General features: G+C 44.5%; 3 protein-coding genes and 1 long non-coding RNA gene across 9 annotated transcripts; 2 read left to right on the top strand and 2 right to left on the bottom strand.

Annotated features, from left to right (window-relative positions):
* Positions 1-11,241: 11,241 nt before the first annotated feature.
* On the bottom strand, positions 11,242-119,987 carry PALD1 (phosphatase domain containing paladin 1). 3 transcript variants are annotated; one of them, XM_082222036.1, is made up of 20 exons: positions 119,369-119,987; positions 67,814-68,008; positions 67,020-67,122; positions 66,215-66,394; positions 65,079-65,243; positions 63,964-64,124; positions 62,505-62,580; positions 60,927-61,078; positions 59,833-59,929; positions 59,030-59,134; positions 54,223-54,318; positions 52,639-52,773; positions 51,460-51,576; positions 50,103-50,282; positions 48,295-48,492; positions 46,933-47,073; positions 45,991-46,062; positions 44,775-44,915; positions 23,921-24,076; positions 11,242-11,625 (listed from the first exon to the last, which is right to left on the bottom strand). In XM_082222036.1, exons 2-20 carry the CDS (start codon positions 67,993-67,995, stop codon positions 11,476-11,478), a joined length of 2,607 nt encoding a protein of 868 aa, XP_082078162.1. In that variant the 5' UTR covers positions 67,996-68,008; positions 119,369-119,987; the 3' UTR covers positions 11,242-11,475. The 3 variants fall into 3 exon arrangements, with proteins under 3 accessions (XP_082078162.1, XP_082078163.1, XP_082078161.1); XM_082222037.1 differs by lacking the exon at positions 119,369-119,987 and adding an exon at positions 109,430-109,601; XM_082222035.1 differs by lacking the exon at positions 119,369-119,987 and adding an exon at positions 107,066-107,460.
* A 6,579-nt stretch (positions 119,988-126,566) lies between these two features.
* Positions 126,567-130,889, top strand: LOC309532196. The gene is made up of 2 exons (XR_014219639.1): positions 126,567-130,049; positions 130,261-130,889. It is a non-coding gene; the product is annotated as an uncharacterized lncRNA (long non-coding RNA).
* A 3,475-nt stretch (positions 130,890-134,364) lies between these two features.
* On the bottom strand, positions 134,365-148,121 carry EIF4EBP2 (eukaryotic translation initiation factor 4E binding protein 2). Its single transcript, XM_082222246.1, has 3 exons — positions 147,696-148,121; positions 137,394-137,570; positions 134,365-135,170 (listed from the first exon to the last, which is right to left on the bottom strand). Exons 1-3 carry the CDS (start codon positions 147,841-147,843, stop codon positions 135,139-135,141), a joined length of 357 nt encoding a protein of 118 aa, XP_082078372.1. The 5' UTR covers positions 147,844-148,121; the 3' UTR covers positions 134,365-135,138.
* A 2,194-nt stretch (positions 148,122-150,315) lies between these two features.
* Positions 150,316-249,004, top strand: LRRC20 (leucine rich repeat containing 20). 4 transcript variants are annotated; one of them, XM_082222223.1, is made up of 6 exons: positions 151,246-151,667; positions 151,952-152,362; positions 155,491-155,609; positions 165,554-165,703; positions 185,968-186,135; positions 248,426-249,004. In XM_082222223.1, the coding sequence occupies exons 3-6, from the start codon at positions 155,528-155,530 to the stop codon at positions 248,569-248,571; spliced, it is 546 nt and encodes a 181-aa protein (XP_082078349.1). In that variant the 5' UTR covers positions 151,246-151,667; positions 151,952-152,362; positions 155,491-155,527; the 3' UTR covers positions 248,572-249,004. The 4 variants fall into 4 exon arrangements, with proteins under 4 accessions (XP_082078348.1, XP_082078347.1, XP_082078346.1 ...); XM_082222222.1 differs by lacking the exons at positions 151,246-151,667; positions 151,952-152,362; positions 248,426-249,004 and adding exons at positions 150,316-151,212; positions 208,195-208,217; XM_082222221.1 differs by lacking the exons at positions 151,246-151,667; positions 151,952-152,362 and adding an exon at positions 150,325-151,212 and having other exon boundaries at positions 155,494-155,609.
* The last annotated feature ends 4,006 nt before the right edge of the window (positions 249,005-253,010 follow it).

Genomic DNA, 253,010 nt, shown 5'->3' with positions numbered 1-253,010 from the left:
AAGGAGATTGTTAGCCACTTTGAGACTCCTTAGGGTAGTGATAAAGCGGGATATCAAATCCAAACTCCTCCTCCTCCTCCTCCTTCTTCTTTGTATCCCCTAGCAATAGGGATTCCATGAGCAGGGAGGGACATCCATCCTTCCTTCCTTCCTTCCTTCCTTCCTTCCTTCCTTCCTTCCTTCCTTCCTTCGCTTGAGAAAGATTTCCACCACCACCACCCTCCATCTAAGGTCCAACTCTACATGAGAGGTTTTGGAACTGGCAGGTAATGCCTCCAAGGATCTCAAGGTAAAACGTATCATTCCTCGTCATTTGCAGCTTGCTATTCGTAGTGATGCGGAATTGGATTCCCTTATTAAAGCTACTATTGCTGGGGGAGGTGTAATTCCTCACATTCACAAGTCTCTGATTGGAAAGAAGGGGCAGCAGAAAACTGCACAGAGAGGAGTTCTAAACAGCCCTCTTCCTCCCTGTCATTGTACTGTAACTGGGACAGAAGAAATATGGGGATATGCCAATATATATTTTTTTTAATAGTTAAATGGAAGAGCATAGACAAATGATTGTAGACTTAAAACATTTGTATGTTCTTTAGATTCAAAGTTTGACACAAAAGGACCTTGTTATGCGGCAGCAATTTATGTGTTGATTGGCTAGGTTTCTCACATGTGTTTTATATAAAGATGGAACTGATAAAACCAATTTTCTTTTTTTTTACAAAAAGGGGAAAAAAGAAAAGTGAAAATGCAACCATCTATTCCTGTGCTGAAAACGCTTGACAACAATTCTAAATATAAAAGGGGAAACCAAACAAAAGGGTCTATTTCTCAAAGGAAAGCAGGTGACATCATGAAGGCACATAAAAGAACAAAAAGCAGTCCAGAAAATTACACATCACCCTTTCAGTCCCCCTCCCACAAGAGCTTAATTTAACCATTGTTATTATAATTCAAGCATGAGCTCAACTGCTGTCATTTTACGGTCGAGGCTCAAGCATCCACTGATGTTAAAGACAGGGAGGAAGAGCACAAATATCACAGCCGGTCAGAAATCAAGTAGAAGTCATGAGTCTAGACAGACCACAAGCATCCCAAACAATGCACAGCAAGCGCACTGGACCCACCCCAGATCACCCGCCTGTCTTTGCTGTGCTCTATTTAGGCATGGCACCACCTAGATAACACATTTTAAAATAACGCTACATTTCAGAAAGCTCCTCCTCCCGTTCCGTAGAAATGTGTATGATTTGTGTCGGTGTATAATTGTATGGGGTAGGATCCAAAGAACCACACAGCTGTGCTCCAAATGCTCAGGGGGTGCTCTGGAGTCATGCACTGTGCATGCCACAGACACAGCCAACCATTTTGGAAAATGAACATATGGTACAATGGAAGCTGCCTTACACCAAAATAGACTACTGGCCCATCAAGCTCAGGGGTGCCTAGGGTTTCAGGTAGGGATCTTTCCCAGCTCTTTCGGGAGATGCCAGGATCAAGCCTGCATGCAAAGACCTTCCCGTCCTCCCACAGTGTACGTGGGAAGGCAAGAGACTGTTGCAGTAATAAAGAAAAGTCAGAGATTCCACCAGGTATGCAGAAATCCTTGGGCACACCAATGGTAGCCATTTGCCTCTTGGCTGTAATGGCTAAGTGGTGGAAGGAAAGAAGGAAGGAAGGAATCTATCCAAACATAGATCAATCAATTGCACCATATCAATGTGACAATACATTCAAGTAATCATGATAGGTAATAAATATATTCAGAATAAGTGTCCGATAGGACAAGTGGTTCCAAGGCCATTTTCCTGAAACACAAACCGGCCCATGAGCACAAAACCAACTGCTTGAACCAGACTGCTTCAAGCATCAGGATTTGTAGTATCCTTTGAGAATCAACTCTTATCTTCCCAGACCTGCTTGCAAACCCAACATGGAAGCACCTGTTTCAAAAGGGAAAGAATGGGGGACCATGGACCTCCATGTGATGAAAGGCCAGGTGTTGCACCTAGTTCCTGATGATTACGCTGATCACCTGGGTGAGTAGCTCCTGCCCTCAGGAAAATCCATGAACCAACCTTCTGCCCAAGATTCCATACTCCCTTGTAGATCCTTGGCTGAAGTGACAGCAGGCCTAGAAAGAGAACACCATAGAAGGCAAGGCTCCAGGGCAGAATGTGGACCTCTTGAAGACCTAGTCACATCCCACTGAGGACAGGGGCTAGGAAAGCTAATCAGGGCCTTTTGCTCTCTGTAGCTCAGGGATTACCAAGCTTTTTGAGTCAGTGGCCATATTTGGAATTTTGAGAAAGTGCCAGGTGTGCCTGTCACAAAATGGCTGCCATGGAGCTGCGGCATAACACAAAATGGTAGCCACATCTGAAAGATCAGAGAAAGAGGCAAAATGACGGGGCATGCCTGCCGCCAGTGGGGGGGGGGAGTCACTTACATTAGCTACTACTACACTTGTTCTTTGAGAGAATCTTGCACACATTTCCTCTGTTCGGTCCTGGAATCCAGCAAAGCATAGGCATGTTTAAGAGGGGTGTTCAATGTAGGAGAGGCAGGGCAAACAGGAATTGAACAGGAAGAGAAAACTGACTTTTGAGGTAACGATTACGGAGACCTTCCATGGGCACTATAGGATGCACTCCCACAGGTGCCACGTTGCCATGGCAGCTTGTGGGCAAGCAATTGTCTGCTGCCCCTTAGAGAGTTCAGGGTCTGACATATCCGACGTCTGACTTAAGTCTCTTCCCTCATTATCTACCTTCTTCCTGCTTCCTTTGCTGACCATTAGCAGCAACTGCTGTTAACTCCCAGCAGCCAAAATAGGCCTGGCAGCCTCCGGCCAGTACCTGCAGGTCCCAGTCAACCAAAACTTGGACCAGCTAAACAAATAAATCTCTCACATACATTGGAAGGAACAAATCATACCAAAATTAGACCAGTCTGCTGCTGAAAAGTAAATACAGTTATAGCACATTAAAATTATATAGAATATGGCTGTGCGTCTGTTTTTTAATGTCTTCTACTTTTTCTAGAAGTTACCAAGGCAGCCCCTACAATTTTATCCCTTTGCAGTCATTTCTGTATTTAATATTCTTCAGATTCCTTCAAACACATGTGCCTGATTCTGTATTTATTAAATTCAGTGGTGATGGAGAGAGAGAGAGAAAGAGAAAGAGAGAGTTATAGGATCATAGACCTGTAGAGTTGGAAGGGTTCCCTAGGGTCATCTAGTCCAACACCCTGAAATGAAGGAATATTTTTATGGCAATCAAGGTAATCTTCACACACACACAGACACACACACCCAGTTAATGCTATGACATAGAATATGGCTTTCTTTACAAACAAGGGAAGTCGTTTTCATTTCTTAGGGAACTGTGATGATTAGGTTCAGAGATCTGCTATAACCCAGTCCCCCATTACAATATGGTTCTCATTAGTTGACCTCCTGAGGAGAAGTGAGTAGAAATTACTGCTAAGAAAGTCAGTTAAATAGCAACCTGAACACACAGTGCAGCAATCAGATAACAGCTTTGTTTAGTGCTCATATTTCTTGCCTGTACGTTTCCTTTTACGTCTCCAAAGCCACACATTGGTTCTTCGAATGGCCAGGAGGAACTTTTGCAGATTTCGGTAGGACGCAAAAAGACTTCATCGGTGGTACAGGAGAAGATTATTGGTGAGATCTGAAGACCCACTTTTGCATATAAGTTTTAAACTGCAAGTGCATTGCAAGGACTTTCTTAATACCTTGAAATGATTATTGACCCAGTCACTCTTTTCAAAGCAAAGTTGGTTTTAAGGGAAAGTTTGTGCATCTGGAGATTACGCCAAGTATACAGGTCTGTATAATTGTTCCTAATTTCCAGATCCAGCAAATTGTCCTGAAACGCAGGTGCTCCCAAATGTTGATCACATGAGGTCTGAATCACAGGAAGGGGTCAGTTTGGTGGGGAGGCTGACCTTATCATCTTTCTAGTATTCCAGCAAGTTAAGGTCAATTTCATTTGGTCCACCGCAAGCTGTGTCCCTGACTGGTGCGCAGGAATTGAATGTCTCCCTTCAAAGACCGAAATGCCATTTCACAGCGTTAAGTGCCAAGCTCTGCTTCGGCCTTAAACATGCCGTGCTGCGTATTTCTGAAACAAGAGTTTCTGTCTCTTTGCTGTTAGGAAACCTCCTCTTCTCCCCCACCATGTTTCAACTGTTCCTTCTGGTAACAACCTCTCCTTGGCAAGGTCTCAAATGCCACGTCAAGGATTGAGAACTAAGACAGATGAACGGATGGAACTTCGAAAAGCCAGTTTACTAATGCTGCGACAATGAGAACTATTCCTTTTGCTCCAGGTCTCCTGTTCAGCTCCAAGGGCACACTTTGGATACAAGGCCTTCTCCATTCTACCTGAGCTAAGCACTGGAATATGCAAAACAAAGGAGGGAGCTATTTGGAGGCAAAGCTTTTTGTGGCACCACTGAGAAACCAGAACTAGTTTCGGCATACCTTTAATTAATCATTTTTTTAAACCCACCTTCGAAGCTGTGGGTTGTTCATTAAATCTAAGAGCCAGTGAAAGGCAACATTACCTTGTAACAGAATTGAGTAAATCAACTTGCCCCTGTAATCTGAAATGGATTTGGGCATAGTTCTTTCTTTCCAGCATTTCTTGGGTCTGAAATGGCAGAAACTGACCTGGAAGGAAAATATGGAAGTCATTCATGCTGGATGAAAATTTTGACCTAGTGTGCAGCACCTGAGAAAAAGACAAATTGCGCGCTAGGGAACATTAGAAGAGGGATTTAAAATAAAACTGCTGATACTATAATGCCTTCTAAAAATCTATGGTGCGACCACACTTGGAATACAGTGGACAGCACTGGTCAACTCAGAAAGGGTATTGTAGAGATGGAAAGGGTTCAGAAGAGGACAACCAAAGCAATGAAGAGAGTGGAGCAACTGCTTATGAAAAATGGTTACGATGTTTGGATCTTTTTCGTTCAGGCCAAAGGACCGCAAGTGCTGGTGGTGGAGACATGATAGAGGCATATAAGATTATGCAATTCTGGAGAACATGGATGAATCAAAGTTCCTCTTTCATAATATTAGAACTTGGGGGACATCCAATGTTGGAAGGTTCAGGATAATCCTTCACACAGCCCATACTAAAACTCACGGTGGCAAAAACCATCCATGACTTCTAGTCACAATATGTTCTACTTCTTCCACTTTTGAAGGCCGTATGTTTCTGGAAACCACAGGGGGAAGAAGAGTCCTCTTGCACTCAAGTCCTGCTTGTGTGCTTCTCAGAGACATCTGGCTGGGCACTGCAAGAAGAGGATGGTGTAAGAACAGCATGGCCCCGATCCAGCAGGGCTCTTCTCAGGTTCTTATAGGGAAAGCCAACTGATCAAAACTGCTTTTCTTATAGGGAAAGTCAACTGATCAACTATATCAAAGTCAACTGATTAGGTACATACATATATACTTGATTATGAGCTCTTACCTACACTTATTGCCCTGCTACTTGCCCCCGGAAAAACTCAAATATTTATCGCTGAATTGGAACAAACGACAATCAGGTTTTCTCCAGATGGATGTTTGCTCCAATTTAGCACCAAAGAGTGGGTTTCCTGGGGAAATGAGGAGGGTGCAAAGACAACACCATTCAGACGCTTGCCTCTCACACTCGTGCCATCTATGCATGGAACAAGCAGAAGTGTGGACGAGCCCTAAGTGTTTCTCCGCCAAGGGAACTTTCAACACGCATCCTGACCCTCCATTTCATCTGCATAGATGCAGATCTCTTCTCCATCTTCCACAGGGCTCTGTAGGTACACCACTTTCCCAGTCATTCTGGCAAAAGACATTTTCCATTGTTAGTAGAGAAGCTGCTGGCACACACGAGATTGTCGTCCACCACCACCACAGAGGAGGGAATATTGCTGGAGCATTTTCACCCCAAGTTCCACTGCTGATGAAAAAGATTTGGTAAGAAGGGATCAGGGATGCCCTCCTCCCCCCCCCCCCGGAGTAATTGGAGCTTGCAGATTTTATGAGCTCTTGCCTGGGTGTGGGACATTTGGCAGGAGCGGAAGTTGCTTCCTGGCAGTTATTTGCGATGCAAGTGATAAGCAATTCCCCAAAGAACTTGGAGGCTGTCCGATAGGCAAGCTGCTAATCTAGTGAGTGAGATCACGTTATTCCACTTGGAGGTTATTTTTAAAATGGATTTCGTTCAGCCAACATGCAGCTATATATAAACATTTTGGTGTTACGGGGGGAAAAGCAAGTGAGAAAGCTAGCAGCATTTGCACTTTACACAAACATTTCAGTGGAGTTTAGGTGCTCTCTCTCTCTCTCTCTCTTACTCCATCCATTTACTTCCTAAAACTCCCTGTACCACTTCTCCTGAACTAACTGGTTTCACTTATGCTCCTTTCCCCCCCAGATCCAAAGAATTGGCTGTTTGAAATTACAGTGGTACCTCGGGTTAAGTACTTAATTCGTTCTGGAGGTCCGTTCTTAACCTGAAACTGTTCTTAACCTGAAGCACCACTTTAGCTAATGGGGCCTCCTGCTGCTGCCGTGCCGCCGAAGCACGATTTCTGTTCTCATACTGAAGCAAAGATCTTAATCTGAAGCACTATTTCTGGGTTAGCAGAGTCTGTAACCTGAAGAGTCTGTAACCTGAAGCGTATGTAACCTGAGGTACCACTGTAGTAACATAGCAAGCTGCCTTCTCCAGAGTCGGAACATTGCTCCATTTAGCTCAATTCTGCCTACACTGGCTGGCAGCAGCTTTCCAGGGTTCCAGACCATAGTCTGCCCTAGCCCGACTTGGAGATGTCATGGATTGAACTTGGGACCTTTTGCGGGCCAAACAGATTCTTTCCCACTGAGCTACAGCTCCTCCGCTTTGTCTCATTAAACTGCGTTTTAATGGTATAAATAAAGTACCCTGGAGGAAGAGGGAAGTTGAAAGCTCAAGAAAGGAGGCTTATCAAAGCCACCTAATGCTGTGGGTCTGGTGAATGAAGAGGAAGCCTCCAGGTGATGTCATCCCAGCTTTCCATTTACACCGATAAGATCAAAAGCGTGGACTTCCGAAGCAATTACGGCTTAATTAATTGCACAGGGAGGCTAGAGCAAGGCTTCCAAAGATCTCTGCTGAGTGACAGGGGCATGGCTGGAGGGGAAGTGGGTAGTTATTTCACAAAAGGCCCATTGTTGGGAAAGTTTATAATCTTCTCTTTTGTTTAATTCAATCCTCATGCATCATCGCCATCCTCCTTGGCCTCCTCCCCCCCCCCACGAAACAAAAGATCTCAAGGCAAGCTGCAGGCTTGGGAGGCTTTTATTCATATCCTTAACCTCACTATGGTCCGATTCTAGCATATGATCCGCGGCTGAGGCTGGGATTTTGCTGCTGTTTTCGCTTCACAAGTTATCACCATAGCACAGTGGCCCAGACGCAGCGAGGCCATTTTCGGGAAGTGATTGAGATGCCTTGACACAGGCTGACTGCAAAGCCGTAGTAGCATCTGCAGGAATGGGTCCGTACCACCCGGTGCTTGTGAGAGGGAAAACCTTTAAAGTAGGGGTGGCTGACAACCACAGTTCAGGGGTTTGATCTTGCCTCTTAAGGACTGTTTTCTGCTCCCCTCCCCTTCCGCTCCAAGGGCTCACTGACTTTGACAGCGGCAAGAAAAAAATCATAGCACCTGAACTTGGAGACAGCCAATGAAGCTGAATGTGGTTGTAAGGTTCACAGCAAAAGAAAGTACAGTGGTACCTCAGGTTACATACACTTCAGGTTACTTTGCTTCAGGATGAAAACAGAAATTGTGCTCCGGCAGTGCGGCGACAGCAGGAGGCCCCATTAGCTAAAGTGGTGCTTCAGGTTAAGAACAGTTTCAGGTTAAGAACGGACCTCCGGAACGAATTAAGTACTTAACTTGAGGTAACACTGTACTTCTTCACATAAGGGAAATAAAAGGTAAAGGAACCCTGGATGGTTAAGTTCAGTCAAAGGCAACTATGGGGTTGCGGCACTCATCTCGCTTTTCAGGCTGAGGGAGCCAGCATTTGTCCACAGAGTTTTCCAGGTCATGTGGCCAGCATGACTAAACCACTACTGGTGCATGGAGGACTGTGATGAGTGCTAGAGCGCATGTTTACCTTCCCGCAGCTGCAGTACCTATTTATTTACTTGCACTGGTATGATTTCAAACTGCTAAGCTGGGACAGAGCAACGGGAGCTCACCCCATTGCACGTATTCAAACCGCCAACCTTCCGATCAGCAAGCCCAAGAGGCTCAGTGGTTTAGACTACAGCGCCACCCATGTCTTCACATAGCACGTAGTTAAAGTAATACAGTATATAACAGTTGCCTTGCAAAGAAATGCAGCCTCAGTACCACATTCCAGATGGTGACTGGAGAAGCAGGATAAGCGGATTTTGCAATACAAACCAGAACTGTGTGCACGCAAGCACACACATGTACAGTGCACCTCCGTAAATATGATACAGCAGCTTCCTTTTATTCCTGAATTACAATATATCTTCTGACAGTTCACAAGTGTCTACGGGAGTAAGATTCTAGCTTTTGGACAGTTGCATTAGAAACAGCTAATAGAAACGGTCTGCTACATATTGTACCAAGTCCATTATTCAGTGACATCACCTGTAAATTATTCATATGCTAAAAAACAAATATTTAAAAATCCCACTGGAACAATAAAATTCTACATCAGATGTTTCACATTTGAGAAGGAGAGCCACGCTGCTTCCTTCCCAGAAGCAAGATACTTGGCACATGGCTTTCAGAGTTTGTAGTTGTGGCAGAGCTTACTCCAAAGTGGGGTGGGAACCCCAATATGATTTACACCATTGGTTGTGGGTATGCTGATTGACATCCCTTCTGTTTCCCATTATTCTAAACCAAGCTTTTGATCCTTCCTTTCCATTCATGCATTGTTTGAAAAGTTGTATGCATTGTCTTTTTTCGTTACCATCCTCATAAAATTGTAACCCTTCAAATTCATAAGGCAGGGTTGTTGTTGTTGTTTTGCAAGTACCTGGTTTCCTTTTTCTGATGCACCTCACCTAATTTCCAACACAGCTGGCACTACTTCTTTAGGTAAATGCTGTGGAGTCTGGGTTCCTCCAGATTTAAAGCTGCAACACCTTCAGCTTGAGCCAGCAAGTCTAAAGGACAGAGGTGATGGGAGGTGCATTGAACCAACACCTGAAGAGTCACAGCTTTTCTGTGCCCGATACAGGCGTTAAAAAGCAAGAGGATTAAAAGAGAGAGAGAGAGCCACACATAAGCGATAAACACAGAACAGAATTCAGCTTCTTGGGAATCTCCGCTTTTTATTTTTTTTAAGGCATCTTTCTGGTTCTCATGGTGCAAAAGTATGCTTGGGAGCATCCTGCTGGGCTTCTAGCAAAGCCAAAATAAAGCATGCAAACACTGGAGAAATGATGCAAATCTGATCATCAAGTTGCACACTTCAGACTACCTGGCCAAAGAAATTTATTTTCTTTTCTTTTTTAAAAAAAGCATGCTCTTTGCCATGCAATGGGTTTAAGGCTTTGGAAGAAGGGAGCTCTGTTACATTCTAAAGCAGCAATGGGAAACCTGTGGCTCAACAGATGTTGCTGGACCACAACTCCCATAATTCCTCTCCACTGGATAAGTTGGCAGGAGCTGGTGGGAGTTGGTGCTCATTGACATCTAGAGGACCAAAGCTTCCTCCGCTTCTCTGTTCTGTGAAGACCCCTGGTTTTAGGAAAGTGGGCGTTCTCTGCATCTCTCCATGAGGACCATTTGAGCATCACAGGAGCATCCTTGCAGACTCTGTGCTGCCCCATCTGCAACAGCCCCTCAGTACAACATGAGGCTCAGTCATTGAAACAGGAAATCTTTAGTGCACCAGAATGCACAGAAATGGGCCCAGCTGTGCACAAAGCTCTTTACATTTAGACCTTTCAGTTGCTGCAAATTTCTTCTCCCCGTATTTGAGAGACGCTCTTGCTTCTTCTTTTTATGTCAGATGGACTGTTGCTCAGTGGCAGAGCACTGGCTTCATATGCAAGAAGGTCCCAGGTCAACTGCAGCTGGGATGGAGAGAGCCTTCTGCCCAATACCTCATAGACTCGCTGCCAATCAGTGTGGACAATATTGAGCTAGATGGACCAGTGACCTGCTTCATTATCTGTGTCTCCTACTACATTTCCTGAAATCGGATTCTTTATTTCCAGTCCCCCCCCCCTATAAAACAATTTCTAATGGCCAAAAGGATGGACTGTTTACAACAATTTGACACACTTATTCACTTCTGGCTGCTCAGATATGCCTTTCTGCAAATCAGGGTCTTTCTACTCACTGCCCCAACCAGTCCTCAACCAGGTCCACCAGGATGGTGTCACTTTACTTACCCTGGTCCTCAGAACCGCAAGCAGAACCTGCACATACATTGTTCTTCCTTCCAACAGGGCAAGTGTGTCAAGAGTGCTTCTTCTGTTATGCAGAACAGTTCCCTCTCTCTAGTGCCCTGCATTTGCTTGTGAACAGAAGGATGTTCCCTTAATGGCCAGTCTAGTCTTTACTTAAACCAGGGTGGCCCTCCAGCTGTGGTTGGACTCCACCAGCTCCCATTGGGTCCAGCCAGCATGGCTTAATGGACAGGGATGGTGCGAGTTCTGGTCTGGCATTATATGGAGGGCCATAGGTTACCATAGCATGATCTAGACCGAGATTAGAAAGCACGTGTGCCCAGCAGCCTTCCACTGCACTCAATGGCCAGATGAAGAAAGCACCACACATACACAACCGTCCTATGTTTTCTCCATCCTGTGTTCCATGGGAGAAGGACACCCCTGTGGACCTCTCCCATTCTTTGTCCAGCCAAACTCTCTAACAGCAGTAGCTTCTTGCACCATCAAAAAAGGGTACCATACAAATTGAAATCCTCATCATAAAAAATATCAGGAGATTCACGTGGAAGAAAGAACGAAACGATCCCAAACTGTCCACTTCCAAACGCAGCAATGCCACATATGTTTTTCCTGCACATGCATATTATTTAGCACATTAAGTATACAACAGACCTGTAGGGGATAAAAGTCTTTGGGGGTGGGGGTAAAAATAAGGCAGGACAGCTCCCATTTGGGAGGGACTTTGGGGGGAGGGAGAGGGAAGGACACACCACTTGCCTCGATACTCGTCTGCAGTTATCTTAATTTATTTTTATTGTGTCTGAACGAACCCTACGAAAACGTCTTCAAGGCAGCTTAATGTCTTCTTCAATTCACAGTCCTCCCTGAAGATGTATTTCTCCACATTATATTTATATATAAAAAAAAGTCTTTAAAAAAATCCACCTGGAAAAGCAAAGAGAGTGATGCGGCCGCGTGGGGAGAAGCGCTGCGATCCTCACTGTGCTTTGGAAAAGGCCAGGTCCTAAACAAACTCTCCCCGGAACGGCAGGGAACTTTGGCTCTGCTCCTGCCAGCGGTAGCGAAGCTGGGAGAGCGGCTTGTCCTCCAGCTTCTCGAATTCGGCAAAACCCAGCTGGTTCAGGATCTCATAGACGCCAGCCTTGGCCGCTACCTGGAAGCAGGGAGGGGAAAGAAAAGGAGGGAGGGAAATATACGCTTAAATTCCTCCATGTATACAGGTGAGCAAGTGTCCACATTGCAGAAGTGGCATGCCACATTATGTCCACATTTTGCAGCGTGGGGGGGACAGGGGACGGGATGAGACGACATCCTAAATAAATGACCAGCATATGGGGGGTGGGGGGTGGCAAGGAACAGCAAGGCAACTCTGGTTCTCTGGGGAGCAACAGCAAAGTCATTTGCAGAGGGCAGGAAAGGAGGAATGGTCTAAAATGTCCTTTGCAGCTCTTGCAAGAACTGCTTGTATGCATCGTTAGCGGCATGTTGAGGAACACTGCCGTATTTTCCTTCCATTTCAGACGTGTCTGCAGACAGGTAAGTACTGATTGTGTGCACACCTAGACCCTGCTCCAATTCAATATGGCTAGCGTTCGCAGGTGCTTCCTGCAAGCATCACTTCTGCACTCCATCTTGGGTTTTGTCCTATAGAGGAGGGGCTCCCTAGCCTAGGGGATGGGGCTTCATACAAAATGAGCAATTCGTAGGTTATTCTGAAATCCTTTCCCTTCTGGCTATTGAGACTTCCCCCTGCACCTCTGTGCTATCATTTATTCATTTAAAGTATTTCTATCTCCCTTCTGCCACATCACCTTTAAGCATATATATATATAATCAAGCTTGGACAACCACCCTAATCGGTTCTATTTTTCTAGAAAAAAATGTGCTGGAACTAATGGCCAGAAAACCTCAAATTGGCTTTACACTTAGAGAGAAAACACGAATGCATCTGTTTCCTTCTCTGTGTTCACATGAAATTCAGATTGTGGGAAATGTATGCTCTTGCCTTTATGAAGTTATTTCACAACAGAAATGCATAGGAGTCATTAAGGAGGCTGCGAGGAAGGGGGGAGTGATGGGTTATAAAACCTAAGGAACTGCTGCTCCTGGAACACCTGGGATGTCTCCCTGACCCACTTCAGATACATGCAAGAGGAGAGCCCAGAGACTCGTTCAGAGTATGTTTCATCTACTTCTGCTGCAGCAGCAGATTAGGCAAACATCTGCTTTGTTTGTGTTCCTCTCCATGCTTGTTCTTAAGCCAGAACATCCTACCCAAGCACTCCAGAAAGGCATAATCCACACTATTTCCCTGAAACTTTCATTCATAACCCCCACCCCAACTGCCCATCCATTCATAACCTTCAGTTGACAGAGAATGACTCCAAGCAGTACAAAATGTATTATAAGGAAATGCTATCTATCAGTGGTATGAAAATAGATTTAGTTAAACACACACACACACACACACACACAGAGAGAGAGAGAGAGAGAGAGAGAGAGAGAGAGAGAGAGAGAGACTATTCCATTATTTTCCACCCTAAGAATTAACAAATTATACTGCACCTTTCAGATGACCAATCAACTGGGATTCACTGCAGAATCTATTTTCACCATTATCCATGCTTGGTAAAGGTAAAGGGACCCCTGACCATTAGGTCCAGTCGTGGCCGACTCTGGGGTTGCGGCGCTCATCGCGCTCTATAGGCCGAGGGAGCTGGCGTACAGCTTCCGGGTCATGTGGCCAACATGACTAAGCCGCTTCTGGCAAACCAGAGCAGCGCATGGAAACGCAGTTTACCTTCCCGCCGGAGCAGTACCTAATTATCTACTTGCACTTTGACATGCTTTCGAACTGCTAGGTTGGCAGGAGCAGGGACCGAGCAACGGGAGCTCACCCTGCCACGAAGATTCGAACCGCCGACCTTCTGATCAGCAAACCCTAGGTTCTGTGGTAAACCACAGCGCCACCCGCGTCCCTTATCCATGCTTACCTATTAGAATAGTTCATCTAAGGCTACGAATCTTGCTCCATTAGCTCCATTAGCGTTTGCCTTTCCCATTTGCAAGCCTGTTTGCTTTTGAAATGTAAGAGATTACATACGAGACCTGGATACAGGATGGAGTCTTGGAAATACATTCCTCATGTTAATGCAAGCTTAGTCAAAATGGGGAATAGGAATGTCGAAAGAAGGACAAGGCCTAGAGTCGAACAATGCATGCATGGATGCTCGCTTTCTTTGGAGCAGCCTTTGCCAGCCAAGTGCTGTCCAGATGTTTTGAACTACAACTCCCATCAGCCCCAGGCAGTGCAGCCATGTCACAGCTGGCCCCGATGGGAACTGTGGCTGAAAGTATCTGGAGGGTTGCAGCTTGGCAAAGGCTGCTTTTGGTGACGTCAACATGTTTGCTGCTGGGGTTAGCAGAAATTTCTAAGCATTATCAAATCAAATGTGGCTTAAATAACTTTTGGCCCATCTATTTGGGACCGTTTGCTCATAGCCAGAAGCTCTTCCTTCCTTCAGGAGGGCCTTCCTGTTAAGGTAGTGTGGTGAAAAAACTTTTAACCGTCTGGCCCACTAAGATTGACTCATAACCTCATGTTAACCCCTGTGTCTAGTGATAATGGAGAAATTGGCCAAGCAAATAACAAAGAGGCCGTGGTCCTAGAAAGAAAGGGGTAGTTCATGAGAACTGTCTTTGCTTTATAAAATTTGCGGCTAACAAAGAACATGATTGGGCTTCTCCTTTGACTCATACCTCTCTGTGGAGAGATGTTTGGAGACGGTTTGTCATTCTTTCATTGTATAACAAATTTATAGAAAAACTATTTTTCAGCCTGACTACTATTAGATAAACATTGTGATGTAACACATATAGAAACATCTTTTTTCATCAATTTCTTTAGAAGCAGGACAACATATGTATTTTATAGGGAACACTTACATAAATTTGCTCCACGTGTATTCATTTTTTCTGGATTTTTTTGTTATGTAATGTGCATACATTATTAATTTTTAATAGAATATTTTTTACAAAACCCTCTGTATTAATTAGAACAAACGAATTCTTTTTCTAAAAAAAGAAATAAGTTTAACTTATCTTTTGATTTAATGGTTGAGAAGTTCTTAATTTAGCAGTCTGTAGGTTTCTTCATGTGGGTGCTCTTTATTTTACGGAAGAAACTGCAGCTTTTACAAATTTGACTCTTGCAAACATCTAGTGACTGGTGTTTGAAATGATGGGCAAAGGCTTAAAAAACAAACAAACCAGGAATTGCATTTTGTAAGTCAACATGTTTGTTTCTTTTTTTAAAAAGTCACCTTTCCTAGGCTTCAAGGTGGACCATGTGGTGAGTTACTGATGAATCAGGAAGCACCAAGCAGGGCTTAGAACTCCCAGTGCTTATCATTGTTCTCAGTATTCCTAGAAGTCTAAACATTATTCGATCAGTTTCCTGGTGCAACAAACTCCCTTGGATGGTGTGGGATCTACAAGATGGAGCGATGGAGCCTTCCTGATTCAAGGAAACTTGCTCAAGGAGTAAAGAGTGAAGCTGAGCCTTCTTCCCTAAGGGAATGAAATAAACAAGGGCCACCATCTTTGACTTATCTCAGTTCAGCAACAGAGCACATTCCAGCTCCATTCTGCTTTCTAACCAAGCATGAAGTGAGCTCGTGCAGATAATATTCCTTCCTTCTCTCCTGCTCCGCTTCATGCTGTACATCGATGGGACGCCAGCAACGTCCCCCCCCCTTTCATTTCCCCTCCAGCGCTTCCTCCCCGCCCCCCGCCCCAGACATGCATGCGGGGTGAATGTCGTTTTCCAGCAAGTCCCTTCAACCAAGAATGGCCGGGGCTCTGATTGTAACCGCATTTGGCAGGTGCCCCTTTCATCTCTCACCAAAGAGATCAAACATGCCAATATGAATTAGCAAAGCTAATTGAGACGGAGAGGAGCCGAGGCTTTCCCATCACACACCAGTCAGCGACTCCCCACTTAGAGTTGACACAAACAGGAGAGGGAGAGAGGCTTGTCTCAAGGACACCGATAAAATGAGCCCGTTCCGACACCCACACCGCTTTCCTCCGTCTGCACAGTTTTCACCTTCTCCCGTCACCGAACGGTTATTTTGAATCGTGGCACTTTTGTTGTGCAATTCCACTCATTTTTTAATTTTATTTTTTACCACCGGAGCTACATTTGCAGTGCAGTTGCCCATGCTAAGGGGCGTTTCGAAACATGCAAACACCCTTTCTTTTGAAATAGGAGGTGGCTCTTTGGGGACTATTCAGTGAATGACATATTGGTCTGAACACAGGCTACGCTCCTCTCCCCGACCCCCCCCCCAAGAAATCTGGCTTGTAAAAGAACCCGAGTGTGGCCTATAACCACACTCTTCTAGGATAGAGAAGCTGTGATCTCATTTCAGAGGGTGGTCTATATTCCAAGCAATACAACATTTGAAATTCAATGGAAGGTTGCATTCTGCAACCGCAGCTTACCAAATCAACCTGCAGCTACTTTTTTTAAAAAATCAGACCTCCTACTCCATCTTCTGCACCTACCCTTTCTCCAAAAGGAGCCGGGGGTGGGGAGTACATGCTTTGTATGCAAAATGTATTTGGTTCAATTCCTGGCATCTCCAGTGACAATGATCTCAGGCAGGTGGCGATGGAAAAGACCCCACTACCTATTAGGAGAAGACAATATTGGACTAGGTGCACTAATAATCTCGCAAAGTCTAAAGCAGCTTCTTAGTTTCTTTTTCACAAGGCTGCAGCTGCCGCCGCTCCTTCCACACACCCTTCTTTTACTTCTCAGAAACTGGCGTACAGGCCAGATTTGGCCTAGGAGCTGCCAATCATTGATCCAAAGATCAGCAGACTTGGTAACAGTAACTGGAATCCTCTTTTTCATTTTGACTTTGCCTCGCTTGAGTTTTAAAACATGCAGTCAAAGAGACAGGACACACGCCGGCTTTTCCAATAAGAAATTTGTATCTTCCTCCATACGCAGACAGATTTAGAGTTCCAGAATTATTCTTTTAACAAGCCGCCTGGCACCTGAAAAGGCTTAACAAATGATTACGGCACAAGCCTTTGTAGAGAGGACCACTTCATCTGCTGCAAGGTGTTGTCCTAAACTGGCAAGCATATGTACACCTTCTGAAATCGCTTGGAGGTTCTCAGCTGTGATCCACAGGCCCCTTCTGCTCCACAACCTCCCCTCATATAGGGCTCTTCTTAGTGGCCTGGCTTAAGACACCCATGATTTTCATAACATGCTGATGGTTTGATCACAATGCTGGCATGGAAGGCAAACAAGGGAAGACCCCCAACTATTTCAGAGTGGTTGGGGTGGAAGGGAAAACGTTTGAGAACTGCTGCCTGATCATGGTTTCCAACTGGTTTCCAGGTGCATGTTTATGGGTATCTGCAAACATGGGAGATGTCACCCACATTCTCCATACTGGTTTCAGGAAACTCTGGAGCTGCATCAGCACACCTGTATAATCATGCCTGTCACGTAAAACATGGAGCTGTCGTTTGCGTCTCTTACCAAAGAGGCTAATTGGAGGGTTAATTTGTTGCAGAGGGATGCCTCGGAAGGTTCCTTTTTGCGGGAGCAAAAGAGAGAGATGGTGCTCTATCGGCCAACAGTTCTCCAGGCCTCTCCCATTCTCATGCACACAAAAAGCTCTCATTTCCAAACGGAGAGAGAGAGGGCGAGAGATGGATGAGGGGACCACCCTGGCTCTACAAAGCCTTTCAAGTTGCAGCGCTGGGGCAACCACAGCACAGGCAGAGGTCTGATAAAAAAACGAGAGAGGGAAGGCCAAAGGTCCAATGAAATGAAAGGCCTCGAAAACCCTTTTGTGCCTGGGAATAATAGGGTGAAGGAGGGTGCTTTTCAAGGGACAGCTTTGATACCTTATGAATGAAAACAGGGGGACTCTGTGCCTTGGTGGCAAACACTGCAATGGATTGCAGTTGATCTCCCTCACTTCCTCAACATGACCTCATCCCCTGGGAAGAGCAACTCAGCCAAGCTTTGAATATAGGGACATGGCTCCCTATCCTGCTTCTTCGGAGATTTACAGAACCACCATGCCACCTCACACCAAAATAATTCACTGTCTCTGGAGAAGAGTGGGCATGAGAAGGGGGTCAACTTTCTTTGCAATGGACTTGTTTTGTGGGTAAGGAAGCAGCGTGGCTTGTTTAAAGTAGAACGATGTACCTGCAAGGATACATTACCTAAGCAGAAGGCAGACACAAAGGAGGAGAAATATTCCCCTAGGTGGAAACCTACTTCTAAGACAAATGGCAAGACTACATCCTCTTGAGATGGAAGTCTGTATGCCATGCTTTAAACATGCATGAGTTTTTCAGATACATGTGGAATCTGGGGAGTGTTAATGGATATTTCTTGTTCTCTATTACAGTACCAGAGAAACACTCTGTTGTGCACAACTGTCTCATGCAAAAAGAAGTAAAATAGATTACAAAACCTGTCAAGAAAACAGTACTCTTCACAGTGCAATCTTGTACGTATTAATTCAAAAGCCAGTCCCCCCCCCTGTGTACAGGGATGCAGCCTAGGAAAACTTGAAAGATGTGTTCACACTTTGGTCTCTCGGCACAAGCTGCCAAAAAAATGCAGGCATTACTGTAGGTAGGGGAGTCTGGGAGAGAGTTTAACGTCTCCTCTTGCAATCCTCACCAGCACCCCAGGTTTATCCAGCAACAACATTCCCCTCTTGCTGTCACTAAGCTCTCTTCAGCAAAGAGAGAAGAGCAAAATAGCACATCGAAGTGGCGAGAGCTGATGAATCAGCTGTAATCTGTGAAGAATGCACATGAATTCCATTCCCTTCTGTGTATGTCCATCTGACCAAACCGCATGGAGATTAATTCGCCAAGCCACAGACACTACGAAACCTCACTTGTGGAAAGAGCAGAGCTGGAAACAATAGGGAGCCATGACATGCCGGTACATACATACACACATACATTCTTACAACAAGGGCAGAACTGCCTTTTCCTCTGCGTCTTCCGCCCCGCCCCCTTCCCATGCACCACAAACAAAAAGTAGGACATGGTTGAAAGTTTGGTAGGAAGTGGCAAGGAAGAGGTAGAATGATGAAGAGGTAGGAAGATTCAAAGGGGGGCAAGAAGAAGAAAATATGGGAAAGGAAAGCAGCCTGAGATCTAGTCCTGGGATATGGTACACAGGCTCTTAACTGAAATGGCAAATGCCAAAAAGTCAAATGCGCCCATTTCCCCCCTTTTTGAGAGTCTCTCAGCAAGTGACAATGAAGCTGTATTATTTTGGAGAAGTGTAGAGGTAGATGCACACTTCTGTGCTAGAAAGGACGCAGTGCAGATTTCACTCCCCTTCCCCCATTCTTTCCATCCCTGCCCCCCCCATGCTGCAAGTGGACAATATTAATTTGACTTCTGTTATTCGAAGCAGGAGAAACTGACAAGGCTTTTTCACAGCATGACACATTTGCAGCACAAATTAAAGTAAGGATTAAAAGCTTCTAGAGCAGCCTTTCTCAACCTCAGGTCCCCAGATGTTGTTGGATTACGACTCCCATCATTCCTAGCTAGCAGGACAAGCGGTCAGGGATGATAGGAACTGTAGTCCAACAACATCTGGGGACCCAATGTTGAGAAAGTTTGTTCTAGAGGGCATCATAGCTGCATGCCAGAAATAGGGGGTCCAATCCTACAGACTGATTTTTTGCAGAGGTCCAGACGATGTCCAGGAAATTAAACCATCCTAATTTCTGAAGTGTATTTTATGAGCCTTTTGTTGCTCTTGTTGATGTTCAGAAAGGGACTTCTGAAGATGCCTATGATTTGGAGTCCCTCCAGACATCCTTCTTATTATGCATTCATGATGATTTGTGCTCAGGAGGATACTGCAGAGGTTATATGTGATCCCACTTTTTACACTGTGTCTGCAAGTTTTGGCGCGGACAAACAGTTTCATTTCCAGTCAGTGTATGTCCTCATAACTTCCTGACACCATAGCACCATGAACGCTTTGGTTTATTTTTTGTTCCACCTTTGCTGCACTATAGCACAAGACTGCCCCTCCAGTAAGACCAAGGAAGCAACGCAGAACAACTAAGAAAGCGGAATGAGGTGTGGACGGTCCAGTATAAATCCACCACTAATACTCTCTCATTTCATCGATGAGATGTTGCAGAATACACTTGCAAGAAAACCAGCAGCCTGGAGGAGCAGAGAGAGAGAGACAGAGACGAACAAGAATCACTCAAAACACACCTATCTTCTTTAGCTGCTAAGTGTAGCAGGTTAGCCCTGACAGGTTAACACAACGATATTCCATCTTCTCTAAGCTGCTTGCGTGAAAGAGTGGGAGAGCAAAACAGAGAAATAGCAGGGAGTTCATCTATGGACAAACCACAATTCCTTCTCTCCAGGACAAAATTAGATCTTGGATGTGTGAAACTGAGGTGCCTTTTCAAAGACTGGCAGGAGAAAAAACATAATAGTATTTGTGGGAGTTCTGGATAAACCAGGAAAGGACAACCATGTGGGAGGCACAAACACACAACACACACACACAGAGAGAGAGAGAGAGAGAGAGAGAGAGAGAGAGAGCGCAAAACAGAGAACGGAACTGGGAGTGCAGTCAAGGAGGAAGCACTAAACAAGACCAATATTTGGAGGGGAGAACATGACAGGGTAGCAGCATGAGACAGAGAGGGCAAAATGCCTAGATGTATTTGCGTGGCTTCTTTCAACCCCAAATTTTTCTATTTAAGCACAAAATGGGTGGCTTTAAACATAACAAAAAGGTCAATGAGGCCCCTCAGTCTCCTGTCTGAATGACTCACTCTAAGGCAGCAGCACTATGGAGATTCTGGGAAGGTTTCTCCTAACATGCTTCATCCTGTGCAAGGACTTCCACCTGTGCACTGGGGCTTCCCTCCCCTCCCTTGTGTGCCCCCCACCATTGACCCTGTGGGGTCAGGAGGAGCCCAGAACAGCAAAAGGAGGGAAAGAAGGGCAATCATTCCACTTGGCAAGCAGCAATGCAGAATCCCACCCTCTGCCGCAATGCAACTTAAGAGCAACCATCTTGCAGCTATTCTGGATGGTGTCTGATATTCAGATCTCCTTTTTGTTCAGCTCCTCAAATATTTAATGCATTCTTCAACCTGCAGAGAGGAAATTCTTCCGGGTTGCCAGCTGTCCTGATAGTCATAGGACTATCTGATCTAATCCTTCCTCTGTCCAGCACTCAAATACTAGGCTACTATTCTGTACTCTGTCCTCCCTAGAAAATCCCCAGTCCACTTTGTTTTGGAAAGCTGCCCCCCACCAAAGCATGAGGCTACCAGTTCCCCTTTCCAGTGAACACTTAAGTATCAGTGGGGAAACCCAAAATTTTACTGCTTCCCAGATTCTAATGAGGTATGAGCATGTGACAATGCACTCCTCACCACTCGGCAGGATGATACAGACAAGCGGTTGCATGCAGTCCTCACTAAGCTGTTTGTTAATACCTGCTCATTTGTATTTACCGGTGGAATCAGTCGAACTGGAGAAAAAGGAATGTCCCCCCCTGCTCCTCCACTGCATGCCATGCAAAGTTCACTGGATACAGTGGGGAATTTAGATGAGGTGGCTTAGTATGTGAACTGGCCCTTAGCTATTTTATTTCATTTGGGTCACACATGGCAGAGGCACAGCATCTAAATATCTGGAGGGTCGGGGAAAGCTCAGATGAAGCATTTCCACGGGTGATTTAAAAACTGGGTGCTTTCCGTGTCAGTACACTGATTGAAACATCCATATTGACCAGGACATATAGCTGCTTTTAAAACGCCTCCTTTCCACTTACTCCTCTGCACTGACAGCATTCCAAAAATGACACACTGGGGACAGAAAGGCATACCTGTCATCATGTGGGGCAATATATTTGGCTTCTATTTTCCATGCAGTGCTTGGTGAAGCTAAACTGTTTGTTCCACTGATTAACCTATCTTCCCCTGCTTTCTGCACCTTCCTTTCCTGGCATTACAACACTCCCCGCTACCCCACTATAGGATTGCAGTATCCCTTTTTCATGTATTACCGTACTTTTCCATGTATAAAACTATGTTTCCCCCCCCCCTTCAAAAATCATGCTAAAAAGTGGGGGCATCTTATACATGGATAGTGCATAGGGTGGACGTTTGATTGGCTGCTGCCACAGCTGTCAGCAGCTATTGTGCGTGTTATTGGTTGCTGCATCAATGGCAGGTGTTGATTGTCTGACGCTGCGGCAGTTGGGCAGGAGATTGGCAGCTTCTGCCGGTGATGGTACAGACGGCAGACGGGAGGCAGATTTTGCGACACATGCGGGTGAGCAATTTTTGGCAACCCCCCCAGAAAAGCTCAACAACTCTGTGCCACCCCCCCCCCCATTTTCTTAAATTTGAGTCCCCCAAAATAGGGGGCGTCTTATACACAGAAAAGTATGGTATATTTTTTATGGTGAAGTTTTTTGATCTTATTCTTAACAAATTTTTAAAATTTGTGTTGTGATTTTGTCTGACCACAACTCCCATCATCTCCACCCAGCTTAATCAATGGTCAGGGAAGATGGGAGCTGCAGGACAACAACTTTTGAGGTTGAAGAACACTGGTCTTGAAGACTCGAAGACTAAGTTAGCAGGTAACTAAAGGTAAAGGTAAAGGGACCATTAGGTCCAGTCGCGGATGACTCTGGGGTTGCGGCGCTCATCTCACTTTATTGGCTGAGGGAGCCAGCATACAGCTTCTGGGTCATGTGGCCAGCATGACTAAGCCGCTTCTGGCGAACCAGAGCAGCGCACAGAAACGCTGTTTACCTTTCCGCTGGAGCGGTACCTATTTATCTACTTGCACTTTGACGTGCTTTCAAACTGCTAGGTTGGCAGGAGCAGGGACTGAGCAATGGGAGCTCACCCCATCGCGGGGATTCGAACCGCCGACCTTCTGATCGGCAAGTCCTAGGCTCTGTGGTTTAACCCACAGCACCACCCGCGTCCCAGGTAACTAATGACATGTAAATAATAACCTAAGTAATGGATGAAGTTGCCTCTTGGTTTCTGTTGGAATAGGTCTGGATAGCACACACCCTGATCTATGGAAACAGGAGCCAGGTGTGCATCCCTACCTAATGAAGTCAAGAACCCTGTTTATGCATCCATGAATAGCTTGCCTCCATCCTTTTAGCTGGAGCGGCCAAGAGCAGAACTGTGGCTGCTCCCAAGAGGGGCCCAAAGCATGTGGACTCCAGGGAGAGGAAGATGGGGCTGTAGGTTCCTTCAGCAACTCTCCCCTCAAAGTGGTGCTCTCACAGATCTACTGGCCGACCAAGAGCTAGGTCCTGCTGAAGCTGTGAGCCTGCCGCCAGAGCATTTCGATGGCTCCTGGTCAACTGAAGCCGCTCAGATGAGACTTGCTCTCTGCCAAATATGCTTACTAAATAAAAAGATACTCCGAGGACAATGAACCAAAAATAATAATAAAATACAAAAACAGCTGTTTTCCATGGGAATCAATCCAGAAGGAATGCAACGGCAGCAGGCTGTGTTTGCTGTGCTTTTATTTTTTTTCCAGCGCATGGCGTGATGATGGGTGGGGTGGAAGGCTGAGAAAGCTCTTTGCGACAGCTGGGTGAACCGCTAGCAGCAGCTATGAGCAACTGGTGAAACTGAGAGGGCAGAAATGTGGGCTTGGGAAACAAAACCCAAAGACCCTAAAATGCTGTTCCCATATAGGTCACCATCCACTGCACCATTACTGAACAGACATACAATGTAGACATTTAAGGTAATGGGTCTCCCGACAGCCTAATAACCATCTCATCATCCCGATCCTACAGCAGTCGAGATCACTGCAGTCAATCCAGCTGAGCAAAAATATTGCGCTTTGGACTTAAATAAGAGTGCGTGGGATATACAACAGAAACAATATTTCCACAGCACTTTCATGCAACTTATGATTTTGTTAGAATCTAGCTCTCTCCGGCGATCGTTTTTTTTACATACTGAAAAGCATGGCTGCAATTTTTTTTTTTTATAAGGATGACAATTAAGCAGCAGGGGCTGGGAAAACACCCAGCAAGTTCAAAACGTAATAAAACAAATCAGCGACCTTTACAAATCTCAACATCTGTTAAACGGCTAGTGTTAGTGCTTAGCATTTGGAGTTAGCAACTCAGTGGTTTGTCTATAACAGAAGAGATGACCAGTGTCGCATCGCAGGCAAATGGCAGGATAATGACAATAATGACTTTGCAATTGTTTGAATGGCGAGCTGCTCACCAGACAAAAGCATACATGTCGGCATGCTTCCTTCCAAATTAATATCTGGGCTTTTTCAGGGCATTGTTTGGCACAGCCAGAAGCGAATGGTGTTGGAAAAGTGCTTACCTCACGCATCCAAACACTGAAAGGCCTCTGCCAGGAGTCCTTTTTCTCCAAATGCAGGTATGCATTGAACAAGATGAGATAGATATAGCGTTCCAAGTACTGGAGGCTCCTCAGCTGCAATGTCCGCATCTCCTTCTCCTCTTTAGCTGTTTTCCCCTGAAAATAATAGTAATAATAATAATAATAAATAGTAATAATAATAATACAATTGCTTAAGGGCCAACACTAGACAGCAGAACTGCCCTGCAAGTCCCAAAACTAGGGCAGGCCACCTTGCATTTTATCAAAGGAAATGCTGCTTCTGACATGACCGTGGTGGAATGAGAGCTGCAGTGGCGTGGCTCCTCCTTCCTGTGCTAGGAGGTTGAGCTCTGAAGCTGCCCGTCGGATGGGAGGAGTGCCATAGAAAGGTTGCGAAGGGCTCTTTGGTGGAGCTCATGCTTTGCATTCAGGAGGTCGTAGACTGAGTCCCAGGGTAGGGCTGGGTAAGACCCTAGGGCCTTAAATACTTTTGCACCTGAAGCCCAACTTCAACACCATAGACTGGGGAGCTTTGGTTTTCTTTGGGGGTCGGGAGTGGACTTTGCTTTTGAAGACCACAAATGGAAGGAAATTAAGAGTCACCCACCCTAAGACCTGCCACCCAAAGCGGGGTACTTTGTGGCATTTCAATGAAAGGCTGGGCCTGCTGCTATGTAGTTTTTTTCAACCCTAGTTCCTCTTTGACATTTAAGATCACTGTGGGATGCTTCAGTCACGGGAGCCCCTCTATGGAAGCAGCTCACAAACTGATTCACACAGCGGTGTGCCAAGCATGGAAAACCACCTTGCCAGCAGTAGCCTGGTGATCTGGAGAACCTCCTTCGGGCCAGGGCTGCACATTATCCAAAGGCTACTAAAGGGACAATGGGGCTGGTGTGGGAAGAGACTTGCAAATGTTAAAAATCGATGCATACACATACCCAACACACACACGGCAATTTCTGCAACCATGTGGTGGGGGGACTGTATTGTGGGAAACTTCCCTTGAAGACTCTGTCTGCGGTCAACTTAGAATGAACCTGCTTCTCATGCCAGGAGAACCGGCAGTGTTTGGAAGGTGGCTAAAACAGGGTGGCATTTAAACTTGGCAGCCCAGGCTCTCATTAAGGCAAACGCTTTCCTCTTTTAAACACAAAGACCCCTCCGAAATAAGTGTGTTGTTTTTTTAAAGCAGTATTGTATGCATCTACTTTCACGTACACATGTGCATTAAAAAAAATAAATCACACACACACCAAGCTATAAACGGTGCCATTATTTTATATAGTGCTTCTATTCCTGAAAGGCTGTGGTGACCAAGAATTAGTCCCCTCCTACCGTCTGTCCCTGCCTTGACCTCAACTGAGTCATGACCACACAACAGCAGGCCGACCGAGGTAGAAGCCTGAGGTGTGTTAGGGGTTTTATTCATAGTTTCTGGCCAAACACAGAGACCAGCCATCTTCCAGTTCAAAACGACCTCTTAAGCAGCTACTTTGCTATAAGTAGAAAACACCAATTAAAGCTTCATAGAATAGAAACACCACAAAACTGGAAAGGAAGAACCTGAGGGCTTGAGAAAACAGGGCCATTAACTAACACCCTATAGCTGCAATCCTACACATCTTTCTCAAGGATTAAGTCCCCACTGGGCTCAGTGGGGCATTCTTCTGCATCAATGTGCATAGGACTGTCAGCTACAACAGTTTAGAAAAGTCAGCTACTCCTCTTTTAACACTTCGCTCATTCAGGGTTTAGACGCAACTTAACTTGCTTTTAACTGCATCCAAAGCATCCCAGTAAATAAACGACAGCAAACAGCGGCAAACGCTGCCGTTATTTCCTTGTTTTGATTTGGCAGAATTTCACAACACGCCACTATTTTCAGTTTTAAACATCGCTTTGTTTAGATTGCAAATATTAATTGGAGAGGCGAGCGGGCGGGAACGCAGCCGATGGAAGTTGCAGTATTCCAAATGCTAACAAACTGACCAAATTTTGGACTCAGACTCGGCACAGCTGGAAAGCAGGCTCCACTGACAGCTACCCAAACTGGCAACAACCCAGACGCTCAAGAGACATTTCGTTCTAATTAAACACACGTGCAACATACATACACACACACATATATATATACACACACACACACACACACACACAAACATATATATATTCCAACTGCAGCACTGCAATGCAACAACTTTTAAGAATCCAAAACAGAACTGTTAGTCTGTGATCTCTTGTCTTGAAAAATTAATGGACCTGCGGGATAGCTGCCAGAATATTATCATAAAGAATCGGAGGAAGAGGACATGAAGCTCATTATTAGTAGCAACCTGATCTTACTGTGACTTCCCCCGTTTCAAACGGCTGCCAGGGCCTTCTTCCACTACAGTGTCTATCTGCCCCGAGTTCTGCCTGGCTTTTAAATCATTATATTTCAGCAATCTTGTAAACAGCCACTCGTTTGTGGTGAGTAAGAATTGTATTCAGGCAACCAAGCAGAACATTTTTATAAAATAGTTCTTTTTCTTTCTTCCTGACTACAGATTGATTAACCTTTGTGTGAGAGAAGCGGAGCTGGTAATTATTTTATTTGGGCTGGTACTTTTGATCCATTTGGACTAATTCCTTGTGTTTCATCTGTCTCCAGCACAACATTATTCACTGGCTGCTATTCCTCATTTTCCACTTTTATTGCCAATTTCCTTTTTTGGTAAATTCATCTATTTATTACATACACATATATAGATGTATATCCTGGCAATATATATATATATATATATATATATATGCAGGTTTTGGTGTCTTCGGGTGTCTTCCCGTGTAAGAGTCGGGGTGTCTGGGCGACGTTTCGACGAGGTCTCACTCGTCATCTTCAGGCTGGTGCTCTGTTCCAGTAACAAGAAGCCGAAAGCACCAGCCTGAAGATGACGAGTGAGACCTCGTCGAAACGTCGCCCAGACACCCCGACTCTTACACGGGAAGACACCCGAAGACACCAAAACCTGCATTCCTGTACCCGTGAAAATCTACGAAAGCATATATATATATATATATATATATATATATATATATATATCCTGGCTTTTCTCCGCAGAGCTGAAGGCGGGGTACATGACTCTCCACTCCCAATGCTTTTAACCTCACGACAAAACAAGCAGAAGCCGCCCTTGGAAAAAATGCAGGAGGTATGCAACCATTCCATTGCAGAATTTCAAATAAACTGCAGAAAGATGGTTCATGCCAGAGCTTCCTACACATATTGAGTGTGAAATAGGTTCTGGTGAAAATTGGTGAGCTTTTGAAGTGGTTCATTCTTGGACTTACATCCCTTGAATCATCTGCAACTGATTACCAGCAGCCAATCATGTGTGAATGCCATTGGGAAAAACATAAGCTTTGAGTACAAAAATCAGTGGTGGCCACTGCAAAATCTGTGAAGGCCATCTGCATGTGCATATTTAATCTAGAGTTGAGGCATAAAGTGATCCCAGGTAAACCACCTGGGTCACCCAAAGGCACATGGGATGGAACTGGCAGAAGGCCTTTTTCAGTAGTAGTGCCCTCCTTGTGGGATACCCTGCCTTCAGATGTCAAGGAGATAAAGAACTACACAACTTTTAGAAGACATCTGAAGGGTTCATATGTGCTGTAAGCCGCCCAGAGTGGCTGGGGAAACCCAGCCAGATGTGTGGGGTATGAATTATTATTATTATTATTATTATTATTATTATTATTATTATTATTATCTGCCAATTTAGAATTCTGATTTGGCTTCGCTAAACATCAAAGTGAAGATCTGCTTGCTCTTTCTCTGCCCTGTTCCTTACAGTTCACTGCCCCAATGACTGTGAAAAATGCACAGCTTTTATGATGAGCTAAATGATCTAAACAATCCATGAGACAAAACTAAATGATTAAGTAGAGTGATACTAAACTCTGTATTGTCATGAGATAAAATGTGCCAGTACCAAAAGGAGAAAACCATTAGATCAATTTTAAGGCAGAGTTAAGGGACTTTGGAAGGCAATTTATATGACAGTTCACAGCATTCCAAAGCTGCTCTAATTACACGTGGCGAGACCTCAGAAATGCGATCTGCCAAAGAGGTATCTCTAGAGAACATCCCAGTCAAGTTGGTGGTCTTAAAAGGCTGATGGTTTCTGGCATATGATGGGTTGGCATTTGGAATATGGTTTCTCACTATTGCTGCAAGTCCCTTCTTCCCAAAATAACCAGCACATAAAAATATTCCCATTTCCCTTCAGAAGTCACACTTACTTCATTTAATGTTATTCATTCTCAGCAAAGAGAAAAGCTTATCAACCGGAGTCCAAAAAGAAATCCAAAGTTCTCATCAAAAATACAAGGAATGTGTGGACAGTCCATTCAATTTTTTTCCTAGGCATAACATTTGTGAGCTGCTAATCACAGTGCTATACAGCCTAGAACATGTCACAATTAACTCATTTGATTTTGATTTCATCCTGCTTATGATTGGGACATTCTTCTTTGGCTATATCCAAGCAAAAAAAATAAAGTTGAAAATGTGCAGCCTCAAGTTCTCTTTTTTTATTAAACTTCATCATAAACCTTTAACATTAGCTGCTTCTCAGCACTTGAAAGAACAGAACAGTATGCGTTCAGATTTAAAGTCTTTCCATGGACACAAAGAAATGCTTTGCTTCCTTCCAAGCAATACTTACTACTCCTTATGTCTCTATGGTAGTATGCTCTGTGTAGCTGTGTAGGTAACCCATCTCCCCGCCCCCCAAAACCCACTTCCTGACCCAAATATCCTATCAGCTATGTATTTTAACATGCCTTTTGGGGATCTGCATGGTTAAACGCACACTATTGCTTCAAAAGGGTCTAGTGATAAAGGTTCGATTTCACACACACAAAAATGCCAAGAAGAAAATCCATTGGAAAAAATATGGTTTCTGTGCTAAGCAAAAGCACAGTTCTGACATGCAAAGCATCAAACTTTAGGGACACAGATGCAAGTATTAAATTTCCCTTCCATCTGTAACACCATTTAAAAAATAATAATAATGAAGGGATATTTCAAAAAGAGGGAATGGTTGAGGAAACCATCGTTCTTAAGTTTGTTTGTGGGTTTGTTCAGGATAGAAGGAAGGAACTTACAAGGACACTCAGTATGCTTCACTGTTAAGAAGATTTGAACTTGAGAGTCCATATTCCACCCAAACCCAAAGGTTCCCCCTTCTGAAATTATCCAATATTCATTTAAATAGCCAGCCGCATTTAAACAGTGTGAAATGAAATTAACTTGGGGAACACAATTCCAATCTACAATGGGGGATTTACTTATGTGTATACTATTACTTTCCTTCTCTTCAACCAGCCTGCCCTAAGTGGCGGGTGTAAAAACCAGAGAGACAATTTGCACCATAAAAGCAACAAACGAAAACAACAAACAATGAGAACAGAAGGACGAGGAAGCGAAATCCTGCATTGAAGTAATCTTCTCTATAAATAATAAACAGGGAACTGTGTGTGTGTAGCTGCATAGTTAAAACCAATCTTGATCCACAGTCATAAAACTACGGCATTTGAGCATAAAACATGTTAATAGAACTTGGATCAAAGTAAACAGAAGTTCAGTTTGGTGTTGATTTTCTGTGCTTAGCTGATTTTTCTTGCCCAGGGGAAAAGATCTACCCAAAGAAGATTCTTACAACTTAATTATAAATAGAAAAGTTAGAGGATTTATTTAAAGAATCCAAAAAAGGGGGGCAAGTCAGACAGAGAAAATTTAGGGCCTGTACTTAGTGTCTTACTATTATTTCTGTCTGCTAAAGCCATTTGTTTCTCTTACCAGACAATCTGTCTGCTACATACTAAAGTTATATATCTCCCTCTCTCTACTCAAAAGGGCTGGAAGCCATTACAGTCCAGTAAGGGCCTTACTTCTCCCCCTACCAATGAGGCCCTCCAATCTATCACTCTAAAAGTACTTTAGGGAAAGTGTAGCTTTTTATGCCTTATCCACTAGCAAGATAAAGATGCTTGGTAAAAACTTCTCCAGGGAACAGTATATTTTCCATGTAAGCTTCACACTTGATGCTGCTGAAAGCTCCTACTTGAGTTAGAGCTTATTCAATACTTCGGCCTGTTTTCTCAAAAAGCACTCTCCCCGGCCCAGAAATATTAGGGGAGGGGAGGCGAGAACAAAGGAATAAAATGTGATGATCTCAGCCAAGCTGCGGTATGTGCCAGTAGCTCAGATGCAGCTAGACAGGCTCCAGATGCTGGTTGAAGATTAATGCCCAAGTTCTATTTGGGTTTCAGTGTAATCGAGGCAATAGGTTTCACCAGCAGTGTTTCTGCAGGGCAATGTGGTGTCTGTAGCTGGATTAGCTCTGGCGTGTTGATTTTGCACAAAATTCTCCGCTCTTCAAATAGGAATGCTTAGCTTTACATAACAGGGCTTATTCTCTTCACTCTGCAGGGCCAGAGGTGGTCACTCGCAGCCAAAGAAATCAGTGTGGAGTTAGCAGGCAGCAGACCCCTAAAGAGACAAACGGCCACCTTCATATTGCCAGCCTGGATAGCTCTGTTGGTTAGAGTATGGTGCTGATAACACCAAGGTTGCAGGTTTGATTCCCGTATAGGACATCTGCATATCCCTGCATTGCAAGGGGTTGGATCGAATGATCCTTAGGGTCCCCTTCCAACTCTACAATTCTATTCTGTATGCCACATAAGCTGGACACCAAGGTTTGCATCCTCCATGGTACCTAAGGCCAATGAAGTCATCTAAACAACTGGCACCATCTGTCTTGCAGCAGCATCCTGTGTCACTCCCCAAAATGCTTACTGTCCTCTCATCTTAGATGGGCACTCTCAGAAACTTGCAGCAGGTCAATGATGAATGAAAGCCCTGAGTTGTTGGGATGTGCCAAGAAGCTCCAAGACCTTTGATTTGTGGAAGCTTCTCATTGGCTCTCTTCTTCCAACGGGTGATATCTGTCATGTAACTTGGTTTGCTATGCAAGTGTTTGTTTTTTGCTGTGGTGTGCTACATTCATTTTGATGTATCCTTACAGCACCAAAGAATTTATAAAACTCAAAGAGTTTTATCTGGTGACAGCTGGGCTGGGGGCTGCTCCATCTTTGGATGAAGTTTGGATTGGCTGGGGTTCTAACTTGATTCTCTGCTATTTCTTCCTCTCCCAGCAACCACCTAGCCTCATCTCTACACTGGTCAAGACTGCAGCCCCACCCACAATTGGGAGGCTTTTTGGGGGGGGCACTGATAAACACAGAGGGAAGGTCAGGACAGGAAAATTGACTCCCATGAGCTTCCTTCAGGTAACCTATCTTCATATCCAAGCACGGCATTTCCATCACTTTTGCAAGTTTGGCTTGCCTATAGCCATCAGATAGGAAGCAACCCCCAAGAAAAATGGCACACAGCCACCATCTGCTATGCTTTTAGCCAGTGCATTTTCAGCACTGCAACAGCTGGGGGTTCCTTGCCTGGCAGAAGGCCAATGCAGAGCTTACATTTGGGGATTAAAATTGGTATCGGTAAGACATTCCCCTGAGAAGCGCTTTAAAGTGAAAACAAAGCAAAAAGATGTACCTACAGCTGTATGAGGGAACTGTGTTTTCTACGACCTGGGGCCCTAGTCTCAAAGTCCTGTAGGTGTTAGGGGCATGGCCATTTCCAGCTGCAGATGCCACACAGTACAGTTGTATGGAAGTGGGGAAGGAGGATGCCACAGCGAAAGTGGGCCTGGCGGGTGTCCACAGCACCACACTAGACGCCAAACTGTGCCAGGTTTCGCAAAACCATTACGAGGCACCTGGAGGTGGGAGTCACCTCTCATCGCTGGGTTGTAGATAGGAAGCCGAAGTGTGAATCCTGGCAGGATTAGAACTAGAGATGGCCACATTGTTGGGATAGATTCATAGTTAAGTCAGCTGCAGTCTAGGCTCCAAGTCAAGAATCTGCCGTGGCCTTGGCCTCAGAGGAGGAGGAAACAGCCACGTCTGGGTAGACTTGGACCATGTTCCTGATGCTGGCGTTTCAGAGCCAAAGGCTGGTTGGTGCTCACAGAACCGAAGGCTGGTGGTCTGGAGCCTGCAGAGCCTGAGCCAGCACAGATGCTGTTCCATGATCTTGACTTATCGGAAGAATCAAGCACCTGATGAAAGTTGCAGGGAGCATGCCAGAAGGGAGGCCACAGAAGGTGCTTGTATGAAGACCAAGAGGTCGGGCTCTTTAACAGCCACCATCTCTTTAGGTTCAGGGGCTGGACCTCAGGAAACGGGGGCTGGAGGAAGTGACTTAACAAAGCCTCCATTCTCTTCTAGCCTTCACCAGGGCAAGTTGCTCATTTGGAGCTATCCGTGGTGCTGCAACCAGTAAGTCTGCCTTGTTCTCATGAGTACCTGGTACATATAGACCGAAAGAGTGGGGCTGGAACATGACCACAGGTACCTAGGCAACAGCACAAGGAAGTGCCCTGATGCTGGCAGACTAGGAAAGCAGCAGGCAGGCAGGAGCAATACTATTGTGCTACCTGAACAAGGGCACAGTCGGTCTGTTGCCCACACAGTACCTCAGGTCTCATCTGGAAGTACACTCTCTCTCTCTCTCTCTAATTTAATTTATGTCTCTCAGCTTCAAGGAGCCCAAGGTGACATACATAGTTCTCCTCATCCCCCTCTTTACCCTCACAACAACCCTTTGAGGGAGGTTAGGCTGAGAGTGAATGACCAGCCAAAGTGAGCTTCACTGCTGGTGGGAGGATTTGAACCCTGGTCTCCCATGTCTTAGCCTAACCCTCTAACTACTATGCCACACTGGCTCTTTATAGGTCAGGTTAGAAATGTTGGGGTGTCTGGAGTGGTGAAGCTATGCTGGAACCTGGGAGAACATTAATGTGCCACTGGTCTGTTTGACTATGTATCTTTGACTATGTACCTGTATGCACAGGCCAAGGAGTCACGGGCACATGATGTGGCTACTGCAGTCTAAGAATATGGTCTAAAAGGCTCAGCAAACATATTTATTATGGAGCTCGGATGGACACAGCTGAGAAAGAGTTGCTTGCAAGGGGAAGAAACAAGGGCACCACCAAGCTTTCTGGATCTGAACAGCAGCCGGGGATAACTTAAGTCCACCACAAGTGTGGGGAGACTTTAGGTCTGCACGATCTACTTTACGCTTGCTACAAAAACCCTAAGGTCTATTAACCAGAGCCAAGTGGCAAGGGGTGCAGCCAAAACCCACCATGCCATGAGATGAGAGGAGCTGCAAATAAACATGTAGAAATCAGCACCTTAAGCTACATCAGGAAGTCTACAACTTAATTTGCGGGGCAGAAGGAAGACTGTTCATTTGCTGAGAATCATAAACTCTTGCAGATTAACTATAAATCTACCAGTACTTCCTGACCTGCCTTCATCTCACCATTAAACTAGTTTAAGCCTATCAAAAGCACAAGGTTTCACCAGCTAGCCTGCCAGTTCTCTTTTGAGCTTTACAATTCCAGAGCAGAGATTCTCGAAAGGATAAGGCAGCCCCCTGTGTAGACAATTCCTAGGTGAGGTGGGTATGAACAAGCCCCCTCCACAGCCCAAATTTCGCCTGTGGCTTGACTGAAATGTGGGTGGTTACGTTAACCCAACCTTTCTTGCATCAAAATAGAACCAAATTAAATAAAAGCCACATGGGCTTTATATGTACTTCTCACTTACATCAGCTCCCCATTTTATAAAATGTGAGCGAATTTTAAAGAAGTTACATAAATAAAGCATATCCTGTATTCAAAGAGCTAATGTCCAATTTGTCATTTTTTTGAACGGAAAAGTCAGAGGACTACATATAAATTGAGATCCAAGCTGACAGGAAGCAGATGACATTAATGTACAAATTATGTTTCAGGTTCATCCTCCCAGAAAGTTATACACAGATGTCAATGAGAAACTCTCGTTTAATTATGCCTGTCTGTCCTGGTGTGTGGCAGAAGGTTTTTTTTGGGGGGGGAGGGTGGATGAATCCCTCCTAGTTAGAACTTAGGAAACTTGCCTGCTGTGGAAGTCCAACTCAGCAGGGATTAAAGGGGGGGCACTGAAAAAATGACATTGCAACCTAATCTACAGGCATGCACAATAGGAGGCATTCAAAATATGATGCTGATCAATTGCTCAATCAAACCCAGCAGGAGGTTTGCCATCAATAGCAATTTAAGATCAGGATTGTGTTGCAGAGCACTGCCACAGACACCAGTTATTCAGCTCTGTCCTATGTAACTGAATAGAGCATGCAGAAAGCCGTTAGAGCTTTATTTTTAGGACACTACTTTAAAAAACCCCGAAGAAACCCACATCCTAAAAAAATATCCTAGAAGCCACCGCAAATCCACTTCTCTGTCTAAATCTACCACTTAAGTTATTATCCAGCTACACATTATAAGCTCTGTGACAGCCCAGTTTCCCTGCATAGTGCTCGGAATAAATACAACTGCTGAAATCCGTTGCCCGGTTCACAGAGGAATCCATGAATGAGCCCATGCACATTGAGAAGCCTCCAGGTGGCTGCAATAGCTACCAAATATGACAGCTGCCACAGTCAGTTGACGATGCCCCCTGCTAGCTCTTTGCCAGTGCCACTGGTTGCTCAGCCTCCCCTCCAGCTTCTTCTTGGATCGCAAAGAAGACAATAGCTGCAAGATCCTTATTCTCCTCTGCTGATCCAAGTCAAAGAAACCACCAGGTGTTGACTCGGAACTGACAGATGGGTCACTGAGAAAACATTAGCCATCTGCACAGAGCTATGTGGCTTACAAGAGGCTTGAATGCTCATCTGTAGACTCTGTGTAAACTTGTCCTTAAGTTGAGTTTCTTCTCTTCACCTACTGTACCTGAGTATTCCAATACTATTACAACATTTTCTTGCTGGGGCAGTGGGATTAAAGAAAGAAAGAAATCTATTTAATATGTTTCTTTTAGAAACACATATGACACACTTTCCCCCCTCCAATACCCCCACTGGAGCCAGCATGGTGTAGTGGTTAAAAGCGGTGGACTCGTAATCTGGTGAACCGGGTTCGCTTCCCCGCTCCTCCACATGCAGCTGCTGGGTGACCTTGGGCTAGTCACACTTCTCTGAAGTCTCTCAGCCTCACTCACCTCACAGAGTGTTTGTTGTGGGGGAGGAAGGGAAATGAGAATGTTAGCCACTTTGAGACTCCTTGGGGTAGTGATAAAGCGGGATATCAAATCCAAACTCTTCTTCCCATTGAGTCCCCTGGGTTTTAAAACACGTATAGGCACTACCAGTCAACCTTGAGGAAACTGCTCACAATGTGATGAACAAAAACAAAGAAAAAAACAAACTTGTTAACAGTAATATATAAAAACAAAAGAAGCAGTCGACACAAAATTACTGAGATTTAGCCTCTAGCGCAACAGTAGGAAACAAACCCACCAACTCAGCCCTCTCCTTCAAGAAAAAGCCTGTGCAGAAAGTTAAGACTTCAAGCTGTTTCCGGAAAGCCTGCAGGGTACAGCACTGGCAGGTAAGATGTGCCATTTAGGATCTGCAGGGAGGAACATGTCGTAACCCACCTGTGTGGGGTAACTTTTAATGCCTTCATTCAAATGCTAGGGATTGGAGTAAAGCTGCTGGACAAAAAGACAGCAGTTCCATTACCCTGGCAATAACAAAAACAAGCCGGACAAGATGAAGTAAGCTAATCCAAATTCACACGCAACCTGGAAATCGTGCTCATCTGATGAGGAGCCTATTCAACAGCAAGCTGCTCTCCTGCCAAAGACACACCTAGTGCCTAACCAAACACCTCTTGCAACTCTGTGTGGCAAATATTGCTCTTGCCACACAAAAGCAGGCAATATGAACCTAATATGGGTGGAAGTAATAGCCTGCATTTTATTGCAAAGTTTCCTTACTAGCAGCTTCTTGGAAGGCTCGTTCCACAATAAAAACCCACCGTTCACATAGATGAACGCCATATGCAACAAGATGATCCGAGTGGCAATTTATTTCTCTCCCTCCCTTTACAAGTTTTGATGGTGTGGGCAATGCCTGCAAAAAGTCACCCAACTGCCGTTTAGGCATCGTGGCATGTGAACCATGAGGTTTACTTGGAAGAAATGAACAAGCATGCATTAAAAGAAAGAAAGAAATGGACATGGAGACTTGCAAACAGGTTATGACGAACCGGGAATATTCTCCAAGGAAATCTGCAGCAGTTTACACGAGTCAAGAAAAGAGGAGGGGTAAAGCGTTATTGTTTCTAATGTGGCAGGCAAGGTTGAAGGGGCCACATCTGGCTGTGATCAGGTCGCTGGTACAAGTGGCAAAGAAAGCTGGGAGGACCTTGATGGAGACTGAACCTTTGAGCAAGAGCCGATTTTAGCAAGAGAATGGTAGAGATAACAACTGCACCCAGCTATTACTGCTTTGGATGAATATTTGAAAGCAAGTTAGCGGCCAAAGGCCCATTTCCCTGCTGACCTTTTGCTGACCTCACTGGGCTGGAGAAAGGGAGCTTTGTGCCAATACCGTGGCAAGGCTCGAAGGCTGCCGTTTTGGAATTTTGGCACGTGGTTTTAAAAGGCACCTGAACTTGCGTTAAAAACAAAGTGGGGTGGGGAGACCTTTAAAATCCACCAGTGTTTTAGGAGAGAGCCAGGGGCACTGCATTCTCCTCTGTCACCTGGAAACCATTTAGTACAGAAAAGAAAAACCACTGCTGTGCTAAAAAAGCACACAACAACCCCACACATTCCAGGCCCCAGAGTCAGCTTTGCTTGATCCTTGGGGTGAAAACAGCAGCAGTTGAAGAGTGCAAAGACAACCCAAGGCAGCCTGATTGGAGCAACGCCTCCCCTGATTTAGTACTGGGCAGATGTTAAACATTTCCACATTTGTACATAATAAACCACATTAAGTCTCAAAGGACCACATCACTTCTTGTCATGTTAAGTATCGAACGGCGGCTTAAAATGCTTACAGAAACATACAAAGCAGGGCTGAACTGAGAGCACTTACTCTATTTCAGAAACCTTTTCCACCAAAAAACACACAGCTCTCAACTATTTCCCAGCAACAGTTGTAAAAAAGGTTCACCTGGTTCATTTACATTGGGGAAGTCCAACTTCAGACCCAGGGGCCAAATGTGCCCCCCAAGCCTCTCCACCTGGCCCTTGGGACACTCCAAAAGCCACACCCCCCCTCCTGACCCTGCTTTGCATCGTCCTTGAGTGATTTTGTCTGGCTGGAATGTTATCTTTGAATCCTGCTTCCCGGGATAAAGGATGTGTGTAGAAACTACCCTTCTGTATAAACCTAAATTTTACATTCATTCCTTATGCCCACTTTTGCCTCTGGCAATTTCTACCGCTTGCATCTGGCCCCCACAAGGTTACTCAGAAAGCAATGTGGCCCTCTGAAAGTAAAAGGTTTTCCACCACTGATTTACACTGTCTTTTCTTCCTGGACTGGCTTTACTTCAGTGATATCATCAAAGTTAACTCCAACTGAGCAGTAACAGGTCTGTGATGCCCTCACATGTCACTCCATTGTGACATGGTCTCTTCTGTGTTAAACTCAGAAGGAGAAAGAATCAGTATCTAGAGAGAGAGAGAGAAAATGCTAAAGCATCAGTGAAGAGGATGAGAATAAATGGTGAATATTCTCTAATGCAAAAAAATTGTTTTCCCCTGGGAAATATTTCTGAACACAGTGCCACCCAGAAGCAGTATTTTTGGACTGAAAATGACAACAGGAGAATATTTAGAGCAGCCCTACATACAAGTCCCCCTCTACTAGAACAATTGCGGATTCACTGGGAGACCAATCTTGTCTATTACACATATGATGTGGAATTTAAAAATTCCCTGACCTTGGAATACTGTCATCACAGCTGTGGCCTAAAAATGGACTACTGGATGCAGCCAAGAGCAGCAATCTATAAATTTTGGGATGGAGGCTACACATGAGGTTGAATCCTTAGTGCTGGATTCATAACATCCCAGTTAATATTCATTTTGATTTCTAGCCCATACTAATCTTAAGGTAACCAGTAAAAGTTGCCTTATTGCTTCCGTTCTTCACTCACCAGAAGGTGCATCAAGGGCTTTCCATGTGACAGAAGCAATTCCAAAAAGATTCACCCCCCCCCAGAAAATGAGCATTGGTGTAGCATATGAACTTCCAAGGGAGCCCTTGTTAAGTGACAATTCCCTTATACTTAGCCACACACCTCGGCTGTGAAGCAGCAAATTTAATTTTGATAACAAAACCATTTTATCCATAGAGTTCCTTCCTGAAAAGAAGAGTCAATTTTCTCCACCGTTTAATCAGAGTACCAAATTCCATATAAAGTGATTCATAATCATTTGCATATAGACTGTCCATTTTATTTGATACTTCAATTTCAAAATATCGTACTGGCCATGATTTCCAATTATAGCAGAAAATCAACTTTGTCTTTAATTTGTTGTTACACTAATGCCTTTAAAAAAATATAAAATTGTTGCTTCCTTATTCACTTTATAGCCTGCCAATAACCCTTATTCTACTAGCAGCAATTCTGTCGTTGCCAAGATAGTTCATGGCTCACTGGCCAAATTCCTGGTGAATTGCTTAGTGCCGGCTGGTTGCTGACCTAGACTGGCCTTGATCTGATCCAGCAAAGCAAAAAAAGTGCACACTCAGGATCACTTAGGGCAGATTAGCTATGCATTAAGAGAGTCCAAATACACACTCTTAATTTGTAAATTAAAAAACAAAGCAAAACATCAGCACATCTTGACATTTTAGTCCTAAGAAAAGCCTAAGAATATAGAAGAAGAGTTTGGATTTGATATCCCGCCTTTCACTCCCCTTCAGGAGTCTCAAAGCGGCTAACATTCTCCTTTTCCCTTCCTCCCCCACAACAAACACTCTGTGAGGTGAGTGGGGCTGAGAGACTTCACAGAAGTGTGACTGGCCCAAGGTCACCCAGCAGCTGCATGTGGAGGAGCAGAGACGCGAACCCGGTTTCCCAGATTACGTGACTACCGCTCTTAACCACTACACCACACTGGCTCTCATATAAATCTTTCTTCCCTATTATCAGGGGTGGGGAACCTGATGAGTCTCACTAGATGTTGCTTGAGGCAACACACGCATCATCCCTGACCATTGGCATGCTGGCTGGGGCTGATGTTGGAGTCCAACAACATCTGGAGGGCCATAGATTCCCAACCCATATAAATAATGCTACTAGTACCTCTAACAGAACAGAAGTCAGGCCATGTCACAGCCACACTGGAAAATCTAGGAGAGACAAATCTCTGATAACACAGTCAGTAACTGAACAGTTACAGGAGCTGGGGAAGGAGATAATTTCCCGTTTCCCGTTGCAGGCTGCAAGCGCTGCTGAAACTCTCAGCATGAGGTGTTCTCTGCAATCCTGACCAGGATTTCTTTTTTTAATTTTTAAGTAACTTCAAGGTGAAGTTTCCCTCCAGAACAACTCTTTTTATTTATTTATTGTTAGTCCATACAGACACCAATCCCGAATACTGAGCCCAGGCTGACATTTTTCCCCTTGCAAAGGCCCTGGGAGGTATATGCTTGTTATTTCTGAAATATTTCTGCTTTCCTTTTCTCCAAAAACACCACGTGGTGCAGGGTTGATTCAAGGTCACTGGAAAGAGGACTCTTTTCACGAGGCGCAGGAGAAGACTACCTGCTTATGTCCCACGGCTCTGTATTTATATTTTATACCGACCAGGAAAACCTGAAAAACCTAAAAGGCACCAGTGCTCCCAGCATCGGTGCGGCAGCCAAGAAGAAAAACCTGGGTCTAAAAAAGTGTGTATTGAAAGATATGCCCTCATGAAGATTATAAATCCGAGAGGGAGGGGGAAGGCTGTTTTAAAACCCATTTTTTAAACAACTGTTAAGTGTTACTAACCATACTAGAGATGTTCATATCTAAAAAAAGGCTCTGTCCTCCTGGTGCCCTGTTCCCTTTGTATTCTAGGGGATAATGCCTTAGCTGGATCCAGCCTATCTACTTCATCGGTAGGGGTAATTCTGGGAGCTCACAAACAGCACTGGAAGGTGACAGCCACCCCATTATTCTTCCTGCCCATTGGCTATTCATGAGTATGCCTTTTAACGTGAAGGTTTCTTTTCATTGCCATGGCTGATTTATCTGTAAATCTGTGGAACTGCCCTTCCTACGATGGTGCTGACCTTTAAAGACCTAAATGGCCTCGGTCCTGTATACCTGAAGGAGCGTCTCCACCTCCATCATCCAGCCCGGACACTGAGGTCCAGCTCCGAGGGCCTTCTGGCAGTTCCCTCCCTGTGAGAAGCAAAGTTACAGGGAACCAGGCAGAGGGCCTTCTCAGTAGTGGCACCTGCCCTGTGGAACGCCCTCCCAGCAGATGTCAAGGCAATAAACAACTATTTAACTTTTAAAAGACAACTGAAGGCGGCCCTGTTTAGGGAAGTTTTTAATGTCTGATGCTGTACTGTTTTTAATATTCGGTTGGAAGCCGCCCAGAGTGGCTGGGGAAACCCAGCCAGATGGGCGGGGTATAAATAAATAAATAAATAAATAAATAAATGATGATTATGTGCATTCAGAGTGTCACACTGTAATGGCATTATTGCCAGGAATGGTTAACAGACATGGTGTCGTTGTTGTTTTCCTAGCAAAAAATAAAATAAAAAAATTTAAAGCCATTGTTGCATCTTTGTGGCCTTTTCCACCTATTTCACATGTTAATTATGTGTTACAGACCTTTAGTGCTTTTGGCCACAGAGATCATTGATAAAATATTAGCCATGCATGAATTAAATTAGCCCCAATTCCACAAGCGCAATTCGGGAGTTGAGACACGATTACACGTATTGCCCTCCAAACCGGACTCTGCGCAAGTCAGAAAGAAGAGGCCATAGTTCGGGGGAAATCCTCTGCATACAGAGTCCTCTGCATAACCAGGACTGCACAATACATATCCTAATGTAGGGGATGTGTGCTACCCACACATTAGTAGACTATTGGCTGCTGCTGCCAGCTCTGACAATACTAAATACTTGCTCAGGATTAGGCAACGAGAAGTCTATTTCAGCCACCTTTTCTCTGCTTTCCAATAGTTGATTAGAAATCAAAGTACAAACCATTTGCCAGGTGAGGAAATGCCTGCACACAGCCTAGCACATGCAAGGATCAGATTCCCTGCTAGGTTTAGTAAGTCTTGCATGGACTGTGCTACCAAATGGGGAAATCCTCCACCAGCTCTCTATGAACAAATGTGTTGTTGTTGGTTTTTTTTAAAAAAAATGTTCACAATCCAGAATATGGAGATATTAAAACAGTTCGTTTGCTTTTTAAAGAAAAGCACACACACAAGATTGACAGTGAGATTTTAAAACACACCTCGATAATGTGGTTTAAAAATTAAGGTTTTGTTGTTTTCACTATGTCATGCAATAATGCTGTGTCCTTAGCCTTTGAGAGTGCTTGGCTGTTGAAAACTGCCATCTAGTGGGATTTTCCACTCACTAAGAACACCCAAAAGCTTCACATGATGACAAAGGGCCACAGCTGTAAAAGGGAGAAGAGCTGTATTCAGGGATAAATATTAGTTAGGATGCTGGATTTCATTTTTATTAACTGAAGGAAAGAGAGAGGGTAAGTATCAAAGCAACAAGGTCTTCAACACAACCAAGATCACACACCTCCACATTTAAGGCCCTTTCCATCCGCCCGCAGGTATAGGCTCTTGCTTCTCATAAACCTTAGGCACACTAGCGGAGGTCAATGTGATCTCTAAACTAGCCCACATCTGTCAAGAACCACAGTTCCCCTAGAGCTTTGCGGCTGAGGCAGGAAAGCCAAATTTCATTCATCTTGAACTGCTGGGCTTTTGATAGCAGGGAAGTCAAACAGGTTTTTCCAGACAGGGTAATGGGGAAAAAGACAAGCCAGTGAAAAAGAAAAAAAAGACACAGAGGCTCCGTTCTGTGTCTGCAATACTGCACAAGGTCTCTTTTAATGACTAGCAGAAACCACCCTATATGCAAACAGCTTGAAGCTGTGTGTTGGGTCTGGGCATTGAATGCTCCGAACATTGGCTTCCTAAGCTAGATCTTGGATCCGATTCCTATATGCATGTACGTTTATTTCACTACAGGAGGCAGAATAACCACGAAGCCTGTTGGGAAAAAAGGACTGTGTTTGGGATTGCGTTCTGAGATGACATGAAATTTCCCTCTGCGGTGTTTACATATATGAAGTAAGTAATAATGGAGTAAAATAAAAATAATTTCATGCACGATGGGTCATTCACACATGCAGGGCATCAAGAAGCAAACACATAGATGTGAGCCATCTCTAAATTGGAAGGAAAATGACTGTCACACTGACTCAGTATCCTGAGCTTTCTAAAGTAGTATGCGATTCCTCTATTATTTTTGTTTGGATTTTTGCAGATTTCAGAAAAGCATCTATACATATCAGAAAATCCAAATGCACTCGGCTGCCCTCTGTTGGCTTTGGGTAAATAATGAACTCTGACCTGAAGGCTAGTTATTCGGCTAATATATACTACTGTTGCTTTAGAGCAGGTCAGTTGCTTCAAGTACCTGGGTCAGGTTGTAAGATCAAATAGGTCCTTCCTGGCGCACAGAGAATACATAGCCTCGAACGCATCCAAAGCAGCCCTGGTGATTAGAACCCTGTACTCCAAGAAACAGGCACAAACTGTCAATGTTGCCTTACGACTCTTTAAAATGAAAGTCCTCCCTCTTCTGCTGGTGGGCATTGCCTTGGGCTCACGTAGGGACTTTGAAAAATTGGAATCTATCCAAACCCAATTCCTCAGGGCCATACTCAGGATCCCCCCCTCCGTGGCAGGCGCGATCATGAGACTGGAAACCGGTTGCCAAGCCTTTAGGTATGTGGCCCTGAAAGCGAAGTTATGGCTATGGCTCAAGCTTTGTTTCAGACCGGTGGGTTTGGCCCCCTTGATTCTGAGGGATAACTTTAAATCTCCATGGGAAGAGGAGATAGTGGAGGAAGTGCAGAAGTGCGGGTTGTCCTCCCTTTATATAGAGTCCATGACGTATAGCCACGCAAAGGCGGTGATCGCGCAAAGACTAAGGGATATTGCCAGACAGGAGGACATAGCCCGTGTGAAACCTGGGTTGTTTCTGGGGGAGCAGTTGTATCGGGCTGCTCCAGCTCGCCACCTGGCGGATATGCACTACGTGGAATACCGCAGACTATTTACTGCGGCTAGGCTGAATGTTCTTGACTCGGCGGTCCTGAAGGGAAGATATGGAGGAGTCCCGTATGACCAGAGATTATGCCACTGTGCATTGGGTGAGGTAGAATCCACAGAGCACATTTTATTGAGCTGTCCCTTCTACAACGATTTAAGACAGTATCTTATAACTCCATACTTACCCCAGCTCAGTTCCCGACAAAGAGGAATGCAGACAGCATATCTGCTAAATAAGTCTTCTGGGAAAACAACCTTGTCAGTGGCTAAATTTCTTTTCCTGGCACTCAAGTGTCGGAAACGTATAACTGAATGCTTTGACGTGGGTTATCTGTGAGAGGTCTAGTACTGTGTCCCTACCTTACTTATGTACCCCCTATGATGTTATAGTTTTTAATTATTGTGTAATGTTTTAACTCTGACTATCGGTCGAATAAAGAAATTGATTGATTGATACTACTGTTGCTCAGTATATCAACAATTGCAAACAGCTTCCATGCGGGTTAGGCTGTCATGGGACTGGTGTCATGTTTGCAGACAGTGACCCACATTGTTCAGCATTCTGTAACTGGTGTCAGAGTGCCTTAGGCTTCAATGACTCCAGGGAGGCAGTGGTGCTGGAATCCGTGATCTTTATACATTAGCACAGAATCACGATTCAGTTACGTATGTGATAGCATGTTTTTGTTTTGTTTTTAAAGAAGCCCCTTTGCAATCCATGAAATATCATGCAAAGAAAGCCTCACAAAAACTTGTACGCAAGAAGTGCCTTTCCAGATATATTGTTGCAGAGGACATGCAAATGTCTGTGGGTGGGTGGGTGTTTGATAGCAGTATAATGGTGAGCACTAGCGCTGGTGCACAGGATTGCTGTAACCAACCAGCAGCTCTGGTAGAAACTGGCAGGCTTTGATAGACAGTGCAAATCAGGGCATGTATCTTACAAGGAAGGATAGCTTCTGGGTAGATAAGAGAGCTCCTTGCCCCCTTTCCCATGACTACAAAAGCCAAGAGAGGCAAAGCAAAGCATCACTTGGAGAATATACTAAGCTAAATATGATAAATTATGTAAGCTTGCTTAATGCTTATAACTGATAAAGGCCACATAATTTTGATTGCCTAGGTGTGGAATTTCTTACAGTCCTTGAACACAAGCTTGGCAGAAGGTTCTGCAGCAGGCGGCCAGACCCTCCCTGCCCCAGCTATAACAACATGTGGATCAGTCAAAGACGAGCTCTCTGAAACTGCAGGCAAACCATTTCCAAACAAAACTGCAGCCCGTTCTCCATTGACTCATGCACTCAGCTCCTGAGATCAGCAGTTGATCTCTATCTAATCTGGACAGCAAACATCCTTTGCTTCTTGATGTCTCTGTCCTCTCCCTGTTGAACTCCTCCCGCCATCTCATTTGCACATCCAGCCCTGCCCATTGAAACTAATCACCAAGTATAAACAGATCTCTGTCTGTCTTAGCAGCAGAGTGAAACTGCAAAGAACAGAGGGAGCCACCAAAGGCGTGGTACAAGTTTGCCAGGCTTACCTGTCTGTAGGTGCATATGATGATTTCCCTCAAGTGATAGTGCATGGGTGTCATCGTCTCACTCACGGTATCCAGTGCCATATCTACCTCCTTCTTCATTCGGTGTCCCTCCGGCAACATCTGAACCACCTTCATGACCACCTGGCAGACAAAAGCAAGGCCCCAGCTTAACATGAAACCTTCCCACCTGGAACGTTCTCTTTCACAAAGAGCAAATGTTAAGCCACTGAAATTTTCTTCTGGGGGAAGTAAAGAGGGAAATAGTTTGCCCCCTGTTTCTGGCATTCCGTTACCTACTAGTTTTGCAAAAACATCACATAAGGGACACAAAAGTACCTTCTGACAAGTGCAAATGCCAGTCTCAAGAATGTTCACAGGAATCAACACGTCACACTTAGTTCCGACTCTTTAGATCCCTTTAAAGCAGCCTTGCAAATAAGCCCACAAAAGTTACCAGCCTGCAAAAATATCTTACTGACCTGCTGGGTATGGCGGTACAAACCCACCCAACAGCATGGAAGATGTGGATCATGCCAGATTCACATCAGCACTGACAAAAGATTCTGTTCCTCAATATTTTGTTTTTGTCCCTTTCTTTTCTGAGCTGCAAACTAAGGCATCAGTGCCGAGTTGCACCCAATATTGAGGGGGGGGTGCGCACATGCATAATGTCACGTGTGACGCCCCCCCCCCACCCAATCCAGCCAGGCCAACTTGGCCCACCATCCCATACCCATCTACTGCCAGCCACCTTACTTTTTTGAAAAGGATGTGCAGGCGAAGATGCTTTACCCTGCACGTCCCTGGCAAAGATCGCCTGCGCGCCTTCTGGGAAGGTGCTCTGGTGATCATCAAAAGGACACATGGGTTGAAGATGCTTCACATTGCCAGGTTCCTGGCAATACTCAAAAGGATATGGCAGGGCTAAACATCTTTGTCCTGGTGTGTCCTTTTGAGGTTCACCACATTTGGGGAACCCTTCTTGAAAACATGGGGGGAGGGATCCCCAAAATTCAGTTACTGCAGAGGCAGCGGGAGAGATGTGGAAGAAACTGATGTCAGCAGCAACCAAGTAAGATGGAAGATCACCTGTGAACTCAGATGTGTTTGTGGTGATAGTACTAATTTATTTATTTGTGGTGGCTAAGGCTGCCCTTTCAGAAACATTACCTTAAGAATATTCTGTTACCTAATTTTAAAAGTGGAAGATACGCACCTCAAACTCTCCTTTGGTGTACTTGGCATCAGGCACGCTCACAATTTCATCTTCAACCATCTCAGGGATTCCCTGAAGCACCAAGAAGAGGAGTCTTAGGATTGATTATTGAACAACACAGGAGATAAACAACAGAATTACTAACTGCAATGTATGGCTGCTTATGAAGTTAGTAATATGCCATGTAAGACACAAGGAACTGTGAACATTGTAGAATTCTGGTACTTTTCACTTTCTGTGTTTTAGAAAAGGTATCATTCTTTTAAAAATGTATCCTTTATCCATTATTTCTATTTATGTATCTTGCCTAGGTTAAGAAAATTCCTTAAAATCCCAATAAAAAAATATTAAAGTGGTTTATGTATGTAACAGCAGCAGCTAGGATTCTTTATGCACAGAAGTGGAAGCAAGAAGTTCCCACGAAAGAAGAATGGATAAGCAAGATAATGGACTATGAAAAACTGGGGGAAATTAACAGCAAAATTAAGAAAATCTAATGATGAGTGTTTTATGGAAGAATGGATGCCTTTTTCGGACTACTTAAAGAAATATTATAGTACGATGAACTCACGAACAGGATTTGAGCTGTGAGCAACAGGTGTAATTAGATTATAATATTGTAGTTTTGATTTAATAGTTAGAAAATAGGGTGCAGCGGAAGGGGAGAAACAACAACTCCATGAAAAACGGGGTGGGAAGTCAACAAAAATAAGAGAAAATATATTATTGTGTCTTGATTGTATATGTTAAAAAAGTTGAAACTTAAGACTAGTCCTTAAAATTGTTCTGCAGAAGCCAAGAGACTTTTAACACCAAGAAGATTTAAACCCTTGGCGCTGCACACATTTCAGGAAGGATTTTGCCCATAATATCAGGTACCCCTCCCTGCAGAATCCCAGACCCCTCACAAAGTGGGACACAGGTCTCCAAATTAATACATACGTTGAAATGCCAGAGGGTGAGGACAGCAATGACCATGGCTGTGGTGGTTCTTCCTCTGCCACTGTGGCAATTGAACACAAAGGCTGTGCGGGAGTCTTCAGCCAGAGCACCCTTCATGGCTTCCAGCAGCTGGTCAAAGTCCTAAAGGTGGCACACAAAGGGCATTTGTGAGCAGCCTAGTCTTTCTCAGGTGTGTGTGCGTGTGTGTGTGATTTTCACACGTGCTCAGTACTGTACTCACGGCATGTGCCAACTGTATGTTCTGTCCCTCATAAGGCCTTTAGGTGGCAGCAATGCCCTGATGAGGCAAATCCACTACAAACAGACCAGATTTTAATCACACTAAGTTGCTGCAAAGGGATTTTAAATAGCACCTAACTAACAGTTCGAAAGTGCAAGTAGATAAATAGGTACCACTCTGGCAGGAAGGTAAATGGCGTTTCCATGCGCTGCTCTGGTTCGCCAGAAGCAGCTTAGTCATGCTGGCCACATGACCCGGAAGCTGTACGCCGGCTCCCTCAGCCAATAAAGCGAGATGAGCACCCGAACCCCAGAGTCCACCACGTCTGGACCTGATGGTCAGGGGTCCCTTTACCTTTTTTAATGCATATTCCAATGCCTCTTTTAAGGAAGCGTACACAGGGTTTATTGTGGGGGACGGGCTCGCCCCCATCCAGGGGCTGAGCAGCCTCAGACTTTAGCTGAGTCATGTGAACTGTGTCACATAATTTGGAGAAGTGCAAAAAAAACCACAGGACAACTGCATTTCATGAAGCACAAATCAGGTCTGTTTACTTAAAAACACGAAGACTAGACAAAATCCCTGGGGGCATCCCTATTGCAAAATCAAGTGGATGGGGCAAAGGGGGGTGGGAAAAAAGAATGGCTCCTGGTTTTTGTCTAGCTGAACAAATGGTTTTAGGATAAAACATTATGTGCAGCTGTGCAATTTTTCCCCCCAAGAGGCTTCACTTCCCTTCCACCCACTCCAAAAAGAAAGGCACCCACAAAAGGCTGGACTACAGTGGTACCTCAGGTTACATACGCTTCAGGTTACAGACTCCGCTAACCCAGAAATAGTACCTTGGGTTAAGAACTTTGCTTCAGGATGAGAACAGAAATTGTGCTCCGGCGGCGCGGCAGTAGCGGGAGGCCCCTTAGCTAAAGTGGTACCTCAGGTTAATAATAGTTTCAGGTTAAGAACGGACCTCCGGAACGAACTAAGTACTTAACCTGAGGTACCACTGTATTCAGTAGAAGACTAGCAAGTGGAGAAAAGGGTTGCTTAAGTATCAGCCATCTTAAAATTCTCCATGTGGAAAAAGGTGGGGGGTAGATATGGGGTCCCTGTGTGGTGCTTACCTTTTCCTTAGGAGCACAGAAGTCTGGGATTGGAACCCGTTTATACACCAACCCCTGGCAGGTGCTTTTGTGCTGGTTGAAGACTTCCTGCACTGTCAGGCATGTCTTTAACATTTTCATCTGCTTCTCCTGTTCCAGATAGACCTCGAGCCATTTCTGGGATTTCAGCAAGTCATTCTTCACAACAGATTCAAGTTTCTGAAGGAGGGAAGCAATGAGGCCAAACCAACAAACGAAAAGGCTCATGAGGAATTACCACAGTTAACTATGTAATTATCACTTTTCGTTTCCCTCTGGCCTCACTTACTTACGATTCCCCTCCCCACAATTCTTGTGTGCCTACTTTTTGTAACTGCATGCATCTGACAAAAAGAAATGAGGTCTATGAAAGCAGGTGCCATTAATAATAATGAATTTTTAAAGTTGTTTAAATTGGTGCTCCCCCCCCCCAAAAAAACCCAAAGCCTTGTTGCTAGGGGTGATTGGGATGGAGGTTCTGAAGAAGCTGACTAATTTTTTTATGTATGCAACAACCGCAACCAGAATTCTATATGCGCAGAAATGGAAAAAAAGAAAGAGATTTCAACCCAAGAAGAATGGCTTATAAAAGTAACAGATTATGCTGAAATGGCAAAACTGACTGCAAAACTAAGAGACCCAAATGATAAACTGTTTATGGAAAACTGGAGGTCTTTTTATACTGTTGAAGTTTTATAGCGATATTAAATCGTGAGCAGGATTTGAGATATGAGTGGTGGTGGGGAAAATATAAGATGGAGTTAGGGGGAGTTGATAATAAGCATAATGCAGCAACTAAGGATAAGAACAAAAACACCAGGGTGGGAAGTCAAAAAGAAATATATTGTATGCGAAGTAAATTTGTTTAAATCTTTGAGAAACAATAAAATCAATTAAAAAAAAGAAAGCTTATCAATTTAAGGCTTCAAGGTGCTCCAAAGTGGAATTAAAAAAATTAATGGTGTGAGCCAATAATACTTTCAAACTTAGTTTGTCTGATAAATAATGCAAGGGGAGAACAAGCAAGGCTGGCATCTATTATTTCTAAGAAAGAGGATCGATCAGCTCCATATGGAGACGCAAAGGTTAAATCTGGAAAAGACAACAGGCTGAAAAATGTCCTTTCTGATGAGCACACATTATTTACTTGGATGCATCAAAATGTCACCATGGATGAGTCCTCCTTGTTCAGTTACAGATAGGTAGCCGTGTTGGTCTGCCATAGTCAAAATAAAAAATTCCTTCCAGTAGCACCTTAAAGACCAACTAAGTTAGTTCTTGGTATGAGCTTTCGTGTGCATGCACACTTCTTCAGATACACTCTTCAGTGTGTATCTGAAGAAGTGTGCATGCACACAAAAGCTCATACCAAGAACTAACTTAGTTGGTCTTTAAGGTGCTACTGGAAGGAATTTTTTATTTTCCCCCTTGTTCACTCCTGCATCACAACAGTTTAAAAACCAGGGCTTGGGGTGGGGTGGGGGGCGCAACAGTTAGCCTGTCACACCAATAAAACAACAGCCACAATGAAAGATTGTGTAAATAGTGTAAACAGATAGTAAGAATCTCCTTGTTGGATACTTTTTAACTGCATAGCATCCTTTGTTGGATACTTTTTAACTGCATAGCATCCTTAGAAGCCAGCCTAGAGGAACACTATCATTTTCTCCCAATTCCTGCAGAGTGGCTGCCTGTTGTGAAATGCTAACTGTCCCAGATCAAGCCAAAAGTTTCCCAATACTTGCCTGGCGAAGGAAAAAAAGAGAAGTTAAAAGTGCCTGAGCTCTCACCTCCAGCTGTTCAGGTGACGCTGCTGGCACTGTAATCTGCTGCTCCAGGTTGCCAGCCTCCCGGACGGTGTAGGTTTGCTCGTTCCCTTCTAGGACCACATCTTCGCGAAGATTGACCCACAAGATGTGGGAATACTTCCTCTTCGCATCTGTCAGGTAGCTCAAGACATTCCCGATAGCCTGAAGAAAATGAGTAATAGTGGTCTTGTAGTAAGGTTAACGCTTACTGTGGTACCTCGGGTTACATACGCTTCAGGTTACAGACTCCACTAACCCAGAAATAGTGCTTCAGGTTAAGAACTTTGCTTCAGGATGAGAACAGAAATCGTGCTCTGGCGGCACGGCAGCAGGAGGAGGCCCCATTAGCTAAAGTGGTGCTAAAGGTTAAGAACAGTTTCAGGTTAAGTACGGACCTCCGGAACGAATTAAGTATTTAACCCGAGGTACCACTGTACTGGGAAATGATATATAATGAATTGAAAAGGATGTTTAAAATAATGTTTGTAAAAAAAAAAAAAAAAAAAAAACACCAGAAGCTTTTCTTTTGGGAATTATAGGGACAGAACTACCAAAACTGTATAGAAATGTATTCATGCTACTACAGCTGCAAGAATGCTACTCAGTGAAAAATAAAAGCAGAAGTCCCAGCAAAGGAAGAATGGATACAAAACCTTATGGAATATGCAGAAACGGTGAAACTTACTGGAAGAATAAGAAAGCAAGATAACAAACTCTTTATAAAAGAATGGAAGTGGTTTATTGAATATTTACAGATAAATTGTAAGCAGATAAGAGCATTGGCAGGGTTGTTGTAATGACCTCCAGTTTTATAAGAGTATACATTTAAAGTAAGATGAATAAATGAGCAAATTAAGTTAATTTGTATATGCACAAGATATTAAAAATAAGTTTAAGGTAATGCAGAAAGAAGGGGAAGGAAGTCAAGTTCTGAAATGTTAAAATGATTGCAAAATTAGTGAAATGTATAAGCCTGAAAAGCAATCAATCAATCAATCAATCAATCAATCAGAGAATCAGTAACTACAATCATGCCTGCATTTATAAAGGTTTAAAAAGCAACAACCCTACAACTGGTTAGTTGTGTGACTGTTTCTCAAGGGCTCTCAGTCAGCTTCCTTTTGTTTCCACAACTTCACTGGGTTTCACAGGTGTGGGAAATCTGGAAACTCCACTGTCTTTTTATTTTATTCTTTTAAGGGTCAAATTCCTGTTTTGATTTTTATAATAATAATAATAATAATAATAATAATAATAATAATGCCTGTTTTTAATCCGAGAGCTCTCTGGCCCTATCTCAGTCTCTCTTCCCAGAAACTACACCGCATTGTTCGATTACCTTGGCGTTCGGCTGTGCCATCCCATACACAGGCATCTTGGGGACTCTCCGGAAGTTGGCCACGCTCATCTCCTTGACCGTACTGAGCACATCTGGAGAAAACCTTCCATCCACCACCTGTGGCAGAAGCAGAAGGACTCTGAAGGCTGCGGCAACCAACTAGGAAAAGCTGAACATTCATTTTGAACATGCGGTTCCCAGAGACACTTCCTCAAGCACTTCTTGCCTCTGCAAGATCATACCGGGAAGGACAGCAGCTCTTACACCAACAACCTCCTTCCAAATCCCACTTAAACTAAAAACCTAATGTGGTGCCTTTCCAGATGAAGCCCGTCAGCCGCAGCCAATGTGGCCGGTGGTCAGGGATGAGAAGCACCGCAGCCCAACAGCATCTGGGGGTGGGCACCAGGTTGGGGAAGGGTGGCCTACAGAAAGAGCAACAATAGTCCCCAAATCACATGAATGCGGTGCAGATCTGAAATCACCCAAAGCATATGCAGGTACAGAGGGTAATCCGCCCAATGGGTGGCATTCAACTATATCCCACCACTGAAATTAACGAACCTAACTTAGCCACGTCTACCAACTTAATGAGGCTACTCTGAGTAGGGCTAGCACTGAATGCCACCCAACGTCTGCTGGTGCTCAGGCATGCTGTGCGCACACTCACTTTAACAGAATCCCTGGAAGAACGTGCTGTTACGTTTCATAAAACCTGACTGCGTCCTCAGAAGAAGGCTGAGCATGTAGGGGTGGGGGAGAAAGGGGATAGGATGTAGTCCAACCCTTTAACAAGGAGATCAATTACATCCACAAGTGAGCGCCAGTGTGGCACAGTGGTTAGAGTGTTGGACCTGGGAGACCAGGGTTCGAATCCCCACTCAGCCTCAGCCTAACCTACCTTACAGAGTTGTTGTGAGGCTAAAATGGGGAGGAGAACTCTGTACGACACCTTGAGCTCCTCGGAGGAAAAGTGGGATATAAATGTAGTTGTGATAGTAATAAATAATAATAATAATAATAATTCTTACAGAAATGTAATAAAATGCAGAGCTGTTGTCCAAGATGGCTCCGAAGAAGGGTGTTCAAGAGTCAGGCAGTGTAGGCAGGCTGATCAGAGTAAATATATTTAATAATAATAATAACAACAACAACAATAACTCAAAATAGTTGACTCACCAGCACCCGTGCCCCCTTAGTTATCTGCTCCCCTGTGACCACAAGCTCTGACAGGTTCATGCTGGCCTGAAGCCTGTATAGTTCAGAGTGCCTGCACATCCATCGGCTGAAATCTAGGGCAAAAGCAAGGGGGTACTTCCAGTCCAGGAAGGGAGACAAGACAGACAGGGACACTGTCAGAAGCAAATCAACATACTACACACATCACAAGTAATCATTAGAAAACATGGCATCCTGTTGGCACAAAAAAACGCTATCTTCTCCTTATGGAATAACACACATTGGCTGAAGGTGCTGCTAGTTGAGGCTATAATCTTAGCAGCAGAGAGAATGATGTAAACGTTTTGTTGGGAATGGAAGACACAAGGCATGGTGGCCAAATCTGCTGTCGCAGCACAGGATATAAGGTTGTCCTTTTCTCCCTTTCCTTTCCTGTAAACCAGTGTTTCTCAACCTGACCGCTGGTGTTGCTAACTAGGATGGTGGGATTTGTAGTCCAAAAACAGCTGGAGACCCAAGTCTGGGGAACACTTGCTGTAAACCAATGCGGCAAATTGTCAAGGGGGGTTTGCTTGATTTGACTGAGCTGAAGATTTCTTTTATTACAGAGCTCATAATGTTTTCATCATAGTGGCCACTGAGTGAACGGTAAAGAGCAGTGGGAACAACAGTGACACTGACAACAGCCAACTGGATGCCATGGCCTTTGGCTAGCGCAATAAAAGTTTATCTAACACAAGCCATTTCCCTTTACAATTTGATTTGACCACAAACTCCCAAGAGCAGGCATAGGCAAACTCAGCCCTCCAGATGTTTTGGGACTACAGCTCTCATCATCCCTGACCACTGGTCCTGTTAGCTAGGGATGATGGGAGTTGTAGTCCCAAAACATCTGGAGGGCCGAGTTTGCCTATGTCTGCCCAAGAGCTTGCCAGCAGAGAAACTTTCAATGACTGGTTGGGTTCAACATTCACTTCAGTCTCTCTGGGGTTCACGTTCAGTTTCCATTGTGTGCAAGTGAAATGTTTATAAGGGTGGAACTAAACAATGTGGATTCAGCATTTCGCAAGGACCCCCACTTTCCATGTGGGTCTGCTCAGGCTTCCGCTACCCCACAGCTGTGGTGCCTAGGCTGTGGAACACCCTTCCCAACAGAGACCCTGTCTGCCTCATTACTTTTTGCTGTAAAGTGAAAATGGGGCTTTTTAAGAGAAGTTTTGGCCTGATTTAAAAGCTTTTTTGTTTTGTTTTTTTGCCTCTTGCAGCTTTTAAGGATATTTTTGTTTCATTTTCAAGCTTGCTTTCCCCTCTTCCCTCCCATTTCATTTTCCTCCTGTGTTTAGACGGCAAGTCTTAAGGGGCAAGGGACCATATTGGAACTGGCTTTCGTAAGCTGCTCTGAGAGCCTTTTTTTGGCTCTGAAGAAAGAGGCTTGGTGTCCGGTTCCTACCCCCCCTTGGCATTGCAACATCTAGTTCCACTTTCCCTGACATATGTAAGATGTCTGCACCCCATCACTGGGTACACCTGGCAAGGGTGGAAAAATGCACAGCATCATCTAGGAGCGCAGGGAAGAATACTCACCTGTTCGTGAAGGTAATAGTTGAAAGCTATCAAGTAGAAGTAGCGCTCAAGGCTCTGCAACGTCCTCTGAAGGAAATACTCTTTGGTGCTGTTCCCCTACAATGCAAACACACAAATAGTAATATTAATAAGAGGCACTTGCCATTGTTGTAGTTGTAGTTGCTATTAAATTTGCATCTCACCCTTGCTCCCAAAGGAGCCCTGGGCAGCAAACACCAAGAGATAAAACAATAAAAACATCTTAAAAGCAATTCCAATACAGACACAGACTGGGACAGATCTCAGCTTAAAAGTTTTGTTGAAGTTGGACTGTATTTGGTAGGCACCAAGAAGACAGAAGCTGTGTTAACATTCATGGGGCAGGGATCCCAAAGCCCGACGGTGCAGAATGAACATCCTAATAAGAGGGTATCTCTAGGAGGCCCTCAGCTGCAGAGTAGGGCTAGGCGATATCTGGTTTTCAACACTTTGAAATATCTCCCAGGGAGTTCCATGGTTGAGTGAGGATTTGACTGATTTCCCCTGTCCAACTACAAAACTAAACCACACTGGCTCTCCATATGGAAAATGTAGAACTTTAACATTTGACTCTATTTATAAAGGGACTACATTCTGTTTTGGGGAGGTGTGGCGGGGGGAGAGAAAGAATTTGGCAAGCGGTCCACTGGAAATCTGCGACATTACATAATTGTCTTTCGTTAATATTTACTTGTTATCCCCCTTAAGAGAAATCCGGCCACAAGCCATTTATCAAAAAGATTAAGGAACATGCTTAGGACTGAACTGAACATTCTCGTGCATGGAAAATATGCAGCTATGTGTTAAAGGGGAAGAGAGGAGTCTTCTTAATTATCTGTGGGGTGAAGGTGAGGCAAGAGTTTAAAATTGTGACACGCTTTATGGGTGCCCTCTAACATTCATTTGTCGAGTGAGCGATACCATGTTTTTTGTTAGCATAAACTTATATACGAGCCTGTTAAACAAAACAGTCCCTTCTTGCCTTTTCTCAGTGAAAGAAGACTGAAAGGTGCAGATATCAGATTTATATGTGATTTATCAAGACAAATGTAGCCTGCCCAACCGCTGTGGCCTGCCAGGTACCCGTCAACCTCTCCCATTTTTGCAGTTCCAGATTGGGGATGAGGGGAGGTGAAGAGAGGGATATTTAGCCACTCTATAGCAGGCAGCCATTAGCGGCTTTTGAGATGGAAATCAAGAGATTTACAAGCTGGAAAGGCATGGTATACAGTATAAACATAGATTTACAGAGACATACATCGCTCTTCCTCCATGATGCATTTTGTCCAATGAGAACATAACCCTAGGAAATTTTTCCATTGTTTTAAGAAGAGCTGTTGCTGTGTTTGAACTTCAAATAAACAGTCCCTGTGTTTGAAATGTAGAGCGGGGTCCAAAGGCTTATTTCTCAGAGCCGCTGAAGACATACGCCAGCCGCATCCTGCAAAGGCCAAACTGAAATTCACCCTGACAGGAAATCCAGGGCTGCATTCGCAAAATGGCTGCTCCAGAGCTCCATTCGCAAAATGGAGTGGTTCTTCCCCATCCTTTTTCCCCTTATGGGGTAGATAAGGTTGTGATGAGACAGCATCTGGCCCAAGGTCACCCAGGGATCTTCAAACCTGAGTTTCAGAGCCGGGCCCTATCAAGAGGCACAGTAAGGTAGCCGCCTCAAGCATTGGGTCAGTGCTTGGCACACCAGCCAGCTTGCTCCTCTGCCACCTTTTCAAAGAATTCAAAGGACGTGCTTAAATCACACTCCTCATTCTTCCTTTAAAGTGGTATCACCCGACACCATAGGATGCCACATCCCTGACAGGTGCATAGTCCTGCCTACCAGTCACAAGCAGTCTGCAGAGGGTGGATTAGAGCAGTGATGGAGAACCTCAGGCCTGAGGGGTGAACGTGGCCTCTCTGCCTGCTCCTTGGGATTCCCGCCAGACCACATCCCCTTTCCCCACTGTGCCCCTCCTTTGCGTGTTTCTGATGGGCAAGAATGCATCCGTGAACTCCCATAATGCTTTGAAGCATTATGTCAGGTGACAGGATGTCAGGTGATTCAGCTGGATGGAGGACAGAGGGGGCTGTGTGAGTGTGGCCCCCAGAACGATGACTAGAAGGGAATTAAGACTTTCAGGCTATAAAAAAGGGGGTTCTCAACCCCTTGATTAAAGTACTAAACAACAGTTTTTCAGTATGCACCAACAGAATGAACTTTGTATTTAACTGAATAATGTTCTAAAAAATCATTTATATGCTAACTAATTAATTGTATCGTGCCTACTAATGCACCTTCCTATAAAGGCAAATGTCAAAGGAGTTGGGGCTTTGGAACGCTGCAGGAAGACGATGACGAAGAGGAAGAGGAAGAAGAAGATGTTATTTATATGCCTCCAGCCACTCTAGGCAGCTTCCAACAAATTAAAACATTAATAAGAACAGTAAACATTGATGAAACATTAAAAATTGAAGTGCTGTTACTTCAATCTTCTTTTCTGAGGTGCAGCTGCCACATCTTCCTTGCACAAATTAAAAATCAAGAGTTGCTTACACAGCCTTGCATATAGCGCTTTTTTCACAGGAGACTGTGAATGCACACGAAAGCTCATACCAAGAACTAACTTAGTTGGTCTTTAAGGTGCTACTGGAAGGAATTTTTTTATTTTGACTATGGCAGACCAACACGGCTACCTATCTGTAACTAGAGCTGGATTAAGGCAGAGATGAAGAACCTCAGGGCGGGAGCCAAATGTGGCCCTCCAGACACTTGTATCCGGCCCTCAAGATTCTCCTCATTCCACACCCCTTCCCCAGCCAAGCCCCTTCCCCACCCCCCAGGCCACATGCTCACCAGTCCTGCCTTGCACCTTCCATGCCTGTTAGACACAGCCCTTGCTAAAGAAGGAAGAGAAGGAAAAGAGACAAAGGCATTGAACAGCTGGCAAGAGAAAAAGACCCTCAGGTATGGGAGGGAAAGAGCTTTTATGAGAGTTCAGCCCTGCCACCACACACACATTGCCCTAGCGGTGTAAGACAGTTTCCTTGCAAGTGCAGTTAAGTCTCCTTGAGCCAAGCAGGAGGTGGCACAGAAGATAAATCCCTTCTAGTGTGAGCCCTGCCACCACCCGAAGTCTGGATCCTCCTTTACAAATGTGATGATAAAAAACTAATAGCAAGCGCTTTTATCTTCAATGGCAAGTGTTCTCTTGAAAAAACTGGAAACCTTTCTGGCTTTCAGTACAAACCGTCCTTGTTTATAGCCATAATTTACACCTGAAGAATTTTATAGTCTATCCTGTTTATGTCTTTTAGGCACGCGGGGGGGGGGGGGCAGGGAGGGCAGGGGAGAGAGGCACCCAAAAGGAAAATTAAAGCAGTGTGTCCCCTGTGCTCATCTTTCCTTGTTCACATTTCTTGTCAACTTTTAGGAAAAAGCTGCATGTCAGGAATGGAGAGCGCATTTTCTCAAAAAGCCAAACAAAAAAATCTAAGAAGCAGCAAGGACAGATGGAGCCGAGTCTCATAACTATTGAGAACTGTACACACTAATTAACAACAGTGGGTCCAATAAGAGGCAACACATAATACCGACAATGAACTGGTATGCAAAAGGAGAAAATGTCTAATGAAGCTTGGGAGAACTAATGAGCAAGTACAATTTCTATAAAACATGTTATGCTGAATGGGGCTACTGAATGCTACTCTATGGCCCTTGGAAGTCCTTGGAAGATTTTTAATGCACTACATAAAATGCTAAGAATAATATTTATTTTTAATGATTTTAGGGAAGCAAGATGCTAAGTTATTCTGCAGAGGCAAAGTCACATGTGTATGTATACCAATGTAAGTTCCTAGCTAGGATGAGTTGCAGCAACACAACTAAGCCAATACCCCAAAGCTCCTGAAAGTTGTTAGGAGACCCCTAAAAAAAAGTAAAGGTAAAGGACCCTTGGACTCCGAAGTCCAGTCAAAGGTGACTATGGGGTTACGCCGCTCATCTTGCTTTCAGGCCGAGGGAGCCGGCGTTTGTGCACAGACAGCTTTCTGGGTCATGTGCCCAGCATGACTAAACCACTTCAGGGCGCAACGGGACACCGTGATGGAAAACAGAGCACACGGAAATGCCATTTACCTTCCCACCACAGCGGTACCTATTTATCTATTTGCACTGGCATGCTTTCAAACTGCTAGGTTGGCAGGAGCTGGGACAGAGCAATGGGAGCTCAACACTGCCGTGCGGATTCAAACCGCCAACCTTCTGATCAGCAAGCCCAAGAGGCTCAGTGGTTTAGACCACAGTGCCATCCGCATCCCTAGGAGACCCCTAGTCCCCTCACAGAGATACAATCCCCAGAGCGGTTTAACAACCAATCCCTCTTCCCAGGAAACTCTGGGAACTGTAGTGCCCAGAGGAATAGGGGTTTCCTAACAACTCTTGGCACTTTTAACAAACTACAGTTCCCAGGATTCTTTTGAGGGAGCCATGACTGTTTAAAGTGGTATGAGATGGCTTTAATGTATAACACAGATGGAGCCTAAGTCAAATTTTAAAAGGCGGGCTTTCTTCCAAGGAAGCATCAGTTGTGAGCTGAGGTAGACGTACATTAAATGTCCCAATGTCCCTTAGAAAGGCATAATCATAACATGGGTCAAACCCAGCTGTGGCCGCCACTTTAGGAAACTTAATAATGCCATAAGCTTAGGTCAAGATTTTAAGTAGTAAACTAATTCAATCATTAAATTAAATGCTCCTTAAAAATTTAAGGAGGAGGCTCCGCCCAACCAATACCTGAATCCGATAATCTTCTCCAATCCCTTCCAGCTTCTTCTTATTCTCGTAGATGGCTTCCTTCATGTCATGCATTTCCGAACACAAGGAAATGGCAGAATCCACCTGAGAAAGCCAAAAGGCAAATATCAATCTATGCAAGAGAGAGGATTCTGTCCCCTTCAATCTCTTGCATGCTACATTTGCCTCCCATTGGTCTTATCGCCTGGAAAGGAACTCCCCAGTTTAACGGCACAGTTCAAAATTGCGGCCACTTTCTGGACAACCTTCAAACCTATCAAGTTCACAGGTAATCAAAAAGTTTCCAGCGTCAATGCATTCCCTTTCTTCATTGGGGGGTTGAGAACAACTGGGGAGAATAAACAGCTTTGGTTTTGACTGTGCTGTTCTCTTAATCCAGGTTTTATTAAATTTGTTTTACTATTCCATGCATTTGTATAGAACCCCCCAAAAAAGGTGCTGGTAGGTACAACCTAATTAAAAGAAAGAAAGTCCATCATCAACCTCTGACATTAACCATTATGCAAAGAATGCTAAAGGGAGCACTGCAACCAGTGTGCGCGCCCCAAACCTTTCATGATGGTGACACACTTTTTGGACATGCATCATTTTGCATCCCCTACAGCACCATCTTAGCTTTGAAGAGATACGGCGTGCTTGGTTCTACATCAGTAGCTGCCGCGGGCAAGGACTTCAGACAGCAGAAATGGGGGGGGGGGAGAAAGGGAGTCAAGAGAAGGGCAAGGGCAGCAGGGGACTTTATTGCCAAGGCTCCATCTGCAAATCAATGCAAATTTGCTTACCTCCTCAACTATCTGCTGGCCTTTCGGTACTATGTCAATAAAGGTCTGAATAATTCGAAATCGATCCCTTGGCAAAGACTTAGTGGACTGTGGAAGGCTGTAATTGGAAAAGGCCAAAATATTATTTCTTTAATGTGAAGTGAACTCTCTCTCTCTCTCTCTCTCTCTCTCTCACACACACACACACACACACACAGCTATGCCAACTTGAGAGCACAATTCCACCCATTCAAAAATATCCATCAGATGTAATCCCCTGCTTCATATACCAACACCCTCATATAGACACACACAAGCCATGGTGTTTATTACATCCACACTCAATGAAATATCATTCTGCTTCAAGAGCTGGCCGCTTAGATACTACTACAGGAGTCAATAATGTCTCCCAAGCCAATTGTTTCATAATCCTATTTTCCTGTTCTGCATTTTGGTCATCTACATGCAACATCTAAAATCATTGAATCAAAGATTTAGATAATAGAATCACAGAATCATAGAATTGCAGAGTTGGAAGGGACCCAAACAGTCCTCTAGTCCAACCCCCTGCAATGTGGGAAGGTAAGCAGTGCATGCTTTGTTTTCCCAGGATAATAACCCTAGAGCAGCCTTTATAGGGTTCCCAGCTGTTGTTGGGCTACAATTCCCATCATCCCTGACCATTGGCCCTGCTAGCTAGGGATGATGGAAGTTGTAGTCCAACAGCAGCTGGGGACCTAAGATTGAGAAAGGCTGCCCTAGAACATCTAGGGTTCCCACAAATGCTTCCCCTGTAGTTTATGGTGTGGCTTAGTTACTTGAGACACAACTATTTGCACTGTCATACTTGCTCCCACCAATCCGAGTTATAGCAGCAATGGAAAGTGAGACACTGTGGACCAGGGTACAAAGACTGATCCGCAAGGCAGAGTGGTGTATGGAGGTGAAACCTAAAAGAGTCTTCTGTCCCCTTGAAACTATATAGTTCCAAACGGAGTACAGCCCCAACATTTGGATGTAAGGGGAGCCAGAATCTCCAATGCCAGTCAAACCAACACTCCTCCCTCTCAGCTTCACTTCCATTATGCTAGCTCAGGATGAAGAGGCATACTTACTCTTGTTTCTGCAGCCCACCCTTGCGGTGATAAAGCACCAGAGTGCCCAAAACCATGCCTAGGTTGGTCCTTCCGACTCCTGTTTGGCAGCTGAAGAGCAGGGCGGGAGGAGGCCTGCTGGGGTCTTGGAGAAGGAGCACATTGGGACTTTCCTGCAGGACAAAAATACAGTGCAAGGACATTTCTTGGGCTGCCATTCCCTCAGATTGACAGCTGATGGGGCCAGAGGAGAGGTCTCTCTTATAATCTGGGAAATAACAGGCTTGTATTGCTGAAGCACAGGAGGGAGAGAAGGAAAAGGACATGGCAGAAAGAGGATAGCGGCATTTCTCCCAAACTAGACCGCCATCTCGTTTGTTCTGCTTTCGGGGGGTTGATAGTTATGTTGCTCATGTCACATATGGTTTAATCCAGGGATGCTGAACCTGTAGCCCTCCAAATGCTGCTGGGACTCCAATTCCCAGCATCCCTGACCTTTGGTTGTGCTCCCTGGGGCTGATGGGAATTGCAGTCCCATGCCATCTGGAAGGACATAGGGTTCTGTATCCCACCAAGCACACAGGACATGCAATTGATACCTCAGGCTAGATTGCAAGCTTTGGGGGGAAAGACTGATTTCAAACAGAGTCCAACCCGCAAACCTATTTGGGGCTTACATAAAACGTACAACTTCAGTCATCTAATCAATCTCTAAAGTGAATCTGGAAAACCAGAATGCCTCAACTCCCAACTTACACTGGAGTGGTATAGAGGATACAGTTGACTGGGTGCCTTAATAAATAAACAGAAGAGTTGGCAAGAAGACAAAAAGTGATTTTTACATGCTGTTGCTGTTTCTTTTACTACTGTTTGATTTCTTTTTTATGATGTACCATTAGTTTGTTTTTAAAATGAGCTGCCTTGAGTGCTCTTTTTTGGAGTGTGGGATATAAAAATGAACAGCAAAAAAGAGAAACATTCCAAAATGGCTTACTGTCCCCCAAAGCCAGGAAGATCTTCTTACCCCCCCCCAAAAAAAAACCTTTCTCAAATTAATTTCCTTTATTAAACATGGTTGAAAACTCCTTGGAAGGCAGAAATATTGAAAAACACATTTCTATTTCTTGTTATCAACGGAACAATATCTCATTTCTAAAACAATCTTATGCTTGCAGTTTCAAGCCCCACTGATTTCAAATGAAATCAATGATACTTTTTGAAAAGTGTTTTAAACTTCTGGCTGGGTCACACACCTTTTTAAAAAAAATCAAACCTGTGTGGGTAGACATTTGGGTTTTTCACATCAGGCATCCAAACATGAAACTCCAGACGAGCTCCCAAAGCGAATATAGGTTTGCCAATAAAAATGCATGTATTCAGCTACAAGCTCCAGAGTGCCAAAAAATAGCCACGCTTTTAGCTGTATGTGCATGGCAGCAGCAGGCAAAAGGAAGGAAAGATAAATCTTTCACCAACCAATGGCATCCAGCTTGCGCTACCTTGAACAACAACAGCTTTGCATGTTGCCGCCTGTTTAAAACAGAGGATGCTACAACTCAAGGTAGCTTGTAGACCTTAACATTCTTTGGCAGCCCTTACCCTGAGGAAACTGATGAAAGCATCAAGTTGCGCTTCCAAGGGGGCTCCATCCATAGGCAAAGGCAGCCGGTGGTACCTGCCAAGAAAGAAGGCCCACGCAGGGGGTGTTACTGGGAGCAGAGAGGAAAGCAGCCAGGATCAAAACTGTAGGCGATTTAAAAATAAAATAAAATACTGCGTTGTCAATTCCATGCACCCAGAAGTTAGGGTAATTCAATGTGCCAGCATGGAAAGAAGGAGGAACCCACATACGATGCCTGTGGCAACCTGCTATATTCACTCCACTTGTCCCCCAACTCTTTCTTTTGTCAGTTGTTCAGTTATAAGCCTCTGTAGTAGGACCGTGTTTGGTTCTTGCCATTGTTGTGTACCTCAGCAGTGTAACAGCCTGCTTGCTTTCTGAACTTACAGGCTGTGTGCAAGGCTTCCCCTCTCAACAAAAATACTTTTATTCTTTGAACACCACTACCATTATTATTACAGTGGTACCTTGGTTCTCAAACGGCTTAGTTGTCCAACAAATCGGCTCCCAAACGCTGAAAACCCGAAAGTAAGTGTTCCAGTTCGTGAACGTTTTTCGGAAGCTGAACATCTGGTGCGGCTTCCGCTTGAGTGCAGGAAGCTCCTGCAGCCAATCGGAAGCCGCGCCTTGGTTTTTGAATGGTTTCGGGAGTCAAACGGACTCCCGGAATGGATTAAGTTTGAGAACCAAGGTTCCACTGTATTATTGTTATTTATTATTATTATTACCTGTCCTGACAATAATTTGAAATTTAGAATTAAAAACAGTTAAAACAAATTACAGTCCCAGGAATATGATGGATAGCCCCGAGAACACACATCTCAAGTGTCAAAGGCCAGGCTGTATCTAATACCAGACACACCTCTGTGGGGTGTTCCATAACTTAGGGCGGGGGGCTGCCACAGAAAAGGTCTCTTCCAAGCTGCCACCACTTCTGAAAGCAGAGGAATACCAAGGGGGACACTACTGCTAATCTAATCTATTTACAGGTAAAATGTTTGTCCTTGAGGAAAGTACAATATGTTTTTACAGTTCTATTACCTTACGGGGGTGGGGGGTGGGACAGAACCCTTAGTAATACAGTGGTACCTCGGGTTAAGTACTTAATTCGTTCCGGAGGTCCATTCTTAACCTGAAACTGTTCTTAACCTGAAGCACCACTTTAGCTAATAGGACCTGCTGCTGCTGCTGCACCACCACTGCACGATTTCTGTTCTCATCCTGAAGCAAAGTTGTTAACCTGAGGTACTATTTCTGGGTTAGCAGAGTCTGTAAGCTGAAGCGTATGTAACCCGAGGTACCACTGAACACACACACACACACTGCGGAAAAGGAAGATGAAGATGGGCAAAGAACATTTGTAAAGAAGAGATAGCCAAGTTAACACAAATGATATAATCAAGCAGGGACCATCTTCTTCTCTCATGGAAAAGTTACCTGTAAGATGGCAGCAGGAAGACAGGCCTCTTATACACTTCTTCTGTCACGTGGATGTCTTCTTCATAGCGGATTCTCACTGAATGGGGCTCGTCTTTGAAATGCTCGATATCATTGTAGACGTAATACGTGTTCTCCTTCAGCTGGGCGAAGTCGTGTATCTTCAACAGATAAATCCAATAAACCAACCTGAGAAGAGCCTTGCTTTATAAAACACGCCTTCACAACTTCCCTACACACACACACACCTGTGCCACTGAACCGAGAGGCACCATGGCAGATATCTGTTTATCCCGCTGAAACCTTTGGCAGTGATGGCCAAACTTGGCCCTCCAGCTGTTTTGGGACTACAATTCCCATCACCCCTGACCATTGGTCCTGTTAGCTAGGGATGATGGGAGTTGTAGTCCCAAAACAGCTGGAGGGCCGAGTTTGGCCACGGATAGGTCACCATGGCAACCTGGGAACCACTTCCTATCCCTAGTCCAGTCCTATCCAGTAAGGCAGATGCTACTGAAACAACACTGGACTACACTATGACAAAGGAGCTCACAGAATGCCATGCTAATTAATATACCCATTTGTCCTCTCAGCAGAATATGAAGTTGTCTAATATGGCTTCCCAGTTCTACAACACAGAATTATCAGCGAATGTACACACACATACTGACTTCCCATGAATAAACTACATGACCAGCTCAATAATTTAAGTGCATACCTACCATCTAGCTATATTTTTTAAAAATACCAAAAAATAAACCAGAAGATCTGGAATAAAGGTCACACGTTACGTGCAAGGGGACTCCAGTGCTGCCAGTCCTGAGCTAGAAAGATCAGTGGTATGACTTTAAGAACATAAGGACCAACTAGCCCAGCATCCTGTTCTTGCAGTTGCTAGCCAGATGCCTGTTGGAAGCCCTCAGAGCAAGATCCGAGCACCACAGACACTCTCCCCACTTCCAGTTCCCAGGAACAGGTACATGGAACAGCTTCCTATGTCTGCTGTAGTGGAATTAAGTGGCAAGGCACTGAGACAAGGAATGAACGGACTATCCCATCTCTAGCAGGTCCCACCGTACCGTGCAACCTCCTTGGACACTCAAAAAAAAAATCACCTCTTTCCGAATAGAGAGCTCCAGGTTTTCGACTTTGACACCCCTGTGCAGGCTGTGCAGGTTTTCGTGCAGGTTCTCCTTTCCCCTGGGAGTGTAGGGCATGAAGTCATTGTCCACGTGCAGAAAAAGCACAGGTTCCTCGCGCACACAGAATACGATGCACTCCTGCTGCAACAGAGAGGAAAGTGTTGGCTAAACCATGTCGGTAAGCTAAGCTGCAAGTTGATATCAGATAAGAGCCCATTTGATGCATTGCCACTTTCCTATGGGTCACCTCTTTTCTTTTTAACCTCTAGCATTTTCTTTTTGACTCTAGTGACCCTGACTAACTATACAGACTATGTGCTACATGCACAACAGCTCGAGGCAAAGCTCCCAGGTGCTGTCCCGAGAAGAATAAAAGATTGTCGCTACATCACGGTCTTCATGTACATATTAAAGTGGAATCTTTTTGTTCTGTTCCCACTCAACAGCTATATTTGGATTCATCAAACACATGCACACATGGGGGAGTGGGAGTATAAGAACACCACGCACATATTCATATAGTTATAGGGACACGGAAACATGAGGCTAACGACACATCATAGCTGAAAGCAGATAGGAACTTATGACATAATCAGAAGCACGCAAAGGCACACATTGCTAACATCTCAAATGTAGAAACGGATGGGCAACGAATTTCAGTAGCGCCTGTGCCCTCAATCTGATAAAACTGACAGCATTTACTTGGACTTTTGTTATTTTGACTCCGGTGCAACTGCTCATCGCACTATTTCATAGTTTGTTCACCTTGTAATTTTTGTAGGTTGTTATAATTGCACTCCCTGTTTTATATGCATTACAAAATGAAATAATAATAAGTAAAAGTTTACAAAAATTTGGGGGGGTCATCGTGCCCAATGATTTATTTATTCTTCATTTCATTAACATGTATACACCCCATGGTTGTTAAAAACAACAACCTCAAAGCGAAAAGCAAATAGGATTTTTAAAAGTAAAATGGTCAGCAGGGGCTTCACATGAATCCCCCTTATGCGTTGAAAGAACGTGTGGAGGGTTGTGGGAGTAGTGAACTGTTGTTCCCGTTCGCATTCTGAGTTGTGCATTAGCTTGACTTCCATGCCCGCACAGACCTTGTGGCCGTCGCTCTGCAGTTTCTGCAGGACCTGCTTGAATCCGTTTAGGCTGGGCTGGCCCATCCCAAACACAGAATATCCCCCTTTTGCCTGCCGAAAGTTCGGAGCACCGCAGCTGCTGGCAGTGTTGAGGACATCTAGCTTGCTGTATACATCACGGACCATAAAGTATTTCCCCTGTAATAGGGAAGTGAAAAAGAAAGTAGAAAAAGTATAATGCATATTTCAACATGGAAAAGAAGGCAGGATGCTATGGGCCAGATTCAGCTGTTAAGTCCTGCTAGCAGAAGACAGTGCAAGGTTTTCTGCTAGTGCAATGAGCCCTTTTGCCCCTACTGGGCACCCAAACCCCACAAACTTGACTTTGGGAAGGTCAGGGGAACCTCCAAAACAGTGTCCAGGGGAAGGAAAGGGGAGATCATTCCAACCAAGAAGCCGAAACGCTCACACTGGTGGAACCATCTCCAACCAACTTTTTCATACAACACATAAATCGGTCACAGAATTTGCTGCCCCAAGATGCAGTAACGGCCACTAGCTTAAATGACTTTAAAAGGGGATTGGCACACATTCATGGAAGATACGGCTGTTTGCTGTATTGGCTGGAGGGAACCTCCTACTCAGAGGCCATTTGCCAGATGGGACAACAGCAGGAGGGGGCAACTAGCTTCATGCTCCGCTTTCTCCAGCAGCATCTGGCTGGTCACAGTAGGGGGAAGGGGAGGGAGGAGGAGCTCTTCTTACATCCTTATGCCTCAGTCCCTGCATGCTGGATGCCCCAAGCCAAGTCTACGGCGCTCACCTGTACAAGGTAATGCTCCGGAGTAGACTCTGTAATCCGCCCCACAGTATAGCTGGCCTTCAATAAGTCATCATGAATCTGAAACTCTTCTTTGCAATTGTAGCTGTAAGAAGCACATGGAAGAAATTCATAGTGGGGTTTTCTGCAATTAAATAGGGCTTTAAATATGTGCTTTTCTTTTTTTTAACAGTGTAACAAATACTGCAAATCACCCAAAGATTTGGCAGTAGATCCCAGTCTACTTTCTTTCCACCCCTAGTTAGTTTGGAGCACTGAGAAGAGATGAAAAGAGGTATTAAGGTGTTAGAAGTCTGTGCAAACTGCCTCTTCTACCAAACTGCACAGGCAGAATTACAGAGGAGGCTGCCCTATACAGAGGTCAGATAGCTCAGAATTGTCCACACTGGTTGGCAGCAGCTCTCCAAGGTTCTGGGACGCTGGGAATTGAACCTGGCACCCTCTGCCTGAAAGCAGATACTCTACCAACTGAGCGATGCCTCTTCTTCCAACAGTCTGGTCTGCATTCCTTTGACGCAGGAAGACAGGGGGAAGCAGCCACATGCATTTCAGAAGAGCATGGTTAGAGCATGGTGCTGGTAATGCCAAGGTTGCAGGTTCGATCCCTGTATAGGACAGCTGCATATTGCAGGGAGCTGGACTTAGATGATCCTCAGGGTAGGTCCCTTCCCACTCTATGATTCCATGATCTGCAATTCTAAGACAACGGTTCTCTAAGCTACCAGCACAGAGGTTCAAGGAATTTCAGGAACATCACTGGTTGGGGGGCAACTCACGTGATGACTACAGGTGCCACCTTATTGGTAATAATCGACTTGGCCTTGTTGTTGTGGAGTCCGACTGTCTGGAAGGAGTGGATGCTTAGGGAATGGCGGTCTTCCATCGTTCCGCTGCTGCCGTGGATATTCTCAAATGTTGCCGTCGTCGTCTGCTGAGCTGTGCTGGCAGTTGTACCCATAATCCACAGGCAACTGTGCAAAATCAGAAGGTGAAGAAGAGATACACGGAAAGATCAAAAGACTGCTTTTTCTGGAGTGAGGAGGAAGGAATACAAAGATATCCAGGAAGAGGAAATTTGGATTTGACACAAACATACATAATCCTTTTAGAACGACAGTGTTTTCAGGGAAACACTGGACCTCCATGGAAGTTTACCATTACCTCCTCAACAGAAAGGTAAGCAATGACTGACAAGCTTGTCTACCACCACTGATCTTCCCCTACGGTAGGTAGATTGTGATAGAGAATGTTGCACACTCAGTTCAGGAAAGGAAGATCAGACAGGCCTGGCCTGCGCCCTTCAGAAATGAGTGAATGTGCATCTCCCAAAAAAGCCACTCTGCAGTGCTGGAGTTCTGTGGCAGATGTGCCAAGCATCCTTAGCAGATGAGCTGGTACTGAAAGCAGTAAGTCTGAAAGCCATCCATTTATACTTCCACCAGTTATGCTTATCTTGACATTTATAGATGGGTTTTGTTGGCTTCTAAGCATTAGTGGAGTACAGGACTAGTTTGAGGAAGTTGCCATATCCTCCGAGGAATATGCAGGATATTTTTGCACCGCCTACTGCAGTGGCTAGATTCCACCACATACTTCCCCCCTCCCCAAACTAATCCCAGATATATGGGCCTTCTTTCATTACTGGGAAAACACAGAGAAATACATCCTGAGTGCTACCTTCTAGGTCCCAAGGCTAAGCTGTGACTCAATAAAGATTCAATTTCATTAAAACTCTTGGAAACTAAGTCAGGTTAAGCTGCAAAACGCAGGACACACACCACACACACACTCCAGCACCGAAGTACGAAGCTGAGCCCTGTTTCTTCCTAATCCTATTCATAAATAGCTTAAAAACATTCCAACTCTCACAGGAACTTGGACACCCTTTGTATCTAGAGAGCTTGTGACAAAGACAATATTTGAACTGGAAGCTTGTGGCTACAATAGTGTGAGCCAGTATCCCATTTTTAATTAACGGCTTGTTCTTCACCCTTTCCTCCCCACAGCATCAAATCCACATAGGCCTTGGAGGCTTCTCTTTATCTGTCACCGTAATCTATTTCCCCATCTTTCTCCAAGTTCACATACAGCTATACAGAGAGCATCAGGAGTGCCACTGCCTTCATGTCTGGTCCCATGCAGAACCACGTAAATATTTGGAACATGACACTCCTAACCGTGTGTCTAGCATGCCACAAAGGCAATACTTGGAAGAGTCATATTTCTTGTCAGGAGTGCGTGCAGGAGCCAGGCCCCGTGACCAATAGGACTTTGCAGGACTGGGGCCTTCCTAAGTGTGTTCTGAAGAGGCAAGGTGCGGCCCCAGAGGTGAGGCCGATTGGTAACTCACAGCACCTGGTGGCAAGAGCTGGGAAGGGATATAAGGTCAGCATTTCCCTTCAGCTTTTTGCCACAGCAACACGCTCCCTGCCTTGCAGCGTTTGGCTTCTTGCTTCCTGATCCTTGAACCTCGGCTTCTTGACTCCTTGCTTCCTGACCCTTGGACCCTTGGCTTCTGGACTCCCAGATCTTTGACCCTCGGACTCTTGGCCTCTGGACCCCCGTTCCTGCTCCCACCCTGCCATCTTGCTCCCGGTCCTGAGGTCCCCCTGCCAGGACTTTGATCGCCTGTGAACTGGACCGTGACATTTATCCGGCAACCTCTGGGGATCACAGCACTCGCGGGCCTCCACATTTTGCACCCACCAATGTCATCTACCCCTTTCAACTTTTAAAATAAAATACTTTTGATGATCGTTTGGTTGGGGGGGCTGTCTGTTCCTTTGGGGGGGTGACTTCCCCTTTGTTTTGAGAGTGAGAGGGGGGTTGTCTGTTGTTTTGGGGACCCAAACATTACCAGTTTTGAGTTGGTTTATTTATTTATTGTATTTTGAGGGGGCCGTGAGCATGTGCAAAATGTTCAGCGGCCCCCCACCCCCAATACACCCCACCTATTTTTTACTTGGGCAATTCCTAAGGCCACGCTCTCTTGCCACCTTGTAAAGGCAATTTAACAAACAGTTGTAGCTCACAGCAAGGGTATTGTGAAGCAGAAAAGGTGCACACCGCAAGCCACTTAAAGGGTAAAGGGACCCCTGACCGTTAGTTCCAGTCGTGGCCGACTCTGGGATTGCGGTGCTCATCTCGCTTTCTTGGCCGAGGGAGCTGGTGTACAGCTTCCGGGTCATGTGGCCAGCATGACTAAGCCGCTTCTGGTGAACCAGAGCAGCGCACGAAAACGCCGTTTATTTTCCCGCCAGAGCGGTACCTATTTGTCTACTTGCACTTTGACATGCTTTCGAACTGCTAGGATGGCAGGAGCAGGGACCAAGCAACGGGAGCTCACCCTGTCGCGGGGATTCGAACTGCCGACCTTCTGATCGGCAAGCCCTAGGCTCTGTGGTTTAACCCACAGCACCACCAACGTCCTGCAAACCACTTAACTATGTGTATATTCCTCTATGTAGTAAGACTTGTGGACTAGAAAGATGAAGAGGAATGACCGTTGCCTGAGAAAGCAGCTTATGCCACTATCAATGCCTTAAGTCTTTGAAATGTATCTGAAGAAGTGTGCATGCATACAAAAGCTTATACCAAGAACAAACTTAGTTGGTCTCTAAGGTGCTACTGGACAATATATAGAGGGGGGGCAAATTCAAGTTTCACAGTTAAATTGATTTGGACCCTTTGTGCCACAAACCTACTCTCCCTCCCAATATATATATATATATATATATATATGCAGGTTTTGGTGTCTTCGGGTGTCTTCCCGTGTAAGAGTCGGGGTGTCTGGGCGACCCGAAGACACCAAAACCTGCATTCCTGTACCCGTGAAAATCTACGAAAGCATATATATATATATATATATATATTTTGGTGTCTTCGGGTGTCTTCCCGTGTAAGAGTCGGGGTGTCTGTGCGACGTTTCGACGAGGTCTCACTCGTCATCTTCAGGCTGGTGCTTTCGGCTTCTTGTTACTGGAACAGAGCAGAGTCTGGTGTTTGAGTTCCTATAAATACTGTTGAGGGGTGTGGTGTATAGCCTCCAACGTTCTGGGTAAAGAGGAAGTTCCTAGATTAGTGTGCCTTTTCTTCTTTTGTTCCTTAATTACTTGAGGGATATCTTGGGTGATTTCATGAGTGATATTCAGAATATCACTGGGTGGGTCGTTAAGTGTAGATTAGTTGCTAAAGCTTTCGTGTCTTGACCTCTTGAGCTTGTGAAGAGTTTTTCTGAGAAGAAGGCTGTGCTGCATTTAGTTGTGCTCTGGCTTGGCTTCGTGTATAGGGGCGAGCTATGGTTTTGTGCCTTGTGCCAGCCAGATCTGTGTAGGGATTGCAGGGGGGTGCAGCATCCGGAGGTGCCACTATAGTTTGGCTACTGGATGGAGTCTGTAATATGTCTGTGGAGAGGGTCTGGGTTTGGGTCTGGTGTGGTTGATTGGTGACGGCGTTCTGTGTGCCTCTGGTTCTGGTGTCGGTTTTTGTGGGGAGGGCTAATTTCCAGATGTCTGGCAGGCGGGACGTGTCGTCACGCTTGTTCATGTTGTGAGGGTGTTTCTCTATCTCGATGGCTTCCATGATTATTCTCTTGTGGTGATGTTCCATGTTAAAGAGCAATTTGGAATCTGCAAAATTAATTTCGTGTCCTGTTTCTTTCATGTGTTGGAAAAGAGAGGAAGTTTTTTCTTCTTTTTTTTTTTGTCAAAAAAGAAGAAAAAACTTCCTCTCTTTTCCAACACATGAAAGAAACAGGACACGAAATTAATTTTGCAGATTCCAAATTGCTCTTTAACATGGAACATCACCACAAGAGAATAATCATGGAAGCCATCGAGATAGAGAAACACCCTCACAACATGAACAAGCGTGACGACACGTCCCGCCTGCCAGACATCTGGAAATTAGCCCTCCCCACAAAAACCGACACCAGAACCAGAGGCACACAGAACGCCGTCACCAATCAACCACACCAGACCCAAACCCAGACCCTCTCCACAGACATATTACAGACTCCATCCAGTAGCCAAACTATAGTGGCACCTCCGGATGCTGCACCCCCCTGCAATCCCTACACAGATCTGGCTGGCACAAGGCACAAAACCATAGCTCGCCCCTATACACGAAGCCAAGCCAGAGCACAACTAAATGCAGCACAGCCTTCTTCTCAGAAAAACTCTTCACAAGCTCAAGAGGTCAAGACACGAAAGCTTTAGCAACTAATCTACACTTAATGACCCACCCAGTGATATTCTGAATATCACTCATGAAATCACCCAAGATATCCCTCAAGTAATTAAGGAACAAAAGAAGAAAAGGCACACTAATCTAGGAACTTCCTCTTTACCCAGAACGTTGGAGGCTATACACCACACCCCTCAACAGTATTTATAGGAACTCAAACACCAGACTCTGCTCTGTTCCAGTAACAAGAAGCCGAAAGCACCAGCCTGAAGATGACGAGTGAGACCTCGTCGAAACGTCGCACAGACACCCCGACTCTTACACGGGAAGACACCCGAAGACACCAAAACCTGCATTCCTGTACCCGTGAAAATCTACGAAAGCAAATATATATATATATATATATATGCAGGTTTTGGTGTCTTCGGGTGTCTTCCCGTGTAAGAGTCACCCCGCACAGACACCCCGACTCTTACACGGGAAGACACCCGAAGACACCAAAACCTGCATTCCTGTACCCGTGAAAATCTACGAAAGCATATATATATATATATATATATATATATATATATATATATGCAGGTTTTGGTGTCTTCGGGTGTCTTCCCGTGTAAGAGTCGGGGTGTCTGTGCGACGTTTCGACGAGGTCTCACTCGTCATCTTCAGGCTGGTGCTTTCGGCTTCTTGTTACTGGAACTATAAAAATTATATATATATATAATTTTTTTTGTGATAAGAAAAGTATTAGGAAAACTCACCAGAAAGCATAGAGTAACATTTGCTTGGGGTAGCATGTATACAGTACGTAATGAATTAAATTTGGAATTGAATTAAAAATCACCCAAGGAACTTAATTCATGTTCAGTTCACCTAGAAATTATATGAACTACTTTCAGGTGCAGTTCAGAGATTTTTTTAAAAAATTAATACAGTGAGTTGGTTAATCTGAATCAGGTCATTCCAAGCATTGCTCAAAACCCACCTCTTCAATGAAACTTTTAGCTTACCCCTACTCCCACCCTAAACAAAGCCCAAGCATGTGTAACTTCAATTGCCTATCTTCTTCTCCTGCAACCCTTGCCTCCAGTCCTGCCACTCATGGTTAAAATTTTGCAAGCACCTTGGGGCAGAGACCAGGCTTTTTTTTTTCTTTTTTTTTTTCTTTTTTTTTTTTTTTTTGCTAATAAGACCTGACTCCAGTCTTCCCCCATTTAAATAGAACTTAACCAGAAGCACCCACAATAACAGACCCACAGGTATTAAATTAGTATTCAATTAGATATTCTATAGCAGACTATATTAACACCTGGCCCAGCACAACTGGTAATTAAGACTCAGGAGATGCTAGGCCTAGTAAGCGTTTTTGTGACTATATTCAGAAGTTACTGAAACGTTTTAAACAAGACTTGGCCTCTGTTTGTATAGCTGGCAAAGTCTACTTTGTCAGACTAGTTTATAAAGAGTCGTTGCCTTCCGTAGGAATGTGCTGTCTGCAACATTGGGGGAAAGCCTCAATACATCCCTTATAAAGCACTATTACATGCATGCTCAATGACATTTCCTTCTTCCTTCAGGCTGTACACAGTGTACATGGGGAAGCAGAGAAGAATATTTAAAATTGGAATATTCCTGCAGGATGCCAATAGGTGGAATAAACACTGTGTGTCAAGAAAGGCTGCTTGGGCGTGGCATCTTTGCCCAGTTGGGCTCTATAGCTCTCCTCCAACCTTGTGAACTGCAACAACAGAGCTCTGAAAAGCCTGCTCATATTGTTCAGCACATTGTCCCCCTCGTCTATAGCCCACAGGATTACTGTTCCTTAATCCCAGTAGCCCCTCCACATTATTGCAAGGCTGAGGAAATCAATGGTCTTCCAGATGCTAGACTCCAACCACCACCATCCCTGACTACTAGCCCCCAGGGGGGATTATGGGCTGCAAGTTCGTCATCCTTACCTGTGACAAAGCACTTGAAGGATTTAGACTGGAGGTAAAATGCTGGATTGAGTTCTGCACAGGTTCACACACCAGTTTGCTCCAGCTCAGATATAGCATGGGTGGGGTTCTCTCCCTGACTTCCTGTTTCCTTACTGGGTCCTGATTCTCTCCCACTTAGGTCTCTTGCTCATGATCAACCCTGTAACTAACCCAAGTGCATGCAATTGAAGCAATCCCGTTTTCTGCCCATGCTTCCATTTCCTCTCTTGTTCCCCTGTGCCTATTTCAGATTGTAAGCCTCTTGGGATAGGGACAAGCCCTACCTCTTTTTGACAAGTGCCACAAAACAGATGGTGTTATACGAATGGTCTATAATAAGACAGCTAGAAGGGGGGGGGGAGAGAACATCAGAGCTTCATTTCCTTGCCTGCTTGGATCTTTCATTAACAAAATGCAAACCTGGCTGCATTCCCGTATCCCTAATTGGTCTGTGTTTAGCAGAGGAGCAGACCAAGAACTTCAATTAAGCCAAGAAAGCCTTTATCTTGATCAATAGCCTTACCTCCATTCCTACCCCACCCAAACTCTTAAAAAACCATGGGTCAAAAGGTTATGAGTGGGTTACAACGTGCTTCTGTTGTGTTCTAGAGGTTTTTTTAGTGAGAATGTTAGGACGCAACATATCGAAGAAAGCCTTATCATGGGTGGCTTCAGATTGCCATTTACCCAGCTGTAACTTGCACACGGCCATTTGATTTTGCAGCATCCTGCCAACTGGTAAAGAGAATTTTACTGTTTCCCCAGACTTCTAATCAGGTGGCTTCATTGTATGATGTAATTCTTCTTGCCATCAAGCAGGATGCTGCAGCCTAACAAAGTGGTCACATCCGCACTGTATATTTATCCCGCAGTGGAGTGGTTCTTTGCATCATTAGAGCAATGGAGGGATGTGCTTTCGTAACCAAGAACAGCAAAAATGAAATTGCTGTCACACTGAAAACTATGTGCCACCTTAGAGGAGGAAAATAATTCTAGGAATCAGAGAAGCAGAGACTCTGTTCCTGGAAATCAAGAATTCTGCTAGCAATTTCAGACACACCAAATATAGACCCACCCAGTCAACACATCCTGACTATATTAGCATGGGAGTGGGCACGGTTGAACCATGAAATGTTTTCCTGCTAAACAGCCTTGGCCACAAAATTACTTTTCCGAAGCTCACTTTTAGGTGAAAGTTTTAGCCGCTTTATTTGTTTATTCCCAGAACTGGTGACTTTTGAGTGAAGGAGGCAACATTTCCTTGGAGCTCTCTCAGTTCCCAAGAACAACATGCTCGTGGTGACGTGTTCCAGCTGCTCAAAGCAGCTGGCTGCCTTCTAAGCAGCAGAGACTGATGTTTACAGCTGAAAGTTCGGAAAGCCAGTCACACGAAACTCTGATGGTGAAGTCCCCCCAACCCCCTGGTTTACACTTGCTGCTGTAACTCAGCCAGTCGAGAACAACATACTTGGTAGAATCAATTTTCTTCCCTACCCTGTTCACTGTTCACTTTTGAGTTCTAGTGGAATGGTGTGCAAATGCTCCCATAAACAACAGCCCCATCTCTCATGCGCCTCTTTTGCTGGGTCACCCAAGACACACGACATACCGTCGTCATTATTCTGCAGGTTTCCCCAATTTGAATCTGCTTTGTTAGTTGCTTCTTGAGCGGGAGAGAGAAACACGCAGTAAAATGACACCACATGTTCCATATTGGTAGGAGTAATCAAAGAGGATGATACACATGTATTCCCGTGGCACCTTTACAACTGCCTTAATGTCTAACTCCAACCTGAACTTCCTTCACACCCCAGGATCAATTGCAGCAGAAGATAATCTGGTCCAGGCCAATTGCGATGCACTGATTCACAAGGCTTCTGAAGCAAAACATGGCAATAAATATCACCCTGCTTTCCTATCTCTGTGCTGGCGGCAGCCAAAAGCATCTTGCAACATGTGGTTCATGAAGGACAATACACAGACTGTCAGCATCAGGGCGCTGCAAGCTCTCTTTCTCAGTGGGTTAAATTTTAAAGGCTATGAACTGATGAGAAAGGCATATAGGAAATACCATAGCAAGAAGCACAGTAGAGGAAGATTAAAGGCAAAGGCACTGAAATTAAAGAGGAATCCTAGAATGAATTGTTTAAAAGCAATGGTGGTGGCGGCTTTTAAAAAATTACATATAACTATAGAAATAACTGTCCTGCCCACCTAGCAGTTCAAAAGCAAGTCAAAGTGCAAGTAGATAAATAGGTACCGCTCCGGTGGGAAGGTAAACAACGTTTCCATGTGCTGCTCTGGTTTGCCAGGAGTGGCTTAGTCATGCTGGCCATGTGACCCGGAAGCTGTCTGAGGACAAACGGCGGCTCCCTCAGCCTACAGAGTGAGATGAGCACGCAACCCCAGAGTTGGTCACGACTGGACCTAATGGTCAGGGGTCCCTTTACCTTTATAGAAATAACCGTATCACAAATATTAATATGAGAAGGTCCCAAAGTATTCGATCTTCCTAAATGACCATTTAGGACTTTACTGACCGGAGAGACAATCTACTTCAAAAGGCTGGTGCAAGATTTAACCATTCATATTGCACTGCACAGATGCGAATATGGTAAATGCAGAAGTAACTTGATCAGATTGTATCTCATCAAATCAATCGAGGTGAATGAGTGGCATAAACATTCTTGCTACTATGCAGGGTTATTGTGGAAATTAACCAAAGGACGAGCGTATAGCACTTTCAAACAGGACTGAACAGCAGGCTATAATAGTGAATTGCAAGTTGGTGTACTGTTGTGGCAGTAATTTCCCCAAGAGCAAACCGAAGTTCAACATACGTAATCTTCTGAATGGCACCAATGTCTATGGGAAACTGTTACCATCTTAGACCCAGTATATTAAAAACAGCCCACAGGAGAAACTGGGCATACCATATTCATCATCCAGCCAGAAATTGCTATACACTTAAAGGAAAAAAGCCAGTGTGGGAGGATAACTTCCTACACAGCTAGGTTTCAATAAAGTTAATCTGTAAATCTTTGATCTTAAAAACGCTGCCATTTGTGATAGCATTTAGTCGTGTTTTAATATTCCTGGCCGCAACCACACATAAGAAGAAATGCAGCACAAGGGCAATTGGCACATCATTAAAAAGAAATGGCTTTTTAGAAGGCAAAACAACCCTTCGGCCACAAAAACCTCAAATTCTCTCTTTTAAAAGGAGTTAACTCCAGATGTTGCAAGAAATAGAAGAGTTGTTGGCATGTATGGGGCAGTTTCTCCCAGTCTCTCCATTCTTTTTAAATTGCATCCTATTTCTATGAAGAAGGGCATTATTTTCCTGTTGTTTGAACCAGGCAGAAGAGGCCGTTACTGGTCTCTAAAATGCTGCCGCACTAAGTAGCAAACAACATGCATTGAGATACAGTTGCTAATCCCAACCTTTCTGTTATTTTGTTTAACAAGTTTTACCGACTGCTTAACCAGGAAAAAAAAAACATCTACAGAGTTTACATAAAATAGTAGCAAATATGTGTAAGAAAATGACGATATCAACAGACTTTAATCACAAGTCGACATAGCAGAATTATCAAAATATGGATAAAATCAACAGAGTTTAAGAATAAACATAATAGAAGAACGTGTCTGGGTAGGATTCCAAAACCTGCTTCATCCTTTTCAATCTTCTTCTTCAATAGCTCCAAATACTTTTCGCTCCATTTCTGTTCAGAGGATCAAGCAGAAGGCGTGTTTCCGAGAAAACATACATCCCATTCTCCCTTGGTTGAGAGGGGCTTTGCAGGCACAGACATTTAGAGGTGCACAAACACTTGGATGGGATGTTCCTCGCTCCTAGCTGGGCAAGTCTCATACTACTGCCCCACCTATATGGTTGCTTTGTTCACATTCATGCTCACCACACTTCATGGGAATTTCACTACAGGGAAGGAAGTCCCAAGCAGTTGCGGTGACATGGGAAGGGGGCAATTTGTGACCTAGTAATTGGAGTCGGAGTGCAATCTTTTTTTTTTTTTTAGTGCAAACAAGAGAAGAATCACACAGAAAGCATATGGGCCAGTGAGCTCATTGGTTTCCCATTGCCGTTCTTCACATTTTGTTTTTTGCACATAGCTATGACCCCCTTTGAATACAGAACTGGGGCAAGGGGAGAGGAGGGTTGAAGGGGTTCTGGTCAAGGTGTATAGCAAGGTCGATGTATGTTCCACACCTGACACAGGAAACCCCACAAGCGCCTCTTTCCTTCCTTCCCTCACACAGCCTCAGAAAGGGCAATTAAAGAGATCAACAGGCCTCAAGCTGCATTAAGCCTGGCCCCCGGGCCTCACCAGCTCTATCCAGTTCACCATGTGCAGAAGCTATGCGTATTCAGATAACGGCCCTGTTCTTGCGAAGGAATAATGGCCAGACTAGTTGCTACTGGCTTGGCAGTCATAGCTTCATTATTTTCTATGTTCCGAAAGAAGAGCAGGACGGGGCAAGGGGGATGGGAAGCAGGGGTTCCAAGGGGCAAGTAAGCCCCTCCCCCACATAACTGATCGCAAGGTGTGGTGCCCACACACCACCGGCCCCTAGGAGTTGGCTCCTATGGTAGGAAGCATCACTCCTGACTGGCAAACGCTATGCAATGCTTCAAGGGAAGACTCCATATCCAATCAGCAAATTTTGATAAAGCCTTTTTCCGCTGGGAAAGCAAGTGTCATCACTCCACTAATAGTCCTCCTCGGTTAGCCGCATTTACTTTCCATAGAAGAAAATAAGATTTCTTTTCTGCTGCCAAATATTTCACCGCAACAGTCTCAAAGAGACGTAGGAAAGCTTGGAGGAGACAGATGGAAACGACGCTCTCAGAGATGGCAGCTATATTGTCAGGATCTGAAACATGAAGGAGTTCGTAAGGACTCCTTCCCACAGAAACACAATTTCCTTAAAATGACAGCTGACACTTCAGAGAAAGCTGCAGAAAATTCTCTTCAGAGGCAGTTCTGCTTCTCCCTTCCCCTCATTTGTTACTATAATGGGAGTATTTTTATTTTTAAAAAAAGAAATGCTGATACACATGACAGAAGGAGAATGTTTATTTGAAAGATCTGGTTTAACTTTTCCTGTCAAATATGCTTTTGAGTCAGCACAGTGTTGTAAAACCTGGATTCAAACCCACACACAACTCTGAAGGAGATTTCCGTGGCTTATTTCTATTTCTCAGCCTAGTAGACCTCAAAAGTACTTGAAATGGGTTAATAGCCCCTTGTATGATTTTTATCTCCAAGCCAATAAATACACAAAAAGAAACCAAGAGTCACTGAGGGTGTTCAGTGTTGGACTCCCAACTTCTCCCTCCACACCAGTGCTTGTCCAACTTGGGTCCATACCTGTTGGTGGACTACAACTCCCCTCACCCCTGACCACAGGGCCCTGCTAACCAGGGGTGATAGGAGTTTTAGTCCAGCAACAGCTATGGACCCAAGCTGGAGAAACACTGGTGTAGAGGGAAAGTGGGACCACATTTCCAGGCCCTACCCCAACACTGCATACCCCATAGCCTCCGTCATACTCCCTGGCATCTGGTATCTGTGCACATACAGATGCACCCATGTTGGAGCTCCTTCACATGAACAGGAACCCCAGTTAATCACAATAGTCTCCTTTGTGGAGTCAGCCTTTCTGGCACTAATCTGCTGCCTACTCCTGGGCTGAGGAGTCCAGGGCAAAAGTCACTGCATATGTTCCATATACTTCACAAAAGCAAGGCTGTCCCCTGTTTTGGCCTTGACTTCTACCGCACATGCCAAAGAGCCTCGCCAACCCTATCTGACTAAGTTAGCAATCTTAAAACACACACACACACTTCCTAGAAAGCAAGCCTCTATCAAGTTCATTCAGAATAAATGAATGAATTTCTAGGTAAACTTGCTTTGGGTTGCCTTGCAAGTTGTGTTTGGAATTGCAAAATTATATTAAATCCACAAGCTTTTTCATAATTCCCCTCAACAAGGTTCCAGACCCTCTAAGTGTCTCTATTTTCCAGGGCATCCCTGACTTAGAGAAGCCGTCCCGGTTTCTGATTTGATCCTGGAATGTCCCACTTGTCCTTAGGATGTCCCTATTTTCATTGGAGAAATGTTGGAGGGTATGGAGTTATCTGACTCCCAAGATGTCTGAAGGCAAACCTGTACAGTGGTACCTCCGGTTGCGAATGGGATCCGTTCCGGAGCTCCGGCCGCATCCCGAGGAATTCGCAACTGGGGGTGCCGCTTCTGTGCACGGCACATTTTAGCGCTTCTGCGCAAGCGTGCACGGCATAACCCAGAAAGATACTTCTAGGTTTGCCGTGTACATATCCCAAAGGATACGTAACCAGAGGTGAACGCAACTAGAGGTACCACTGTATAAGGAAGTTTTTTTGAAAAATGTTTAATGTTTTATTATGTTTTTTATGTGTTGGAAGCTGCCCAGAGTGGCCGGGGCAACCAGGTAAGATGTGTGGGGTATAAATAGTAAAATTATAATTATGGAATAGGATGTCCCTAATTTCGTCGGAGAAATGTTGGAAAGTATGATGTTCTTTTATATAGGAAAACAGAAGCCAACATCAACCACCAATGCAATGCCCAACTAATGTACAAGAATGCTCTTCCAGTAATAAAATCTAGCATTCATCCATCTACAATTTTTCAGAAGCATGCAAAATTGAACACTAAGACACTAGTTTTTGCTAAGATTGACTGTGCATACATTTGCTGATAATGTGCATGAAATTACCTCCACACACACACAATAAACATCATGCTGTAATCATGCAAAACAACTGGGGGGGGTGCATGTAGAAAAACCAGCAGAGTTTTTGCACAATTCATCTGTGTCCACATCCACAGAAGGAAGATTAATAAGCATTTGAGCCAACCAAACATACACCAGCCTCTTTCTCTCTCACGGCATCACCAGGAAATCAGCTGGTTTTAAGCATCAGTGCTCTGGCCTGGAGAAAATGGACCTTTAGCCGGCCTCATTTGCTACAGAACGCACATTCAGTGAAGCTCCCAAACAGCCAATCCAAACTGACAGGCTAGAATTATGCCGCAGCGCCTGGACCCAGTTCCAGTGAAGATGGCAAATTGGCACACAGAGCATGCCTCAAACAGTCCTCCAGTCAAGACAAGAGAATGAATGCATCCCATTTACATGTGTATAGGAGAAGGGACAGCTATTCCCCAAGCCTCTCTCTGCAAAGAAACAAGAGACATTCTCTTCCCAGCTCTCTGTCTCTGTCTCTTTTACTCTCACTCCTTCAGAGTATGCAGGAGTTTCACTGGAGGCAAAGGTAGTGGGATAATATTATAGAACAACATCTCAAGTGTGTGTGGTGATGGTGGGGTCAAGCAAAGAAATGGGGCAGGGGACAGCAAACTTTTACAGCAGGGGGCCAGTCTACTGTCCCTCAGACCTTGTGGGGGGCCGGACTATATTTTGGGGGGGAAATTGAACGAATTCCTATGCCCCACAAATAACCCAGAGATGCATTTTACCGTATTTTTCGCCCTATAGGACGCACCGTCCCATAAGACGCACCTAGTTTTTTTGGGGGGGGAATAAAGGGGGGGAAATTATTTTTCCCCCAGGCGCGGGGCTGGGGCAGCCTGAGCTTCCCCCGACCCCAGCCCCCAAACAGGCAGCTCTCTGCAAGCCGTGGGAGCCCAGCGGTGGCTCCCGCTGCTTGCCGAGAGGTCCGCGAAGCCTGGACGCGCTGAGATCAGTGCGCGCAGGCTTCGGCATGGAGGCAACTCTCCCCAAACAGCGGGAGCGTTCCCGCTGCTTCAGGAGAGATCCGCGAAGCCTGCATGTGCTGATCTCAGCGCGCGCAGGCTTCGGGATGCCGGCATCTCTCCCCAAGCAGCGGGAGCGTTCCCGCTGCTTCAGGAGAGATCCGCGAAGCCTGCACGCGCTGAGATCAGCGCGCGCAGGCTTCGGGATGCCGGCATCTCTCCCCAAGCAGCGGGAGGGTTCCTGCTGCTTGAGGAGAGATCCGCGAAGCCTGGAGAGCGAGAGGGGTCGGTGCGCACCTACCGCTCTCGCTCTCCAGGCTTCAGCGAAAGCCTGCATTCGCCCCATAGGACGCACACACATTTCCCCTTCATTTTTGGAGGGGAAAAAGTGCGTCCTATAGGGCGAAAAATACGGTAAATAAAAGCACACATTCTACTCATGCAAAAACATGCTGATTCCTGGACCGTCTGTGGGCTGGATTGAGAAGGTGATTGACCCCCAGGCCTTAGTTTGCCTACCCATGAAATGGGGGGGGGTGGGAGAAGAATTTCAGGCTGTTTCTTACCTCTCAGTGCTATATAACACCAGGCAGGCCTGCACAGCTTAGGGCCAAGGCTAAAAGTAGCCTGCTAGCCAAATGTCGGGAGCAGAACCAATAAAAAACAGTGACAACTCTAGTCTACCTGGAGGAAGTGATGGAAGGGGTAGGTCTTTTGGAGACCATATTATCAGTGCGGGGCAAGGCTAGAGACAAAAAACGGGCAGTTCAATGGATGTGGCACTTACCTTTGTACATTACAAAGTGGCTGGGGTCTCCCAACAACTCTGCACCCTTAAACTACATTTCCCAGGATGCTTTGGGGGAAGGAAACCATGACTGTTTGAAGAGGCACGATACTGTTTCAAATGTATTGTGCTGACAGGGGTTAAATGTTTCTTTATTTCTTAAAAATAGAATTAGATGACGATATGGAGGAACGATGTAACTAAGAGCCATGGTAGTCACCTATCTAACCTCCACTTTTCTTTTAGAGATCTCCAGCTATCAGGTGCTGGGGGATTTACAACCAGAAATGGACATTTAACCAGGTGGACTATTGATCTACAATAACAAAGGAAATGTGCTAAGTACAAAAAACACTTGTGTTTACAGCCTTTACAACTTTACTGTATGCTTATGAAACTTGGACCACTTATAAATGCCATCTCCAACTCATCGAAAGATCCCATCAACTGTGTTTCCAGAAATTTTTACACGTCACTTGGGAAGACAGGTGAACTAATGTCATTGTACTGGAAGAAGCAAAGATCACCAGTGTCAAAGCAATGATTCTTCAACATCAACTTCGTTGGACTGGTCATGTTGTGTGGATGCCTGATTATCGTCTTCCAAAGCAACTACTCTATTCTGAACTTAAAAATGGAAAGCGTAATGCTGGTAGTCAACAAAAGAGGTTTAAAGACTCTCTCAAGGCAAATCTAAAAAAATGTAGTATAAACACCCACCCAGAAACCTATGTCCCCACTGTGGAAGGATGTGTGGATCCAGAATTGGCCTCCACAGTCACCTATGGACTCACTGTTAAAACAGTGTTTATGGAAGACAACCTTACTTGGCTACGAATGATTGCCAAAGATAGAAGAGCCTTCAGGAAAGTTAGTACATCGTCGCTTGTTGTCGGCTCGTTTCAGCAGAGGACCATAGTAAACTGTCAAGTATAAAGTGTACTTTTAAAGGAGACCAAAAAAAAATCTGTGTCTTAAAATCAAATTCTGCGAGCCAAGGAAAAAAACTGAAACTCTGTGGACTGTACATTATTTTATTTATTTTTAAAAAAAATGTATTCTGCTAATCCTTAAGGAAACTATCAAAGTGGTTCACAACGGCTGTACATAAAACCATGCATTAAAAGCTATATAAAACAGCTAAAATAAAAAAACTGTTGTGGAAAGATGCAATTCTTAATATGCCAGATGGACTAGAGAAGTCTTCAGCAGGCATTTAAAAGTTGAAACAAACACACCTGATGAATTTCCATTGGCAGAGTATTCCACAGGACTGGGCCAATGCCACTAATGGCTCAGTTCCTTGCTGTCGTCGAATACACCTCAACAATTTGGGCTCCCCAAATACTGATTTGCCTATGTGCTTAAATTTACCTGTTTGGCTAAACATACCATATTTTTCGCCCCATAGGACACACCGGCCCATAGGACGCATCAAGTTTTTTGGGGGGGAAATAAAGGGAAACAAATTTATTTTTTTCCCCCAGGCGCTTGTGGGGCTGGCCGCGGAGAGAAGAGCTCTTCTCCCCGCAGCCCGCCTTCAGATCAGGTCCAGGGACAGCGGGGAGACGCGCTGCGCCTCCCAGCTGTCCCCGGAGCTTGCGAGGCCGGCAGTGGGGAGAAGCGCTCTTCTCCCCGCCGCCCGCCTTCAGATCAGGTCCGGGGACAGCGGGAAGACACGATGCGCCTCCCCACTGTCCCCGGAGCTTGCGGGGCTGGTGGCGGGGTCTCCCCGCCGTCAGCCTCCAAACCAATTCGGGAGACAGCGGGATGGCGGCGTTCTGTCTCCCTCTGTCCCCCGACCTTGTGGGGCTGGCGCTGGGGCTCTCCAGGCTTCAGCGAAAGCCTGCATTCGCCCCATAGGATGCACACACATTTCCCCTTCATTTTTGGAGGGGGGAAAGTGCGTCCTACAGGGCGAAAAATATGGTACTTTTAAACTACCTCATCGGCAAGTTATTTCAAAGTTGGCCAAGCAAAGTCAGAAAGCTATGTAGGGAAATGAATCTTACGTATTGTAGAAATCTGAATCTAAAGCCTCTCTCTTAAAGGGTGGAAACTTGCTCAATTTTTTTACAGAAAGAAATATCAGGAACTGTGCAGGATTCCTGATCAAACGCAGAGAGAACCTATGGCCATACAATCTGATGCAATTTTGTGACTGGTGCAATTCTGTGGAAAGTCGTTGGGGAGCGAAAATCACCCTGCTTGCTTTTCTTTCTAATGCTTGAAATTCCTACATGTCTTGTACCTCGTTTCCACAGAAAGCAGCACCCCTCAAAACCAACAGAGTCTGGCAGAAGACCAAACCTTCAGCTCTTCCAGAAGAATGTTGGGGGCAGCAAATTAAAAAAAGGGGGGACAGAGGCAAAGGGGAATGAAAGGAGTTGAAACAAAGGGCAAAGAGAATAGGGACTTCACAACTGAGTGAACAAACACAGAGTTTCTTTCCAGAATGGCCAAACAACTATCCAAAGAAATAACCATCTGCCTTTTTCTCCCCAAATAAAAAAACAACACTTTTTTTTAAAAAAAGGACTCATAGGCTTCCAAGTGGTTTTTTGTAATGGATTAAGTCTGCTTCCTCTCTGTGCCAAACATCTCAAGGAAAGTGCTCTCAGATTGCAAAGCAGCTGCAGCCTCAACTGCTGAGTCAGCGTTTTCTTTTCATTTTGTTCACTAGAAAGCGTACACGTTTGCCCATCCCCTCAGTTGCATTAAACATGAAAACCCGCTTTCAAAATCCACAAAGGACACCAAATCTAGGCTAACCCCAATCACTACCAGATCAGGTGGCAAGACTGCTGCAGGAACTTGTTGTCTCGCTCTTTACAATAGGTGACTCAGGAGTTAGTAACATGCAGGTACCTCACATGTACAGTGGTACCTCTGGTTAAGTACTTAATTCGTTCCGGAGGTCTATTCTTAACCTGAAACTGTTCTTAACCTGAAGCACCATTTTAGCTAATGGGGCCTGCCACTGCGCCGCCGGAACACAATTCTGTTCTCATCCTGAAGCAAAGTTCTTAACCTGAAGCACTATTTCTGGGTTAGCGGAGTCTGTAACCTGAAGCGTATGTAACCTGAGGTACCACTGTACTCCCAAGGAAGATAACTCTCCAGGTTCATTGGAATTTACAGCATACATCTTTTCTTTGAGCTCTCGTGGCTCCAGATTAAAGAAGTGTGCTTGAAAAACGCTGCAGTGACCCAGCGCTGAAGACACCGGTTCTGTCAGGCAAGTGTTTCTTTTGAGCAGTGGTCCCCAATTAGGGGTCCAAGGACCCCAGAACGCACCCAGGGGGCCGCAGCCCCATCCGTGCCTCCCACCAACTACATTTTTTGTCATTTTTGTATGGTGATATCACAAATTTTATGGTCTGTTTTTGCACTGTGCGAATATTCGATATGTTGGCCAAAATCAGTTTTGAAATGGCACCGCGATAACGATTTTGACCCAGCAATACGCAGCAGCCAATTAGGGCAGCCGATTTCAAGGAACTGCCAATATCGTGCCATGATCTCAGCCAATAACGCTGCTGATCTGAGCTGCCTTCCCACACGCTGAGGGAGACTGGGGTAGCCGATTATGCGGTGCTGCCTTCCCCTCACACTGAGGGAGAACAAGGCAGCTGATCGCCCTTACTTCAAGGCACCGTGGAAAAACCTCCTCCTGGCACTGAGGCAGATCAGCTTTTCTCGGTCAGGAGGAAAGCAGCAGCAGCCACAGTGGATGTGCATCTTCGCTGGTTGCCACTGCTGGCTGCCCCATCCCCGCAAGCCACACGATCTCTGTGCTCCTTCCCTCATTCCCAAACCTGATCTGCACAGACACACCCCACCTGCCAGATCTCCTTGACTGCTCCTTCCCTCACCCCCACACCTGATCTCCAATTTCAGACATTGCGATATATCGGAATATCCTGATATTTAGCTGCTGACATATCACAATGTTGAAAACCAGATATCGCTCAGCCCTAGTCTGGTTGTGTGTTTTTTTAGTATATCTAAAAATCCTTTGCTTATTAGGGGCTACTCCACATTTTGTTCAAAAATTTGCTTTGCAGAGTTAACTACCATAGAAATATCAAAATCCTGCACCAGCCCCTCGCATGGGAGCCTCGCTCCTTTCCCTGGGTTGTCCAGCGCCACAATTATTCACACATCTTGAATTTACATTCCACCAAAGCAGCGAGCTTGGCAAGGAATCAGAGAGACAAACATAACAATGGAACTAAATATAGACAGTGTGTCTATCGGGGAGGAGAAAAGAGGACCACAGCTGCAGGATACATCTGTCCAGGACTGGGCTTATTCAATGGATGTATCTCTTCACCTTTCTTTCTTTCTTTCTTTCTTTCTTTCTTTCTTTCTTTCTCTTTCTTTCTTTCTTTCTTTCTTTCTGAGCAGAGAGAATCGATGCAAAGAAAAAGGGAGGGGGAAAGTCTGGACTCACGACCTCAAATGCCCAAACATGCAGGCAGGCACTCATCTTTAACCCCAAAAGCCTCTGTCCAAGTCACAGCCAGTGTGGCACAATGGTTAGAGTGTTGGACTATGGTCAGGGAGACCAGGGTGCGAATCCCCACGAAGTTCACGCAATGACCTTGGGCCAGTCACTGTCTCTCAGCCTAACTCATCTCACAGGTTTGTTGCGGGGGTAAAATGGGGAAGGGAGAAACCATGTCAAACAACCTTGAGCTCCTTAGAGCCAATCAGTTCCTGCAGCCAATCAGAAGCCACAATTTGGTTTTTGAACGGTTCCGGGAGTCAAGCAGAACACATTCTGTTTGAAAACCAAGGTAATAATAATAATAATAATAATAATAATAATAATAATAATAATAATTTATTGTTTATACCCCACCCATCTGGCTGAGTTTCCCCAGCCACTCTGGGCGGCTCCCAATCAAGTGTTAAAAACAGTACAGCATTAAATATTAAAAACTTCCCTAAACAGGGATGCCTTCAGATGTCTTTTGAAGATAGGATAGCTGCTTATTTCCTTCACATCTGAAGGGAGGGCGTTCCACAGGTTGGGTGCCACTAGCGAGAAGGGCCTCTGTCTGGTTCTCTGTAACCTCACTTCTCGCAATGAGGTTGTTTTTTAGTCATTCAGTCCGACTCTTCATGACCCCATGGACCACTGTGATAAATGTGATAAATAAAAAACCTTGAAAGGCCAGTGAGCTAGACAGCAGCGCCATGAAAATTCTTCTTTTTCCACCCATCCCTCATCCCATTGCATCCCAAATACTGGCACTTAAATGCCTTCTAGCACACCTAAGCAGAGAAGACACTCACAACACAAGTGGATTTCTACAGACTCATGACCTTCTTTGAAAGCCAGTGAAATATTGGTGGCTGGAGTGCTGGACTTGGTCAAATACTTCCATCAGCCTCAGAACCATAGTGGTCTCAGCAAATCACCATTTTTTAACCTCTACTTTCGTGTTCAGTAGACTACTGCTCAATAACAGAACTTAAAGCTAGATGCACGTTAGCAGCTTAAAACACAGCAAGTTCCCTTCCACTCGAGCTGCATTTCAAGCTGCGTTCACACACTGTTGTACACAGAGGAGATGGGGATGCCTTAATGCTCATTACCTGCTTGGTTTCCCCACACTTACAACCCCCTTAGCTCTTGTTCACGAAGCTGTCATCTGCACATGCACAACAGCTAGTCTCAGATATGTACACCTCAGCTCAACTACGAAGTAAATGTGGCTTAAGCTTTCAATTCGGGTTGAAGGTGGTTTGAGAGAGGGAACGCATTGAACAGCACTATTTCTCAAGGAACAGCAGGGCAGCTCTGCATTGTGGGTAATGCAGTGTGTACATGGATTCAAAAGCCAGTTGAGGAAGCACCCTGGAACCACAGAAAACCATAATGCACACAAACAGCCCAAGAGTGTTGCAGACTTGCAAAGCAAGTTGAGCCACATGATCAGCTAAATTATTGCAATGAAGCTCTATTTCAGCCTGCAGGTAGGAAATGTGTAAATGTTGCAACAGCATTCGTTTTCAATATTTAGCCAGGCATCATTTCTTTGTTTGTTTTTGTTCCTTTTAAAATAATGTTGGTTTTAAGTTTCGTAAGCCCTGCTGGGAATTTACTGAAGGCTAAGGTATGACTCTGCCATGTAAACAAACAGTAAGCATACAAAACAACATCTGAAGCCTAAAATAGTATATAGTCCAGAAAGAGTTGATCCTCCTGATCATGTAGATTAGAAGGAGGGGTGGGTCCATCTGTCGATTTCAGTTTCTCCTTTTTTCGATATTAAGTTCAGTTCTCCACATCAGATTGCATTTTTTTAAAAAAGAGTCCACATGAAAATGCACCAGCGATTTCCTTCAAATATACATGTCTGTATGTAATGTTAGCTAATATGCACATTTTTTGCTAAGCAGCCTTCCCTAATACGTTTTAATGCTATTTTCACTAACATATATATATGCATTTTAATGCACACTTTATCCTAGTATTTGCATTTTGGTACACACTATTTGGCTAGAGAACTGAATTGCAAAACTCAGAGAAGTATTGATTTTGAAGAATGGCTCTGTATCATTTCGTGTATAGTTTGGAAAGTGCACATCGGGTAGGTTTGCCTTTAAATGTCAACTGAACAGAATTGCTCCCCTATCCCTACCTGGCAGTCAGGCGTACATTCACCCAAACAGGAACAAAAGGCAATACATTCAGAGCCACCTCTTTGTCAGAGGAGATGCCTACTAGGAGAATTAACCTTGGCCATCAGTAAGACATGGGCTACTGCTGAATAACCATGCATCATGCTGGTCCATGATTCTCTTCCACCCCTGTATGTACAGCAGGAGAATGGGAGTTGGGGTTAAAGGGATCTCAAGCAACTAGTTTTGCATGGCATCTCCCCATATCCTCCTTCCCCAGAAAGGAAGAGGATGCTGAAAAAGTCTATGTCATAACCTTTGGGAACCAGAGCTCAGAACATTAATAAAAGCCTACCTCCAGGAATAGAGCCCATCTAGACCATTGCTAGGTACAGTAAAGGTAAAGGGACCCCTGACCATTAGGTCCAGGCGTGAACTACTCTGGGGCTGTGGCGTTCATCTCGCTTTATTGGCCGAGGGAGCCGGCGTACAGCTTCCGGGTCATGTGGCCAGCATGACTAAGCTGCTTCTGGCGAACCAGAGCAGCACACGGAAATGCCGTTTACCTTCCCGCTGGAGCGGTACCTAGCTTTCTACTTGCACTTTGACGTGCTTTCGAACTCCTAGGTTGGCAGGAGCAGGGACCGAGCAACAGGAGCTCACCCAGTCACGGGGATTTGAACCACCAACCTTCTGATTGGCAAGTCCTAGGCTCTGTGGTTTAACCCACAGCGCCACCCACGTCCCTTAGACCATTGCTAACCCTTAGCAAAAGTAGCGTTCTAGTTTTATCTCCAAGGCTTAGTATTGGTGTTTCCTTTTTAAAAAAAAGAACTTGTTTTAAAAAAGAACTGCACCTTTGCTGACACAGTCTGTTCTGAAAGGGCCTCATTTGACAGGAAAGAGAGATCATTCAAGGAAGACAAAGATATTTCCGTTTCAAAACTCAGCGTGCAAATTCAGAATCACATCTGCCGATGACCTGAACCACGGGAGGAAAATGGGACAACAGCAACAGGCAGTAAAAATGGAAATGTTATTGTGGAAGAAAGCAGCAGCTAGCGCTCTGGAGAACAAGGAAGGAAATGACTTCATTGAGCAGGTTGTCTTCTGGCATTTCCCAGTGAACATCCGGCACATCCCATGCATTTCTTTTCAAGTCCTCTGTCAAAAAGTTAACAGCATTTTTAAAGTCAATGGTGCGTCCTCTTTCCAACAGAGATGGTTTTGATGAGACCTTATCTCTGTAATTGCAGCCACCAGCTTGCACTCCTTGTTTTGAGCGACCTTAAAAGCAGCAAACAGTACTGGATAAGGCTTGTTGATGAAATTCAGACAGAACAAAGGGGTGGAGAGGCAAAGGGCATTTTAAAAGGATTATGTTTTGCTTGCAGAGGTGGACAGCACTGAGCAGAAATGGGAAATTTCTGGGAATTTTGAAGCCAGGGAGGGAGTGGGAAGAAGAAAGTAAATAGGCTCTCTAGGGTTGTCCCTTTTTTATAAAAAGGAAAAAAAACAACCTCAAACTTTGTGGAGAATTGAACCACACCCGAAGGTATTCAAATGTCTTAGTTTTGGCCTTTGGGAAAATTTAGGGGGGAACATACAGTGGTATCTCGGGTTACATACGCTTCAGGTTACATACGCTTCAGGTTACAGACTCCGCTAACCCAGAAATAGTGCTTCAGGTTAAGAACTTTGCTTCAGGATGAGAACAGAAATCGTGCTCCGGCAGCGCAGCAGCAGCAGGAAGCCCCATTAGCTAAAGTGATGCTTCAGGTTAAAAACAGTTTCAGGTTAAGAACAAACCTCAGGAACGAATTAAGTACTTAACCCGAGGTACCATTGTAGTTGAAAGCAATCAAGTTTATCGACGCTCAGAAACTGTATACAGATAGCAGTGTAATAGTGAAGAAATAGAGCAAACTCATAGGTCTGGTTTACATATAATGCTAAGCCATGGTTTTTCGTAAGCCGTGAGTTAACTATGAGTTGTCCTACAGACAATCAAACAGACCCTGTTTGTCCAACATTTGTCTTGTTCTCCAGCAGCTCTTGCCCCATGGTTTTGTAGTTTAGTGAGCATCTGGCATGCGGTGGCCGAACACACTATGGTTAAGGAAGGGTGCTGGGTTCACACATAGCACCAAGCCATAGCTGAAGCAAAGATTATTTAGCCCACAATCAACTGTGGCTTCAGTTCATGGTTTGCTGGTAGCAATCAAACCACAGTTAGGTTTCTGGGCAGGGTTCACACATAGCACTTAGTTATGGCTTAATAAATCTGGTGTGTGAACCAGGTCATACTTTTAGGAGGGAGGAGGCTATATAATGCAAAAAACATTTTTTGCTATATAAAGTAGCAAAAAAACAGAACAAAAAAAAACAGTTAAACTTTAGAACGTTGAACTCTTCACCAGCATGCAACCACTTTAAAACAGAAATCCTATGCACACTCAGCTGTGAATAAGTGCACTCATTGGATTTGGATCTTAGTGAACATGCATAGGATCTGGTGACATGTATCATAGTTGACTAGGTAAAATGAGTTATCCTGAATCCCTGTTTATTTATATCCTACTCAATCTAAGTAACTCTTGCTGAAACGAAGAAATTTGCAAAAAGTATGACATGGATGCTACAACATTTTAAAGCACTGCTCTGCCTGAAAGTAGAATTTTGTGCACATTCATTCCGATGGAAGGGATGTGTGCCCCTCCCAACCCCTCCCAACCCCCCCAACCCCATTTTAAGGCCTCCTTTGGATAAAAGAAAGGTGAGGAATAAAGTCCCATGGACCGCAATGGGACTTACTTCAGAGTAAGCATGCACAGAATTGGGCTGCAAGTGGGTGGGGAGAGGGTCCCACTAAGTTTTATGTAAGTTAGTCTGCTTTTGCTTGTTATGGAGGAGAGCAAGGAGCACTGGAAACCTTATTCAGCCCCAATCAATTTGCAAGTCTCCACCAGGGACTCAGCTACACTGGCAAAGAAAAAACGCTTTACATGCGCTGTTTATGCATTCTAACACTGTGACACCAGATGGCGCTGTGGAGTTTGGTTTTTGCTTACCCAATTTTTCATACAAAGTATGCACCGCGTTCAACAGAAACGCTTCTTTGATGTGTCTAGATCCAGCCTAGATTTGTTACCTGCCATGCACTTGCAAGCCTCTTTCCTCCAGCCTTAAAGTCTATCTCTTTTTCCGTGCATGAGGAATAAATGGCAGGCAGCTTTAGCTGAGAAGCTAACCCAGTTTGGTTGAAGCAGTCAGAAATAACACAAGCAGTGCTGTTTCTGAGACAACTTGGCATAGCTTCGCTGAATATGTAAACAGAGGTAGTCCTGGTCAGCAGCCCCACCCCCCAACCCATGACCATGTATGGTATGATATATTCAGCAATGAGTAACAGCCAGTCATCTTCTGTTTGGTTTCAGATGTCAGCTTTTCTTTTCTTTTTTAAGGTTTTCAGCACGTAGGTGCAATTTTATGTGCCAGCTTGTCTTATATGTTCTAAGTCTAAGATGATCCTGTATTCTTGTAGAAAGTTCTGTTTTACTTTTTAGATATTTTCTGCTATTGTTACAATAAATAAATAAATAAATAAATAAATAAATCTTTATTTAAAAGACCCTGGGTTTTATTCAACAAAATGCACCACTCAAAAAAATAATTTTTGGGAAGCACACAAATGGAAGAGGAGGGGAATTTCTGTTGTACAAGCAGAAGTCCTTGTGAAAACAGGACATCTTTATTGGGCACAGCCTGTTTTATTTGCCCAGGCATTTAAAGCTGATTACAGTGGTACCTTGGAAGTTGAACAGAATCCGTTCTGGAAATCCGTTCAACTTCCAAAACATTTGGAAACCAAGGGGCAGCTTCCGATTGGCTGCAGGAAGCTCCTGCAGCCAATCGGAAGCTGCGGAAGTCCCATCTGACGTCCAGGTTCCAAAGAACGTCCACAAACTGGAATACTCACTTCCGGGTTTGCGCTTTTCAGGAGCCAAAACATTCGACTTGCAAGGTGTTTGGGATCCAAGGTACAACTGTATTGTTTAAGCTGCACTACTGTTTTCAGCTGCTGTATTTATTTGATTATATACAGTGGTGCCTCCGGTTGCAGACGGGATCTGTTGTTTCAGAGGTCCGGTCAGATCCCGAGTTTTCAGCAACCTGAGGACCGCTTCTGCACATGCACAGACCACTTCTGCGCATGCACACACGGAGAAACCCAGTAAAATGCTTCTGGGTTTGCCGCACGCGCATCCCAAAGTTTACGTAACCAGAGGGTTACATAAACGGAGGTTTGACTGTACTTTATTTAATACATATTGTTATTTAATACGTATTCTGCATCCCACCCCTAACACCTGTACTGAAGAAAAGCTAGTAATGAATATATTCAACAAACAAAACAGTAAGGCTGTTCCAATGAATTACACAGGATCTCCTAATTGCGCCGTGGTTTACAGCACCTTGCTTCTTCAAGGCTTCAAAACAGAGGTCAGTCAAAAGCGAAAGGGTCAACAGTGACAGAAGGAGAGATACATGAATTGCAAAAAGTAGCCCACTTTTTGCAGAGGGGGCAAAGTTCGCCAGGTTCCTTTCAGCACAAGGGGTTCCTTTGCAAACCAACTGAAACCAAAACCTCTTGGAAAAAGGAAGAAAGGGACTGGAAGCAAAAGCAGCCTGCCCCCTTATAATTGCCGGAAAGAACATTAGGCACACAGTTCTAGGAGGGGAGGAAAAGGTTCCTGTTTTCCCCACTCAAGCCAGGGCAGCAGCTTTTGCGGGCTGTTTAATTAAGCTCAATCCGAGCCAAGAGACACTTCCTGTGCAGCAGGAGAGGCCTTTTTTATAATCGGCAACACCTCTTCGTCTGATCTCACCCTGCTCCTAGAACATTTGTGGCCCTGTCGCTCTGTGGCACATCAACAAGCCCTGCGACCCGGGCTCCAGCATGGAGACAATTCAAATTCAGAGTTCCCTTGCAGGGCTTATTAAGAGTCTTCAAACCATTCATTTTCAAAGTGTGTTGCTAGTTTCAGTGGGACTGTAACCTAGAGTGATTGTGCTGAAGGCTGCAGCCATGAGGACCTAGACAAAGCAGGCAAAAGCTGTCATCATCTTGCTAACAAACAGGCTATCCAAAAAAAAAAACGCCTAGGAGTTTTAATTCTTTATACCTCTTTGCCAGCACAGTTAACACTGAGAGGAGCAACCTTGCCGTGTGGATATCGGCAGTCCTTGGCTCTGCGGGGCAGAGTTGCTCCATTTCATTCCCACATTAATCTGTAGGCCTGTCTGTTTTTTAAATCATCTCAAAATATTTACATGTGCACTTTCTGTCAACATACGCATTTAAACGCGTACTTGTAGAGCTCAACTAACAAAAGCTATGTTGCCACAGCTGGAGAAATAGAAAATAAGCATGCTGCTGTTAGGAAATATCCTAACATCCTCCCCCTTTCCGTGTAACCTGTAGTACCTGTGGTTCAACCCAATTGCAACCTCTGTACTTAAGTTGTTCTCTGTTAACAACCTTAGACAACAGATCAGCAGGAATCTCACTTCCTGGCATGTAGGACACCTGAATGAGTCCTTTTTGAATACACTCTCTTGCACAATGTAGCGTAATCTGCAAGTACTTGGTTCTTTGCTTGCAACTCTGAGTTCAACAAAGCCAAACAGGATCTATTGTCTTGATACACTTGTATAGGGCATTTCACAGAAACTCTGATGTCCTGAAACAGTTGCATCAACCATTCACAATCCATGAGTGAAAATGACAAAGCATTGAGTTCTGCTTCACAGGAACTTAGGCTCACTGTCGTCTGCTTCTTGCACAGCCAGTCAAACAGACAGTGGGTGTACATGTAGCATACTCCAGAAGCGCTTGTACCATCTGTGACATCAATTCCAAAATGAGCATCTGCAAAGATTTCAAGACCACCAGTCTTCTGACTGGTGAACCTCAGCCTGTAAGGCAAAGTCCCTTTCAAATAGCGGGCTATGCGCTTCAGAGCTTTCCAATCCTGTAACAGCTGCTTCATTGCCTAGCTACACTTTAGAACATGGTCCCAACAGCTATGTTCCGACCCGTGTGTTATATAGTCCGAGAAGAGCAGATCAGGTCTTTTTGCAAAGCAATTTGCAAAGACCAAATTCCTAGAGTCTCCCTAGAGCTCACAATTGAGCAGGTGCTGTTTTGCACATGAGGTGCTCTGTGACAAAGCAGGGTCTCCCACACAGAGGCCCTGCTCCATCCTACTACTGCACTACGCTTAAGTCATGAAACTCTCACATATAGCAGCTGCACCATAATCCAATCTTGCAAACGGAGAATAGAATAAGTGAAGAAGAAACTAGTCAGCAGCAGCCAAGACCTCTTAAACTGGGCACTAAGGGGCTTTCAGACTGTGCAGCACAGAAGCAGAGTCTGTCTGATAGATGAGCTGAGTGCTTTTGACAACAGCAAATCAGGCAGTAATGAGACTGAAATGCCTTACAATAATCCTTTGTCTTTGGTAAAGCAGTAACACATTAAGTATCCTCCTTGTACATAGGCTCGCAGCCCAGTAGGTCATACGTTAAACCTTAGAAAATTCATTTCACTGAGCCATAAATTAATTGAGAATTACCTTGACTGCACAGCAAAGGAAATTTTGCATGGCTGCAAGATAGTAGAGGTTTGTTTAGGTGTTACTCATTAGACCAATACAGTGGTACCTCAGGTTAAGTACTTAATTCGTTCCGGAGGTCTGTACTTAACCTGAAACTGTTCTTAACCTGAAGCACCATTTTAGCTAATGGGGCCTCCCACTGCTGCCGCGTCACCGGATCACAATTTCTGTTCTCATCCTGAAGCAAAGTTCTTAACCCGAGGTACTAGTTCTGGGTTAGCGGAGTCTGTAACCTGAAGCGTATGTAACCCAAGGTACCACTGTATTTATAGCCCTGAAAACCCTCCAGCCTATATACAGGGCTGAATTCACCAAATAAAATCTGCAACGGAGGCTGTCAAGCAAAGCTCTGCAATTGCTGGGCTGAAATAAAATAAAAAAACCCCATGCTGTTTTAGTTGCCTTAAAGATAAACATTAGGGTAAAACTTGGGAGTTATTTTTTCATGTTTAAAATGACAATAGGGTGCATGCAGATATTTCATACTATGTATAATAATATATCAATGGGAAGAGGGACTATCTTATGGGGCAAGTCTCTCTGGAGGTGTGGGTTTGAATCCCACCGCTGCCAAGTGTTCTTGTGGCTGGTATAGCTTGGCTGGTACAGCATGAGACTCTTAGTGTCAGGGTTGTGGATTCGAGCCCCAAGTTGGGCAAATGATACCTGAGTTGCAGGGGGTTGGACTAGATTATCCTCATGGTGCCAGTGGTGGCCAAACTTGGCCCTCCAGTTTTTTTGGAACTACAACTCCCATCATCCCTAGCTAACAGGACCAGTGGTCAGGGATGATGGGAATTGTAGTCCCAAAACAGCTGGAGGGCCAAATTTGGCCACCACTGTTATCCCTTCCGACTCTACAAATTCTGTGCTTCTAAATTACTCTAAACTGAACTATATCTACCAGTATAACTGTACTGGGCAACTTAACGGAAGCAGCTATTCCTTCAAGAAGATAGAAGGGATATCGTACAATGATAACTGGAATCGTGGTATGAAGAACAAGAACTAACTTAACAGAGGCATGCACTGCTGAAGAAATATTATTAACAACATCTGTTTTCAGTGTAAGGAGAAATGGTGGAAACCTAGACATAACAGATATAATTTTCATCAAATATGTGCAAAGGAAGAAGCTGCTTGCCAAAAACCAAGGAATCTAGATGGCTTATTAGAACCTCAGTGTGTTTACGTGAAGAGGGAGATTAAATTTCTTTCCCCCAAATTTATTACTGTTATGCACAGTGAAACGTGAGTACTTAAGCCAAATGGAGTTTTAAAGCCTCAATTTCCAGTAGCTTCTCCAAGCATCCCTTAAAATATTGTTCTGAAGCAGGCTATTGCCCACATTTTTAAAAGGAGCTAATGGTCTATTCCTAAAACTTGCTTGGGGCCAATTTCAGGGGTTGCGATAGGGATCCTATAGCCCAGAATTCAGTTTTATCTGAGAAGCATCTGAAGCCATGCAATTAACAGCAAAATTTGAATTGTAAGGGAACAGAGTAGTGGGTAGGTGTGAACAGCTTGAATATTCTGGGATAATTTTAAAAATGGAGATTTCCCCCCCCCCCCAAGGTGGAGACAACCACTAGAGTTTTTGGACCATAAGTATCCTTTTAATAGCAGAGAAATACATGTTAAAAATTGACTTGGGCCCCTCTAGATAGGTGGGTTTTTTAAGGTAAATTCTGCAGCATGCCACTGATGCAACTGCAATAATTCGTGGTGGTTTCATACTGTATTATCCACACATCATTCCATTTCATTATTTGTTCTGCTATGCTCTCCCCCCAGTGTTATCACATTATTGAGGTTTGGAGGGGCACTCTTGTGCAACAAAAGCGAGACAAAAAAACAACAACCTGGGGACGTTTGCAGTATGAAAAATTACAGGATTTCAGCAGGAAGCCACAGGGCATGCACTGGTTAGAAATGAAGCAGAGCGTCTGCTCCCAAAGCTTTTGCAAAAGCAAACAATTTTGAAAGCAGGATCATGTATAACCTACCCAATACTATCACATGCACAAATCATCATGAATGCACAAATACAAGGAAAATCTGGAGAGGCCCCTAATTATGGTGTCATAACACAATAAATAGCGGGTTGCCATTTCTTTTGTATCTCACCTCTAAAGAGCTATGGATGGCATGCATCTTATCACCCCATAATCTTGTGATGTACTTTGGGTCAAGAAAGAAAGGGTGTGTGTGAAACCACAAAACTGGGTTTGGTGTGTTCTTACTCATGTTGATTCTACAGGCACCACATCTATTGATGCCTCTGCATAAAAGAAGAATGAAGTGGTTATCTATATCTGCAAAGAACTGCTCTTCATGGTGACCAGAAATCTCTTCGTACAGAAGCCAAGAGAAGGAAAAGAACCTAAGGATCACTATGAGGTTTTTGACCCAGTATAAGAGGAAACACCCAGGCAAAACCCCAATGCTACATAGCACTTAAGATAACAAGAAACACTCATGTGTAAGCTTTGGCCTGGGGAAAAGCACACAGCATACAAAAGGATGTATATTTGGAAACTCAAGACTATGATTTTGTTCTATTCGTAGCAAAAACCACCATTCCTCCTGCCAATTTAGAGAATCCTGAAAACAGCAACGACCATGTTTACAAGACACTCATAATATTTCCACACTGGAAGAATTAAGACACCTGAGAGCACAGTCTGTAAGTGGGGGGGGGAGTGCCCTGCAAATTATGTTTCTTAAAAGCAAAACAAAAACCATTGCCTCCACCAGCCTGCTCATTCCCCTGTATGGGATTCTTGATCGTCTATGGCGATGGGGCAAGTTATTAAATGCAGTACAAGGCCATTCTAAATACATGAATACAATACTTTACAAAATAGAATTAAGCCCCTGATCCACCTCTGGTTGTGTTTTATCCTATGTGACTAGTAGCACTAGACCAGTTAATGGGGACCAGATGAACACCACAAAGCAGTTCAGCAAAAATCTCCCTCCCTGTTTTAGAGCAGGGGACCCTGGCGCTCTCCAGTTTTGCTTGGAGCCGCTGCAGTGCAATCTGAGGTTAGCCCAGAAAGGCAATATGCTTATTATCGGAAGGCTCTCGTCAACTCATAGAAGTTGTTCTTACCCATGGCCAGATTATACACATGCAGCCTAGCAACCACCCAAATAAAACTTGCTTCGGAACCATCTACCTGCTAGTAACTGGAAAGGGAGCAGCACGGAGAGAAATTTGGGGGTGGGGAGCCTGACCAGTTCTATTGCAGTTCCACTGTATTTGGAGGTGCAAAAAGAGAGAAAGGGAGGGAGCTTCTGCCTTTCCTTGTGACACACAGCTTTTCTGTCACCTACAGCCAATCGTTCCTCCAGCAGCCGTAGGGGTACAGTTGCTCTCCAAATATGGTACACCACAGCCTCAATCTAGGTGTGTCACAGGCAGGAGGGGATGTGTTGATGGTCTGGCCTTAAAACAGAAGACGAGGCGATCTATGCCCCTTTCACTACAGTTTTTTTATTCCAATACCTAACTTTGGATTTACAGCCGTACCTTGGAAGCCGAAAGGAAGCCGTTCTGGAAGTCCCTTTGACTTCCAAAATGTTCAACTTCCAAGGCGCGGCTTCCGATCGGCTGCAGGAGCCCCGCCGGATGTTTGGTTTCCGAAAGAACGTTTACAAACCAGAACACTCACTTCTGGGTTTGCAGCTTTCAGGAGTCAAAACGTTCGACTGCTAAGGCATTCGTCAACCAAGGTACAACTGTATTTTTGTCAGATTAACAGCCTTTACAGGAGAGATGGGGAATCTGTGGTCCTCAAAATGTTGTTGGACTGCAACTCCCATCAGGACAGCCAATGTGGTATAGTGGTTAAAGTGTCAGGTTATGACCCAAGAGGTCAAGAGTTCAAATCCCCATTCTGCCACAAAGCTGGCTGTGTGACTTTGGGCCATTTGCCCAAAGTCTCTCAGCCTTTTGAGGACAAAATGGAGATACAGAGAACCTTGCGTGTGTACCCCCTTGAAGTTCTTGGAGGAAAGTTAGAATATAAATGTCAATACGGTTTCTAGGAGCTATGAGCATGAAAGAAGGTGAGTGAGGTGGAAGAAGGCCAAGACTTGCAATGGAAAATACGAGCTGGCCAGCAGCATGTAACTGCAGGAGACAACAACTGAAGTCCTTGTGAGCTTCCCAAACACCACTTCTCATTATGCATCTCTCTGGGAGTTGCCAAAGCACAAGGGCTCTTTAACCCTGCACACCACCCTGCCCAGTGCAAACAAAGGTTTTAGCAGACGTCCCACTTTACACTCCACAACTGTTTATGCTCATCTCAAAAAGACAACAGAGATGTTTAGGTGCCACCACAGAAAATACACAATTCCTACCTTGCACAGAAGAGATATCCTAATGGGTATTACCGGCAGGAAGGAGGCCCTCCCTTGCAAAGCGCAGTGATCCGTTTGGTATACAAAACACTGAAATGGCATTTCCAACAATTGCTATCCAATTGCTTTTGGGAAGATGACAAGCAGGGTCTGCCTGTGATGATGGAGGTTTCTATTTAGATATCAAGGCTAATAGCAGCCAATCCTCCATCATCTGCCTTATTATTATTATTATTATTATTATTATTATTATTATTATTATTATTATTTTAAACTATCTATCCTAGCAGACAATTCGACATTTTGCGACACTGAATGCCAGAAAAATGTCAATCTCCTTAAGTTGAGCATGCATCTAATGCAATCCCATACATGTCTACTCAGAAATAAGCTCCACTAATTTCAAGGGATCTTGAGGGAGGTTGCAGTCCTGCACTGTGCTGTCTTATATGCAGGTAAGATTTCGTTGAATGCAATGGGGCACATATGCATAAGGTCGGGAATTTATGTAACTAGCATGATTTTACATGTATTGTTTTCATTGGGTTGTACCTATTCTGCAATTCTGGGAGACGAGGTTGCTTGAACCAGCAGGAGAACAAACAGAAGAGAAGATTATCTTAGCCGATCCATCCCCATCGCCACAGTCTCTGCCAAAGCAGAGGGGAAACTGGCAAAACAGAGAACCAAGCCTATTCCTCCCAATATTTATTTTTCCTGGTTAAATAGCATTTGGGGCGCATACCCGATTCAAAATCATGAATTACAAACACTTCTTTAACGTTACATAATAGATTGGAAACATCCTGGTTTCCAAAGTCAAACATCCATTGAGATCATATTTGTAAATAAACTGGAGATCATATTGGTAAATAAAAGAGAAACACCATCAATTGTTTGCTTTAGGAGTCTTGTAAAGGCATATGCGCAAAGGCTTTCTCTGATCCATAAGACTGGACCCTGTACTTCTGTTTTTCCTCTCAGTTTTTATTACATTGTTTTAGTGTTTTCATTTTGCAAATGTTTAAAATGTTATGCAGCTTAGAAATACATTTGTATGTAAACAAAGTCTGAATTTTTAAAAAATGCAACCTATGCCACAATCCTCAGTCTGCTTGTTTCAGTAACAGCAGTTTTCAAAATGACAGCAAAAGTAAATAAGTGGATTTGCCAGTCCCACCTTGTATTAATTTCTGTACAGTGGTACCTCGGGTTACAGACACTTCAGCTTACAGACTCCACTAACCCAGAAATAGTACCTCGGATTAAGAACTTTGCTTCGGGATGAGAACAGAAATCGCACAGCGACAGCGGGAGGCCCCATTAGCTAAAGTGGTACCTCAGGTTAAGAACAGTTTCAGGTTAAGAACGGACCTCCAGAATGAATTAAGTTCTTAACCCGAGATACCACTGTACATACAGTGAATTAGGGCTGTGGCTGAATGTTTGAACATTCTCAGGACAAAAAGAAAGTTGTGATTTTGGAGGGGGCAAATGATGCCCCCCCATCCTCTCTTTGCCCAGCTGTATACTTTGCAGTATACATTTCTCAACCTTGCTTCCATTCTATATACCTCCTTGAGTAATCCCACCCAATCCAGGATCAGGCAGGGAGCAAGATGAAGTCATGCTTGATATCATATTTGGCCATGTGGGGTAATACTGATAACACACAGGGCTACCCCTGCCCTGCATGCAAGGGAGTACCCCCCACCACCCACAGTGGGATGTGAAACACATAGCAGTCAAGTTCAACATTCCTAGAATGAACATGCTAGGAGAAGCTTTGTACCAACCAGGAGAAAACTTACTGTTTCCTCCTGAGCTGGGACAAACTTCCTCTGCGTGTGACTAGATGTGGGCGTGGCCTAAACTGGGTAGGGGAGCACACGCTCTTCTTTTGCTCCTCCTTCTCAGTTTTGTTTTTCTACATGTTAGCAGAAGTGACTGCCTGCCACTGCATGCACACAAAAGCTTATACCCAGAACAAGCTTAGTTGGTCTCTAAGGTGCTACTAGACAATTTTTTTATTTGTTTTTTTTTTTATTTTGACTGTGTCAGACCAACACGGCTATATACCTGAATCCCTTATAGGATAGTTCCGCATATATATATACTTTTGTAACCTGAGTCTGCCTTCAGGGATCCAACTGTGAACTGAATGAATGTGAGTAAATTACTTTTATATAGACTTTAATAAGATTGTCGTGTCTATTCTTTTAAAGAGGGACAAGAAGGGATCTTACCAGGAATTTTATATAGAGAGGTACAGATGAACCTACAACAAGCAAACTGCTGTGAGTTTAAAGGGGAATGTTTAAACTCTGCTAAGACATAGAACTTGCTAACACAAGTTAGGAAGGATATCATTGAACAATATATCCTCCCCTGCCTCCCTGAATATTCCCACACCCACTGCCAAGGAAACAGAGAAAACACTGTGGCAGTTTACCTGGCCATCCTCTCTGCAATACAGCAAGGTCAACCTCATTGTCTCAGCAACAGGGGCGTATTTCATACTGCCCCACACATTTTGTGTGAAAGTGATCTTTCACAGGACACTACAAAAAGGCCAGCAAGACATGATTCCACTCCTCCCCACTCCTTCAGCAAGAATATCTAGGTTCTTTTTAGCACATGTCCTAGATTTAGATAACAGTCTTAATTTTTTAAAGGACAATTACTTTTCTGGCGCATGCGATCTTAAGATTGCTTCACTACTTTACCAAATTACTGAAAACAAGACAGAAAGACATCCCGAGGCAGACAGACAGACTGCCTTATAGCTCCTTATAAGGCCTCTTAACAATAGTTCTGTGGCAAGGCATGGTTTGGAGCCGGGTTAGGAACACAAAGGCTGATCCCGTCAGACAGCTGGCAGCACACCCTCCATAATAGACACGTCTCAGTGCCTGCAGAAGTGTAATTTTAGAGTCCAGGGCTTAATTTGAACCAGACCTCAGTCCTGATACCCATTACCAATGTCAAAACTCAGCCAAGCTATGCATGAACCAACCTAAGGGTTTCTGAAGATGCAGGCTGCATTCCCACCTCACAAATCTAGGGTGTGGTAGGGCTTGCAGATCAGGCAGAGGGAGTGCCATAAAAGCCCAAATCCCAGCACTCCACTTTTCAAAAATTAGACCTGCCAAACACAAACAAAACAGCAGCCCCGTAGACATTGTGCTGGGGAAACTTCGGTTCCCCAGTTACCTCATCCTTTTTTTCTACCAGATATTGCTGCACTCCAGCTCCCATCAGTCCCATCCAGCATGGCCGATGGTCAGGGATGATAGAACTTGTAGTTCAGCAAGATCCTGAGGGCACCAGTTAGGGGAAGTCTGAGTTCCTAGGCACCATTCTTGGCTGCCTGGTTAAGGAAGCCAAAAAAAAACAACATAGGGACCAGAGCTTCCTCTTGTTAGCTGTGACTTCATTGTTACAGTTTGCCGACAGCAAGGGTAGGAAGAGTCTATTTGCTCAAGGTGAAAGCATCCCGTAACGGAACCCCAGTGTAAAAAGGTAAAAGGTAAAGGACTGCTGTATGGTTAAGTCCAGTCAGAGGTGACTACAGTGGTACCTCGGGTTACAGACTCTGCTAAACTAGAAATAGTACCTTCAGGTTAAGAAATTTTCTTTAGGGCAAGTACAGAAATCACGCAGCAGCTGCACGGCGGCAGCAGGAGGCCCCATTAGCTAAGGTGGTGCTTCAGGTTAAGAACAGTTTCAGGTTAAGAACGGACCTCAAGAACGAATTAAGTTCTTAACCTGAGGTACCACAGTATAGGGTTGCAGCGCTCATCTAGCTTTCAGGCCAAGGGAGCTGGCATTTGTCCACAGACAGTTTTCCAGGTCATGTGGCCAACATGACTAAACTGCTTCTGGTGCAACAGAACACCATGATGGAAGCCAGAGCGCATGGAAACTCAGTTTCCCTTCCCGCTATAGTGGTACCTATTTATCTACTTGCACTGGTGTGCTTTCAAACTGCTAGGTGGGCAGGAACTGGGACAGAGCAACAGGAGCTCACTCTGTTGCAGGGATTCAAACCGCCAACCTTCTGATCGGCAAGCCCAGGAGGCTCAGTGGTTTAGACCACAGTGTACCAGTGTAAATGGCTTCCACAAGGAAGCCACAGAAAGAATGTAGCTTGTCAAGAAAGACGTGGACTCGAAAAGGATGAAAACCACTATCCTACTATATCACACGCATCAAGAGTTTGTGGGGTAGGTCCATTGTCCTACACACATAGTTGGTTTTTTTCTCCCATACAAGAGGTAAGCCAATGGTTTGAGCAATACAAGAGAGAGTAGAAAGAAAACTACTTCAAACATCTTTGATGAAGATGGGGCAAGTTTCTAGCCCACAAAAACCTTGGGGTCACATCCGTACCACACATGTGAAGCACATTGCTTCCCCCAAAGAATCCTGGGATCTGTGGTTTACCCCCTCAGAGAACTACAATCCCCAGCACTCTTCATAAACTGCAGTTCCCAGGATTCCTTGGGGGAAGCCATGGTGTGGATATGATTTCTATATAACACAGTAGACCAGCTGCAGCTATAAGGTTGCTTTTGCTACAGCAGACCAATGAAGCCACTCCCAGGACACAAATCCATTTCAAACCTTCCCATACCCTCATTCTGAAGGTTTCAAACAGGCTCATGGGCAGCGCATGGCTGTGCAAAATGTTCTGATGCCCTCCGAGCTAACCAACAGCACAATCCTATAGCAACATATTCAGGTATAAGCTCCATTGAGTTCAATGGGGGCTTACTCCTGGGATTGCAGCCTAATAATAATAATATTTTTTTATTTATACCCTGCCCTTCCTGGTTCAGAAAACCAGGCTCAGGGTGGCTAACAACAAATTTAAAACACTTAATTGTAATACAACATAGAAGCAGCATAAAATACAGTATAAAAGCATGAATGGCAATCAAATTCAAAGTTCAAAAATCAATTTGGGGAAAATCCATCCAATAAACATTAGATAGTCACCAGGGCCAGCTGGCTGAATTAGTCCTACTTGGGCCAGCGAGGAGGCCAGGGGAGAATTAGCTGTGGGGTCCCAGAGTGGGAATCTTCATAAAAGGGGAGGAGGAGGGAAGAAAGGGGAAATAAAAGATCAGGCTGAATTCAAATTAAAGGGCAGGTGGAATAGCTCTGTCTTACAGGCCCGTAGGGCCCTAGTCTCATGGGACAGAGCATTCCACCAGGTTGGAGCCATCACTGAAAAGGCCCTGGCCCTAAGTCCATCTCTTAAAACATTCGGCATATAAAAGGGAGAAAACAGATTTATATATGTATGAAAATTATTGTTTCATGAGTAATATATTGAGGCAATAGGTTTATTAGAGTGGAAAAATTGGGAAAGGACAGGAAGTCAAACTTATGTACTAAATATATTTTAGGAGGACTTATATTCTTTTGTTGGGTTTTCATTTTGACAAAATTGACTTGTGTAAAATAAAGAAGAGATGTCTTTGATGTACAGATGCAAGTATGAACAATAAAGCATTTATAAAGCAAACAAACCATTCAGCATAACATCACACAAGGCCTTTCCTTCCCATTCCTTTCTCCACAAAGTGCCTTTTGCCTCTGCCGGGGAAACAATGGGTTCCCCACCCCCATGTGCTATAGTATACTGTCTTGAAAACCGTTAGGCTTACAAACAAGCCATGGGAGGCACAAATAGACTTGGGAGACTGCCAAAGAAACTTGCTGCATGGGAGTTTTCCAAATCTGGCACGAGAAGAAATAAAACTATGGCTTTAATTCTAAGCGCACTTGGAAATTCATTCCACTGTCAGCAGCATTCACTTCCAGATCAGCATGCTAGTCCTTAAGAAAAAAGAAAAGAAAAACAGAGATGCACCACATACTGCCCACCTAGGGTCTCACTGAGATTTTTTTTATTGTCCACAGGTTCCAAATTAGAATTCTCAGAATCCTAGCTTTAAAAACAATAACGGAAAAGTGGGGGGGGGGAGTAGTCCCTCCTTGATTACAGAGAGAATAATTTTCCATTTCACAGATAAGCCCAACATTCATAACTTCCTGCCGGTCATATATCAAGGTTTTTATCTAGATAACACACTGAACAACCTAAAGCTGTATATAAACGTTACGTATTGATCTGCTTTCTTTCTTTCTTTTTTCAAAGTCAGTCTCCAGTTTGTGAAAGATTACTTTTGTTTCATATAGCTAAAAAAAGGGCACTTGGTGCGGAAAGGTAGCAATGTGCTCCTCAATGCTCAAAGCAAATTACATTTCAACAGCATCAAGACAACATGCAACACCCAAGAATGTAAGGCACCTTCCACAAACCTGAGAATTAAAATAGAAGATCCAGGGGCTAAGCACCTGACATTTCTGATTTGCTTTTATAGATATATAAACAAACAAACCTACTAAATAGCCACAGAAATCAGTAAGTGAAGAGCTGAGATGAAGAGGGACCTGTTTAAACGAGGCAAGCAAAACAGGTATCAAAGATTTTACATCCATGGAAGAATTGACCCTTTTTCCATCCCAGAGTGTGCGAGGAAAGGGTTTCGAACCATAAAAGAGAACAGCAGAGAGGAGAAAATTCCGAAGGTACCTGACTTGAGGAATCAGGGGAGCGCATCCAGTATCCTTTTCCTGGTGCACTGAAGAACAACAATAAATAAATACATAAACTTCGGCGATTCAAACGATGCCACCCAACTTTCTCGGGAGCGATTTAAAAGGGAGCTTCTTCCCTCCTTTCTCTCTGCAAATTCTCAGGACGTTCCATCAAAGGCTTTGCTGCTGCTGCTGTCGCCGCTGCTACTTCGGTGGCTAAGCAGTTAAAACCATCTGGGGGGGGGGCAAAACAATTGCTGCCGCAGAGTCTTCTCAGCCGAAGCCGAGAGACTGTAGCACTTTTGTTTTCGAGAGATCAAAAATCCTATCCCGTTTGCCAATGAAAACAGGGGCCGGCAGAGCCCCGGGAATCTGCACACTCTGAGCAGAACAGCCTCGGCTGTCTGTGAGCTGGAGGGTGTGGGGGGTGGGCTTTATATAAAAAGAGGGCCAGCTCAGTGGGCTTCTCTGCCAATGAAAAGCTTGGGATTCCTGGCAACCAAAGCCACAAGGCACTAGGAGACCACAGGCCATAGAGACTGCCAAGGCAGGACAAGGTTTCGTACAGACGATGAGGAAAGCGCAGATTTCTCGGCTCAGGAATCGAACCGCTGGACGGGCTTCTTCTGCACCTTTTGAGAAACATCACCATCTCTCCTGACAGGGATGCTTTTCTAGATGTAGCTTTCTGCCATCATTTGCTTTTCGCGTTTATTCTCCTTTTCAGGAGATGTCTCAGCAACCACCAATCCAGGGAGAAAAGCAGAATCCATAAAACAAGGAATCGGCTGCTGGTTGTTCTTTCCTTGAAATGCTCCAACACTTTCAAGGTAATTACGTACTAAAATATTTTATTCCCACCCAACTATCAGTATGTAAAATTAAACAGGCAGGGACTGGTATACAATCACATAAGAATGCGTCATTATCTACTTCGACTGCCTGGCTTTACAGGGGCTGCATACTGATATCTATGGTTTTCATCGTGTTTTTCAAAAGCATAGGCAGCCTTGAGTATTTGGAGAAGTGAGGAGAATTAATAAAAGCTTCTCTCTTTGAAAAGGGAGATGCTAATGGAAAATAGCCTACGTGCAACTGCACTTGATTGCATTCATTCTATTTCATCCTAGCTGATACCTGTAACTTTTCTACATATCCCTTATCACTTCCGCTACTGTTTAAAAATCTAAACTACAATCTGCTTGGAGCAAAAACTCAAGACTCATTTCTTACTGTGTAGGTCGGTGGAAGCACCAGAAATTGCTCAATTTAGTATTAACCGCTCTCCGGGCAGGTAATGTGAGGTCCATTAGTCTTAACATGCAACAATACTTCGAGTCAATTTTTAAAATGTATCCATCTTATTGCACTGAACTGCTAATCATTTCCGCAGTGAACCAGGTCCTGAGATGGCTGGCACAATGTTGACTCAGCAGTTTCATAAGGAACTGTTAGCTCCTCTCTGGCAAGATGTCAGTGTTCCAAATGGGCATCACTTTGCAGGAGAGATGCACCCGTTCTCCTTTCGCGATACCTGGAAGCACAATTCAGTTGCGCATCCCTTTCCCACTATTTCGCCGAATGCACGAAGCAGCCCCAAGCTTATTTACTCCTCGTGTCTCATCCACCATACATTTTCACCTGCAGTCTGCAGTTTTGCCCCACCCCCAAAAAACTAAAACAGAGAGCAGCACCACAGCACAAGGGAAGAAAAGCAAAAGCTTCCAGGTCCAACTAATATAAATATATAAGTTCATTTTCAGGTTTCTCTTCAGATTCAGCTGCAGACATCAGAACAGAGACAGAGAGAAGGTACACACACACACACACCAGACCCAGCAAAACAGATCTTGCCCTGCCTAAGGAGACCCACCACACATCCAAATCCTCCCAATCTCATAGCCTTTTGCTGTGATGTTTCTTTTACAGAGTCAGCCCAATACATTTTCCTACCTGAGGCAGAAATTCCTAGTGCCCTCCCCCAGTCAAGGTGTGCAGTACTCACATTCTGGCCCCCAAAATGTGGGGGGGACGGACTCACAAGCATCTCACCTTGGGAGTGAAACTACAACAACAATCAAAACAGTAATTTGCTATTATTTCATGACACCCAAAATCAGCTTCATGAGGCAATGGCCTCACTCTGCCTAATAGTAGGACCAGCTCTGCTAGTAAACGGTTGTGACCCTTTTCACCATTGGCTTCTAAAACTTTTCTGTAGAAAACTGTTTAACGTCTGCAGCTAGCACAGTTGTAGAGTTGGTTATTTGTAAGCAGGTGATCGCAGGTTCAATCCCTGGCAACTCCAGGTACGGCTATGAAATATCTTCGCCCACCCTAACATTATCACATCCCTCACCTTTTGGAGTCTCTCTCTACGGTCAGTAAGTTTCATCTGAGAAAGCACTGGATTAAGTGGCAACCATGCATAAACGAGACACGCTCTTTAAATATTATGCTTCCTCCTACTACGACACTGCCAACCTGCACTGCAGCTGCCAAGCAGAAGCCAAATATTTATAGGAGGCCACGGAGCCAAAGGAAAAGTAGTGAAAAGGCATTCAGCCCAATAAACATCAAGAGGAATGTAAAGGGAACCCAGGCAGTGCCCGAAAATGGTAACGCTTGAAGGCCTGGAAGGCTGTTAATAGAATGCTCATGCTATGGGCTGTTAAGATACTAGCCAAACTACACGGGCTCCTTACAAGCTGGCATGAGGAATTCATTTTACTTTGGCTTGGCCCAGGAACTCCTTGCTGGCCAGGCTGCTAAGGCTGCTGTGGCCTGGGTTTGCTTTCCATAGGCTTAAGCATATGTCAGTCTGAGCACCAAGATAAGAAAACTAAAAGGCATGGCATAAGAAATCAGAAAATTTCCCCTGCAAGGAATGTGTGGTGGAGATTTACAGCGGTCCTTTCAAACAGATAAAATGGGCAAGACACAGCAGGCCAACAAAGGAAGAGAGCTAAAAGTTCACATGATATTGCCTTTTTTTAAAAAAGCAAAATTCATAGCTAAGCAGAATTTTGCAATAATCGGGGGGCGGGGGGGGGATACTTTTCTATTGTTGCTAATTGTTGCAAAGCTGCCCAGAGAATGGATTTACAGTATTTTCATTTTATTTTCTCTTCTCTCCCCCCACCCCACTTCTTCAAATGAGGACTGTTGCCAAGCTGTTTCCAAGTGGTGGAGATTTCCTTTCACAGATCTTTGTTATTAACTCTTGCTGCCACAATGCTATTTGTGAAACCGGAGAGCTCAAGAGGAAAGGGGGAAACAGCTCAGCATTAACTTTCCTAAGGAAAGGAAGCTTGCAAGAGTTCTGTTCCGTGGTGAGAGAGACGCTTATGCTCTGAAAAACAATGTTTGTAGGGAAATCGTGCAAATTTGCTGTACAGGCACCAACAGCAACCCAATATGGGACAATCCTCTGCATTGGTAACCATTTTAACTTCAGTAAAGGTCAAGTAGCCCCAGGCATCCATTAAGTCCCCTGAGTGAATGGGTTTTGGGATTTTAAAAAGCCTGCTTGTTTTAGAAGATGGTTGGAAAAGATAATGCAAATGGGGGAGTGGGGGTCCTGCCAAAATCTCTGCCACCGGCCTTTCTCCTTCAAGCAGCGCAAGTTGTTTGATGTTGTCATAAATGTGCCATCTTCCAGAGAAGTACCGTATTTTTCGCCCTATAGGACGCACCTTTCCCCCTCCAAAAATGAAGGGGAAATCTGGGTGCGTCCTATGGGGCGAATGCAGGCTTTTGCTGAAGCTCTCCAGGCTTCAGGAACACATCCGCAGCCTAGGCAGCCCTGTGGGAGGTCCCGCAGGGATGTCTAGGCTGCGGATAGCAGCCTGCCGCCCAGCGCGAGGGGCGCCCTGAAGCAGAGCGCCCCTCGTGCCGGGCAGACATCCGCAGCGTGGGGAGCCCTGCAGGAGTTCCCCGCAAGGCTCCCCACGCTGCGGATAGCAGCCTGCCGCCCAGTGGGCGGGGCTCCCTGATGCAGAGCGCCCCTGGCGCCGGGCAGACATCGGCCAGCCCCACAAGCTCGGGGGACGGCAGGGAGGCGCAGCGCCGCCATCCCGCTGTTCCTCGACCTGGTTCGGTTTCCCCGACCTGCTTTTGGGGGGGAAATAAAGGAATTTCCCCCCCTTTATTTCCCCCACAAAACAATAGGTGCGTCCTATGGGACGGAGCGTCCTGTGGGACGAAAAATACGGTAGCTGTTGTTAGTTGTTTGCCACAAAAAATAAAACAACTTGTGGCACCTTAACACATTTATTGTAGCATATGCTTTCATGCACCAAGGGCGAAGTGCACCCTGATGCACAGATGCTTATGCCGTAATAAATCTGCTCCATCTTTAAGATGCCACAAGCCTCTTTGTTGACATAAATGTGGAAAGTTATGATCAGAAACACTATTTTTACTTTCAGGTGCCTCTGGCATGGCACATGCCATTAAGTCTTCTGTGAATTATAGGGATGCAAGCTGATATATGAATGAGCACATCTAAGAATGGTTGGTAGAGAGACGCGGGTGGTGCTGTGGGTTAAACCACAGAGCCTAGGGCTTGCCGATCAGAAGGTCGGCGGTTCGAATCCCCGCAACAGGGTGAGCTCCCGTTGTTCGGTCCCAGCTCCTGCCAACCTAGCAGTTTGAAAGCACATCAAAGTGCAAGGAGATAAATAGGTACTGCTCTGGCGGGAAGGTAAACGGCGTTTCCATGCGTTGTTCTGGTTCGCCAGAAGTGGCTTAGTCATGCTAGCCACATGACCCAGAAGCTGTACGCTGGCTACCTCGGCCAGTAAAGCGAGATGAGCGCTGCAACCCCAGAGTCGTCCTGGACCTAATGCTCAGGGGTCCCTTTACCTTTACCTAACAATGGTTGGTAGTTCTTAATGACTTTCAGATCTCTCCCAGCATTGAGATCCCAAAAAGAGGCAGTTACATGGAAACACGATAGTACTACTTCCTTTATCCCACATGCGGGGAACCTTTGGCCCTTCAGGTGATGCTGAATGACAATTTCCATCATCGCTTGCTACGGTGGCGTAGCGTGGGGGGTGCAGTGGGGGCCGGGCGCAACATCTGGGGGGGGCGCTCGCACTCTCAGCTCTCTGCCCCTACCTGGCTCACTCACTCTCTCTCACTGCAGTGCTGGCTGTGCGAATCCGATCCGAGCCGCTGGGTCGCCGCCCACTGTGGAGGGGGTGGGTGCCAGGCGTGCGATGCGGAGAGAGAGCACCTGGGGGAGGGACAGTGCAGCGGCCGCCCAGCGCAGTGCTGAGCATGGAAGAGAACCACACCAGACCAGACCAGGCAGCAGCAAGAAGCAGCTGGCAGCAGCGGCAGGTTAGGGGTTAGGGGGCGCAAATTACTTGCCTTGCCCCGGGTTAGGGGGCGCAAATTACTTGCCTTGCCCCGGGTGCTGACAACCCACGCTACGCTGCTGGCTTGCTATTGGCCATGCTTGCTGGGGCTGATGGGAGTTGTAGTTCAGCAAAATCTAGAAGGTCAGTGGGTTCCCACCACTTTTCATCCACAATCAGTTGCTGTTTTCCTTCCACACCTAAAGCTCATTTCTAAACCACTTCATATTTTAAAAATCTCTAAATGGTGCACAGCAAAGCCATCAATATGAACCACAAAAGTCAACAGCTATTTTAATACTAGATCTATACCTTTTATTCATTGCTGTATTCTTTTATTCATTACCATCACATTTAACACGAGGACAACTCGGTTTTATTTTTATTTATAGCATATCAAAAACTTCAATAAGTTGTCAAATGGGGACCTCTTCTGGCAAAGTAAGGCATTCCCACACAAACTGCTTCCTTTAAACCAGAGCTTACCAAACCTCTCTCACTACCAAAGGAACACAAGCGAACAGCAAAGAACCTGCACAAGCAACGCTGACACCAAACCCTACATCATAGCTGTCAACTTACAGATTTGAAAATAAGGGACCAGCAGCCTTGAAAATAAGGGACCAGCAGCCAAAATAAGGGACCTGCAGCCTCACCTGTTCCAGGCACGCCAGTCTTCCTGTCCTCCTGCAGTCTGGTCAAACTCATGCTGGTAGCTTCGAGAACACTGTCCAACCAACTTTGTAACCAGAGGTTCAACTGAATAGAATCTGAATCACATGCACCACAAGGCCTATGCAGCCTCAGCTTAAGATGGCTCCCCGGCCTGGCTTTGCACTGCAAAGTTTGCAGTAGCATGTGCAACAAAATGGCGTCCAGCATTCAAAAAACCCCTCAGCTTGCATTAACTAGCCACACACAAGGCATGCAAGCTCCACCCCCCAGTCGTTCTTAGACTTCTTACTGGGTGAGCAACACAGCCAAGCAACACAGTTGGAGCCTCCCTCCTCCCTGGCCGGCAGGGAGAGAGGGAGAGGAGCTGCTTCCTTTGAAATTTAAGGGACATCATTTAAGGGACATCTATCAATAAGGGACAGCAGCGGGACATGGCGCTGGAATAAGGGACTGTCCCTTTAAATAAGGGACACTTGACAGCTATGCCCTACATATAGTAAGTAAAATAGAAACATCGCCACCCGACCCCCACCCCCAGTCATCTTTCCCCCCTTTCTTCCTAATGTCTCAACAAATGAAACTGATTTGTAAAAATGTTACATGGGAAGAAAAAACACGAGAGAGAAATATTGCACACTTTTGTAAATCAACAAAATCTTTAACGAAACAAAAAACCAGAGCTTGCGCCTACCAGGGCTGGAAAGGGTTAGTTTAGCCTCCTGTTTCCTAGGAAAACTTAATTACTGTTTTCACAAAATGATGCAAGTTTTAAAAGAGTACTGTATCACCAACATGAAAAGTTCAGAAAGCTCTGTTTGAAACTACTGTACTGGGAAAGGTTTTACAGAAATTTTACCCATTTACACGTGGTGGGCAGCTCAACAACTGAAGGCAAACTTACAAATGACATATTTCTAAGATCTGGAACGTAGATCTGGAACGTAGCAGGGCTCAGGTACTACTTCACACCACTGACCCACATCAAACACTTTTCAAAACATGTGTAAGCACTACACTAGTGGGGTGTTTCCCCCCTACAATACACAGGGCTATCATCTGATTAACTACCTCCTCTTGCTTGGATACATCTGCATATTATTAAAACTACAGGATAGGTGCCCTTTTGAGAATGTGAAGGAAGTGCAAGAAAGCTTTAGTTTATAAAATTGCAAGTTGCCATTCACAGTCCTCCTCTTCTATAACCTAAATGCATGCAATTGCACTTGTTCATTTTCAGACTCTTTGAAACCCTTTGCCTCTGTCTCTACATTGCAAGCAACCCCTCCCCCCCTTTTTGCTTAAGTTTATCTGTAAAGAATGTAATGTATGTACAGCAATTTTATATAAAGGAACTATAGTATGTCATTAGAGGGAAATGCTATCATCAAATTCTTAATTTGTATCCCCATTGAAGTTGGTCCTCAGCAAACAGCTATAAAAGCTTGCAGCCTTAACAACACAGGTCTTGTGTTTGTTTACTGAGCCCTTTTGCAACGTGAGGTATGCAGACTGGAAATTAATTCCAAAACTCTTCTCTAGACTTTGAAACTATGTGCAAAATGCCTGCCACTAGACAATGCTCCGTGAAGATCATATATAGATATACCTGTTTCAGACACCAGTCTTAATGCCTTGTGCATTTTAATTTGCTTCCAGGACATTTGCTTATGCTTTCAGATTTATACCTCAGATATGCATCCACAATGAATGGGAGGGAGAGCTAGACTCTCCCTACAGATGTGCCTGTCTAACCCCCTTCCTTGGATAAACCTTGCAGGTTGCAGACCCATCAGATGCCAGCGTGAATGACTGAAAGAACAAAATAATTGCAACCTAGACTTTTCTACTAGAGAGAAAAAGGTTCTGGTACTGCGTACTCTTGAGTACCCCCAGAGAGAGAGAGAAAAGCAGTGGTTGTAACTGTATAATAAGAACACAAGATTTTAAAAGATGCTCGGATAAGAATTGTACATAACAATTGGTGACGGGTTTCTGTGGCTTTTTTGTGAAAAAGCAACAAATAAAGGAAATCTAATGATCCACTCTGGACCATTCTGGATTTGTTTGCAGAGCACAAACGCTCAAGAAGAAACCCTAGTGATTCTCTATCAACAAAAACAAATTTCTAGAACAAAACTGTCATCAACAGGGCAATCCTATACATGCCTATTCAAAAGTAAGCCTACACTGAAATTTAAGGAGAATTATTCTCTGGTAACTGTTATAGGTCTAAAGCCTAAATTGTTTCTAATATTTTGTTAGGAGCCACTCAGAGTGGCTGGGGCAACCCAGTCAGATGGACTTACTTACTTACTTACTTACTTACTTACTTACTTATTATTATTATTATTACTACTACTACTGCTACTACTACTACTACTAACATACAGGCATGCAAAGGCTCCATAACCCAGTCTAAGCAAGGGCAAGACATTAGTAGCTCCACATTTGGAGAGCCAAAACACCAGAAGCCCAGCTGCTCTCTAGGATACCCTTGCAAGCTTGTGACTGCCTTCTTTTATGCACAGGTGTAGCTAAGCACACAAGGATTTCTGCTTCAGAAAGCAATGAGTAGAACAAACAACAGACAGTTTGCCAGACCAGCCGAGAGCACCCACTTGATTATGCCACTGATGCACTATCCGCATGACAAGAGAGGCACTCTTAGGTGGGGATAATGCTGAATTTTAACACCCACAGATGCAAGGACAGTAAAATATAAGCTGTATGCTACAACAACAACAACAACAACAACAACAAGAAGACACATTCCAACCACAGCCCAAAAATAGGAGAGGCTTTGAGAGGATTGTGAAGGGGTGACATTACAGCCTCTTTAAGAAGAACGTAATAAGCAATCTTCTATCAAAGCCAGTGCAGTATTGTCTAATATTCTGATTGGCAGTGGCTCTCCGAGGACAGAAAAGGCCTCTTATCAAATGTCTTTCAAAGTATGTGTTATGCCTGAGATCTAAGTCCTTCCCTTTCAACAGATAAAATTAACACGGAGGCATAGGTCACCGGGCACACAGCAGCAACAATGTGCGTTCATCAAAAATATGTTGTTGTTGTTGTTTTAAAAAAGTCTATTATAATAAAAGACAAGTGTTTGCACATTACACTAAGCCATTCAGTACGGTTTAGTAAGCTAACCTGTGCACACAGTCCGAGCACCGCTGCTTTGCTCCTCCACCTTGCACAAGCAAGTAAACAAACCACAATGGAGATAGTTTAGCTGCATAGCCCGGTTTTCAAATCCAGAATCTTGGTTTGTTTCACCCTATTAAACCACAATCAAGCACAACCATGATCCTGGGCTTGGACATCATGCTAAGCCATAGGTAGGCAAACTAAGACCCAGGGGCCGGATCTGGCCCAATCACCTTCTAAATCCGGCCCGCGAACGGTCCGGGAATCAGCGTGTTTTTACATGAGTAGAATGTGTGCTTTTATTTAAAATGAATCTCTAGGTTATTTGTGGGGCATAGGAATTCGTTCACCCACCCCCCCCAAAAAAATATATAGTCTGGCCCCCCACAAGGTCTGAGAGACAGTGGACCGGCCCCCTGCTGAAAAAGTTTGCTGATCCCTGTGGTAAGCTATCCCCATCATGGTTTGTTTACGCATTTGTGCAAAGACAGGAGCAAAGCAGGAGTGCTCAGGACACAGCTCATGCACATTATGGCTTACTAAACCATATTTATGGGGTCCCCAACATGATGCCCTTGGGCACAATGGCACCCTTGAAGACTTCCCCTGGTGCACACAAAGCTACTGCACACACTCCAATGCTCGTCCTCCGCACTTCCTGGTGAAGGGGCAATGGTTACCTTTCTTCTTGTGAGATGAAGAGATGAAGGCAAGCATGGGAAGAGTGGCGCTCTTTCCCACTTCCTCTTTCAGCTCTATGTGCTTCTCAAGGCCCAGAGCGGCACCTGAGCAGAAATTGGAGCAACTAAGAAGGGCAGGAGAGAAAAGGTTTGAGCGGCTGGGGGGGGGGAGGAAAACAGTAATCAGAGGGGAGGCAAAGAAGACAAAGCTGGGTGTTGCAGGAGTCAAGAGGGAGACAGTGCCAGAGAGGGAAAAGAGGGAAAGCCAGAGAACTAAGGCAGGTGCAATTTACACAGTAAATTGAATAATACTGAAATGGAATAATCTCCCCATGGATCCTGCCTCCCCTCCATCCCCACCAAACCATCCTGAAATCACATCTCCATGGAATGACCTGCAAAAACATGGCCCTGATACATGAATCCTTTTGATCCTCATAACTTTTTTTTTAACAAGGGATCCACTCAAAACCTCTGTTAAATCATAGGTCTCTTCTATTGTTTACAGATGACTTCTGTGATTTGTTGATGTGTCGCTGCCATCTTATGTCATGAATATCCAGGAGGACCAATGTTTTTTCCCCTGTTAATAGCAGGCACAGGATCTACAATGCCTTACTACCTTTGTAAACTTTCATTTTGTAGTGTGCTTTTTGGAGTCTCCTTGTCAAGTTATGCGAATTCAAGTGGATTTGTTTTTAATTCCATGGGATCCTACTTTTACCTGGACCCCAGTTGTACCCACACCTTCCCCTACCTATGCAAAGCCCATCACACTCTCTCAAAACTCCAAAGGTGCCCACAGGCTCCGAAAGGCTGGCGGATGCTGGCTTAGCATTATGTGCAAATACTGCCAGTGGCTGGGAAGAGGGGAAGTGTTCAGAAAGACTGGTCCACAGCATTTGCAGTAGGAGATCTATAAGGAGAAGCAGGTGCTGTTATGAGAAAATTCACTTGGAAAAGAGCAACAGTGACATGTCAAGGGATGGAGGGTGGGCAATACATCACAGGTCTGGATGCACCCATTTATACTGTATTTAAGTAAAAGCAGAAGCCATGCCATGGAAACCAACAGCAGCCTGTGCTGACTCAGTAAGGGTTTTCTGTTATGATCGTGTCCATTTGTATCTTGCAGCATAGCAAGTGAGGTGAAGCAAAGAAATTACAGTTGCATTTGGAGAAGACTCATGCAGTAAGCACACAATGTGGTTTGGTACATGGCCAAGTCTAGAAGGGAAAGCCTCGAAAATGCTAAATATCGCTCCCAGTCAGTGCAGGCCTTGTAACTCCCAAGGCAAAGCAAACCTATTTCCTTCCTAATGGAAGGAACTGCCTCCTCTGGTTGCAAGGCTTTTGTGCTAGACTACAGAGTACTGATTCCATCAGGGATCCCATGGGGAGATGTGGAATGTTTTCTTCTTTTTTATATATATTTTTAGGGTAAAGGCTGAAGAGTCAAAAGGAAAGCAGATGAAGCAGAGAAAGCTCAATTTCCTAGGAAGGTGGGTTCCCCGCCCCCCAATTAGCAACATTGTGGATTATCAGGCTGTTGCAGAGAAATAAGACGGCCCCTTTGACTATGTGAACAAAAAAGTGCTTAAAACAGTAGGCATGAGACAAGAGATCAGAACAGAACAGGGTGGCATTCCACTAAGTTTCACTAAGAGTAGACCCACTGAAATAAATGAACACGGCTAAGTTAGGCTGATTAATTTCAATAGGTCTACTCTGAGTAAAAACACCAACAATAATACACGTGTGAATTCTTTTAGCCATGCACTAACCACCACTTACCTCACTTAAAAACTGATCCTAAACACACATACAAAAAAAACCCCAGATCCTACTGAGATTCACATTACCGGTGGTTATTTCTAGATGGCCACAAACTAACACAAGAGGGCTGTTTACCATTGTATGTAAGAGAGTGCCTAGGTTTTGAACACAGGATCTCTTACAAAGTGAGGCTCATACCCTCTACAAAGCCTTCCTCAACCTGGTACCCTCTAGATGTTCTGGACCAAAACTCCCATCACCCCTGACCACTAGCCCGACTGGCTGTGGTTGATGGGAACTGGTACTCCAAGGTATCTGGAGGTCAGGATGGAGATGACTGCCTTAGAGACCCACACAGAGAACTGCACCCACATCTTTGCCTACCTATGCAAAGGATGCCTTTTAACAATGCCTTTTGGTCTCCGACCAGGAATGGGGTGTTTCTTTTTTTTTCAAGGAAAAATATTGGATCGCACACATGCTGCCCATTCAGAGTATGCATGCATGCAATAGGATGCGAACCCAATTCAGTCCCACTGAATGAAACTTAATTCCGAGTAAACATGTATGGACCGGCCTGCTGTGAGGCTGCAACCCTAAGCACCCTTTCCTGGGAAGCCAGCTGCAATGAGCCCCGTGGGGTTTACTTACGAGTAGGCATGAAGCGCGCCGGGATGCCAACGCGAGGTTCCCTTCGCCAAGCCAGCGAGCGTCTCGCATCCAAGAAAGTCTGCAGGGGCGACGGCTGAGATCTTGCCCTTCAGCCTCGACAGCTGCCCTCGGCAGGGCAGGCCTCCGATCCTCGGCGGGCTGCGGGAGTCACGAGGGCTGGGGAACTCAAGGCGGCCCCTGATGCCTCTCCTCCTTCCCGGTGGCTCTTAGCGGTAAACCGGTGCATGGAGACGAGACTCATGCGGCAGCGGCAGCAGCAGCAGCACTTCCTGCCAGCTCGCCAGGAGACGCGGGGAGCGAGGGCGGCGGGACGGACCCAAAAGGCGGAGCACTAAAGGAGGGGACTCACTCACCGGAGGGACGGCATCCCCTGCCGGCTCCGGAGAGAGGAGCTGCGCAGAGGGGCGCCGCCTGGGCCAGCCTTTTGTTCCTCCTCCTCCTCCTCCCCAGCGCCCGGGGCGCATCCACTGCCGCCGCGCGCGCCTCTCGGGGCTGCCCGCCCTCCCCAAAACAAGGAGCCGGGCGGAGTTCCTGCCTCTTGCCGAAGCTCCAGGTTCCGATCGCCGCTTCTTCTCCAGCGGACGGAACCCCCTCAGGCTCACCGGCCGCCCTCGCTTGGCTACAAATGTGCGCACAAAAGCGCCGGCGGCGGAGGGAGGGACATGCCCAGCTGCTGCAGCTGTTTCCCGGCGCAGACAGATGGCTCTTTTCAGCTACTGCTCTTGCGCCCGTCCCAGGAAAAAGCAGCACTCGGCCCCGCCCCTCCTTTCCTCTTTCTTTCTTTCTTTCTTTCTTTCTTTCTTTCTTTCTTTCTTTGCACACACCTCATTATACAGAACTTAAGCCTAAAGCTCAGTGCATGTTTTGAACCGCCGAAGGATGGTCGTGGCTTCAGAAACTTGGGTGTGCAGATTTGCTCGTTTGCCAGAAAGCATGTTGTTGTTTGTTGTTGTTTAGTCGTGTCCGACTCTTCGTGACCCCATGGACCAGAGCACGCCAGGCACTCCTGTCTTCCACTGTCTCCCGCAGTTTGGTCAAACGCATGCTGGTAGCTTCGAGAACACTGCCCAACCATCTCGTCCTCTGCCGTCCCCTTCTCCTTGTGCCCTCCATCTTTCCCAACATCAGGGTCTTTTCCAGGGAGTCTTCTCTTCTCATGATGTGGCCAAAGTATTGGAGCCTCTGCTTCAGGATCTGTCCTTCCAGTGAGCACTCAGGGCTGATTTCCTCAAGAATGGATAGGTTTGATCTTCTTGCAGTCCAAGGGACTCTCAAGAGTCTCCTCCAACACCATAATTCAAAAGCATCAGTTCTTCGGTGATCAGTCTTCTTTATAGTCCAGCTCTCACTTCCATACATCACTACAGTACTGGGAAAACCATGGCTTTAACTATACGGACCTTTGTTGGCAAGGTGATGTCTCTGCTTTTTAAGAAGCTGTCTAGGTTTGTCATTGCTTTCCTCCCAAGAAGCAGGTGTCTTTTAATTTCGTGACTGCTGTCACCATCTGCAGTGATCATGGAGCCCAAGAAAGTAAAATCTCTCACTGCCTCCATTTCTTCCCCTTCTATTTGCCAGGAGGTGATGGGACCAGTGGCCATGATCTTGGTTTTTTTGATGTTGAGCTTCAGACCATATTTTGCGCTCTCCTCTTTCACCCTCATTAAAAGGTTCTTTCATTCCTCCTCACTTTCTGCCATCAAGGTTGTGTCATCTGCATATCTGAGGTTGTTGATATTTCTTCTGGCGATCTTAATTCCAGCTTGGGATTCATCCAGCCCAGCCTTTCGCATGATGAATTCTGCATATAGGTTAAATAAGCAGGGAGACAATATACAGCCTTGTCGTACTCCTTTCCCAATTTTGAACCAATCAGTTGTTCCATATCCAGTTCTAACTGTAGCTTCTTGTCCCACATAGAGATTTCTCAGGAGGTGATCAGGCACTCCCATTTCTTTAAGAACTTGCCATAGTTTGCTGTGGTCAACACAGTCATGGAAACTGATAATTGTAACCATCAAGCAACATCTGGAGGGCCAGAGGTTCCGCACCTTGCTTCAATGTTTTGATCGGGGCAGCTGAAGGATTGCCTACTGTCACGCCCTGTCTGCCTGTGAACTGAGGTCATCCTCAGAGATCCTCTTTGTGTGTCCCTGCCATCTAAAGTGAGGCAGGTGTCTGTTGAAGAGACATATCAGTGGTGAACCCCTGCATGTGGGACGCTTTCCCTAGGGCAGACATCCCACCCAATTTTCACTATTTCTGACACCCCAGCAAACCCCTTGTTATTTTCCCAGGCTTTGCTTTTTTAAAAATTCAGATTGCTTTAATTCTACATTTTTTTCTTTTTGTTATATCTGTTTGTTGTTTTATTGCTTTTATTAAGAAGTGTTTGAAGCCCCAGAAATACTTATATTAAAGGGTGTTATTATATAATAATTAATAATGTAAAGTTGCATCCTGAAAAGAAATGCAAAGCTACGGAGGGTTTGAGGGTATAAAGTGAATCAGAGAACCATGGAGGCTGTGAGGATGAGTCAGGAAGGTATTACGGTGTTTCTTGCTATGACATGCAGGAGAATCTGGAGAAAGGGAATTTGGTGTGGGATTGGAGAGATTGTTGTGAGAGTTGTGGTTAAATTGATTGTGGTGATAACAGACTTCTAGGCCAGGAGGAAGACAACACAGGGAGTTTATTGCTAAAAAGTTGAGAAATGTAGGCCTGTGGCACAATTGTGAAAGATCCAAGGTGAAGGGAGTTTTGAATCCGTAAGAATGGATGAGGCAATTCTTTTTTTATATAATTTTTTTTATTAGTTTTTCACCATTTATATAAACACAAACAATACACAATACAAACATACACACACATAAACAAACATGTATAATTTCAGATCCTTTTTTCTTAACCCTTACTTCGCCGACTTCCCCATACCTCCCCTTTCTGCATCCCAATTCTCAAATTTGTTTCAGCAAATCCTCCCCCTTGATTTTATCTAATTTTCCCTTGTTCTTTTCTTTTACTTAATCTTTTACAGCTGTAGTCCCCTGTTTTCTATAACCTCAACATTTTAGCACTCATTAATTTTACAGTATTTCTTAAGATAAATTTTAATTTCTGGATGAGGCAATTCTTGAACATAAAACTACATACAATGATTTTCACCTGGAGTGGGAAAGCAGCAATAGAAGTTTATGAGCTCAGGATTTATGAAGGTGCAATATTGTGAGGAGAGGGGTTATGGAGGAGGCATTCTGAGGGCATCGAAGGAGGGTGCTAGGGAACAGAGGATTTGGTGCAGGAGGAGACTGGGGTGATAAATCCAGGGATGCTGAAGAAGGAAAGTAGGGCCTAAATAAGGATCTCAGCCAAACTCCTTACTTCTCATTCCCTGCCCCCAGGTGGACTTTGGTAATATGGCACCCTGAGCAAAGACAAAATTTGGTACACCCTATAAATAGAGGAGGAGGATGTGCCCCCTGGGCTTGTCCTGCACGGCCCTAAATCCAGCGCTATTCCGCAGTCAGCTCACATTTGCTCAGTCCTCACTGGGATGACTTAAAGGACTCTACATTTTTTGTCTTTACCAAATGGGTCCCGACAACTGTTTGGTTCCCTCAGACATGGTTGGTGCCATAGGTTTTTATAATGCATATGCCTTTTCTTTGCTAAAAGAAGGAATAATTACGCCGGGACTGAGACAGCAAATGACGCGAGCGATATTCGCGAGGGAGGCGGGAGGGCTGTCTGCCTCTCCGCGCAGGAAGAAGTCGAAGAGTCCAAGAGCAAGTTGATGATCTTTTCAGAAACTGATAGGTGGGACAAAAATGTACTAGTCGTCTCAGTTTTGCTCTCCCCCTTTCACTGTTTTGCTGCACCCCACCCTCCCCCCCAAGCCTGCAGACCTCCAATCCGCCCCGCTTTCCCCTGCGCGCGCGCTTTCTCCCTTTTCAGTTTTGGCACCTTTTCCCCGGAGCCCGCATGGCCGGCGAAACAGAAGCGGCAAGTCAGGGCAGGGGAGGCGCCGCCGCCGCTGGCCAGCACGACCCTGGCAATCCTTGCTGCTGCGGAGGAAGAGGAGGAGGAAGCGGTGGCGGCTGCACCTTCTCTCGGCGGGACTGGCGCAAAAAGTGGCCGGAGGAGGAGCCCTCGGAGCCCCGTGAGGCTGCCGGCCAAGCAGGGAAGGGAAGGACGCTTCTCCTTTTCTTCCTCCTCAGCTGTGCCATCTTATAGGCGCCAAGGTTCCTTCAGGGCCCCCCTCAAATATTTGAGGGGGATAGAGCCCCCCAAAGTTGATGGGCATCGCCATTCAAATAGTGTGCATGCATCATGTAATCAATTACACAGGGCGGGGCTCACCCCCCCCCCATTTTATTCAAGTTGTTCCCCCCCCCATGGTGAGCCTGTAGTGGGGCACCCTTCCCCAAAAGTGCCACCATATAGTAAGCAAATGCCATCGTCTTGACTGGGCGGAAGTCCTTGGGAAGAAGGAGTTGGACAAGGCAGGTGATGGTGCCCACCTGGCCAGGTGAAGGGCAAGAGTGAATTAAGGTGAGGATGGGTCTCTTTCACCTCTCCTTTTATCTCCCCCCCACACACACTCCACAAGCACCTGTTCCTGTTGTATTTTACTTAAGAGAGTAAGCAGTATAACTAAAGCAGGAGCTGCTACACTGAGTTTGGCAAGGGCACGCTCAAGTTGAGACCACACAGGATGTGCTCTCAGTTCAGTGCAGTAGAAAACATGCCAAAGCACAGGAAGCATCATTTGAAGGGCTTTTTCTCCTCTGACAACATGCCAAATGTGGAAGTTCACTGTTAGCCATGCAGACACTTTCCTTTAAAGTTTCCTAGTTAATAGCTGGGGACTGAGGTGCAAAATCAGCATAGGTGATATCATCCTGCTGATGCCCACATCCAAGTCCCAAAATAAGCAGCGTTCCAACTTTCATCTGTCAACACAGGACATCAAGATTTCTCATATACTGTACATGGGTGGGGGTTTGAGCCAATCTCTGCTGCTCACTGCATTTTGCCTTATTCCTTCTAATGTGATTCATGTGACCAAGAGCAGGCAAACCTTTCATCCATCCAGTCTATGGAACTGCCCACTAACAGTGGCTCAGTCTTTATCTGGTTTGAGCTTCAGTTTGTTGGATCTAATCCAGTCCCATTACCAAGGCAAGATAACGGCCCAGCATATCCACTGCCAATATGTTATGCAGGAGACCCCAAAAGTCACCAAGAGGCAAAGGCACAACAATAAACTCTGGAACTCTTGGTTACTGAACTTGAAATAACTGGAGTTCCATGAAAGAGTGGACTTCAGTGTGAATTTTGAGATAGGCAGGAGCTCCTCAGTTGTATACCCCCAAGCAATACAATGCCTTCTACCATGAGGGCCTGTTCTCCCCCATTGAAAGAGGAATTCCAGCCAACAAAAAATACCGTACCTACATGCTGGTAAGCAAGTCAAAAGTAGCACCCACCAATTTTGGAAGAAACTGGATCAAGCTCAGTTTAATACAGTGGTACCTCGAGTTACATATGCTTCAGAATACAGACTCCACTAACCCATAAATAGTCCCTCGGGTTAAGAACTTTGCTTCAGGATGAGAACAGAAATCGTGCTCCGGCAGCGTGGCGGCCGTGGGAGGCCCCATTAGCTAAAGTGGTGCTTCAGGTTAAAAGCAGATTCAGGTTAAGAATGGACCTTCGGAACAAATTATGTACTTAACCTGAGGTACCACTGTACTTCACTGTGCTACATTTATACCTTCTCTAAGGAGTTCAGAGTAGCTTACATATCATTCCCATCAAGGGGAGGCCTGGAGGAAGCGAATGAAAAAGGACACAGTCCCTTTTTGCAGAAACCTCCCCACTATGCTCGCCACTATTTGGCAATAAGCAGCTTGGGCTCAGGGCTAGCAATATGTAGTACTACAGTGGAAGGTTTGCAGAGAGTAGGGAAGTGAAGAAAGGGAATACTGTCCTTATGCTTTCCAGAGAACTTTCTCGCCACTTCTCAGAGCCCTCAGCTCAACATGACTATAAAGTTCTTGTTCCAGGGTGGTTAAAGCCCAAGAGAAAAGCCCACCTGCACTAAGTGGGGGATACAGTGCAAGATTCTGTTGCAGGTGGAATGGAGCTAAACTGAAAACAAGTTCCCAAAACGTACATAAAGCAAACCATCCTGTGTCCTCTCTAGAAGACAGCTCTGTGAACCACACCCTTCTCCTCTTCCCAACCTGGACATCCCACCCCAGCGCCACTGGTTTCCTTGCATCTCCTTCCCAATCCCAGCCAGGCAACAGCAGGACTTTTGCACTGCATTCCCCACTTCCTCAGAATCCCAGGGCTTCCTGAAGCTAAATTTGAGGATGTCAGTATTGAGAGGCAGCCAGCTGCTGTTCATTAGTCCGCTAGTTTTTACAAGACTCATACTTTTGAGGCAGGTATCACACTTCTCTAATTGAAAGGCTGGCCCTGGGTAACACTTTTCATTGGAAAGTTTCTGCTTATGAATGGCTGTAGCCAAGTAAGAGCATCACTCCAATGCCATATGTTAACATTCAGTAGACTGTAAATATTGTAACTGGGAGCTGGTGTATGGACTGTGGATACCAGAAGTTATTACATTCTGAAGCTAATCGAGTGTGGGCCTGACCACTAATTTGAGAGACCACGGGGAACTCCATGTAAGAGCAGGGTGTCTTGTTCAATAAATCAGCATTAAAATTTATCTATATTGTTACTCTTGATAGGTAAAAATTATGCAGGAAATCACCCTCATGTTCCTGAAAGAAGAAACGGGAATTAATGAGCAAACTTTTATGGCAACAATAATGGAGATGTCTTTGTTTTGGTGAAGAGGGATGGACTTCCTCCTAAAACAAGATCTAAATGTTCTGATCCAGATGTAGGTTCACAAGAAAATATCCAAGAAAATACAAGCCATTGATTACTGGTATTCTTCTCCCATCAGTTGGGGGGAAAACAGGTTCTCAAAGTGAATGGCATATTTCATTATTCAGTACTACCAGTTGTAACACAATAGTTAAAGGTAACGTCAGCCTATCTAGCAAGGACTTTATGATGATCAACAAAATGATGGATGTTGAAGGTCTCTTGGTAATTATTATATGCTATATAATAATTCACTACAAATCTAGCTATTGTCCATTATTCTGTATTTCTATTGAGTTTTATTTCTTCAAGGAGAAATGTGCTCAGCTCTGGCTTTTGCTATCCTCAACCCCACGTTTTCTTACTGATTCAATATGGAAAAATACGCAACACTGCAGCTTGATATAATCAATATCTTTATTGATCTCATGGTAACAGCAACCATTGGTGAGAGTGTTTTCCCTAAACACCTGTTTCAGTAAAAACCAGATTTGTACAGAAGTAGCCGAAGGATTGTTCAGACGACTTCTGTTTTCTTTTAAACCAGGATTACATTTAGACAAAGACAGAATATGGAGGGTGAGGAAGGACGTGTTCAGTAAATAGGAAGGAGACAGGTATAACCAATTTTAAAAAAAAAAAATGTGTCAGAGACATTCAGTAATTATATTGGCAGCAGCCTCCACACTTTTCCCGAGGAGGCCACAAAAACCCAGAAAACAAGCTGCCCCACAAATGTTAATAATTCTTCTCCTGTCTAAGGTGAAGAAAGGCACACTGGATTACCATCCTGCAGAGATGCAGATTGACATGAGAGAGGGAGATTGCAAGAGGAGGAAGGGAAGTCCTGTTGTGTTCTTGATGTAAACACAGACCAAGATGCTGATGAAATCTTTCACATCTTATTTGACTCGCACACATATTTTTATACCTGGTTCCTGCTGCATTTCCATTTTGGGATCAAGATAAATTATCCTTGGATGTTGTAAAGCTGGTTTTGTGAAATGTATGCTCTGCTAAACCAGATATTCCCTATGATCAGTCCTAAGTAAAATTTATCCCTGCATTAAAAGCATCAACACAGTTCATTATTTCTCTAAAAATTCATATATATATCTATATATATATATTTATATATATTTGTGTGTGTGTATAAGCATCCACCCACATACATATACATATTTATTTTTTGCACTCACCCTTTCTCCACACAATAGATTTATAATTTTCCACAGTTACCCAATTTTGCTGATGACTATCAAAAGCCAATCTTTCAACCTCTCAAGCTTTCTGTGCAGCATAACGTCAGGATGAAGGAGACAAAAAGAAAAGAAAAACGCAAGCAGATCATTGCCACACAGAATATGCATAAGGAGCAGCTAATTTCTGTAAATCCATTTTATGAACTGTTGCAATCAAGTTCAGTTCACAGAACGTTGCAGGGGCATAAACGAAGTTTACTTCTCAAAATGCTTATCAAGGTTTCCTATATGAACTCTTTTACCATTATGAACAATTATGGAAATGCAGAAGGGACTATTCTCCCAGCCCAAAGAGAGAAAGAAAAACTGAGTTAAAACTCATTGCTACATCAATCAGCCAAGTACATTTAGAGAGAAATAAAATTAGCACAAATGAAAAAAAAGGAGTGAAACATCTCTTCATCTTTGACGCCAAAATATCCCAACTAGAAAACTACTCCAGAATGCTTTAGCACAGTCCTGAGACCCAAAGTGAAATACTGAATATAATCAATGGCTAACTATACTAGTGGAAATAAAACAATCTATTGAAATTTCAAGGACAGTATCTTCAATGGTTGAGAGGCACCAGAAATTGCAAAGAGAAGTATCAGAGCTACAATGGCAGCAGGAACCCAAGGCTGACATTAGAATGTCACTCCCCAGTGTGAAATTGGTGCTGGTTGCTTGAAGGGATCTAGGACAAGAAATGGCCTACTGATGTGAAATCTCAAACCTTCCATGGGTCTCTTAAGGAAACTAGCAGTGCCTTAGTTGATTTACAATGGTAAATCCCACCGGCAACTTACATCCTATGTACACAACCAAATACCATAGAATGAGACTCTTAAAGTAATAGTGACTGTGATTTTTAATTGGGGTCTGGAAACATTTTTCATTGGTGGAAATACTTGTACAACTTGATACAAAGCTGTGCTAGTGATCTTTGGTGACAGTACGCAGAACTCCACCACCAATTTGGCCAACTTTTCCAAATGTGGTTTCTGTTCAAAGTCAATAAACGTGGTACTCCAGCATAACACAGAACAGATTCCAAGGCCACATTTAAGCATCCATTATGTTGCTGTTAGTTCAGTACGCTAAAGGTGTTACTAATACAACAGAAGTAAGTCACAGTAGAAGTACTTGAGTATCTTCAATTCTAGTCTATGTCACAAAAACTGGTGATCTGTATGAGTCGGTGAGCTACCTATCAGGATACTTATCATGGGGGAAATTAAGCAAAAGTGTAACTACATATTCCTGATAAGACTCCTGATTCCAGACCATCACAATCATCCCCCTTTAAAATGAAATACTGTCTCGGTTCCCAATCTTTCTACTCCACTCGACTCATCTGCACCAAACCCTTGGTTGCGAGAGCCAGCTGGTGGTTCCCAAATACAAAGGTGTAGGAACGAAAGGCTTGCTAAAGTGACAATTCTTGAGGGCTGTAAGGGTTCTTACAGGTATCGTAAGCCCAAATGTCCAATTTTAGCTAAGGGCCAACGAAAGTGCTCTTTGAAAACCTGGGATCTGACTTGTTATTGCAACAAGAAACTCACGATGCAAGATTTAATGTAGAAACAAAGATAGTCAGGTGTTGGAGCTTGAATATTCTTGTATAGGTAAGGAAGGGCGTTGGAAACATAAGGCTTAGTAGAGGCTCAGGCCTCCTGGCACATTTTCCTTTCAGCGGCAGTTATGTCAGAAAGCTGGAAGTTTAGAAGCCAAGTTGAAGCAGAAAACTGCCTACTCCAACCACAGGTTTCAGCCAATGTATGCACTACATTTACCATATCTTTTTTTGCATGGCGTTTTGTACATGCTCTCGGTTATCTCAGAATAAAGGCACACCCAAAATGCATGTTATCTAGGTATTTCTGGCAACATGCCCCCAAAATCATATACCACTGTGCCATGTCATTGGGGTTTCCTTTTCAGTTGTGGTTCCCCCTGCCCCACATCAGATGTGCCTTCATAATGCCGCAATGTTTGAAGCCACAATTTGCTTCCTTACTACACTAGGCGATAAGGACAGCTATATTCCTTCTTCTAGGGTAGCCTCATAATTTCCAATCTTCCAATACTGTATTAGCTAGTGGCCCTAATGTACTTTAATCAAAGGCATAGTACAAAGTATCCTACAATTTCAGCACTAATGGGATTGGGGGGGATGTTTGCAAGTGGGGTAAGCAAGAGATACGGTTCATGCTACAACTCTCTTTGGCTCAAACACAACTGTGATGTCCCTTTACTGCAAGATTGCACCATTTATTATGGAATCTGCCTGGCCATCCAGTTTGGGAGGCAAAACACATTTCTGGCCTCCAGAACAGCCACAGAATACAGACATTGGCCATCCCTGACTCATCACATACTAGTGTGCATAAAGACAAGCTAATATAGACTGATCAATAAGGCTGTCAAGTGATTAAATAAATCTTAGCTGATAGTTAAGTTTTAGTCAGGTAACTAATTAAAACTGCATGTATTTGCATATAAAGCAAAGGTAAAGGTACCCCTGCCCGAACGGGCCAGTCTTGACAGACTCTGGGGTTTGTGCGCCCATCTCACATCTATAGGCCGGGGGCCAGCGCTGTCCGGAGACACTTCCGGGTCACGTGGCCAGCGTGACAAAGCTGCATCTGGCGAGCCAGCGCAGCACACGGAACGCCGTTTACCTTCCCGCTGGTAAGCGGTAATATTTGCATATACAATAGCTTAAAAAAAACACCACCATGCCAAATAAAGGGTAACATTGCCTTAAAAGATATATTACCCATTTTTTCTCACAAATGGGGGAGGGCCTCTAAAATGGGTGTTTTCACTGCGATTTGTAGAAGTACTTGTATTAAAAGTACTTGTATTAAAGTTTATTTTTTCAATCTACTGTTCCTTTTTTCTGCTGACCAAAATGTTTGATAGACTAAATATTGCAGCCCTGTTAATCTAAAGATTGATAGACTAAATATTGCAGCCCTGGTAATCTAAAATGACTGGTACAGATCAGAGTTGTCACAACAGCACTTGGGAGTCTCAGCCAGCCAAAGATGCTTTTAAAAAGCAAGATAAAGTGAAATCTAAACACCCACCATATAGCTTTGGTGGTGACATTGTGAGGAAGACACAATATAAGAAATTGCAGTTTTGAGTTTGTGGGGGTAAAAATACTAACTTGCTGTCAGGTTCTTTTTTGTTAACTTTTTACTCACTCAGCCATCAAGTAGAAATCTTTCAAGTAACATCATTACAGCATAAAAGCCAGCAGCAAACATAATTTTAAGTGACTGCCGAGGGTTAAACACCATTCCTCAGTGCAGTTGCAGAAAACTGCACTGTTGTTGTTGTTTTTAAAAAAGTGCAACTTTCCATCTTAGTATCTTGGAATCAGGATTAATAGTAATGGGAAAGGGCATGTTCGGAGTGCCTGTGTGCTCTGTCGTCTTAAAATGGCAAGCCACTGAATATGTATTTGTGATTGTTCAGTCAACACAACTTATAACCTGATGGGGAATCGGTTTGATCTCTTGCATAAACCGGAGAACCACTTGGAAGCACAGGATGCAGCAAGAAGACTGTACAGAGAACTGCAATTGCACGGGCATTTAAAGGACTCTCCCTCCTCCTTCAAACTAGACAGCCAGAACTATAAAGGCTGCTGTGTAGGCTTAGTGTTCAGTTGGCTCGGCTCAGCACTGCTGTATGCTAGAGAAGTGATGGGCGCAGCTGGCAGCCCAGGGCCCTTTCATATAGCTCCCCCAATCCTTATGCTCTGTTATCTCAGGCCTTTTCTTCAGCATGGAGCAGAGTCACAGGCAAAGGGCTTTCTGCCATCTCCCCAGAAAGAGTTCTCTCCTTGGGCAGCTTGGCTACTCACTCCCCTGGGCAGGCCAAGACACAGGCAAAAAGGGACTGGGCAACTGAAATGCACAAGGGGGATAAACCTCCGGCATAGCCTCTGCAGAGGAAAGGCACCAAGGAGCCCTTAGCCCATTCAACTCTCAGAGCAACTGTTGCTGGCCCTTCAGCCATTGTTCCATCAAAATGATGCTCTCTTAAAAACTAAGTTGTTCGCCATAGAGAAATAATCCAGGAGATGCTATCAATCTTTCTTCTTTCATGGCCATGACTGAATCACCTGGCTGGGTATTGAAATAAATGTAAGATTTATTGGTTTCTTTGTGGCACTCATGCCCGGGGTTGGTTTTTTGGGGGGAGTGCCTTACAAATATCTACCAATTTATCCTCACAACAACACTGTGAGGTAGGAGTCTATTGTCCCCATCTTAACAAGTGGGGAATTGAGGCACAAAGAGACTTGCCTGGAGACGTGCTGGAAACTTGCTGCAGAACAAGAAAGAGAAATGTGATCACCTACACTGAACTATTCAAATAGCCTTTCTTTCTTTCCTTATCTTTGTCCAAAAGATCACAGAGGCAACAGCAGCAGCAGCAACAACAACTAAACTGATTGTGACACATAGAAAGCCCTGATGCATTTCATGCTAAGAGATATACTTTCTGTTATGAGGTGGAAGGAATGGTACTACCAAATGTCTTTTGTAGTATGTAACCCCTTGGAGATTTGGGAAAGTGTGCAAGTTTGAAGCCATTCCTTTAGTCCAAGGGAGTTTCTGAAAAATACTATTAGAAAAGTGGCTGTCAGCAACACCTGAAGTACAGCCCTTCTCCTCCATCTCACCAATTAACAGCATATTCCTAACAATGTCAACCCTGAAGTTAAGTCCTACTGAATTCAACAGGGCTCACTCCCAGGTAAATGGGGTTATGACTGCAGCCTAAATTGGCTTAGGTCATAGACAAATCCGAGTTCCACTACTGTCAGCACTGCAGAGCAAATGGTCTCTGTTCTGCCTCATCAACAGAAAAGCCGACGAGGTTCCAGAAACAACTGCTGGCAATTATGCAAGAGGAAGGATGGAAATTCAACTGTGCCCTGACTCTGGGCTGGACTTAATAGTGCACTTCAGAACTACCCTGACCAAAAACAAAGCAAAATCAGGAAGTTTTGCAACGCGGCTAAAGAACATCCCCTCTGCTTATCACAGCTTAGTTCACTTTTGCACCACCACCACTTTTAAGGGGCAGTGTTGCCTTCTCCAGAAACATTGCAAGCAAAGCCTATTCCTGAGAGATCAACAGTTACAAAGCAATTTTGCTCCTATATTCACATTTTAGTGCAGGCAAAAAAAGAAAAAAAAGTTACTAAACCCTCCCTTTTAAATCACAAGAAAAGATCTTTGCCAATTTATAGAAGAGATGTTGGGGCAGAATTCTATTCCTAGGGATGAGTTCATGTGTTGGAAGTTTTCTCTGTTACCAATGCCTATTCATTTGTGTTCAGCTTAACTCCCAGGACCGATTCAGAAGTTACAAATATAGCATGGCTGCCACTTTCCCTGAGGCTGGGGTACCGTGCTACAACTACCAAGCTACAACCGAATGAAATCCTTTGGGGGAAATTGCCACATCACACTGTGACATCCACTGTGGACCATACGATCCATTCATGCCATTTGCAAACACTACCAGAGCAGGATGAGATCCTGCCCCAGGAAAAAGAGGCCGCCACAGCATACTGATACCCAGTGCTTTTTTTCTTTAAAAAAATGTTTAGGGGTACTCTCATTTTCCTACTCATATTGAAATACTGCCCCTCAATGAGGCCAAACTTAGATTCACAAAATGTTTAGGGGTATGCGCTCACCTGCGTCGTCGTCCCCCCAGAAAAAAAGCACTGATGATACCATATGAACCGCTGCGACCATCAACCGCTTAGTACCTGGGAGAAGGCTGACATCTAAGCAAAGGAACTTTAGCAGCTGTCTTCTTGAACAGGCTTTTTGTGTGTTCCAAGCCCGACTTATTTCCAAGTAAACATGCACAGGAATGTGATGTAAATCAACCTACCAGCTGGCATATTAATAAAAATTGTTTGCAGGGAGGGAAACCTAACATACCTGGCATATGATGCACGCCATGTTTCATAAGCAGCATCATATTCAAAACATTCCTTCCTGTTATGTCTCTTCGGCTGCCTGCATGTAGGTTCTGCTAGGTACTCACACTAAAAATAGTCAGATTAAAAAAGGTTTGTTTTACTCGAGAAAATGGGTTTTAATGGATCGATCTAGCCAATTAAACGTGACAAAATATTGCAGCCTTAGGGAGATGCATTTTTACACAGTTCAAGTTATCAGCTAGCACCGCAACCAAGGCATGAACTCATCCACTCTCACAAAGTAGCCTGACTGCCTTATAATTCCCATGATGAGTAGGCTCTCTGCCTTTCAAGCCCAGGCAAGCAGTTCACCCATAAGAATCGAATGAAGTGAGGCCATCAGCAACTAAAGGGTACCTTGCTCACCCAGCTGATTTAGTAATGTGTGAATTCAGGAAATGTGCAAGAAGATGGGTGAACAGGATCCCAGCTGGGTGGTTTTGCTCCAATAGGCTTACTAACTTTTTGATTGCCCGCCACCCCAAGTCACACACCATGAAATCAGAATGGCATATTTCAACAGCCCAGTAAGTAAATCTTAGGGTGTCCCAAGCTTATGGAAGAGCACTAGACTCTTGCGAAGCCTATTCTAGTCAAGCACAGCCAGGGTGTTTAAATGAATCCTTTTGGCACAATAGTAGACTTGGAAACATTCCGGCAGATGTTAACAGCAGCAAAAATGGGAAGAGTAGACTTGAAGACAAACAGTCCAGAGGACCATCAAGTATGGTATTAAGTCAGAACGAAATGTGGTTCTCCTTTAACACTGATGGGTTCAAATTAGGAAGCTGAAGAGAGAAGGGTTGTTGTTTTTTGAAATGGGGAGTTTCTAGCAGGCACTAGGAGGAAATAGGAATGATTTGAGTGGTGGCTCTTTCTAGGTTTCCCACCTGTTCTTCGGAACAGGAGGGGAACTTATAATTTGGAAAGGCATCACAGCAAAGCCCTTGTACAAGACAGAACCCCACCAAGTGCCGAGATATACTAATTAGTAAGGAGATGCGGAAGAATCCGAGTGAGTGCACTGCACACACAAATGAAAGATACACAGAAACAGGTTACCAAATGGGATTAAATTGACAGCAGTTAAGGGAGAGGAGAACAACGGCAGTGTTGTGTCCCTTCAAGCATATATCCACCCCTTCCGTGGCCCCTTTTTGTGGTGGTGTTGTGGTTTGCAATAATTATCCAAATGCTGATGGAAGCCAAGTTCTCGCGCGTGCATGATTTGAGAAGTTGTCTCTAAAGTGCGAGAAGCCAAGGGACACACCTTAGCTCAATAAATTTATCATGGGTTTCCATTCAGTCACAAACCAGGGATATGAAAGGGTTAAAAACAAAAAGTGGGGGGGGAGAGCAAAGGAGGAGGTGTGAAGCATTGCATGGCTAATGGGAATCGAGGGGAGTGGGGTAAATAGTCCTCTTATCCTTTGGCACTTCAAAAGCTGAAGTGAAGATTCCAGTGGAAAACAGCTTCTTCTTCTTCCATCCTTCAGTTGTTGATCCTGTTGGCCAAATCAGATGTGCACAGGTGATCAGGAGTTGCTGTCTCCCCATGGTTGCCCCTCATGGAAGATCAGATGTCCATCTCAAACTGAGCATCATCACCTGGTTGAAGGACAAGAGGACGCAAGTCAGTATGGGGTGGGTTGAGGAAGCATCACACATGTACAGTTTTAAGTGTCCTCCTAAGAGGCACGGTGAGTTTCTCTGTCAGCCCTCCATAACATTTGAGGCAGGCCTCATTAATACATATAGGAGACAGGGGTGGGAGCTGTTCAGATTGTCGTTGTGGGGTGCACACGCGTGCACGAGTGCATTAAAAAATAAAACAAAATTCCTTCCAAGTAGGAAAACAGCACAGCAGAAAGGATTGGTCTGGAATCGTTTCCAGATAGAGTATGCAGCTGCTGGTGTTTATATATGCATGTATAAAATTCATAATGTGTAGCAAAACTCCACATTTTGTCACTTTTATTTACACACAGAGAAAGAGAGAGAGAGAATTTAAAAAATACAAAAAAACCAACAATCCATACAAGTCTGTATATACTTTTTGTATACTGAAGTGGTACAATTTATTCTACATCCTCAAGATTGTGCTACTTCAATCTAATGAATCGATGAGGAAATTGTGGCCCTGTGGACGTTTCTGGACCACAACTAACCACTGGCCATGCTGGCAGAGGCTGATGGGAGTTGTAGTCCATCAACGTATAGTAGGCCTAAAGTTGCCTTAACTTACAAGGCTTTTCTCCCAGGGATGGGGAATACTATTTGTTTTAGTTCATTCATTGCAAAAAATAAAAAAGCGTATCACTTACATTCTTTTATTCCCCCCCCCCCGGCTTGAAATAACGTGTGTTTCTCTTTTGTGATTGGTGGTCAAACCCTCCTTTTTTATTTTTATTTTTTATCTTGGCTCCAATTTCCATCCCATGAACCCTAGCCACCATAGCCAATGATCATGGATGATGAAAGTTGTAGTCCAACAACTTCAGGAGGGCTGCAGTTTGACAATCCCTTTTCCAGGCACCAAGTGAAGACCTTACTATTTCCCAAGACTAGTCAGCCAAGTTGCTTTTTATTCTTTGTTTCTGCTGTCCTATTTTTAGATGTCTGCTGTTTACCAGTTTGTTTGATCTGATTTTGTGTTAATTATTATCATCACTGAAGCAGGGGGCATAACTTTAAGTATATACTGTACTTTTCCATGTATAAGACAACTTTTTTTCCATGTAAAAATCATGCTTGAAATGGGGGTCATCTTATACATAGGTAGTGTATAGGGTGGGCGTTAGATTGGTTGCTGCCGTGGCTGTCAGCAACTATTGTGCGTGTTTCTGGTTGCTATGTCAATGGGTGCTGTTGATTGACTGATGTTGCGGCAAGTGTGCAGACAATTGATAGCTTCTGCCGGTGAGGGGACAGACAAGAGGTGGAAAAAAAGCTCAACAACTCTGTGCCATCTCCTCCCATTTTCTGAAACTGGGTCCCCCAAAATAGGGGGCGTCTTATACACGGGAAAATACAGTATACAGTACATATGTATAGCATGCTCTATATTTATGTTTCTGGAGTGAACTTGATCACTATCTTCCTGATGATCATATGCCTGTACATCACAAAATCTACACATTTATTCCCCTATTTAAATACAAATACCAATAACTCATGTTTGGGACCAGCCAAATCATATATTAAAATGCATGCCAGATGCCACTGGCCTCATTTTCCCCACTATAGGTTTGCTGTCCAACTCCCATTTAGCCTAAATATATGCTTGCAGCCAATAGTCCTAATGGATGGCTTGAAATCTAGCTCTCCTAATGGATATTTCATGCTCCAGATAGTCTATGTGAGCAAGTTATGTTATCAAAACCACACGGGTGTGGGGAGGTGGAGATCGTGTCAGGAAGTGGGGATTGTGTGACCTACAACCTCATACATCTGGACTTGAATTTTCACCACACCATCCAAAATCCAAGACAACCTTCAGGTAATTCACCAGTGTTAAATAGTTATGACAGAACAGGAGGCAGTTTCCTGTTTGTCAATCAACTTACGCTTTTACAGAGTTTTTAATAGCCTAAGGGCGATAATTCAGCATACGAGCAACCCACACAAGATCAGTGCAACAGTTCACTGAGTCTGCGCTCCATATGCAGAGGCTCCTTAAAGACAAAGAAAAGCACTATATCCCACAACTTTGAAATAAAAAGATATATGCTGCACTGAGGAAAGAAATGACATGATTTTGAAGCAAAACTTTACGAAACCCTAAAAGTCGATCATGGAAAAGTTATACAACAAAATGTGCCATGCTCTTACCAATTATAGGCTTCCCGTCATGATTGTTCAGATTGTTTACTTCCACTTTGCAATCCTCAGTCATTGTACCAGGGCTGGTAACTCCTGGGATATTTGGAAGGTGGCAAGGAGGAGTCTGAGCCATGGGAGAATTCCGGCGATCTAACAGAAACTTGCGGTCATAGATGATTCGGGTACCTGGGGGCAGAGGAAGAAGATAATTAGCCTATCAGAATCATTTCCCAATAGATGAGGTTACAAACAATACTCATATAATAACTCAAGTAAGGCCCAAGTCTTTATATACCATAGATTCCTGCATATTAGGCAACTGAGTGTATAAGACCCCCCAAATTGGCAGCTGCCAATTTGGGGGGTCAACTTATACGCCCAGTCTTATACGCGACAGCTTCGCTGGGCAGCGGGCTCTCCGCGCCGTGAGGAAGCTGCCCGGTGAAGCTGCCCAGCGATGCTAAGCCGGCTTGGCATCGCTGGGCAGCTTCCTCCTGGTGCAGAGCCTGCCGCCCACTGTCGCTGCCCAGCGAACCCATACCCGGCGTATAAGACGACCCCCGACTTTTTAGAGGATTTTCCAGGGTTAAAAAGTCATCTTATATGCCGGAATCTATGGTAAGCTCATCAGTTTGCTAATTAATTTGCTGCAAATAATAAACTTATTTACAAGGGAATAAATCCCAATGAATAGGGCTGCCATACATCCAGAATTGACGTCGGGGTGCGGGGATTTCTGAAAGGTAGTGCTTTGTTCTAGATCTTAGGCATTTCTATCGGAAAATCATGTTTATTGTAAAACAACTCGGGGGTTCATCTAAAGAAAGCTCAACAACTTTCGGGCTAGCCTAGTTTTTACTTTTTGAAATATGGGAACCCTACCATTGAATGAACTAGGGCTTAAATCTGAGTGGACAGACTCAGAACTGTACTGCAAGTAGAATCAACAGACTGCCATTTTCACGCTGAGTGGGTATGGCTCTCTATTTTCTTTTTAAAGAAACAGCATTCACTGACTATGATGCATGGATGCCAATTTCCTAGGAGAGATGAAAACCAGTTTTCTCATCTATATATTCTAAAGATGACACATCTGACTACACGTGTAGCATGTAGATATAGATGGGGACTCCTCATGCTGCTTCCCTGCAGTCCTGCTAAAGGTGCATGTGGCTTTCACATCAGTTCAACAGGAAGGGATGCTGGGAGGCAATGTGCCTTGGAATACCAGGTGCCGAGGGCAACACAACAGGGGAAGAGACTTGCTTTAATGCCCTGCCTGTGGTTTCTTGATAGTTTCAGACATCGACCACTGAGAGAAACAGCACGCTGGACTCCATAGACTTTGGTCTCAAATCCAGCAGGGTTCATGTTCTAATCTGAGATGCCTGGCTAGCTTAGTTGGTTAGAGCATGGTGCTAATAGCACAAAGGTTGCAGGTTCGATCCCCAAATAGGACAGCTGAATATTACTGCATTGCAGGCAGTTGGACTAGATGATCCTCAGGGTCCCTTCCAACTCTACAATTCTATGAATACAAGGAGAAAACAGAGAAGTTTGTGTCTCTGACCAGGGTTTGAAATTAGCAGGGTGCCAGACGCATTTTGCTCCATTTGTGAGCAATTCAAAAAGTCTAGCTGCTATTTTTTGCATCTGGTTGACACTCAAAGATAGATAATATACTAAGGAGTTTAACAATAAAGAGTAGAGTGTTTTGAAAACCGAAGTATGGTACCAATATTTTCATTGTAAACACCAAAGTAAACATGCATTAATCATGTCTGCTAAAAATGTGATAATAACAATGTGTCATGTGAATTACGTATTAATTCATGCTTATCAAAAGAATAAATAGTGCTGCCAACATCCCCCCTCCCCCAAAGTGGCGACCAAACATTCTGTTTTGGCGCCCACAACCCAGGTCCCGGAAGCCATTTGGCTCCTAGCTTTTCTATCCCAGTTTCTAACACTATCTCTGACAACATGTCACATAACAACAAAACTCTGGTGACTGTATATTTACAGGAAATGCTCGTGGCCAACCAAACAAGCTGTTCTTCTCTGTCACCACAGAGCTCCTTTCGGAAGGCAATATTATGAACTCTGCTTCATTTCACAGTAAGAGCAGAGCTGTAATCTGAACAGCAGTACTGTATAGTTTAAACAGCAGTTATCTGGTTGTTTGGTTTGAATGAAACCCTAGAGGCACCAGTCTGGAATTAATTCCATCTCTGTATGCAAAAGGGAGAAAAGTGAGGCAAGGCTGAACACTTCAGAAACAGGAGGAGACTTTTAAAAATTTAACAGGGAGGCAGGGAAGCACATGGAACACACTTCTATTCCAACCCACCCACTCTCCATATCTGGTCACACTTCTTAAATCCCATCTTCATCATTTGGCTAAATTCCTGTGATCTGACCATCCCTCCCATTAGGGTTGCTTTGTTTTTGTGGAGCTATACACCTGAGCCTCCAGTTTCCTTTTGCAGTCAGTAAACAAAATGGCTTGAGTGGCTGCAGAAGTACTACAAACAACCAAACTGTGTCTTTTACTGTGGCTTGGGCCCAACACATGTAAGCAACTGCTTCCTCCCTTACGATGAATCATGCTCCACTAAGATTAGGAGAGTGAAACCCTTATAACAGCACCGTTTGTGCACATTCCTAGGATGCAGAGGTAATACAGAAACTGAACAACCCAGGCTTGTAAACAACCACTCGGCCAAATCAGCTGTGAAAGGTAAGCAATATTTCTAAAGGAACAGCAAAGGAAACTTTTGTAAACCAGACAAGAATTGTTCCTCGCACTGCCAACCCTTTCCTTCAGGCCACAAATGCTACAAAACTGACTAAAGGTGGGTATATAAATATAGGACACAGGATCAAGGCTTGAGGCATAGCAACTTTTGCAGACCTATTTACAAGATTAAAATAACACGCACAAAATCCTAACAGCTTTTTAAGAGGAGAAAATACTGGAAACGTGTAAGTCGTTTCAGTTTAAGAACCTAGAAAGAAGGCACTTGAGGTTTCCAGCAACCACCTGTTGCTGTTGACATTTAGCACATTCCCAGGAACCTATTCTCTCTGCTTGGTAGCCTTTCTTCTGCAGCTCTCCCATTTTTTTTACTCTGCAGTATTTAGTCTAAAACCAGCTTACAATAAATCAGAACCCAAAACTCCCCATTTCTGCAAGAGGAAAAGCACAGCAAGTATAAAGAATTACAAGAAAAATTAGGCAATTTATACATTTTGTTCCAATTGCTGGACTTGAGCTCAGAGGTTTCTCTGCTGAAGAAGGAGTAAAGGTAAAGGTGAAGGGACCCCTGACCATTAGGTCCAGTCGTGGCCGACTCTAGGGTTGCGGCGCTCATCTCACTTTATTGGCTGAGGGAGCCGGCGTACAGCTTCCAGGTCGTGTGGCCAGCATGACTAAGCTGCTTCTGACGAACCAGAGCAGTGCACGGAAATGCCGTTTACCTTCCCGCCGGAGCGGTACCTATTTATCTACTTGCACTTTGACGTGCTTTCGAACTGCTAGGTTTGCAAGAGCAGGGACCAAGCAACGGGAGCTCACCCCGTTGCGGGGATTCGAACACCCAACCTTCTGACTGGCAAGTCCTAGGCTCTGTGGTTTAACCCACAGCGCCACCCACGTCCCTTGAAGAAGTAGTAGGGGCAGGCAAAAGCATGGCCAGGAGATATACCGTATTTTTCGCCCTATAGGACGCACTTTTTCCCCTCCAAAAATGAAGGGGAAATCTTGTGTGCGTCCTATGGGGCGAATACAGGCTTTCGCTGAAGCTTGCAGAGCGAGAGGGGTCGGTGCGCACTGACCCCTCTCGCTCTCCAGGCTTCAGGAAGCTATCAGCAAGCCTGGGGAGCCCACGGGAGTTCCCGCAGGGCTCCCCACGCTGCGTATAGCAGCCTGCCGCCCGGCGCGCAAGATGCCCTGAAGCAGAGCGCCCCGCGCTTTGGGCAGACATCGGACAGCCCCACAAGCTCGGGGGGCAGCAGGGAAGTGCAGCGCCACCATCCCGCTGTTCCCCGACCTGGTTTTGGGAGGGAAATAAAGGGGGGGAAATTCTTTTATTTCCCATCCCCCCCCAAAAATTAGGTGCATCCTATGGGACGGAGCATCCTATGGGATGAAAAATACGGTATCAGCCTTCCAGTAACTTCCATGAAGATGTCTATTCTGTTGCCGAAAGGTATTCCCTTCCAAAGTTGCTAGCTGAGCCAGCTCAGTCTTGCAATCCAACACTTCGATCACATTTATCTTGGAAAAGGTACCACTGAGTTCAAGTAGTAGCTTAACATCTGCATAACAGTCATCATTATATGTGAAGGCACTGCAAGTGATGGAATTTAGACGCGTAACTTGTCCAAAAAGTCTACTGGAAGGAGAAGGGCCGGCTAATAGGCAGCTCTGTGGGTTCTGTTATGTTCTCTGCTGACAGCAATACAACCAACAGATGCTGCGGTTGACACTGAGGAACGAGGGCGAGTTTCACAGTCATTTTTCTGGTCATTAACCTCATTAAAATACAGATACAAAAAGGAAAGTAAGCAAAGGCATTTGAAACTAAGAGGTGCAAGCTGAGGGTTAGAAGCACGTATTAGAATAGCTGATCACTAGGAAATACTATTGAAAAAGAAGCTGTTAAATTCTACCCGTAAATGAACTGAAGTTATACTCCATAAACTCCCCCCCCCCCAGTGTGGTGGCTTTATGAAACTCAAACTTGATATACACAGTATGTGTAAACTGTAGCTTTGAATAAGTAAAATAAAGTACAGGGGTAAAATACCCTACCCAACTATGGTCCAAGTTAAGCAATAATACTGGGAGAGAGATGAACAGCCCGTTTGCAATGTGGTATTGCAATGTAAGGGTTTTCCTAGCCAAATCTGCCAGCTCACTTATTCCACCATCCCAAACCGAGATCCCAAAAAAGCAGCATAATACAATTTTGCCCCCGTTTTCATTGTTCATTTCAAATGTCTCACCCATGGGCGGGCTACTTGGCAACAAAAATACTTTGTATCCTGTACCAAAAGAAAAGCCCCTCTTCGTGTTTGAACAACAGAACAAACACAAGACTACAAGCTCAGGGGAACTGAGGTCAACAAGAACCATTCTGATACTGTAGCCTACCTCTCACCCCAAACATGAACACAAAGTTTATTTTTATGTGCTAGCTTATCAGTTCATCTCTGCGCCTGAACAGTCTCGGAACTCTGGGCCCTTGATCTTGACCGCCTCAAGCAACGCAGCAGTCTGAAACTAAGAAGTATTTGCACACGTATCTTGTGTTTTGCAGCTTTAATCCAGAGGGAATAATGAGCCTGAAGACTACTTTCTCCCTCGAACTTGAAAACAGGGTGGTGAGGCCTATTGTCACTGAGCAAGGATTGCCTGTAGTGATTATAAATTAAAGGTCTTCTTAGCAGCTACATATGGGGAATAGGGGAGAGAAGAAACTACAGTGGTACCTCGGGTTAAGTACTTAATTCGTTCCGGAGGTCCGTACTTAACCTGAAACTGTTCTTAACCTGAAGCACCACTTTAGCTAATGGGGCCTCCTGCTGCTGCTGCTGTGCTGTTGCTGCACGATTTCTGTTCTCATCCTGAAGCAAAGTTCTTAACCTGAAGCACTATTTCTGGGTTAGCGGAGTCTGTAACCTGAAGTGTATGTAACCCGAGGTACCACTGTACTGGCACAAGGAACAGTCATTGCCTCTCCAAAGCACAAAGCTAGAAATGCTATTGGAAAACCCTAATGGTTTATATTGGTTTTTTATTACGATTGTGATTATCTAGTGGCAATATTCTTCAGTTCTTGGAAAATAAGCAGGTGACTTGCCTGAATTGGGGGGGGGGGGGATGGACACATACACTGTGGGTTCGAAGTTTTCAGCCCACAAGGCTCCTAAGAGGCCTGCTGAGAGGTTGCTTTTCAAGGCAGGTTTCAGCAGAAGTGTTAATACTTGAACATTCATGTCTCTTTGCTCCTGGAACCCATCTAATCCTCACCCCACCCACCCCCGTTGTTGACCTGGGCAACGTTCCAGTGTCCGTGGCAGGTAGCAAGGCACACTCAGTGCTTTCAAACGAAACAAAACAAAATCAGAATGAGCATGGAATTTGTCTTCTAACAAAACAGAAGAAACTCTGTATAAGCTGGGGAACCAATCCAAATGTTGCTAAATTTCTGTGTTTTTTGCCCCTTCTCAGTTCCTCATGACTGCTGGAACGCCTAAGAAGCAAGCTGATACTTTGTCCTTCTAAGTTCCTTCTCCTTTACACATCTACAGCTACACTCAGGAGTAATATTCAGTTTCGGATGCTTGCTATTTTGCTCCAATTCCTGGAACAGTAGAAGTGGCCTAACAAAACAAGGCCCCTGGGTTCCAAGAATGAAAATATGAATGTCTGGAGATCGTAGAATCATAGTATCATGCACCTAACATTGTTTTCAAAACCAAATTGCAGTCAGGCCAGCTTGATCTGCAGGCGCTGTCCTTTTTCATGATTATTTCAATGTAGGAATGACCTAGGCAGATTCAGTAAGATGGGGGTAGGTTGGCCAGTTTATCATGGCTTACCTTAAAAAAAAAGGAAGGAAAGAACCCCCTTGTCCAGTAAAGAATTTTAAAATGATAAAGCAAGATATTGTATTTGTATGGATTTCTTACGTCTTTATAGACAAGTGACCCCAAGTATGCACTTTTACTCAAGAATGGAAGTTATCTTGCTGGAACAGAGCAAGGAAAACCTAGCTCAATTTTTCTTACAGAAATCCTCCAAACCAACAGGCACTAGAATCTAGTGCAGCCTTACCCAACTCGGTACGCTCCAGATGTTTTGAACTACAACTCCCATCAACCCCAGCCAGCATGGCCAATGGCCAGGTATGATGGGAGTTGTGGTTCAGCAACATCTGGAGGGACAGAAGGTCCCCAAACCTGTTTTAGTGAACAGTAATGTTATATATGATCTCCCTTCATCTGCATGAGCTCTACGTGTGCACAAATAAAATCTTACCATTATAACTGAATTAATCACTGGAGGACATTTTGTTCCAAGTGTAGAATATTAAAGGCTATTTTAGGGAAGTGTATGAACGTGTCACTGATTTTAATTAGTTAAATCCCCAATCACAGCAAATTTGAATCAAAACAGAATAAAATAATTGCAACCTGAAACTTTCTATGCCAGGGATGGGAAACCTCAGGTCAGGAGCACAGATGCAGCCCCCTATGCCTCTCTACTTAGCTTCTGGGGCTCTCCTCATAGAAACCCCCACTTGGCACCCTCATTTTTGCCTTGCAGGAATGTGCCCTTGATAATGCTTCTTGCTTGCCTGGAGCAACGATTTGTGTGAGGAGGATGAGTGCATGTTGAAACTAGTACAGTGGTAAAATTTACATTATTTGCTCCACCCACTTTCACCTCTGGCCTTGCCAACCAGAGGAATGTGGCTTCTAGAAGGCTGCTGTGAAGGGGGTTGAGATGAGGTTCCCACCACTGTTATATGCATAGCACCCCTTCTTATTACCTTCATTCAGCAGGCAGCCATCCCAGACACACAGGACAGCAAATTAACATGTGTCAAAGAAACAGATGAGTACTGCCCAAAATCACGAGTAATTTGGAATGATTAGATTAAAAGAGGAAAAGCAGAATACACAGGAAGCAATGAGTTCATGAGGGAAATCTACTATTGAAAAAAGGAAAGCTGCAACTCCTTAAGAAGGCCTTCTGAAGGCTCACAGGTAGCCCCATTCCAAAGAGGCACAATTTTAGCTGCATGCAAAGGTAAAATTAAGCACCTTTTTTAAACCTACAAGCCTGCCAGGACCCACCAAAGTGGGTAGCAGGAAAGGCTGTAATTCTGTGTTATAAAAGTTGGGTGCCTCCCCCTTTCTCTGCCAATTGGTGGCAAAAGCCCATGGGGTTCCAGGCACTCTCCCAGAGTCTGTGTTCCTTTGAGAATTGAGACATAACGGACTTGTTGTAGCTTTAAGAAAGATGGTTTATTCACCTTCATTCTGCATGGAGGGAGTACAGATCTCACTGCACAGTCATTTCAAGAGAGGCTTGTACACCAGAGAAGTGCAGTCCTGGAGTGCAAGACATCTCTCCCTGTCAGCTTTGCAGCCAGCCTGCCCAAAGATGGATTCCACTCTCTCTTCCTCCTCCTTCCCAGAACCCCTTGCTACCAAGACTCCCTTTTCCTGACATCCCAAACACACAGTTACCCTGGCAACCTTCCAAACCCCTGTCTCTGTTCACACCTCAGGGCAAGGGGGAGAAGGACAGTTGTCCTGCATTGCTAATGGCCCTCAATGGTTTCTTAATGGCCCTAGATTGGCCAGGTAGTTTTGCAGACTAGCCCAGGAATTCCTCTGCAGTTTCCGTTTCTCCCTTCACATCCCAAATCATCAAAATCCTACCATTTATCAATTTCTAGGGTTTAGGGGGCCCGCAATCTATAATGCCTATGTATGCACAAATCAAAGTAGCATGTGTGCATGACATGAATAGCAGCCAAAGGCAGGCATGAAGGATAAATTGGGAAGAGAACAATGGTATGGATTTGGCACAGTGTCACCATTTAGTTTATGAAGAACATTTTGACACCTTAAACTTTAAGGCTTAAGGACTTGAAAGATTTATTGTCACCTGCTTTTGAAGTCCAGATCCAACTTTGTTAGCTGCAATGATTCTAATGCCATGAAAGCCACATGCCACCATAATTTGCAATTCAGCATTTCAAGCATATAAAATGAAAAGAAAGGTGGACAAAGCTGCTAATGCCTGCCTTTTTAAGTGGCTGGAAACTAAACTAAGCTTCAGGCCAAGTCCTAATGTCTAGGCTACAGAGAAGGAGCAGGTTCCAAGCCCCAGACATTGTTTTTGTATTGTCTTTCAGAAAGAAACAGCTCAGAATGCAGGACCTACTTCCACATTTTTCAGCAATGAGCTTTGGGCTGTGAACCAGGAAAAGTGCAATGCCTACCCAGCTAGGGGTGGGGGGAGGGGAGTGAGAGAAACCCTGCTCTGTTCTGTACATAATCTCAAACCAGCTCTCAACCAGTAAACTGAGGAATCTTGCTTGCCTTGCCTTCATACCTTCGTTCTGCCAGTACAGTATTCAATGCATGTAAAACGCCACAGAATACAGCATTTGTAAATTATTCAGGGTGGAGCAAAGGAGTTTATTTTACTATAGGGCCACTCAGGAGTGGCAGAGACCCTGTATGCCTCTTAAAACATACAAGATCGCAAGGGGCTCTGGCGCCCGAGCCTTTTAAATTTTAAAACAAAGTCATTCAGGAAAGCAGCAGCAGGCTGAATTCCCAGGGACAGGCCTGAACAGAGGAGGCTTGTGCAAAACGTGGCTGGCACAATCCGTATCCCCGGTAGCTCTGCAAAAGGGATATCCTTTCTTTTGGTCGGGATCCCTCGATCTCCCCCTGTCTTGGGAGGCTGGCCGACCCCTCGGCGGAGCCGGCGCTCCGTCTCCCTGCAGGGGCTGCAGCTGTCGGAGAAATCCCCCGCCCGCCTCGGCGCTCCTCCCCTGCTATTGTGCAACCGTCACGGGCTTTTTCCTCCAGGCTCCTGGGCCTTGTTTACAAATAACTCGCCGCCAGCAGCCCCGCGCACCGGGAGCGCGGCCTATCTAGACCCGGGTCGGCCCAGGAAAGCGGCAAGGCAAACTAACGGCGGGAAGAGGGGCGGGGAGACAGGGAGAGAGGGAAGAGCCCCCCCCCGTTAGCTCTGGGGGCAAACTCCCCCTTCCCCACCATGCTTTGTACACCCCAAGGCAGCTTCCCCTTTCGAGCAACGAGGGGGGAAAGAGAACCACCTCGCCGCCATGCGTCGGGGCGCGCGCCAACGCGCGTCTTTCTTGCGGGCGCCCTGCAGACCCGGGCAGAGCAAGGCCCACCGAAGGGGGCTTCCAGCATATGGCCTGGAGACTCAGCGACTTAGCTTCCCAACTTCCTCCTCAATCTTATTAAGGGGGGGGGGAGAGAGAGAGAAAATTACACGCCCACCCCGCCGCTACATTTATGATTGACGGCCTCGCCTCTGGAGGCCTCGTCCCCCTTTTTCAAGCCTGGCTGGCCATGCTCGCTGGCGCCCCTGCGACGTCTCCTTTTCTTCCTCCCTCCACCCCGACCTATAGGGCGCCCTCGCCCCCTTTTGCAATGCCCGCGAGCAAATGCACAGCGGACAGCTCTCGGCAAGGCCCGTGTGCATCAAGATGATGAGGCTGATTATTATTACTGCTCTGATGTTACCTCCGGGCGTGGTGGAAAACAGCGTCCCCCCGGGCGTGGTGCAATAGTCATGAGGTAGCTGCGAGGAGTCGTTGATGAGCACCGTCCGGGTGGGAATGGCGCGGCTCTGGCTGTGCTGGTGGCCGCCGCCGCCGCCGGAGGAGGACATCTCCTTTGCTTCTATTGTCCCGGACTGCGGGGAGGAAGAGACGCGAAGGGGCTGCAAAGGGAAGCGGAGGAGGAGGAAGGGGGCGGCGGTGGAGCAAATGCACACAAACACACGCACACACGGAAGGAAAGCGGGAGGAGGAGGTGGTGGGGGCGGCGGCGCTGCTGCGCTTCCTCCGCGGACGAGGCTCGCTCCGGCTGCGGGGCGCTTCTTGTCCTCCGTCCACCGCCTCCACCGCCACCTTCTCCCTCGGCCTCCGCCAGCAGCAGGAAACGAGGGGGCCGCCAGGGGAGGCGGGGACACGCGGCGGCGGAGGAGTGGCCGGGTGGGAGGGCCGCGCTGGCTGCTGCTTCAGGCAGGAGCGGCGTGTCAAGGGACGGAGCGGTTGCTTGGGCGTGCGAAAAAGCCTTAGCGGGCTTTCCTCCCGTGTAAACACAACGCCTGGCGTCGGAGCGAGAGGGCCGGGCTCCGCTCGGGCTGTTTCCTTCGCCTCCCAGGCCGCGCCGGGGGCAGGAAGGCGAAGCTGGCCTCGTGCTCTGGAGCCACGGGCAAGCCCTGCTGGAACGAGGATCTGCGATTGCTTCTGTTATATTTCCCCCTTTTTTGTTTTGTGATGGCTCTGTACTCCAACCTGTTGTTGATCGTATCTTTTCTCTCCGTGAATGTGTCAAATGCTTCTGTAACTGAAAATCAATAAACCAAAAAGAAAACCGAAGATCTCGTTTACATTTTTTGATACTGCACACAACTACTGGATGAATTCAGGCATAGGAGCAAAGTCCTAGGGGCTGAGCGCCCTTCAGAGCCCCCCCCCCAAATATTTGATGGGGTCGAGTCGCCCCCCAAAAGTTGCTGGGCATTGCCATTTAAATGGTGTGCATATGCCACATCTTCTGCGTGATTATGTAGGGTGGGGCTTACCTAGCCCCCCCCCCCCAATTTTACTCAAGTTGGCACCTCTGAATACTGGCATCCTTTGGTGGCTCAGTTTTGCACATATTGTAAACAACAGCCAGCTCCTGTGTGTCTGTCATATTTGTGTTTACTTGAGAACAGCAATTTAGGATTGTAGTCAGCCAAGTTTTTTCTCAGAACAGACCCACGGAGATTAATTTCTTTAGCAAGGTTCATTAATTTCAGTGGGTCTGCTCTTGAGTCAAACATGGTTAACCACCACCCTTCTGTGGGGCAGGGATAACAACCGTGGGCAGAAAGTCCCATTGAGCAAAGTGGGGATTTACTCAAAAGTAAGAAGTAGTCTTGGGCTCTATTGAATAATATCAGATTTTGAAAAGATCCTTAATAGAGCATGGATGCAGGCTGGTTTGTTTATTTTTCTCTATTACGTAATTCTTCATCACCACCGGTAAAAAAGAATGAATGTTTCTTTTGGCACACATGGCAACAATCACAAGGCGGAAAGTCAAATGTACCGGATAAACTTTATGCTCTTGACCTTGAACAAGGCAGTTCTAGAAAAGAAATCATATTTTGCTGGAGAGTAATAGAAACAAACCTGTATATCCTGTGTCACACCTGGACTCATTGGTGAGTTTAAGTGTACAGTGGTAGCTCTGGTTAAGAACTAATTCGTTCTGGAGGTCCGTTCTTAACCTGAAACTGTTCTTAACCTGAGGTACCATTCTAGCTAATGGGACCTCACGCTGCTGCCACACGATTTCTGTTCTCATCCTGAAGAAAAGTTCTTAACCCGAGGTACTATTTCTGGGTTTGTGGAGTCTGAAACCTGAAGTGTCTGTAACCTGAAGCGTCTGTAAACCGAGGTACCACTGTACCTATGCATAGGATTAGCCTCTAACCGAGCACAGAAATCTGCAAATCTGCTTCACACTAACAGTGCCTCAGTCTTATCTGGAATGAGCTCTCATCCAGTCCCAAGGTCCTGAGAAGTAGAGCTGTGTGTCATCAGCATATTGCTGACAACTTACTCCAAAACTCTAAAGGTGACATGATTTCTAGCTCCTGCTACCTCCAAGGAAACAAAGCAGCTTTTTGTAGCATGAAAAATCGCTGAAGGGAAAAGAGAATTGCCAACAAAATCAAAGTTTTCTACCAGAAAACAATTTAACTGTTCCCACGTTCCTTTCCCACAAGAGGACCTTGCAATGTAACCTTGCAATGACTTGTCAAGTATTTTCGACACTTGAAGCAGAACTTTTTATTTTACTGTTGTAGTTTTGTGGCATTAAGAACACGAAAAGAGCCATTCTAGATAAGAGCCAAAGGCCCACGTAGCCCAGCATCCCATTCTCACAGTGGCCAACTGGATGCCTATGGGAAGTCTGCAAGCAGGATCTGAGTGCAACAGCACTCCCCCCATGCTATTTCCCAGCAAGTGTTATTCAGAAACACAGAGAGACAATGAAGGTAGAACATAAGCATCATAGCTAGTACGTTTAAAATTATTATTATTATTTATTATATTTCTACACTGCCCTTCAGGACAGATTACAGTATAAACACAAAATAATACATAACATAGTAAACTAAGCGGTAACACCCACACCCAGTTCAAAAGGCCACCCGATTGTTTAATTAGCCAAAGGCCAGGGCGAAGAGGAATGTTTACGCCTGGTGCCTAAAGTATGAAGGCACTAGGTGAGTCTCCCTGGGGAGAGCATTCCACAACTGGGGAGCCACCACAGAAAAGGCCTGTTCTTGTTTTGCTGCCCTCTGGGCCTCTTGTGGAGAAGGCACATGAAGAAGGGCCTCAGATGATGATCACAGGGTCTGGGTGATGAGGTGGCCCTTGAGGTATTGCAGTCCTGAGCCGTTTTCTTTATAACTCTCCTATAAACTGCATTTGTTTTGCTTTTGTAACCCACCTGAGACCTGATAGTGAAGGGTGGGCTGGGCTATAAACAGGAATAGTAAAACAAACCAACATGCAAGGTGGGCTACTGAGTTTGTTCTTCACGCACACTAAACCCCCCAACGCGCAAAGGAGTAACATTCAAGCCCTTTCTCTGATCGGATAGCTTTCTAACCGGAGGACTGAATCAAAATGCAAACACGGCATTCCGCGGCGGCAGTCTAAAGTTGGCCGGCCGCTCCCGGCACGAGGGTCCCTTCCTTGCAACAGGGGAGGGCGCTCTCTAACGGAGAGGGAATTGGGTGCCTGCTCCCTTTTCTCTTGCAGGCTCGCAGGCCTCCTTGCATGGGCTCCTGCACCGATTGGCTCTCCTTTGCTCTGCCGCCGCTTCCCCCTCCGGCTCCCTTGTGTTGGATTTCCTCCATCGCTCCTGGAAGGGGAGAGGCAGCTGTTGCTGCTCTTCACCATGGTCTGCCCCGCAGGTGCGTGGAGCTGCAGCGGCGGCGTGCAAAGGACCAGCTCGCCTTAGCTTTCCGGTAAGAGGCGCATCTGCCAAACAGCAAAGCGGAGCTTGGGGCGGCGGCGGCGGCGAGGGAGCGCAGGAGGCTCCGCGGCTCGTGGGGAAGGAACCGAGCGCGGCGCACAGCTCCCACTTCCGGCTGCCATTCAGCTGCAGAGCGGAGGACGCGAAAGAGAGGGTCCCTGGTGCGACCCTGAACCACCGCTCCCATCGTCCCTGGCCATCCGCCGCGGCAGGGTGGGCTGATGGGAGTTGTAGTCCAAGGCCTCATTTCCTTTAACAGGCCTTGAGTGGAAACCCCTATTAAACACAACATGGGTGTGCTGTGGGATGCCTTTTCTGTCTCTCTGTTTTACAGCTGCCTCTGCTGTTCTTAGAATGAAGGGATATCTTTCCCCCGCCCAAGGAAATGAAGGGTTTTAAACCAAAAAAAAACTGGTGGAGGGAATCTTCTCATGGAACAAGATCGAGGTTCTGTTGTTGTTTTTTTAATAAATATTTATTAGGAATTTTCCGTTTTAAAAAGCCAAAAAACAAACAAACAATGAAAAACACAAACAATTTGCAATCCTTATTTTCAATAACATCTTTCCCTGACTTCCCCACACCTCCCCTTCTTATATTCCCATTCGAATTGTAAATTCAACAAGTTCTTATCCCCAATTTTTAACCTTTTTATATTTAATTCATTTTAAAAAACCAATTTTACCTTATAAACCTCAAAATTTATTGAGGTATAAGGTATAAAGATCGAGGTTCTGTTTTGCGTGTAGTCTCCAGTTTCAAGTTAGATTTATAGCTTGTTCCCTAGGCAGTGGCTCCAAAATGCCTTCTCGGTGAAGGCTCGACTGCAGGCACGATGCTATCTCTTTAAAGCACATTAATTTCCCCCAAAGAATCCTGGGAACTGTAGTTTCTTTGGTTTGGTTTTCTTGCCCATTCATTTTTATTGACCCCCCTCCCCAATTTTAAACAAATGGAGCAAATTTAATGGAACTGTAGTTGTGTTTGTGTTTGTGTTTCAAAGGCTTCTGGGAATTGTAGTTCTGTAAGGGGCAAACTACTGTTCTCCGCATTTGGGTTGTGTTTGGAAAAGGATGTGCTTTCAGTGCCTGATGTGCACACAGCCTTAGCTGAGTCCCCTCAACTTGATACATCTTGAGCAGGTCAGTTCTGTTTGGTGGTTGAAGTGCTTTTTTCTGGGGGGACACCGGGACGCATACCCCTAAACATTTTGTGAATCTTTCTACTTTTGTCCATTTACTGTATTTATTTTTCCTGATTTGAACTATAAAATGGTGATTTTCTTGAGTCAATGAGAGTACCCCTAAACATTTTTTAAGAAAAACAACAACATTGGGTTGTTGGCTTGTGAAAGTAACAGTTTGGGGGAAGTGCCTGTTTTGTGTGTTGGTGCGCAGAGCCTGTACTCGATAATCCTCACATAATTGTGGAGGGCAGTGTTATACCAGACTGGGAAATATTTAGTGGGGTGGGGAATGATTAAAAACAGCTACAAGCCTAGTGGTGGAGCGAGAGAGTAACAGGCAGAAGTCCTTGCCCAGAAGCCAGGCTAAGTGTGAGAGAAATGTGACCTTGGAACATGAGAAGGGCAGGTTGCAAAGTACTGTATGTTAGGGCTGGGCGATATCTGGTTTTCAATATCATGATATAACACCAGCTAAACATCACAATATACCGATATAGCACAATATCTGAAAGAAGATGGAGCTACGTAGAGGCGAACATGGTAATGTCCTGGCAACTGCTACTAAGTAGCAAGTCTAAATCACCACACACTGATGAAATCATCAGCAGGCGAGCCAAAATGCATCCAAGCAAGACTTTGGTTGGGGGCTTGGATACCAAATGGTGGTATTCAGGTCCAGGATAATCCAAAATACAGTTTTGAGTCACAGTGAATGCAACTAGTCAGGGAAAATGTTGAACAACAACAACAACAACATCTAAATTTGATGCATATAATTACAGGGAAATTAATGATAGCATGATTCAACTGAAGATTTCTGGAGAATATATTAATGTTCTATGGGGCAAATTTTAGGGGCAAATTTAAAATTCACAAAAATAGTAGATTTAGTAAAAATTAAAAATTAAAATGGCAGTAAAGTCATTACAGGGGGAGAGAAAGACTTATCTCGTACACACACAGGTAGAAGGGGAGATGGGAGTAAAGAAAAAGAGTGGTATATAGCAGGGCAACGTTTTTTGTTCTTACTCTGAAGAAAACAACCTCAATTTCTTCTTTCATGGGGGTAAGGAAGGGCTGCAGAATGAAAAGAAACAGAGGAAGCACTGGCTGGCTACACAGTTTTCTCAAAATCGCGATGTTTGCCAGATAACATTTTATGAAACTGTTGCCATGCTGTGGACTTCATAACTGATTTAGAACGACATATTGAAAAATCGCCCTATATGTAGTCATCTTCAACCACAGAAAAATAATGCAGCACTCACAAATCGTAAGCTTTTTCAAATGTTGTGGATAACTTTAAAAGGCTGCTGTCCTAGGCATGCTTGCTTAGAATTAAGTTCCCTTTGAAATCAACAAGATTTAACTACTATGCCAGTATGTAGAAGCTTTTGGCATACATGCTGGTTGAATGCAAACAATTACGGGCTGCAGTGCATGGTAGCGTTGAGCTTGTGTGTTCTCTGCTCCAACACAGTTGTGGTTGGCAAATGGAGGCTGTGTTATACTCCTAGCTTTGTACTCTGAGATTTGTTCAAGGCATAGATAACCCCCAGTCCCAGACAGGTTTAGTGTTACTTGTTTGGCAGTGTCCCTCAGCTCAGCAGATCGGTTTTCCACCACTGGTCCAGCATTTTAATTTTGCTATTCTGTCAACTAAATATAGGACCAAGCTGCTGGGCTGCTTTTGTGGTGGCTAGAAAAACCTCTCAGTATTTCTTTGCATGTATCTTTACTAACTTAAAATGCCAGCAGAACGCACTAACAATTGTAGACTGGAATATGCTGAGCATTGGGCAGTAAACGTTGGACCAGACCACATAGACGGGCATTTTACCAGCATGTAAGTAATCAGATTGCTCCAGAAATTGCTGGTAATACATGTGTAATTTATTACCCGGACAGCTAATAGTGACTATATTCCTATTAGACTGAGAAAGGGCCTTCTCAACAGTGGCCCCTCCATTGTAAAACACCCACCCTAAAGAGGCCTGCCTGGTGCTTGTTTTAATGTCTCTTGTGCCTTTTTAGTCTTCCAATTTAATAATGCCTGTGGAAATAATAATGGGCAATATGCAACTTGGAGTTGGCCCATTGATAACAGTAGAAAAGTTGCTTTGCTTTGAGTTAGTACTTTCCTAGGTAAATTGCCTCTGTAGCCTTGAATATTTTCTTATTTGGGTTCTCTCTTTAATGCCAAACTGCATGGGACCTTCTTCTAACTTTTCATATGTAAAGGGAGGTATTTCTCCTCTCTTCCTTATTTCATCTTATGTCATTTTAAATTCACCCACTGGGATTCACACAAATAGTTTTATATCATTCAAAAGTGGGGAACCAGATGCAAGCCTATTGATTTCAGTTGGATTTCCTTCCCATATGTATGCTTCAGATTTCAGAAATACTGTTAGGGTAAACTTGTTTGTATCCCTGGCACTGAACAAATAATATCTGTAGTCTTATAGTTTAACCTGCCTTTTTGTTTGGGACCGATAGAGCCTTCCTTGTTATAAACTATCTAGTTTCTTTGATAGCTGGAAGTACATGAAAATAATTCACAAGGATTTGGTAGTATTTCACACACACCCCTTACTCAGATGTTCGATGGTGAGATAAGCTGAAAGATAACAGAGATCCACTTTTAATATGTTACTTACAAAAGAAAGGAAAATGACTCCCAGCTTTTCTGCAGGCTGCTGACGAAGAGCGGTAAATTCTACAAGCAGAGGCTTAGCCCTTTTATGTCCACGTGTATGTTTCCCACAGCATAAATTCACATCTACTGGCCAGCTTCTGCATTGCAAGATGTATTTGCCTCTTGAACTCATTGCATGTCTCAGGCAACACCAGTTGCAAAGAACGAAAGGGGACTAATGGACAATATTTTCTTAGAATTGTCCCAGTTCTGTTCTCTCTTGGTAAGGATTCTTGGGGGTGGGGGCATCCTGGCAGTTGTGGTCGATGCTGAATTTTAGCTGCATGTTGGTTTTAGAATAAGTGCTATTTGTCTGTCTTTAAAAAATGTTTTGAAAACCCTTATGAAGTACTAGTCCAATGGAATCTGTTGTTTGTTTGTTTTAGCAGCTCCCAAAGTGTTTTCTTGGTGGGACGTGACTGCATGGAGAAAAAGATGGGAGAAGCAGTTGCCAGAGTAGCCAGAAAAGTGAATGAAACGGTTGAAAACAAAGCAGATTCGCTTGGTGAGTGAAATAAATATTTCAGAGGAAAGCCAAAGTAATCCACTTATCAGCTGCCCATCAGTGCCAGTCCTCTAGGTGACACAGAAAATAAAATGAATTCAAATCCACAGTTCCTCTAAAACTAGAATTCGACAGAGCAGGAAGTGAAACGTGTATAAAAACAAGACAATTGTTTCAAAGCAGAGAGACTCACAGCAACAAGTTAATACACCCTAGTTCTACTCTAAGCTGTTTTAACTACTCTAAGCCGTTTAAAACTATGTAAACAGTGAATATAAAAACAAACAGAATTTCTAAAGTGGTTGGTGCTTCAGGTTAAGAACAGTTTCAGGTTAAGAACAGACCTCTGGAACGAATTAAGTACTTAACCCGAGGTACCACTGTATATATTAAACATGCAGGCTGGGTATTAATTGCATTTGTTAAATCACGTTACTAAGGGATATAATAAGAGACACAGGTGGTGCTGTGGGTTAAACCACAGAGCCTAGGGCTTGCCGATCAGAAGGTCAGCGGTTCAAATCCCCGCGACAGGGTGAGCTCCCGTTGGTCAGCCCCTGCTCCTGCCAACCTAGCAGCTTGAAAGCACGAAATGCAAGTAGATAAATAGGTACCGCTCCAGCGGGAAGGTAAACGGCGTTTCTGTGTGCTTCTCTGGTTCGCCAGAAGCGGCTTAGTCATGCTGGCCACATGACCCAGAAGCTGTACGTCGGCTCCCTCGGCCAGTAAAGTGAGATGAGCATCGCAACCTCAGAGTCATCCGCGACTGGACCTAACGGTCAGGGGTCCCTTTACCTTTACCTTTAAGGGATATAATGGAGGATGAGACCAACTCTTGCAAATAATTATTTGTTACACCTGTAATCCTATCCAAGGAACTGATTTGCTTAGCGTCAGCAATGCTTTTGCATCAGTTGAGCCCAGATCATTAACTGGGCCTCATGAGATCAACACTCATAGTTATATCTATGATGTTGTGGTTTATGAACTCTTTATTCACTCTGGCTGGACATCCAGCAGGTGGAGTTGTTGCACTGCTAACCAAGAAGCAACTCTCTCAGCCCACTGATTTTTCAGCTCTAGGGGCAGTGAAAAAATGAAAGTGCGAGTCACACCATCTCTTTTTCATGGGCATCTTCTGATGGCACATTCACTAGGTCACTTAGCAAAAACTTAGCAGCTCCTTTGGATTTTCATTAATTGTGCAAATATTGGTTTTAAAAAACCAAACCAACTTCAAGCAGTGTACAGTCATACCTCGGGTTACAGATGCTTCAGGTTGCGCGATTTCGGGTTGTGCACCGTGCCGAACCCGGAAGTAATGGAACGGGTTACTTCCAGGTTCTGGCACTTGCACATGCGCAAAAGCGCTGAATCGCACCATGCGCAGAAGTGCCAAATCATGACCCGTGCATACGCAGACATGCGGGTTGTGGGTTGCAAACGTGCCTCCCTTACGGATCATGTTCGCAACACGAGCATCCATTGTACGTTCACTCATTGGAGTGATGGTCAGTCTAAGAGAGCCAGTGTGGAGTAGTGGTTAAGAGCGGTAGATTCGTAATCTGGGGAACCGGGTTCGCGTCCCCACTCCTCCACATGCAGCTGCTGGGTGACCTTGGGCCAGTCACACTTCTCTGAAGTCTCTCAGGCTCACTCACCTCACAGAGTGTTTGTTGTGGGGGAGGAAGGGGAAGGAGAATGTTAGCCGCTTTGAGACTCCTCAGGGTAGTGATAAAGTGGGATATCAAATCCAAACTACTACTCTTCTTCTTCTTCTTCTTCTTCTTCTTCTTCTTCTTCGGTGGTGAGTCAGTCAGCTTTTTGCCATAGCTGCTCCCCTTCCAAAATGAAACCTCACTGTCACTTTTAATTTCTGGCAAATGTTTTCAGACAAAGGGCCCCTCAGGTAGTTGACTGAGCTGAGAGGTACCTGGTGCAAAGAAGGTGGGGAAACACACAGATCAATCAGCCAATCAAGTATTTACTATTATCAACTCAAGCATGAAAGAAAGTACAAAATATTTTAAAAAATACAAAATCACAGCCTCTAAAGAAAAAGGCGGAAAGTTGGAAGCTAAGAACATTAGCACGTCAACATTCAAATATTCTGCCACCTGTTCAGAAAGGGATTTATTAGTTCCCTCAAGGAAGATCTTCAAAATGGCCATCACCTGTTCTTGAAGTTAACTTTAGCAAATCTGCCATCTATAATCCTGGAGGGTGAAATGTTAAAATGTGCCAACAAAACTGCACTTGAGTTTTGTTAGAAAATAGCAATATGGCAGGTAAGGGAAGCATTTGGAAGATTATTGCTAGTGGCGCTCAAAGAGACAGCAAGACGTCCTTCCATATGCTGACTCACTGGTGTCAGTCCCCATTGCAGGCAATTTGAATTTGATACGGTAGCTTGCTTGTCATTAATACTAATTTAATTGATGGACACCGTACATATGGTTGTAGGAGTAGTGAATGGTTTTACAAGAAAGCAAAAAAGATAGAAGCGCCCATGCCTGCAGCTCCTTGTTATGATAATTTGGATCTGTGCTATAAAGTCATTATAGATTTAATTTAAAACTTAATGTGCTATCGATTTACACTCTTGACTATATAAAATAATGCAGTGGAGTAGAAAAACTTGTTGAGAATGAAGCTGATAAAAAAAAAACATGGAAGGAGCCTCTATAGCCGCACGTCACCTCTCCAGCCGGGAGAGCGTGCGCGGGGCAAAAGAAGCCCCCGCGACCCTCTCCTGGCTGGAGAGGTGACGTGCGGCTATGGAAGGAGCCTCTCTGCTGTGCCTTTCTGCTGCTCCCTTACCTGCTCTTTGGGGCTGGTGGTGGGCTTCCCCCCGCCAGCCCCAAAGAGCAGGTCGAAAAGATCCTGAACACCGACCCCTCTCGCTCTCCAGGCTTCCAAGGTAGCTGCCTGAATGCACCCCAAACGGCACCTTGTTTTAGAGCAGGAAAACAAGAGGGGGGAAATTCTCCCCCTCTCTGTGCAGCACCTCCTGCCGCTTCACTGAAGGGGCGCTGGGCAGAGAGGGGGAGAATTTTTTCTTCTTGTTCTCCCCCCTCTAAAACAAGGTGCGTCCTATTGTCCTGTGCGTCCTATGGTGCGAAAAATACGGTATATTAATAAAGTAACAAAAAACAATAAGAAAAAATGGAATTGATTATTTTTGTTTTGTTTTGTTTTATAAAGCAGAAGTACAACACGAGCAAATGGGAACGAAGTTGTATCTTTAGTGCAAAGTTTCAGCTCCATCTTGAATTGAAACCCACTCTATGCTAAGGCTCATTAATGAGAAAATGTTGATACGATCTGGCTTCTGTCAGGGAACTTTGCAAGGCACCTCCCAATGTGATTAAAATGCTAATTACTGAAAGTATTGATGCATGCAGGCCCAAAAATACAGCAAAAAGCAATATAAGTATTAGGTATTTCTTGAAGTGAATAAATTGCATCTCTGTGAGTGATCTAAATAACTATTCACAACTCTTCGTTGAGTAGGAAATGCTTTCTCACTGGTATATTGTAGTCAGTTCCTTGCTGGACATTTCGAGTCTTTTGGTTGTTGAGCCAAATGACCGACACAATAAAATTAGGTTCTGGTCCGATCTCCACAATGTTCAACAATTTTTGATCTGCATGTCGCTGCTAAGGCAGATCGCACCTAGGCCTTGCGACATGATTCAAGATGGATGTTGAGGTGCTCTGCCAGTGGGAAAGACACTGGTTATGACAGCAGTTCATAGAGAGAGGTATGACCATAAAGCAGAGGGGGAGAACCCATGGCACGGCAGCTATTACCGCAGCGGTAATATTCCGGTTCTAAATTTATTACAGAGTCTTAAACATTCACATCATCTCCCTCGCTCTCCCTGCCTGCTGCCTGATTTAATTTTAAATCCAATTCTTCCTGAGCGGAGGCGTTCCTTTGGTTCTGGAGAGACAATGGGCACCCCCAAACTCCTGCTGTTTTTCAGGTGGGATTCGGTCGTGGGCCAGGAATATCGGGTTCTGTGCAACTGAAGTCGGTGGGGAGGTCTTGCACATCACACCCGCTCCCCCACCCCAAATGAAAACACTTCATGATAACTATAAAGGTAAAGGTAAAGGGACCCCTGACCATTAGGTCCAGTCGTGGCCGACTCTGGGGTTGCAGCGCTCATCTCGCTTTATTGGCCAAGGGATCCGGTGTACAGCTTCCGGGTCATGTGGCCAGCAGGACTAAGCCGCTTCTGGCAAACTAGAGCAGTGCACGGAAACGCCATTTACCTTCCCGCCGGAGCAGTACCTATTTATCTACTTGCACTTTGATGTGCTTTCGAACTGCTAGGTTGGCAGGAGCAGTGACCGAGCAACGGGAGCTCACCCCATCGTGGGGATTTGAACCGCCGACCTTCTGACTGGCAAGTCCTAGACTCTGTGGTTGAACCCACAGAGCCACCCACATCCCATATGATACCAATGTTATTAACTCAGATCAAACCAGGACTTCAGCAAAGTAGGGAGATAGTTTGGCATCTCCATCCAATATCTAGGTACCCCTAATTGTTTCTGCAACACTTCAGCAGTTGGACTATTCGTCAGCATTCTGCGACTCCCCCTCCACTGATTGACAGCCAAGGCAAACTTTCTGCAGTGAGGAAAGTGGGTTCCGACGCCCATCAGCCCCAACCAATGCAAACAATGGCGAGGGATGATGGGAGTTGTGGCCCAACAACAACATATGGAAGGCCACAGCTGCCCCACCCGTGTCATAAGGAATTTATCCACAAAGTATTTCCACAGGGCAGCCTTTCCCAACCTGGTTCTCCCCAAATGTTTTGAGTTCCTCTCCTGTCATCCCTCCACGCTGGCTGTAGCTGGCTGGAATTGGAATCCAAAACATCTAGAGGGCAACCAGGTTGAGGAAGGCAGTCATAAAGGATGGGAAATCATTGAAACATCCCGACTGGATACAAAGGTAGCTTTCTGCTGTATTGAGGAAGAGCTGGTTGGTTATGGAACCCTGATGCACTTCTTGGAAGGAGGGATGTGTCTGCCTTGCACAATCAAGCCTTATCCAATCAAGTTGAGGATGTTTCTCATGGGGCACCTTCCCCCCAACACAGATTGTGTGTGTGTGTGTGTGTGTGTGTGTGTGAGAGAGAGAGAGAGAGAGAAAGAGAGAGAGAGAGAGAGAGAGAGAGAGAGAATAGCATCACGTGTGAAAAATTACACACACGGGTGGATTTAGTTGCAATTATCCTTGTATGAGCCACTGGGGTACACAGCAGTAAGACAAGGATATTCATGAAATGAAGATTTAATGAAACGCAAAAACATTCCAGTTGTAAGGGTAACTGCCCTGCAGTGATAATCCCACAAGGGAGATGGGAAAACTAGTCTTCTGCTCACAGTACATAAGGTCATCCTGGGCAAAGCATTGGCAATCTATGGGGCTGACTGTTGCAGTTTCTTTGAGCACTCTCAAACGTTCTGAGATTGCACAGCATTGATCTGTGTCATAAATAATGCACATACCAAAGCTTTGTTTGACGGGGGGAAATACGGGTGAGCCTAAATGAATGAGGCTAATTGGATGTGTGTGTGTGTGTGTGTGTGTGTGTGTGTGTGTGTGTGTGTAATGAGCATTACTATGTTGTGAACAGCTTTATTATTTTATGGTTTATTGCAGAGGTTTCCAACCTTTTTGAGTCCACAACTCCTTGAGCAACTACAGTCATACTTCGGGTTACAGATGCTTCAGGTTGTGCGTTTTCGGGTTGCGCACCACGCCAAACCCAGAAGTACCGGAACGGGTTACTTCAGGTTTCGGTGCTTGCGCAGAAGCACTAAATCGTGCTTTGCGCATGCAAAGAAGTGCTGAATCGCGACCCGCGTGTGCGCAGACATGGCGCTGCGGGTTGCGAATGTGCCTCCCGCACGGATCATGTTCGCAACCCAAGTGTCCACTGTACATTCTTTCTGTGACACCCCTCACCCCTTTTCGAACACCCTCCCTTGTTCCTTCAGCCTCCTCTCCCCTTGGGAGTCCTCTGGGCAGCTGCTGCCACTGCCCCTAGTCTCTGTGCTCCCCCCCAAAAAAGAGAGGTGCCTCCTCACACTGCCACACAGGGGCCTGGGAAGCACTCCTGGCCAGCCCCAGAGGCACCATTCGCCTGAGGAGCTTGTAACCAGGGCTGCTGCAACAAACAGCTGTGCAAGCCTTGGGGAGGCAGAGATGCAAGAGGGCATCCCAGGAGGGATGGAAGGAAAGAGGGGTCGAGGCCAGTGTTGCCCGCAGCACCCCTGACCATCATTCAAGGCGCCCCAGGGTGCCACAGCACACTGATTGAAAACTGCTGGCTTATTGGATTTTATGTTGTAATAATAACCTGCAGTTGGTCAAAGGCTTTTGTAAGCTGTGAGGGTGGTTGCTGGTTTTCCCTTTGCCCTGTGTTCTCCTCTCACCCAAAACATCCATTGAGTTGTGTCCATGGGAACGCAGGAAGCTGCCTGATGCTGGGTCAGCTCTGGCTTAGTACTGTCTATACTGTACCTGGGGCAGCCCACGTGGGGCCCTCTGCTTTACAGTTCCCATCATCACTGGCCACACAGGCTGAGGCTGATGCAGTTGTAGTGCAATAACATCTGGATCTCCAGGGTTTCAGGCCAGGGACATTCCCGGCGCTGCTTGGAGGTGCTGAGGATCCAACCTGGGACCTTCTGCATGGAAACCATATGCTTAGCCACTGAGTTACAACTCTCGGCAATCCCCCCAAAAAAGCTTAAGAGCTCTGGGTAATCTTCCCCCGTTTCCTTAATTTCGAGTCCCCAAAAATAGGGGTCGTCTTATACACAGGGGCGTGTTATACACAGGAAAATATGGTATTTGCATTTAGTTCCCGTTGAAATTTAAGTGCCCTGAGGTCCCCATTAAATCACTAACTTAAATCTGGACCTAACTGATTGACCTCACACTGCTTCCTGAGCTGGAGTCGCATAACCAAAAACAACAGCCCAACCCAATAAGTGCCCAGGTATAATTCAGCTGAAGGCTTTGAGAGGAGCAAGACATCCAGGAAGCAAGCTGTTTGTTGGCAAGAGAGAAGCTGTGCAGTGAGATGGTGATAAAATGTTTGGATAGGAATCACTGGGAAATGCAGGACTGAAGGTGGTCACTATTTTGCAGAATGAGAATCTGACCCGTTTTTGATGTGGAGGCTGCAGAGGGAAGTTGCACCGAGCCAGAGATGAAGAGAGTACGTTCCATGGACCAGGGGGCTTGGAGGAGGAGTTTTGTGCCTCATCATCCTGTTTTGATTTCCAGTGGATCTGCACTACAGTAATTGGTTGCAGATAAAGCAAGTTGGATACGAAGGTGATTCCAGAAGAGTAATATAGCATCCTTCAGTACATTTCAACAGTAGCATCCCAGCAAAGCACCCCAGCATTTTCTGGTGACTAATTCTAGGGTAGTCACTGTGTTCTTACAGCAAAGTCAAATAAGCGTCTTACGGCATGTTAATGATAAACAGATTTGTTACCGTGTAAGTTTTTGTGATCCAGGTGCTTTTAATGAAGTTGAGCTCTTCTAATCTTCAAAAGTTTATGCCCCCCCCCCATAAATTTATTCTTCTTCAAGGTGCCACAGTGCTTTATAAGGCTGTGTCTGTGCTCGCTCAGTGAAGGAAGGAGATGATTAATCAGTGACTAAGCAGCATGGATTTATGAATGCCTCTTCTGCAGCTTTGATGATTGTAGAGTAAAATGCCTTCGTACTATTATTCCAAAATAGCAGCCTTTTGCTTCCTGGAATTTTAGTATGTCCAATTTTCATTTTGCATGAAAGAAAGAAAATCTTTCTGGGGCTGTTGTGTGTCTTCAGTATTTGGAAGAAGGTGCACAGGTGCTCTAAGATTTGCATGCACACACACATACATACAAACACACATATACAAAACACCTCACCTTTATGTACATTATTTATTTTAAAAATTGGAATTAATAGCCTTGAGTTATAACTGCAGACCATAAGAACATATGACTGAATAGGGATTTTAATTCTATGATTAATTAAACTAAAGCAAAGCGATTTCTCACTTGGAATTAAGTCAAAGCAGGTGTGTTTAAGCAGCCCTTGTTTGTCCCCATGCCAGCCTGTTGTGCTTTATTTTGATCAATGTGACATTCTGGCATCTGGAGTTCAGATCCAAGGTATTTCTGAAATGCAAATTTAGTTTAGAGAGAAATGCTAGAGGTGTTAGGCAGAGAAATCCAGTGCAGGAATAAAAGACTTTCATGCTGACCAGTTTGCTATCATTCCTGCATTTTACAGTCGGGAAAAGAAATCACTCATAAGGCTTGAGGTCCAAACTCCAGCAGTTCAGTTCAGAGGGACCACTAGGGGCGCATCAGAAGATGGCTGACAATAACATCTCTCCGACCCACACGAGGTAAATTGGAGGCTGTGATGGGAGTAAATAGCCTCCCTACCCCCCCCCCAGGATTATGGTGGGGGACTGCCCTTGCCTGCTGTGCCCTATACCACCCCCGAATTTGTGGGGATGGGGGCACTAGGCACAATGCCCTCCTGTGGGATTTCGGCACTCCTGGACGCCGTCTCTGATCCGCGCCACTAGCTGCAAGAACTTCAAAAGAAATAATTTGGATGAAGCTAATGCACATATTTCAAGGAAGAAGGGGGAGTAAAGACTGCTAACACAAGAGATCTCTGATAAAACAAGACGAGTCGGAGGAACAAGTATAGATCATGGGAAGATACGCCAAGACTCGGTAGGGCAAAGGGACTGATGGGGGAGGGGGGAAAAACCTTCCTTTCTTTCCTTTATGTGATTAAACAAGAATCCCCCCCACCCACAAGTCAGAAATGTCGTTTTAAGGACTTAAGCTGTGGATTTAAGGCTGTGTGGAGATAAACTTTTGAACCAGAGCATGTTTTAAGAAGAGCGTGGAATGTATAAGGGCTTTGGAATGACGCAGTTAAAAATACCGTCGCCATATTGGGAAGTTCTGTCGGAGGACTTAAGTCTGAGAGGAGAAATAGAGAAATAGAGCTGTTTTTATATTGTGGATGAAACTCCTCAGTGGGACTTAAGAACGACAGTTCTGTAATTAATGATGGAAAGAGCGCTGTTATCTATGAAGGCGATGATATATGGAAACCATCTCGATTTGAGGACTGGAAGAACGGAAAAATTCACACAGGATTATTATTGGTGTTTATCGGCTTAAGGAGACTATCAAAAGAGATCATAAAGAAAAAAGAGAAAATCTATGAACAAGATGTGATGTGGAAACAGCAAGATAAGTCTGGATAGAATTATGAACTTTGTTTGGACTGATTTGGACATTAACGCAGTAGCAAGAAGATGATCAGAATCCCCCTTCGGATCTTGAAATATGGGTTCCCTCAACAAAATTTAAAATTCGGCTTTGTAATTCGGAATTTATGTGATGTGATTTGATTTGATGTGATTGGCCGGTTAATAAAAATTATTTTATAAATTAAAAAAACAAAAACAAAAAAACAAACTCCAGCAGTTCATTTAATGCTATCTAATTCACTTTTAATGGGGCAAAAGTGTGTGATTTGTTCATGGAATGCCTCTGATGATCAAAATGGCTTTGCTCAGGTTTTTCTGTCCTCCTTCACCCAGAGTGGCTGGCTAGTTGGGCGGGGTATAAATAATAAATTATTATTATATAAATTATTATGTTAGGAATGTATTGTCATGCATGTTGAGTGGGGACCAGACACAACTGACAATCTGGTGGAGGGTCCCAGTGAGGTTGGACTGATCATGCCAGAGCCTCGGGGGAATTCACAGACGGCCAATTAAAATGAGATGTGTTGGAACACAATACATTTTGCCTGGAAAACTGAACTCACTCTCTCGCCCTCCTTTCCTCCCCTTGGTGTTTCGCTGTAGATTTGGCAGATTGCAAACTGATGACGTTCCCCATTGCCCTTTACAAAGTCATGAGGCACGTCTCGGAAGGAATCCATCTCATCACTCTGGCCAATAATGAGCTGAAGTCTGTGACCAGCAAATTTATCACCACCTTCAGCCAACTGAGAGGTAGGTGTTTATCTCTGAAGGAAACCATGGAATTGAAGAGGCAGTGGCATCTTGATCCTTCTTCCAAATGCTATCTTGTGTTTCAGACATCTCTTGTCATTTTTTAAAAAATACTGGTACTTATTTTATTTATTGCTTCTCCTCCAAGAACCAAGGCAGTGTATAGCCATACATAAAGTTACAAACCATTAATAATAATAAAAAATTATCAAAATAATATCGGCAAACCTGCATTGAAAATCATCAGCAGCACTAGACTCTTAGGGCACCTTAGACACTCAAATGGTTTGTGAATAGGTGAGACTGGCTAATCTAAAGGTCAGCAACAACAGACCTCTGTAGGGATAGCATTTTCAGACTTTTAACGAAGCTTTCTTGCTTCAGTGATGGTGTTGGTTATGTTTCAGTCTTGGACCCAAGTGGAGATTTGCATTCCCCACAGTTCTGTATACACTTCTACAATGCACGTTATCAGAGCACACATAAGCCTGCCCCATTGCACTTCACTCCGCCCCCCCCATTCTTCTTATTAATTATTTATTGAATTTATATATTGCCCTATACCTGGAGGTCTCAGGGCGGTTCACGGAACAAAATCAGAATATAAAACAACAATATATATAATCAAAATAAAAACAACAACCCAATAACGCCCCCCCCCCAAACCCCACATTTTAAAAGGGCATAGGAGGTCAATCAAATCCACCAAAGGCCTGGTTAAAAAGGAACGTTTTTGCCTGGCGTCTAAAGGTGTATAATGAAGCCGCCAGGCAAACTTCCCTGGGGAGAGCATTCCACAGACAGGGAGCCACTGCAGAGAAGGCCCATTCTCGTGTTGCCACCCTCCAGACCTACTGAAGAGGAGGCACACAAAGAAGTGCCTCAGAAGATGATCTCAGGGTCTGGGCAGGTTCATATGGAAAGAGACAGTCCTTGAGGTATTGCGGTCCTGAGCTGTTTAAGGCTTCTGCCTCTTCTGAGTCCAAAAGGACCCGCTCGTCCACAATCACACATCAGTTGGGCATGCCTAAAAATGGTCGACCTCACAGGCACGCTGCTTTCTGCCTTACCCATATTTCACTTCAGTTTTGGAGCGTGATTAGTATACACCCACAAACAACAACAATGAAATAATTCCATGCCTTTTGTCTAAGTGAAAGCAGAAGTTAGCTTTAAGGGCAGGAAGGTAGAGTTAAGTGTGCTTTATATTGATGTACATTACCAGTTTTTTATAGCATCACAGAACTGAGCTCAGGGAAGCAATGTCTTGGGAGGGACTCTGGCTCAGCGGTAGAGCACATCCTTTGCCTGCAAAAGATCCCTGGTTCATTCGCCAACTTATCAAGTATGGTTGGGAGAAACCCCTGCCTGAATTCCCAGAAAGCTGTTGCCCATCAAGAGTAGACAATAGTGAATTAGATGGAGCGATGATGCGCAAGGCAACTTCATACATTTCTTACTTGGGGGCGGGTGGGGAGAATATTGATTTCTCAAACTTCTGTCTGCTCCTGACTTGGAAAGGTAGAAAAGGTAAAGGATTAATAGAGAGCACACAGCGGAACTGATATCATATGCTGTAATGTGGATAAACGATCGCCTGGTAAAATTAATTTCCTCTCCAAAGTTGCGGTTCCTGGGAACAAAATGAATTTTGCGATCTGATCAAGTTGCTGACAGGCGTTGAAAGAGAGTTTGAAGGGTATACTGAACACTGAAGCATTAATAGAGAAATCTTATTCCCATTCAGCGGGCTGTAATCCAACGGCCGTGTATAAATAAAATAAGCATTAGTGAAAAATGACGCATCTAGATGGTGAAAGTAATGAAACTTGAAGTCCTTGATGTAATTTAGTAGGGACATGAAAAAGCAAACAACCCACACATGTTGATAAATGGACCCTAACAGACACAGGGTGATTGAATGGCTGAGTTAATGATAGCTAGAGGCTTGAAATCAGTGGGGAGGTAATATATTTTAGCAGTTGTAGCAAAAGCTTTGTAAGGTTGGGTGAAAATTAGCTGTGGGAAATGCTAATATCCCTCTACCTGGTGTAACCTAAGTGGTGACGTTCATCACTTGTTACCTAAATGGTACCCACATTGCGGTCTGTGGAGTTGTCTTAGAGATGTTGAAAGTAATGCTTGATGATGCTATTCTACAAATATTGGGTGAGGTCAAGAGCGAGCTTAGCCCAAGGAGGTCTCTGCTCACACCAGAAGGCTTCTCCCCTTCCCTTTGAGCCCCTCAAGTCTGCTTTGAGGGTTAGGGGGCCCTCTGGAGAAGATTTGGGGTGCATAGGGCAGCGGGGCAAGGAGGAAAACCAGAAACCCTGTTGTGCAAGTGAGTTCCCATTGTGCTAGCAGCCAATCGCCGTTGGATGTTGCCAGTTGAGGATTGGAGTAGTGTAATGGCCTAAGAGTGTGATCTGCAACACATGCAGGGAAAGATTTTAATGGAAAGCAACCTCATGAAGATGCAATGGCGAGTGCAGGGGCCGTAGAGATGCTTGCTTCTTTCTTCATCCACTGGCTGCTGGTGGAGACTGGGAGTTGGAACTCGCAGTTTAAAATGCATAAACCTGGCAGGATAGCGAGTAGGACTCTCAATTGTCCTGAGCTTGCCACCAGTTCTTGTGGAACTTCTGCCTAAAGCATTTTGGGCTTTTAAGCCTTTTCAGAAAGCAGTGTGCTTTTAAACATAATATTTTAGGAATTACAAACGCTCCGGCAGAGAGAATCATTTCAATAGCTCTGGAGTCAGAACAGAATGCATCATTTTATTGGAAACTAGACCTCTTATGCTTGAGGGAGCCAGGCAGGCTTTCCAAACAACATGATACTTATTGGCACGGTGTTCTTTTTGCCTCTTTCTGCAGAGACTTGCTATGCCTGTTGGTTGTGTACTGTCGGGAACCTGCTGAGAGAGACTGATAGGCAAATAACTACTACCCATTCATTTGATGGAAAGGGGTGTATTTTCAGGGGCTGGGAAGGGCAGATAACTGTTCCAGTCTGTTTATGAAAGCATTGGCAATTCAATTAATGGAGAAGACTAATGAGTGTTAATCTGTAAGCAGGCTAACTCAAACTGGCCTATCATTTCGTGTTTACACAGTAGCTACCATTATTTATGCGCAGAGTGCTCTTTTGTGTATCAGTTTGGGAGAAGTGAAAGATGTTAGCAGCATGCTCTAATTCCTAGATGAGGCAGGAGGCGGAACAGGATAGTGTTAGGGGATAATTATTTGGAGGTTGGAAGCCCTTTCCGTATCATTGGAATGGCCTAATCCCAGGGGTGGGTAAAGGGTAGAGCAGGATCTGCTGGTGGGTCTCTGGCTGGTTTGCAGCAGCTCAGCAAGGAATTCTGACACCCAATTAACAGCAACAGCAGCAGAACTACTTCCCCCACCTAGGCTGCTGAAATGCAGTGAGTGGGTGGGTGGACCTAACCAGGAATGGACTTCTGGGTGCAAGGGCTATGAGCTCACTCCAGTTCTGGTTCTGAAAACAAATTTCTGGGTTCCGAATGTGCTCAGAGGCACCCTCTTATTTAATTCTAGCTCTTATCTCATTTGCATTTGGTTCTGGTTGGTGGTTCTTGGGTTTCCAGTAAAAAAACACAAAGTAGATCTGGGAAGCCTGAAGTCTGCCCATCCCTGGCATAAACTCTCAAAAGTTGATGGCTTCCAGTGGGGTGCATATGTTAATCTGTTGCAGCACAACCACCCAAGGGTCATGAGGCACATTGGGGCACTTGCCTTATTTCTGTGAATGTAAGTTGTTTTAAACTGTTTTCAATATTGTGTTCTAATTGTTGTAACCCGCCCTGGGGCCTTAGGGTGAGGGGCAGGTAAATATCGTCATCAAAATCATCATGGTAAATTCTTAGCAGATTTAGAACAGGAACTTACTTCATCTGTTGCATAAAGCGTCCTTGGCACGAAAGATGGGAAGTTACAAACAGTGGGACCAAATCATTAGACTGCAAAAATCACGGCCTGTAACCATTCTTTGTAAAGTCTAAGATAAGCAGAGTGACCCCTTGTGACAGCAGTTATTTGTGATAGCGCAACCAGTTTACCTTTGACCCTGTAGTGTGGAACAGGAAACCATTGTCTGAATTGAAGCCCAAAAGAATGCCACAAAATTTCTAGTGTGAGCCAGGTCTTTATCATTTGACAGAGGAGTTTAAATTCCCTTTTGGAAACAGCCCTGCACTGCTCTTTAAAGCACCTGTTGAAACAGGTAATAATAATAATAATAATAATAATAATAATAATAATAATAATAATAATAATAATAATTTATTTGTACCCTGCTCATCTGGCTGGGTTTCCCCAGCCACTCTGAGCAGTTTCCAACAAAGATAAAAAAATACATTAAAAAGTTTCAATGAGCAAAGTGGGGCTGTTTGCAAAAGCACTTTCAAACAACCCTACAGTTCACTTTGAAGCAGCACCCTGCAGAACTGAAGTCTCCTCTCAACAGCTGTGAACGGAGACTTCAGTCCTGTTCCCAGTCTTTGAAACATTTTCTGACAACTGCACTGTTTCATCATACATGTATATATGATGCAGGAAATCTGCGATCAAATCTCTGTTGCTCATAAAGCCCAACGTCAAAGACCTGGTGAGGCTACTGAAGACTTCCCCCTCCCCTTACACCTCTCTCTCACACACACTTTTTCTTCTGTGTAGGAACACCATGTTTGCCGGAGTTACCAACTCTTTGTGGCCCAGGCTGGAGAAACTATTGTGAGCAGCACACAAACGCAATGCAATCAAGCACACACCGCAACCTAGCTTATGGGCTATGACAGAATTCTTCGTCCAGTTCTAATCATAGTTGTCAACCTTCCCTTTTTTTGCGGGAAATTCCTTTATTACAGTGCCGTTTCCCACTGCTTCCCGCTGCTATCCCGGATTGTTAGATATCCTGTAGACTGTCCCTGGGATAGGTGAGGTTGCTGCTCCCTTATTTTCAAACCTGCCTCTTCTAAATCCAGCTTGCACTTCTGGGAGTTCTTGATCCGCATACTGCTTCAGCCTACCTTGTAGAATTTTAAGCATAAACTTGGATTACTGTGATGTTAAAAGGTCTGCCTTGGATTCGTATCGAGATCATTCTATCATTTTTGAGATTGCATCCCAGTACAGCTTTCGCCACTCTTTTGTTGAGTATGAGGGCCACTCCATTTCTTTTACGGGATTCTTGCCCACAGTAGTAGATATGATTGTCATCCAAACTGAATTCGCCCATTCCCGTCCATTTTAGTTCACTGATGCCCAGAATGTCAATATTTATTCTTGCCATCTCATTTTTGACCACATCCAACTTACCCAGGTTCATGGTTCTTACATTCCAGGTTCCTATGCAATATTTTTCTTTACAGCATTGGACTTTCCTTTCGCTTCCAGGCATATCCGCAACTGAGTGACCTTTCGGCTTTGGCCCAGCCGCTTCATCAGCTCTGGACCTACTTGTACTTGTCCTCCGCTCTTCCTCAGTAGCATGTTGGACGCCTTCTGACCTGAGGGGCTCATCTTCCAGCGTCATAACTTTTATATGCCTGTTGTCTTTGTCCATGGAATTTTCTTGGCAGGGATACTGGAGTGGCTTGCCAGTTCCTGCTCCAGGTGGATCACCTTTGGTCAAAACTCTCCTCTATGACCTTTCCATCTTGGGTTCCCTGCTCGGCATAGTTCATAGCTTCTCTGAGTTATTCAAGCCCCTTCGCCACGGCAAGGCAGTGATCCATGAAGGGCAATCTTTAGGCAATCTTTATTTCGCCTCTGAGTCTGCTGTTAGCCCTTTGGAGAAAAGACAGGCAGGACTAGTAGCAGACTTTGTGCATTAGACCAGGAAAAGTACATGGGGAGAAAGGGCAAAATTAGCAGTCCTCCACAACTGTTGTGAATTTAGGAAAAAGCTGCTGAGAGACCAAAGCACACACACCTCCCATGTAATGTTTAGCTTGGCCCTGAGGTTTGCTGCCCAAACCAAAGTTTGTAAAGTACAAAAGCAAAGTTAAAAACAACCCAGTTATATTCAGCTGTTAAGGCAAGGAGTCAATGAGGAAAGAGGTTGGATGCCTACTTTCAACTTCTGTGATTAAGGGGAAGTCACACAGTTTCCCTGCTGGGCCCCTGCAATTAACTGTAAGTACCGGTACCTGAAACAAAGTACCTGGAGGCCAATGCAAGATGTTAATACACAAGCACTACTTTAATATCAGATATTTTCTTCCATAATTTAAAAGCTATCCAGGGTAGAACTCTGCATAAGCTGGGGATTTGAAATGAGGATCTGTAAAGCTAATGCTGTCTTCGGTTTTTTGCTCAGAATTTCCTCCACGTCTTTCGTTATCCTTTCCATGCTTCTAAACTAAACAAGGTAGTGTTCCTTCCCAAATGAGGTTTCCCCAACAGACCCAGAGCTGGATTTAGTTTGTCAACTTTCAAGATTTACCTTTTGCCATCAGGATCTTACAACCACCCAGATGGCTGATTCATTCAGCCATTCTCACGACCATTTTATTGGAAACCTGTATTTTTAAATTTTATTTTATTTTATAAGCAATACTCTTCTTTTTCTTTCTCTGTATAAAACCATGCTGTTAAGTACCATATTATTCACTCTATAAGACGCACTTTTCCCCCTCCAAAAATTAAGGAGAAATGTGTGTGCGTCTTATGGAGCGAATGCAGGCTCCATGGCTTCGGCGATAGCAACACGATGCCTCTGAAGTGCAGTGGGAGCGCCCCCACCATGCTCTGGAGGCTTCGGGTTGCTTTTGCTGAAGCCTGGAGAGCAAGTGGGATCGGTGTGCACCGATCCCTCTTGCTCTCCTGGCTTCGCTTTGCTAGAGAGGCGCTGCGCAGCTTTCCCTCTCTGTACAGCGCCCCTTCAGCGAAGCGGGAGGAGAAATGGAAGGGGCTCCGTTTCTCCTGCCGCTTCGCTGAAGGGGCGCTGTACAGAGAGGGAGAGTTTTTTTTTCTTGTTCTCCCCTTCTAAAACAAGGTGCGTCCTATGGTCGGGTGCGTCCTATAGAGCGAAAAATACAGTGATGTACTCCTATGTTCTTCCCTATGTTCATTCCCCATCCCCATGGCTTCAGACTTTCTGGAGTTTTCTGATTCTGTCTACAATCTACCCTAGCATTACCTACCCTACCCTACCCAATCTACCCTACCCTACCCTACATTTCAGGTGTGACGCAACCATTTTTGCTTAATGGTTTTCTGGTGGTTGAGATAGCAGTGGTGGCACACAGTCTGTGGTCTTCCCACACCTAGCAAGGCTCCCAATTCCTCCTGCTGCTGAGAAGGTTGCTCCGAGTTTGTCATTTGATTTTAGCTAAGTTTACTTCACAATGAAATTAAATGTTGCTTCTGTATTGCCTTTTCAACAAATGTGAGTCGTGTGGGAAGCCGCTCCAAGGTACATCAGATATTGGAGAAGAGAAAAAACTAGACTTGATTTGCGATGGTGATAAATCCCGTATAAATGTGGATTCTATTTGTGGTGGAGAAACGTCAGCCTTAATAACCATTTCCAAACAATTTCAGTGTAATGGGATCCGATGACATGATGTGTGAGATGGATGTTCCTAGTCGCTGTTTTTGCGAGACACTTGTTGCGTGTTGTTGCTTGCTGTGCTACTTGCTCTGCTTGAGAGAGCACATCATTTATATGGATACCATTCACTCCTGCTTAAGTTAATTACCAAGACCATGCTGGACAAAGAATGGATGTGTCAATCCATGGCTGCTTTGTTATTTATGCCTGGGTGCTTTCCCATCAGTGGGTTTTAATGCACATTAATGCAGGATTGGGTTGGACGATAACATATTAAAAGAAGTGAAAATGTGGTTTATGAAAGAAAGGGGAGTTTAAAGTAGAGGTCCATTTTGTCGCTAGGGTAGATCGTATCTTGAAAACTATGGGAGTCTGATGACAATCAATACAGCTCCTTGGAGTTTCTCACAGTTAAATAGATGTCTTGGGGCTGCTTCAGACACTTTTCCTACACAGGAATGCATGGAGGTGATTGGTGTATGCTATCATTTGTGAAACTATTCTGTCTTGTGCTCTGCAGCTTTTAAATTGGTGCATGCCACAAAGTGTACTTTGCACAACTGTTAAATAGCCCACAGCACAGTCCCCACCCCAATGCCCTGTATGCTGACTCTGTGTGAAGCATCCTTAAAAGCAATGCCTTTGAGTGCAGTCCACAAGAGGGCAATATTGGTGTCTCCAGTACAAGTGATGAAAGAAACAGAAGCAGCTGTGAAGCTTGAAGGTTTTTGGTGGCACTCCTTGAAAGATTTATCAAATCATCACCTCTGAATACCACTTGTTGGGAATTGTAGGTGGCAAGAGCTGTGGTGCTGAAGTTCAGCTTGCGAGCACCCCATAGCCGCTGTGGGAAAAGGATGCTGGACAAAATGGGCCTTTGGCCTGATCCAGCAAGATCTTCTTCTGTTCTCATCTGCTCTGGGATGTTTTTCCTCTGAAGACGAGAAGATTCGAAGCATGCCACATAAAATGCAGACGGTAACTGCATTTCCCAGTTCTCAAAAGCAACGAACGGTGAGGTCAACCTGCGTCTTGATTATGCCACTTCCAATTAAAGATGGGGAGTTCACATGAAGATAAATTCCCCCATTAAAAACAAAAGAACATCCTTATAAAATGGAAATATAACATGTTGGGGAGAAGGCTAGCTTAGAACCCACCTCCTCTATATCTTATTATTTACGTGCACATTGTTGGTGGGGTAGCGGTGGAAGGAGGGGCCACCCCATCATGTGAGTGAGTCCCCTTTTAGGAGTCTGAAGTTTAACAGTCTACTAGGCACAAGGTTATCTCCCTAGCCACTTCGTGAGCACTAGGGCTATCAACAGCCTTCTTGAGGTTGCTTTTTTGTTTTTGTTTGGTGTATTCCATCTGTTAACATTTTCCAGTAGATTCTTTTCAATCCATCAAGGTTAACAATGCATACAGTCCTCTGAGTTTGTATAGGACTAATTTCACTCCGGATTCTCCCACCACAAGCCCATGCAAGGGAATTATTTGGCTTGTGCTGTGGGGTAATGGAGAGAGATCTAGAATTTTGCTCCCAGTGGCAGCTCATCTGAAGTGGGTACCACTTCATTTTCTGTTGAATTGCTGTGTAGGAGTAGCTCTATTTCTGTAAGCCACTCGGAGCACTTGGCTTGGGCAGAAGAGGCAGGAGATGAATGGTGATATATTTATAAAGAAATACATTTAAAACCACAGACATGTGCTGGAACATGATGTGTTCGTAATCTCTCTGCTGATTAAGGACAATGGATTAAAAAAAATCTATTATTTATACAGAAGGAAAAACCAGAACCTAGATATGTTGTGTGCTGGGCTTTTATTTTAACATGTCTGTCTCTCTGATTGAACTCTAGATCAGCCTTCCTCAACCTGTTTCCCTCCAGATGTCTTGCATTGCAACTTGGATCATCCCTGACCGTTGGCCATGCTGGCTAGCACTTTTGGGAGATGTGGTCCAAAATGTGTGGAGGACACCAGGGTGGAGAAGGGTGCTGTAGATGTTCCTTAGAAATCAGGTTGCCCTGGGAGGAGGAGCTTCATTTGATTCTAGAACCACTTTGTAACATCAAATTCTATATCCAGGATCATGCTGATGTAATTCTACTGCAAGCATTCATCATCATGAGAGACAAGATGGTGTTATAATCTCTGGTATAGTTAAATTTTCATGCTCCGTGCCAGAACATGAAAGGTACCCACATAGATTATGGAACACAGTTTCAGTAAATGGCATTCTTCTTCATTCCGATCAACAAAGACTTAATCTTTGATCCACTTCCTTGTCACAGTAAAATTGTTCCAGCACGGGGAGATAAATTCATTAGCAAATTGGTGGGTTTGCTGGTGATATCTCGTTTAGCCTTTATCTTTGGCAACAAATATATTCGCCTTGACATCAAAGGCATCCAGTCTGTCCAAAACTTTCTTACATAAAAGAAAATTGCAAAGGAATGGGGAAGCTGATCCTCTGTCAAACTGTGCAGAACTTCTTTAATTTCTTACCTTTTCAAAGCCCAAGAGTGTACTTCTGCTTGTGAATTTTGATCATCTCAGAGACTCTAGGCTTTTTACTGTCTGCTTTTTGTTCTCGCCCAATACCTTGAAAGTGGAATTGAATGTAAGAGTGTGTAGCGAATTGGCAAACAGCAAAAAGGCCAGCCTATACAAACTACTGAGCTTCTCCAAACTTGGGGCTCTGCATCCTCAATTCCCAGTACAGTCAGTGTTGTCTTCAATGGCATTTATCACCATATGGCAATCGGTTCCCTGGAGGTGATAGAAACTCAGCATGCTTCTGTTCAAATATCATACTGACAGTCAAATATTATGTTAGTTAGGGCATTTTTTATTTTTTTTTTAAGATACACAGAACTGTTCCTCAGTATGCATGCTCTCCTGATTAGCTAGTATTTAATCCACTGGGAAAAGTAAGAAATCAAGTCATCGTCGTCATCATCATCATCTTTGTACCCCATCCATCTGGGCGGCTTCTAACAAATATAAAAGCCTAATAAAACATCAAACATTAAAAATTTCCCTATACAGGACAGGGCTACCTTCAGATGTCTTCTAGAAGTTGCATGGTTATGCTTTCTGCAGGGCGGGTGCCACCACTGGGAAGGCCCTTCTGCCTGGATCCCTGTAAAAGGCAGGTTCAGGGGCAGTGCCCCACTTCCCCGAATGGAGCAGCCTCCACTGGGTTCCAGCATTCTTTGGAGGAAGCCATGGCTGTTTAATGTGGTATGATCCTGCTCTAACTGTACAGTACAGATGGGCCTAAGTGGTTTATGGCTTCACATATTGGATAGCGCACCACTTTGGGGTCATTTGGATATGAAGTATACGGATTTTGAAGCACTCACATTTTGCTTGCAGGCTTGACCCTTGGTCTCATCCAGTATCCTTTTTCCCTTGCACACTGTTGACAATAACAGTGCAGCCGTCTCTCATAAGTCCTAAAATTTTGGTGCAGACAAAAGGAAATATATTGGCAAATTGTAATGGTATAGGTGCCTTAAGTGCTGAAACTTATTTCATGAGTTCATAGTTTTAAAACCAATGTAGTGTGTGCACACTGTTTTTCTATCTGGGCAGTTATCTTTCCACAAGGGCTGACACTGATGCTGAAATCCAGCATTGCCTGAGCTCTGCAAGTGCAGCTTTCTCCTGATAGAAGTGCAGAGCATTTGAGGACCGGGACATTTCCAGGCAAACCAAAATGCTTGTTTACAATGCTGTTATACTACCATCCTTACGGTATGCTTGTGAAACATGGACCACTTATAAACACCATCAGCTCCTGGAAAGATTCCATCAACAGTGTCTCCGAAAAATTTTACACATCACTTGGGAAGACAGGCGAACTAATGCCAGTGTACTGGAAGAAGCAAAGATCACCAGTGTCAAAGCAATGATTCTTCAACATCAACTTCACTGGACTTCTCATGTTGTTTGAATGCCTGATGATCGTCTTCCAAAGCAACTACTCTATTCTGAACTTAAAAATGGAAAGCGTAATGCTGGTGGTCAATAAAAGAGGTTTAAAGACTCTCTCAAGGCAAATCTTTATAAATGTAGTATAAACACTGACAACTGGGAAACACTGGCCTGTGAACGCTCCAATTGGAGAACAGTCTTTACCAAAGGTGTCATAGGCTTTGAAGACACTTGAACTCAGGACAAAAGGGAGAAATGTGCTAAGAGGAAGGCACGTTTGGCAAACCCTCACTGTGATCAACTTCCTCTGGGAAACCTATGTCCCCACTGTGGAAGGACGTGTGGATCCTGAATTGGCCTCCACAGTCACCTACGGACTCACTGTTAACACCGTGTTTGTGGAAGACAAGCTTACTTGGCTATGAATGATCGCCAAAGATGAAAACAGTCCTCCCTTACAAGATTTCACTCCTCACATTGATAATAATAATAATAATAATAATAATAATAATAATAATAATAATAATAATAATAATTAATGCTTCATTTAAGAAAGGCATCATTTTTTAAAAAAACAAACATTAAGTTATAAAGCATGGGATTAGAACTACTTCCTTGGAGAGAGACTGTTCCTTCAGCCTTCTGCTTGCTGAATAGCAGGTGGTGCAATTCATTATGGAAATGCACCCCAAAAGGCAATCATTATTTTTCATATTATCTCCGACAAGATCCCTGGCAGACAGGTTAACAGGTGGGGAGTGAAATAATTCAGAACCGAGCAAGGTAGACTCAAATATGGGACATGTATAAAATATGTATGAAATTATTTTTTTTTTTTCGTTTGCAGGTGAAAAACCGCTGACATTTCCCCTGTAATTTGAATAATGTGTACTGTATGCACTTTTGCTTTCCTCACTCCTGTTCATACATTTTTAACTCCCGCTGCACAAAGGAAAACTTTTGCTGTCTGGCCCTGCCAGCTGAACCTAAGAGTTCTGCTAACTATTCACACACAGTCATAGCAGCATCTTGGTGTAAGATGGGCCAAGGGGATTCCAGGGGCAAGATAAATGCCATAGCCAGAAAAACTACAGTGAACTTTTTGTGTCCAGCCCAACTGGTAACACTTTCTGTCGTGCAAACAAAATTGATCTGGTTCAGGGGTCAACAACCTTTTTCAGCAGGGGTGTACTGTTCCTCAGACCTTGTGGGGGGCCAGACTATATTTTGGGGAAGGGGGGAATGAACGAATTCCTATGCCCCACAAATAACCCAGAGATGCATTTTAAATAAAAGCACACATTCTACTCATGTAAAAACACGCCGATTCCCGGACCATCTGCGGGCCGGATTTAGAAGGTGATTGGGCCGGATCCAGCCCCTGGGCCTTAGTTTGCCTACCCATGATCTGGTTGCTCTTGTAAAAAGCATCATTCACCTCGATGTATGATTTGTGGGGGTTTTGTTTTTCCGTTGCTTATACTAATTCGTTGTACAGTATTAGCAATCTTGCTCTGTGATGTGACGAAACCTTTCCAAGCGCCCACCAGACTGCAAAGGCTTGTTGCCTGACTGCCTATCCTTGTCATTTATTGAGTGTCATGCACATTACAGCAGCTGGAGAGCTCTCAAAAGCAGACACCTCGCCTTGTGCTCCCAGCAAGGCATCCATCTGCACCGCAGGCAACATTGAGGGGGTAGTGTTTTCCTTGCTGGAGAGACAAGCAAATTGCTGCTCCTGCTCCTTCCTTTTTCGTTTGGCAGCGGCTTCCTCTTTCCACTTGCTGCTCACATAAGAAGGTGGCAGAGAATAGGCTGGGAAATGAATTGTAATTAGGTGTTCACAGCATCTCAAAAAGGCTATTGTGGAACTGGAAAAGCCCAATCAAAATGATCAAAAGCTGCAGCAGCTCTGTAATGAAGAAAGGTTGCAACATTTGGGGCTTAAAAAAAGCTGGGGGGGGATAAATTTCCATGGTGTGAAAAAGTAGAAAGTGTTTTTCTCCCTAATCCTAGAACCCAGGGTCATCCAATGAACTGGAGTAGTTAGCAATCCGGGATAGACAGAATTGTTTCACACAGCATGTAGCTGAACAGCGGAATTGGCTGCCCTAAATTGTGGTCACGGCAGCCGACTTAGCGTGAAAGGGGATTAGAGAGATTCCTAGAGACTAAGACTGTCCCCGTGGCTACAGAACCCAGGCATAGGCAAACTTGGCCCTCCAGCTGTTTTGGGACTACAGTTCCCATCATCCCTGACCACTGTTCCCGTTAGCTAGGGATCATGGGAGTTGTAGTCCCAAAACATCTGGAGGGCCGAGTTTGCCTATGCCTGACATAACCTCTAGGGCAGAGTTTCTCAGACTTGGGTCCCCAGCTGTTGTTGGACTACAACTCCCATCATCCCTGACCACTGGTCCTGCTAGCTAGGGATGATGGGAGTTGTAGTCCAGCAACAGCTGGGGACCCAAGTTTGCAACCAACTGCTCTAGGGTCGAGAGGCAATACTCTGTTTGATACCATTTGCTGGAGGACATCTGCAGAAGGTTGTCCTCATGTCCGCCTTTTGGGGTTCTCCTTAGGCACCTGATTGGGGATGCTAGACTAGATAGGCCTTTACTCTGATTCAGCAGAACTGTTATGCTGTTGTTTGACTTTAAAGAAGTTGTGATCCTAGTTGGCACATTGAAGGATGTCTCGTATAGGACAAGTAGCACCTGTCTTCGGGACAGGAGTTTGGCCCTGTTAAGAATTCCATTCTTCAGACAAGGAGCTTGGCAGAGGCTGATAGGGCTTTATTCAACTTCAGCCATCTCTGGAGCAAGTTGCTTACAAGGAGTTGTGATAATACAGTGCCTGCCCAATTTGTTGGGTTCAGTTTGTGCATTTTACAGTGGTACCTCGGGTTACATATGCTTCAGGTTACAGATGCTTCAGGTTACATACTCCACTAACCCAGAAATAGTACCTTGGGTTAAGAACTTTGCTTCAGAATGAGAACAGAAATTGGGCAGCAGCGGCACGGCAGCAGCAGGAGGCCCCATTAGCTAAAGTGGTACCTCAGGTTAAGAACAGTTTCAGGTTAAGAACGGACCTCCGGAACGAATTAAATTCTTAACCCGAGGTAAGTTCTTAACCCGAGGTTTTTAGTTCTTACTGCTACGTAAACTGCTTTAATGTTAAGAAAAGCATGATGAAAATACCTTTTAAATATATGGCACAATGTCACACAGCAAGGAACACTTGCTTTGTTTCTGTTTTTGAGTGTAAAGTTTGCCTCCTGCCCTAAAATGGGACAATGTGGATTTCTTCATATTATTAAAGTGTTAAGAACAGCTGAAGCAGGTTCTCCATGATATGCTGCCTCAAAATCTACCGCTTTCTAACTGTAGGATAGAAAGGGCGCCCTTCTCTGCTTTCGTCCTCTTTCTTTTTAGTTAATGGTTCACAGAAAAAAAAATTCAGCAGTCCCACACAGTGGGCAGGGATGGTACTGCCTGGTGAACTGTCTTCAAAGCCATGCTTAATAATGAATGCTTTTTGCATTGTATCAAAAGCACCGTATCTCTTCAAATTGGCCTGTAGAGATTTCTGTAGATTTCTCATTAGAGAGAATATTGAATGAAGGCTCAAGTTATCTATCTAAAAAGTCAAGGTTTTGCTCAAGAAATTAGGAGTCTTGGAAATAGGCCAAAATCCTGAAACTTTCCAACTACATATTGGACCCAAGTGAACCTTAGATTAATTAAAACCCAAATTTTAGCATGTCTCTTTCTTCTATGCCACCCCCCCCCCACAATAACCTAAAGTGAAGGGGGGAAATGGAATTCTATAGGGAGAAATAAATTCTGATCTCTTACAACATAAACCAGACATACACTGGAGATCTGTTCTGAGAGGAGTGGTTATTAGCATGCTTTGTAGTCTCATCCCATTGTTTATGCAGTGGTTTGTTCAGGTGTTAAACCAGGCTGCCAGCCTGCCTTTTGAAGACCTCATGAAGACTCAGTTTGTGCAAAATAAAGCTGCCAGATTTTGACTGGACCAGCTTTCGACAACTGAGATGTGTGTGTTTTAGGACCCACCATATTCATCTGAATAAAATCAGTTTAAATAAATTACAAGCCTGTTATATATATTGTTGTAACGTGTCCTGGGACCTTATGGTGAAAGGCAGGCAAGAAATCCAATTAGTGGTGATGATGATGACGACGAAATAGTTTCACTGGATACCTGTTTTCTTATGAGCTCATTTCGAAATTCTGGCACTTACTTGAATCTCATGAACTGCCTTTTTGCATGCCATCCTGCTTGAGCTCTAAGAGAATTCCTGAGGCCCCCCCAGCCCCATCCATCGTGAGGCTCAGTCACCTAGATACAGAGGGGTTGTTTGTTCACTTGTTTGTTTGTAGCACTGTGGAATACCCTCTGTGAGAAGACTCTCCCTATACCATCTTGTTGACTTTTTAGGTACCAGGGTAAAACTTTTTCTTTGTCCTCTCTTTTTTTTAATAAAATTTTTATTGGTTTTTCACCTTTTATAAAGACAAAGTACACACAAAAAAGACAAAAGACAAAAACATGTATAATTTCAGAAAATCCTACTTTCCTAACCCTGTTCCCTGACTTCCCCCCACCTCCCCCTCGTGCATCCCAATTCCCAAAATTGTGTCAGCAAATTGGTATTGCTCCTCTTAACCATCTTAATATCACCTCTTTTATAAAGAAAAATAAATTTTTCCTAAGTTGGACTCAAATTCCCTTCCATCGATTTCCCATTTTGTCTTAGTTAAAGGTCATATTAACTAAACCCAAAGGTCTTGAGTGTTTTTTAAAATTCTATTCTTCCCTCCCTCCCATCCCCGGTTTTCGTCCCTTCCCAATACGTGTCCAGAATAGCAGTTCTTAGCCTGGGTTCCTCACGTCCGAGGCTTTCAAATCTCTTTCAGTCCCTCTCCGCCGGTCTTGTTGGTAGTCCTTTATGTCGGTCATCAAATCTCGAAAGAGTTCTATCACCATCAGACCATATTCTCTTCCCACAAGGACATTTGAAAACAACTGCTGGAAAATTTCCTCAAAGCCTGCATCTTCAGAGTCAAAGTCAGAGTGGAGGCCCCAATCATATTTCTTTATTTTAAGTTCCTGTATTCCATAAACTCCCGGGACCTCTTCCTTCTTCTTTTGCATCTTTCGCAGATTTGTGGTAGATATAATCCAAAAGTCTCCTTGCTTGTATTCCACAGATGTCAGCTTCTGGTTGGTACTTTCCAACTTTACTTTCTCTTTTTCTTGTTTCCTCCACTTCTTTAGATATCATTTCCGATTCAGCTGTGGATTCTTTCTCATTCAAGTCCTCAATACATTCAGCAGAGCTGCTTGTTCCAGAAGTCAAGGTCATGAGTTGTTTATTCATAGCCAGACTCTGCTCTTGTAAGATTCCCACCAAATGAAACATTCTTTCAATTTCCACTAGTAACTTTCCATCCACAGCCATTGTAGTTTCACAGAGTTCCCCCTAGAGGGAATCTGGTTACTTATTAGTCTTTTCTCCAACAATCCTCTAACTTATTGTTATTACTTTGTTTCCAACAATTTTAGTTCAATTATAACTCATTTTAGTCCAGAGGGATCTTAAATGACAATTTTTCCACTCTAAACTGTCCGTTTGACAGCTTTGACAGCTGTCAAACTCCGCACCTCTTACACAGGCTCAAAAACAGGACGTTCCCGGGCCCGGGAGGGGGGGTTGTTTACAACAAGAAGAAAGCTTCCAAAATTCCACTCTCCAGACTTCCGGGTTGGCGCCATCGCCGAATGGCGGACTCCCTCCGAGCTCCGGAGGGAGTCTGCTCGGCAGGGGCTGGGTCCTACCGCGCCGGCGACGCGGGGACCCTTAGAAACCACGGGAACGGATCCCGTGGACATGGTGACTCGGCTGGCACCGTTATCGCTCTCCCGGCTTGTGAAAGAGCCTTTTTAAAGGCTACGGATCGGGCGCCGGGGAGTAGCGTGGTGCTTTGAGTCCTCCGCTTCCCCTGCCGGGCGCAGCCGCATGCCATTCGGCGGAGAGCGCTGGCTTCTTCCAAAGGAAATTCGGACAATTGATCAACAACCCGTGAGTAATTGGGCAACCGGGTTTAAAAGGAGGAAAAAAGAAAATTTTTTCCGGATTTGGCACGAGCGGGAGGGGATCCAAAAAAGGAAGTCAGTCCCCTCCCTGATTGTAAACATGCTAAAACAAGGACTGAGAAACCAAGATCTATTCAGAAGCTTATTGATGATAAAAATTACCAACTCCACGATGTGAATTATAAGAACTGTGCTGGAGGAGAGGAGTCGAGGGTGAGGAAAAAGCAACCCCCCCCCTGGGAACCGGGGCGATTCGGACAGCCTGGCGAAGAGAGATGGAGATTTTGACAGCTGTCAAAGGAGCTGTCAAAACTGGAAATTATAAAGAGGACCTTGCTACAAGTTCTTTGCTGGTTAATTTTGTTACAATTTGATATAAATATGGATATAAACTGTCGGGAAAAAGAAACAACAAATTGACTTTTGGATTAGAGGATACAAAGTTATTGTAATCCCTCTAGAGGGGATTTGGGACATTACAAGTGTCGTATGTGGAAAACTACTCTGGGATGTGTAAAGGTCTTATCTCCTGGGAAAGCTGCAGAACTGAAATATTATTTTGTCTACAGAGGTGACTATAACACAATAGAATCTTCCATTGAAGCAAGAAAGGAACTGGACGTAAGTCTGTGTCCCTGAATAACAAACCTCTGTAGAGACGTTAAATTTTGCAACAAGAATGTTTTGACAGCTGAACAAGACAGAAACCTGAGAAACCAAGAAATAAAAGAGTAGATGACTGAATACGACACGGAAAGAATAATGGGAGGAGCAACAAAAGATTAAAGAAAATTAAAGGCCTCTATTAGATTGGATTTTCGACGTTAAACATCATTAAGACAATCAAATCCGAAGAAAACAGCATGATGGACTGAGATAAATTTGGCTGTGGACTTAAGATCTCCAGGCCGACAACATACAGACAAATGGACATGGGGAATCAAAACCGGGGAAGGGAGGGGGAACCTTAGAATCCAAAGGCTTTGTAACCAACTTTTTGAATTTCTCTATACTTTCTATCTTATATTCTTTATAACTTTGATACTTTACGTTTCTGTTTTTTCTTTTTTTTTTTAGAAAGGGGGAACTCGTGGAAGAAATGAGAGCGGATCTTGGGGAAAATTTTGTTCTATTATAAGACGAGGAGTGATGCTAAGATGGTGTAAATTTAAATTGGTTTATGAGTATAATATATTAGGTTTAATTGGGGATGAGAACTTGTGGAACCAACTTGGATAAAGGGGAATACAATCGGGAGGGGAAGGAGGAAGTCCCAGAAAGAAGGTTATGAAAAGAAGGGTCTAAGTTAGTTTCTCTTTTTCTTTCTTTCCTTTATCTTTCTTATTTTCCTATTCTGTTATTATTGGAAATTTTAATAAATATGATTAAAAAAAAAAAACAAAATTCCACTCTCCAGCTCAAAATTTCTTTTTGCCAAATCTTGGAAGTTAATGTCTTTTTTAACTCACCCCTCAAAGGGTAGGCTCTCCAGCTTAGCTCTTATATCGTTGCTTTAGATCATCTGCAAGGGGGGGGTGCGGACTTCCTTTTAGCACACCCCCCGGTCGTCTCAAATTCACGGGATAATATTCTTAAAATCCAATTCCGTCTTACTCACGGGTTATTCTTTTCAGTCCGAATTTCAAGGAAGGAAGTCAGCGCACTCCAGTCATGGCTCGCGGCTTCGCTCAACCGAGGTAGCGATCGACTCTCAGTGCCACGTCACCCTCCGTATCCTCTCCGCAGCCTTTAAAAAGGCTCTTCGTGGATCGGGGGGCGCTTAAGGCACCCACCGAGTCTTCAGTCCGCAGGCTTCAGCGCCTGCGGTTTTTAAGGGTCCCCGCGTCGCCGGCGCGGCAAGACCCGTCCTCAGTTGAGCCGATTCCCTCCGCAGCTCGGAGGGAATCCGCCATTTCCAGATCGCACCAACCCGGAAGTCTTTGTCCTCTCAGTCATTTTAAGTATCAGTGTCTTGTCTTTCTTCTTCTGCTTGCTATTAATGTTCTGCATTTTAATCCCCTAGCTATAGTTTTAGTTTTTATAAACCAACCTTCAATTTATTCCGATGAATGGAAGTCTATTAAAAATATCTTAAATCAGAGACAGGGAACCTGTGGCCCTCAGGATGTTGTTGGGCAGCAACTCTGAGCTTCCTTCACCGTTGGCCATGCTTGCAAGGGCTGATGGGAGTTGGAGTCCAAAAACATCTGGGAGGCCACAGCTGTTCCATCTGTGTCAGTCTGCAAAAAGAGGCATCTAGAATTCTGCAGAACAGCTGCATCCTCCCCACCCCCACCCCACCACAAAAGAAACCCAGCTTCAACCTTTACTTGAGAGTTTTAGATAGACAGAAACATCTTCTCCACTGGCACATTCTCACAAATGTGTGAGAAATAAGCTTTCCACGTGTGAGTTAGATCACGGAAGCTGGCTTCTGCTGTCAGGCCTGTTTTGTTAGCAGGAGGCCAGCAAGCATTGACAACTCTCCTTCAATCTCTGTTTTGTTTTTTATTACTTGTCTTTATTTCACTGCCTGAAATAAAGGACGGTTTGGCCGAATGTCTTTCTGAATTGGCCAGGTTTTCATGATTTCTCACCCTGTCCAATTGCAGAACTTAATCTGGAAGGGAATTGTATCCACCGCCTGCCAGAAGAGGTCCGAACCCTGCTGCACCTGAGGGTCATCAACCTGTCCAGGAATAAATTTAGTCACTTTCCAGAACAGCTGATCTCTTTGCCAGCTCTTGAAACCATCAACCTAGAAGAGAATGAGATTTCAGGTAAGAGACTGCACTGTATCTGTGCATCCAAGGACTTCTCTGTTGCAACTGTGGAGTAGCGAAGATCTTGCATTAAGACTTACTCGGATGTTCAGTGCAACCTTGTATTTAAGCACTAGCCTGGTAGCCAGCCGTGAAGAGGAATTGCCTGCAAGCAATAGTATTACTGTTGCTATTATTGGGCTCCATATCTTCCAAACTCTGCCATGAGCAACTTTTCATAATTAAGCAATTGTGTGAGTTTCATAGGACGTCTCATCACTTAAGAGAATGCTTTGCATTGAACTACGCCTGCGATTGAAGGGTCTGTCCTTGCTAAGGAAACGGCACTTTTGCTCAGCAATAATATTCTCATCACTGTTTTTTTCTAACCTGAAAGCATTAGAGCTACACTTTCAAAAAAGAAGTTATGCTATTTGCATTCATTAATACTGTATAAGTATTTCTCCTTTTACTTTTCTGTGCTGTTTCAGCTCCCCCCCTTTCTTAAAACGATTCATAATCATTCTTTAAAATGAAAATTCCTTTGAAGAGCAAACTAAGTCTAAGAAATTGGACCCCCTCAGGTCACATGCTCCCCTTTGGAATTGAATAATGAGCAGAAGATGCTGCTCGTTTTTATTTTTCTGGAAGCGAGTCATCTTTTAGAAGACTTTTTTCCCCATTGTCAGCCAGGTGTAAAAACTGTTCATTGCACCTGTATGTTTTCTACTGTAGAACTAATAGGAGCTTCAGGATAGGTATAATGGGTGCATTTATGTAAGAGAAACGAACAACTGCTCAGTTAAATTTGGAGACCCTTGTGACTGCTCTTAGATAATAATAATAATAATAATAATAATAATAATAATAATAATAATAATAATTTATACCCCACCCATCTGGCTAGGCTTCCCCAGCCACTCTGGGCGGCTTCCCAAAAAATATTAAAATACTGTAATACATCAAACATTAAAAGCTTCCCTAAACAGGGCTGCCTTCAGATGTCTTCTAAAAGTCTTTGACATCTGGTGGGAGGGCGTTCCACAGGGAGGGCGCCACTACCAAGAAGGCCCTCTGCCTGGTTCCCTGTAACTTGGCTTCTCGCAGGGAGGGAACCTCCAGAAGGCCCTCAGTGCTGGACCTCAGTGTCCGGGTAGAATGATGGGGGTGGAGACGCTCCTTCAGATAAAACTTAAAGAGATCTCCTACAGGTTGTTTGGTTAGATCCTGAGAAGATTTAGTGGAATACTAGAACTGGCAAGTCTAATTCGAGGCTATAATAATAATGAATGAATGAATGAATTTATTACGGTCATAGACCAGAAGAAAGGAAAAAAAAAAAAAACATAAAAGGCAGCAATAATTTACAAGGGAATGGTGGTGTCAGTTAAAAGTTGTAAAATTATACATAAAAACAATGCACATATACACACAGACACACACACATATACATACTCATATATGCACTACAGTATATGTATGGGCTTAAAAAAGGGGGGGGCTTATCCAGGGGTCAGATCATTTACTTTTTTACAGCTAATGCCCTCCGCTTGATCGCGGCCGCAGAAAACTTGGCCACTTTCAATGTTACTTCTGGGTTTTTGTCTCCTAGTAGGATTTTCAGCCGCTGAGATTCAGATCGACCTGGAAATTTCTGAATGATAGGGGAGATAAACAGTAACCTGATATCCCCGTAAAGGTCGCAGTGTAACAACACATGTGAAGCCGTTTCCACCTCCTTCAGACCACATGGGCAAACTCGTTCAGCATAGGGTGTGCCCTCGTATCTGCCCTTTAGTAAGGCAGATGGCAATACATCAAATCTAGTAAGGGTAAACGCCCGCCTATATTTTGCGATTTGTAGGTCCATCAAAATGGGGTTAGGTTAAACCCTTTTCCATAATCTTGGATAGCTGGATATTTATCTATCTTGCTCATATGGTCCTGAAGCTCTACATCTCCTATTCGCTGGCTCACCATCATTTTAGCCTTTTCAAAGCCTGAGGCTATAAGTTCTTGTGAGGAAAGCCCCAGGCCCCTCAGTTTTTCATAGAGCGACAATCTCCATTTAGACTGGAACGGGTCTAGTAGAGTCAATGGAGCCACTCCCACTGGGAAAAATATGAGTTTTAGCCAGAAATGAATCTTCAGGATCCATATCCTGGCATTAATAGGGAGTTGGCCAACCTCCAGCCTAACGGCAGTGTTAGAGACACAGGTAGGTAACCCTAGTAGGGAACGATAAAATTTAGTTTGTACAGATTCCAGGGACTTGAGTTTTTGACAATTAAATATCTGGGTGCCATAGGTCAATTGTGGAAGTATTTTTGCAACAAAGACCTGGGAGGCAGCGGGAACATATTGACCTCCTTTTCTATAAAAGAATCTTATGATAGCTCTGGAAGATCTTTGCGCATTTACTTTTTTTTTGTAATATTTTTTATTAGTTTTACAAAAGTTTTTATAACAGACAAACACAAAAAAGAAAACAAACAAACAAACAAGTATAATTTCATAATGTCATTTCATAAACTTCTTTCCTCGGACTTCCCCATACCTCCCCTTTCTGCATCCTCATGTCCAAATTTTATAGCAACTTATAAATGTTTTTTCCAACTCTAATTCGTCATAGTCCTTTCTTATTCTAATCTTATATTACTGCAACCCTTTCTCTCTATAGAATCTCGACATTCTAAACTTCATCAAGTTTATAGTAGTCCTTAAGATAAATCTTGAATTTCTTCCAATCTTCTTCCGCAGTCTCCTTTCCCTGGTCTCGAATTCTGCTCGTCATTTCCGCCAATGTCATATAGTCAATCACTTTCATCTGCCATTCTTCCACGGTGGGTAGATCTTGTGTCTTCCAATACTTTGCGATCAGTATTCTTGCTGCTGTTGTTGCGTACATAAAGAAAGTTCTATCCTTTTTTTGCACCAATTGGCCGACAATGCCCAAGAGAAAGGCCTCTGGTTTCTTAAGAAAGGTATATTTAAATACCTTTTTCATTTCATTATATATCATCTCCCAGAAGACCTTAATCTTCGGGCATGTCCACCAAAGATGATAAAAAGTACCTTCAGTTTCCTTACATTTCCAGCATTTATTGTCAGGCAAATGGTAAATTTTTGCTAGCTTAACTGGGGTCATGTACCACCTGTATACCATTTTCATCACATTTTCCTTTAAGGCACTACATGCCGTAAATTTAATTCCGGTGTTCCACAACCTTTCCCAGTCAGCAGACATAATATTATGACCAATGTCCTGTGCCCACTTAATCATAGCTGATTTAACTATTTCATCTTGTGTGTTCCATTTCAGCAGCAAGTTATACATTCTTGACAAATTCTTAGTATTGGGTTCTAGCAGTTCTGTCTCGAGTTTTGATTTTTCCACCTGGAAGCCAATTTTCCTGTCTTGTTTAAAAACCTCCGTTATTTGATAATAGTGGAGCCAATCTTGTACTTTGGGTTTTAGTTTTTCATGGCTCTTTAATTTCAGTTTCTCTCCATCCTGTTCTAAAATCTCACAATACTTTGGCCATCCGACCTCCATATTAACTTTCTTATGGGCCTTCGCCTCTAAGGGTGACAACCATCTAGGGGTTTTGTTTTCCAACAGGTCTTTATATCTCATCCAAACATTGAACAACGCTTTCCTTACAATGTGATTTTTAAAGGCACTATGCACTTTGATTTTATCATACCATAAATATGCATGCCAACCGAATGCGTTATTGAAACCTTCTAAGTCCAAGATATCTGTATTCTCGAGGAGCATCCACTCTTTCAGCCAGCAGAATGCTGCTGCCTCATAGTACAATTTTAAGTCCGGCAGGGCAAATCCCCCTCTTTCTCTTGCATCTGTTAATATTTTATATTTTATTCTGGGCTTTTTGCCCTGCTAGACAAATTTCGCAATATCTTTCTGCCACCTCTTGAAACAGTCCATCTTGTCAATAATCTGCAAAGTTTGAAACAAAAATAACATTCTAGGCAATACATTCATCTTAATTACTGCAATTCGGCCTAACATTGATAATCTCAAATTTGACCATATTTCTAAGTCTTTTTTAATTTCTAACCAACATTTTTCATAATTGTCCTTATATAAATTCAAATTTTTAGATGTTAAATTAACCCCTAGGTATTTCACCTTCTTAACCACCATCAAACCCGTCTCTTCTTGAAACTTATTCTTCTCCATATCTGTCAGGTTTTTCCCTAAGACTTTAGTTTTTTGTTTATTCAATTTAAATCCAGCTACCTGGCCAAATTGTTGAATTATCTCCAACACCTTTTTCGTGCTAGTGTATGGCTCTTGTAAAGTCAGAACTAAATCATCTGCGAAAGCCCTTAACTTGTAATGTTTTGCTCCGACCTGTACACCTTTAACTTGCTGGTCCTCTCTAATCATGTTCAGCAACACCTCCAGGACCGAAATAAAAAGCAATGGGGAAATTGGGCACCCCTGTCGTGTTCCTTTTTCTATCTTAAGTTCCTCAGTTATTACATTGTTTACAATCAACTTAGCTTTTTGTTCGGAATATATTGCACCCATACCATTCTCAAAACCTTGTCCTACCCCCATCCCATGAAGGTTCTTTTTCATAAAACTCCAAGAAATGTTGTCAAAGGCTTTCTCCGCATCCACAAATATCAAAACTGCTTTAGTATTTATGTTCACCTCTAACTTTTCCAAAATGTCTATTATATTCCTAACATTGTCTGAGAGGTGTCTCTTTGGGAGAAAGCCTGCTTGGTCTCTATGAATCTTTTCCATCAATACTCTTTTGAATCTTTTTGCTAAAATGTCTGCAAAAATTTTGTAATCCACATTGAGTAACGAGATTGGGCGGTAGTTCTTCAATTGAGTCTTTTCAGTCTCTGTCTTTGGTATGAGTGAAATATATGCTTCTTTCCACGATTCAGGTGCCTTTTTTCCCTCTAAGATCTCATTACAGACATCCTTTAACGGTTGTATCAACCATTCCTTTAACGATTTGTAATATCTGGAAGTCAGTCCATCTGGCCCTGGAGATTTGCCCAATTGCATGTCCTGAATGGCACCCTCTATCTCTTGTTCTGTTATTCTCTGGTTTAGATCCACCTTACTTTGAGGAGAGATTTTTTGTAATCCATGTTTATTAAGGAATTTATCTATGTCTTCTTCATTTTGTAATCCTTGGGAATAAAGTTTTTTGAAATAACTCACAAAACAGTTTCTTATCTCATTTGGTTTAGATATGGTCCTTCCATCCACTTCCAAACTTGAAACTGTATTTAATTTCTGTCTTTTCTTGAGTTGCCATGCCAAGAGTTTGCCACATTTGTCTGCCGACTCAAATGTCTTTTGTCTCATTTGCTTTATTTTCCACTCTATCTCTTGGTTCATCAATTCCATATATTGTGTTTGATACAATTTAATCTCCCTCAAAATCTCCTGGGACTTTGGTTTTGACCTTAATTTTTTCTCTCCTTTTATCTTTTCCAAAATTTTTTCTCTTTTCTCCTTCTGCTTTCTCTTCTTTATTGAGTTTTGTTGAATCAAAAACCCTCGCATCACAGCTTTACTTGCGTCCCAGATCACTCTTCTTTCCACATCGCCCCTTAGATTGATTTCAAAATAGTCCTTTAAGGTTTTTTGGGCCTTCAAGTGGAACTCTCTATCTCGAAACAGGGTGTCATTCATTCTCCATCTAAACTGACCAGTTGTTGTAAGTTTCATTTCCATCTTCACGGCGTTATGGTCGGAGCAGGTTTTTGGGCAGATTTCTATCTTCTTAATCTTCGGAGCCATTCCACTAGTAATCCAGATTTGGTCGATTCTGGTCCAGGTCATCTTTGCTTGGGAGAAAAAGGTTCCCTCTCTTTCAAGAGGGTTCCTTGTTCTCCAAATGTCTATTAAGTCCATATTTTCAGTCATTTCAAAAAAAGTCTTCGGGAGTCTCCCTTCTTTAGTGAGTATCAGTCTTTGTGTCTTGTCCATGTTTGTAGAAACTACACCATTCATATCTCCCATGATTATCATGTTATATTCCAAATAGTCCATCAGGGTTTCATGAAGTTTTTTGAAGAATTCTGCTTTACCTTCATTTGGTGCATAAATCCCAATTATCAAAAATTTTTCTCCTTGTGCTTGAATCTCCACCGCTAAATATCTTCCTTCTTCATCTTTAAAAATCATTTTTGGGGCCCACTTCTCTTTTACATAAATCACAACTCCTCTTTTTTTCACTTTGTCCGACGAGATAAATTCTTGTCCCAATTTTTTATTCATAAGCAGTCTCCTGTGGGCTCTGGTTATGTGAGTTTCCTGTAAACAAATCACGTCCAGTTGTTCTCTGTACAAAATGTGGAATACTTGTCGTCTCTTCAAAGGCATGTTCATCCCATTACAATTCCAGCTAAGGAATTGCAGGGCCATCTTGTTATTTTTCTGGTATTCCTCCAACTGCTCCCAATTGTTGTTCCTCCTCTGTTGGTGGTGGAAGATTCTGTCCAAATGAGAGGTTCAAGATATCTATTACACTCCTTTGCTCAGCAATTGGGTCTACAGTTCCTTTCTGTAGATCTTCTTGATTTTTATGCAGGAAGCTGTCTTTATCCTGTGTCGTCTTTATTTTCACCTTCTTCCCCCTATAGTCAAAGGACAGTCCCTGTGGAAATTCCCACCTAAAACGAATGTTGTTCTTCTTGAGCAGGTAAACCAGGTCCTTATAAGAAGCTCTCAAGTCCAGAATATGTTTAGGGATATCTTTAAAGATCTGTATCGGTGAATTCCCAATTTGTAAGGCCTTTTCAAAATGCAGTCTTAATATTTTGTCTCTTTCCTCCTTCGATCTCAAGGTGATCAAGCAGTCTCTCGGTACCTTTCTATTCTGTCTTCTGCCCAGTCTGAATGCCGTTGTAATTTTGATTTCGTCTTCCTCTAAGTCTTCCCAAGCATCAGCAAACTCCTTCGTTAAAAAGTCCGTGAGATTGTCTCCTTCGTCCTCTGGAATTGATCGTAATTTCAGATTCCTTTCTTTTCTTTGTAGTTCCCACAGTGCCAGAGTTGCATCGTGGTCATAGACCTTCCTGGCAATCGGTTCTAATTTTTCCTGAGTCTCTCCAGCAATAGTTCTGGCTTCCTCCGCAATTTGACGTGTGGCAGAGTTCTCTTGCGTAAGCTTATTTATAGATTCTGTATTCAAATCAAGTCTTACTGTCAAGTCTGTCAATTTCTGTGAGTTCTCTGTCAATTTCTTAGTGTTCTTTGCCGTTTGCTTTGTTAAATTCTCCAGGGATTGATTTATCTTAAGAAGGGCTTGCGATACTACATCCATGGAGACTGCTGTACCTCTTTCTTGTCCTGTTGTCACTGTAGAAGTTATTCCTGAGATCGAGCCTCTTTTCTTGTGTTGCTGCAGCTGTTGTTGATATTGCCTTGTCTTGGCTCTCGTGCTTATCTCGTCTGCTGGGCCACTCATATCCCAAGGTCGTTTCCCACAAGAGCCTTCTCCTAAGAAAATTCCACTGTCCCAAAGCGTAGCAACTTTTAGTTTACCCTCTAGAGGGAGCAAATCAGAATGTCCGCAAACCGAAATAAAGAGTGTTAAAAAGCAAATTTATCAGGAGGCTTCTATAAGTATAATGCAACACTTTCCCAGTAAATAGAGTCCCAGCCTTCCCTGATATAATGTATCCACAAAGTCCCAAAACTTTGTAACAAATAGACAATAAAGCTTCCACTTTGTTACTTTCACAGGAATCTGAAGTCAGTTCAGTGTTCCTTTGTTTTATGAGCAGTTCGTACCAGGTTGGAGGCTGCAGAAAGTTTCCTTTTCCTTTAAATTAGTCATGCAGCTTATAAAGTCACTTTTTCCTCCCCTCTGCCCTGCAAGCTGGAGGGGATAGTCAAAGTCCAAATGTCGGGTTCAAGCATTTAAAAACGATTTTCCCTTACGGATGCAGCTTAGTAACTTTCGTTGCTTTGATTATCATGCAGTCGGGGGAAGGCAGACTTCCTTAATTTTTGCCTTTCCCGTTTTCAGCCTAATTTCAGGTAGTTTTAATTCGAATAGAGGTTCAGTCTTACTCACGGGTCTTTTTTGTCCAGATTATTCAGGAAGGGAATCGGCGCTCTCCACTAATGGCGACGCGGCTTCACTCTGCGGGCTGGGTAGCGATTCTCAGCACCGCGCTCCCCCGTTGTCGTTCCGGAGCCTTTAAAAAGGCTCTTTCTGCGGTAAAGAGGGGGCGCTTCGGGTGCCCACCGAATCTCCTTGTTCACAGGATCCGTTCCTGTGATTTTAGGGGTCCCCCGCTTGCCGAAGCGGGTCAGACCCGAACTCGCAGAGCCGTCCTCTATCCGGAGCTCGGAGAGAGAGCAGCCATTAGCGCTGGCGCCGAACCGGAAGTCCGATCTTTGCGCATTTACAATGGAATTCTTAATCTGATGGCACCAAGATCCCTTCTCATCGAAAATTATTCCAAGATATCTAAAAGATGTTACTTGCTCAATAGGTTGGTTATTAATTTTCCATTTATGTCGGAGTTTTCTCTTGGAGAACACCATAATTTTTGATTTGGTGTAGTTTATTATTAGGTGTTCAGCTTCGCAATACTCTGTAAGAGCTCGTAAAAGTTTTCTTAGACCCACACAAGAGAAGGAAATAAGTGCCGCATCATCCGCGTACAAAAGGACCGGGATTGGTGTATTATTTAGATTTGGGGAGTGAGTACTTGCTTCCTCCATCTTTCCGACTAAGGAGTTTATATAGAAGTTAAAAAGAATAGGGGCAAGAACACAGCCTTGCTTGACACCATGGGAACTTTGGATTTCCTTTGATAGGTTCCCATAACGGTCGCATCTAACACGGATCCGAGTATTTTCATGTAGTCTACGGATAAGAAGCAAAAGACGTCTATCGATGTTTGTGACATTTAGTTTTTCCCAAAGTCTGTGCCGGGGTATCGAGTCGAAGGCTGATTTGAAATCTATAAAGGCTACATAGAGAGAGCCTCCTTTCTTTGAGGTGTATTTCTCCACTAGATGTTGCAATACCAGTCCTTGGTCTAGAGTTGATCTATGTGCCCTGAAGCCAGCCTGGGCTTCCTTTAGGATGTGCTCCTGTTCTAGCCAGTCCGCAAACTTTTCACGTAAGTGAGTTGCATAAAGTTTGCTGATGATGCTTAAGAGACTGATTGGTCTGTAATTGGCTGGATCAAGTTTACAGCCTTTCTTGAATATGGGAACAATGATTGCCAATCCCCAGTCCTCTGGTATTATTGCTGTTTGATCTATGCTGATGAAAAGGGTGGCAAGGACTGGGGCCCACCAGTCAATATTGGCTTTGAGAAGTTCAGGAGAGATGTTATCTGCTCCCGGGGCTTTTCTGTATTTGAGTGCCTGAATAAGCCTCCTAATCTCCGCAACCGACACCGGAGGCCACTCATCATCTGCCGCACACTGTATTAGTGGCTGTGTCAGAGGCAGAGCTGAATATGAAGATAATAATAATAATAAAGATGAAACAGAAAACTTAGATGAGGTGATTGTTGCTTGCTGCCATACCAACTTTTCATGCTTTCTGCACATAATCTTTGGATGCGTTCTAGGCGGCGGGGGGGGGGGTTTAGTTGTGTTCATCATATTAATTACTTATAAGCTTATGTCTAAGTATAAGGCTCTTATAAACTTGGGCTGCAGATCAGAGCACTCCCAGGAGCTTCTGTTGCAAGCCATCATTCAGCTGTGCCCTGCAGGGATGTTTATCCTCAGTACCAAATTCAAGGATCTTGGATTTGAGTCCAGGGTGGGGAGCCTGTCCTGTGCATCCTTTAAAAAAAATTCTGTCCATTCCAGGTAAAGCTTGCAACAGCAACCTGACTACTAAGACAAGTAGTGCAATACAAACACTTAGAAATATACACAGACTCCCCCCCCCCCCAATTTCCTCCATGGTCAAAGGAGCAGAAAAGATGAGGAGTCAGGCAGGAGCATCAGAGCTGCTGCTGTAGTGCCCATCTTTGCTGCATGTTGAGGCCACATGGTGGGAGGAGGAAATGCATAGAAACCTCTGCTGACTGAGAGGCAGGAAGGGGTTAAAGCTCCAAGCTGTTATATATGCTCCCCATCAGAGCTGCTTCATTACTGAAGCACCCACTCTTATTCTAGCTTCAAGCTCCAGGGCAAGGGAAACATTAGACATTTGCGGAGTGGGGTGTTTTCCTTTTTTTATATATAATAATTTTTATTGCATCTTTTTCCACATTACAGATATAACAGAAAAAATAAAGAAAAAGAAGAAAAAAAAAAAAAAATCAAAACCATTTCAACAACTTATTTCAAATTTCTAACGAACTTCCCCACATCTCCCCCATAATGCATTCTTAACAATAAAATTTTCAGCAAGTTATAACCTTGTTTCATGTGTGTTTTTTTATACTTTCAATTGCAGTTTAAGTTTAAATCTCTTATTTTCCAATTACTCTACAAATATAACATAATGTTTTTTTTAACCCATTTAAACTTTGATTCTTTCGTAAATATTATCCACTTTCATATGCATTCCACTTATGTTGCTGGGGCTGACATTCCAAATCATACGGCATCTTAAGATTCATATAATTTATAATACTTTTGCAAATAGTCCTTAAATTTTTTCCAGTCCTCCTCCATTGCTTCTTCTCCCAAATCTCGGATCCTTGCAGTCATCTCAGCTAATTCCATGTAGTTCATCAGTTGCGTCTGCCAGTCTTCCAGTGTGGGCAAATCTTGAGTCTTCCAATGCTTGGCGATGAGGATTCTTGCTGCTGTTGTAGCATACATAAAAAAGGTTCTATCCTTTTTTAACACCTTCTGGCCGACAATGCCCAGAAGAAAGGCCTCCGGTTTCTTGGGAAAGGTGTATTTAAACACCTTTTTTAACTCGTTATAGATCATTTCCCAGAAAGCCTTCACTCTTGGGCAGGTCCACCAAAGATGAAAAAATGTCCCTTCAGCCTCCTTACATTTCCAACATTTATTATCGGACAAATGGTAAATCTTAGCAAGCTTGACTGGGGTCATGTACCACCTGTATACCATTTTCATAATGTTTTCTTTCAAGGCATTACATGCCGTAAACTTCATACCGGTGGTCCATAACCTTTCCCAGTCCTCAGACATAATGTTATAACCAATGTCCTGAGCCCATTTTATCATGGCTGATTTAACTGTCTCATCCTGAGTGTTCCATTTAAGCAGCAAGTTATACATTCTCGATAATAACTTGGTCTTTGGTTCTAACAACTCTGTCTCAAGTTTCGATTTTTCCACCTGGAATCCTATTTTTTTGTCTAACTTAAAAACCTCATTAATTTGGGCATAGTGTAGCCAATCTTGCACCTTACCTTTTAATTTTTCAAAGCTCTGCAACCTCCAATTACCTCCAGTGTTTTCTATTATTTCCCAATACTTCGGCCAGTAGGCCTCCATATTGGGTTTTTTCCGAGCTTTGGCCTCTATTGGTGATATCCACCTCGGAGTTTTACTTTCCAATAAGTCCTTATATTTTTTCCAGACCATAAATATTGCTTTTCTGACAATATGGTTTTTAAACATTCCAAATGTTTTTGCCTTGTCATACCACAAGTACGCATGCCAACCTAGCGAATTGTTAAAGCCTTCCAGATCTAGGACATCAGTGTTTTCTAACAGAATCCAATCTTTCATCCAGCAGAAGGCCGCAGCTTCATAGTATAACCTTAAGTCCGGCAGGGCAAACCCCCCTCTCTCCTTTGCATCAGTTAATATTTTAAACTTTATTCGGGGCTTTTTGCCCTGCCAGACAAATTTAGAGATATCCTTCTGCCACTTTCCAAAACAATCCACTCTGTCCACAATCTGCAAGGCTTGGAACAAAAACAACATTTTTGGCAAAACGTTCATTTTTATAGCTGCAATTCGGCCTAACAAGGATAATTTCAATCTTGACCAAATTTCTAGATCTTTTTTCACTTCTGACCAACATTTCTCATAATTATCTTTAAATAAATTCAAGTTCTTGGAAGAAAGATTGACCCCCAGGTATTTCACTTTTTTAACAATGTTTAGTTCTGTTTCCTTCTGAAACCCCTCTGCTGCATTAACTGTCAGATTTTTCCCTAACACCTTAGTTTTTTGTTTATTCAACTTAAAACCCGCCACCCGACCAAATTTCTGAATCAATTCCAAAACTCTTTTTGTACTAGATTCTGGCTCCTGTAATGTTAAAACCAAGTCATCTGCAAATGCTTTCAGTTTATATTGTTTCGCTCCGACCCGGATTCCTTGCACCAGCCGATCCTTCCTTATCATGTTCAGCAAAACCTCCAGGACCGAAATAAACAATAAAGGGGAAAGGGGGCACCCCTGACGTGTTCCTTTTTCAATATGAAGTTCTTCTGTCACCACATTGTTCACTATCAACTTAGCTTTTTGTTCTGAATAGATTGCTTCTATTCCATTCTCAAACCCCCTTCCCACTCCCATCCCTTCCAAATTTTTCTTCATAAATTTCCAAGAAATATTATCAAAGGCCTTCTCCGCATCAATAAAAATTAAGACTGCTTTGGTGTTAATATTTGTTTGTAAAAGTTCCAGAATATCGATAATATTCCTAGTGTTATCAAACAAATGTCTACCTGGGAGAAAGCCAGCTTGGTCCTTGTGTATTACTTCGTTTAGGACTTTTTTAAATCTATTAGCCAACATATCTGCAAATATTTTATAATCCACATTTAGGAGTGAGATGGGACGATAGTTCTTGAGTTGGGTCTTTTCAGTTTCCACTTTGGGTATCAATGTGATGAATGCTTCTTTCCACGTATCTGGTGCCTTCCCTCCCCCCATAATCTGATTGCAAACCTCCATTAATGGTTGTATCAAGAAATCTTTTAACGTCCTGTAATATTTGGAGGTGAGTCCATCCGGGCCTGGAGATTTGCCTAGCTGCATGTTCTGAATGGCATCCTCAATTTCCTGTTGTGTTATTTTACAATTCAAGATTGACCTCTTCTCTTGTGATAGTTCTGGTAGGCCATTGTCTTTCAGGAATTGTTCTATCTCAATTGCTTCCTCGGGTCCTTGTGTATAGAGTTTTTTAAAATATTTCTGGAAACACTTTCTAATTTCTCCCGGTTTCTGAATATTTTTCCCTTCAACTTCTAGATTGGTAACATAGTTTAATTTTTGTCTCTTTTTCAACTGCCAAGCTAGCAGTTTCCCACATTTGTTCGCAGATTCAAAAGATCTTTGTTTCATTTGTTTAATTTTCCATTCCACTTCTTGGTTAATCAATTTCGAATATTGTGATTGGTGGAATTTGATTTCTCTTAGAGTCTCTTTTGATTTTGGATTCAATCTTAGTTTTTTCTCTCCTTCTCTTATCTTCTCTAATATCTTATCCTTTTTCCCATTCCAGAATTTTTTCTTAATCGTATTCTGTTGTATCAGAAACCCTCTCATAACAGCTTTGCTTGCGTCCCAGATTATTCTTTTTTCCACCGAGGTATTCAAGTTAATTTCAAAATAGTCCTTTAAAGCTTTTTGGGCCTTCCTTACAATCTCTTGATCTCTTAACAGGTTGTCATTCATTTTCCATCTGAAGGAATCGGCAGTAGTAAATCTCATTTCCATTTTCAGAGCGTTGTGGTCGGAGCAAGTCTTTGGGCAGATTTCTACTTTTGTGGTCTTAGGTGCCAGCCCTCTAGTTGTCCAAATTTGGTCGATTCTTGTCCATGACAGGTGGGCCTCAGAGAAGAAAGTTCCTTCTTTACCTAGGGGGTTTCGCGTCCTCCATAAATCAATTAAATCCATATTGTCAGTTAGTTCGAAGAAAGTTTTTGGTAGTCTTCCATCTTTGGTCAAATTCTGGTTCTGTGACTTATCCATAAGGGTAGAGACGACCCCGTTCATGTCTCCCATCATAATGATGTTAGAATAGTCCAGATAGTCCAGTAGTGTCTCATGTAGCTTCTTGTAAAATTCTGATTTCCCCTCATTCGGTGCATAGATTCCTAATATCAAAACTTTTTCTCCTTGAGTCTGTATTTCAATAGCCAGGATTCTTCCTTGTTCATCTTTGAACAAAAAATTTGGTGATAAATTCTCCTTAGCGTAGATCACCACGCCTCTCTTTTTAACTCTGTCTGATGAAATAAATTCTTGGCCTAGTCTTTTGTTTATTAACACCTTCCTGTGGAGCCTGGTCACATGGGTTTCTTGCAAACAAATTATGTCCAAATTTTCTTTCTTTAAAATATGAAAAATCCTTTTGCGTTTTTCCGGGGAATTTGCGCCATTAATGTTCCAACTGTACAGCTGTAGAGACATCCTGTATCAATCTGTTGTTGCTCTTTATGGGGCGTCTTCTTTTTTATCCAAATCCGAGGGTGCTGACTCTTTTCCAAGCTCTGGTGGAGGCCAAAGAGCTGCTGCTCCTTTCTGCAAGTCTTCTCCGTGGTCGTGTAGAAACTTCTGGCTGTCCTCTTTCGTTTTGATTTTAATCTTCTTTCCTTTGTAGTTGAATGATAAGCCTTGTGGAAACTCCCACCTGTACGGTATTCCGTTGCCTCTCAAAAGTCCAGCTAGGTCAGTGTAGTTAGATCTGAGATCCAATAGTTGTTTAGGGATATCCTTGTAAATTTGTGCTCTTCTGTCCTGGATCTCAAGTGCTTTGTTAAAATGTAGGTCAAGTAGCTTGTCTCTCTCCTGCTTAGTCCTTAAAATGATCAAACAGTCTCTAGGCCTGTCTTTCCTGGTAACTCTTCCCAGTCTGAATGCAGTTGTTATTTTAAAGTCTGTATCTTCCTTTATACCCCAGGGAGTGGGGTGTTTTCCCGCCCTCCCTCTCCCCCAAGTACTTGCAAACATCCTCGAGCATTTGTGAGTACTGGAAATAAACGCTTGCATGGTTCTTGAACCAAACACAGAGATGTCATTTGCATTCCTAGCTGTGATCTAGGATAGCTCACTGTGCCGTGCTATCACTACAGAGATAGACTTCGATTGATATACAAAAGCCCCTGGATATTGGAATAGCTGCTTAGATAAACTGGAGATTTCAGATGAATAACTTTACTGCATGTAAATTTTGTGTCAGTGGTGATCTACTCCTTTGGGTGTGGGCGGGCAGTGAAGCTTGACTTCCCCGTTCTCAGTTTGCCAAATGTTTTTATTTTATTTTGGAAGTATAAATTAATGAACTAATTAAATCTGAGTTGTTGGGTTTTTTTAAAAAAGGGAGAATGGGGGGGGATCATCTTTATTGAGCTCGACTGGCTGCTTGAGGTACACTTAGTTTTTTCTGTGTTTTTTCGCTCTTTTTTTTTTAGTTTCTAAACACGGACACATCTTTAATATCACAAAACGAAATCAGCTGGCATCTCAAAATGCCAGAGAGAAGTGACAGGCAATTAATTCATAGATTAAAGGGAACAGGGACTTGCCAGTGTGAATTTGAAAATAAATTGGTCTCAGATGTAGCATAGGGAGCCTCATGGATGATCAATACCAAAATGTTTTGTCTCCTGTTTTACTGATAACAGAAAAATATATATTGGCAAAGCTGTCTGTCAGGCCCGTATTGATAAAAATGGTCAGGAGGGAGTAAGAAACAATAAAATTGTGTGTGTGTGTGTACACGCACAATAAAGCATCATTTTCAAGTCATTTTTGGTTGTGCAACATGGCAATTTTAAGCATGAGGTATGAATTGGTCTGCCCTACTTCAAATCTCAGTTCATGCATGAATTCACTGGGCAGCCTTTAGGCAAACCACTATTTTTTCGACTTCCCACATGGCATGTTTGTGGATTAACACTGGCCTAACTCGAGCTTGTCTTACAGGCATCTGGTGACTTTTTAAGTCAGCGGGTATGTGGATCATGTCCTTATACACCAGGAATGGGGAACTGGACCCAAGTCCCACAGTGACCTGCCCTGCCCTTCAGCTGGCAACCTGTATGATGCCAGGTGTGGGACAGGTGGGTGTGGCTTGGCCAAAGCCCACTTAGGTGTCTAGGTTAGAGGTTTCCATCCCCATAATATAATGTAGTCACTGGTTGGCCCTTATAGCTGCATGAAGTTGGGGGGTGGGGTCCTGTTCCTGTTCCCTTCCTGCTGGAGAAAGTCAATACAGTTATTGTCTAGCTTCCTGACTGGCACGTCCTCTAAGCTCCCAGAGCAGCCGCTGCCTAGTCCTTGGGAAGGTTAGGAAGGCTGCAGGGCAGGGCTCAGTGATCTGTGCCATTGAAGAGCTGAGCAATCCTGTCCTGTCCAATACCACTCCACAGCAAGACTTGGGTGCGTCAGCAAGGTAAGCTGCCTTCTCTGGGGAGGGGAGGAAGGGCAGGCTTGCTCTTTGCATGTGGGACAAACTCGCGGCCCCTTCTACCAGGGCGGCTGTCACTTGGGCACTCCTGGCAAAGTCCGTCTCTCTCTGCCTGGCTGCTACAGCTGCCATGAAATAAACTCAGTGGCTTCTGTGCCCAGTCTAGGTAGCTGGCTGGAGTTCGCAAATTAGGAAGTGGCAAACTCCACACTTTCCCCACTCCAAAGAAGAAGAGGAAGGAACACTTGGGGCACACAGCAGAGGAGGAAGAGGGGGCAGTGCGCTGCGGCAGGCGCATAGGGGCAGGCAGCAGGTGCGCAGTGGTGGTGGAGGAGGAGGAGGAGGCGGCTGACAAGGAGGCAGCAAGTGGCACACTTCTTGGAGGCCAGATCTGCTGCCTCTCCCAGCTTTCCGGAACCTGCCGTCCTGAGGCCACTGCCTCGCCTTGCCTCATGGTTGAGCCAAGGGTTTCCATTCTGTGGGCCATGGCTCTATATTTTCCCTTTGGCCTCTTTTTATTGGTCCATCTCCGCAGGCGATCCTGACATGGGAAGCTAGTTTGACCTGTATATGAACAGGCCAAATGCAGCCTCTGGCAGCCCATCGTTAATACTCCCAAGCATTGATTCAATTCTAATACTTAATAAAATCCAGGAATTGTGGGTGTCCTGCACCCACAAACCCTGGCTCCCACAAACTCATAACAACAGGATAAAAAGCCCCGCTTGACAGTGTTCATGGTCACATTTCCCCAGTGAACGGCTCACATTTGGAAGACAGGAGTTATAATGTAGACCCGGTTGCTTTCCTGAAGAACAAGGACAGCCACGTCTCCTTGTGATGAGAATATTTTTGACTACATTATCTGGCAGTGACTAATTGATGACCTTTTCCCTCCCACCACTTCAGCTTAATAATTAAACAGCAGATAACCTGCTGGGCTGACAGTGGCCTTAAAAATATTTATTAAAAAGTTTTTATTTTTAAAGAGACATTTTGAAGGTTCCTGCCAACCTATCAGGCTATCTGCTGTTTAATCATTGATATGGCTTATTAATCTAAGCTTCCTAGAACCCAGTTTAAATTTAGTTCAGTCGTGGGGAGAGAGGTCTGGGATCAATATTTGGAACCCCTAAGGTTGAAACTTTGCCCAGTTCAGCAGGAACTACTTGTTGTAGGATTTTTACATAGGAATGCAAACAAGGACCTTCGGGAGCTCTGGAAATGCTCAAGATAGCAATACCCTTGATTATAATTAATAAATGCCGTTGTTGCTGGTGTTTGTTACATCGGTGTGCACAACACTTTCCAGAGTACATGAATATAGGACCCTCCATATACAGTCTCAAGTTCAACACAGGGAAGACAACAGATGGAAGAGAGTTGGGTTTTGCTTATTTCACATGATTAAACAAGCATGCTTCACTAGACCATTTATTTTTTGAGGAAAAGCTCCCATCCACTGAAAACTGGTGCAGGTTCTTGTTTCAGACCAGGGTTGTTCTGGACTGGGGGCCCTGCAACTGCGTCCTCTCCAAAATAAAAATAGGCTAAGCATATTTGTTTATACACGTAACTGAATGCACATGTGTTTTGGCTCTCAATGACACTTGCACTTATTTGGGTTTAGTTCAGTGAGGCAGGCAAAGCCAATGTAATGCCCACCTCAGGTTGTTGGACTACAGCTCCCATCATCCCTGACCTTTTGCCAGGTTGGCTGTGGCTGATGGGAATTGCAGTCCAAAAACAGCTGAAAGGCTCCACATTGACCACCCAAGGGATGTCATTTTGGCAGGGGGACATTCCAAAAGCTTCACAGAAAAGGTGAGTTTGGAAGAATTGAGAGAGGCAGCATCACACAGGTGTTCTGAGAGGCAGCTGCAGACTTAAAAGGCAGCAAGAGCAAGGGGCAAAGTCCTTCGAAGTTGTTGGGATACTGCCAGGGAGGTAAAGCCCATCATGGCCCCCACGTCGTCTCCGGACGATCCATCGATCTCCCATAGATACAGTATCAGCAATTAGCGACACGAGCTCCAGAAAATAGCTTGTGACATTCCAGAGCTGATGCACACTCTATCAGCAGATAATTCACAGCAGAGGTTGCACGCAGGAGAGCATATTTACAAGTTTATTCAGCGTTGGTCAGAACAAAGAAAAACATGACTGCCTGCATCAGTGTCTCCAGACACAGAGAGAGAGAAAACAAAAGACACAACAGAAACATCCTGTGGAAACAGGAAATATGCAGACTCTGACTCACAAAGCCTGCTCCCTTTTAAGGAAGGAGCAGTCTGCTAAGGTGGATGAGCAATTGTCACAGGCAGGGAATATGTCAAGATATGAGCAGAAGGAAAATGGAAGGCACTTGGATGGTGAACGCAAGGAGTTCGTTCTTGAGATGCGGCACATGAAAAGCCAGTGTAGGGATTTCAGGAGAGGCAGCGATGGGAGGGTTGAATGACATGGGCAGTATTGTTGTGGACAATGGACCAAAGTGAGACTATAGAAGACCAAACACTACAGGATTGCAGGAGTCAAGGCAAGCAGTGATCAAAGTGTGAACCAGCAATTGTGCCAAGGAAGAGGCTTGTATTTTTGCAGCGTTGTAATGGGAGAAGTGGCATGACACTGAAGGACTACGAGAAGCACCTACAAATATCCTTCTTGCGTATGGCAGACTTTCTTAGAAGTATGATGAATACCCAGTTTGCTGCCTCAAAGAGAGAGGATTGGACATGGTAGGCTTTTGTTTTGTTTTGTTTTTTAGTTCATTGTATACAGTAATTTTCCACTGGGCCTCCTGTGCTCTGAGGCACAAAATACTGGATGTGATTGAAGAAGACAAATCAAAGTATGGTATCATTTTGGGACAGCAATTTTTCTGTCTGTATAACTCCTTTCAGAATGTGTCCATTGCTATTTTAGGCTACTTCCTGCTTTTATGTAGTTTGGTATCTCAGAGGTAGTCATTTAGAGAGACTTTACTGTACATTAGATTTCATAACTGAGTATCTCAGTCTGATACCTTAATAGTAAGCTAGATTTAAAAAGCTGTGAGGATAGGATTAATGTCTCTCCTCCCCTTCCTTTTTGCATGAATCAATTCATATAGATGTGCTAGGAGGGAAGGTGTATTGAAAAGCTTTAAGATATCTTCCTGCAGCAGATATACCGTATTTTTCGCCCTATAGGACGCACTTTTCCCCCTCCAAAAATGAAGGGGAAATGTGTGTGCATCCTATGGGGCGAATGCAGGCTTTCGCTGAAGCCTAGAGAGCGAGAGGGGTCGGTGCGCACCAACCCCTCTTGCTCTCCAGGCTTCAGGAGAGCCTCAGCGCCAGCCCCACAAGGTTGGGGGACAGCGGGGAGGCGGAACGCCGCCATCCCGCTGTCTCCCGATGTGGTTTGGAGGCTGACGGTGGGGAGACGCGTGCTTCTCCCCGCCGCCAGCCCCGCAAGCTCCGGGGACAGCGGGGAGGCGCAGCGTGTCTTCCCGCTGTCCCCAGACCTGGTCTGCAGGCAGGTGGCGGGGAGAAAAGCGCTTCTCCCCGCCGCCAGCCCCGCAAGCTCCGGGGACAGCTGGGAGGCGCAGCGCGTCTTCCCGCTGTCCCCGGACCTGGTCTGCAGGCGGGCGGTGGGGAGAAGCGCGCTTCTCCCCGCTGCCTGCCCCGCAAGTGCCTGGGGTAGAAATAATTTTTTTTTCTTTATTTCCCCCCCAAAAAACTTGGTGCGTCCTATGGGGCGAAAAATACAGTAAATAATGTCACAGACAGAACAATAGACCTAGAAAGGGTTCCTGGAATTGTGTGATAATAGTGTTTTATTCCAGGTCCAAATCACAGTTATTTTCTGTATTATCTGCAAAACAACGTAGCAAAAAACAACATGGGAGGCAGCAGCTACGAGTTACTGTTCTCTGCAGCTACAGCAGGCACTGTGATTCTCGTGGTTTGACTTCACCCCCAGAAGTGCGCTCCATTGTCTCTCAAGACAGACGGATGCCAACACCAAAATAGCGATCAACGCTTTTATCTTGATAATTACATTCTGCACCAATCTCAAATAACCAGGCACCACCAAGTTGTTTCAGAACTATTAAGTGCTGTTAGTACAGCAAATCAAAAATATGATCTACAACAAGGAACAATTTTGATAACACGTTGAGGTTTAGAGGCTGGGAGGTGCAATCCCCAATCTATGGGGATGCAGGAGCGAGACCAGGGTACAGTGGTACCTCGGGTTACAGACGCTTCAGGTTACAGACTCCGCCAACCCAGAAATAGTACCTCGGGTTAAGAACTTTGCTTCAGGATGAGAACAGAAATCGTGCTCCGATGGCGCGGCAGCAGCAGGAGGCCCCATTAGCAAAAGTGGTACCTCAGGTTAAGAATGGACCTCCAGAACGAATTAAGTTCTTAACCCGAGGTAGCACTGTACTCTGAATGAAAGCAGGATTAGAAGTTGAGCATAGCGGCAGTTGTGCATACATTTAACTGCAGCGTTTGGCTGCACATTCTACAGTGGCCCCTTGAGTAGTAAAACACAAAGCTCTGGGCAGTAGTGGAGGCCAATAACAGGTGTCATCATAATCATTTAGGAAGTCAGTTCTCTGAGCATGCAAAATAAGTAAGTAAATAGCCAGTTGGTGCTTATTATCTGTTGACCTGATTGAGCATTTATGGGACTTCAATTGCATTTGGTTTGATGTTCCTTCTTTTGATGCTTAATCACCTTATCGACTCTCAGCACATTCATTGATTCGTGCTGTTAAACTCTTCCATCTGGTTACACAAGACAGGCAGCCATCTCCGTGATCATGGTGCATTGCACCATTTCCAACCACTAGGATCAATGAGATTTCTGCCAACATCAATGTGCCTTGCTTGATTGACACCAGGTTTCTTATGACACTGTGCATTTGGCAGTGCAAGCTAGTAGTTAACTGTGACTGTGAAGCCCTGGTTCAGCTTAGCTCCTTCGATTAATAACATGTTACTTGGACTTGTTGGCATAAAAAGGACATTTGTGATGTTAGATTGATATGTAAGGTTTGCACACAGCCTGGAAGCTTTCATCTTGCGAATCCTTGGTAGGAGAGTAGGCTGACCTTAATCCATGCACATACACACACAGAAAAAATAGCAAAGATGTTTATTCTTGGAAATACATACAGTGGTACTTCGGAAGTCAAACGGAATCTGTTCTGGAAGTCTGCTCGAAAACGTTCAGAAACAGAGGCGCAGCTTCCGATTGGCTGCAGGAAGCTCTTGCAGCCAATCGGAAGCCGCAGAAGCTGTGTCAGTTCCAGGTTCCAAAGAATGGAAGAAGAGTCGCCAACCAGAACAGTCACTTTCGGGTTTGCAGCGTTCGGGAGCCAAAACGTTCGACTCGCAAGGCGTTCAGGAGCCAAGGTGCGACTGTACTTGGATAGGAAAGTTTCTCTCGTTCTGAGTTGGGAGTGCAAGGGAGCTATGCTTGCTCCTTTGTTCTCAGAGATCATTCCAAGATGACTTCTCCACAGAGGGTCCGAAGAAGTAGAGAGGAAGAGGGGGTTGCAACCTAAGAATATCAGTCTTAAGATCAAAGGGAAAGAGGAGTGAGATGATGCAATAATTGAGGGTTCCCTTCTCTGTCCTCTGCAACCCATGCAAACCTCTCTCACCGAGCTGAGTTACACTCACACTTCCAACATGAGCCAGAGGTGCATTTATTGAATTCCCCCCTTCTCCCCTTTTAGAGGAGTAATGATGGAGAATCCCTCACTTTCCTTTTACCTGCAGAAGCTCCAGCATCCCATCCCATCCAGGCCCATATTGGGATAGTGACTATCAAAGACGCTATAGCGGAAGTGCAGTGGTTGGCTTGGCACCCAGATGTGCCTGGGAGGAACTTAAGCTGTATGAACTGCACGTGAACAAGATGAACTTGCTATGTAACTTCCAACAGGATCTGCAGCGTTAATTTATACCTGCGGATGAGGCCTTAGGTACCAGGCTGGGTGTTTGGCAAATGATACCCGCATGCTAGAATTGCTTAAGCCCAAGGAAGTCTCCTCCTATTCAGACTGGCCTGCATCATAGCTTAGCTTAGTGGTGAGCACAGACTTTGTATGCAAAAGGACCAAGGCTCAATACCTGGTACCTCTGGGTAGGGCTGGGAGAAACCCTTGTTGGAATTTCTGGAGAACTGCTGCCCGTCAGGATAGACAGTGCTGAACTAGATGGACAAACCTCATGGGAATTTTTTATTTTTTTGCTGCTTGCCTAGGACCACAAAAATGGGAATGATAAAAACCTGGTAGACTGCAATGCATTGCTGCTGGATTAAGTTTGGCTTAGTGTGTCAAAATGGTTTTTAATCAGGCGTAGGTTTTTAAGCAACTGCACTGTAGGAACATTGGGTGTCTTTTTCTTAATTGAGTGGTGCTTCAGTTGGTTTGGAGAGTGATGGTTGTGCAATTGCCTGTGCACTGCCGCCATATATGCCACCCCCAAAAGAAATTAACAACCATCTGCTCCATATTTATTCAAATGGTGCCAGGTGACACAAAGTCCATTCAGAACAGCTCGTCTTGTCTTGCCTTTTATTTTATTTTAAATGAGCAGCTTAGGCCAATTATGTGATGCCTGAGAGTGCTTTAGCAGTGTTATTAAACAGCAGGGAACTGCGAGGCTGCACTGGTAAACATCACTTAATTCTTTCAGGAAGCTATTCAAGCCTAGCAAAAATAACTTTCCACTCCACTCTACCTAAATGCAGGCGTCGGTTTAGTTCTGCTCCATGTAGCTCAACTTTCACTTGGGTCTTGTCTAGGCTATACAGCAACAAGTGGGACCTGCAGCAAAATGTTGCAGAGATTAGTCCTCCTGGCCAGGATTCCTAGCAGTCAGCCATGCCCTTTTCTAGGTTACACCATTTCACCACACCTGGTTTCCCAATGTCCTCCCCCAGGAGAAGCTAGTGAAGATATCTGTGGACCCTCCCCTGCAAAGAGAAACAAGACAGAGCTGCAATGCCATAGTAGCACCCTTCCCCTGCTCTTAGTTGTGTCCTTGATTTCCTTTCCAGACATGGGCAGTAAGGTAAAGGGGCCCCTGACCATTAGGTCCAGTCGTGACCGACTCTGGGGTTACAGAGCTCATCTTGCTTTATTGGTCGAGGGAGCCGGCGTACAGCTTCCGGGACATGTGGCCAGCATGACTAAAAGTCGCTTCTGCCAAATCAGAGCAGTGCACGGAAACACCGTTTACCTTCCCGCCAGAGCGGTACCTATTTATCTACTTGCACTTTGACGTGCTTTCGAACAGCTAGGTTGGCAGGAGCAGAGACCGAACAACAGGAGCTCACCCCATCGCGGGGATTTGAGCTGCCGACCTTCTGATCAGCAAGTCCTAGGCTCTGTGGTTTAACCCACAGCGCCACCTGCATCCCTAAGGGCAGTAGTAGAGGTCAAAGAATCATCTATGCATGCTTCTTTCCCCAGAAAGAAGAAGACATTTTGAGATTAGTGGCCTTCTCATTTACTCACATCTCCAGTTATAGGCATGGGGAGGAGACTACTTGGGGCAGATTTAGGCAAGGCAGGTTTGCTGCAAAAATGGGCCTCCAGACACCCTTTTATGCATTAATGATGATTTGTGCTCATGATGGCATTGGGGGGGGGGCGTTATATGTGCTCCCACATCCAACACTCTTTGTGCCCACAAAAGTTCCAGGTCAATCATACTGCTTCATAATCAGCTGGTGCATGAGCCATACCTTCCTTTCTGACACCCCAAAACTTTTTGCATCAAGAAGGTTCCCATTTTATTTTATTGTTTTCATCCCTCTTTTGTTGTACTGTAGCACTCGTGCCTTAAGGCGTCCTGGCAACATTCGTGAATTAGGTTTCGTTCACCACAGTGGCTCTAAAAGATACCAGCATTCCTGTGGGGTTTTGTGCTGAAAGGAATGGAGATTTTAGTGCAGCAGCCGCAACATGAACATAAAAAACTTTGTTGTTGTTGTTGTTCTTCAGTCATTTAGTCATGTCCGACTCTTCGTGACCGCATGGACCAGAGCACGCCAGGCACTCCTGTCTTCCACTGCCTCCCACAGTTTGGGCTTGAATAACTCAGAGAAGCTATGAACTATGCCGTGCAGGGCACCCAAGACAAAAAACTTTAAAAGTGTGCAAATGGAAGAATGGTGGCATAGCAGCATAGCACAAGTTACATGTGCTTGGGGTGGACAGGGGGGACATTGAGGATGGCATGAACATGGACAGTGGAATGAGTGGAGTTAGAATGTGAATGCAGCATTGTAGGAACACTGGGGAAGCATTGGAAGATAACTGATATGGGTGTGTGGACAGTTCATTGTAAATCCACTTCTAACACACTATTAATGTATCAACAACATGTTGTTGTATGTATGCACAATAAAACACCAATCTGAATGGCTCCTTGGGGAAGACATTGATTCCTGCTTTTGCAAAGGTTCCAGGGGCCTTTGGTTACCTTGCCATTTTGCAGCTGTTCTAACAATGCTTGATAATGACTTTTTCTTTTTTCCTTTAATCTGGTGGATGGGCGGACCATGCCGTTCTTTTCCATGCATTTCCATCCTACCTTTGTTTTCTGTTTGTGCCGCAGCTCCTCTCACTTCTTCTCCTTGCCATGTCTAAGCCACTTCATCTGAGCCTCTGTAAAAATTAGATTAAAGGTGGTTTTGTGAAGACAAGGAAGGTAAATAATCAATTGTAAAGTATTTTGCATACTATAAAAGCATTACATGATAAAACAAACAAGGACTGGCTCTCTGAGATGGAAGAGTATTTTGGGGCCAAAAAACTGAGAAAGAGAGGGGGGGAGGGAGAGGGAGAGAGAGAGATCTTGCATCATCCCTAAGGAGTCCTAAGACAAGTAAAGTACAGACTATTTTGTTTTCTTTGTACCAAAGCTCAGCAACACACTGAGATATTGTGATGTAATATGGATCTAACTTAGAGAATTTGGAGAGCTAATACAGATTTTTTTCTCCTGTTAATTGTGCATATGAATAAACTGTGTACATGTCTTGGATAATGAATTAAACCATGGGTGGACAAACTAAGGCCTGGGGGCCAGATCCGGCCCAACCGCCTTCTAAATGTGGCCCACAGACGGTCCAGGATTCAGCATGTTTTTACATGAATGGACTGCGTCCTTTTATTTAAAATGCATCTCTGGGTTATTTGTAGGGCATAGGAATTCGTTCATTTTTCCCCCTTCAAAATATAGTCCGGCCCCCCACAAGGTCTGAGGGACAGTGGACCGGCCCCCTGCTGAAAAAGTTTGCTGACCCCTGAATTAAACTGTAGAGATCAGGTGATTCTTTTCTGCAGATTGCCTAGTCATCAGTCTGTTGTTTCACAGCTGTGCCGTATAATAGTTTAGAGGCAGAAAATAAATTTGTTCATGTCCCCAAACACAGCACAATCTCATCTCACAATGAGTTGCAAATTACCAGTTTCATCACAACGGTGTGTGATAGAGTATTTCAGTTTGTATTGGTAATGCTCTGTTGATTTGATACATAGGGAAATTTGTGTGTTGTGTATTTCAAGAACTCCAGCAGCCCCTGGTTACCAATCTCAATCAGCTGCTAAAACATTCCAGTCTTAAATTTAGCAGTAGGTTGGTAAGCGCCAACAAACAGGTACACCTTAGGATGAATGGAATGTAAGTGACTATTGTTAACAAAGAATTTTGTAATGGAAATTGCTTAGCCTTGGTATATAAGACCCCACTGTTAAAAAAAAAATAATTCCAAAATTACTGCAGAATCAGTGGCATTTCCCAATAGCGGTGGAAGCAGAATTTGAAGTGAGACAAGGTCCTGAGTTACCTTTTCTATCTTGTAATATTTCCCCCCCCCAAAAAAGGCATGGAATGAGGCCACCACTCTTGTAAATAACCTGTTAGTGTTTCACCCAAAGGCATTGATAAATTTAGAGGTTCCTTGCCCGTTTTTCACAAAATGCCATCCATCCTTCATTCTTACCTGGGCTCTATCGGGATGTCTCTGTATGATTTATTGCACTGTGAATCAAGTTAAGCAGTCTGTCATACAGCAGGTCTTGTTTCAGATTACATCATATGTTGCCTGCTACGTGGCACCAGAGCTATTGCTCCTAATCAGGACGAGGAGGAAAAGCAAAGGCTCATTTAACGTCCCTGTAGTTAAAACACTATGTGATGCTGGTATATGACAATGGCAAAAGAATGAGCTGTATCTGAGGAGGTTTCAATTCCAATCTTACCACTGTTATAAGATCACTGGTTCACTTTTCTCTTTAGTCTCTTGCCACTGAGCTCTTGGAATCTGTGTGTCCAAATAAATTACACAGTAGGCAGGAAAGATCCTAGTTATATCTAACTAGGGTCGAGATGCAAGGAGCCATGCCTGCTCTTTGTTCTCAAAGATGTCTCCTCTCCCAACATGAAGAGGAAGAAAGAGGGGGAAAGTAGTGAAGACACCAACCCTGAAGATAAACTTCAAGGACTGCCTCTCCCCATATAAACAGACCTGGATCCTGAGATCATCCTCTGAGGAGCTTCTTCGTGTGCCTCCTCCTCGTGAGGTCCAAAGGATGGCAACACGAGAACGGGCCTTTTCTGCAGTGGCCTCCCATTTGTGGAATCCCATCTGAGGTTCATCTGGTGCCTTCATTATATAACTTTAGGTGCCAGGCAAAAACATTCCTCTTCAAGCAAGCCTTTGGCTGATTAATATTCTACGAACAGGCTTTTTAATGTGTTTGTGATAGGGAGTGGGTGTTATTATTTTGTTGTTTCTGTTTTAACTATTTATTTGTACTTCTGTCTCGTGTTTTTATCTTGTGAACCTGTCCTGAGATCTTTTGTTGATGGGCAGTACATAAATCTAAGGAATAAAATATCAGTCCAGCACCTGAGGGAGGGTCAGCACAGGGCAGTTTTGGAGGTTTGTCTCTGTCTGCTTTCTCCCATGAAGTCCAGCCTTTGATATAAGCTGACTTGCATCCCAACACTTCCAACACCAGTTGCATCAACAACTCACTTTTCCTCCTGCAGCTTGTGCAGATGGCCAGGGCTAGCTTTGTAGGTGCTTTTGTAAGGCTCTGTCTTCTCTTCCCTGGGTGGGGGCCAGACACAGAAGGAGCAAAGTTCAAGGCCCAGCAGTGGAGCAAGGAAACAAAAGTGTCTCATTATTCCAGTACTGGAAGGGTTGTACACCAATACCATCCTAAATGCCATTGTTTAATTCTTATACAGTGGTACCTCTAGTAGTAGAAGAAGAGGAGTTTGGATTTGATATCCCGCTTTATCACTACCCAAAGGAGTCTCAAAGCGGCTAACATTCTCCTTTCCCTTCCTCCCCCACAACAAACACTCTGTGAGGTGAGTGGGGCTGAGAGACTTCACAGAAGTGTGACTGGCCCAAGGTCACCCAGCAGCTGCATGTGGAGGAGCAGAGACGCGAACCCGGTCCCCCAGATTACGAGTCTACCGCTCTTAACTGCTACACCACACTGGCTTCAAACTTAATTAACTGGTTACAAACTTAATTCGTTCCAGAGGCCCGTTTTTAACCTGAGGTACCACTTTAGCTAATGAGGCCTCCTGCTGCTGCTGCCGTGCCACTATCGCACAATTTCTGTTCTCATCTTGAGGTAAAGTTCTTAACCCGAGGTACTACTTCCGGGTTAGCAGAGTCTGTAACCCGAAGTGTTTGTAACCCGAGGTGTTTGTAACCCAAGGTACCACTGTACTTAACATTGGCTCTGTTGAATGTAAATGTGAAAGGATCAGTTTCTGACAGTGATAACAATCCCCAGTGCTCAGAGCTGTGCATCGTGCAAGAATGGTGCTGACTGAACTAGCTCATCCCTCTCTGGCTCTTGTATTGCCAATGGCGACATTGATTCCCACCAAGTAGATGCCAATTATGTTGCAACACGCTGCTGGGTCACATCAAAGCTATTGAGAAGCAACACCCCAGCTTCTTCCAAGAACTCAGCAGCAATTAGAATATTTGCTTGTTTAAATTGTTTTCATGCTGTGATACATGAGAGCAGAAAAGATCAATAGAACTGCAGGAAGAGCAGAGAAGAAGGGATCGATTCTGTTGCAAGCTGATCTCTCTCTGTGTATTTTTATATTCCTCTCAGTGGCAAAGATAAAAAAAATTCAGCACACGCAAGAAGAAAGTCTGTTTATTACATATAATCATTCCAGTGGTTGGCAGGTGTTAAAACTAGATTGCAAAACTGATAACAGTTGGGATTTTGGTCCTGTTGACTTGTATTTGTCAAGTTTGTTTCCAGAGAACAAGACTGAGCCTGTAGCTCTTATTTTCGACAGGGTGCCACCTAAAGACTGCTGAAATCCCTAGGTCAGGGGTGCCTAGGTTTCTGATCCTTGGTCCTACTTAGCTTGGTGACAGGAGTGTCCCAACCTTACTGATTTTGGTAAAAGATGGAATGCATCAGTTTCTTAAGTAGATAAACCATGCTTAAACAAGGTCATTACGTCTGTGTCTCATTGATTTAAGATTCTGCCTCATTCTGACCACTTCAAGAATGTTTTGCCTCCTTCACTCGTTCTCTGGTTCACCTGGCAGTTCTTGAGGAACACCCATAACTCAATAGTAGAGGATATGTAGAAGGGGAAGGGCAGGTGCTTTTCATGAAAAAGGTCCCATGTTCAATCTCCAGGATCTCAAAGTAGGGTTAAGAGAGACCCCGGCTTGAAGCCCTGGGAGCTGCTGCCTGCTAGCTAGCTGGATCAGTGGTCTGGTTCAGTAGAAGACAGCTTTCTATGTTCCTTGGCCCCATTTTCAGTCCCCAGAAACACTTAATAAAGGGTCTTGAAAAGTAGTGCTGGGAAAAGGCCCTTGGAGAGCTACCAGTAATGCCATTCAAATTACAGTGGTACCTCAGGTTAAGAACTTAATTCGTTCTGGAGGTCCATTCTTGACCTGAAACTGTTTTTAACCTGAAGCAGCACTTTAGCTAATGGGGCCTCCTGCTGCCGCTGCACCACTGCTGTGCGATTTCTGTTCTGATCCTGAAGCAAAGTTCTTAACCCGAGGTACTATTTCTGGGTTAGCAGAGTCTGTAACCTGAAGCATCTGTAACCCGAGGCACCACTGTATACAATTCTGGGCTCCATGGTCTGATGGTACAAAGCTTCATGTACTTGCAAGATGCCTTCTGATTGCTGTTGTGCCTTGTCCTGCAACTCTGCCTGCGCAGGACTTTTGCTGTCTATTTTTCCATTGTGCCGCCTGCTACCAGGGATCTTTATGGGGCTTTCTGCTGCCAGGATCCTCAGGGGTCAAGGATTGCCATGGGCTTGATGCGTCCCTAAAGCTGAAGTGGAACAGCAGCCTTAACGGATGAGACTCAGGGACCATTCAGGACCAATTTTGGCTCGAATGGTGTTGTTTTGTTCCTTGATGTCTCTGTTAGCTCTGCATAATGAGTGCTTCTAAAAGAAGATGGGCAGCAGTGCATGCTGATAAAACTGTTTACAAGGCTTCTGTGCAATTAGTCTGTTAACCTTCGCTGTAGAATTGCGAGCAGGTCCCAGAGAGAACGCTTTTGAAGGCAAGAACATAAGCAGCAGGAACATAAACAGTTGTGGAGTTTGTCTTGCAGGAGCACGTTTGGCTATTTAAAAAAGATCATTGAAAAAAGCTGAGATGGGATTGATTCTCAGTACCTCAGGTGGGGTGGGGGATGCTCTTTCTAGGAAGCTCGTAAACACAACATTTGCCTCCAGAGTCCTCAGCAGTTTGGTATGACTAGATGCCTATTTATGTAGCACTTTTTAAACCTGCAAAGCACATTGAAAGCTTTTTTAACATGCTCAGCCTCCCATCAACTGTGTGAGGTAGGAATATTTATTTCCACATGAAAGCTAGGGAATTGAATCTACAAGAGCCCATGAATTGCTGAAGTCCGCACAGTCAGGCCATCACAGAAATGCGGCTTGATCCTTGCTCTCCACATTCTCACTGTCCCGGTCCGGTTCACTGGCGGTCAAAGTCCCGGCTGGGGATGTTGGGACCGGGGACAAGATGGCGGGGTGGGAGCAGGAACGGGAGTCCAGGAGTCAGGAAGCCAAGAGTCCGAGGGTCAGAGAACCAGGAGTCAAGAAGTCAAAGGTCCAAGGATCAAGAAGCGAGGAGTCACAAAGTCAATGGTTCAAGGATCAAGAAGCAAGGAATCACAAAGTCAAGGGTCTGAGGATCAAGCAGCAGGGAGCCAAATGCAATCAGGCAAGAAACGTGTTGCTGTGGCAAAGAGTCAAAGGGAAACGCTGACCTTATATCCCTTCCTTGCTCTTGCTACCAGGTGCTTGAGTTACCAATCAGCCTGTGCGGCCGTGCCTTACCTCTTCAGAACAAACAGGAAGGCCCCAGTCCTGCAAAGTCCTACTGGTCACAGGGCCTGGCTCCTGCACGCACTCCTGACACTCACATTCTTCTCTTGGCCACTGGAGCACCCTGCAAAGAGCCAAAAATAGGAAAGCCTAATGAGGATTCAGCTTTGCTTGTTTTTCCTCTTTAGAATTAGAGTGACACCGATGATTTCACAACTTATAGAGCTGCTCTCTTTGCTTTGGCAACTAGGAAAATCAGGGCAAATAATTTTGATAGTAATTGTAAAGGGGACTCAAGAGATCTAATTTGCACAATCCATATATGTCTCTCTTCTGTTTTACCTGTCCTTGCAAGAAAGGTTTCTGTTAGATTTGGTTGTGGTTTTATTGTCTGTTTAGTGTTTGTCAATTTTTATTTATTTATTTATTTATGATTCTCAGTTATATGAATTTCAATAGTTTTACAGTCATTTTAACATTTGCCGACATCTACTTTTAACTATGGATCGCTATGACGACTCTCATTTTAGAAAAGAGGACGTGTCCTGAAAAAAGAGGACGTATGGCAACCCAGAGACCTATAAATTCACGCAAAGCCATAATGTGGAATATGCTGTGGTTTTCATGCATCAAGGGTGAGGGGGCTCAGGTCCAGGAGACAATTGAGGTCCTTCTGACCTTTCTGCCTGGCCTTGGGGCTCTTCCCCAGACCACATCCCTCACTAGCCAGGCAGTGGGTCGTACTCTTGAATGCTTTTGCTTGGCTGGCATTTGTCCTTGAACTCTGGTAAACTTTTGCTTGCGGGGGATAGAGAGAAGTGTGTGCATGTGTGTAGAAATCAGCCCAGTGTGCAGAAGTAACATTTCAATTCATTGTTCCACCGGCTTTTGATTCTGGCACCACCCACCACTGGTATTTGCCCTGTTCAGAGGGACTGTGGCTCTCGGGCTGCAAAATGTTCCCCACTCCACCCTTCTGTTTTACTGTTTGCTTCAGTGTTTGAGAGTGGAACATGTTCCCTCATAAGGTTGTGGACTCTCCTTCCTTGGAGGTTTTTAAGCAGAGGTTGGATGGCCATCTGTCAGGGATGCTTTAGTTGAGATTCCTGCTGGATGACCCTTCCAACTTGGCAATTCTGTGATGCTGTGACTCTATGACAGCTCAAGGCATCTTTTCAAAACAGTGTCTCATTTATTCCCTGACCAGACTTGAATCTTGTTTAACAGTATTACACACTCTCAAACCATTTTCTGGGTGCCGGGTGCCACAATCACATAAACTGTCACCTGTTTATTTCAGGCTTGGAACTCTTTCATGTAGGAAGAAATAATGTATTTTGTGTGCTTTGAAGTCTGGTGCAAAAGTTCTATTTTTTTGCCCTGTGTACTCTTGGTAAAAAAAAATAGCAGTTGTGTATACCTTTTCAAAGGGTGGCGCTGTGGGTTAAACCACAGAGCCTAGGACTTGCCGATCAGAAGGTCAGCAGTTCGAATCCCTGCGACGGGGTGAGCTCCTGTTGCTCGGTCCCAGCTCCTGCCAACCTAGCAGTTCGAAAGCACGTCAAAGTGCAAGTAGATAAATAGGTACCGCTCCGGCGGGAAGGTAAACGGCATTTCCGTGCGCTGCTCTGGTTTGCCAGAAGCGGCTTAGTCATGCTGGCCACATGACCCGGAAGCTGTACGCCGGCTCCCTCAGCCAATAAAGCGAGATGAGCGCCACAACCCCAGAGTCGGCCACGACTGGACCTAATGGTCAGGGGTCCCTTTACCTTTTATACCTTTTCAAACTATAGATTTTGTTTTCCTACGTGGAGAAATGCTTTCTGTGTTTGAAGTTGTGAAGCTTGGCTCCAGGATAACCTGTATTTGTTCAATAAGCCTCACAGAATGAATATTATATTTCCCAAAGTGTATTTCTGCAACTATCAATACAGTCGTACCTTGGATCCCGAACACCTGGCTCCCAAACAATCAAAACTCGGAAGTGAGTGTTCCAGTTTTTGAACATTCTTTTGGAAACCAAACGCCTGATGGGGCTTCTGTGGCTTCTGATTGGCTGCAGGAGCTTCCTGCAGCCAATCAGAAGCCACACTTTGGTTTCCGAACATTTTGGAAGTTGAACAGACTTCCAGAATGGATTCTGTTCAACTTTCAGGGTACGACTGTAGTTTATTTGCAAATAACACTTAAAAATGGTTTCTACTGATGAAGAACATTTATTCTTCATAGAACGTTTACAGATTAGGGGGGTTCTTATGTGAACAGAGAATTGGCATCCAGAATTCATTCTTTGTGTTCCATTAGAGTTCTGTAAACATCAGGAATCCACTGAGTTTAAATATCAGGTTTTCCATGCAAGAGAAGTTATTCTGCATCCTATGAATGAAACTAATTGGCTTAATTATGAAACAGTTGTGTTCTTTTTTTTTTTTTGATGACTTCTGTTAAATGGTTCCCCACTGTATACGTTAGGTGACTAATCATAATCTATTTGACGGATCAAAACTTTACAAAAAGGGACATTTATTTCTGTTTCCATACATAACATGCATGACTCCACACAACTGTAGGAGGAAGTATTATATTGTGAACGGCAATTTCATAATGCTAATTCGATTTTAAGACATTTTCAGGAACAAAGCTCCACTTAAGTTGTTGTTTGTGGAGGCAGGAGTTAAACATGAGCCATGGTGGCATTTTACTTTTCAGTAGAAACTGAGGGCAGGGACCTTTCATTTATATACTAATGAAACTGTCATAGAATCATAGAATTGTAGAGTTGGAAGGGACCCCAAGGGTCATCCAAACCAACCCCCTGCAATGCAGGAATCCTGCCTATAGTCATCCGCAGGTGGGCTTGAACCACCAGCCTTCTGGTTAACAGCCAGACACACTTAACCCATTGTTCCACCTGTCTGTCAGGAGCCATTGACACTGATGACTTTGTGTCAATAACAATAATACAGAGCCCCAGCAGAAATGAGGCAGTTGCAAGATTCTTGACCAAGCATGTCCCTCGCTTTGTGCTTTCTACTTGCTTCTAGCCATGCACACATAATGATCATTGATTGATGGATGGATTGCACCTATAGCCCACCTTTCCTCCAAGGAGCTCTGAGTAGTGTACATGGTTATCACAACAACTCTGAGAGGCAGTGACTGGCCTAAGGTCACCCAGTGAGCTTCAGGGCTGGGTGGGGATTTGAACCCTGGTCTCCCAGGTGCTAGTCCAACACTCACAAGCACTACACCACACTGACTTTAATCATCAAATTCGGATTGCAAGTTCCACTGAGAAACAAGAAGGAGGTGTCAGCATTCTCAGAGTCAATCCTCAGCTTTGCAGAGTTTTGGTTCCCCCTCCCAGCAAAAAAAACCCTTAAAAACTTCCTAGCGGGGCATATTTGGTAGTCATGAAATATTGGCAATTGAAAAACAAAAATGGGAAATTAATGGGGGTGGGGTATGATGTCCCTGAGGAAGGGGAACAGCGCTTTCCCTGCTTTGGGAAGGAGGTGGGAGGGCACAAGGACCCTGCCAGAGCCTTGCACCTCCTTTCCAAAGCCCAGTGCTGGGGTGGGGAGCATCAAATTTTGGGTTTGCTGCTCGCCCCCATGCAACAAGTCCTGTAGGTTCTGTGTCAAAGTACTCTTGTGGCCCATTTTATATGAAAAGCTGGACCGCCCTGGTAGGTGGATAACACCTAAAACCAGTGTGCCACTAAAAACAAATGAATAACCAATGCTGGGAGTAAATGTCAAGTACTGAATCCCCTGTGCATAAACAAACAGAAGCCAGGTAATTTCCTGTACATGATGGCATTGATCCCATTAGGAATGCTACATGCTTGGCATATTTCTGCATCAGTTTCAATTTGCTTAAGGCGTGATTTGTTGTGAAGAGTGCTCAGCTCTCAGTGGAATGTTGATTTAAAGGGGGGGAGAAAGAAAGAAAGAAAGAAAGAAAGAAAGAAAGAAAGAAAGAAAGAAAGAAAGAGATCAGCACAAAGAGTTTTTCCTGCAGCAGTGATTCAACTTCTTTGAGTCACAAATGTGCCCAGTTTTCAAGGGTGCGTCACGCAGGGTCAAACTCTGCCTGCTGTCTCATAGACACACATGGCACATAATCCAGGGAATGGGGAACCTGGCGGGGCCTTCTTGATGATCCTGAACTCCCAGCTTCCATCAGCCCCAGCCAGCATGCCCAGTGGTCAGGCATGAGAGGAGTTGTAAGTCAGCAACACCTGAACCTCTGCACTCCTGCAGATTCCTGCAGATTCTATCTTTTCAGGAGCTCCATTACCCACAACGTAGGAATCGGGCCTTTAGTGTGGTGGCACCTACCTTTCGGATTTCCCTCCCCTTGAATATTAGGTGGGTGCCACCCCTGCTGTCTTTTCGGCACCCAGTGAAGACCTCTCTCTTTTGACAAGCCTTTTGAGTTCTTCCCCACTTCTGCATCTGTACTGGAATTGCTCTTAAGCAGATTTCAATTTATTTTATATATTTATATTCCACTTTTCTCCAGGGAGCACAAGGTGGCTGACATGCTTGTCCCTCTTTCCATTTTACCCTCACAACCACCCTGTGAGGTAAGCTAGGCTGGGAGATGGCGGCCGGCCCAAAGTCACCCAGTGATTTGAACCCCGGTCTCCCAGGTCCTAGCTCAGCACTCTTACCACTGCAACACACTCACTCTCTCTTTATTTATTATTGTTTTATCACTGGTTTGCCATTCTAGGCTCCTTTCATAGGTCATGGGATGCGGGTGGCGCTGTGGTCTAAACCACAGAGCCTATTGGGTTTGCCGATCAGAAGGTTGGCGGTTCGAATCCCTGCGACGGGGTGAGATCCCGTTGCTCCGTCCCAGCTCCTGCCAACCTAGCAGTTTGAAAGCACACCAGTGCAAGTAGATAAATAGGTACCGCTGTGGCGGGAAAGTAAACGGCATGTCCATGCGCTCTGGTCAGTGTTCTGTTGTGCCAGAAGCCGTTAAGTCATGCTGGCCACATGACCCAGATATCTGTCTGTGGACAAACGCCGACTCCCTCGGCCTGAAAGCGAGATGAGCGCTGCAATCCCACAGCCGCCTTTGACTGGACTTAACTGTCCAGGGGTCTTTAACCTTTATTTATTTATTTATTTATTTATTTACCTAACCTTTCGTAGGAAGGGAACAAACTAATACAGTGGTACCTCGGGTTAAGAACTTAATTTGTTCTGGAGGTCCGTTCTTAACCTGAAACTGTTCTTAACCTGAGGTACCACTTTAGCTAATGGGGCCTCCCGCTGCCGCCACGCCGCCACCACGCAATTTCTGTTCTCATCCTGAAGCAAAGTTCTTAACCCGAGGTACTATTTCTGGGTTAGCGGAGTCTGTAACCTGAAGCGTCTGGAACCTGAGGTTCCACTGTATCTGACGGGCCACAGGTTCCCAAATCCTGACATAGACAATTTAGTGTGTACTTCAATTTTGCATGTGTGTGTGTGTGTGCAATCAGACTGAGGGAGTAAGGCTGTCACACATATCTGTATGTACACATATGCTCCAACTCGCACCGATTGTCTCTGCACCCTGGAGGAGGTGGGTGAAAGCCCAGTTTCCACACCCACACCGCATGGGCACACGGCAGCATAGGAAGAGGCCTTTGGGTCAAAAACCATTCGTGCCCACGAGATATGAAATTGCGACCTCCAACGCCTGCACCAGATTTCACGAGGATACCTCGGTGTCCGACAGCGGTAGTTTGATCTTGCGCTAATGTTGCAAGCTGCCTTGAAAGGGCACCTGTGCATCTGACCCCCACTCGCCACTGACATGACCCCCCCCCCAGAAGGTTGCCCACAAGGGAACGAGACCCTCAGGTAGCAGAAAGTTCCCCACTCCTGGATTAAACCTACACGTCCCTCCATCTGACTAGTGAGCATGGTTTGGATGTTGTTCAAATGATGTATACTTTGCCAAAGGGGAGAAAACAATCTTGGTCTCAAGTCCTGTGAAGGCGATGTGGGGAGGGCCTTTCAAGGAGAATTGTTGATCACAATGGCCTTAAGGAATATGTACTTAGAAGTTCCAGTATTCTTCCAAGAGCAACGGGCTAGTGCAGCAATATTTTGTAGCGCCGATTTTACTAATGAAAGGCAGGCGCCTCTAATGATTGTTCAAGGCAGGCAACCTCTGCGCTGCTGCTGCCCACTAGACAGGGACAAAGAAGACAGCAATTACCTTAATTTCATCCCAGGCATACAGTTCTAAAAGACCTCTGCATCTGCTGCACGTTCCACCCAATCTCTCCTGTATAACAAGTATGTGTCACCGTTGCGAGAGCGCAGGCATTGATCTGCTCCCTAATTGTACATATTCTGACTTCTGTTGTGACGCTGTCATAACCTGAACACCAACGGAGCCCATTAAACAAGAAAAGAAAAATGTCAAAAGAGCTAATGTCTTCCATGCATCAAAGGCAGAAAACCGAGACAGAAACACAATGAAGCTCTGATAAACAAACGCAAGATAAGAAAGCAGTTGTGAAAATTCGATAGAAAGACTGTATTCAAAGCCCAGAATATATCCTCTGTATCACTGGGGGGGACATGTGGGGGCTCCCCTAGAGTCCCCTAGAGTGTTTCCCAACCTTGGGCCTCCAGCTGTTTTTGGACTACAACTCCCATCATCCCTAGCTAGCAAGACCAGTGGTCAGGGATGATGGGAATTGTAGTTCAAAAACAGCTGGAGGCCCAAGGTTGGGAAACACTGCGAGACGTTGTGGACGGACTGCAGCTCCCATCTCCCTGACCATTGAGCATGCCAGCAGGAGTAGAGACGATGGGGACATCTGGGGAGCTACAGGTTCCATATTTCAGCTATAGAAGCATAGAATTATAGAGGTGGAAGTGACCCCAAGGTTCATCTAGTCCAGCCACCCTGTAATGATTGATTGCATTTTTACTTGTTTTTTCTACATGATTTTGCTTCTAAGATTTAGAATTGGGGGGTGCTGGGATAGATGTGGGGGACGGGAGGGAAAGAGCAAAGGAAGGGATGATTAGTATGTCTATAGGCATTGAGGGCAAAGAAGAGCAGCAGTCAAAGAAACACTTCAGGGCACCACAGCCAAGATTCTAAAATTGCCAAGTTCTGTACTGATGCCATGTTCCATGACAGAACAGCAGATCCATGGCTATGTAAAATGCACGCCGCCTTGGGATTCCTATAGAAGATTACTATTTGGGGGAACCTAAATTGACTTTTAAAAAGCAGAGACATCACCTTGCCAACAAAGGTCCATATAGTTAAAGCTATGGTTTTCCCAGTAGTGATGTATAGAAGTGAGAGCTGGACCATAAAGAAGGCTGATTGCCGAAGAATTGATGCTTTTGAATTATGGTGTTGGAGGAGACTCTTGAGAGTCCTATGGACTGCAAGAAGATCAAACCTCTCCCATTCTGAAGGAAATCAGCCCTGAGTGCTCACTGGAAGGACAGATTGTGAAGCTGAGGCTCCAATACTTTGGCCACCTCATGAGAAGAGAAGACTCCCTGGAAAAGACCCTGATGTTGGGAAAGATGGAGGGCACAAGGAGAAGGGGATGACAGAGGACGAGATGGTTGGACAGTGTTCTCGAAGCTACCAGCATGAGTTTGACCAAACTGCGGGAGGCAGTGGAAGACTGGAGAGCCTGGCGTGCTCTGGTCCATGGGGTCACGAAGAGTCGGACACGACTAAACAACAACAAATTGACTTTTGGAGTTTCTGCATTCTTCTTATTTTGTAATTGGCCAAAGTTTTTACCATGTGCTTCCAGTAAGTAGTACCCAGTGCATACCTGGTCTCCAGAGTAATTGGAGTACTTAGGTCACAAGTCTACTAACCAAGATGTTTGACATAGCCCATTTACAGTGACTCAGCAAAGTAAACTACTAGGGACAATTCTTCCCAGAGAATAGTATGGACTATATATCAGCTATTGTTATTTAAATTATGAGGGCATCCTTTTAATTAAAAGATTTTCTTTCCAATCCTCTGAAACATTCTTGCCAAAGAAGAATACCTTTTATACTTAGTTGAAACAGATCAAGGCAAACCATTCATGTGCTCTAAAGATAATACCCGCATTTGGACAAGGAAGCTATGGGTTTGTACATGGCCACAAGAAGATCAGAAGTTTTTGTTTCTGATTTCAGTTAAGCACTGTTTAGTGTTATTTCCAAACCCTAAATTGTGCTTAATCTTAGCTGTAGTGTGTTTGAAACAGGCCAGCTTCATTATCCATGGTTTGAAGCTGGCTTGTTTCGAAACCACAGTTAAGATTAGCCACAGTTTGTTGGGTTTTGATGACATGACAAACTGTGGTTAATTAGAAATGGAAGCAAAAGCTTCCAAACACCTTTTCATGACTGCTAGTAGAAGGGAGGGAGGAGGGGCTTGTCTAAGCTTGTGTCCATCATGATAAACCATGACATCTGAGCACAGGCATGGAGGACGACTTATTGCAGCTTGTAAACTGACCAGCATGTTATTTACTAGGTTCCCGGATAAGTGTGGCATTCCTGCTAAGTAAAAGTCGCTTTGTAAGTTTTTCAGTGGTACCTGCTGTGAATTGTGTTACAAAAGAGAATTTCTCCTTTCCACTCGGAAGCTGAACTAAAATGCAATTGCTGTTTAGCTGTAAAAATCTATCAATGTCTTGCTGGGGAGCCATTCATGGGTCCTTTCATCCTTGGAGCTTCCCCCACTTGCCATTGCTTCATATTACTATTGCTGGTAATTGAAGATCTGTCTATAAAGTGATACAGAAGCTTCCAGTGAGGATCTTACCACTGTTAAATAATAAAATAAGCCGTTGAAATGACTTACTGGCTGATAATGGAAGGAAATCACTATTCAGTTCGTTGTGATTTATGAAGGCAAACATCTCCTGAAACTTTTGCCAAAAAGCAAGAAGAAAAAACTTGCCTTTATGCTACCTGATTACTAAGACTTTGAATGGCACAGACTGATTTTATTCCCACTTCTGCGTCCCCGTGCTAGAACTTACTCTGTGCTAGCAAATGGAAGAGAGATGGGGAGCAGAGAGGGAAGTCGCTTAAATTCATAGTCCTCATTTCATCAGGGCACCTGGTCCTTGTACAACTGAAGTCCAGTTTGGCTACAATGCTGGTTGCATGGACTGCTACCAGAATCCCTTACCTGTGTAAGAGCTCTATGCCACAAGTGTCATGCTTTTAAAAAGGCCTACTGTCCTGGCCCTCACCAGATGAAGAACTCAAACTCTCAGTTATGTTTCTGCCCAAGTCTTTAATGAGTAAATCAGATCGGTATGTAGGAAAGAAACTAGTTGTAAGGTGTAGCAGGTACAAGAAAGGCATAGTTGCACAGTGAAGATGTGAAGAGATTGGTGAGTGACGTGCCCCTTCCTTCCTTCCTTCCTTCCTTCCTTCCTTCCTTCCTTCCTTCCACCTCCTTTTAGAAGAGTAGGGCAGGCTCAGCAGCTGGAGTCTTAGGACTGGGCAAGCAAATGGGCCCTCATAGGGTTGAGCCTATGGGGTTTGTTAGCACTAACCCTGGTGCCTCTGTGTCCTAGCCTATGGAGGTGCCGTCAGTGCCAGCGCAGTATCTGGCTTACTCCCAGTTGACAGCCAGTAGTGGCAGCAACTGTACTCTAGGAGGTGCCTGACTAGGAGTGCCTGCTAACATGGGCCAAACACCTCTCTGCCAGCCAACCCACTTGGTCCCTCCCCTGAATCCAACTCCTGACTCCCTTGATCACTGTCTCCCCCCACCCCTTCCAGCTCAGTTTTCAAAATCCTACTTGGGAGTTCACTTACTTCCTGCAGGAGCCTTTATGTGCTGCTTTGAAGTTTATCCTTGATTGCCTAGAAGAGCAGGTCCCTGCTGGACTTCACATGTATATTCTTTCTCGGCACTTTGAACTGCTGCCATTAAGCAAGACCCTTTCAAATGTTTTTTTAAAAAAATAAATATAATAATAATAATAGCATTTGGGGGCAAAAGAAGTACGCATACCAGCAGGCTCCATAAGGGTCCTTTCAAATGTTTGTTGTTGTTGTTTGAAAGAGGCTATGCACTTCTTCTGCATTTTGCTCCCACTTGCAGGAATCTGGCATCAGAAACATTATATTCAATCCCCAGATAATGAAGGGTTACTGTTGCTGAGAAAGTGGGGTGCAAATAGCCTTGTCATTGTGCAGCAGCTCATCATTGCTGCTTAAAAGAAAATTGATGGCCTACTCTAGTGAGGCTGGAAAGAAATAACCACTCCTATATATAATTGCAATCCCAGTTCTCTGAATGCTTGTCCAAAATAATAATAATAATAATAATAATAATAATAATAATAATAATAATAATAATAATAATTTATACCCCACTCTCCCCAGCCGAAGCCGGGCTCAGAGAGGCTAACAAATTGGCACTACCTCTGCAAAAGAGGGATGTATCAGCCAGCTTGTAGGAACCAAGGGTTTACCTCCCCCCCCAAAAAAAAAACCCTTTAGAAAAAACACCTGGGAGGACGGGGCTCTCAACACTTCCCATTGAAGACTGGTGGCCACTGATGGTTGACTCACTGTTGGGGCGGGGAGGTAGGAAACCAGATGGGATAGGAAATGATAATGGAGTATCATGAACAGCAACATGACACGCTGCAACATTTTGCTGCCGATCCCACTGGTTCCCTCTATTTCCAGTGTTCAGACTGTGAGTGCCATTGCCTATGTGGCCAAAATAGGACTGCTCCGTGTTCAAGAGAGAGGTATTGACAGCCCTTCCCGCCACCAGGGTTTGCAGAAGGACAAAAACGATTTGTGGGGGCTGAGGAACCATATGGGAGGGAACCAAAAAGCAGCTGAACAAGGACTGAGCATGCTCAGTGGCCATGGAATGCAGGCTGATGGGTATAAAGGGAGAGAAAAGGGAGAGAAAAGGGAGAGAAAAGGGAGAGAAAAGGGAGAGAGGGAGAGAGAGAGAGAGAGAGAGAGAGAGAGAGAGAGAGAGAGAGAGGGATGGAATGGAGTGACCGGAATCTCAAACAGCTTCATTCCACAGTGCAGCCCTTTTCATTGCATGTACTTTTTAAATGAAAGGACCTTAACATTGATTGATATTGTCCAAGGAGGACCAACAATAGCCGTTTACTGTATTTTCCTAATGCTTGGACTGCAGGCTCCCATGCACAGCCCAGAATCCTCTATATTCTCCAGCACTGGATCAGAGCCATACTTGGACATATGTGCTTCTGGTCTGTGCAAAACAAGAGGCTTGTTTGAAACTTAAAATACTTACATTTGGAATCGCTAACTCTTGTCAAAATATTAGGTTTTCAAATGCTACCAGCACGGCAACATTACATGCCATAAAAAGCTGGTACTTGGGGAACACGTTGGCTGTGTTGCCTGTGATCCTGGCATCCCTAGAACTGTCTAAAGTTTTGTTGTGGTTGAGTCTCTCCCAAGAGTTTCAGAAACTTGGCTCTGGAATCCCTACCAACTAGCAGACACTGAAAGTAGCTGAACTTCCTGACTTTGGGCAGCTGAGGTTTTTTTTTTTTGCTCCTTAGCATCATGAAGCTGGTAGCCTCAGGCCCTTGTTGCAATGTAGGTATGTGATTCAAATTCCCTTCATTAGGTAGGATTCAATTCTTTCAAACCTCCCCCCCCCCCAAAAAAAAAAAGTTTGTTGGCCTCAGGCAAGCCTGTCAGTCATTCTGCCATAGCTTAGAGGATGTAAGTGCAATATTTTGCAAAGGGCTGAAAAGGATTGCAAGGCAAATATCATTCAGGAAGTCAGAATCTATTGCAGTGTCTCAAAACCCATCAGAATTCATTTATGTCCTCTTGTGTGTGACCTCACCATTTAAGGGCCTTTAGCGGAGGATGAACAGGCACAGAGAGACAGACCGATGAATGCCACAGGATGAATAAATAGTACATATCTAGGTTCAATGCAGAAGGGGGTAATTGTATTATGTGCAAACACACTTAAAGGCACCATGGCTTATTTAATTTTTAAAGAAAAACAGCCTTGGGGAGGGCAGTTTTTAGAAGAGAAGTTGCCATTGGGGGCAGGTACTTAGCCACTTAATCGTTTTTCTCTTGTTGCCCTTTCTCTATTCCAGATTCCTTGCATCCCAAAGTTTTCTGTGCTATATTTTGAACCAAGGGTGGTTGGGGAGGCAATTTTGAATAAAGAAAAAGTGATAAGCGCCTTCTTCCCTGCACTGCTTCTTTGCGCAAAATTGTCCCCTCCCAAAGCTGTTTTTCTTTCCAAAAGGATGGCATTGAATCTCTGTTAAATGTATTTAAATCTTGTAAACAGCTTAGAGGTTTTGTTACAATCAAGTTGTGCCAATTACCATTTCAAATGAATAATCCAGACTGACCAAAGTGGGGTGATCACCAGTGCTTATTTTTCTGGGGGGACTCGGGGTACACATACCCCTAAACATTTTGTGAATCTAAGTTTGGCCTGATTGAGGGGCAGTACTTAAATATGAGTAGGAAAATGAGAGTACCCCTAAACATTTATTTAAGGAAAAAAGCACCAAACATTATCAGGTGTCTTGACAAACAAGGGACAAGCCACACTCTCAAATTTCTGTTGTAGACAGCCTCTGTTTGTGATGCATGTGTGATGTTTTGGGGTTGTCTTTAGCCAAGGGCTGGGCAATTTCTAAAATCTTTAAAAGTTCTTACACGCCTTTATTCTGGGTCATCACCTCCTTGGAAGGGGGGTGGAGGTAACTCTGTTGCAACAGGAAAATAAAGATCTTCATTGCTTTCCTTCTACTGGTTCCTGCCTCCATCCATTCTTCTCTGACTGATCATGGACTTAAGGGACTTCTTGGGGAGTTGGGCCACAAGAGCAAACTCCAATTTTTTCTACAACAAATCTAAAGCCAGCAATCCTGTATCTGTTTATTTTCTAATTAATTTTTGTAGTATTTTAAGTAAGAAAAACCTGAGGGGGGAGGATAGTGAAAGCACTTGGTTTTATCAAAGCGATGGTTGGGTCGCATGTGTTTGTTGTCCGAAACCCCATACCAAACTAGCATACAAAGTAAATAACATAATTTACTACAAGGAAAACGCGGGACTTAATCAATTACTGTTTATGCCACGTAGCCTATCTAGAGTGATTATCTACAATGCCTATGGGTGCAGTCAAACTGACATTACCAGAATGAGACAAAAACCTTGAGAGAGCATTTATGGATTTATTCCCATACAAACAACCAGAAACACTTCCCAGCCCTCTCTGCCTTATTTTCCATTGTGGCCTTGAAGAAACAACAAACCATCACCTGAGCTTTGTGCCTTAATGTGCAAATTTGTCCTTTGAAGGAGCAATGAAAGGCCTGTGAAGCCAGTCCCCTCACATACCTTTGGGTGCCTTCAAATTCTTTATTTTATTTTGCACTTGAAGACGAAGGCGAAGAAGAAGAAGAAGAAGAAGAAGAAGAAGAAGAAGAAGAAGAAGAAGGGCTCCAAGGTGCATTTCATTGTGTCAGCTTAATTGTGTCAAGGTCAATGAGATGATAAAAGCCTGTTTCAAAAGTTAGCCTTTGGACCTTACAGAACTGGGTCTTCTGAGAAGAGGGAGCAGGGAGCAGCTTCTTCCTTCAACCTCCCTGCAGAGCAGAGTCTCATTGGAGTTTGGGGAGGGCTGTGGGCAAGGGGGGAGGCAACAGAGGAGGCAGCAGGGAACAAGCAGAGCCTGAACGAGAGGGTACAGTGTTGTCATCTAGAAGCAGGCACTGCCTCCACAGATGGGAGCCAAATCACCACCATCACCTCAGAGGAGCACACGGTTGTAATTACACTATTCCTACAAAGCGAGCAAGTCTCACGAGCGAAGCATCTTCTCTTTAGAAGCCAGGTGTGGAAACTGTTGGGGCATATTGGTTACTTCCATCCAGACCTGAACACCTTTTATGCTTTCTGAACTCGTGAATCGTGACTCCTGAACTCCATGTCTGCTGCCAAGTCTGTAGCACTACTTTCCTGAATAAATATCTCTTTCTTCATTACAAGCAAGCTCCTCTGCCTGTGTGTGTTGAGCATGAGGCAGGAGAGTTGGAGGAGTATCCATGCGATGGACCGCCAACTTCTCAGCAGACGGCCTTGTTTACACTTAGTAATTGTGCAATCCTACTCACGTCTATTCTTTGCTGCCAAAGAGGCTTACTTCCAGGTGCATAGACCCAATGGTATTTCCCCATGAGCCTTAACTGTGTTTAAATTCAGATCTCATTGTTAGAATACTGGGAGATAGCAGAAGCAGTAAGAAATTAGCAAGTCTAAATAGATATCTGAGTACAGCAAGAGGCTATATCTTCCTATATACATAAAAATGTAAGGCTGTTATCACACAGCCCCCCGACCCTGGAGGCAAACCTGTGCAGAGTGCCCTGGGTGTCAGAGGCACACTTGGGGATCCGCAGAGTCTTCGCAGCTTGCATAACAGACCTCAGCAACTCAACATTTTGGCTAATCTACTTTATTTACATTATAAACACACACGGAGCACTGCAACATGGCTCCCTCTCTCTCTAGCATCAGACAGCAAAGAGAAAAAAACAAAGGACAATAGTCCCACGTCACGGAACACAGTAACACAAACATCCTGTCGCCATCACTTCCCACTCTGTGGAGTCAAAATATACACCGTCATGTGAAAGACAACAATCCCATGACTGCAATCATGGAGCAGGAATTCTAACAGTGATGGACCACCAACCTCTCAGCAGACAGCCTTGTTTACGCTTAGTAATTCTGCAATCCTACTCATGTCTATTCTTTGCTGCCAAAGAGGCTTACTTCCAGGTAGGTGCATAGAGAACTGTAGCTTGCATCAGCCAATGGTCTTTCCCCATGTGGCTTAACTGTGTTTAAATTCAGATCTCATTGTTAGAATACTGGGAGATAGCAGAAGCGGTAAGAAATTAGCAAGTCTAAATAGATATCTGAGTACAGCAAGAAGCTATATCTTCCTATATACATAAAAATGCAAGGCTGTTATCACACAGCCCCCCACCCCTGGAGGCAAACCTGTGCAGAGTGCCCTGGGCGTCAGAGGACTAAGCAAGCCAGGAATACCTGCTAGGGACCAGTTGCTTTTTTTCTTTGAGACAAGCTCTGCATGGGTCTGCCTGGAGGATTTGTAGTGCCTCATCACAATCCTGGATTTATGCATGAAGTTTGTGGGGTGGGTGGGGGGAGCAAAAGAGAAGGCAGCTTTTAAAATGGAGACTTCCGGCGAGCCGCGATCCCAGCGCAAGCAAGGGCTTGCACCGCGAGGTGAAGCCCGAGCTATTCTGAAGGATAGGGGCGACTCCAGGGCGCGGAGACCCCCCAAACTCTTTGGAAGGGTGTTCAAAGAGTCTAGTTCCCAGCATGACCGAAAAAAGGATCAAACCGGCTACCAGGTAACCCCGAGAGAGGCGACGAGAGTAGCGGAAGATTCAACGGGTCTAGGGGAGCCATTTTCTTACCTTCAGATAGCAAAGCCCTGCGCTTGCAGGAAAAGCGGCTTGTTTTCAAAAAATAAGAACTCCGATATTTGTAACTTTGTGGCTAAGAGGGTAAACAAAGAAATTCCGGAGTAACAAGGAAGACGAATGGAGTTCAGCGGGAGGCCGAAATCAACTAAGACACGGCAGGAATGCAGTACAAAGAAAAGTGAGTGACTTGCCCGGGCGGTAAAACTGTTCCCTTTCGGTTTCCCCCCCTCGAGAAAATAACACGGTTACGAAGGGAGAAGGGGAAGAAAAGAACCCCTGAGGAGAAAGGGAAGAAACCGGAAGGGTCTAGGCAAGAGGGAGAGTGGAGGTCTTTGATTTTTGACGAACAGGAGGCTGCAAGGAAGTGAGGTTTCTTTTTTTTACAAGTGAGACTGGTGCGAGAGAGAAAAGTTGTAAGAGAAACCTCGCCGCCATTTGAAAAGGAGCGCAGCGTCTGTGCGGAGGAAAAGGGAAACAAAGATACTACGCGTCGGCGCTTTACAGAAGATTATATATTGTATCGGGAACTGCATACGGGAACAGGAGCTTGAATAGTGAACTTTGAGGACAATTTAAAGATTCGGTAAGAGTCAATGCAGACTTTGGGCAGAAGTGGGGGTTAATCTGGAGGACAAAATGGAGAATATGAGTTGTGTTTAAACCTCCCTCCTTCCTCCCTCCGGCGCTCCCCCTCCTCCTCTATTGGATACCCGCTGCGTTCGCACCTTTTACCATCTGACCCCTCTCCTTTCTTTTTTGTTAAACCTCCCCGAAATTTAAGCTATCTCTGGACTAAGCTACAGGTGATTTAGAGAAGTCGTATCAGCTTCTGGAAACTGCAGCCCGCTGCTGGGAACATCATACACCCAAAGGATCTATTTTTGGTATCATAAACAGACACTGACCGATAAATAAGACCACGACTGGACTGTGAGAACTTGTTAGGATTTAGCTTTATTGTTATAATTTGTTATTTATTTAGCTTTATTATTGTTTTGGAGTGATATATAAGAGTTTATAGTTTACTGTTTATAACTTACTGATACTGATCCGGATTTAGAGAAGGCAAACACGGGGTGAGAGACAAACTATAATAAGGAAAGGAAGCAAGGAAAACGCGGGAGGGATAAAGAAGGAAGTGTGGGCGGAAAGGGACGGCGGGGAAAGGGACTACATAAAATACAAGATGTCTCATACAGGAAAGAAGGGAACGAATGGGGGTACACCAGGAGAGAGGAGAGGCTCTAAACAGGATACAGACTTTAAGACAGATATTCTGAAGATGTTTGCAGAGATCAAACAAAGTCAAGTAAATGTCGAACATAAGTTAGAATCGGTGGACAACAGAATTGGGAAATTAGATAAAAAAATGGAGGAAACTGTGAATGAAATCAAGGGCCAAATAAAAGAAATATCTAGGAGAGCGCAGCTCACAGAAGAAGGTTTGAAAAGGACAAAGATAGAGATAAGAGAGGTTAGAAGAGATAAAGAAAAGATCAAATCAGATGTGATGGAAATATATAAGACACAGGAAGAGATAAAAGACATTATAGCAATGAACGAACTGAGGCAGAGGGAGGTAAACCTGAGGCTGAGGGCAGTCCCAGAGATACAGAACGAGAATATCAAAGAAAAATTGACGAAGGAGTTAGCAGAATGGTTGGGTCTGCCTGTGGGAGAAATGGCCAATAGTATAGTAAACGCATTTAGAATGCGTGTTAATGCAATAAAAGCAAAGAAATTCCCGGGCGACTGTCTGATTACATTCGAAAACAAAGTAATGAGGGACAGGATCCTCCAAAGGAATAGAGAAAAAAGACTAAATATAGATGGAAACTATATAATTATTTTTAAAGACGTCCCAATAAGACTGCTTAAAAAGAGAGATGCTTATAAATCTTTGGTGCAAACATTGAGGAAAAATAGGGTTGAGTTTAGGTGGGAATTCCCGGAAGGGATATCATTTACATATAGAGGGAAAAAACACAAGCTGACAAATTCTGAAGAAACTGGGAAATTCCTTAGGAAATATAAGGAACTCAAAGCGGAAGCCCAAGAGATAGGAAGAGAGGAGAGAGCCTCACCAGGAGAACTAAGAATGTTGGAGGAGGGGGAGGGGGGAGAGGGGGTCGGAGGAAGAAGAGGAAGAAGAAGAGGAAACAGAGGATTTAGAAAATATACAATAGATAAGAAAATTTCAAAAAAAAAAATAACAAAAGGATAATATACGGGCTATGGGGTTAAAGATCTGGAATTGGAATGTTAACGGGATGAATGACAAAAGAAAGAGAAATAAAATTGAACAATGCTTGAAAAGGAGAAACCTGGATGTTATCTGTCTCCAGGAGACGCATGTGGCCAGAAAGCATAGAAAAGTGGTAATTAACAAACGGTTGGGAAATGAGTACGAAGCCCTGGACAAGGGTAAAAAAAGAGGTGTGGTACTGTATATCAGCAATAAGATAGAAGCTAAAACAATGTTTAAGGATGAGGAGGGGAGGATGATAGCGGTTAACATCAATTGGCAGGGGGAAAAAATACTGTTAGTGGGGATATACGCGCCGAATGGCAGCAAAACTGAATTCTTTAAGAAACTAGAAGAAAAACTAATGGAATATGCCGATCAAAAAATAATATTAATGGGAGATATGAACGCAGTGGTCTCACTTGAGATGGACAGACTTAGAGATAGAGCAAATAAAGAAGGGAAGTTGCCAAAATCTTTCTTTTCTATAGTGGAAAACTGCGGTTTAGTAGATATCTGGCGCTTGAGACACCCGCTAGAAAAGCAATTTACCTTTCATTCAGAACCCAACCAATCCTTTTCTCGACTGGATCAGATCTGGATTTCCAAAGAATTATGTCCAAGAATTAAATATATTGAGATAAAGCCAAAAGTAATCTCAGATCATAATCCACTAGAGATGGAAGTGGATAGTTACGAGAAAAGATCTTTCAGATGGCGATTAAAAGATTACTTGCTAGATGATCAAAAGGTGGTGGAAATGGCAAAGGAAAGATTGACGGAATACTTTAAGGATAATTGTGGCAAAGGAACGAGAGAAAATATAGTTTGGGATGCCAGCAAGGCGGTCATAAGAGGACTTTTTATTCAACAAAATGCAATTAAAAATAGAAACAGAGAAAAAAACAAAGAGGAAATTTTAAGACAAATAATGATAAACGAACGAAAATTAGTACAGAAACCCAATTGTTCAGAAACAAAGGAAAGAATAAAAATTCTTCAAACTCAGTTTGCCACAATAATAAATAGGGAGGTGGAATGGAACATAAAAAGACTTAAACAAAGAAACTTTGAACATGCTAATAAACCAGGCAAATGGCTTGCCTGGCAAATTAAAAAAAAGAAAGAACAAGGGGTAGTCAATAAAATAACAGTAGAGGGTGAAGAAAGAACTGACCCTAAAGGAATAAGGAGAGAGTTTATAAGCTTTTATAGTAACTTATATAATGATCAAGAAAAAGTAGGACAAAGAAAGATAGAGAGGTTTTTGAAAGACAAAGGAGGACAAAAAATTTCATTGGAAGGAAAACAAAGACTGAATAGACCTATTGAAAATAAGGAAATAGAGGAGATAATTAAGAATTTAAAGAGGGGAAAAGCCCCAGGTCCCGATGGGCTTACGGTCGGTTACTATAAGGAAATGAAATCAATTTTGGTGGAACCCCTGAAAAAAACAATGAATACAATTTTAAAGAAAGGGGAAATCCCGGAAACCTGGAAAGAGGCGTTTATCACATTCCTACCCAAACAAGATTCGGACCTAACTCAAGTCAGAAATTATAGACCAATTTCATTGTTGAATGTAGACTATAAAATATACGCAGGTATCCTGGCAAGAAGGTTAAAAGATGTACTGGTAGATGTTATTCATAAGGACCAGGCGGGATTTCTGCCAGGTCGGCAGATGAGAGATAATATAAGACACATTGTGGACATGTTAGAATTTCTATCTATTAGGTTTAACAAAGATGTTGCAATGATGTTCATCGACGCCGAAAAGGCGTTCGATAATGTGATATGGAACTTTATGTTAACAAACCTAGAGCACATGGGAGTAGGCAGTGATTTTTATAACGGGGTGAAAGCAATATATACGGATCAGAAGGCCAAGCTGATTGTAAATGGCACAGTAACGGAAGAGATTAAGATAAGGAAGGGTACAAGGCAAGGATGCCCACTCTCCCCGTTACTATTTATAACAGTGCTAGAAACCCTCCTAAACTCTATAAGGAAAAATGGAAATATAAAAGGTGTGACTTTAGGCCAAAACATATATAAAACCAAGGCTTTTGCCGATGACTTAGTGGTGATGACGGAAGACCCATTAACATCAATAGGAGAGATAATGAAAGAAATAGAATCATTTGGAAAGGTGGCTGGATTTAAATTAAACAGGACAAAAACAAAAATGATATATAAGAATGTGGACCCAAAGACAATAGAATTAATCCAACAGCAATGGCAGATAGGGACGGTAAAGAAAGTTAAATACCTTGGTATCTGGATAACATCTAAAAATATGGACCTTTATAAAAATAATTATGAACCAGTATGGAGGGAAATAAGGAAAGACTTAGAGAAATGGGGACGATTAAAATTATCACTATGGGGAAGAATAAACATGATAAAGATGAACGTTTTACCAAGATTGATGTTTTTGTTTCAGTCTATACCTATAATAAAAGGGAGTAAGACTCTAAAAGAATGGCAGAGGGTAGTTTCGAGGTTCATATGGCAGGGCAAAAAACCCAGAATCAAATTTAAATTACTCACAGATATAAAAGAAAGGGGGGGATTTGCGCTGCCAGATCTTATGTTATATTATGAGGCGACATGCTTAAGTTGGCTAAAAGACTGGGTCAAATTAGAAAACACGGAGCTACTTGATTTGGAGGGTTTTGATAACCACTTCGGCTGGCATGCCTACCTGTGGAAAAATAAAACGAAAGCACACAGGGGATTTAGCAACCACATCTTCAGAGGACCGATAATAGAAGTGTGGGAAAAATACAAAAATATATTGGAACCAAAAACACCTCACTGGTTGGCACCACTCGAAATAATAAACAGGAAAACTATCAACATGGAAAGTAACTGGGCAACATACAACCAACTAGTAACTAAAGTGGATGGGAAATGGAGAATTAAACCCTACGAGATGATTAGAGAATATGTGTACGATTGGTTTAGTCACCAACAGATTAACCAGATGCTTAGTAGAGATATTAAAGAAAGAGGGTATGTAGACAAAGACTCAAAATTCCAGACGGAAATAATAAACAACAAGGAGAAAAACATATCTAAAGCGTATAGGATGCTACTAGACTGGAATCTGGGAGACGAGGAGGTGAAATCAGTGATGATCCGTTGGGCAAAAGACGTAGGCCACAGTATACAATATGAGGACTGGGAAAGATTATGGAGAGATGGATTGAATTTCACAGCGTGTACGGCGTTAAAAGAAAACGTTATGAAGATGTTTTACAGGTGGCATTTGACACCTGTAAAACTCTCAAAAATGTACAAAGTGAATAATAAGTGTTGGAGATGTAAAGACGCAGAGGGCACCTTCTACCATATGTGGTGGGAGTGTGGAAAAGTAAAACAGTTCTGGGAAAAGGTATATACAGAACTGAAAAAGATTTTGAAGTACACGTTTACAAAAAAATCAGAAACTTTTCTATTAGGAATATTACAACGAGAGATAAGAAAGGAGGATTGCAAAATGGTATACTATGCGGCTACGGCAGCAAGGATCTTAATAGCTCAAAGATGGAAACAGGAAGAAACTCCAACAGTAGAGGAGTGGAGATGTAAATTAACAGAATATGCAGAGTTAGACAAGTTAACGGGAAAGATCAGATATATAAAAGATCAAGTGTTCGTCAGGGACTGGGGAAAATATGTAAACTATCTGGAAAACATCAGTGATGGACAAATAACGTTAAGGGGCTTTAGAGATGTACTGTGACAGACTAAGGTTATTGTATAAGGAAAATAGAGAACAAAATTGGACATAATGACAATATAAGGGATGAAACGTGTGACTCTACATATTTACTTCGTATGATTTGCGGCCAGGCTGAAGGAAGTCCCAAAAGAAAGGAATATGTTATGAAAAAAACTATGAAAATAAGAATTTTGTGTGTTTTTTCGCTGTGATTGAGACTTCTTGTTTTGGTTTTTTTTCTTTATATGTGTGTGTTTTTTCGTTGATTTTCTGTGTGTGTTTGGTCTGTATGGAATAAAAATAAAAAGAATTTGAAAAAAAAAAAATGGTGGCTTTACCCAGCTAAAGAGGATTGGCAATTTAAGTTGACAGAATATGCACAACTTACAGATTTCGCATATAGAATAAGAGAGCAAGAAGAACATACATTTAAAGAAGATTGGAAAGCGTTTACTGAGTATATGAAAAATAACTGTGTACAGCTGAAAACGCTGACAGCATTAAGATAAATTCAACAGAGCAAATAATTATTGACGGATGCAATAGTGGAAAACCGATTGGCATGGTTATTGTAAAATATGCAGGGATGTAAGATATGCAAAATGAACCATGGAAATAGAAGAAGGGAAGTCACTGGATATTTTAAAGTATGTAAAATGTTTATTTGAAATTGCAAAACAGAAAATTTAATAAAAATTATAAAAAATAAAATAAAATGGCGGTTTTAAACAACAACAGAGGTTTAGATAAAGGAAGATGAAAGCGAAAGGGTGGGGCCATTTTAAACAATGGCAGAGTTTTGAGTAGAATGAGCACGGGGTGACACTGAGAAGGTGTGAGTGACAGCTTGAAACAAAGTTTGAGTACCGTGAGAAGTGAGCTGGGAAAAACTTCAAATATCCCATTGTACCTTCCCACAATCATGCATTTCACTCCTGGTACCATGTGTTGCCTTCATCACGACGTTCTAGGTTCTATGTTGTATTTTAGAAGTGATGCTTTGTTAAGGAGCAAACACCTGTGTACGTATAACATCCTCCACCAGCTGAACCAAACCTTCTCTAACTGGGCAAGCTACACCTGACAGGTTCACTCTTAAGAGATTCGCAATCACCTTACAGATACAGGAGGGTATATCAACATGGGGAGTGTGTGTGCAAAGGGGGCTGCAGAATAGGAGAGAGGATCAGGCATGGAAGTAAGGGTGGTCTCTGTACAAGAGTTGAGAAAAGTGAGGAGGTGGGTGGAGAGGGGGCAGGGGTGCCGGGGGTGCAGAAGGATGGGAGTTGAAGATGAAAGCAGGGGCATGGGGAGGAACTGGAGAAGAGGAGGGGATGCCAGCTACATAGCTGAATGGAAGGTGACAAGGGTGCTTAGTAGTTGTGAGAGGAGGAAGATGCAGGAAGTTACCATGGGGACAATTTGTGTGCAAGGTCGGGGTGTTGCACAAAAGGAGGGGGAGAAGCATGGGCAGTGCCGGATTTACGTATAAGCTAAACAAGCTGTAGCTTGGGGCTCCACTCTCTTGGGGGCCCCAAAAGAAAATTCAAGGAAAAAACCTGGATGTACATTTCCAAAATATAAGATAAAAAAAATAAAATGAAACCTACATACAGCAACAGTGGCAAATGGCTTTAGGTCCATAAATTACCATATAGCATATATTCAACACGAAAAACAGCAACAATTGATTGTTGACAAAGGACAGCTAGACATATAAAGGGCCCCATTACCTTCAGTAGCTTAGGGCCTCATCAAACCTAAATCTGGTCCTGGGCATGGGCATAGGGATGATGGTGAAAAATGGCTGCAAAGCAGGGCTGCAGAATAAGAGAGAAGCGGCTGCAGATATGGGGGTGGGAAAGCGAAACCAGAACTTAGCAGTTGCACTAAAGGGGAAACTCTAATGACCAGGAGTTGGTGAGTGCAGCAAGCAGGGGCACAGCCCCGTGAATGTGGGTGGGTGTATCTGATAGCATTTTGAGCGAAAATGTGGGGGAGAAGCTTTAAACATGCATAGGGGGGGGGTTATTAAATGTAAAATGAAAAGCAGTCCTCTGGATGTTTTTCATTGGAGGCAGGTAGGTATTTGCAGGAAGCTGACAGCAACCCACTCATTATAGCACGTATTTTTCTCTCTCAGTGATGTGAACTATTTCCTTCACTTGCCAGACTGAGTCTGCTTTCCAGCAGCAGATTTATTTCACAGCAGAGGGCTTTGCATCCCACGGTGCTAGAGTCATATTAGCCAGTTTACTTGGTTAGTTACTGTCAGGGAACTGACATCAGAGGAAAGGGAGGTGGTAGGGCTCCCAGAGGCTGGGAGAGAGTCAGCAGCTAAAGCAGGGACCAGCAGGGGGAGCGAGGGGTCTCTGGAGGAGGATCTCAGTAATGCTGAGAGAGACGCAGCAGCCAAGGCAGGGACCAGCAGGGGAGAGAAAGGGGTGAGAGACACGTCCAGCGAAAACAGCGGGGAGGTGTCAGAAGCAACCGTAGGGAGACCCATACTTCGCCGGAAGCTGCCACGTCGTGAGTCCAGGAGACGCGTTTCCGTTAAGGAGCTTCTTTGCTGGAAACGCTTCCGCAGGCAGCCACTGTCAGACTCTACTAGTGACTAGAGCAGACATGTCTGAGGAGCTCTGTCACACACAGAGGTTTGTGGAGCCGCACAAACTCTGAGGGGGCACAATTTTAAGCACAAGCAGCTAATCATCCCCTCACAGCAGTCTGACAGTCTTTGTACGCTGCCTGTGCAGGAGAAAGCATCATGAGCAACCCAGCCGGAACCGGAGAGGCAGGGGTTGGAGCTGGTCCAAGCTTGGAAGAAAGGTATCAAGCTTTGGAGGTCCAACTTGCGCTGCAGACGGCGAGGCTCGAGGAGAGAAGGGCTCAGGATGCAGACAAGAAGGGGAGAACCACTCAGTTCCCCAGAAAGGTACCAGGATTGGTGCAGAAGTTTGGGGGGGACCCCAAGGATTACCATGCCTTTAGGACAGAGATGCAATATGCCCTTAATGTGCAGTTTGATGAGTTCCCTGATGAGGAATCGCGAGTTGCTTTCGTAATTGGGCATCTTGAGAAGGGGGCGCGAGACTGGGTTCGACCCCTGATGGCAACGCACAATGATATCCTAAAGGACACTATGAAGTTCTTTCGTGCAATGGATATCATGTTTTCCAGCGATATTGAGGAAGGGGTGGTGCGCAGACAGCTAATGGCTTGCAAGCAGGGAAGCCGATCTGTCCGTGAGTACTGGACTGAATTTACCATGCTGATTCACAGATTGGGGTGGGATTTATCGGCGGCACCCATTCAGATGCTATTTGAAGAAGGTCTTTCTTCGGCTGTGAAAGACGAGCTGTCCCGGAGCCCCAGGGCGGTGTCTATGGATCAGCTGACCAAATCTGCGCTGACCATTGGAGCGCGCCAGGAGGCAAGAGCCTTGGAGAGGCGGGAAGGGAGAGGGGAACGTTGGAAGGAGTTCCGCATTCCAGACATTCCTGAGCCAGCTTTCCCGCTGGCAGAGCCGATGGAAATCGGAACAGCGCGCGCGCGCGCAGTTTCAAAGCCCAGTGAGGGGGCTAAGAAGGAGGGAAAAGGAGCCCGGAAATGCTATCTCTGCCAACAGCCAGGCCACTTTGCCAGAGTCTGCCCCCAGAGGAAGGAATGGCAAGGGATGGTGGGAGCTGTTGAGGGGGGAGAGCAGGGAGAAACGGAGCAGGTAAAAGCCAACGCCTGGTTGCCACAGTCAGGGCACTGCAGCCAGGCCAAAGAGCAGTGAAAGTGCCCGTGCCAGAAGCTCCTCGACCTGCTCTAGTGATTGAAGTGTCGCTAGAGCTGCAAAATGGACACCCCCTAAAAATAAAGGCGCTGTTGGACTCAGGCAGCTCCTGCAATTTTATGAGCAAGGAGTTTGCTGCTGAACACCAGATACAGACGATCCCTTTAAGCAACCCCCTGCAGGTGACCACGATCGATGGCAGGGAGCTGTTGGGAGGAGGAGTCAGCTTGCAGACCGTCCCAATGATAATGAGGGTGGCAAGGCACACAGAACTGATAGCGTTTAATGTGGCCACCTTGGGAGGCGCTCCCATTATTTTGGGAATGAGCTGGCTAGCCCTACATGATCCGCTGGTGGGCTGGCATCAAAGAGTGGTTTCCTTCGGTTCAGCACATTGCTTAGAACACTGCAGGGGGGAAAGGGGTTCAGCAGGGGCCCAAGCCACCCTGGCAGGGACTGAAGTAATGGAGAAGGGGAAGGTGCCACCACAGTATGCTGATCTCAGCGACGTGTTCAGCGAGAAGGAAGCTGACCAACTACCCCCGCATAGGCCCTTTGATTGCCAGATCAATTTACTCCCTGGAGCACAGCTTCCTGTAGGCAAGTTGTATGCCATGTCAGACAGGGAAATGCAGGAGTTGCGAGAGTTCATTGACAAGAACCTGAAGAGAGGCTTCATCAGAGAGTCCAAGGCAGCGGGGGGTAGCCCAGTGTTTTTTGTGGATAAAAAGCACACGGACAAGCCGAGACTTGTATGTGATTTCAGGCGGTTAAATGCAGTGACAGAGCCGGCGGCTTTTCCTATGCCCAGGATTGATGATATTTTGACCAGGGTGCGGAAGGGAAAGATTTTTACAAAGCTGGACCTAAGGGGGGCGTACAACCTGATACGTATAAGGAAAGGGGATGAATGGAAAACCACCATGTTCACCCCTTTGGGGGCATTTGAATACCTCGTGATGCCTTTTGGATTACAAACAGGCTCCGCGTGTTTTCAATCATTCATGAACCACGTACTGGGGCCTTTGCTCTACAAGAATTGCGTGGCCTTCCTAGATGATGTGTTGGTGTATTCGGAGAATGAGGAGCAACATGTGAGAGACGTCAGAGAAGTGTTGAGCAGGCTGCAAGCCAACAGGCTGTGGGTGAAACTGGAGAAGTGTCAGTTTCATACCAAGGAGGTGGAATTCCTGGGGTACCGCTTGTCAGACAAGGGGTTGGCCATGGACCCCGGCAAGGTTCAAGCGGTGCTGGAATGGAAAACACCCAAAACCAAGAAGGATGTGCAGAGGTTCCTAGGGTTTGGAAACTTTTATCGTAAGTTCATCCGAAACTTCGCCCACCTGACGGCGCCCATCACGGACTGTCTCAGCAGTAAAAAGAAGTTTGTTTGGACGGCGGAGGCGGAGCGAGCGTTTGAGGAACTGAAAAGGGCCTTCGCCTCTGATGAACAACTTCTGCATGTGGATTTACAAAAAAAGCTGAGGGTCGAAACAGACGCATCTGACAGAGCCATAGGGGCGGTGCTTCTTCTGCAGCCGGGGAAGGAGGAGTCAGAGTGGCGACCGTGTGCCTTCTTTTCGCGAAAGCTGAACAAATCCGAGAGGAACTACACGGTGTATGACCGGGAACTTCTTGCGATTCATGAGGCTTTCCGGAGATGGAGGCACCTGCTAATTGGTGCACAACATAAGGTGCAAGTGTGCACGGACCATAAGAATCTAGAGTATTGGAGAACTGCACGAGTGCTCAACCAACGGCAGTTGAGATGGGCCCAGGAGTTCTCCAAATTTAACTTTGAGATTTGTTACGTGCCAGGCCCAGAGAACGTTAGGGCAGACGCTCTCTCACGCAAACCTGAATATTTGGAGGGGGAGGGAGCACCCGAAGAGACCCATGTCATTCCAGAGGACCGCTGGGTGTGTGGGGCGGCATTGGTGGGGCAAAGGGAACTGATAGAGGGAACGGTGCAGGATGAATACGCCCAGGACAAACTCAGGGGTCTCAGGAGGGAGGGAGACAAACCCGGGGGTTTTGAGGAGAGAAACGGGGCGTTGTACTACAAGGGAGCGTTATATATACCTGAAGGGGAATTGAGGGAAAAGGTACTCAAGCAACTGCACGATAGCCCCACAGCAGGGCATTTTGGGCAACACAAAACCATGTGGCTGGTTACCAGGGAATTCTGGTGGCCCAAGGTCAGGGAAGATGTGCGGGAGTATGTGAGAGGGTGTGACCAATGCCAACGAGCCAAGGGGGAGAGGCGGGCACCGGCAGGTTTATTAGAACCACTACCCACGCCGGAAAGACCATGGGAGGCAGTGGCAATAGATTTCATGACTGATCTGCCAAGGTCCAGAGGGAAAACAGCCATCATGGTTGTGGTAGACCTGTTAACCAAGATGGCCCACTTTATAGCCTGCTCACATGCGGTCACAGCGGAAGAAACCGCTAAATTGTTTGTGGAAAATGTGTTTAGGCTGCATGGCGCCCCCTTGAGGGTGGTTTCTGACCGAGGGAAACAATTTACTTCCAGGTTCTGGAGGAAGCTCATGAGCTTATTGCATGTAGAGGTGAATTTCTCAACTGCCCGTCATCCAGAAACCAACGGGCAGGCGGAAAGAGCTAATGGTGTCCTCCAGCAATATTTGAGGTGTTATGTGAATGACAGAGAGAATGATTGGGTGGAGAAGCTGGCGTTGGCAGAATTTGCCTACAACAATGCAGAGAACGTGTCCACGGGGATGAGCCCCTTTTTGGCTAATCACGGGTGTCATCCCCGAGCCTTCCCAGGGGGGGAAGGGGAGAACTGGAGCGTTCCAGCTGCAGAACAGTTCGTTGAAGAAATGGAAGCGATCCATCGCCAGCTCCAACTTAACTTAAACAGGGCTAAGGAGGAATATAAGAGGCAGGCAGACAAAACCAGAAGGGAAGGGGAAAGCATTAGGGTGGGGGACCAGGTGTGGCTGTCCACCCAAGGGTTACCATTCAAAGGGGGTTGTAAGAAGTTAAGACCCAAAAGGCTGGGCCCATTTGAAGTCACGCAGCAGGTCAACCCAGTGGCTTTCAGACTCTGGTTACCGAACCACATGAAGCTGCACCCAGTGTTCCACAGGTCGTTGCTGTCACCGTATAAAGGGGACAGGGAAGGGAGGGTCAATAGGGGACCAGCTATGGAGGAAAAAGAACACAGCTACCATGTAGCGGAGATTCTCGATTCCAGGTGGAAGGGAGATCAAGTAGAGTATTTGGTAATGTGGGAAGGGGAGCCGGAGTCGGAAAACACCTGGGTCATGGCAGAGGATGTAGATGACGAGGTTTTGATAGAAACTTTTCATCAGAGATTCCCTCGTAAACCTCAGCCAGTGGCGAGGTTCCGGAGGGAATACTTCGCCACCACCGACGAAGAAGAAGAGTTGGAGGGGTTCTCTGATTCCGAGGCGGAGGAGGATTCAGCGAGCCGGAACGAAGACCGATGGAGGGAAATGTTCGAGACGTCTGAAGATGAAGAGGATTCTTTTCGGGGTTTTAGCTCCTCACCGCCCAGAGGAGAGAGTAGGGGCGGGGGGGAAGGGGGCCCTGGAGGGGAGGTGGATGTCAGGGAACTGACATCAGAGGAAAGGGAGGTGGTAGGGCTCCCAGAGGCTGGGAGAGAGTCAGCAGCTAAAGCAGGGACCAGCAGGGGGAGCGAGGGGTCTCTGGAGGAGGATCTCAGTAATGCTGAGAGAGACACAGCAGCCAAGGCAGGGACCAGCAGGGGAGAGAAAGGGGTGAGAGACACGTCCAGCGAAAACAGCGGGGAGGTGTCAGAAGCAACCGTAGGGAGACCCATACTTCGCCGGAAGCTGCCACGTCGTGAGTCCAGGAGACGCGTTTCCGTTAAGGAGCTTCTTTGCTGGAAACGCTTCCGCAGGCAGCCACTGTCAGACTCTACTAGTGACTAGAGCAGACATGTCTGAGGAGCTCTGTCACACACAGAGGTTTGTGGAGCCGCACAAACTCTGAGGGGGCACAATTTTAAGCACAAGCAGCTAATCATCCCCTCACAGTTACTTTTATTTGTTTACTTCTTACCAGGCTGTCAATGCAAGTACAGACAGCAGGCTCTTTCCTTTAAATATGGACACTGCAGAAATTGTATAGTAGCAAAAACTGGCTAGATGAGCTTCAGGTAGAGACGCCTTGATTTATTTAATAAGATTTATAAATGAGCTTCAAGTGGACATACTGATTGCAAAAGGCTTGCAGAATACTGGAATCAGTAATATACGGTACTGGATGAGGACCAATAAACTGAAGCTGAATTTATTTATTTAATCAGATTTATACATGGCTTGATTGTAACAACCACCACCACCACCACCACCACCCTTAAAGTGGTTTACTAAATCTTCACAAGGCAGGTGCTGTGGGCTGGTGGTTCTCAGGTCTGGGAATTGGATAGATGCCCTGTTCTGGATGGGGCTGCATTTTTCTCGAATGAACAGGTACATAGCATGGAGGTACTTTTTTAATTTTAATTTTTATTGGAAATTTTATTTACAACATAACATTAACACCCCCCACTCCCCCAATACAGAAATACAGTAAGCATAACATACAGTAAGCATAACATACAGTTCGAAAGCACCCTTAAGTGCAAGTAGATAAATAGGTACCGCTTTATAGCGGGAAGGTAAACGGCATTTCCGTGTGCTGCGCTGGTGCCGGCTCGCCAGAGCAGCTTCGTCACGCTGGCCACGTGACCAGGAAGTGTCTCCGGACAGCGCTGGCCCCCGGCCTCTTAAGTGAGATGGGCGCACAACCCTAGAGTCAGACACGACTGGCCAGTACGGGCAGGGGTACCTTTACAACAATACAAACAACCAAATAAAAGACTTCCTTTATCCTGTATCTGGCCTCCTTATTTACTTCTTATAAGCTGCTTTATTTATGAATAATTATTAAGATTTTCCTAATTATAACTTAAATATCCACAAAGACGGACATCCTGCAGACATTAATCGAAACAAGTCCAGATATGTATTTTAGGGCACTGTTTTGTGAAGTATTCTCTGCATTTCCCTCATGATTTTTGAAACTCTTGTCTAGTGTGATCTCTAATTGCCTCTGTTAATCTAACCAGTTCAATATACTCTAACAGTTTGTCTTGCCATTCCTTTTTTGTTGGCACAATTTCTTTTTTCCAGTTTTTAGCAATTAGGACCCTTGCCACTCCTGTGCCATAGAGGAATATTTTCTGATCTTCTCTTGCTATACCTGTGTCCGTTATCCCTAGTAGAAAAGCTTCTGTATTTTTCATAAAGTTATACTTAAACATTTTTTAAAGCTGATCATATACTATATTCCAGAAGCTTTTGATTTTTTCACAGGTCCACCAAGCATGTATAAGTGTCCCCTCTGTTTTACCACACCTAGCATGGAGGTACTTCTTGATCTGCCTTTGTCACTAAAGGCCCAAGTGGCATCAGTGGTTGTTGTTGTTATTTAGTTGTTTAGTCGTGTCCGACTCTTTGTGACCCCATGGACCAGAGCATACCAGGCACTCCTGTCTTCCACTGCCTCCCGCAGTTTGGTCAAACTCATGCTGGTAGCTTCGAGAACACTATCCAACCATCTCGTCCTCTGTCATCCCCTTCTCCTTGTACCCTCCATCTTTCCCAACATCAGGGTCTTTTCCAGGTAGTCTTCTCTTCTCATGAGGTGGCCAAAGTATTGGAGCCTCAGCTTCAGGATCTGTCCTTCCAGTGAGCACTCAGGGCTAATTTCCTTCAGAATGGATAGGCTTGATCTTCTTGCAGTCCATGGGACTCTCAAGAGTCTCCTCCAGCACCATAATTCAAAAGCATCAGAGAACACTTATTTCCAGCTCCAGCTGGCACACCAGCTACAGTCATTTGTGAAGGAAGAGATAGAGCCTTGCCACAGTACAGGTCTGGGCTAAAGGTGGATCCCAGATTTGAAAACCTTGAAGACTACAGGTGATTCTTTAGTGTTTCAGACAGGAGCCTTCGTTAGCCCTGGTTGGAGGCACCAGGGAACGAACTTGCAAATCCTGTGTTGTACTACCAAGCTGTAGCCCTTTTTGCCAATTAGTACATCTCTCTGCTCCATTTAAATAAGTCAATATTGTGAATACATGCCTCATTTTCACAGCATTTGGCTGACCTAGTGTCCAATCGTATTTGTGTTTCTTTTATGGTGGTTTAATGGAGGACATCCGCTATTCATGTCTAACATGCTGGTGGCTGGCATTCAGGCTCGGGTGTTACTGATTCCATCTCTCTTTTTCCTTGCTGCAGATGTGCCTGTCGAGAAGCTGGCCACCATGGAGTCTCTGCAGAGTGTGAACCTCAAGTCAAACCCTGTAAATGACGAGATCCGAGTGATCGCCAGGCCTCTGATCAAGTTTGACCTCCTGACATCTCCAGCTGCCCCCAGAGTCTGACACGCGGTGGACTTTTGGGCATGTAGTCGTAATCAGGCATGGCTGTGAAGGAAAAGAGAAGGCAGTGTTTGCTGAGCTAGGATGCTTTCCTAAGGCTGCGCTGCTCTTGCATGTGTTAGGTTTCTTGGGCTTCCAAAGGAGCAGGAAGCATGATGTTCCTTCCAAATCACAGTGGTCCTTGCTGAACCAAAACTCTGCTAAACTGTGAATAGACTGAAAGCACATCGTGCCTGCAAAGAAAAATGGCTCTCTTTCTCAGCTTCCCTAGGACATACAACAGTCTCTCCAGTCCTGGACTGACAAAGGTGTGAACAGAATACCTTAAGGGTGGAGAACGTGTGGTCCTCTAGATATTGCTAGACTACAAGTCCCATTGTCCCTGACCATTGGATAAGGTTGATGGCAATTGCAGCCCAACCTGTTTTTAAAAACAGTTTCACAGCATTTTTTTATACGAGTCTAGAGTCCACCTTGCTGACCTGTGCAATGTGAAAGCAGATTCCAAAAACTCTTGAGTGCTGTATTTCTTCTCTCTCTCATACACACAGTATGCTGAAGGGGTTTAATGTTGAGCTGTGAGTGGCTGAGTACCCCCTTGCTTATACCTTAAGCATGGGGAAAGGCTTGCTATGTGCTTGTCAGTGGAAAACTACCAGATTCATCCTTCCTCCACTTTTTGTTTGTCTGGTTTTGAAAGAGCCCTTTAAAATGCTGCATGTGCTCAGTTTCTGGTTTTGATTAGTTGGAGCATAGTGGCTTGACCTTAGGTTGCAGCTTGGGGTTCCTTTGTTTTCTTTCTCAGCGCTATAGCCATGGGATTTTCTTGGAAATTATTTTCCTCTACTGCAGCCCCACCCCCACCCCCGCAGGCTATTGTTCCCCTCTCCCTTTCAGCGTGTGATTGACAGACTTCCTGCTTTGGCAAATAAACGGCCTGATCCTCTGAAATCCAATGCACTACACAATACAAGCTTCATAGCAACAGATGAAGAAGTACTTTGCAGCACTGGGATGGCTTTGGGATTTGAAAGGCGGGAGAAACGGCTGCATCTCTACCCTGAGTAGTTTTCTCTAAGTCCACACATGTGCCCACCTGTTTACTGAGATGATGGCTGGGGATGGAAGGCTTAAAGCTCCCCTCCCTTCATGGTACAGTGCCAGGCAGTAACAATCAGTCCACCCTCCTCGCTGCACCTGTTTGCAATCTCAAAAAACATGATTCACTGTTGCATGGTTAACATAATGTGCTGTTAACTTTCCCCTGAGTTAGCTTCAGAGCAATGTCATATTAGGTAAAGGTAAAGGGACCCCTGACCATTAGGTCCAGTCGTGACCGACTCTGAGATTGCGGCGCTCATCTCGCTTTATTGGCCGAGGGAGCCGGCATACAGCTTCCGTGTCATGTGGCCAGCATGACTAAGCCGCTTCTGGCGAACCAGAGCAGCGCACGGAAACACCATTTACCTTCCCGCTGGAGTGGTACCTATTTATCTACTTGCACTTTGACGTGCCTTTGAACTGCTAGGTTGGCAGGAGCAGGGACCGAGCAACGGGAGCTCACCCCGTCGCGGGGATTCAAACTGCTGACCTTCTGATCGGCAAGTGCTAGGCTCTGTGGTTTAACCCACAGTGCCACCCACGTCCCTTTTAATGTCATATTACAAATGGCCAAATGGACAAGGATGGGGGAGGCATTCGCACCGTTTGCATTTTCATGCAGCCCTATCCAATCCATACTTTCTGAAAATGAGAAAGCAGGAGAAACTGACAGATCGGTCCATCCCTAAAATGGGGATAGTAGTAGTAGTATTTATTTATTATACCTTGGCCATCCAACTGGGTTGCCCCAGCCATTTTGGGAGGCTTCCAAGTAAAACACAGCATCAAACATTAAGAGCTTCCCAAAACAGGACTGCATAGCTGTCAACTTTTCCCTTTTCTTGCGAGGAATCCTATTCGGAATAAGGGAATTTCCCTTTAAAAAAGGGAAACATTGACAGCTATGGGACTGCCTTCAGATTTCTATGAAGTTGCTTAACTCTTTGTCATCTGTTGGGAGGGCATTCAACAGGGCAGGTGTGACTACCGAAAAGGACTTCTGCCTGGTCCCCTGTAATTTCACTTCGCGCAGTGAGGAAACCGCAAAAAAGCCCTCAGAGCTGGACCTCATTGTCTGGGCTAAACGATGGGGGTGGAGACGCTCCTTCAGGTATATAGGGCTGAAGGAGTGCCCCTCACAGTGCTCCTTAACCCTGCATGCTTTCCTACCACCCCCCTCCAACTTTCCCAATACTCCTTAATTGAAACAATACTATAGACTACTAAAATAATAGTGATAATGCTGATAGATAAAGAGCTGATCTGGGTGGAGGCATCAGAGAAGGAAAAGCTTCAGCAGAGGTTGGGACACAGCCAAAAGGAGAAGTGCAAAAACTCTAATCTTTCATCAGATAAACAGCTTCTCTGTTTGCAGTTGGGGGGGTGTACATAATTTATCTCTCAGTGCTTTATCCATTATCTTGGCTTCATGGAGGCTGATTGCCGCTTTGCTTGCTTTCCAGATCAGATACCAAGACTGTTTTGACTGTGCCATGTTAGAGATGATAGAGGAAGCATTAACGTTACATTAGTTCAGTTCTGGGAAAGAACGGCATGCTTTAGAGAGGAGCTCACGGCTACTGCTCCACTTCCCTGTTTTGCAGGGGGGTTCTTCATGTTTACCTTTGCTTCCTCAGGGACAGTGGGGAGGAATCTCAGGTCTGGAGGGCCAAATCTATCCAGCGCTCAGGAAGCTCCCCAAGCTACAACATTTCTCCCCCCGATTTTTACTGACTCTGCTCCATACTCTCCTCGAGTTCTTTTGCCTGGCTCGACGCACGGCTTACGTGCTGGAGTGGCAGCGATTGGGCATCTCTTGGGGACAGGAAGTCTGTGTCTGGGCTGGTGGTAAAGTTCGGGGAATCCCTGGTTGGGTGGAAGTCCCGGAAGCAAAGTCTTATTGCACTTTCTTCCACTGAGGCTGAGTTCAGTGCGTTGTCGGATTTGTGCAGGGAGTTGGACTTCTACCAGTGCTTGATCCAAGAGATCTGTGGGGATTGTTGCTTGCCCATAACTGTGTGGGGAGACAATCAACCTTGTCTTAGGTTGGCAGAATCTGGACAGTTCAAGTCCAGAACCAAGCATTTGGACATACATTTCCAGAATGTATGTCAGAGTGTCCAAGCAGGTTGGATACGGCTCAAGTATTGTTCGAGCCGGGAGTACCTAGCTGATGGGTTTACTAAACCCTTGACCTTCCAGCGACATGGGGAGTTCTGTGAAGGGTTGTGTTTGGGGTGAGTTATACTCACACTTTCCCTCAGGATGCGAGACGAGAGGGGGTGTGAGGAGAATCAGAACTTACAGGGTTAAACAGTTCTGTGCGACGTCTCACATTCTGAGGCGTGGTTTGGTTCACATACGGGAATCTTTCTTTGTGTGTCAGTTTCCTTTCGTTTTTGGCTGAGAGACGAAAGAATGTCCGCTCTCTCGCCGGGACTGATTTATGATGTTTTTCTTCTCATTAAAGGCTGTTAGAGATTAGCAAGAAGCCTGCGTTCAGTCTGATTTGTTATCCACACACAAGGCAACATTTTCTGCCGCTGCAGAACTCTGCTAAGAGCTCAAGCTTTTTCTATCAGCACAGAACCGTCCATCGGCACAGGGGAAGTGTGCCGGGCGCCATCTTATCTCAGCAGTCCTTGAACTGCAGCAGTTTTGCCTGCCTGGAGGTATAGAGAGAAACCTCTGGCTTTTGCAAGGTTGGAATGTAGCCTACTGTACAAAGGAAAGAATCACATCTGTGGCTCTGCCCACATCTGGCTCTGAGCTTCACACACAGGCCTGTGGTCCCTGCAGGGTTGCCCTCAAGGCAATGCAACCCTTGGGCTGGCAAAGGTTTCCCATCCCTGTTGAAGATCCTTCATCAGTTATGTTGCTGCCAGAGAGGAAAGGTTAATTGTCTATTGTTTTTTCTGGTTGTTTCCTATTTAGGAGGTTTTTCTCTAGGACAATAACAAACAAATTGGGATCAGGGGGCCAAATGAAGTAATGTAAACACTGAGGTGATAAGGAAGATTTATTAAAGGTAAAGGACCCCTGGACGGTTAAGTCCAGTCAAAGGCAACTATGGGGTTGCAGCGCTCATTTCACTTGCAGGCCGAGGGAGCCAGCGTTTGTCCACAGACAGTTTTCCAGGTCATGTGGTCAGCATGACCAAACCGCTTCTGGTGCAAGGGGACACCGTGATGGAAACCAGAGCGCACAGAAATGCCGTTTATCTTCCCGCCACAGTGGTACCTATTTATCTACTTGCACTGGCGTGCTTTCGAACGCACACAAACATATAAAAATAGGATTACTGAAAGCACACAGATATTCTCATGAACAACAAAGTGTCG

This window comes from Podarcis vaucheri, assembly GCF_965113315.1.
Source record: "Podarcis vaucheri genome assembly, chromosome: 5".
Lineage (NCBI taxonomy): Eukaryota > Metazoa > Chordata > Lepidosauria > Squamata > Lacertidae > Podarcis > Podarcis vaucheri.
This window is presented reverse-complemented; position numbering and strand designations above follow the sequence as displayed.

Coding starts and splice junctions, on each gene's coding strand:
- PALD1 (XM_082222036.1), bottom strand. CDS start 67,995: ATGGGTACAACTGCCAGCACAGCTCAGCAGACGACGACGGCAACATTT. Junction 54,319..59,029: donor GAGAAGATTATCGGATTCAG/GTATTGGTTGGG, acceptor TTTGCATTGTAG/GGGAACAGCACCAAAGAGTA. Junction 11,626..23,920: donor TCAGTGTTTGGATGCGTGAG/GTAAGCACTTTT, acceptor CCCTGCTTCCAG/GTAGCGGCCAAGGCTGGCGT.
- EIF4EBP2 (XM_082222246.1), bottom strand. CDS start 147,843: ATGTCCTCCTCCGGCGGCGGCGGCGGCCACCAGCACAGCCAGAGCCGC. Junction 137,571..147,695: donor GTTTTCCACCACGCCCGGAG/GTAACATCAGAG, acceptor CTCTGCCCCCAG/GTACCCGAATCATCTATGAC. Junction 135,171..137,393: donor TGACGGGAAGCCTATAATTG/GTAAGAGCATGG, acceptor TCCTTCAACCAG/GTGATGATGCTCAGTTTGAG.
- LRRC20 (XM_082222220.1), top strand. CDS start 151,022: ATGGGCTCCTGCACCGATTGGCTCTCCTTTGCTCTGCCGCCGCTTCCC. Junction 151,213..155,490: donor CAGCTCGCCTTAGCTTTCCG/GTAAGAGGCGCA, acceptor TGTTTGTTTTAG/CAGCTCCCAAAGTGTTTTCT. Junction 186,136..248,425: donor AGAAGAGAATGAGATTTCAG/GTAAGAGACTGC, acceptor TCCTTGCTGCAG/ATGTGCCTGTCGAGAAGCTG.